This window comes from Pleuronectes platessa, chromosome 2 (genome assembly GCF_947347685.1).
Source record: "Pleuronectes platessa chromosome 2, fPlePla1.1, whole genome shotgun sequence".
NCBI classification, from domain to species: Eukaryota; Metazoa; Chordata; class Actinopteri; order Pleuronectiformes; family Pleuronectidae; genus Pleuronectes; species Pleuronectes platessa.
The window spans coordinates 7409843-7661731 of record NC_070627.1 but is presented as its reverse complement, the minus strand read 5'-3'; the positions used below and the strand labels follow the sequence as shown (position 1 = coordinate 7661731).

General features: G+C 42.1%; 9 protein-coding genes and 2 long non-coding RNA genes across 14 annotated transcripts; 4 read left to right on the top strand and 7 right to left on the bottom strand.

Annotated features, from left to right (window-relative positions):
- Positions 1-7: 7 nt before the first annotated feature.
- Positions 8-7008, bottom strand: LOC128448969 (nuclear factor of activated T-cells, cytoplasmic 2; the record flags this gene model as incomplete). The annotated part of the gene is given in 7 exon segments (XM_053431886.1): positions 8-63; positions 1451-1588; positions 2318-2490; positions 3076-3278; positions 4044-4215; positions 4422-5379; positions 6528-7008. Coding segments are annotated over 7 exon segments (1818 nt in total), but the record flags the coding sequence as incomplete, so codon positions are not given.
- A 2436-nt stretch (positions 7009-9444) lies between these two features.
- Positions 9445-16517, bottom strand: LOC128448985 (1,25-dihydroxyvitamin D(3) 24-hydroxylase, mitochondrial). Its single transcript, XM_053431928.1, has 12 exons — positions 16044-16517; positions 15747-15937; positions 15521-15614; positions 15323-15416; positions 14886-14977; positions 14453-14564; positions 12779-12927; positions 12122-12288; positions 10764-10842; positions 10267-10464; positions 10042-10153; positions 9445-9900 (listed from the first exon to the last, which is right to left on the bottom strand). Exons 1-11 carry the CDS (start codon positions 16299-16301, stop codon positions 10043-10045), a joined length of 1545 nt encoding a protein of 514 aa, XP_053287903.1. The 5' UTR covers positions 16302-16517; the 3' UTR covers positions 9445-9900; position 10042.
- Positions 16518-37181: 20664 nt separating this feature from the next.
- Positions 37182-39233, bottom strand: nat8l2 (N-acetyltransferase 8-like 2). The gene is made up of 2 exons (XM_053431962.1): positions 38971-39233; positions 37182-38052 (listed from the first exon to the last, which is right to left on the bottom strand). The coding sequence occupies exon 2, from the start codon at positions 38038-38040 to the stop codon at positions 37369-37371; it is 672 nt and encodes a 223-aa protein (XP_053287937.1). The 5' UTR covers positions 38041-38052; positions 38971-39233; the 3' UTR covers positions 37182-37368.
- A 2404-nt stretch (positions 39234-41637) lies between these two features.
- On the top strand, positions 41638-169791 carry slc12a5a (solute carrier family 12 member 5a). 2 transcript variants are annotated; one of them, XM_053431876.1, is made up of 26 exons: positions 41638-41797; positions 131302-131402; positions 131910-132047; positions 144601-144747; positions 152820-152874; positions 153915-154045; positions 157045-157292; positions 157942-158153; positions 158866-159033; positions 159301-159399; positions 160074-160131; positions 160230-160404; positions 160535-160653; positions 160958-161056; positions 161238-161357; positions 162058-162162; positions 162453-162621; positions 162811-163006; positions 165082-165251; positions 165504-165635; positions 166275-166382; positions 166853-166978; positions 168335-168564; positions 168761-168775; positions 169029-169162; positions 169700-169791. In XM_053431876.1, the coding sequence occupies exons 1-26, from the start codon at positions 41638-41640 to the stop codon at positions 169789-169791; spliced, it is 3507 nt and encodes a 1168-aa protein (XP_053287851.1). The 2 variants fall into 2 exon arrangements, with proteins under 2 accessions (XP_053287851.1, XP_053287842.1); XM_053431867.1 differs by having other exon boundaries at positions 168329-168564.
- A 6363-nt stretch (positions 169792-176154) lies between these two features.
- On the bottom strand, positions 176155-185016 carry ncoa5 (nuclear receptor coactivator 5). 3 transcript variants are annotated; one of them, XM_053445614.1, is made up of 12 exons: positions 184872-185016; positions 184102-184162; positions 182598-182871; positions 182284-182391; positions 181463-181526; positions 179530-179934; positions 179330-179451; positions 178823-178955; positions 178444-178643; positions 178149-178353; positions 177880-177971; positions 176155-177193 (listed from the first exon to the last, which is right to left on the bottom strand). In XM_053445614.1, exons 3-12 carry the CDS (start codon positions 182764-182766, stop codon positions 176631-176633), a joined length of 2061 nt encoding a protein of 686 aa, XP_053301589.1. In that variant the 5' UTR covers positions 182767-182871; positions 184102-184162; positions 184872-185016; the 3' UTR covers positions 176155-176630. The 3 variants fall into 3 exon arrangements, with proteins under 3 accessions (XP_053301589.1, XP_053301597.1, XP_053301602.1); XM_053445622.1 differs by having other exon boundaries at positions 179330-179448; XM_053445627.1 differs by lacking the exons at positions 182284-182391; positions 182598-182871.
- A 937-nt stretch (positions 185017-185953) lies between these two features.
- capza1a (capping actin protein of muscle Z-line subunit alpha 1a) lies at positions 185954-192033 on the top strand. The gene is made up of 10 exons (XM_053443445.1): positions 185954-186092; positions 188747-188810; positions 188910-188961; positions 189285-189348; positions 189487-189693; positions 189771-189850; positions 189976-190054; positions 190145-190216; positions 190408-190470; positions 191155-192033. The coding sequence occupies exons 1-10, from the start codon at positions 186057-186059 to the stop codon at positions 191293-191295; spliced, it is 858 nt and encodes a 285-aa protein (XP_053299420.1). The 5' UTR covers positions 185954-186056; the 3' UTR covers positions 191296-192033.
- Positions 192034-192585: 552 nt separating this feature from the next.
- On the top strand, positions 192586-204411 carry mov10a (Mov10 RISC complex RNA helicase a). Its single transcript, XM_053445983.1, has 22 exons — positions 192586-192892; positions 193012-193108; positions 193210-193382; positions 194857-195098; positions 195182-195437; positions 196435-196566; positions 196668-196830; positions 197000-197151; positions 197245-197415; positions 197763-197910; positions 198503-198664; positions 199783-199886; positions 200015-200112; positions 200552-200653; positions 201161-201254; positions 201355-201472; positions 202013-202204; positions 202784-202855; positions 202978-203103; positions 203624-203712; positions 203951-204068; positions 204207-204411. Exons 1-21 carry the CDS (start codon positions 192777-192779, stop codon positions 204030-204032), a joined length of 2889 nt encoding a protein of 962 aa, XP_053301958.1. The 5' UTR covers positions 192586-192776; the 3' UTR covers positions 204033-204068; positions 204207-204411.
- Positions 204412-204587: 176 nt separating this feature from the next.
- On the bottom strand, positions 204588-220723 carry rhoca (ras homolog family member Ca). The gene is made up of 5 exons (XM_053445984.1): positions 220565-220723; positions 211945-212102; positions 209780-209900; positions 209047-209177; positions 204588-207150 (listed from the first exon to the last, which is right to left on the bottom strand). Exons 2-5 carry the CDS (start codon positions 212098-212100, stop codon positions 206977-206979), a joined length of 582 nt encoding a protein of 193 aa, XP_053301959.1. The 5' UTR covers positions 212101-212102; positions 220565-220723; the 3' UTR covers positions 204588-206976.
- Positions 220724-223766: 3043 nt separating this feature from the next.
- ppm1j (protein phosphatase, Mg2+/Mn2+ dependent, 1J) lies at positions 223767-242235 on the bottom strand. Its single transcript, XM_053445982.1, has 11 exons — positions 241667-242235; positions 240980-241556; positions 233368-233482; positions 231188-231517; positions 230977-231089; positions 230634-230718; positions 229814-229932; positions 229415-229478; positions 228693-228800; positions 226626-226777; positions 223767-225748 (listed from the first exon to the last, which is right to left on the bottom strand). The coding sequence occupies exons 2-11, from the start codon at positions 241252-241254 to the stop codon at positions 225598-225600; spliced, it is 1512 nt and encodes a 503-aa protein (XP_053301957.1). The 5' UTR covers positions 241255-241556; positions 241667-242235; the 3' UTR covers positions 223767-225597.
- Positions 232063-239810, top strand: LOC128460945 (uncharacterized). Its single transcript, XR_008342252.1, has 3 exons — positions 232063-232310; positions 233335-233512; positions 239711-239810. It is a non-coding gene; the product is annotated as an uncharacterized LOC128460945 (long non-coding RNA).
- Positions 242236-245377: 3142 nt separating the features above from the next.
- Positions 245378-246636, bottom strand: LOC128458502 (uncharacterized). The gene is made up of 3 exons (XR_008342019.1): positions 246602-246636; positions 245828-245907; positions 245378-245586 (listed from the first exon to the last, which is right to left on the bottom strand). It is a non-coding gene; the product is annotated as an uncharacterized LOC128458502 (long non-coding RNA).
- Positions 246637-251889: the final 5253 nt, after the last annotated feature.

Genomic DNA, 251889 nt, shown 5'->3' with positions numbered 1-251889 from the left:
AACTCACAGCTTGTGTTTTGTCTTTGTCAACCGTAGCCTCCATCTCCCAGATTTGCTGCCCCTCTGAAAACAGAATATAATGCGCAGGTATTGAAATTTAAAAACAATAGAAAATCCACATATTTCTCTCCTTGCATAGAGTTACATAAGAACATTGATAAAGATTTCCCGACTCAACAAGAAACGAGTTTGCAAGATATCAATCCTGTCGGTGACTCCGAGTGCAGCATGTGTACACATTACTTCATAGCCAGTGGAAATCTTCTTCTTGTTTTATGGATAGTTTACTGTTTTACCTGCAGTGTCTGTTTTCTACCCATGCTTAAAAACCAAACAAAGACAAAAGCCTCTGCTCTGGGTCTGAATCAGTCTGTGGAACCACATCCTGTAGCATGACACCCCACGCCAAGCAGCAGGGAGGCTTCGCATGCAGTCATCTGTTCGCATCCTGCTCTCAAACCATGCAACCAAACTAGTTTGTGTGGGCAGAAGGAGCGCGAACAGGGTGTGAAATTTCCACGTAGACATACAGTTCATTTGAAAAAGTTTGTACCAAAGTTCAAAGTGTGGACTGACGGAAGATGTTCCATTCTGACGGGCTGTCGAGAAGGACGCATCTGGGTGTTGTTCAAAAATATTGGTCTGTTTTAATTGTAGAATACAATTTCATATGCAGGTGTATTATATTACACACCACACATAAAATCATTGTAACTAGACATGAAGTTGTATATATCAAAAGTATAACTCAACATTTAGGGAACACACAATAACTTGATTTCTTGCTAAAAATTAGATGGAATGACTAATACCATAGTCATGGTAGTATAGTAGTAGTTATTTACTTTGGTTTAAAAAGTGGAAACAGGGGGAAACAGCTGAGAAGGTTCAGTTTGAAAGTAACAGAATCAATCTGCCATCATCTCTAAAGCTCATTAACACATTGTATCTGGTTAATCGACAATTTGTGATTTATAGAGGGACAGCTGACATGCTTGAATATTTCTTGGTCACGAAGATTGACTTCCTGGAGTTTTGTCTGTCGCTGCACCGAGCCGATACGCATCAACCACTCTGTCGTCTACAGTCAGGCCGTGGTGATCAGATTGCATAACGTTTCTTGAGAAGGATATGTTGATACTATGTCTCCTGCAAAATGAACCGTGTGGGCATGTAGACAATAAAGTACTGAGAAAAGAAACCCAAACAATGGCACGGTGAGGAGTTTAGATGTGATAAATGAAGGAAAAATTAAAGCTTTGCAAAACAGACAACAAAAAACGCAACTGTACTGATAGGGGTTGAGTGTAAGTGAGGTTTTCCTGTTTCCAGTCTTTGCTCGAAGCCATGAAAACTATGTGAAAGCTCTAACGCTCTCCAAGAAAAGGACTAAGCTTGTCAGAGTTAACAGTTCCAACATCCAGTGGTCAGCCAAAGATCTCCTCCTCACCTTGTGTCTTCTCAGAGAATATCACCTTGGAGTCAGGGGTGAAATTTTGTCCAGTGAGGACCATCTGTTGACCCCCGAGCACCGAGCATCGGTCCAGGTCCTGCCTCTCGACTGTGGGGAGCTCCTGAGCTCGCTGGGCTGAGGAGACACAGGAAGGCAGAGCTCCATGAAATACCAAGCTCGACATTTTACAAAATTATTTGATGATTTAAATTCACATTATAACGATAATATAGAATGATCAAATATTAGAACAGTTGCACAAATAAAGAACAATCATAAAATTTGCTAAATTAACAACACAACACAGCTTTTTCAAACATCAACCATCATGAGCTACTGCAATGGACCCTATATAACAATAGAAAACTGAATGTTTTGTGTTAACCAAAGGTTTAGTTTCATTATTAACATATGAGACATAAACATAAAAAGATTGGTATGAATAAATGGATAAAAATTCGATCCCGTTTCTTGTACTTTTTGTACTTTTTGTACTTTTTGTACTTTTTGTACTTTTTGTACTTTTTGCACTTTTATCACTGAATCACTACGTTTACACTTTTAGAGAACCTTATGCTGCTGTACTAAAAAATCTGTATGTTTACTTAGTATTAGGAAATGTCTTGTGTTATCTGTTGTGCCTGTGCACTTTATATGTTTCACTGTGGGCGAGTGGGAAACGTCGTATCGATTCCTTGTATGTTTTGAACATCTCATCTCATCTCATCTCATTTTCGTCCGCTTATCCGGGGTCGGGTCGCGGGGGGAGCAGCTCAAGCGTGTTTTGAACATGTTAAGAAATTGACAATAAAGCTACTTTATCTTTATCTTGTTAACAAGCAGTTATCATGAATGAATCCTTACAGCATTCAATGGGCTCAGAGGCAACTTGAAGAGACACGAGCCGGCCTCCGGACTGGGGGACGTGGACCTGAAACACCAAACGCACACGTGTGTTCTTGCGTCCGATGTCCGTCTCACCGTTCCTCAGTTCAATGTCGGCATTTCTCAGCTTCAGGATCCCGACACAGTCGATCCTGTAAAATGGAAGAAAACCTCGGTGAGATGAACAGGGTTCTGAAAGTGCAAAACTCTTTGTTCAAACACAGTCACAGTCAAATCATACTTGATTGATGAGTCAGTTGTAACCCAGTTTTTGTGACATTTTTGTTTCGAATAAAATTTATCTTTCAGTAAATCTATAGATCAAAGATTTCCTAGATGCTGTAAAAACCCTGCATCTGGTAGGTGCTTTCTGGAAAACCTCTCTGGCACACAGGAAGTGATGCGTTTCAAGTTTCTGTCAGCGCCAACAGCAACTTGTTCAAATAACAATATAAACGATCAAGGATAACATTTGTGTGGCAACAAAGAGCATTAAATACACATAGATACAACAATATTTCAAATGTAAGATCCAAATAAAACTAAAAACTCAATTAACTGTATCTCTGCATCTATACCTGTGAGAGATTTAATGCAAAAATCAACACACTGACTTCAGATTGGTCAATAAGTCTGAGTCAACAGCCAACCATCCACAAATTGTGATTTCTTGCCTTATTAAGAGCATTTTTCAGTTATTTGTTTTGGTAAACTTGTATCTCGTGTCTCATACTCACACCACTCTCATATGGTTCTTTGGCTCCAGAGGGATCTCCAATACTTTGGTCCCGTTGATCATCCTCTCCATACTGGGCGTGGTGACGGTTTTGCCCGTGACGCGGTGCACCTGGTAGAAGGCGTGAGGTTTCAGGAGCCTCTCGTCGGCCGTGCCTATGAAGACCTGCAGCCCCAGTGGAGCCGAGCCTTCATACCCACAGAGCTGTGAGGGCGACAAAATGTGATCAAGCCCAACGCTTTACACTCCGTTCAATTAACTAAAAGACCATTAATGTGCATGAGAGCAGAGAACATCTCTCTTCCCTGTGGGGGTGATGTCACGGGTCTAACTGGCAGAGCAGGGACACTGCTTTGCATGACCTGTTATTGCCTGAAGCGCCAGCAAAACCAACACAGGCTTATTAATGTAGTAGACCCATCTATAAATACTTGTATCTTCATTGTAAATATTGAGGAGCTTTGTTTGCAGATTGAAAGAATTCATGCGTTAATAACTTGCCCTTGTGGGAGTTCTGATGTGAGAGTGACATATGGCTCTTTCTTTCATTTGCATGAACATCTTTACACAATCACATTTTCCAGGAAGCACCACCTACATTTACAAACTTGTGCTCCCGCTCTGTGACAAAGATGAAAAGTGAGAGTGATCTGTTTTCTCTGTTTCCTTTCTTGCATTCACACAAACAATCCCCCACAACCTCCGAGAATAAACGAACAGTACAAAAGCACTCAGAGAGATGCTGCACCCACGCTACAAGATGTGCAACACTTTAACGTGTTAATGTATCGATAGCTTTAACCTTTAAGCACCGCTACATTATGACCTTTTCCAGAAATTAGCAATTACAAGAGGGAGGCAGGAGAGCAGGTATACTACATTGATATCTCCACTGTGAAATGTGATTACAACTGAGTTATTGATCTGAGAGACAGATTAGCTCCCACATAGCAGAGGTGTAAAATCTACCTGGATTTCTGGGTGCCCTCCTTTGGGTGTTTTAACGGCGCCGCGGCTTCCCTCAGTCTCGTAGTGAGCTCGGTGGTGAGACCTGGGCTGCTGCCGGATCAGCAGTTCATACTGACCAGACTGACTGGGTAATTGCCTGTCTAGTTGAGGAAGTGGGGCCACAGAGAGACCACTGAGAGAGAGAGAGAGAGAGAGAGAGAGAGAGAGATATGGGCAAAAGGAGAGAAAACACAAACTGTCAACAAATGTACCATATTTCATATTTTATTCATTGCTGTCAATCTTTGACTTTGTAATCTTTGAATTTTGCTTGGAAGATTGAGCTCATTAGAAAGACATAAATTGTCTTGAGCTCATTAAAGAGGAACATCGACACACCTGAAATTTTCGTGTTGGACTTGATGAGAGGGGGGCCACACAGCTGGGACCATGTAGACTATGTCAGGCTTCACCCCGGCTCCAGACCTACCAATCCTCTCCTGCTCGATGGCCCAGTCATAAACCTCTCCATACACACAGTCCTGCCTCTGGGCCTGCCCATGTGCACCCTGCACCAGGACAGAGGGCACTGGTCTGGAAAGACTGGAGCTCCATTCCTCGCCGAGACCCTGAACCTGGGTCTGAAACTCCGCTTGGGTCTGGTGAAGATAGTGGGACCCCTGCTGCTCAAGCGGAGAGGGGATGGGGCTCGGGCTCCTGGAGCGCTGTTTGACAGGAGTGCCCCCCTGAAAGGAGTGGGCCTGCACATAGGCTCGCTTCCCATGTGGCGAATGGGAGCGCTGCTGGAGGAGTGGTGCAGCAGCACGTTGGTGCTGTGGCAGGAGAAAGGGCTCATCTGTGACGCTGTTGCGAGGCGAGGCTCCTGGAGAGGAGTGGGCAGAGGAGGTGTGGATGCCCTGGAGGCCCGGGCACAGGTCTAAGGCGGTAAACCCCACGCTACAGCCACTTCTATTGGAAGGAGAGACACATGGGGACGCCGCTGGAGAGTAGGTCTCTGCTGCCCATCCTGTGGAGGAGTTGCTGCTGGCAGGGCTCACACACTCCCTGTAGGCTGCCAGGACTTTGGAGCTAGGGCTGGGCTGCAGGGTCTGCGAGCTGAGGGAGTCGCCTGAGGGAGTGATCTCAATTCTGGGGCTGGGAGCGGGTATGTTCTCTGGTCTGGATACCAGGCCCAAAGACTCAAACACAGCCCCTGTCAGGTCCTCCGTGGTGGGGCTGCGAGAGGAGGAGCTGTGGCCGGAGGCTGGATGGATGGAGCTGGAGACGTACGCGGCGTGATGGTCGACCACCAGCAGAGGAGGCTGCTTGACATTCTGAAAGAGGACGACTGGATCATCTGCAAATAACAAAAGCAGAGAATTTGTGCACACCCGACCACTTTTTGTTGATAATTACATCTGTGTCTTTAATTGAACAATCCAGAACATCTCAAAAGTTAATTTTCGGTGGAGGTTCAACTTTCCTCATCGCTCTGTACGGTGAATCAGGACTGGCTTTCAAGACAGTTCTGACGTCAGTATATTCTGCAGGTATTTGCCTTCATCTTTAACTCAGGTTTAAGGAACATGACGCTGTAAATTAAACATGTTTTGGTCTGAAAAATCCATATCCTAAATTCTATTGTAGAATCTTTACTTGGCAAGTTATCACAATATCTATCTAGTCTGTTCATATTGTCCCAACAGCTACACACTTGATCATCACAGAAAGGTTTCCTCAAGGTCTCAACTACCCGAACAAAGGTTTTGCTTCCATGCACCACATGTAAGAGAGTAGAGATGTAAGACATTCCAAACTTGGAATCATTAGCCTATACTAAAAAAAAAAAATTCATTGCAATTAAAATTTACTTTTTATTTTATTTCGCACAATTAACTTTTGCGATTGATTTCCAGTTCTGTTCTATGCTTTAGTTCAATGTGTTTTTGTATTTATTTGTGTAATCCATCCCTGCTTGTATATTTACATATAAACAGTTGTTAAACCTTTTTCTCTATTTAAGTCGCGACCCCTCTTAATCAGGACTCCTTGGTAGAAGATCTTATCTATGTGATGGGGATTTCCTGGTTAAATAAAGGATAAGTAAAAAAGAAATGTGTGCTCATAGAGTAAAAGTGTTACAAATTTTCCTTGTTTGAAAATCTACACATTAGTGTTACTGCACAGTTAAAGTAAATCAAACAATGATTGTGATTGGATCAGATTTCAAATTTTATCCCCTTTTAACAGAGATAATATCGCACTATTTCTTTAACCATGTTTCTAAAAAGAATGTTCCGTGACTGAAAGAAGGGTCTAGATTTCTTCCACCTGTTGTAAGGGTAACATCAGTACCTGACAGCTAAGTACTCTCTGAGCCATTTCACCACAGCTACAAATTCAACACACAGTCACTGCTGATGAAACACACAGTACATACTGCAATGGGAGATATTTGATTGATTCTCAATAATTATAAATTATAAATATAAACAAATATCCTACCTTTGTCACAGCCGACAGGGAAATCCTCTCCAGGAGGATTATACAGGAACAGGTCATTGAAGTCCAGCTCCTCCTGACTAATGTCGCGACCCAGACTCTCGGTGGGACCCAAACTCATGTCCAGCTCTGAATGTATAGATTCCCCCAACTCAACAACTTGTTATAACTCAACACCTAATTCAAGCGCTTTATCAAAAAGCCGTCAGCGAATTAAACTCAATTAAAAGTTCTGTCTAAGAGGAGGTTAAAACATTAGCAGCTGCTCAAAGAAAACCTCCTCCTCCGAGGCACAAAGAACGAGAGCTGATGCTTCCTGTCACGGCTGATGGTGACAAGCAGACAGGAGGTGAGTGTGAGTGTGAGTGTGTGTGTGTGTGTGTGTGTGTGTGTGTGTGTGTGTGTGTGAGTGTGTTTGTTTATGTGTGTGTTTGTGGTGTAGGTATAACCCATGACCTGAATCTGTTTTTACAGTCACATTATGGGAACTTGTCTTCCTTAAGGGGACGTAAAAGGTTAGAATATATCATACAGGAAACTGAAGTAGGTTAAGTTAGTGTGGCATCATTAGTTTGTGTGTGTGTTTTTGTGTGTGTGTGTGTGTGTGTGTGTGTGTTTGTGGTCTTTACACTGGAACCTGTTGGGCTGCTCTACCACATATACCCATTAAAAGATATGGCATACGTTTTTACCTTCACAACATTAAAAGTGAATCTAAAATACAGTTGTGTGAAATTAGTATATATATATATGTGTGCACCAAAAATAAATGGATAAAATGAAAGCAGAAATGTAAGTACAGGCAGCTTTTGGCCACTGAGCGCCAGTATTGTACAACCTAGTCCACACCCAAGTTCGTTTTTTCCTTTAACTTGAGTATATTTTTGTCTATATAGTTGTACTCATACTTGATGTTAGTAAAATGTTTGAGTACCACTCAAGTCACTGATATAAGTTGGATTAGATCACATGACTAATTGTTGACTTGTTAGAGTCTATGATGAGTCTCATCCTCTTGACCTGTCTTGATTTATTCATCATGGATGATCATGTGTTCATCAGCTCTTCTGACCGCTGAGGCTCGAGGAACCAGGCGTTTTATCCACCTCACATGGTGATGTCACCTGATGTCACATGTGACTCCTTAGGCCACACGTGTGTCATGTGAGTCGTCAGTAACATGAATCAATGTGAATTGATGTGTAACTTCCAATCAGAGGCCAAGGTTGGGTAGTGTCAGGAAGAGTATGTGTTGTTTTTACACAAAATCTCAAGGTTGTACACTAGTCAATGGTAAAAAATTCCAAATAGATTAAATTCATTGAATATATATATTAGGTTGGTATAATTAGACACATATTAACACGACTGATATAAACGTCTTTTTTCTTGATTCAACAAACAGTCTTTGGTGCAGAGGGAATTTATGACACACAGAGCTTCTCTTTCCGGCTTCTCCTTCCTCTTCTCCATCCTTATCACATCAAAGTAATTCATATCACATCAATACATGTTTCTGACTTGACCCCTTCCCCCGAGTCCCTTTACCTTATCGCCCACAGATCCAGGACCACAGCTGTGATCACATCATCATGGATTGTGATTTGTGGATCTCGTGTCGGAGGTCACGGTGGTGGATCCAGTGTGGTGGATTCTATGTCGTGCCAGCTGATCGTAGTGGGAATGATGGATCCTTTGTCCCGTTGGAGAGAGATAATGGTGGTGGACCACGACCGAGGTGGCAGCTGATGATGGATCCTAACTGGCAGCAATGGACAATGACTGTGGACTATAGTGGATCCGATCTGGATGGCAGATCATGATCTTGCTGGCTGCTGACTATAGACTATGACTGCAGCAGGATTGCTTGACATATAGTATTGAAGTTATCCTTCAAAATGTTTACCCTCATCAATGCTGCTAAAAACTTTAATCTTGATGATGTTTTCCTACACGTGACATCTTTTGCACTTCTGTCCGTCCTGGGAGAGGGATCCCTCACATGTGGCTGTCTGAGTATTTTTACCTGTTAAATGGTTTTTAGTAATTACTCTTGTTGAGGGTTAAGGACAGAGGATGTCTCACCATGTTAAAGCCCTATGAGACAAATTGTGATTTGTGAATATGGGCTATACAAATCAAATTTGATTGATTGATTGATTGATTTCTTATCTGCATTAATCAGATGGAAGTTCATGTTTTTGTGTTGACTGCAGATCTAATTGCCAAAACCCCGACAACAAACTGAAGCATCTTCCTCCCTCATCAGGCTGATGTCACAGTATCGATCAGCGGCTCTGTGGCTCCGTCCTTTAACCGCTGGTCCTGTGGATCAAGTTCCAGGAGTTTGATCCTTTCCCAGGCCTCACCTTCAGATTTAATAAAGATACTTAACTATTTATAGTAAAGTCGCAAATTTGTTCCCATTAGCATTCGTGTCTAAAAATAAACTTTACTCATGCAATTTAGTCAACTCCTTTGTGTTGCTACTTGCTCTTGATAGATACAAAACATGTCTTTAAGCATGTTCAAATCTTTACTGTGCTACAGTCCATCAGTCTGGTTTCTTATTCACACTTTCATCTTTTCAGACCATTTAAAATCACGAGGGAGAAAACCCACGGAGAAAATATATGATTCTAAACATGTGACCTCTCAAATGACTTTCTTTCATTTGAAACATTTATTTAGAAGCTCCCTTTGCTTTCCCTGAATGGGATTAAATTCATTTGATGTTAAAGAAAAAAGCTAAGCTGCTTTAATCTTGCCTGTTATTATTTGAATCAAGTGATTGAGCCACAATCTGGAGTTTGTCTACATGCCAAACTAAACCTTTTGATTTCCCTTTAAGCCCATTTCTGAAGTTATAAAACTTCAATGAAAAGCTCTAATCGCAGCAGTCTGAAAAACAAACAGAGGCTTTGTATCTTTAATACATTTATTAATGTATCCATTGAAGTGAATAAAATAGGTCTCTACATAAAACAATGTACATTATTACAATATTATAATTGCACTTTTTTATACACAAAGGACTGTGACACAAGAAAAAAGCACAACGTTATATATAGCTTGAAATCTACATACACACATGTCTGAGATGAGGACATTGACATTAAGATTTGAGGACAGCTGCCTTCGTACAACATTCAATTTGTACATAACAACTGGTATTTTGGTCAGTCATTAACGGTCATAGGTAATATTTTTTAAATAAGTTTGAGGTATTTACGGCATGATTACATGTATAGCAATTTGTTTGTCTTTTTGTTCTATTTACAGAGCAGCAATACAGGGAGTCACTGGACCAGCTCAGGCCAGGGCGACAGAGGTATCGTCTTCCTGTCACTATGTCCAGAAGAGTTGATAAAGGATCCTGAGAGGGAGAGAGGACATTATTCATTAACAAAGAAATATCAAACTCAAGAGAATAATTCATTTTGGGAAATACACTTTGTTGCTGTCTTTAAGCGGGCTAGACGAAAAGATTGATAGAAGATCCAACTGTTGCTCTCACCTCATCTCTTGATGAAGGCGACTGGCAGTTCTCTGCTGGGAACCAGGAGTCCTGAATGGATCACATCGAGCGGCTCATTGTCTGTGGCCACGATGTCATAGTCTCTGACCAACTGTAAGAGGGACAAACATGTCAATTCAATTGTTAAGATGCAACAAAAAATATTTAATCGATGATTTCCCATTGATTGAGTTTACAAACTGAGCTGAACTTGGTTTGACTTACCCAGCACATGGCCAGCTGCAGCTGCAGCTCCGCCAGCCGCCGGCCGATGCACATCCTCTTGCCGATGCCGAAGGGAACGTGGGCGAAGGGGTTGATGGTGCTGGTCTCTCGCAGCCATCGCTCGGGTTTGAACTGCTTCCCATCCTCGAAGTACTCCTCATTGGAGCCCAGTGCGTGGCTGTTTATCATCAAAACAGTCTGTTCACGGAGGAAATAACAAATAAATCAATATTTTCATCATGCAAGAACAGTCGCAGAACTCTCAGGATTTGTTCCAGACAAGTTAAAGAGACAGTGCAGAAGATTACAAGGCTACACTCCAATAAAGACCTTTTTACTGTAAATCTATTGCACAAACTCTATTAAAGTTTCTCCAGTCAGACTTTGTACAGTTCTTTGCTAACATGCTTCATCCAGGCATCAGTTAAATGTAAATGAATACAAGAATGTAATCTGCTTATGTCAGGTGTATGGCAACTAAGAGCTAATCCACTTACCCCTTTGGGAATGGCATAATCTCCCAACACAGTGTCTTTGTCCAGGGTTCTGCTGGTGAATGGAACTGATGGCGATAACCTGGAAGAATTTGAAAAAAAGCGCATGGGAATATGGACTCGGTGAAGCTACATTATAGCTTGACACACATCTCTAAGCTGTTTAACAGCAGCTGAACACACAGAGCAAGATAAAGTGAAATTTAATCTCCAGTCGGGGGTCATGAACATTCCCTGGATGATGTGGTAACGTAATTAGCTTTAAATAACATATTTTAGAACTACTTCTCGTGACTGCACCAGAAGAAACAGAAACTGGTTGGGAAGTGATTGGAACGTGACCACATGGTATATTTTAAGCTGGGACCACTGGTTGTATTTAGTCATGCCACAATATCTCATGGAGCTCGGTCTTGAGCCCATCATGTGTGAGTTCTCCTTCTTAATCTTCGTGGTACTGAGTGAAATCATTACATTACATTACATTACATGTCATTATCACATGGCAGACACTTTTATTCAGAGCGACTTACAATTAGTTCATTCAACATCTATGATGCAGCAAATGAGTTTTAATTCAAACTCTATACTTGAGGTCATAACATTATTATTATTATCAAAATTATTATTAGTCTACTTTATATCATTACATTATTATTTATCATGCATTATGTTAAAAGCTGTATTTTACTTTTGTAAATGTTAGGGTGCAGCTCTTTTGTAGCAAAGTGCCGCTAATGATTACTTTCATTATGAATTTAAGCTAATTACTTTCTTCAGTGATAGATTTATAGTTTGGTTTGTTAAAAACTCCAATTTCATCCCAGTTAACTGAAGGTGTCTGACGGCTCAACAGGGGAATCATTCAGTTATAACTGTGCTCCAATTCTACATAGTCCAAAGTGGATATTTAGTTTTGGGAATATCTACAGGAATTCCCCATGGCTCATTTTCTCGATTGATTCTTGATTCTCTGCCTCTCCGACTCTCTTTTCCTTTTTTGTAATATCAGTAATAAGCAAATGAACATGGTACGACTGATTTACTGCTGACTGATGGGAATTCATTTAATTAGATCATTTAAACCAATCGCTAGATGTTGTGTCGTGTCATGTACAGCTACTATCCCTAACCTAATTGTGTGCTGCAGATATGCTGTCCTGCATTTGTGGCGAGAACATCTGCAGGTTTCTCTTTCAGGGAGAATAAAGCCAAATCCAGAGGAAGAAGAAGATTGTTCGATGTTGGCTGAATTTATTGATGTAGAGTTTACTTTTCCCCTCTGGAGGTCTTGCCCATAACGTAACCGTATCTCTAGGATGTCTATTTGCAGCGTTCTGGGTGACAGTGCTTGGCCGTACCTCATAGACTCCTTGAGGCAAGCCTTGAGGTAGGGCATGCGCTTGATGTGCTCTCCGCACGGGTTCTGGTCAGCAGGCACCGCCTCTTTAATCTCCTCCCGCAGCCTCCTCTGGGCGCCAGGGTTACGTGACAGGTTGAAAATAGCCCACAGCATACCGTTGGCAGTCTGAGAAACATAAACACAGAGAAAGAGAGAGGGAGAGAGAAAGAGAGAGGGCGAGAGAGAGAGGGAGGCAGAGAGGAAATGTCACTTAGTGAGGCAACTACTTTTAGTGCATTCCTCTGTGGGGTCCTGAAAGGAGCTGAGGAATGTTCGGGGTTCCTCAAAGGCTCCTCAGTTACGTCCACACCACATATCTTTTTTTTTGCAGCACCTGTTTGTTTTACAGGCCGAACAGATTTTTTTTTTCTTCCCCCCCCCCCTTGGAACAAAATAGGCGAAAGGTAAAACATTTTGAACTCGTGTTCAGATCTGTAAGCGGGTGGGCTCCTTGTATGTAATCACCAGTGTAATTTAATTAAAAGAGTCAAATGTTCATCGATCGAAAGCTGGAATAGGCAGAAGTAGCTTGATGGAAGAGTTTGACGTGTTTATTTGTTTTTTTGGGAACTTTTCCTGATATAGATATTTCTGTGCAGCCCCAAACATCACTCACCGTCTCTACTCCTCCGATCTGCAGCTCTGTGATGGCAGCGTAGAGCTCCTTCTTCGAGAGGTTGCTGTTTTGCAAGATGTCACCGATCAAATCGTCATCAGCTCTCTCCTCAGCGTTTCCCTTCAGCTTCTTGTCGATGTAGACTTTGGCTGATGAAACACAAAGGAACAAATCATGTAGGCAAACGGATTACCTGTGAATTTCATCACGTCAATTTTCAATGTCTTGTCTTGTGTTTGAAAGCCTCTGCCAACCAGTCAAATTAATGTGTGTGTATTAAGTGTATTTTGTAAAAATTAGCATAGACAGTGACAATGGCCGTTGACCTTGCACCACCCAAGTGGACGTTTGTATTCCTGAGATGTTGTCATTACAACAACGGGGGTGGACATGAGGTCATAGAGACCTTGACCCTTCACCTTTGACCACGTGGCTGGCTGTATAGGTCATAAACCCTGCCTTCTCCGTGTTAGTGGATGAGACACGGACCCAACTATAAAGTTCAAATAAATGTCAAATAATCTTTATATAAGATAGTTTCTGTCATTTTAGGTAGTTCCTTGTCACATGTTTGTCCAAATGCCAGTACGTTTATTTTAAATTAGTTATTTAGACTTCTGGATAGTGGGAGGAGGCGGAGGCACATAGTCATCTTTATACACAGTCTCTGCTTCAGTCCAAGTTCACGTTTATGCCCAATTTAAAGAAATTCCCTCAAGGCATTCTTGAGACATTGCGTTCACGGGACAAAAACAAAATGCCTCCAGCCACGACCTAAATAACAGCATCATGTCTGACATTAACTTTCTACATTTAAATGTGTAGGTCTCCTGTTTTGTATTTACAGGGCAAGTTATCTATAGGCACTAAATCATGAGACTCCAAGGCACCAGCGAGGGCCTTGCTATTTTTGTTCTGCCATTCCAGTTCAACTTGAATGATCCCTGCCTGTTCATCAGCCATAAGCTTATTAGGGCGCAGCATCATTCAAATCACATGACATTAAAATGGACTAAATGACTGACAGTCCGCGGCGACTAAAAATACCCTAAATCATGCTCCATGTAAGTGTGGTGCGTGTGTGTTAGTGAGGCAGCGACAGCCGCGTAAACAGCACCATCTTCTTTCTCCCTCCATGTTTCACCCCCTCCACCTCCCGCTACTACAAATGTTTGACAGATTTCTCCCTCTTAGGTCATGCAGTTTACTACAACTCTGGCTGACATTTACCGAGGTTGCCAAGTACACAGAACCCTGAAGCACCCGGTTCAAACCTCACTCCTGCCCCTCTGTGCTTTTCTGATTGGAAGTGGGCTAGGTCTATAGCCTGGTGTCACCAGCTGGAACATGCATAGCACGACACCGGCTCCTGAAGTTGGACCGAATGTTATCACGACACATTGTTGCTTTTAGTGCGTAATTTCACGCCAAGTCGCTACAGGCTTGTTCCTTACCGTTAACCCTAACTGAACCCTTACGTAAACGGCATTGGATGACATGTGAAAGGCTGGAAATGCATGGTTATGAAATGTACTTGAACTATTTATACACCATCCCATGACACCGTGTAGGAACGCAGAAACAAACTGTCCCAGAACTTTTGGAAACGATGAGTTTGTGGAGGTGCAGGTGTGGTACTGGTGTTGTGTAGTAAACTTGTGCGTGTGTTTGTACCTGTGCTGAAAATGCGGTCCCACGCTGAGGTGTGGTCCTGCCATGTTTTGGTGTTGAGGCACTTGTGGAGCTCCACCGGTGTGACCATCATCATGCCAAATGTGCTCATCATCTACAGAGAGGACAGAGGGAAAATGGGATTAAGAGTTAAACGTAATCATCTCCACTGAAAGTCTTTGATTGAATCTTTTTCAAGGGTTTGCTCCGTGCACCCGCTGCCCTGTGCGACCCTCCTGAGCCTCCACTTATCATCTCTTGACTTTAGACCATATCGGTTTGCCCCAGTAAATACAGCAAGAGTGTGGATTCAGCAAACCCCGGCTCCACGTGAACCTGATGAACTGCACTGCTGCAGTCAGCCTCGGTGTCGCACAGATCCTCGCCCTCAGGACACAATGCTACTATGACAGGATGACAGGTGGCATAGACTCACGGTTTTCACAGCTGTGATGAAGTTCATGGCCTCCTCGTTGACCTCCTCCTGCAGCAGACCGAACCTCTTGTCGTATAGGACCAGACAAATGGCTGAACCACAAAAAAAGTGCAGAGAGTGAGATTCCAAACTCAAATTACATGTAGGTCCAGAGCAGAAGACATACTATATACGATATGAATAATATGAAAGCAGGTAAAAATAATCAAATGCTTAGTCTTTAAATCATTTATTTGACAATAGGATGATTAATTGATGAAAATACACATTGTTTAAGTCAACTTTAAAGTTGAATATCAAATGTTCTTTGTATTTACAGCTTTGTGACATGTGATAGAAAAGACATTTAAAACGACACGTTGAAAAAACAACTAATTGATCAAATCGTTACTAGTTGCAGCTTTAATGAATAATCGAACAATAAAAAATGAACTTACTCTCAAACGACCATTTATTCAGTTCGAAGTACAAGTCTTCAATCTTCCCATCGACGTTTACTTTTCCAATTCTGCTGACGAAATCCTCCAGCACCTGTTTTTCAAAAAGCAGAAACAGTCAAAACCCCCAAAAGTAACTTTAAATAAAACAAGCAAAAATAAAAACTCTTCAAAATGCTTCAGGCATCGGAATCTCACCTGGTTGATTTTGCGATCCAGCTTCACCACCTCGGTGGGTTTCATGAGCTTCTGCTGGAAGGCGCTCCTCACTCTCTGCCAGTCTTTCCCCTCCCTGCAAAGCGACAAGTTAGGATCCGCTCTTTCATGAACAGCAGCAATAAAAACAGCTTCTTCTTCTGCCTCTAACTCCACTTCAAACAGCGTCCTGGGGAGTTGTGCGTAAAGGGATGGAAGGAGTACTCACAGGATGAGGAGTCCGTACGCCTCGTTCCTCAGGTCCCTGTATGCTTTCCAGGGTTTGATCTCCAGCCTCTGAGGGTAATTTCCCTCCTTCCTGTAGAGAGCCTCCAGCAGGCAAGGTGCGCCAATGTGCACGGACTCAAAGGAGCCCAGCTTCATCCGGAACATCTTTCCGAATTTCTTATGATAATCAATCTAAAAGAAAAGAAATCTTCTTAAAAAATGTTTATACTTTATGTTCTATGTGCTACTGACTGAAAAACAAGCTCCACTCTACTTTAAAATAATGATGTTACTGTACCAGCGCCTCGTGTTGTCTCGTCAGACCTCCTTTACGCAGCAGCTCCACCAGGCTGCCGACCAGGGGCCAGTTGGTGGGACCTGGGATCGCGTCCAGGCTCTGCGCTCTGGAGGCGGCGTGAGGGCACTGCGCAGCCTCCACCACATCCTTCTGCTCCAGGACGCACACTGAGGATGTGGGCTTGAAGTGCTGCAGCCCCACGGACTTGTTCCTCAGCAGCTCCACTATCTGAGGGACCTTCTTGATCTGCGTCCTCATCCTCTAACGCTCTGCTGAAAATAATGTAAAAAAAAAAAAAAACTACTGTTCAGAGCAGCTCTTCTTTCTTATCTCGGGGATGGGGGGGTTCCCTGTGTCTTATTTCTTGGAAGTGGCACACCTTGCTGCATTATATATATACCCTCACAGTGTTTATTGACGCCGCGCACGGAACCAATCAGGGGCCGGTGCTGCATGGTGTGGCCGTCGAGCCTACCATTCATTTATGGATCCACGTTGAGAGGACCTGACCCCGGATAGACCAGAGGAAATGCCCCCCCCCCCCCCCCCCCCCCCCCCCTCCCCCTCCCCTCCTCCCCTGCTCCCCTCCTCCCCTCCTCCCCTCGTATTATAAATAAACACGCAGGCCGCAGCGGAGGTGACGCGGTTCGCTTGAACCTTGTTTCAGAGCGACCCGCCGCTGCAAGAACCGAAACAAATACTAGTGCCACACTTCTGCACCGTGGGCAAATATTTGACAGATTGCAGGTCGTGTGTGTGTATGTTGAGTGTGTGTTTGCTTTGCTCGTGATTTGGAGTGTGTGTTCTTTGTGGAGGGCATTAAGGGGGGGGTACCTGAGCCCTTTCAAAGCAATTACATTGTGTGAATGTTTTTTGGGATAATTGCAGATCAAAAAACATCTCAAACACACAATGGATTGGTTTGAATTTACCATATTTCGTCCTCATAGCTGTACAGGAATTGGAATTGTCCTTGAATCCAAACGTTTTTAGATCAATTGAATCAAATGTGGATTTCCAAAACTGTCCCAAGTTTTATAAGGATACAACTTTGGTAACACAACCCACAGAAAGCTGTAAAATTAATCACATGAGCAATTTACTTTGGACAATTTAACCTGCGGAGAAACATCCCTCTTTGCCCACACACACACACACAGTCACACACACACACACACACACACACACACACACACACACACACACACACACACACACACACACACACACAGTTTTTTTTGCAGCTATCCTTATTAGGGCTTTGCATCAACTTCCATTAGTTGTGGACAGCCTAACACAAACCTTATTGGTAACTTTAACCAAGACCAATTCATGCCCCACCCAAACCTGAACCAAACCACAACTTGTATCATACCTCTAATCTTAACCAGGAGCTCGGAAGTTTTGATCATTAAAGAACTGGGCTGTTGTCCCCATGAAGACCAGAGGTGGCAAAGTACTCACATTCTCTACTCAAGAAAAAGAACAGATACCAAAAATGACTCAATTAAAAGTGTATTGATGATTTGATTCAAATAAAATACACAATCTTCTTTTCTGTGTTTTTGTCCATTTAGGTTCAAACCACTCAAACCACTCACTGGGAAGGCAGCACTTGACAATGCAAAATAAAAACAGTGAATAATTTCTCTAATATGCATAAAAACAAAATATCGAGCCTGTTTTGTTAATGTAAGGAGTAGAAAGTACAAATATTTGTGTTTTAATGTAAGGAGTAACTGTAAATATTCATCAGAAAATGTGTTACTCAGGTACAGATACCTGAAAAATCCACTTAAGTGTAGTAACAAAGTATTTGTACTTTATTACTTCCTCTGCTCGAAAGGGTCCTTTAGGTAAGAAAAATGAGCACACACACACACACACACACACACACACACACACACACACACACACACACACACACACCGACACACACACGAACACACACACACACACACACAGACACATACACACACACACACACCGCCCCCCTTAGAGCTGGCAGGGCTTAAATAACATGTGCGGGGGCCCCGTATTATTACCCTGTAAATGTCTCCTTCACTGACTCAGGTGGCATCGCAGTGACCTTGATCTGTGACTGGTGTTGGCTGCGTGTTGGGGAGTGAGCGAGAGCCTCCCCAGGTGTAACACACACACATCAATCACCCCCCAGCCTCCAAAATAAAAGACAGAAAGAGAAAAAAAAACTGCACGTACAAGCTCACAGGGTTCATTTGGCTCCCTTGGGTTCAGAGCACGCCGGACATGAACAGTATCACATGATATTAAGCAGCTTTGCCATTTTGTAATTTTATACATTTATTGTTTATATGGAATGGAAGGTGCAGTGTCACTCGTGTGTTTTCTTGCTCGACGTTGGAAGAGAAGATCAACACCGGTCTCAAACAGCCGGTCTGGAAACATCGGCTTTTAAAGCTCGCACACGTTTAACACGTTGTTATTTTTTGTTTGTTTGATCTGCAAAAAGAACATGAGAGAAAAAACACACAAGGTGCAGTTTTACATGTTGCAAGTCCGGCACAGGAGTGTATATTTTGGCAGGACACTGTGACTTTCCACGGTTTCCGTTCAGATTAAGCAAATAATGAGGTTTCGAGATGCTAGAAGATGGATGTGTTGCATTTGAGTAGAACCAGGCGTCGTGTTTCCCCCTGTTTCAAGTCTTCATGTGAGATTAAGTCCACGGGAAGCTTCACATTCATCATACAGACACCAGAGTGCTATTCATCTAATTTACAACAGGATATATACTCTATACTATCAGCAACATGTTAATACTGAATATAGAATAGTACTTCAATGTTCAATGACAACATATTTGTTTTCTGCCTAAATACCCGATCTCACATCCACTTTTTGTAACAGCAGTAATATTAAACTTTGGGAAGACATGGTGGTCTGGGTTAGTACAGGAAAAGTTCACAGGGATTTTAGACACAATATGGTTATTAATATTTAATCAAAACCACACTCTTATCTTCCCAAACCAAAGTGTTTTCATTCGGCTACATAAACAAATACGAATAAATGTTTGTAGCACAAACAATTGTCTTATTAATGCACGAGAAAAATAAAAGAAGATACAAAATTAAAAACAAAAAGAAAACTTAAAATAAACAGAGAGAAGATAATGATAATGGGAATATAAGAGGTAATGTATTTGCAGCCTGATTTTTCCAAATTGCCCAGCTGAAATCAACATATGCCACAGAAATCCACGACTGACTAAAAACTAAAAACTGAAAACCGAGTATTTAATGTTACTAAAGTCAGTATTTATTCACAGACTAACTACTAATACAAATTGGCTTGATGAATCTCAGGTATTTTCAAGAGAAAAAAATCTCCTCTCTCTCTCTCTCTTCTCTCTCTCTCTCTCTCTCTCTCTCTCTCTCTCTCTCTCTCTCTCTCTCTCTCTCTCTCTCCCCTCTCTCTCTCTCTCTCTCTCTCTCTTGATGTTATTGCTGTTATTAACGGACCAGCAGGTTGTTGAGCAAGGCTTCATCCCAGGACTTCAACCTCCCAGTGTCCTGCTCTGGTCTGGCATGTTGAACACGAGGTAGCACTGGCAGTGTCACGGACCGCTGGCAGCACGCACGGTGCAAGTCGTAGAGAAAACATGTTTTGTCGTGAGGTTGTCTGTCGGCAAATAGTGCGACGCAATACCCCCCTCCTCCATGGCCTTGTGTGTAAGTGAGTGAGGGCTGAAGCGCAATAACTGTGGACGTGCGTTTGTTCGATTTCCTCATCGGGGGCAATCAGCGATTATTTGTCAAGGAACATTTTGTCATTCCATATTAAATATTAGCTGAAAAACAAGCACAAGTTGCTTTTGGAAGAAACAGTGATAATATATTACAAATGTGTCGCACAGTTTAACACAACTGCATTAACTGGTTTTCTCCCTTTTGTAACTATCTTTGATTCAGATTATTAGTATGAAGGAACATAATGTGTAATTTACTCATTCATGGAACAAGGATAACAATAAAAAATCCATACTGTTTTACTGGTTAAACTCAAAAGCAGAAAAGTTTGGTCTGAAAAATGACACACGTGAAAGAAATGAACATCTCTGGTTTTTATTGTGTTTGACAAAGAACAAAATGAATTTGCAGAAAACACACAATATAAGTAAATAGCATGAATCTATTTCAAAGCATTATCAGTCCATCGTTAGCTTGGAGTTTTCTCTTCATATCTCTTGTGTCATCTTTAGTGTCAATAAGATGACTTGTGTAAAATGAAGCTGAAGCATCCTGAATCAACTGAGCTCCTCCTGATCCTTGACCCCTTGATCACTCAGCGCTCATCTCATCATCTCCTCACTTGGGTATCAGCTTGATCACACCCCGACTCCACTTTCTGTGCGTCTTACGCTGAAATCAGCGAGGGCTTTGTAGTCGGGACATCGGCCGGCACAGAGATAAGTGACGAACTGAGATAGGGGGCAGTTGACCTTCTCAGGCAGCAGCAGCAGCAGGGGAGTCATCAGCACACAGGGCAGGCAAACCTGATGACTCAAACTCACTCACATCCCAATTGACTGACAGGTCAACGGGTTCGGTGATCGGGTTTGAAAACGGAGGTTGCACCGTATGTACGCACATGCGAAGGAGAAGCACGGCCATGCATGCACACAAAGATGCACATTCATCTATGGGAGCACAGGCACACATTCATCTGCGCGGCGAGAGACCACCATGCTCCTGGAGGCCACAGAGGAGGAGATTAGTCGGGGATCCTTAGTTGAGATGGATATGCTCCGTACAGTCACATCAGCCGGGGCGGTCGCATGACGACTCTGACCTAGAATGTGAGGTGCCCCCTTCCACGAAGCTCACTCTTACTTAGAATGAAAATATTTACAACAGAGCCGGAGTGAAGTAATGCATCCTCCACCCTCTGCCCTACATCACGCCGGCTCAGGCTCCCACAGAGTTGACAGAAATATTCCTAACTGGTGTTGACAGTGCCGGCAAAAGATTTCCCTCGCTTGCATTTTAACAACTTGATCTGCCGTCCAGCCTTTCACCCTCAGCGTTACTCAGTGCGTCCCGATTCGTTGCACTTTCTGTGTGGCCATGATTGTGCATTAAAATTCTTGATATCAAGCCAATTTTAATATCACGAAACATAAAAGATTTGACACGCTGACAAACAAAGGTTTTATTTATTTCATGGGTGCCACAACAGCCTATAGATTATGTACTCTGGCCAGAAAGTAGGTCATTCCTATTGATAAAGAAGATGGGGAAGAGCTGGAGCTGGTGAGGAAGGAGAATTCCGTGAACTTGCTGACCTCCTCCTATACACTGAGGCTGCAGGCTGCATTCAGCGCAGCGGCGGGAGAGGCCTGCTCAGTATCTGGGTCAGGATTCCCTGGATGGAGGAGGACCCACCTCTCTCCTCTCTGACAGCAACAAGCTGAGGAAACATAAGAGAGGCTACAGGCCTGTTCTTGTTATGTGGTATTTATGTAAAACAGTTACAGTCAAATGTTTCTTCATAAAAACATTCAGAGATGACTTCACAGCATCGGGAGTGTCAGAGCCAAACTACTGTTAGTGAGCAAATTACATGATTAAAGCCCATAATAACACTCCATAGAAAATTAAGGGCTCAGACTGGCATTATTATCTTTACAAAATAATCACAGCAATACGTTGATGATGTCAGATGGGATTGGGTGTGCCCCCCCCTGCCACCCTTACAGGATAAGCAGCACAGATAATGGATGGATCGTTGAATGGATGTTAATATCAAGTTAAGTTTGACTGGTCTTGTTGATGTCTTGGGTTAAAATGAGTTAAAACACAGTAGAAACCTAAATTGGCAAACTGTACCGGTAGCTGTATCGCTTTGGGTGAGACGTGGGGTTCACCCTGGAGAAGTCACAAGTCTCTCTGTCCCTTTATCTACTTTAGAAATACTTTTTTGGTTTGTATTTAAAATTGTTTCGACTTTAAACTTGTTAATTCCTGTTTTACTTTGCAGACTCTTTTTCTTGTTTGTCTTTTGATTACTTTACTTCCTGTAAAGTGAGTCTGCCATACCCCAAAGTTTTTTTTACCTGTTCCCAATTATCCCTACCTCCTTTGTGTAGTTAATAATTATGCATCCATCCATTACCACGTATCCTTCGAGTGTCAAAGTAAAGTCAAAGGTGAAGTCAGTGTGATCTGATATGCAGCTGAAGACGCTGACCTACTGTAACTGCTCTACCTTCTGCAGGCGCGGGGACGATAGGTTAACGTGTGTGATCGTCTGTAGGAAGTGACGGTCAGTAGTATTTGATTGGGTCAGTGGTTACTGTGAAGCCCGCTCTCTTGTTTTTCACTATTCTCAGTTAAGTGCACAATGACTTGAGTTTATGAGAGTGGGGGGGGTCATGTCATTGTAACATCAGGCTATTTAAAACTTGTCTGTTTTAAGGAGGGAGTAATCCAGTGTGCTCCGTATGCAATAATAATTATTAATAAAAAATAAATGTTATACTATGATTATTATCGGCGTGTATGACACCATCGCTGCCATTGCCCCAATCAACTCGTTGATTACATCGTTGGCACACTCCGGTGAACTTTGACCCCTGCATTGACCTGTGTCTCAGAGGTAAATTTGTCAAAGTTCTGACCCACAGATACAGTACACCCCCCAGGCCCCATCAACTCATCGCCCTGCCTCTGTTATCTATGATAAACAAAGGCTCCGGGTGGATGTCATCATGCACCTATGTCCTGTCAGCCTGCCTGATGGGGGGGCATTCAAACGATGCCATGCATGGCAGAACACAGAAAGGTTTGGACACACACACCTAATGTGCCTCATCTGAGCTTCATGGTGGTTAGAGAATGAAAAACATCCTTTAGCTGGTCCTGAAAAACACACAGCCGGAAAATGAACCTTTGAGGTCGCTGTGTTCTGTAGATAACTGTAAATCTGAAATGAAATGGCCTGCTCTTCTGAGCTACTTGTATCTTAATAAATAATCATTCTCATGGATACACACTCTGAATGTGATAATACTGAGCTGTGAAAAGCATAAAGCAAAACTAAGACTGGATTTCAAAGACAATTTGTGTGAGTAGATTAGTTTTGGACTTAAAATTATATATTTTTTATTTTCTTTCCTTTTTTTAGCTGACTGCTGGATATCATGTTCCAGGCTGGTACCTCATGAGATAGAGGTCATTTTTAAACAATTAATTTACTCCTTTTCATCTTGTACTAAATTAAATGTATAGAGCACCTTACTTCTTGCTTTGAAACACGCTTATGCTCAAATTAAAACTTCTCTTGTAATGTCAATGTCGGTATGGATCCTCCTTCAACACTAATTGTCGTTACATCGTCATTCGCCATGTGACCACTGTATATAATGCTGGACATACAAAACCTCAACCTGCTGGTGGTGGTACATTTTAATTCCGGGGATCACAATAGTCCTAAGGGCCCATCCTCTGGAAACCATGAATATCTGGACAAAGTTCTGTGAACACAGATTTGAAAAGTTTGTTCAATGCCTTGTTCAGAGCCACAAAGTGACTGTGGGGATCATTTCCCCATCTCAGATCTTGCCAAGCAAACAATTTGAGCATAAGTGTCAAACTTACAAATGACGCATGGATCTGGATACAAGACCGTGATATACAGTAAACAACAGTGGATGAGGGCTAATGTCAGCCATTTCTTGGGAATTCATATCTGCTCAGCCACAAGCCTGGGACTACATTAGAGGTCCATTGTTGTATCTTGGCATATGGCATGTAAATGAAGTGTTATCTGGCACACTGCCCGTCTATATCATAATTTCCTGTGATGCTGGCTTCAAGGGAAACTGGAGATGAATAGTGGAGGTCAGGTTTGGGTTACAGGCAAAAAACCGACACAGGGAAACAGACTTTCTCACACACCCAGCAATGTTACTACTAATGTTTCTCTCGATGCCAAATAACTCTGTGAATACAAAAAAATTGGTTCCACATGAGCTGGCTGACTGGACCGATGGTGATTCCCCTCCACTGACTGCTCAGCCTCACGGAGCGGAGTATCCTTTATTCAGAGCATGTGTGAAAAAATGTCTAAGAGCATAACAACCCTCTTTTATGGGGCAGTGGTGTTTACTACAGGATGATGGACTGCTGCACTCATTTCCCCTCATTCCTCTGTTATGAGGATCACCCAGAGCCCTGGTTTTACAGAGAAAGAGCCCCCTCGCAAACTTCCAGGAAAAGTTGTTCCTTCATTTTTCACTTGACAAGTTCCTTCTCATTCATAAAGACAGAGCGAGCAAATAGAGGAGCCTCACACGGGGGCTTTTTAGGGACAGGGGAGGGGATGTGAACACACCCTGCCACTCACCGGGTGAAAAACATTCCTGAGCGTACAGTAACATTCTCGGATTTCATTGGGAAAGGAACCGCATTGCTCAATGACGTAGTAAACACAAGGAGAGAGAGTCTCAAAAGAACGGTGATAAAGGCCATGAAAACAAGCATGTTGAGGCAGTGCAGTAACTCAAACGTGACCCCCCACCAACATCCACAGGCTCTCCGTGGAGAGGTGCTTTCATGTGGGCAACAACAAGTCTTTTCATCAACGCTTCCTTCTCCAGACACGAGTTGTGCAAGGCCGTGTTTTGATCGCCCTTTGGGATGATTTACTGTATTTTTTTTTGGGGGGGGGGGGGGGGATGAGGGAGAGAGAAAAACACACCTGTAACCAATGCAGGGGGATACGCACTCTGAAGATTTAAACCTGAAAATAGGCCGGTTCAGACCACCTAGCGAGCAGTGGAGCTCTACAAAGTCACAAACGGCTGACAACCCTCGCTGTTGTTTTGTTTTGTTTTGAATTGTTTACGTGATAAGTACCTGCTTTGTGACCTGTACACAACGACATGAAGTGGGTGTGAACAGTGTGTCGTCAGTCAGGATCTGTTGGATATAGACACAGTGAGAGGGTTTTAGAGCCGCCTGACCACCTGACATGATGCAATATAAAGTCTACTTTACCTTCACTGTCATCAACAACCTTAGGAGTCAAGGGATATTGAGTTCGTTCACAGTGAAATGCAATAACTGTAAGAATGAGTGTTACATCTGAATAATCAGATCTAGCCATTTCACAACTGATAACTCGAACCAAGGTTCATGTCTTTGTTTACGTTTGATTTGCAATTTTCAGAGCACATTTAAGACCTTATGGTTCAAACATTTTATTGTCAGACACAATAAAAACGTTCTAGTTGAAGCCGGGCTTATGCCAGAAAGGAGGGAGTAGTCCAGTCTCGAGAAAACAAGTGCTTGCATTCCTTTTTCCAAGTCTGGTTGTGTGAGTATGGGTTTGATTTGGAGATGGTTCTGATTTGCAGGAAGCAGAACTGGACTACTTTTTTATTTAATGCTTTAAGTTTAGTTTAGTGTCAAACAGTAAATCAAGGGTCTGGCTCCAGTCAATGTGCTTGATGGGGTTAGGTGGATTGAATAACAGTATTTCTGACCTTGAGTTTTTGAGTTGTAAACACTTTTGAGCCATCAGGTCTTGGCACCGATCCAAGCTGGAGGTTGATCTGACCGGTCCCTGCTCAGCCTCAGGGGAGCGCTGGAAACGACAGTCATCCAGACAAAGCTCCTGTAGGAGAAGGTGACAGTCCCCTAGCTGTGTGCTCCTCCTGGTGGGCTTGTGGACCCACACACAACAACGCAGGCTTCTCCGGCATTTCCACAACACTTTCACCAGTGCAGTTGTCGTTTCTTCAGCCAGTACTTCTCTTCCCCTCTCTTCCACTGGCTTCATCCAGTGTTTACACAACATGTACAACGCAGCAACTTGATGGCTTCAGCCAGTAGTTCTCCTCATCTTCCGGAGGAGAACAGGGGAATATTCCCTGGGTTTGTTCCGCGGTGCGTTTAGGGCATTGTGTGAACTCACCATCACACAGCAGCTAGGCTTTCATGATCTCAGCAGAAGGTATATCTGTGTAGCATCTGCACAGCAGTGGGTGGAGACATTGTGATGTCGGAGGATTTGGCCAAGAGGAAGCATATAAATGGAAAATAAAATTCTAGTCTAAAATCGCATCCTGTGGTAGATCACAGGTAAGATGAGTTTTGGAGGATGTGTATTTCCCTATGGTTATGGAGAACGTTCTTTCTAAAATGTTGGAGCTATACCAACTAAGTTCAATGTCCTTAATGGCAACCCAGGTCCTAAGACGGTCAATTAAAAAGTCATGATCTAAAGTATCAAAGGCTGCACTTAGGTCTACGAGGATTAAAATTGTGCTCTCTCCTCTAACAGCAGCTGAAGGGCAGTGTCTGTACTGGGTAATGCTCTGAAACCTGATTTAAATTTCACTAAAATGTTTAATGACACATAAAAAACTAAAGTTGGGTCGAAACCACTTGAGATGAGGATGAGGAAAAACTGTTAGGCGTGGGCGATCTGTAGATTATTAAAATCAGTCCTGGGTTTTTGGAGTTAATTGTAAATTCCTTATTTCAGCTAGCAGTGATTGTTATGGTACGGTGTCAGTCGCTGCTGCCCCAACTTCCTGCAATTACTCAGAAAGTCCAAACTATTAAAAGCTTCCTGTGAGGGGACCATCTTTTGATTGTTTTTATATAATTTTTTTTAGTCATGGTCACGGCACTAGAGATGCTGTTGTTTGGTTGGTCTACCACAGATTTGGTGCAGATATTCATTGTCCCCAGAGAATGAATCTTAATGGATTAATGATCCACAATCTTTCATCTAGCACCATAAGCAGGTTCCGATTTATTTATTCATTGGAAAATATTTAAGTATCTATCAGATTATCATTGATACAAACATGTTTGTCTCTCCACACTACTACAGTAACTCTTGAGATAACCTGACTTTTCACAATGAAGATAACATTTAAATTGTTCCAAAATACCTGATAAATAAATGATGATATTCCCATCAGCCGCAGATGTAGAAGATGAAAATGGATTCAGAAGAGGATCAACAGTTCTTCAATAGTTTTAGTAATTTAGTATTATTTCTTCTCGTTGACAGTTTTTGAAGGTTTATCTCAATGTTTTTTTGTATGATTGACTGTGCACTGTACTTCGTGTTTGTGTGCTTGGAAACACAATTAATTAACATTTTCCACTTTCAGCAATATGTGTTTTTTTTTGTTTCATAAGCTCCTGCAATGAAACGCTTGGAACACACATGCACGTCTCAACACGTGCACGACTCCATACACTTTGTGATTATTCTACTCCATCATTTCTGTCTTCTTGTTTTCTTGCTATGTTGCTGTTTTTCCACCATTTTCACACATGTTTACAAAGTCTTCTGTGGTTTCAACCACCATTTATGCTGGTTGTAACAACATCTGTCTGGCGTCGGTGTTGATGTCGCGGAGTAACGAAGCCCTGAGGTCATCCAGTCTGATCAAAAGAGGTTTTTAAAAAGGTGTTTAGTGCGTCGGGGCAGGGCTGGCCCGGCTGTTTTGGAAAGCACGTTGTGTATGAAGCAGAGTTTTTTTATGTGTTTGTGTGAGCATGTGTATGTACAAGGTAACGAGGGCACGGAGACTTTGTTCTGAGCTGTGCAATTGAGGTGAGATATTCGTTGCAAATGGAGCCAGCCTGTTGAGTTCAGAGGGGTCCTTGTGTACCCTGCTCTGAACTCTTACAACCCCAGTGTGTGCGTGTTAGTGTGTGTGTGTGTGTGTGTGTGTGTGTGTGTGTGTGTGTGTGTGTGTGTGTGTGTGGGGGGGGTGAAAGGGGTGGTAGGTAAATGAGTGAAGGAGCTAAAAAACATGCACCGGTCGACCTTTCCTGTGCCAACATGGTGGAAAGTGATGCCCCCCCCAGCCCGCACACCCACACACCCACACATGCACTCATGCACACACACACACACACACACACACACACACACACACACACACACACACACACACACACACACAAACACTCTTTGCCCCTCAACACTTACTTGTGTGGATGGGACGGTGATAACATGCAGTACCTCGTGAAACCGTGTGCGTCATTTATGACGTTTCCAATAGATGTTCAGAAGTGATTTATTTATACATAAAAAATAACATATTTAGTGATAGATTTGTTTAACATTTTTAGGTTAAAGGTTAAAACATCGCATGCAGCAAAAGATCTTTAATTAAATCACATTAAGAGAACAAATAAACCAGCACTTCTTGGATAACCCCTCAAAACTGAATTCCACCACTGTTCACACAAGGCTGAGTTTTAAGCAGCAAGATTTTTGACAGTCAAAATTGATTAGGACCCCAAGAAAACCCAATTTAAGTCAGAGGGGTAATAGTTTGGGTATATTTTGATTAATAGAAATATTTAGTTAGTCATATTTTCTTATTAAACGTTTTAAGCTCTTATTCCTTTAAAAATCCTTCAAATAAAAATCAAACCTCTCGAAATGGGTAAGAGAACAAAGGCTGCAATCAATATCAATCTTTATTCACTCAATGAAATCAGTCTATAAACAGAGATTTGCTTTATTGCTTTGACTGACACTAATTCACACGAAACAATGTGTGTAAATGAGCTCAATATGCGCATAAACAATATATGTCTCAAAACTATATTTAGACTCTTTAAGACCCTTTTTGTGACAAATTTGTCACAAATGAAAGGATCCAGATTGAAATGATATGGAATCAATTTGTGGATTATTGGGGTCTTGTGGGTCTGGGGTCCATGGGTATTTGGTAGCGCTGCCTGTTTATACTTGCATTGGTCACTCTTCGTCATTACACTTGTGCTGGTTGTAAGGTTCAATGAGTTAGTGTTACTATAAACCATTGGTTGTGTTGACGTGGCATATACGGAGCAGTACAACTTGTTTGTCTGAAGGCAGCAGGAGATCGCGGAGGGAGGGGACAGTCGACTGCAAACCAACAATTAAAAGTTTAACTCACTTCTAAATGAGGCCGGAAGCACGGATCCTAAAATGGTTGTGCTTTGGCTCTGGATGACTTGTTTTTGTCAAATGTTGATGTATGAACTACATGTGTACAGTGTGTGCGTGTTCAGGCTCACTGTGCGTCCACGTCGGATGATAGACGGGGGGCCAGCGGGGCCACAGAGTGACTGACCTCTGCTCAGATGTTATTACACCAATGAGGCCGCCCATCTGATCGTTAACCCCTCACTGCGTAATCACACCAACGTGTGTGTGTGTGTGTGTGTGTTTGTACTCTCCTCTGTGTCGCTCTCCATCTCTCTCGCTCTTTCCTAACCCTGTTTTTTTGCTACTGTACTTCATTTGACGGTATCGATTTCTCCACCTCCTCAAGGCCTCAGACTGCAGGACTCTGATCTGCTGTAGACTTGTTGTGATCTTTTCTGACCACGGACACAAAGTGGAAAAACACTCTGTCAGTAGCAGAGAGGCGTCTTGTGTCTCTGTGGGTTACCTTCCTATAATCAGAAGAAAACTTGGAGCACTTTAACTGCTGGTAAAAGTTCCTTATAAGAGTTGTGAGGTGTGGTTACTCTTAATAATGCATTAGGGACCCTTTATTGGGTGGTAAATATTATTTCACTGTAGCGGAAGTCATTTTCTCCCAAAGGGCACTGTAAAACTTTATTTGGCTCTGTTCAGCATTAAGTTCAGCCTCTATGAGGCCTGATTTAATTGCTGTCACTTGTGTTGAGTTACAGTGTGTAGTCGGCAGTTCAAAACTAAGTGTGCGACAGAGTGAAAAGTTCATTTTTTTGTGGCCGTGTAGGATTAGGAGAAATGAAAACCAGGAGTTCAGGAAGAAAAGGAATTACGGTGAAGTGTTTCATTTGACAAAACAAAGTTTCTGAGTGTGTCGCATGGAGTTCATCAGTAAGTGATCAGACTTTATTGTTTTATGGCCCCTCGTCCATTTCGGATTAAGAGTTAAACAAAGATATTAAACATCAAAGGTCCAAAACATCCAAGCACATATTGATGATACTGTATTTCTAACTACTGTCGTAGCTCACATTCATCCAGTTTATTATTATAATATTCATGATATCTGAATATTTTTTTTTTATACATTTGCAAATACATTCCAAAGATATGTGTTGCAGCTTAAATTTTTGTCTTAATCACTCAACAAGTCAATTTAATAATAAAAAAAAGAATTTATAAAATGACTCACGTCGACTTTTAATCAAAGTTAGACCTTTATCAATTCCTCTGTCTATGAATCTCTCTTTTTTTTAATTCTCTTTCATCTTTCTGTTTATTCTTTCATCATCACCTGTTATTGCTTGTTGGACCGGTCCTTTGTAAATTGACATCCTCCGATGCCTTATCAAGCTTTTGGCCACAGGGTCAAAAAACATTGAGTTCATGTCGCCCATTTACGGTAACACGACACAATCGGTAAGCTTGGAGCCGGGGGGGAGGGGGGGGGGGGGGGGGGGTTCTGTGCGTGTCCAGTGGCCTGTTTATCTGTTTGACCCATGCTGTGTTCTGTATTAACGGCCCGTGGAGGAAGTCAGGGTCCTGCGGTCTGCTGCCTCCTGGTGAGCCCAGAGGAGATGTCCGTCTGTTTGTCGTTACAGGGTCGATCTGTCAACATGACCTGATCAAATAACTATTACACATTTTGGCAGTTTGTGCTCGGTATCAGTGCGTGTGTGTGTGTGTTGGGGGGGGGGTATTTGCCAGGGTGACTAGTAGCTTGTTGTGAAACCATGGTCTCTGTTCCATTTGTTGGACACGTGCATGCATGTGTGTGTGTGTGAGATAAGGTGACAGTTTCATAACATTGATCCAAACAGCAGATTGATACCTACAAGGCTGCATATGCAGAAAAACTCCACTCAGTTTTGCATTGTCTCCCTAATATCATCTGACTGAGGCAGACTGGAAGCTAAGCCTCACTTTACCTCAGATGATGAAGCACCAATCTCCGTGTCAGGTCTCCTCACTGTTGCCATTACGATGAGACGATGAGCTCACCCCTTACTCTGGGAAAGTTTGAAAGTTGAATTCCCTGTAGATGTTTAGGTTATTATCCATCAAGCCATGGTGTCAGGGAATGTGTTGCTTATACACACTCTAATATCTTAAATCTTTATGACTCATATTACGCCTGTGAGGTCTGGAGGCCTCTGTAGGAATGCTTTAGGTTAGATGTTTTTTGTTAGGAGTGGTCACCCTGTCTCTGGTGAACCTTGATATATCTCATGAGAGACATTTACATCTTGGCATGACTAATAGCGAAGCAGCCAATGTGCTGTTCCCTCCTATTAAGGGAACAGAAGGGATTCTAAGTGTTGGTGAACAGACTGGTGTTCATGGGAATAGACAGGCTGGAGAGGAAATCCAACCAATGAGATGAACCTTTAGGCTCAGGCCTACTGATGTCCCTCTAAGACAAACTGGCACACAGGTGACACTTCAGAAGTTAAGGGACCATTAGCACTAGCATTAGCAACTGAACAACCTGATGAAGTGTCGATGAATAAACCAGGATTACAGCTGCTCTTTCCTTCCTTCCCTTTTTTCAATTATTTTACAAATCAAACACTCCTATTCATCTTTTTTTTATTATTGCAGTTTTAGCTATCGTTTACCTTCTGAAAAAGCCCCTGGCAACATCTCACAATTCAACTCAAACTGTATGCTGTATCCCCTTTTAATAAATGATTTGTATCGAGTCAACTCATGGTGGCAGCGGGTTAGATGAGCACATTGATCTCCCCTCTGACGTGTGTGAGGTGTTTCAAGGCCAGATCAGATATATAATCTCTCCAGTTTTTTCTGGGTCTGTCTCATATCAATGTTAAGGATCAACAACTTTACTCTGAGCCCCCTCCACATGTGTGGGCTGCTTATCCTTATCCTTTCTTTAAGGACTAGCCCAGGACCCTTGTGGCGTATCCAGGAGCAGCTTCTTGTTCTCATGGCTGTCTGTGTGTTTGTATATGTATAAAACAACTCAAGAAAGCATTGACGTATTTTCACAAAACCTGGTGGGAGTGTTCCTTGGAAGGGTATCTCCAGATGATTAACTTCACAGCTGATCAGTCAGGGTGAGGACACGCAACCAGTATACTATTAAACCGGTTTCAAACATGACCTTCGGGTAAAGTCCGTAGAACTAGGTCCGGAGTTTACCTAGAGTTTGCCTTTTAAACATGCACAATGCAGCGGGAGGTTCTCTGCACAGACCTCTTTCTGTATATATACGGATGAGGATCTCCGAAGTTCAGTGCATGTCTGAAAGCAGCTTTACAGAGCAAGGCTGGTGTTAATCTGAGGTATCTGCTTACTGACAACTGTATGCTTGTCTCCTGGACACACACAGCAAAATCTGTCTGAACTGAGTTTCTGCTGAATCCTGCCTAAACAGGACCCTAAAAACTTTATGAATGTTTTAACAAGCTAATGACGCAGCTAGGATTTCTCTCAATACTGCCAATGGTCAATCTGAGTGTGACAGACAAGTTAATGGGTTTGTGAAAGAAACAGAGAGCAGTGAGGAGGCGAAGTGAACTGCACACAGCTACAGTGTAAGGTAACTTCTTCAGTTAGGGCAGCAGCTCTGACCCCAAACCTGCAGCTGCTGATTCTCATCCCAGCCTCCTCACATTCAAAACAACCACTGCAAAGAACAGGGAGGCACCTTTGAGGTCAAGACAAGCCTTTTCCTTCATGATAGCTTCTGCCAGACTGTCACAATAAGCCTGTTTGAAAATTGTTCAATCAATATGACCCATAAATATGACTCAGTGCCTGTGAAAGATGTCTAACAGTGATGCCGTTAAATCTGATGAGTTAAGTAAATAATCCATTTAACGATAAGTTGACTAAATTCTTGATTGTAAGTTCTGAATGATAGGTAAATAAATGTATTTTATCGGACTCCTTATGGGGTTGTTCAGTACAATGGATCATTTAATAAGTGAAATGTTTCTCCCCTTTCTCCTTTTTGTAAATTGTAAATTGATTAAAGATTTTGGGACTTTTGTTGAAAGCTAGCTTGATGTGTAGTTCCTCTATAATAAGATTAAACATTTTAATTAAAAAATGTTCAATAAACATTTTTTTCAGTTTCAGTTGTATTTCTTCAGTGTATTTGCTCACAGCATTTGCTTATAAGGTCCAGGGTGAAAGAAGCTCCTGCTTTTAATGAGGTACTTAGTTGTAGATATACAGTATCCTCTTAATCTAACAGTTTTTGCTCATGAAGACATAATTAATTATGTTATTATTTACTTTGTTTTATCCTGTAGATTTGTGTCACAGATTACCTTTCATAATAGTTCATCACTTGACTTATTTATGTTTCAATTATTGTTATTATTTTCCAATGTTTATGCTGCTCACTATTCTTTTTCCTTTTTCCCCAGTTCACCCCTTAATATTGTAATATTCCTAACTTGATTGTCATTATTATACTATAACATTTGCTCTTAAAAAGTAACATACTCTGTTCTGGATCGTTCACTGTGCATGTCTGTAAAAGAACAGCATGAAAACAGTTACAGTAAATCCCATAGCTGCTGTTTGTCGACTCTCGGGGCCTTTAACAACACGAGCCCTGATGTGTTTGTCCCCTCAGCCTCTGCAACAGCTGACACAGATTCAGTATTGCCATGTTGTTTGGCTTTTTCACAAGTGTTGAACTCAAAGCCTCTGACAGAGAGATAGAGCACAAACAAATACTGCCAAGTGTTATAACAGAGGCAGGAGTAACTTTACCTCTGGTTTCTCAATCTCACTGTTTGCTTTGGAGCGCCGCCAAGTGTCATTCACCTGAAATGTGTGTAGAGATGAACTCAAAACAAGTGTCATGTGTTGGTTTTTGCTGGTACAAGGGGGGCGGGGGGGGGGGGGGGGGCCATCAGCAAACGCATTAACGAGGTGAAGATTTGTGTCTTTGTGAGAAGAATGTAGATAAAAGGGTCAAACACTTTTTGTATTCTTAAGATAAACAAATAAAGTAAGTTGACAATTTAAAATGAATATATAGTATTTATAATAAATTTGGTAAATGAAAATAGATTTTGCATTATCTTATTGGTTTACACCAGGGCAGCCAACAAACCTCTCCATTTATGTTAAACTTCGTCTTTTCTCCTGAATGTTTTAAATATTTAGTTTCTGTGCTTAGTTACATGCGACATCTATTGTACTTCTGTTCATCTTGGGAATGGAATCCTTCACATGTGACCCTCTCTGAGGCTTCTATGTCTACATTTGCATCTGCTTTGCCAAAGACCAAAAGTTGACCATTCTCATCGGTTTAAAAAGCAACCATTAATGTTACAAAACATCTTTAACCATCTCTGCAGATATATGTATAATCAGAAATGTTTCTACATCCTGATGGTGCGCAGATGTACGTGACATCATCTCCTCTACTTGAGCCCCGCCCACTTCAGTCCTGTGAAAAGAGAAATTCCTCATGTGAAAACAACCAAAATGTCAAACCTAAGCAGCACATCGAGTGTTTTTGGGATCACATAACAAACAGTAAAAGGATGATTGAGAAAAATAAGTTCACAGGCCTTAAGAGTGAAAACAACAACGTTAAATTCTCATTGGGAACTACAGATAAAACATTTATTACAAGCCTGACTGGATCCATTCAGAGGTTTTCCACATGGTTGTAAATAAGGTAGTATACTGCGGCAGTTATGTTGTTTCAATGGAGCCAGCGGCCCTCTGTCCTGCTGTGTTAGCAGTTGACTGGTCCTATGATGTGTGTGTGTGTGTGTGTCTGTGCTTCCCAGTTATGGCCTATGGGGCACCTGAGGATGTGGGTCACTTGTTTTTCCCCCCAAAAAAATGTTCTGGAAGTGTGAGAAGAGGAAGTAAAGACAAAGTATTCAGATAATTTAGTTGTAGGTGAAATCTGCAATGCAAATACATGGTTTAAGTATAGGCTGAAATCTGACATATAGAATTAGCTCGAGACACTTTAATTTTAAAAGCTTAAATCACTAAATTGGCCAAACCCACTTTAATGCAGTATATGTAATTGTCACCAGCATATGTTTATTATAAGTGTGTTTATTTCTGATTCCTGTTACTTGTGTGAATTGAAGAGTCTTCTAAAACTTTGCTTAGGGTTAAAAGTCACAATACTACGTTGAGAGCCTCCAGATATTTTTCTGTTGTTTTATGTCAAATGGGTCCAGCTGCATCTGTGACCAATGATAACACAATGGAAACTGTACATAAACAAGAGGGGTTCCAAATGTGAATTGGTCTGACGATGCCAGGCTAATGATGGCCACCAGCAACAAGCAAAATGTTGTGCTCTTGTTTTTACGCTGGGTGAACAACGCTGCGGAAAACACTATCGTCTTCGACCAATCAGAAAGCTTCAGCTCTACATACTCCGACCCAGGAGGAACTTCTCATAGAGGATATGAGTTCTTCAAAAGGTTTCTGTTCCCTAAGGAAAAGTTCCTGTGGTGGAAATGCAGTACAGAGGCAAATTCCTTTCTCCACATGAGCCCCATTCAGGCGCCCACTCACCTGAACTGTGCAGCATGTTCTGTATGGAACACATGGAGCTGAAGCAGCAACATGATAACTCACAACACAGTCTCAGGTTCTCTGTCAATGTAAATTCATGTAAATACTCGTTTCACTGCTTGTTTTTTCAAATCAGAAAAGGGAAATTACACAGAAGAATGTGGTTGCTCACTATAAACTGTCTGATCAAGTGTTTACAGCCGTAGTGGGGATTTGAAAACTTTGGCACCCCCTAGTGGTCCAAACCGAAATGGCATTGTGGCTAAATGGGTGAGCTGAAGCTGGTAGACTTTAAGGAATGGAACTAAGTCTGTTTACTCTGAGTACTCCACTTTTTACTTTAGCGGAGTATTTTCACTGTGTAGATAGTTATTTCAGTGTCTATTACTTGTAAGAATCGGAGTTCTTCCTCCACCAATGGACTGTGTAATGTAAACTCAGGTTATTTATAACTTCCTGTCTTTAGACCTAATTTAACTACTTTTCTCTCTCATGAAAAAAAAAGATTTTTCCTTCTTGTCATTTTCTCATGCACAAAAAAGAAATACCAACTCCTCTACCATCAGTGTTATGTAAATAAGAAGATAATTAAAGAGAATATAACTGTGTAACATTAAGACAAGAGCACTGTACATTGTAAAAAACAAGGAATGCATACCCAATGCAAGTATTTTAAATGTACTGTAGGATTCCTTAAAGCATTGTTGAGGGATGGCAGCAGGTGTTGTTCTGTGATCCACAGTGTGCAGTACCAGTAATGTCAAACCTGAAATGAAAGTGTATGATTATAAATAAAGAACTACTGTATTATTCCCATTAGAGTTACTGATTGCATTTTCCTGCAGGGCCGCTTCTTTGACTAATAGGTGTAATATAGCATATACTAACACCTGAGTACAGTTCTGTATTTGACGTACTTTGCTTTTCATTCTTACGACAGTTATATTCAACTGCAAATTACAGATATTTGATCATGTGTGATCTATATGTGATAATCTGAAAATCTGTGAATGCAAAACTGTAACTGCAGGTACTGTACTGAAACTATTGATTTACACCAGAGACGTGTCTCAGTGCTATTTAGATAAATAGCGCCCTCTACTGTCAGCACAATCAACAGCCCTGTCTGTAAAGTTGCCTTCAAGAGTCTGTATTTACCTTTCTGCTCAGATTTATAGTTTGAATTAAAGTAAAAGATGTAAGCAAAAGTAGAACCTTTGTTTTTAATCACAAATTTAAGAATAAAAAACTATGATATTTCAGTACACTCACTCCATATTGTGTATAAGGAGGTGGGATTGGGAGATTTTAATTATTAAAAGGAGACAGAAAATAGACATGTTAATCAGCTGTGAAAAACCCTGACTCACACAGGTAAGATATTGTTTTTCTGGATTAAACTTCTTTTCAGTAGTATGAGCGATATGAAAAAGAAGAAGTTGCACCTTCATTATATTGGTTCTTAAGTTAAAACACTTATGTGGCTGCACAGGGGCTTTAAAATGCTTCAATCAGGGCATTTGTGTGTAGGCTGGAGGGGATCATACACAGAAACTGGTAAGTCCTTGGGAGTGGGTTTATTTCTGGCATTTTATATGGGGGGGGGGGGGGTATTCACAGGTTCAGTTAAGATATAAAATCACAGTATTTGATAAAAAAAACACAAAGCACATAATCAACAATTGGTGCATCTTGATTCAGTAAACTTAAACGAGTGTCTTGTTCGAAACCAATTAACAGGTGTTCATCCACACGGTGCAAGTGGTCTAACAATTCTCAAAAGACTTTGTTACACATAGCTCTACAGCTGCTTTTCCATTTGTAAAACTGAGACATTAGCCAGCATTAAAACCCATGAGGGAGCCTCAGGTTTGATGCCCGACAGGACATGGCAGAACCCCAGTTTCTTGTACAGGGCCACAGCGGGTGTCTGGATGGAGCTGGTCTCCAGAGCCACTTTGGAGAAGCCTCGTTCCTTACAGAAGTCAAGCGCAGTCTGAGTCATCCTGGAGCCCAGGCCAACCCGTCTGCACTCTGGTGAGATGATCATTCTGTGCAGTTCCCCGTACTTTTCTTTCCCACTTTGTTTAGCTACCACAGCAACTGTACCCATAATCTGGTCCCTGCCATCGATCTCAGCCTCAGCCACCCAGAAACAGTCATCCGGTCTGCTCAGGAAGTTCCCAGGGATGTCCTGCATGTCCGTCTTGAGTCTCATACTGACATAGCCGGCATATATCTTATTACAGCTATAATAGACAAGGCCCATCCAGAGTCCTGGTAACAACACAGCCCCGAACACAGAGCCGAGGTGGTAGCCAGCAGCGCACAGAGCCAGGGTGAAGGCGAGGAAGTGAGGCCTGGTCATGCTGGTTTGAAAACACGGGTAGATGTGCTCCAAAATAGCATTGCTGAACAGAGTGAGCACTGTGTCCCTGTCTGAGGGACGGTACCGACGGATCACCAGCTGCATGACCAGAAGGAACTAGACAGGGGAAGAAATGATATTAATCATGTGAAATTGTTGTTGCACTTTAAGTAAGTTCTTAAGTAGAAATGCTACAATTTTGTTTTTCATTATCAGTTTTTTCTGCTGATTATTTTCTCAATCAATCATTTGTCTATGAAACATTAAAACAAATTTAACCGTGGTTTTGGAGAACTTTAGTTTATGTCTTCAAATTCCTAAAGTCATAAACACAAAGGTATTCTGTTAATATTTTCTCATGGCCAATTATAAAAGATAGTTTAGACCTTAGAAATTTTATTTAAGTTTTTTTTCAATCTTAATACTTTTGGGAAATTATTAAGCAAGGAAACTGATATCAATGCTCCAAGACTAGTGCTGAGCAATAAAACAGTATCAAGAGTTGTCACAATGTGATTTTCTAGCAATGGCAACATTACAAAATTATACACAAAGTTCATCTATCTCAGATTTGTAGAAGTTTTTGTATTTGTCAAATCTTTGGAAAGGTTTAAAACCATATCCTTCACTCAGGAGCAAAACACTCTTTAAACTCAAATTTGACTTAATTTTTATTATTTTTTATTATAACAGTGATTAAAGCAACAACTCCAGAGTTAATTTGCATCTGTTGTTTCTGAGCAGGATTATAACAGGACAGTACAAATAATAATAGTAATAGCCCACCGGCAACTATTAATAATACTACTTCTACTACTAACAAAAATAATAATGATAAGAACAAAAAAATAACAAAAGCAGTAATACTAATATGAATATTACTACTCGTCCAGGGCTGAGATTGAACCGGTCATGTGACACACAAATCATTAGTGTGCAGTTGTACGAATGCAACTCACAGCAAAACACCATCAAAAAACAGCATCAATGATTTTTTGTGTTATCTCATTGTAAAGAAAACCTGCTCATTCTTACGTCAGTCAGGGAACTTGGAGAAACTTTGTCTTGTCCACGAACCGTCCAACTGAGCTCTGAAGAAAAACTACAAACTTGCCCAAAGGTTAAAGTTTACCAAGAAAGACTCAACCTCGCCCTGAACCTTTAAGACTTTCTGCTCTATAGTTGGTTTGCTTGCATGGTCAAAGTTCAGGTTGGAAATCTGTTACGAGACCATAAAAAACTCAGCAGAATAACTGACCAGGTTCAAACCGCTACTCTGCACAATGCTTGAACACTTCTTCTTGTTCTTCTTCTGTTTCTTTAGAGAATCCTAACGGAGCTGTATCGCCACCCACTGGGCTGTTGGAGTCATTACATTCTTCTTACCCATCCAGCTTCTTGCAGACATGTGAAGGTTTTTAAAGATCCATGTGTTTTACCCCATTCGTTCCATCAAAGTCCGCTGTAAGTTTCTGTCACCAACTTTATTTGGTAAAAACACATTCTGTTTGATTGCAGATGCAACAGTTTCTATGTGTATCCTTTCAAATGAGATGAAGTGATAAAAAGTGATAAAATAACCTTTGAAACTTACTGAATTACCTTTCTCTTTGATAAGTTTAATTAATATGTTTTTTTATCCCTATGTATTTTTTTTATTATTATATTTAATTTAGACAATTTTTTTTGATTATTATCATTATTCAGTTTTTTCTTCATGCCACGATTAGTTTTTTGAAATGCCTAAAGTTTATATCGTCGTCCATGTGTTTGTAAACTATCAAATGTTGAATAAACTATTACAAGAAGGAAATGCAGTGATGAATTTAGTTAGATGTTGTCTAATCTTATCCTGCTAATCAAACTCTCTACTCTCCTCTCCATCCAAACCTGTTGTGTCTGGTTTAGTTGTTTTGACCCTTGTGTTTTGCCAAATGGTTTCTTTCAATACCTACATGAGTTAGTATACAGTTAGACAGGTATTCCAGTCCCTAATTCCTTAATTCCTCAGGTAGTCTATATCTAGTAAGCGCTGATATTGGGAGAAATCTAAATGTTTTTTAGATTCCATAGAGTCAACAATAACCAAAGAATTACTTAAAAGCCTTACTGAATCAAGAATTGGGAATGGATGTTGGACATATAATTGGCACCTCTGGAAAAATTGTGGGCCATTTAAAATAGTTATATGACAAGATAAGATAAGTTTTTTTCTTGTGGAAGCTTGCTCCAAGATTACAGTACAGAACAATATAAAGTAGAATAAAACACAGAAGAAAAAAAACAACAACAACACAAGTCTAAAATAAAAGTGAAGATTAAAATAAAGTAATGACATTGTAGTGAAATCAAATTGAGCCTATTGAGACAAACTAATACTACTGATGAAGCTGATGAACTTGATGTCACCGGCTGCATGACACAAGACCGTTTGAAAAATTCAGAGGCTCTGAGCAAACTTGAGTCCTTAAATGGCCACCTGTCAGCAGATAGAATAGTGGACCTTTGCACTCCACCTATAAGGACCCTGTTCTTATGGGGGTGAATGTGACAACCCTGGAGTTGTCTGCTGTGTTTGTGCTTGTGTTTGTTTTTCAGGCTCCTCTAGGCGGAGTCAGACCTTAGTGATCAGCAGGGATGTGGCACACCTGGGGTGACCAATACTTAAGAGGCCTGCAGACTGGGCTCTTGGCTCTCCTTCACCGGGTCTACCACCACATGGCCATGTGGAGGTTTTCTTTATATTCATTCTTTGTAGAATAAATACTATAAATGCAGAACTTTGTGGCCTTTCATGTTTCTAGTTGCCCAACATGAGCCAAGGTGTAGCAAGTGGCAGTAAGCAGAAGTGAAATTATAAATGATGAACATGAAATTGAATAAACCAATGATGTTAGTTCATAGAATGAATAAAACCCTAAAGTTGAATAAATATATACATAAATATATAAACTAATAAAGTTAAGCAGATAATTAAAAACTATATAAAGTGAAATAAATAAACTAATAGAGTTAAATAAATGAATAAACTAATAGCGTTAGGAGGATAAATAAATAAACTAATAGAGTTAAATAAATGAATAAACTAATAATGTTAGGAGTATGAATAAATAAACTAATAAAGTTTTACCTGATTGAAGGACTGACAGCGGCTTTAGCTTATCCCGTGGTTGCCTAGCAACGCCCACTCAGACACGTACAGGTGCTTATCTTTGAATCTTCATGTGAAATGTTTCCGGTGAATAAAACTAGATTAAAACCGTTCAGATAAATATCAATAATAACAAAAACACGTAGTTTAACGTGTCGTGAAGAATCGTAACAAAACAGTTCTTCGCGTTGTGTTCCACGTTGTTTTTAAAACGGCGCTGCGTTCAGGGAGTTCCTCGGCGTTAGGACCCGGGTGCAGCGGCGGCCGGCGGGCAGCAGACACCGGTTGATGAGCGGCTCGACTCCGCATCACACATCCGAGGAGCACGGTCAAAGAAGCGCCGCTTCTCCGAGGACCAGGACCCCGGAGCCGGAGGTGAACTGACCCAGCAGCAGGAGGAGGAGGAGGAGGAGCGGGGACCCGCCACAACCAGACAAGCCAGACACCCCCTTGTTTTTTTTTTGTCTTCTCCTTTCTTCCCCGCTGTCCATCAACGTCAGCCCGCACCGTGAGAAGAAGAGGACCCGCCGCTTGTCTCACCGGCGACAACCATGAGCCAGAGGTTCACCGTCTCCAAGAGCGGCGGCGAGCGGCGCCCCTCCGACATCCAGGGGGAGGTGAACCAGCTATTCGAGGGGGACGACCCCCCGGCCAGCGGCGGGGCGGAGGCGGAGGCGGAGGACGCCGCCGAGGTGGTGCTGGTGCTGAAAGGTAGGAGAAGACACTTCACTCATCCCCTGTGTGTTAGCTACCGGCTACATGCTAGCAGACCTGGCGCCCGGCTGCTGCTGCTGCTGCTGCTCAGCGGCTGTGGACAGATGTGTGTGACTTGAATGTGTAATAACCTCTCAGGGCTCCATTAGCAGAGCCGGTGGGGGCAACGCGTTCAAACACCATCTTCCGGACATGTTTCCCATTAGAGAACTACACCACCAGCTCGTATGGTGACAGGTGTATTGTGCGAAAAAGGTTGGAAGTTGCGTGTTTGTTCTGTTTCGCTTTGTTTTCCTAGGATCTGATATCGCTGCGATTGGCTTCCATTCAAACGTATTTTTTTATCATCAGTCATCTGCAGTGGCTGTGAAGGGCATTGTTTGATTTCCCCTTAACCCCTCATCTGATCAGACAGTAGCCCACATGTGCACCTCGTCTCCCCATCTTTAAAACCCCTGACACCTTAATGACCTGATTCATACGATTTATAATTTCTTATATTCAAGCAGTTCATACGTAATCCTCAGTCCATGCTTTCACATTCCACTTGAAAGCTCAGCAGGAGAACAGAGAAACCACTTGCTTCCCCAGTGTTAAAAAAAAAAGAAGAGAAGAAGGAGATGTCAATGTCAAGTGTGCCTCAGTGTTGTGGACAAAAGATTTGACACAGTGGCATCGATCAAAGTGTTTTATCAGGCTCTGTTGTGACTGTAGTTTGTAAAAGATCATAAAGAGGGAATCTGATCAAGGAGGAAGTCAGAAGTTATTTCCATTCCCTCCCTGCAGTCCCAGTCCTGTTGCTGAGGATCCAGATCCAGTGGTGGTTCAATCTTGAGATAACAGGAACCCTGGAGAAATTCAAATCACTAGCATGTGAGGGTTTTTCTAAAACAAAACAAACAAGATATGAGTGGAGACTCAAAAATCGAGGCTTGAAGCGATCTGTGTATTCAGAGAATCTCTGTACCCCCCAGGGACGGCTTTAGAGACGCCACAATAGTTCAGGACCGGTGAAGTGCAAATAAAGATTTCTCTGCAAATGAATCAATACATTTCATCCTGGGCTCAGACTGTTATGTTAACGGCATTTTGGCTCTACCGGCCTTTCTCCCTTGATTCCCATAAACGCCTTTATTGCGGCTCTAGATTCGCTGCTTCTCTGGGCTTTTCTTACACTTTATGGTATATACTTACCCGTCTCACAGGACGTAGGGCTATCACTGGATATAGGAATAATATGTGTCATTCCCTTGTCTTAAAATCATTCCTGCCGCAGCTTAGTTATGCTGACAGATTTTCTACTATTAAGCCAGCTAGCCACTTAGGCAGGGAATGAAAGCTTTTTAATTATCAGCCCAGCACTCCCCTTCATTGCTACATGTAGCTACAGAAAGCCTTGGCGTTTCAAAAACCACGCAACCATCTCCTCCTGTGCAGATTAATCAACATATTAATGCCTCCTCAGCGTTTCTACAGCCGAATGCCCCTGGCATGTATCAATCATTCCTCTGGACGTGGAGAGATGGCTGGTGGTGGTGGTACCAGCAAATCGAACCATCTCCTTGTGTTCCCCTTAAGAGATGGGGAGGGCTCTATTGAAGGACTTCCTCTCATGTATGCAATGCTCTTGCTGAGCTGCAGGCTTGTGGAGGATGGCGTCTCTGCATCCACTCTCCTGGTTGCCATGGTGATGCAGTACATTTTTATGAGAGTTGTCTAGCGAGCGGTCTGGCGGTGGCGGAGGGAGACGCTTAAGATCGAGCGACATTATGGAATCAATCCTTTGCACAGATGGTGTTATATTTTTATCTTTCCATGATATTTGTTCTTTTTGTCTGGGAAATGTTGCATTAGGGCAAAAATATTTTTTGAAATGTATGTTTTGAGTTTAATATTCAATTTCTGATTCAAACCTTTTAAATCTTAAAAGCATTTTTTTTATTTCTATTGTAAATTAGATAGAGTTAGATTTCAGGGGACTACCGGTTATCGTCATCATGGATCTATCTGTTGACATAGATGCTGAATTGGTTCAGTTTAAACAAAGGCTTTGTGTTAATATAATTTATACCTAAAAGTGTCTGTAGAGGTTGTGTCTGCGCACCAGTCTGGATCTGTCAATGCAATGACTCCACCGTCGACGTTTTCCTGCTTTGTAATTATTCCTGTGTCTGAAGCACCATGCAGAACGGTTCCTACTTTAGCTGGTGAACAGGAGCAATATCTTAATTCTTCCCTCTTGGCCTGCACTCGTGATCCCGATTCTATTGATCCACAGGGAGGTGTGAGCTCCTTCGGCTGAGCCATCCAGAGTGACTGATAACGGGCTGCAGAAGATCATCTTCTGGCTGCCAAGAGGTCTCTATGCCCTTGACATTGCAGTGGTGTGAAGAGATATATCTTCGTTAGATCCGTTTGCCCCCAGTGGGATGGGTTCCAGAGGGGCTCAGGATTTGGCTGGGTGTTGTGGCCAGTTGGCAAAGTAAGGGAGGTTTTAAAGGGAGGTTTGCAAGTCATTCAGAAAAAAAAACATAGTAATTCCACAAAATGGTGTGGCCTAGGGCAAAGTGCAGTGCCCTGCCTCTGAGAGAATTTGGATTGAAGCTCACACCTGAAAGAAATATGACTTTTTAAAAACATTATTATTATTTAAACTCACATTGGACAGCAACCTGCGAATGCAACGTTGCCATATCTTTTATTTTATGCGTTTATTGGACAAGGGAAATGGTCATTGATCAAACCAGACCTGTACATGTTATATGTCAATTCATGATGATTTTATGATGAACATAAATGGAAAGCAGCCGGATGTGCTATTCACACAACCAACAGACAATAGTGGAGATTTGGAATGGAATATTTTTCCAACTTATCAATAAAATACTAAATTATTTAAGCCCCTTTTAGCTCTGTTTGGTCTCCACTACCTCCTAAAGGAAATATCTATCTGCTGCTAAATGCTCCTCTGAGTGTTATCTCTCTTTGTGATGTTTGTTGTTGGTGTAGGTAGGTTTATCCAAGCTTTTCCTTATATCCAATATCTTTGGTTACGAGAAAGAGAAACACAGCAAATAAAGTTCAGCAGTTTTGCTCATTATTTATTTGTATTTTTACATTGCATATGCAAAAACAAATTAAACAACAACATGTTTTCAGCATTATACATTGACCATCAACAGCCCTGCTCTCTAAACACCGCCATTAGCCATTAAAAAAAACCCATATCGGTCTCTAGTCTCATTTATAATACAATCTATTATTAATACCCTCCTTGTCATTGACTCTTGCGGTTTCCTGCCAGGCTGTGATTGCCCAAACAAGTTGTAAATCTGTGTGTCTCTGTACTTGTGGTTTATTTGTTTTCATGTCTTTAACAGAAACTAGCCGAAGAGCTTCGAACAAAACGCACGTATGGACAATAACAACTGTGAGCCAGTCTGTCGTCTGCAACGTTTTGGTCCATGAACGGAGAAGACGACTTGGCCGAGGTTTAGTCTGTGTCAGGATGTCCTCTCTCGTTTTGCAGTCTGGCAGAGAGAATGACGCAGCACATTGACAACAACCGTAATGACAAAAGAACAACACAACCGCAGGAAAGCTGCAAAAAACGGTTTAAATTTGTATGTGTGCGTCAAAGAACAAATGGAATTGTTGCATAAAACGAGTGTGCAATTTTCCTTTCTACGCACTTCCTTTCAGCCTGATACTAATGGTGTTTTACTCTGTTCAGCTTGGTGAAGCACCCTCTCGTTTATCACCGCCTTCCTCCACCAAACCCAGAGCGGAGCGGCACAGACCCGTTCTGAATTATTTAAGAGCAAGATCTACAATATTCTGGATTTGTTCCTATTATCAACAAACCCAAACAATGTTATAGGTTTAAATCTTTATAATGGGTCATTGATATAAACGATCATTTTTCTTTTTAGTCACTTAGTAATTTCCTGGCTGCTTATGGTTTTTAGTGCCAATTACTCACAGTAATAAATAGTGAATTTGTTGGGGAATATTTTCAGCATTAGGACAAAGTATGTGGGTCCAAAGCAGAGTAAACTACAGTGACCATGTTGGTTCTGCAGTAATGAAGAAAGCTCCCAGTACAACTGTCGGTCCAGTTAATGTTTTTAAACACGTTTTTTACCAGCTGTATCAGGTTGTGCCTGCACAGCTAACAGCGGCAGTCTGTGTGTTGTTAGTATTATTCACTAATCTGACTTCAACTGACGCTTGAATCCAGCAGTAATTGTGTTTCCATGATAATGAGCTGGTGCACTGAACAGATGGAGGATTGTTTCTGTGTTTATTCAGGCATTTCCGTCGCTGTGCAGTAATAAAAACCATGTAAATAATAGACAACCTCCTGGTGATGTCCAGTGGTGAAAAGACATTGAATCACAATGGCTTATTGTGGGTGACTCATGCTTCAGGATTAATATAGTTGTGTAGCTTGGAAGAGGGTGGATGCCGGTATGGGAAAAGCATTGTGTTACCACAACACATTGTATTTATCAGCATTCCACATGAAATAGATTATGATAGAGATGTTTAGGATTTGGGGGGGATAAAAGCTGTATTCTCTTTTCTTTGACATTTAAAGGCAACTATAATAATCATTTTATTTAACTTGGAGCTCTTCTTTTCACAGGCAAATAAGACCAATAGGCAGTGTGACATTCACAGTCTAATATGAGCCGTCTTTCTTACACTGTTGATTGTGATTGTTACTACAAGGTTTACGTTAATGATATTTATTTGCCCCGTTATTTAAAACACCTTCAGGATGCAATAGAATAAGCTCAAAACTACAGATACTTACAGCCTGCTCTAAACCAAAAGCTATCACTCGTATGCTTATGGGTTTAATTGCAGTTTTTTGAGATAATTGGATTTTGTAGATTACTTTACCTATAGATAACAGGAATAAAAAACAAGGGGCTCCTTCTGCTCAGGGTTGCTCTTGTCTTGAATGTCTCAATAATCACAGTATCAAAGCCGGGCTGGGGATTTGAACATTGTAGCCTGTCACATCCAGGCCTGAGTTTGTAACCTTTAACGCTCCACTGGCTCTACCTTCCCTGCACATCAGGAACAACAAAATGGCAACGCAGAGCTGTGAGGACCTAATGAATACATGTTGTTTGTTTTGAGCTGATGCGCTGGTGTGTGTCTTTGTGTGTGTGTGTGCTGTATCAGTGGGGGAATGGGAATATGGAAGCTATTGGTTTGTTTTCACAGCACCTGATCCCTCTTCTTTAGTCTATCCCAGTTGTATTAATGTTGTTGACTAACATCTGTGTCCCAGTTCCACTTGGTGTATTGATTTATTTAATCGTGTTTGCACGAAATATAAACTCACTGTGCATTCTAAATTAGCTTAATGTTGATGGACACTATAATGTAATTCATGATTAAATTTAAGGGGCTGCTTAGCTGGATTAAATATAAATACACAGCTCTAAGATGTCTTGAAAAATTTATAAAATAGTTATATAAATTTAAAAGTAAAATAATTAAATCACTAAATCATTAAAAACATTTAAATTTATTGATATTTAGCTTACGCAAATGGCGGAGGCTTTCCAAAGTCACAGCATTTTATCAGCGTCCATTATTAGAAAACTATCATTCCCAGTAGTTTACTGTCCTTTCTTTTCCAGTAATTGCCGGAACAATATCTAAAGACTATAATGTTGACTTTACTGTGGACCTGGGAGAGGCATCTTTAACCTTTCACTTACCTTTCTTTGTCTTCTTGCCAGTCTGTACCACAGTAATTTCATTAAATGGCTGAAATTTTCCCTCTCAGAAGAGCCATTGATTTATAATCTAGCTGGCCATTAAATGCCATAGCCTCTCCACCATCACTCACCCTCTTATTCATTTTTTCTGTCAAAGGGCTAACCATCAATGCTGTGCAGATCGATACAACTCATACACCATTATCTATGTATGCCCAGTCCATATCTAATTTTCCCCAGGGCTGTTTAAATGGAGTCAAATGGTCAGAGGCTTCTTCGGGGGGTGGGTAAGTGTGGCAGAGCGGTGCAGTGACATTGAGCAGACAGCAGATGGCAGCCAATTTAATGTTTTAACGACAGACTCACAGCACTGATGGTGTATCAGTGGCTGCTGGAGGTATCGCTGTGAAAACCTAAACCCCTTCACTAAACATTAAATATACAAATATGTAAATGTGCATGTTATAGTTGTAACTGCTGCTTTTTAAATTCGAAAGGTGTTAAAGTCAACATGAATTGAAGGGGTGAATGTGAGAAGTAATCGCTCTGCAGTGACCCAGATGCGTGCATTACTCTGCGGAGACAAGAGGGGGCAGTTGTGTCCTGTGTCTTAATCAAGAGGACCATCGTCTGCGTAGATTCCTTTGAGTCAAAGTCATGTGGTAGAAAAACCTGATATGAGAAGAGGGATCAGGAACCCAGCGAATTACACAACAGTCTGCGTGATGTGTGTGAGCGAAGGTGTGTGAGTGATGAGAAGAGTTTGTGTTGTGTGTGTTGTGTGTGTTGTGTGTGTTGTGTGTGTTGTGTGTGAAGATGAGAGAGGATGGGAGAGAGAGGGAGAAGCGGAAAAGGTAGAAGCACAAGTGGGGGGGAGTAAATCTGCCTTAGCCTAGAAATCCTAGTGCTGTTATGTAACCCTGTCTGCAAACAGGGGGAGGTGTGTGTGTGTCTGTGTGTTTGTGTGTGTGTGTGTGTGTGTGTGTGGTGGGGGGGGGGGGGGGGATTGGGACCAATTGATAGAAAGTGACAAAATCCTCCTCACATGCAGGCAAGCTGCAGGGCAGACCTCCGTGACACTAACATGGGACGAGCGGGGTAGAGAGGAGGAGAGAAAACATCAGCGAGTAGAGGTAGAACCTTTTCCTCTGCCACGCAACTCCCACTATGACACATCCATCACGGGTCCACACGATCGAGCAACTCGGACAACCGAGGCTCACTCTGCGGCGAAGCTGCTGGTCCGCAACCTTTTACACTCGAGATTTCAATCATGTCCGTGTTCTCACATAGTCACCGACGGTACTATCCCACACGATATCCTGCACGTTTGTCAGGCTCCTCGACAGCATCCTGTAAAAAGTGGCTCCAGATGTCTTTTCTAAAGGTCTTTATATATTTTACCTGCCCGTCAAGACAGATGTGGATGTTTCCTGGTTTTATCTGGGGAGGAATATAGAGTAGTTCACATATTTGATATTGATCATAGTATTTACTAGAGATGAAAAATAAATGCTTTGCTCATGCAGTGACAGAAAGTTGAACATTGTCCATGTCCTCAGTCCATGGGCAACAAAATACCATGACACAGAATATTTGCTCTTTTAAAAAAAAAATCATGCCCTCAATTATATTTTCCTCAATTATTCGTATGTCAAACAATTTATGTGTTAATTTAAGACTCTTGGAAAAAACTAGAATAAATATGAAATTTTGATATGAATGTTGATCCAAAGATTAATTGAGCAATGATCAGCAGAATAAAGTATCAAATCCAAGTGACGTTATTGTGTGTCGGATGTGTCACTGCTGGTTTCCTGGTGTTACAGTTAGTTTCGTCAGTCTGAATTGATTTATTAGTCCTGTGGGATCTTCCCTCTCTCGTCTCAACACTGTCAGGATCAGCCAAGTTTCTCCGGAGTCTTCATTCACAATTAAGAGCTGAACCTGGACATCACTGAACTCTGTTGTGAAGCAAAGTCTGTCATTATGTTCCCCAACAATCAATATCCTTATAGAAACGGAGCAATGACTTGGGACATGATTGTTTTTATAGGTCATCGTGATTTATTGCCAGAATATATCACTGTCATCAGATTTTGTGAGTGTGTGTTGTTTGGGTCTGATTTGGAGAGCACCACATGCTCCAGCTACTGAGGCGATGGAGGCAGGGAGCAGCAGGCCAGAGAGGCAGGTCATGGATCCCCACGGGGGCCGAGCTGGTATTCAGGAATTCTACCAGGGTTTCCTGTCCCCGAGGACCGGCGCTATGCTCTCTCTTCCTCTCTGTCTCTGTCTCTGTGGCAGGGAGATCATTTTCGGCTGGGACTGCATGTGAGGAGACATAGCTTGTTTTTTAGTAAACTGTAAAGGTGGATGCGGTATGTGATGGAGGATTTGTGCCACTAGCTAAACGAGTTTTAAGTATGTGCCCTGAATTTGAATTTTGTGTTGTGAATATGAATAATGTTATTTTGGCTGGCTGGCTACAGGGCGAGGTGCCATAGTGCTGCAACAGGGAGAGCATGGCCTCACTGGAGTTGTTCCACAGCCCACTTCTTTCCACAGTCCAAGGGTTCTGTCAGCTCGTTGCGCTTGGTTGGGGGCACACACTCTCCATCTCCCTCCATCACTATTACCATGCATGCCACTGCCGCTGTGCAATGTCAAGGGGGTGACTGTGGAGCAGGCCTGGGTCAGATAGGATTTCCAAATACTTCTCATTGCCTCTGAGCCAACTGTTTACAGAATCAGTCGTTTGCTCTTCCAACAGCTCACCACGCACTCACACTTTGAGTTCTCCAAACAGACGAAAGCATTACAGGTTGTTGTAAATAGTATTTGGAACACTTCTTGCCATAGGGGTGTATGTCAGTACAGACACCTGTTCTGTTCAGTATCAGCCAGCAGTAGAGATGCAGCCAAAGCAGTTTTAGACCTGCAATCAACATGTGTTCCACTACTTAGGCAAGTCATTTCACCACTATATTCTTACACCAGCAGATGTTATATTGATCCACCAAGAAGGTTTTGTATGGATAACCATGAAACTTTGTGGAATGATGCGTAATGGGTCAGGCATATTACAATTTGGTGTACATCATACTGCCATTCTAGTTTTATTATATCCCAATAGGGTTTGTTATAAAAGTCAGTCAAAGAACATTCTTCCATTTAGAGTTGGTCTGGGCCACAATGTTCTGCAAAATTTGACTGTTAAAATAAACCAACATCAGGCAGTCAGTAATGTCTGATAACTAATATTTAAGATGCATTAATTTGTCCCAAACACATGCACAGACATGCACAAGCACACTCATGCAGGTAGGGAAATTTAACCTCTGCTTTTAACCCATCTGGTGCAGGACACACAGAGCAGTGAGCGACCATGTACGGCGCACGGGGAGCAGATGTTGGGGGAGTAAGGTGCCTTGCTCAGGGGCACTAGACAGGGTAGGGTTACTGTACCAGTGGCAATACATGATAGTTTCATAGAAAGTACCAATTATATAAAGTATTTAATTTGTCAAAACAAACTTGTTAGAAAGCACAATAAGAAAATGTTTATTTTGATTATTAGTTTCATGGCTAAGAGGACCCGGCTTTGGTCTTTTTGTCTCTTCAGAAAATTAAAAAGTCTCATTTTGACTTTCTAAATTTTCAACCTCTCTTATTTTTCTCCGTCTTCCTGGCTTGACTCTGTGCTTAGGGAGGCTCAGATTATACTGTAATTGTTGTTGTGTCAGACTGTGGTTTATTGATTCACAGTGGCCATACTGCAAGTTATAATGAAGATATCCAAAACACTGGTAATTGCTGTGTTGAAGATGTTAGCAGTAAATGTTTAATACTTCAGTCCAGTAAATTAAATATTTTGCAGTAACATTATGAAAACTGCACTCAAAAGACTTTAACAATGTTTACTGTGGCACACACATACTTTAATATTAAATATGTAGGTGGATTGTGTACTGCACAACATGGTTGCATAACAGTTATACGCTTATGGCCTGGTGCTTCTTCAATTACTTTAATCACTTAAAGTTTTGAGTTTGATTGTTTGTTATTAACTCAAGACTTTATCGGACTTTATTTGTTGTACTTTGTCGTTGTGGGCTTTTCATGTGTAAATTGTATTTAAATTCTGCCTCAGGAAATAGCGACGCAACACAAACTAACATAGAAAGCATCAACTAAACAGTCACTTTGTAGGAATGCACACAGATGTATGTATAAGCACATGCACAAAGATTCAGTGCACAAACCATGGTGGAAAACCGTGGGATTGGACACATTGAGTACATTGCATAAATTGTGTAAATTAATTGTGCAAGTGTGGCAGAATACACAAGGTTTTGGCTCTAGCCTTGTTCTTATTAAATCAAATATCACTGTTTGCCAGGTTCAGTCATTCCCATCCACTCTAAGACATGAGAAAAAAAACGGGAAACATTTTGTGAGGGGATTCAAACCGCCGGTGATGACTGTTAGTAATGAGAATGTTGGGGTTTGAACACCGTCACGTAGGTGGTTGTTGAGGCGGGTGTGGTCCCATCAGCATGGTCTCTTTCTGTCAAAGGAAGTTTTTTGAACTATTCAAATTTATTTTTAACTTCAGAAAGATACACACCCTCATATCAGTGAGGGAGATCATGAATAGATATTTATCTGCAGGTCATTGTTTTCTTTTACTTTTTTAACTAACTTCATTCTTTTTAATGCCGTCTCCAACTTCTTTCTCAAGTCCACTTTAGACACCTGAGTTAAAAATTTAATGTGACTTGACATGCATTGTGCTTTTGGATAAAAATAAAAATTTTCTTTTAGACTTCAGCAGAACCAAACCATTTGATTTTGTTGGAGCAGAATAAACAAAGCAGGCCGTCGCATTGTGGGAGGTTTATGAACTAAACGTGGTTAGAACTAATGTAGTCTAGTGCAGCAGTCCTGTGATAAATCCTATAATGAAGGTTATAATGTTTGCATTTAAACAGTTTTACGAAGGTCTTGATTCAACTTTATGATCAGTTCGGAGGCTGTGGTTTGTGCTGCTGTTGAATTGCTGTACATTAAACTGCCAGCAGAGTACATTTAGAGTGAGACAATTCTCCGGAAGCTAACCAATAAACCTTTGACTTCCTTGTTTGAGAAGATTCCCGAAGGCCAACATTTTTTAAAGTGGTCAAAGATAAATGTTAATTTTCGTAAAATTGGCCCAATAATTAAAATGAATATCCCCATCGTGTTGATTTAGCATACATCATACCTCCTGTGAAGGGAAACCTTTAATGAGGTCCTTCTTTTTACTTGGCCTTCTGACCCTCTGTCCATTCCTGTCCTTTTCTACAAGTGCACTTAGTTTGTTTAGACACACCCGTCCATTATCCATTTTGGGAACGGGCCCTACAGTTGCTCTGAGAGTAGATTGAGTCATGACATCCCATTAATCCTCTCCCTTTCTTTCCCTCTCTGACACTTGCTCTCTTCCTCACCTTCCCTTTTAATGTCTCCGTGACCTTCCCTTTATCTCCTTGCCAAAAGCCGACTGCTTCTGGAGTCGCTGTGACTGCGAGTGTTTGAGGAGCGGCTTATGATGAAGAAGGCGTTATGATCCTCTCTCTCCGCAGTCATTTGTTTTCTCTCCGGGCTCTTGTCGTCGGCCAGGTAAACTGCAGACGTGGCAGCGTGATCTATCTGCACCGCCGGTCCCCCTGATGTGCGGATAACGCCCACACTCCATCAGTTTTAAGTATGATATTCACATGTAGCACTTTTTCACCCACCGGCCCAAATCTCTTGCTCTTGCTCCCTCTCTCTTTCTCTCTCTCTCTCTCTCCTCTTGTGTTGTGCTCATTCAGCTTGGGGCCACTTCCCATGCCTTTCTTTCTGGCCCACTGAATGGATGGAATAAAAAACACCGGTACATGAATAGGTGTTTGGTTGGCTTGTTTTGTTAATGGAGGGAGGATCGGTAGCCTGCGCTGCCCTGCATTGTGTGTGTGTGTGTGTGTGTGTGTGTGTGTGTGTGTGTGTGTGTGTGTGTGTGTGTGTGTGTGTGTGTGTGTGTGTGTGTGTGTGTGTGTGTGTGTGTGTGTGTGTGTGTGTGTGTGTGTGTGTGTGTGTGTGTGTGTGTGTCAAAGAGTGCACAGATGTTTGTTGCTTGTAGCAGCAGGGATCTGGATTGTTTCTGTGAATAACAAGGTGAAAGGAAAAGTGAAATCCTGACATCTTGGATTTTACCCATTTCAAACCCCCCCACCAGATTCCCACCTCCCACCCCAATTGTCATACGAGCTAAAGCGAGATGGATGACAAAAAGGTTTATTGTGCGTCTCTCTCTCTCTCTGTCTCTCTCTCACACTCCGTCATACTCTCTCCATTCATCTCTACACGATCCCTCTTGCTCTCTTTCTACCTCTTCGTACCGTCTTTTTTTGTGACTGTCGTAACCCCCCCCCCTCTGTATTTTTTGACTCCCTCTCTTTCCTCTCCTCTCTCTATCTTTCCTTCTCTCTCTCTCTCTACCCACCCCCTCACTCTTACACCCTCTCTCCCCTTGGTTTTGGTGCAATGCAGTGGCTCCACCACCACATTGGAGACACAACAGCATTGGCAAACGAGGTCTCTCTCTCTCTCTCGCTCTCTCTCTCCTTCTCTATCACTTTCCTTCTCATCGTCTCTCGCATACAAGAGCATGAACGCATGCACACACACATACACTCTCACACATGGAAAGACTGACACTTTCTACTTCCTATTCTCTTCTTTTAGCCCCAATTTCCCATCTCTCTGACTTTCTTCCTCTCTCCAGGCTTATACAGAGAGCAAGAGACAAAGCCTTGAGAATGTGCCGAACACTAACCTCAACCGTTTCCTTATCAAAAAGCGGCGCAAATTTTGAAATAAAAGGCACAAACACAATCCTTTGCCCTCATTTGTGTGAGGTAGACTTGCTGATTTCCATATGCCCAATCCACAGCCTTCAGAAGCCCTGTATTTCACAAACGGTTGCAAGGCAACCACCTCTCCAGTTTTCATGATGGATCGCTCTCTGATTTCTGGAGAGTAAAGACATTTCATAGATCTTGGGGAAGAGGGAGAAGGCTCAGTAAGATGTTTGCTTGTGACATCTATCACACCTGAACAGACCAGACGAGGCACTGTAAGAGATGACTGACATTGTGTTGGCTCAGCCCTCCGTCATTCTGCATCTGCCATCTCTGATTAAAACACATTTGATGAGGGATTCTTCTCCAGTGTCTTGTTTTACCCAGCTAGACATACCAACAAGCTAACAGGGGGATTTCAGTCACTCTCATATTATATTAAAAAAAAAAACTGTATATCTCACCTGTTCTTCTTGAAACAATTCCTAAATATCGCTTTGCTACTTCCCCTGTGGATTGATACACAGTCTGTGCTCTAGTCTTGCAGAAATAAATCTGTAAATGCTGGGTTGACTTTAATTAAATGACACTGGCTGTGTTTGATCAAGTACAATGAAAGAACAGGCCACGCAATGTTTTTAATAGTTTTTGGACAACAACAGACGATTTGTGTTACAGAGCAATAAAAAGCTTTATCGAATTGTGTCAGATGAATTAATTCACGGGGCACATAACGTATATATTCTCAAGATCTATTCTGTAACCAATTTGTTTCTCACTTTCTGTAGGCACTCAGCTGCACGTTAGCCTACTGCTGCCACAGAAACATGCAGAATTAGACGAGGCAAACCCAGTGTGAAGCATAGCTCGTTATAATCCCAGCTATATGAGGCTAACACTCCCACTTGTGAAAACCCAAAGCCGAGCCTGTGATTTAGAATTCCATGTATGCGTTACGTAATGCTTTTGTCTTTCATGCTTGAACTCCTCTCCAGGCACAGGCATAGTTTATTAATGAAAGGGATTGCATGATTGTGTGTGTGTGTGTGTGTGTGTGTGTGTGTGTGTGTGTGTGTGTGTGCTTGCATCAGCGAACAATAGCTTATATCTATGTGTGCATTCTTATGCCTCCGTGTGCAGTGAGTGTACTACATGTGTGCATGTATCTGGTCACGCGTGAATGGGTGTGCGTGTCAGTGTGGGAGGGGATTGTGGGGATTCCTGCTCACTTGACATGAGGAGCCTGACAACATGGCCACCCACAACTATGAAAGGTCATGGACTGTCTTCCCTGGAGTCCTATAATGTCCTGTCACAGTTTGCACGTATCACCCACCTATGCCACATGACATATGTGACATGTTACGTGCACTGAGTGAAAGGCCCACAGATTGTAGCTAAGTAATAACCAGGAGTTGTTCTTGACTACTGTAGCTGACAAAGTAGAGTCAGTACACTAAGTGTTGTTGTGCTGTGCCCTCCTGTGAATTATTCAGACATCCTGTCTCGTTGAAGTTGAAAATTCAGTCTGGTAAAGTCTAAAAGTTGCAAATGACATCACTTGTCTTTCTGGTCGAACAGTAATCTGAGGTTTCAGAGTCAAGTTGGATTTGGCTTTTAGCCCCTCTAAGAGTTTTTCTTTCGCAAAGTTAATTATGTAAATCTTCTGTTTATTTCTGTGTAGTCTGAGTCCTGCAAAGAAATACATTTAGTCTTTCCCTCTCAGGTAATTTCTTACTTATGGTGTATATGATCCAAAACAAAAACAAAACAATTGGAAAAACAGCTATAAAAGCAAAGTCAGCTAAAATAATATATAAAACCTAGAAAAGTTCTAAAAATGTTGTTTGTCTTCAGGTTTGGAGATCACAGGCATACAATCAAATAACAACCAAATAGATATTACCATGATTAAATCAGTTTTAACAGCAAAACATTTTATTAAATTCCACAAGGCATTTGGATTTGTGATATCGCCTTCTCACTGACGGTTAAATTCCCTGATCTGTATTTGTTGGTCTTAGCACACCTGGAAATTATCAAGAAAAACAGAACTGGAAAACAGATATTTAGATTGGAATTTGATTTGGATGTTTGTAAAATGTTTTGGATCCATACAAGAGTGACAAAGAGGAAAAAGGTGAAGCATGAACAAATGGTTGATAAAGCTGCTGCCTAATGTGTCATATTAAAGTCCATTGCAGACTGAGCACACTTTAAACAGACCTTCATCACATGTGCTTCCTGTCTGCCGACTTCAGAGTGGGACCACATTTCAACAAAAAACCTTCTCAAGGTAGAAAGAAATAATTTCTCTCTGTTCTTCTTCTTGTCACTGAATTTATGTGCATTTCTCGTCTCGAGTCGAAACAATGAAAAATTAGGTGATTAAAAAGGAAATTAATTCAACAACTCAAAAGGTCACCCGTGAGGACGTGGATTGAATAATCCCTGATCAATGGATCATTGGAGCTCTAATCACATCAAGGTCCATATGAGCATCTGCTCCTAACGTATGGGTCACTTTACTACATGCCCTGTGTGCGTGGAAGCAGCTCATGTTGACGCTGTCATTCGCTATCTCCACTTGGTCTCGGCCCAGAAGTGGGGACCTGTCTTGGCCAGCCTTGGTTTTAATTGAAATTGATTTTTGTCTCCAGCAAAGGAAGCTGCTGTCACAGATAAACAAAGATGTAGCTGTGTTCAAATCTCTGAATGTGTCTCATTTGTTTCTGAAGCCTCATAAGTCTTGAGTTGAGCAAAACGTTGCCGGTCGTGTTAACGTATCCTTATGACAAAAGCGTTGGCTGAAAATATACACAGAGATGTTTGTCAGCGCACCGAATACATTCTTCATGATGTTACGACTATTGCATATTATTCTCCTTCACCTAATTAATTGCGTTTGTCTCCGTGCTTGCTGTGTAATCATCTAATGAAGCCATTATATCAGATGCAACCGTTCCCTCACTCCTCACACAATAAATTACTTGTCTCCTCTATCTCTCCATACTTAAAGTGTGAATATTCACCATCTGTGTGGGTGTATATCAGTGGAAAAATTGCCTGTTTTTTTTCCCTTCTTTAATTAGGAAAGTGGTGACGAGGCGTTGCGGTGCACACAGGCTTGTCCTTCGGCATTAGGCTTAGATTGACCAAGTGCAATTGGCCGAGCTGTTTGTGTACACCTCTAATTGAATTGCACAAGACCAATTGAACCCCAAACTGCTCTCTATCGAGTCAGATGTGGAGGTGAGTGTATTTATCACTTTTCCAAGCCGCGCTGAGCAGATAACCACTCGCTCTTCCTCATACCTAGTGTTGTGCCCCTGAGGCAGGTAGACACTGCAAATATCAATGCTGTGGTTGCCACCACTGGAGCCCTGTCCACATTTATGGCTTCCTCTGTGAGGCCTTGGCGAGCTTAACACAAAACCACTCTCTCTTCATGGTTAAAGGTCTTGTCAGTCCCAAATGTCCCACACAGCCCTGGCGCTATGGATTGGACTGTCGAATCCCAGTAGTCCTCTTGAGTGGTCAAACATTTTGTTTTCTCACTTCTCCCCCGAGAAGCTTTTGACAGCGGGAAAAATCCCCGTGCAGAGACAGATTCTCATTTTCTTCTCTCTCGGTTTTTCTCTCCTGTTATTCAGGGAAGGAATCCAGCATCAACGTCACAATGTGCTATTAATGGATGTGCCTAGGATACCGTGTAGTCAAGGAAACCATTTAAAATAGATGCGGTTTATTTTTTATTTATTAATTTCACAGAGGAAGGTTTCTGCTAGTGACACTAAGTTGAGCGAGGGATGTAAAAGATGAATCCGTAAAAAAGATGATTTTCTACATGTTGATATTTAAAACACTTGACTTCTTGAGAGCTCCTGAACCTTTCATTAACGCTTGATGATTTAACAGAGTTCAGTGGAATTCCTTTGCCTTCTGACTTGTGCTGGTCTGATTTGGTTTCTCCTTGGCAGCGCGTGAGATGTGGGAGAATTTACAGAGTGATTCATCTCACTACTGTGGTATCTGGCTCAGTCATAAAGCACCAGTACAATAACTAGCCTACTCTCATCATGTGTGTAGGATCCCAGCTCCCAAACGTCACACTCTCAGAGCTGCACCTTCAGAGCACATGAGAAATATTCAATTCCATCTATGTGAATCCAGAAGAATAATGGCCATTGAAAGGTTAATTTGATGAATTCCAATTTGAAGTTTGCAACTTTGAATCAGAAGTTTTATTTATTTGTATTCCTATATTTGTTGTTTACCACTCAAAGATCAAACACAGAGAAGTGTATCTTTGTTAGTCCCCATGTTCAGAATATTATCTTCCTGTGTCTGCTGCCTATAATCATAACCTGAATGCCACATCTGTACAGTAGATGTCATGCCTCAAACATTCAACCAGCTCCTCCGTAGACTGCGTTTATCATCCCTGAACAAACCCAAGTTAATTAATGAAACAATAATTAGCAGGACTAATTAGCCTGCCGTTAAAATCTCTGAATCAGTGTTTGTCCGACTAGGACACCAGTCCTAACACCTCAAAATAATTTAGTATGTGCTTTTCCCTTGTGGATCCATAAGAGGCTTATGCATTCGCCAAACATTGATTTGATATTCTCTGCTGACACGTGCACACTGTGATGGTCATGCTTGTAATCCTGTTGGCTAAATATGCTTAGCTGTGAAAGCAGATTAAGACATGGCTGTGTTTTCTTGGCCAGATATTCCCAGTGGCCTGGGTGATCTAAGCAAGAGCTTTGAAACATCTGTCCAGTGTTGTTATGTTTAAGCATGACCTAAGGCTGCTGTTCAATCAACTCAGCAAGCAGGTTCACTCAGTGTGAGAAATATGAGCATCATTTATAACTCAAACTGCATTTCCATTTTGTTTTATGCCTGATGAATTTCCTGGTGGATGGAATCACAAGTAGGAATGTAAGCGATTATGAATGCATGATTTTACAAACCTATGGTTTTGCTGGAAATATCATGTATACATTTTGAATATAGATTTTTTTCACTTGTTTTGTGCAGATAAATCCTATCATGTCATATTCATGTAGGTGCAAGTGGAGGAGGGCAGATGATATTTTGAATGTTAAAGTTTAGAAGTAGTAAAAACAAATCTATTTTAGTATTACGATTTTTCCAACTTCAGATAACCACTTAAGTGGTTTACTTTTAATTTGTACTATGAGTGATGTGTTGTTCAGAGCAGCTATGACTCAGATTGAAAAATGAAACAGAACATGATGTACAGCGATGGAAGTCCCATTATAACTTCACCCTTGAATGTAAGAATGTGATGTTCCTTTTTAAAGGTGAATCAACCTGTCAGGGTTCACTGTGCACATCTTAACCTGTCGTACTTTGTAGCTAATTACAAATCTTTTGTAGAAGCACTGTATGATCTGGGAAAATTACGACAGGCACACATAAATCAGCTTAAAATCGTAACTTTTTCTGAAAAGGCTCTTGACACCTAGCATTCAAATGTCTCTCTCTCTCTCTCTCTCTCTCTCTCTCTCTCTCTCTCTCTCTCTCGCGAACACGTGTACACTTACACACACAAACATATTGACACGTCTGTCTGACTGACCCCTGCCGACACTGAAACAAATCCAACCCACATCGATGGCCTGTTAAAACGTCCATAAAGTTTTATAGTATATAGAAACCCCAGACACATTCTGCTGCCATCTGTAAATGGAGAATGATGCCTAAGAAATGCAACCTACATAAACTCACAGCTGCTTCTATCATCTACTTTTTCTTCCATTTCCTGTAACCAGGTTTATCATTGTACACCACTAGAGGCCTGACTGTCAGGCAGGCAAGGTGAGAGGAGAGTGTCAGCTGTGGGCTGCATAAGGCGGAGGAGGGGCACTGGACTGGAAGAGGGCAAAGCTCTGGCAGTGGGCACCACAGCCTGTCACAAGAGCAGCTGGGCAGTCAAGTGGAAAAGGACAGTCTGGTGAATCTTGGACTGAGACATGTAGGATTGATTAGAAAAGGAAACAGAACAAATAGACCACTGCCATTTGCTAAATTACAGAAAAGGGAATGTTATTAAGGGATAGAAAAAATTCAACAAAAGCAATAATGTATTGAATGCATTAAGGATATAGCAAATCATCTTTGCAAATACATAGGAGTTGCTAACTGTGTGTAAATGCAGGTAAAGCTCATTTGGCTAATGGTCCTAATACATTTTCATTGTGTACGACGGTCAATAGATATCGGATTACTTTCAAATTCTAGCCTCGCAAACTGGGATTGAAAATTCAAATGCTAATGAGTCATTTTGTCGGATCACTTCAAACATGATCCGAGCCAGCAGGACTGAGTAGCATCTGGATAGAAGAAAAAAAAAATCCCTCAACTTCTATTTACAGTGCATTAAAGGCACGGTCCATAAATATTGGCTGTCAGCGTGGGGCCACAAGAAAGCAAACTTTGCAGCAAATCCATGCTGTGGTATTTAACACATGAGACACAAGGATGAAACAGCGAAGAAGAAGAATAAAGAAGAAGAGAGAGCAAGAAAAGGGAAAAAAGAGTGAAACAGTGAGACTAGCAGACCCACCGCTCGGAGAATTGGACAGGAGTACTGTTGCCATGGCAACCGGCAGCCCTTGCTTGGTATTTGGAGCAGCGAGTGGAATTACTGCAGAGGATTTGATGTTCAGTACACATCTGGGGTCAGCTAATATGGCGCTACAATCAGCTACTCCTTTTTGCTCGCTCCACGCTGCCCTCGCAATCCCTTGTTTGGGACACGGCGGCTGGCACCAGAACCACCGGCATTTGAAATCTCTCATTGAGCGGCAGATTAACCGACAGCTCTCTTCATCCTGACAGATGTTTGTGCAGCCACGTACGATGTCGGATTGGCCGACATAAACGGAGCATGTGTTGGGCTAGTTTAGAGAGCGCCCATTATTGGCTTTGCGAAGATTTATGTGTTTTTATTTTGTCCAGCCTTTTTTCAAAGCTGTCGGGTTTGAAGGTCAGTTAAAACAGACTGATACATATTTATCAGTGTTCACGCTCGGCAGACCTTGGGATTCCAATTTAAACAAGGATTCACATTTCTATATTCAGAGTGTTGCCTCGAACTCAAATTTTTTTATTTGATGTTCAGGCTGATAAATTCAACCTTCTAAGATAAGATGAGGTACAGTGAAGCACTCCCACAGGTTTTTTTATTACAGATTTTTTACAATGTTTTTCACTCCCACAATACATTGTATGATTTGTTTGTTTGTGTATACTGTGCAGCATGTTTGTTTGCACAAGTGTGTACCTGCTTTTGTGAGGAGGAGAAGAGTTTCTACCTCAGACATTTTACAGATGGACGAGTGCGCTCTGAGTTCACCTCATTGATTCCAGATGCAGAGCATGAATCAGCCAAACCTCCATACTTTATTTTTTTTAAAGGTCTTTGTAATGAAATGTGCATTTCACTTTTTCCTCAGCAACAATTAAGTCCCCGTCCTATCAAATGAGGTGATACTGTTCCATGATATTTTGCACTTCTTAAGTCGGCCCTGATCAAATCCTAAGGATCAGATAGTGTTGGAACGAAGGAGTGGCGGCTAAATATTTTGAATTTATGGTAATCAACCGTATTTAGCCTGCCTCGGTCTGCTTGTGACAGTGAGGTTCAACAATGAAGCATTTCACTTCATTTCAAACCAGGTGGCTTTTTAAAAATTACATCCTCGTTAGAAATAGGAGGAACAGACACAACAGTACCGAGAGATGAGTAGCACACAGCTTTTCACACTGAGGGAAAAATAATCAGCAGTTTTCTTTAATATCCTTCAAAATGGGGGTAATATCTTGTTTTTGTCTTATTTTATTAAACCTTCTTTAGCCTTTGCACCTTCAGACATCTGTTAAGCTCTCCCTTCTCTGCATGACGCTCCGAGTGATCATCACACAGCAGCAGCATGAAAGATCAGATTGAGAGCAGCTATTTTCACGAAGAGGCTGCAGGATGTCAGCGCAGTTAAGTCAAAAATAAACCCAAATATCCCTTTTATTGAAAAGTATTTTGAAAACCACACACTTCCCACTGTGCACTCTGCCCACAAAATCAACCACAGAGCTGTCAACTGCGTCATATAGCTTTTTTGCAATTTGATAAACAAGTCTCATACATTTGTGTAAAGATGTTGTTTTCTTTCTCGCCTCGACGGGACTTCAAATAAATAGCTTTTTAAATTTCAAAGGATGACACTCCTCTATCTCTCTCGACCCTCCTTTATTCGCCGGTTTCAACTTTTCACTTTGGCTTCATTCATTCTTTCTACTTGAGTTGGTAAATCTGCTAAAAGGGTTCAATGTCACACCAGCATTGTCATTTAAATATTTGAATGACTGTTTCCCATCCACCAGGAAAAAGAGGACGGCGAGCACTTTGAGGCCATTTTTAGCCTCTGGTTGTAGATCTTCACCGTTTTAACATCCTTCAACACACACCTTCCCCTCGCTTTTACCCACACTCTCACATGCGTGTACTCTACACACACACACACACACACACACACAGACACACACACACACACACTGAGGGGATTTTGCTCGAGTCTTTGAAGTCTACACAAGCAGCAGAATGTTCCAGAGAATAATTAAGAATAAGGAATATGAAGAATATGATGATTTAGCAGTGACCCAGCGCGGATTAACGCAGTCAGCCTCGCCATAAATGGATTCTGTCCATCTTGGAGTGCTTCATAATCTCAGTCAAGTCACACTGCACACAAAGAGCCGTTCAGTTCAGAGAGACCCACATGTATTCATCCTTTGTTTGACAGACAACGTTTTTTTGATTAAAGGTGTTACGATTTACTGTGTGTCACTTTTATGGATTGTGTACATACACGTCATGGTTGTAAAAGCCCCCCCCCCCCCCCCCCACACATACACACAGAACAGCTGATCTGGTAATTAGCGAGGCGTAATGGTCAATGTTTGTTAGTCAAACAGCGGACAGCGTGATCACTGTATGTCGACCTTTTTCAGTGAGACAAATTCGTTGTTGTTTTGTTGTGCTGTCGAGAGAGAGGTTTGATTCGTTTAAAAGCGAGTGGCTGCAACTCGCCCCCCCCATCCCCCCCCTGTCATTTTTGTAAACTGAACAGGGTAAACAAACTCATTCAGCGACATAATGCTCATGGCAATCAATTCTCCACGCGTAAGGCACGAACAATGCGCCGTTGCTGCTAGCATTCAATAAGGAACTGTGGCTGAAACACACTGTCATTGTTGAATTTGACATGGATTAGGTTTCCTATTTTGCCGGAGTGATGTATTCTACTACACGACGACGCGAGTGAAGGCACATTCATTCATCAAGGAAAGGTTATAAGTTTACACCTGAGTTTGATTGAGGAAGTGCAGAGGAGAAAAAAAAACTAGGGGCTCCACATCAAATCCAGTGCAGTGTCAAATTAATTCTTCTCTTTCATTTGTCTCGTATTTCTTTGTCCAGGGTTGTGTCGCTTAAAGAGTGTCCACCCAGCACAGACACTTTCTTAATTTATATTTCCTTGTCTGGAACGTCCTTGTCTGGGCTCTAATCGTCCGGTAATGTTAGGTGATGCACAAAGAGATACGGAGAGATTGTCAAATGACAAATGAAATTCATAAGGTTCACCGTCTGTTGAATTTAGACGGAACAAAATGTACCTGTATTGATGCACGGTACAAAGGGTCTTAGACGGATTCACAGAAACCGTGTTATTCAATGCGTTTCTCCCCAGTGTGAATATTTGATAGAGAGAAAGAGCTTACTGCGTATCCCTGTGTCTCTGTGGATGTAGTGGGGATAAAAGCTCCCCGCTTCTCCTCTCACTTCTCTTAAGACCCGAATGGTTTTGCAGCGTTCTCTGATCTCTAAGGTCTCACATGAGATCTGACTTCGCCACAACCTTCAAATATTGACATTTTTTCAATGTAAACAAGTGTTAGAAAACCAGACTCGCCGTCGTTTGTCATTGTCATTATATAAGGAGTAGATGGTTAATGAGGAAGCAGAATTCCTGTAGTTAATTAAATTATTATCAGAGCAAACCAGGGGCCCCTCCTCTTCGTGCTCCACTCTTCCTCCCTCCTTCTGTGTGTATTATTCATCATAGAGGACTCCTGCCCTGCTTCCCCAGGCTATTTTTACCCAGCATGCCCGTCACATTAACTGAGAGCCCCAATCCCCTGCTGCTCCCAACAGCAAGCCACCCTCCATCTGGATCATGGATTACATCGCTGTCTTTATACCCTTTCTCCCACTCTTGGTACCTCTGAGGTGCCCCCCTTCCTTTCTTCCTTTCCCACCACCTTTTATCCCCTCCATCTCTTCACCACTCCACTAACCCTCCTGCTCTCCATTCCCGCTCCTGTTCCCGTGTCTTTCAATCATTCATATTAGTGTTCCCAGTCCCTCGGGAATACTCACTACACATCTCTTCAGAGCACACAGCCCATCGCCTGCTGAGCGGGTGTAGCAGCGTGCCTGACATACCATCAGTCACCTCCTCAGCCAGGGCTTCACTGTAAAATCCTGCAATATTGACATCAAGTTTAAAAATCACCTCCAGCCAACGCATATTGTCTGTTATTTTTTAGTGTAATATATAAGTATAACTGTAAATCAGTGAACAAACCAGACAGAGATCCAGAGGCAGATGCTCAGTGAAGGCCGACAAAAAATCAACGAGCTGGGTTTCCCATTTAATTGCAGACACACGTTACATTAATAAGTGGCTAGGCTGATATATGAGCAACGCTTATTGCAGGTCTATCAGTATTATATCTCCAGCAAATAATTATGGCTTCACAGAAATGTCAAAGGTGCGTTTCCATTCCAATTTCAACTGCAAAAAACAAATCTATCCTGATGTGAATATACTCTTGTCACAATTCTATGTGACTTAAATTTTGAATAAATCAAAAATGTTTTCATCAGATATCAGTCTCATGCTGTTTCATGTTTGTGTTGATAAAAAGGTGATAAACGATGCTGTCTGTACTGTTTGAAAATGTCCGACTTTGGCCACTCCTATTTTAAGACTGTATTTAAATGCATTTATATTTATATATAAATTAACTGTGTCCCCTTTCAAGGCCTCATGACCAACCTGGCAATCCCCATTATCTCCAGGTTCATTCCGAAAAGTTTGGGTCTACATATTAAAATAGAATGAAATTTGCACCAAAGTATCAACTCTGATCTGATCTTCCAACACTTCAATTGGAACTATTTTTAATTGTTTTGTTTTGACATCATTCTTGGATTAGTCCTGATGGTATTGTGCTTATAGAAGAACATCTATTGTTTGATATTGTGCTATATCATTCTCAAACCACTCTTTACAATTAATTTTACAGAAAATTTGCTGTATCACAACATGAATTGTTTAGTTGATAGGTTGAAAGATGAGTTTTGGCTGTGCATTATAGTTATATTTCATCCGCGCTGCAATAAACACACACATTTTCCAATGAATGACAGAGGAGGCAGATGAAATGTGACAGTGTGAATGGATCATTTAACAAAAGAACAGATAAGGTGGTTTTCCATTTCATAATGGCCACAGAAACTTTTTATTATCCTGTCTGTGAGAAATGCTGTGCTCCCAGGCAGAACTTAAGCATTATGCACAACAGGGAGTTGACAAAATACACACCGACTAAAACACACCGTCCTTGTTGTGCCCTCTACCTCTCTACCAGGACTTTACTTAATTACTGTACTTGTTTTTTCATGTATCTCTACTTTAACTCCACGAAATATGTGTCAGTTAATATCTGTACATTCTACTACTACGTTTTTTACAATACATTGCTTAGCACATGAAATGGATTTGGAAGAGGCCATGGCTGAGCCATTAATTAATATATGACAAATCTAACATTTCCAGAAGCATCATCTGCAGCAACTAATTAATATGACAGAGTCTGTTCTACTCTTTTATTAAACAAAATATGCTAAGCACGGTAAATGATGTAGTAGTCCACAGGGAGTAGGCACCTTGCACGTACTTTTAATACTTTATTAAGCATAAACCAAGTACTCACTTACTTTTGCTCAAGTAGAAAAGTTAATATGGTAAAATCGTATTTTTAATTGAGTACATTTGTGTATGTTTATACTGATAACTTGCTCTATCCATGCAAAACCAGATGAGAAGATCAGTTTTATTGATCCAGTATGTGTGAAGACTGGCTCAGCTTTAGAGACTTGTAGATAGGAAATGGTCTCAAAAACTTTGTCTGTCTTAACCAAGGCAGGATAGTGTACTTTTATTCTAATATCTCACAGTGTTCATGGTTTGTATATCATGAATAAACATGGTTCATTTAATATATTCAAGCACTGTTGTTGAAGGTTGATTCCTTCAAACACATACATGTATGTCTGGACTTGTCCTCCTTCATCATGTTTCCTCAGGAGCTGATGAGCACACTTCATGGTGACTTGTTTATGTGGAGGCTGAAAGCATCAGTGCACGACCAAATATGACCACAAACCTGAATGCACATATTGACTATTTACATTCATACAAATATGTATAAATGCAGAACTAAAGGTCTATGAGAAAAACTGTGTTGCACAAATGTAAACGTGCACATACAAATTTGCCCAGTTTTTGTACTGTAATAATTAAAAAGTATATAAACTCAAAGTGAATACCAAAGCTTTTTATAGTTTCCCCTCTAGTTATTTCAGCAGAGATATTTTTTTTTCACCTAAAACACAGAGCACCATTCCATGAAATACTGAATGTGTGAAGCCCCCGGCGAGTGTCCTTTAGGACATTTTTGCATAAAAGCAATCCTAGGGCACAATGTCATTTAATTTCTAATGAGTTCTCTATCCTTCATCAAATAAACAGGGCCTCCTGCGAGAGCCAGGGCCTGCTCATTACTGGTGGTTATGTTTCAGTCTCAGAAAACACTTAAAGAGACAATGAGGTGCTCCTTCTGCCGTGTCCCCTGCTCCTGCAACACTTTTGTTTATTTCCCATTCAAACCCAATTCCCCTCGAGCTAGAGCAAAGTTAATATTTTATAAGACCCATGAGGTGACATCATCACCTTGTCTGTAAGAGCCCGAAAACAATCTGGCTGATGTGATTACTAAACAGAAAATAAAAAAAATGTCCAAAGGCTTGTTGGTAGAACATGTTCAAATGTTGCTTTAATCTTTATTGATCTTGAAATACAATATTTTGCCCATGAGAGCAAGTGAACTGCCACCTTAACAAGACCCTGACATGACCCCTAATCTATTGTTCCTCCAACCAAATAACTTTGACAAAAAGTCAATAGATGTAAACCCTACCACCTCTACCACCCCCACCTCACCACCACCTACTTTGCACTATTTACTTTGTGGAGGGTTTCATAAATGTCCCTGATTCAGAGTAAAACATGTCCACGCTGTATCACTACACTTACAGAAAAGAGGAGGAATGTGGAGTGTCTCACAAAGGAGTGATTCCTCCCTGGGTGTCTGCTAAAGCATAACAAACCCAAATTGTATGCTTATAGGTTTAATCTGTCATTCAACAATGAGTAATGGATTACTATTTAGTTTTACTTTTATTATCCAGCAAATGAAAAAGTGTTTATCGTTGTTATTCTGCTGCAAAGACGTAGAGAACAGACATAATGGGTGAGACAAGAGAAGAACTGCAGTTTAGTGTGGTTTACTGTTCACATAAGACAAAATGGCATCTACTACAACACTTGAAGTCATGAATGTGTTTTTGATTGTTTGTTTGTTTGTTTGTTTGTCAGCAAGATTAAGGACAAACTGCCCAATGGACGGACACACAGTACACACGGTGGAGGGATGGGATATGGAACGAGAAAGGTGGATAAAGGGGCAGATCCAGGAATTTAGTGTTTAACTGTTAGGCCCTGGTTGAGATATGTACTCTTGAGTGCCATTCTAGTATTTAAAGTAAGATGTTACAGATGTTTATTCTTCTGAAAGAGGTTGTAAAAGTTGCAGTTTTGCTCTGGATCTCTCGGGATAGACGTGATGGATTAGGAGGAGGATTTCCCACAAGATTGGTCCGGAAGTGTGGGACGGGCCGCGCAAACATGTGAAGCTAGAGACCCAAATATGACAGAGCTCAGTTTAGGGTGAAAAAAATCAGGAATAAAGGATAAAAGGTGTGATCTCTTTTAATTATAACACAGGCTTTCAGCATTTGTCAGATGCTAACACAACAAGGTAAGCGCTCTTGGGGCTGATGTGTTTTTCCTCTTAACACTTACATTATTCCATCATCTCTAATGCTTTGCTCTCGCACTAACACTTCCCCCCTTCAACTTATAGACATTCACTACTCTTTTGCATCCATCATGACTTCACCTCACCCCCCTCCCCTCTCTCTCTCCCTCTCTTCTCACTACCTCTCTGCTGTCCTTGGAGCGTCCTAACACACTTCACATTAGTTTACCTTCTCTTCATTTAGCTCTGTCACTTGTTCTGTCACCTAAGTCCTCTCCCTCAAAGCCAACTCCCCTTCCCCGCTGACTCAGCAGCTGGTTTCTGCGGAGGCACGGGTTTGTGTGTCAGGTGAGAACAGGTGAAGCCGCCGGGTGCACGCTGACCTCACTGTGTCACTTCCACTCCGACTCACATCAAGTTTGTTGAAGATGCCGCCACGTTTCCTCGAGGCTCATTTCAAGCTTGTGCGAGCAACATGGAAAAGGGAAAGAAGTAGCTGGAGGCAGGAAGTACTCTGGATTGTACTACAGTATGGCAGATTTTTACGGCGTGCAGTAATTGAATAATATTTTTTTGACAAACATTTAGGATAACAGCATACAGTGTACTTTCCATGGTTTGTTCAGATCCCCTCAGCTTGGAATATTCGAGACGTAGAGTTTTAAAAGCTGTCAAAGGGTCTTTTATAGCTTTGTTCTTGTTTTCTCCTGTCTTGACCCCTCCCTCCTGAGATGGAGCAGCTGATGGTGCATGTTCAGCGACACGTAACACAAATAGACCCGTGCAGATAAAGCAGTGGGACAGAGTAAGTACTAACTATCAGAGCGAAGCAGGGAGTGTGCAGCGTTTCCCCCGAGTATCAGAGTCAAATGTAAAACAGAGTGCCAGAGCATTCACATTAGAGTTACATTATATTCATCTCCCCTTCATGAAACATTCAACCTCTCTAAATATTGCATATATTGTGGAATTTTGTTGATACATCAACCCTACTGTGAATAATTAATCCCTCCAGTTATCCTCGGTAATCATTTTATGTAAGATATCAGCGACTGCAGTTTATAGGATATAAAGATTGTGGTGCAAGAGCTTTTGCAGGAAACTTTAGAAATGATCTGGAAATTAATCCAGTTGTGAATGTAAGAGTTTCAGGGCCACTTTAAGGAATACATTGTGATAGTTTGAGTGTAAATGTGTAATATTATGAGATTCAAATCTTAATATTACAAAAAATAGTTTTAAGTAACTTTTTTCTCATTAAATTATGACTTCATATCATAATATGTATTTTTCTTGTTTAATTACATCTTTATTCTTGTGACATTATTCTTGAAATATTAGACTTTTTCGTCTCTTCAATATGGTCCTAATATTCTGTTGACTCTCAGAATTACTTGTGATAGTTCTTTTATTCACATTCAAATCTTTGACATTAGTAAGTGGAATAGTACAACTAAAATTACGAGGAATGATGAGGAGAAATACCACAATATCAATCATTGTTAAGAAATCCGCACGCAAATTGTTGGATCTGAACCTTGAAGGTAATTTGCAGCAAAACAAATTGTATGATTTTTTTATCCTTTAAAGAATTTCCACCTGAAACCATTTGCATGTTTGGGATTCCTTTCTGAATAGGATTTGAAAATTATAAAATGTTAATTAACATAACAAATGTAATTATTCACATTCTCAATGTTCTTTTGAAGTCAGGTGATGTGAGACAGTTAAATGAACTGGAGTTTGACGCACAATAGCTTTGTGGCAGTCATCCGGTAACACAGGCACTCAAGTTAACCAGCCAGCCAGCAAACAGCCTTTAAGAGAGATGATAGTTCACCACGACGTATGACTGTTTTTCTTTAAAAAGAATCTTCACTGTGAATTACAAAGTCAGAGAAGTAGAACCAGAGAGATTACTTCTCCTCAGTCCTGGATGTCCAATAACTCAGGTGAGTGGGTAAGTCATGTTGGGAGGTGGGCCCACTCTGTGTGTGTGTATATGTGTGAGTGTGCGTTTGTGTGTGTGTGTGTGTTCCAAAAAATGCCAGAGCCAATCACCACAAAGGAATTTAGTGCCTATGTGCTTCCTGCTCCAGTGGGCAGATCAGATTATAGCATTTAGATTCAGAAGCAGAGATTTTCTCACTTCAGGCTGAGTAGATCACCGCGCCTGTGAAAACCTCAGCAGCGGCACTACATCAACAACATGCTGCTGCCTTTGGCTCTAATTTGTGGATGCACTAAATCAGACCTGCTGTACATCACATTTTTTTCAGTGTCTGCTGTTACAGTTAAGCTCGTTGTGTGTGTGTGTGTAATACTATCCATCGCTCAGTTCTGCCACCTCACTGCGCATGTGCAACCAAAAAAATTAAGGGTTTCACAGTGTAGTTTGTGTTGACGTCATTTCAGCTTTAAATCATAAACTTTATATAAAGATGGATGATACATCTCTCTACTTCCTCCCACTGCACAACAATACAGCCAGAATATCCCTGGTACTGGTGCTATTTGGAGCCAGTCTGCTCTGCAGCGATCGTGTAGTGGAGCAGTGCAATCAAGGTCCTGTCGAAGCACATGCTCCACCAATCACCCGTCACTCCCAGCTGTCAATCAATCATGGCGTCTCACCCCAGTTTTTATGGCATCAAATGATTAATTAAAACCAAACTAATCAGAAACATGAACACTCAAAAAAACATCGGTGTCATGAGTAATGAGATGACATAAACCATCGTGCGTGACGTGTCCTTTGAATTTTCATCTGATAAATGCAGGAGTTGGGTTTAATAACCTATACTGCAGCCAGCCACCAGGGGGCAATCCAGATGTTTTGGCTTCACTGATGTAGAGCTGTCACTCCATCCATCTTTATATACAGTCTACGCTTCAGGTACAGTGTGCCTAATAACTCTAAAATAATGGCAACGATTATTAAACTTACATCTTATATTTAAAGCTCTGTCACTGCTCGTTTAAATCAACATGTGCAGTGTATGAAGTTTAACTTAATGCTTTGCGACACGTTTCTTTATTCATTTATTTGGCAGATATCCCAGAAACACTGTGGCTGTGATGATTGATTGAAATTATGACATAAAAACTTTATACAATAAACAGATGAATGAAAAACCCTAAACCATGTTGAACCCACAGGCACAATGTCACCGTCTTGTCCTGCACTGCAGAGGTGAGGTGACACTCTTCCTGCAATTAAATCTAGCGGCGTGCTATAACCTGAAATGATCTTCCTGCTTGATATAGTCGTAATTCTATCAGCCACGGGCCGAACTCTAATCTTATTATCTGTTGTTAACGGAGTTGGGGTTGGGTGGGGGCTCGGCAGTGATGGGGATCTCCACAGGGCAGATTACCTCTGCATTATCCACTCAGAATGGGACATTATCACCTATCACGAGCCAGAGGTGTCGATTGATCCAATCACGTTGTCCCTCTAGTGATGCGGGCCACTCCCATCGTCAGTTAATTATAGGGAAGATGAGACACTTTACTTCAGTGGAGAGATCTGGATCGGCCTGCTGGTGTGTGACTGTACTGCATGCTGCTCACTGCGGAGCAATGTGATTCACAGGTTTTAAGAGAAGCTGTTCAATCAGTTTAGTCTGCTCACTGAGAAAAACAAATATTTAGAGAATGGTTGTGTACATATTTCACACATCAACAATATATGGACAGTATTTACCAAGGTTTCAGCCTCTTATGTAAATGAGTTGTCCTGCTGTCGTGTACAAACAGTGCAGCTCAAGTAAGACTATGAATATAATGAAAGCAGCATAAGTCTCTTAGTGCTTTTTAGCTATGCCAATGATTTTCTTATATTGTTTTAACTCTACAACAGAGGGAGTGAGTGCAAAGTTGGGTTAACCCATTTTTCAAAACTGAGACTTAAATTTAATTTCATAAATACCAGTATTTCCTTAAAGGGACTGATTCGACGGAAGAGTCACGGAATGACATTTGATAATGAAAAGAGCCTAAAAATGTCATTAGCTTCAGATACTGTGCAGGATCTTCTTCTTTATTGATCAGCCACGTCTCGCCTCTTGTCTTCTTATCCAGTTGACCACAAAAGCCAAGCTCAATCCATTATTGATTCTCATATCGTCAACTGATAGAATATATTACAACAAATATATCCATGTGCAAACATAAGTAGATCTTCTTCTTTCAAAGAATTAAGTGTTTAGTGTTTGATATATTATATAAGTGGGATACATAGAAACAGAAACAAAGCAACCATGTTCAGATATTCTCCTTGTCTTGTTTTGTAACAGAATGTAGTAGCTCAAAGCCAGAACAGCTAAAATTAGACAAAGCAACAAACAAAGCAGTCATGTGCACATTCAGCCATTTAAGCCATATGTTAGTTTTACTGCAATAAACACATCAGTAAAATTAGATATCAACATTTCATAAAGGATATGTGTTTAGCCCAAAAGGTGCCCCATGCCCTCAGTGGTCATCTTGCGTACACACTTTTCTCTTTCCTTTATTCAACTTGAATCTGAATCTTAAGGGATTATTGCTGAAATTAAAAGCCACTCATCAAAAAGGCTTATTTCAGGTTCAGTGTCCAGGTTCAATGTCTATTCTAGGAAAATTTTGCATTAACACAAGCACAGACATACGAGTGTTGGTCTTACTGGCATCAAGACCCTTTTTGTCTGCCTCTTCTCATCCCCAGATGAAGGGTTGTTGACTGGTTGAGTATTTGCTCTCAGTCATTGCTTCAGCCGATGATTTACCGCGAGCAATCGGACCAATTGCTGTCAAACAATCAACACCATGTAGCAAAGTAGCCGTACCGGTGGTCAAGGTCTGCAGAGTAGTGGGGAAAAATAGCTTGTGTGACTTCGAAAAGCAGAACACGGTGTACACTGCTAACTAGCAGTTCAATACCTGGGTGTTGTTTTTCTCCTTTCCACTGAGAGCAGATGAGTGTTTTGGTTGGAAATGTCATGTTAGTGCAGACTAGCTTATAGGCTCACTGTTGCAGAACGGACAGAAATAGCAACAAAGGTCGATGTGGCATAAAATTGACATCAGATTGCTTAATGTAGGAACAGTAATGAGGTGACCTTTCATGAGGAACGCATAACTTGCAAGCTTTGGTTATAAGCACATAAACCACACGAATGAAGGATTATGAAGGAAAAGTTTCTTGGACGTGTTATATAAAAACAAGACATTCGAAGACAGGGGCCGTGGCACGACTTATCCTTTTAGGTGTTATTTAGAAAGCGTAGACGTTTTTAGGTTCACTTGAAATAAAAAGGGGTTGAATTTTAATTTAATTCGTGGCATGTTATATTTGTCACATTGTCTTAATTCCGGTTCAAAACCCCTGATCTGTTGGTGCATGGCCCATAAGTTTGTACAGCTGCACAAGAGCGGAGCAGATAAACGATGGCCTTTTTTTAAAGCTCACCAGATCCGGACCTCGCATCCTGTGGCCTTTTTTTTTCTTTCTTTTATGAGAAATAGTGCGTTACAAACCAGACACAGATCACACCTGGCTGCTAAGTACGTACGCCTGGATACCCTCATATCTTTTCTGTTTTTAGCGCTATTTGATGTTCTGTTCAAAGACCTGTTCTCCAACATAGAGCCAATGTTCTGACACAGAAAAACAACAAAGTGTTTATGCAGCATCCACCTTTTGAATTATTTTGGACTGAGATGCCCTTTTCAAATTGAGAAAAATAAGTCAAATCCAACGATACACAGATTTTTCTCTCATGAAATTTCTTAGTAGGGCAGCATGTGGATTGGTTATGACTGTTGCCTCGCAGCAGGAGGATTACCGGTTCAAATCCCTTTTGGGCAGGGGTGTTTCTGCTTGGATGCATGTTCTTAGGCTTCCTCAAAACAATTAAGGTTAGGCTAATTGAAGACTCTAAATTACCTGTTGGTGTGAACAGGACTGTGGATGGTTGCTGTTTGTCTCTGTATGTTGGTCCCTGTCCAGGGAGTGCTCCGCCTCTTTGTTAACTGGGATTGGCTCCAGCCCCCCCCCCCCCCCCCTGGGACTCTTAAAAAGGATAAGCGGCATAGATAATGAAAGGATCGATAGACATTTTCTTGGGCATTGGTTTTTCCCTGCATTGTACTGCCATTGTACTGGGTTTAGTCCTTAGTCAGTACTATTAAGAAACTGACAAGTTTGAATTTATTTGCGAAAATATCACTTGCATATTCTACAGCAATCATAAGAAGAAGTTGTTAAAAAAACATTTGCCTGCTTTGCCTGATTCACCTAAGTCACACTGCCTTTCCCCACTTTACATAGTATTCACTTGTCTGCCTCAGAAACTCCTCAATGAAAGTTTTCACATGTGTTAATGATGGCTCCATTCCATCTAGGCGTGCCAGCAGCCGACACAATGAGCCAGCGATGCACATTAGCAGAGTCTTGGCTCAGGTACATCAAAGTGGAAGTGAAGTAAACATTCAGCTGCTTAGAATGTATATTCTTTCTGTATTTAGACTTCTTGGCTCGAGATGGGTCTATAGGGGTTTTCAGCATCAGCACAAAAGATTTAAACGTACAATATGTAACTTGTACATGTTGTTGTCTTAACCAACATTTATTGTCCCATAATCTTCTTGGGTCGCTTGGTTCCCCCTGTGTGTTTGCACTTCTTTATTGGTAATATGAATAATGCAAGAGCGCAGGTCAAGGAAATACATAACGAGTCTAGTAATTGTTTAATATTTTAATGATACATTTTTACATTTAATATTAATAACTCAAATATTTGTGTTAATCAGAGGAAAAGGCTTATTCTGTGCTGACAGCCAAGCATCCAAAAAAAGTTGTTTCTGCTCAGAGTCTGTAGTTTGTTCTGTATTTGTGTGTGTTCAAAATTAGTGGCAGCCACAGTGGAAAGTCTATAAAAATCCCAACCCACACACTTTTAAGCCTACGGTAACCCCTGTAAACCTTCCTACTTTAGAACTGCAGGCAGGACACTGTTTAGTGTTACACAACAGCACGAAATTTCATCTATTATTAACACATAAAAACCCTCAGACCATCGCTCCTTTCAAATTTGAGTTTTACTCCTGAGAATGGAGCAGAACGACCCCCTCCCGAAATTCATCAGTGATGTACAGTTGGAGTACAGTTTCTTATTTTAAACACATCAACTATATTGTTTGTCACAAATTTGCCGGATGTGGCAGCAGCCTCGTACTAAAGATAATCCCTCTGATCATGTTTCTGTGGAGCCCGAACCAAACATTGATTTGTGTAACACTGGATAAATCGCCCCCTTTCTATCTCAGTCAAGTGTCTCCTCTCTGACGTTAACAGATGTTCTCTGCTCCAAAGCAGCTTACATGAGCAGTCTGTGAAGCCCTTTAGGGTGGTGCTGCTGGGAGTGAACTGCCTCCAACGCCTCCGTGTTGTTGATTTCATGTACCATCGTATTGAGGCACTGTTTGAGTGAATTATACAAAACTACCATTAGACATAGGCATGTGTGTCTGTGTGTTCCAGTTCAACCTTATGATTCCCCCCTAAATTTTCTGGTCGGACCGATCTGGGGTAGTGATCATTGCGGGTACAGGACAGAAGATGTAGAGCCATGCATGGAAATGTGCCCTCATTAGTTTCTGTTCTCATTCTCCCCGCTCCGCTTCTCCTTCTTCTTCTTCTTCTTCTTCTTCTTCTTCTTCTTCTCTCTGTTCATTTCTCTCTTTCTGTTGCTTCGTCTCTTTTCTTTGGTGGAAATAAAACTGGGTCATATCCTCCCTCCTGCAACGCGGCCTCAGTGGTTTAAATGGAATAAGGCGGAAAAGAAGGAGATGAATTAACTCAGAGCTGGTGGATGCGCAGGGAGATGGAGACGTATGGATGGCAGTGTAGGCATTTCCAAGTAGCACACACACAATCACAAACCTGGTGAGCTTGCGTCGACTCATAAAAGGCTATGAGGAGTCGATTTAGGAAACGATTCAGTCAAATAAATGCCGTGCCTTTACCGCCTACATGCTGTGGCTAAAGTATGTAAATGCATACTTTTGCGAGCTGTAGCAAACACTAAATTATGGGGGGGGTTCCAGAGCGTGGTCTTTCAGTTTACATGTAGGATTTATTGATTTGACGTTGTATTGCTTGCACTCAAATACCCCCTGCTTGTGCTCTCGTCGTGATTGGCTCCGCTTGTGCTCAAGCTGCACACTTGCACTCAGACATTTTGTTGCTTGGACAGATTTATTGCCCTCGAGTTTCAACTCTTCTTCTCGTGTTCACGGAAAATGTCTCTTTTTTTATTTTGCTCTTGGATTTCTTTGAGCAACAAGTTGGGGACATTTCTCAAACCAATAGAATGCCAAGTGCAGGGTTGACAGATGAATTGTCCTATCTCTCCTGAATTCTCTGCTTCCTGTGCAACCTCTAGGCTTCTTACTGTCTATGCCCAGGATCCTTTCTGTTAAGTCTATAAAATTGTCCGATGGAATTCCACAACCCAAACTATGCTCCAGGAATCACTGCTGAAGGTATGAAGCTAGACTATCAATTTCTGACACTAGGGGCAGATGATTAATGACTGGACGAGCTGCACGAGGGGAAACCAATCAGGCTCATTTATATGCTCTTCATTCATGTGGAATGAGCTGAGAAATTCAAAAGGTTTTTGTAAACCTCAAATCTTCAAACTTATGGCGTAGTGTGTGTTGATGTAGCAGATGTGTGCACATGAGATCACATGTACATGTAGGTGTGATATATGTTGCACTAAATCAGCTCTAGCACGACTCCTATATCACATGTATAGCGCCTATGTCTCCATTGTGGGTCTATTTGAATTGTCGGCATGTTTTCAGGTTAGGTTGTGTCTTAAACATCACGTTGCATGTGAGGCATTTTTGACGTTTGTTCGCCTACAGCTTTGACACATACATACAATGCTGCTTGTGTAACACTCCGTCCAGAAGCACTTGAATCATATCTCTTCTCTCTCAGCGCATCTTATCCACTATTGTGTGTCTTTTCTCTCTCCTGTACAAGGTGCATCTCACTGCTGCTTTTCTTCCTGCTACATCTTTATCTAACGTTTCAGACGTTTCAGCATGGACTGCCTGCCGCCACAGCTCAATACTTCTGTCAGGTTCACCCTCTTAATGTTGGAAGATGTCAGAGACTCCCTACACAGACACACACACACACACACACACACACACACACACACACAAACAGATGAGGTACACACACAAATGCACAAAGGTTACCTAGTTATTCATTTTAACTGCATTATTTATAAATGAACACAAGCATTTTTTAAACATTTCTGTACCACATATCAGAATTAGCAGTGTATGGAGGAAGTAAGTAGCTGCTATTATAGCCGCACTACTGATTTCTTTGCTTCACAATAGCTATACAATGCATACAATTTTGTGTTTGCAAGATCATTGCAATAATTAATGATAATCTGTGCATATCCGTAAACCACTGGGAGGAAACTAAGGCCATATTAGGTTCAGTATCAGTATTCATGTATCAGTTCAGATAACTTTGGTTTGATCTTGCACCACCTACACTACCTTAACAACACTCATCATGTTAAAAAGAGTTGATGACCTCAGTTTTAGTCCCTTGTTTTTTCTGTCGGAGATCCAGTGGCTGCTGGCGAAAGATTAGTCGATTAGAAAGCCATCGCTCTGAGATCGGCCGGCAAGCCTCATCGGATGAAACATGTTTAGAGCAAACAAAAGCTCAGCACCTCTGTGTCCAAACACCACCGGACCACTTTGATCTGATCGCTGCTCCTGTCGAGGCTACAAGAATCTCCCTCACATCTTGACACGTCCGTCTTGCAATCAAAGCCGTGTCAGATGTGGGGGCTTGTTTCTCGAGACTGCCCCGGCTACTCTCACATTAATTACTTGACAACCCCTCAGAGGACCAGGAGGTTATAACGGCCCTGCAGGTTGTCAGCACTTAACCAATCTCTGACATCACACACGTGCAGTAGGCTCTCTGCTTTGCCCAACAATATATTGTTATGCTTTATTGTCATGTAACAATATTCCCCGTCATTAGTGAGTCTTTCTCAAACAGTTCTTCAATATACGTTATTGTTTGTCTGCTGGATGTTGTGTGTAGAGGTTTTTATAAACAGTCTGAGGTGCAGAGCTTTAGAAAACTTAGTATTCATCCGGATGTTGCTGCCATGAATGCTCTGTGCCAGTCTGATGCAAATAATCAGATTCACAAGTCTGGCAGGTCAGATATTATTGCTTGCGGGCTAGTTTTGGTCGTGGGCCACAGGATTCTGGCCGCTGCTGTAGTTTATCTGAGGACGTAGAAAAAGAAAAGTTCAACTCTGTCCACAGGCTGAAGACTCGCTGCCCCGCCCCATTGACTACAAGGCAATGTTCATCTGTCTTTTCACATTTTTAATTTATAATAATGATAATATTAATTATATTGACAAACCACAATCTTATTGTAGCCGCAAAATGTTGTAACAAACAAGTATCGCGTGTCCACATCAAACCAAATTCGACACCACACTTCCTCGGCCCATTAACATACCAAGTGTGAAGCCGATAAGATGAATGCTGCGGATGTTATGAATTCCACAGACAGACTGACAGACAGACATTTGTGGAATAAGTAAGTAGATAGTACTGAATAAATTGTTGCCCTTCTCTTATGTTTCCCTCTCATATTCAATGATGAAGGTCTGGGTAATGTTCATGTTGCAAAATCAGCGTTTTTCGAAGCTATGATTAAATTTGTTTGTGAAGGAGAAATGTAAAAAAACAGGTTTGATTAAATAAAGAAAATTCAAAAAGCAGTGGGTGTGAATGTATGATTTAATAAGGGCAGTAGATGGAATCCACCCAGTCTCTCCCGAATAGGATCTGTTATTGTTCACAGCCCCTCCGGAGCACAGGGGCTCAATTCAAACTGTTACTATGCAATTTTCTTGAGTCTGTTCTAACACAGTTTCCTACAGATAATCTGATAACTCTATCATGTATATCCTGTAGAGGTGGTGCATGCGTTTGTCCTCAGGCTTGCCATAGGAGGAAATTAGGCCGCGCTTAGAGCTGGGCCTGATCAGATTTACAGTGAGACGGAGAGAGAATAAGACACATGGGAAATCTAATGGAGCTGAACTCATCAACACAAGTGCTTGAATATCGTGCAAACAAACTGCGATCCTCAAATAGTTCCACTAGTGCTCTGCAACAACACATCGGCCTCACATTATGTTTACGGAAGTCATTTCGGCATTAACATATTTCATTTCCAAAATGGCTCAAAGTGGAGACTAAAATACATAATTTATCTCAATGCAGCTTCAGTTAGATTTACCGCAGCTATCATTACATGAGGGCGACGTTATGGCTCATTCTCCATCAAATCGGATCATATAACATCTAAAATAGTTTTAATGGACTCAAAGCACATTTTTTTATGAGGCAAACCTGTAGTGAATGTCATGGTGTTCGGGTTTTAGAGCGGTGGCTTCGATGTATCCGACACGAATGCAGACTGGGCCTTTTCTGGCTGAGATCTTTTTTGACAGATCAAGAAAGCCAGCGTTTTGCATTATTTAAGCACAAATGCCTTCTTGCACTCAAACATCTTTTTCTAATTTCTGACTCAGAGGGAATTCAGGGAGAGAGTATTACGGATGCTGTTTCATTCCAAAAGTTTGGATGCCTCTTTTAGCCGAACACACTGAGATGAGCAGCAAAAGAACTGACTCAAGCTTCCTCACAATTCTTGTTACTTGTCTAGTTTTTGTCTTTGTGTCTTTTGTTTTCCCTCCAGTCGAAGTTTAACTCCGTGTCCAGAGCTGTAGTCTGTTTGGCTGCTGGTGTGAAAGGGCTGCTTGCCCTTGTCAACGTTTGGAGGTGCTCAGACAGACCATAATGATCTGGCAGGAGTCCAAGACAGCGCAGCACATTAGGAGACAAGGTTCTGCTACTGATACTGTAGGTTAGGAGTGTGTCCTCTCTCACTTTATCTCGGACAACAACACAAGTAACCTGAGCGACTCACCACTGTGCAGTGAGAAAACGTGTTGCGGCTTCACCTCCAAAAGGGTTTCTGCAGTTTTCAACAAGTTAAATATTTATGATTTTAAGTTTTTAGGACTTCAAATCTTGAGTTGTACAACTGTAGGTTTGGCAGTGGTGCTATTTTTTTACCTACAAAACTCGTACGTAAATCGTTCTCTCCTTTCTTTTTACGATTCAACTCATATCCATTATCTCCCTGTGTCTCTAAAAGGCCAGCCATCCTCCTCTCCTCTCCTCTCCTCTCCTCTTCTCCTCCCCCCCCTCTCCTCTCCTCTCCTCTCCCCCCTCTCCTCTCCTGTTTCTTCTGATGACAAAAGGTCAGTATATGTCAGCACGCCCTGCTCAGAGACATAATTCAATTTCTTTTGACCATGGCCTGTCATCGTTGAAGGTATTTAGAGTGTTGGAGTTGTCTTCTTCATTAGCCTGCTCTTGAGTAAAGTGTACCAGGTCGATATGACCACGACTCTGTGTAGTAAAACATAACTTGACAAAGGCTTGTCCTTTACCAGCTCTAAGATCATGACATTTAAATGAAGCTGTAATCGAACCCTTGAAAATTACAGTTTAGACTTTTTGAAAATGACTCTCTCAAAGGTTTTCCTGAGGAAAACATGACATACAAACTGAACTGCACATGCACTCGTGTTCATGTTCACATGGAAGCCAGCACAACACATCTAATCACGCACAACTTCAGGAAAAATGTGTGACTCATGCATCTGGCATTTAGACATCGATGCTTCATATTAGTAAATGCTCCCCATGACCTCTCTCCTTCTTTCACTCATTTTCTCTGTATAGTTACCAAGCACAAACAACAATCTTGTTGTAGCTGTAAAATGTTATAACAAACAATAAATATATAAAAAAAAATGCTGCCTGTTGACTACAATGCTCCAAGGCGCATGTATTTTTACACACTCTTGCATACAAGCACTTTCTAGTAATCACCTCTAGTCTCACTGTAGTATTACATGCATCTCCTATTCTGTAGTTTTCACTTCCTCTGTTTGCCACAATGTGGCCGAGGAATTGCTTTTGGCAGTATATCTGATTGTTGTAAGGGTTTGGGCTAATCCAATAACAGGCCCCTGTTTGTAGACAAGACACTGTTAAGTTGTCAGCAAGCCATGCTGTCTAAGAAAGAAGAAAGTCTTGAAGATTCCTGACTGAGTCAGCGGTCCATGCACAGAATAGTGCCCACGGAAAATGTAATTGCTTAATTAGACTTTCTGGAAGCTTGAATTGAACCAAATGTCACAATCTGAAATTATCTCAATCAGAAACATTTTGTATAGAAGCTCTAAGTGAAGTGAAACGTTGTCGCTGCACCAGGAGAAGAGCACCATCCTTTTACCACCAATACATCTGGTCAACGAATGTCCTTTTTTGGGTATAATGCAGCTTAATTAGATTCATTAATTAGTCTTTAAGCCAGACCTTTAGAATCTTAGATGATTAGAATCCCCTTCTAACAACTTTTTCAGCAACTTTCAGATTTACATCCTAACATCAAGTTTTCTCTGTCATCCATTGATCTGGTGTCATCAATAAATGTTCTTTGATTTTGAAACTGTAACTGAACCTTCTGTGTTCAGCCTCTGTTGGAGAACAGCTGCTGTGCCAGCAGGTCCCTCTGCTCCAGTGCATGGCTTCTGTCTCCCTCACGTACCACTGGAGTTTTATTGAGCTATTGCACTATTTTTTTTAAATCTTGCAGACACAATACCAGTTTTTTTTCTGCAGTGTGTGTTTCGGAACATCGTAACCTGGTTAGAATATAGAGGTCCAATGACTTTAACACATTCAGTAGAGCAGTCACTGCCAAATTGATGCTATGGACCACATCCACAGGTATCAAGGTATTTCCTTTCATCATCTGCCTGATAATCATGAATTACGTAGCCTCATCTGTCGCTTGCTGTCTCACCCCACCCCGCCTGCTCTCTTTGAACCTCAACTTTCCTCACTCTCTCTTTTCATGCATTTTGTTCAAAGTAGCCTGAACACAGCTAAGAAAGTTTTAGGGCCCAAAAGATCCAGGCCTCCATCACCAACAGAATAGTGGTTTTACACTCTCTGCTCTAGCATTATAAGTCTACAATTCATCATGCGTGACTTCATGGTTCCATATATGAATCAGCAGTAAAGGTATGGAGTTAGTTGAGTGGCATGCAGCCGCTTTTCAAATAACTTCCAATTGATTGTGAGTGCATTTTGACATTTTAGTTTTGTAAAGGCAAATCGATGATCTATGTTGGGACCAAGTCAGGGTTGTACAACAAGACGTTACATTGCTCAACAATGCAAAACAACAAATTAGTCAAGCTCGCATTTGGCTCTTTGCCTACCTTGTTTCTGTCTTAATCAAAAAATATTGCGGAGATTTGGCAGCCTGTGAGCTCACGTCAGCTGGTTTGGTCGTGTTTTTAATTTCTGTCGGCCTTCTCATGTGGAACTGTTGTATCAGAATGTGAGGTCAGAGTTTGGTGCCCAGGCTGTTGACATTTAAATGTGCACAGAGGGAGAGTGGAAGTGATGATCGCAGCACACCGCCTCTCTTTAGGGAACGTTGGCGTCCACAGGTGGATGCGGACTGATTAAATGCTGCATGTACGCAGCTGCAGTGACAATGAAGCATTGTAGTGTAGCAGCAGCACCTCAGGCAGATCAGTGGAGTGGGCTGAGCATCGTCCGTTTAAATAGATCACTGGGGTTAAAAGGCTGCACTCGATATGCGCTGAAGATTGTCAAGTATGTCACATGTGAGTGTTGCAGTCGCACTCGTGCTGTCTGTTTGAACAGGCTGCTAGATTTTGCTCAGTTTCTGCCAAATCAACTGCTTTGCTCATCAAGCTCAACACGGATTAGTGGTACCATGAAATTCATTGTTATCTGGAATAGGAGGGATGTGAACTGGCTGCCTAAAATGGCACAGACCCCTTTTTCCACTCAAACGATGCTAGTCTTAAAGGTACATTGATTTCAGTAAACAATACACTGATTAAACTGGATCCTAGACCTATATTTTTTTATTTGTCACAGTAGCCCACCATGTTACAAAACAAATACCCAGTGACACCAGTGGAAATCAAGATTGCTGCTAAGATTACATACCTTAATATTAGGTAAAGATGTTGGTGCACTTCTCTGTCAACATAGACAAAAAAATTATTATTTTAACAATATCAATTACACGATACAATCAATTTTGAAGTGAAAATATATAAGTAGGGGTTAGAGACTTCTACTTAATGGAAGTTTTTTGTATTTTGACTTTCATCGATCAAATTATTCTATAATGATCGTAACTGTTAGCTGCAGTTGTTACATATAGCATGGACCAAAGCCACATATCCCAGCATATAGTCAGAATTTTTATGTCTGTCCATAATTGACTTTTTAAATAAATACCTGTATTCCAAAAGTTATAATGTGACCAATGACCATTTATATTATTTGATAAGAATGAATCAGTTCTACACCCACACTTTAGATTTGGCCGTCTGGTCTGTGACGTGACCGGGAACCCCAAGTTCCCTCTAATACAGCGTCATAGGTCTGCTGCTGCTGAGATTGGAGAACCTGCTTCAAGGACTACCATCTTAACAGCACTCCATCAATCCGGCCTTTGTGGTAAAGTAGTTAGAAGGAAGCCACTTTGAGTAAAAGGCCCATTACGGCCCGCTTCCAGTTTGCCAAACAGCATTTAAAGGACTCTGAGAGCATGAGGTAAAAGATTGTCTAGTCCGACGAGACAAAACCTGAGCCCTTTGGGCAGAACTCCAAATACTATGTCTGTTGGAGAGCAGGCTCTGCTCATCACATGGGGAATATATCACTATACTGAGGCATGGTGGTGGCAGCATTGTGCTTCGAGAATGAGGCATCTCAGGGGCAGAGAGTGGAGAACTGAGGGAAGGATGAATACAGCCAAACACTAAAATATCTGTCCTTGAAGAAAACCAGCTCCAGTGTGCACTTGACCTTAGACTGGAGCCACTGCTCACCTTACAGTATGACAATGCCCTGAAGAGTACAGCCAAGACTAAACTGGAAGGGTCTGTCTGTCCTTGAGTGGCTCAGCCAAAACCCAGAATTAAACCCAAATAGAACATCTGTGTAGAGACCTGAAGATGGCATTTCACAGATGCTTCCTTTCCAATGCGTCCCTCAAAGTCTGCTTTCTTGACCCATCCTCCACCAAGTGTATCCATCCAGTAGCTTCTGCATAATCCTTCTGATTGTCAGACAGACTTTCTGAGGCGACTGCAGCACAAATGTCTGTATTGAAGTGCTTCACCAGGATTGTGGGTTGAGTGCAGCGCAGAGTGCCTACATCAGTAAAGCACCCCCTTTATTACAGTAACCAATGCCCTTGTTGGTAATAGATGCAGTTTAATAATGTGTTTTTTTCAATGTTTACCTCAATGTCATTCAAAACATAAGTCTCTCTGCCTCTCCGGTCGATGCAAGAATCACCGTAGCAACCAATGAAAATGATGGGATTTCATGTCGGACTGATTTGCTTGAAACTACACCTACAATAATCAGCATTAGACAATGACAAGCAGGTCATTCAGGACATAATTGAACCACCTGATTGCCGCGGCTCTGTAAATACAAATGCGCTCCTCCCGTGGATATTATAATTTAATCTGTGCTTGTCTTTTTTTTTGTCACAAATAAACTGGCTATGGGGTGAGTACTAATGAGCAAACAGAGAGAAATGTATCCGTGCACACAGCGAGAAACACACAGCAAGAAATGAAGTGTCAAGCTTCAAGGTATTGTTTTTTTGTCAAGATAATTGTACCTTGGCAAAACTGGTTTTGTTTAAGACATCAGTAATGCATTTATTCACTGGAGAGCCGGGTGTGTCGTTATATTTTTCCTCTTGCTCTTTTTGTCGGAATCTATTCTATGCATCAGCACTACCATGACTAAAACCAAGATTAATTGCTTCATATCTCACGATCGCTGGCACATAGAAACGCACGCGGACACACACACACACACACACACACACACACACACACACACACACACACACACACAAGCAGAGTGTCTTCTTCTGTACACGGTGTACCAGATCAAAATGAATCTGCGTGGATCAAAACGAGAGCAGTCTAATTGACAGTGAGTATTCAGCGTTGTGCCGCACGCCGCCATTCAACATGCACGTCTTCTTAGCCGAACCAAAAATCTATACGAGGCAGGAAAAAGAAACATACAAGATAAAGATAGCACTCTTCTGTCTTGTGGCTGCATATGGAGCAGAGAAGCAAGTGTGTGTATGTGGCAGTGCATCTAAAACAAACACTCGCTCAAGCACCCGAATGCAGAGACAGTGAGTCTTTCTCCGTGCGTGTGCGTCTGTGCACGGCTCTCCATGTTTATCATAACTGCATACAGATGATGTTGATAGGGGCTTGTTCTTCCCTTGAAGAAAACAGAGGCTCTATTTGCATCTGACATTAAAGAAGGGAGCGAGCACGGCGGCTTATTACAAAGCCGACAGGAGGAGAAGCCGATGCATAATGCACCTCCATGGACAGAAAAAAGCCGAGCAGTGAGGCTACCGCCTGCTCGCTCCTCTAACAGAATCAATTCTGCTTCCCCAATCATCTCTCTGTCTGACAGCTGCAATGAGTGGAGAGAGGCAGGGTGAGGGAGGGGAGGGGATGACTTGATACAGGAGAAATCACACCGCCGTTTGACTATGCAATCAGTTTGGCGGCTACAATGACTGAGCAGCATCATCTCAGCAGTGGAGAGTGAGTGTTGCTTTTTGGGGAAACTGTGAGTGGGTGATATCAATATCACGAGCAAGGAAGACAAAAAAGAAACAGAGAAGGAGAGAGGGAAGGAGGGAGAAAACAAGTGTGCAGCTCTGAGGCGTTCCATCATTCACCGAACTCCTGCAGCTTCCCACTTCCCTCCTCCTCCTCCTGGAGAAAGAGAGAGAGAGAGAGAGAGCAACAGAGAGAAGAAGAGCTGCGAGGAGAGAGAGAGAGAGATAGAGAGAGAGAGGCAGCAACAGAGAGAGAGAGAGAGAGAGAGTGAGAGAGTCACGCTTACAAGCCAGTGGAGAAGAGGAGGATCTACAAAGGGAGAAAAAAAATCCTTCTCTCTCCTGCTGCCTCTCTTCGTGCATCCTACGGGCAGCGCGGAGCGAAGAGGAGCGCGGAGGACCCGGCTAGCATATTTTCTACGCTGCTTGCCCGCAATTTCTGTGGCTGCACCACAGTGCGTGGAGCGCAGGGGAGAGCCGCCGAGAGCTTCATCGGTGACAACGCTCCGCAGCCGAAGAAGAGCACCAGAGAGGAGCCAGGATGCTTAACAACCTGACCGACACGGAGGAGGGGGACGGGGGAGTGCAAAGCCAGGGTGAGTGATGGGATGTGTCATGCAGTCACACACACACACGCACACACACACACACCAACACGCACAGTAAACAGGGATGTTGACATGGCAATGCAAGACACACACACATACTGTACATCTGCCAATGCAAATACATTGAGGAGTCTCAGAGAATTACATCACAATTCACATGCATGATTTAGATTCACGTAAAACAACCTGATGGAGGTGAGTGGTCACTGGGGGAGTTGGAATGTGTGTGTAAGAGAGTGTGTGTGTGTGTGTGTGTGTGTGTGTGTGTGTGTGTCGGTGTGTGCGTGTTTGTTTGTGTGTGTGTGTGTGTGTGTGCGTGTGTGTGTTACAGCATGGTACGGTGGAGGGGCCCGCTTGCCTTCACTGCTGTTGCTCTTACTGCAAGGCTGTTGTGACAGGAATAGTAATGGGCTCACTCCATACGATGGATGGAGACTGTAAGGGCATTATAGCACACACACACACACACACACACACATGCACACACACACACACACACACACAGAAACACATTCATGCACATGCGGAATGGAACATTTTCTGGTGCAGCTGCCCTACGCTTCATCCATTCTACATGACAACGTAAATATTCCCACCACATATGGCACTCGGTGGACAGGCGGCATGTGTTCACTCGCACACCAAAAAATATATAAAAAATACTTGCACGCTCTCATTTACAGATTCCAACCCAGCATTGCTGCTAATCCCATCGCCCCCAGCTGTCAAAACCAGCCCTCCATCCAATCCCCATCGCTCAGCCCGGTCCTCAGCCTCTGCAGGCTTTCTGAAAAGAGAACCTGTGGGTCGCTGGCTTGTGCAGAGCTGAGCTGTGAGTGCTCTTTTACCGGCTGTTCAGCAGAGAGCACGTACTTTCTTAGGCCCCAGAGGAAATTGAACCTGTGCAATGGACAAGCTCTGCACCTTTCGGGAACAGTGTTAAGTCATGAATGCAGAACAAGTCCGATAACTTAAATTTTCAGATTTCACCTTCATACTCTGTGGTTAATTTGAGCTGAGGGTGATTCTTCACTCGCTTTTGCAAAAGCTGCAAACCAGCTTCATCTCTGCTGTAGCTCTGCACAAATCTCTCTCTCTCTCTCTCTCTCTCTCTCTCTCTCTCTCTCTCTCTCTCTCTCTCTCTCTCTCTCTTTCTTTCTCTCTCTCTCGCTCGCTCTCTCTCTGCTAAGGCCCACCTCTCTTCCTCACTGCCCTCTTTTTTTCCCTTATGCACTCTACATTTGTCTCAGTATCTTTTTTTCCTTTTATGTCTCCCATCCTGTGTTGTGCACAAATCTCCCTGTTGTTGCCAGTCCCAGGCTCTCAGGAATGCACTGGAGAGACAGGTTGCGGATGAGAGAACTATGCCGCTGCTTCTACCTGTTAGGGCTTAATGATAAAAATAGACGAGTGCTGGGAACATGAATATTTAACTTAATGCGGGCATCTCTTTTTTTGTGTGGGGGGGGATTACAATGGTGCGCTTAGAGTATTGACAGCAGTTGTGAGAGGCTGGCAGGGATATTGAGGCATGACCCCATTTATAAGTGCGGCAAATTGGAACCATCAAGGGCAGCTTACCAAGCGCGACGCACAGCCACAAAACAAATCTATGGTTTGAAGTTGTGTGCAGAGAGGTGTCTTAAAGTTGGCACCCTTGTTCCTACATGTCCCATTTACCCCCAACCCCCAGGATAGTACCTGACTTACACCTCTTTTATACCAAAATTAGCAGGTATTTTTAAAGTTCTCAAAACACGTGTAAACTCCCAAAAAGAAGGCCAATAAAGGAGTTTCCCTCTATTTTTCTCCATGGCTCCACGTCACAAACACACCTGAAACTGAGAAGCTCTCTCCCCTTGATGATTAGCCAGTGTTTCCTCTTGCAAAAATCGCTGTTGCATGTTGTTCCAACTATGTAAAAAAGAAAAAATCTGCCTATTACGCGCCAACGCCTGGAAGTTATACGCTCGTCACACATTCCAGTGTGTGTGTGTGTGTGTAAAGCACCTTTTCATCTGAATCCCAGCAGTGCTAAGCCAGTGGTGCAACAACCTGAATAACTGTGTTTAGTCATCAGTCCGTCGCAGGGCAGCGCTCCTCTCTTCACGGAAGGAATGTCAGAGACTGTCGCTGTCCACTCTCCTCAGTGCTGAAAGCTGCCCCCCCCATTCCTCCTTGACTCCAACAGCTCGGCTGCGAAGCGCTGTCCAAGGTGCTGATTTATAGCCTTCATTACACGGCTGGGTTATAGCCCGGGAGAGGACAAGCACAGGGATTTGCATACAGCCTCAGCATGGAGGGCTGTGTGTGTGTGTGTGTGTGTGTGTTTGTGTGTTTGTTTGCAGCTGTGTACTTCTGCACTGCACACTATAAAACATGCAAAGATGAAAGGAATAATTCTCAGGGAAATAAAGAAAACAACAAGTAAACTAAAAGAGGTGTTTGCATGTTCAATCAAGGCCAGATTTACATATTCATAAGTTGTCATGTTACCCTCGCACCAAATTGTTAATTATCCGCACACATTTTTTTTTTCCTCCTCTAAGCACTTGAGAGGTGGAGTGCCGGCAGTGTGAGGAGGCGAGATGCAATCAAGAGTTGAAGGGAAGGTGAAGTTTCAGGGATCCATTTGCAGCAGAGCGGGTGTAATGGCAGAGCATGGTCTCGATTTTTGAAGCACAAGAGGGAAGCTGTTACTGTCTGAAAGATGGATTGATGTGGAGAGACTGATGGCAAAAAGGAGGGGAGGGTTCAAGAGTTGTTCATTTCCTTCCTGGCAGGTGCAGACTAATGTTGTGGTATAAGCTGCGTTTTAAGAGTTTGTTTTCTAGCTCACACGGGTCCTGGTTTGTGTCTCGCTTTCAGGTGCTCAAATATGTCGAGTACCATTTTAAATAAGCTGTTTTTGCTGCTAATGGAATTCAGAGATTGATTTATTATAATTATAATTTTTTGTTTTTGTCATTGCCTGTAGATTGATGGGAAAAATGGTGATTTTATCAGTTAATATAGTTTTAAGTCTACAATACTAAAAGGGATCAGAATTCTTGCTGCCACTACAGCTTGTATCCCAGCAGGAATAGAGAGGGTTTAATGGCAGGTGTAGGCTGATGTTGTGCTATAAGCTGTGTTTTCCAGTTGGTTTTCAGGTCATGGTGTGTTTCTTGCTTTGGGCAGAGTACCATTTTACATATTTTCACTCTTGTTAATAAATATCCTTCCCCCTGCTGAATCATGTAAAGTATTCATTCCGTCATCTTAACAGTGATAATTCCCAGTTGATATGATGTTTGCTCGGACAGTCAGAGCACTCATTGTTTATGATGCGCCATTAAGAGGAGCTTGAGTGTTCCACTGTTATCAAGCAAAAGTGATTTCATGCTACTTCTCCGAATGTTTGTTCATATTTTCATTTATGTTTTCTGTCGCTCATTATTGTGTCAGATCGGTTTATTTGCTCTGGATTAATGAGTGGGTGGTTTTCATTATGTAACCAGAATAGAATATTGCTCATAAGTTCTGCCCTGGACAAAGTGATGCTGTATGAAGAGCGGCTCAGCTGGTCGTCTGACAGCTGCTGCTTGGATCACTGCAGATAGATCACCCTCTTTTCTCTGGAGGCTCATTTAGAAAACATGGCAATGATTATTGCTTCTTCTAGATAAGATTAATTGTATTGATCCCATGCATGGAACTTGAGTGTCACTAAAAAATATTGTTGTATGGTCTAAATAAAGAAATCTTTTACAAACAATTTCAGCTTATTTAACACTGCATATGACTGGAGAAGGAAATATAGGTTTTGTATTATCAATAAATTGATAGTGCTGATATGACTGTCAAAAACATGAAAGGTAATCAATAACATGCATCAGTTCTGTGAATCCCTGGTGAAAGGTAATTTCAATGCTGTCCACTACTAACGATAAAGTCTGTGGTTATAACAGAATAAACATATATTGAGGCGTATCATAAAAGCGACAAAAACAGAGTTTGATTAAATGAAAATTACAGATGTTCTGATACTGATTCTGATACTTGGTGTTTGGTACCAATCCGATAGTTGGTACAAGTTACTGTTTTATCTCTGCGACTTTCCAGAGTAAAATATTACCAATATAAAGCTGACATTATGGCTAGCTCTGGCTAATGCTACCCAACCTGAATCTCTTCCTCGTGATACTAAAGTGTTTTTCATTGTTTTATTCATTCCAGCAGCCTCGCATCCATACATCCATCCATCCTCCGCCCCGCTCCAGCCAGCCTGCTCTCTTGGTCAGAGCTGTGAATAGGGTCGTAATGTAGTTACAGTATGGCTGACTGCATAATACTGCAAAATGATCCCCAGGGCCCTTTCCTAGGGAGGCAGTTGTTGTGCATGCTCCACGTCATTATTCTCTGTCTACCCACTTTGCAACTTATCTACTGTGAACGGATAGAGAAAGAGAAAGAGAGGCAGAAAGAGAAAGAGAGAGAGAGATTGCTTGCTTGCTAATACAGAACCACAGGCACTTGTTACATGGAAAGGTACAGCTGCTCTTTAAGCTGCACACACAAGAACGATTTCTGCATTTTCAGTAGCTTAGTGCTTAAGTGTATCCTCTCCACATGAGTAGATGGACACACAGGCCTATTGTGGCATGTATTAAGGAATTGTATAGGGTAAGTTCAATACTCTATTGCCATGTCAACCAAGTTGGATATTGCTGTAGACCACAATTGTTATTACAGACTCCAGTGTCTTTGAAAGGGAAATACTCTAAATCTAAATGTTATTGACCATATTAGTTTTGCATAATGTCACAGCCACTGATTCAGCTCCTACCAGCCTTTTTCCTATTCTTTACATTATAACTCTATTTCTCACACGATACCATGCTTATGAAATCACCTGCTTAAGACTCTGTGCTGTTTCCAGCCAACCAACCACCGAGCAAAGGTCCAAATATAGATTGTAATTATATATCGCTTAATTTAATTTATTGAAGGTAGGTATTAATGAAACCTGGTTACAAAGGCTTACGTAAGAGCAGGGCAGATGAATGGGGCTTGTTGCTAATTAGAGTATAGAGTAGTGGGTGTCCAGATATAATGGATGGGTATTCATTCATTGGTTTGTCAATTAAAAGGAAGGAGAGTGTATTCAGTGGTGAAGAGCTCTGATTCCCAAAGCTCGCTGTCGACTAAGTGTTCTCATGAAAGGCTCAAACAAAGAAGGGGGCTCATGCACAAACCAAGACACACACACACACACACACACACACACACACACACACACACACACTGATGCTAAGATACAACCATTAGTCATACATGTTCTACCCGACTACCAGCTGTCCCTCCCTTTTCTAGAAAGATGTATTTACCATTTCACTGCCATCAACGTCAGTGCTGTCGTATTTCATATACATTTCATTTTAGACTCCAAGACATAAATAACATTAAGTTGATTGCACACTCATTTAATTCATGTAATTGTAGTATTACAGCAGCACAGAGCCCCGTCCAGCTACACAAACAGGGGCGGGGAATTACAGGCACTGAGGTTTTCTGAGGTAAAAAGATTTCAAATGGATGAATGGTCACGGGGAAAGATGGCGGGTTTTATAGAGGGGGAGACGAGGTCAGTGGAAGTGAGGGAGAGAGATGAATCATGCCAAAGGAAGGAAGGAAACTCAAGCAGCTTGAAAGCAGGAGCCTTTGTCTTCTCTCAACCCACCTATTGTAAGAAAGGTCCATAAATCGTTGCTGGTGCAATATTACCACTGTCAGAAAAAACAACGCAACTACGTCAAAATATTTCCCTTGATTTCTATACATAATGATAACATGAAGATGAATGATGTCATACCAAACAATGATAATTTTACTATCCCATATTATTCAACCTGGATTATTTCTTCAAGACAGGAAAATCCAGGAAAGAATAGGCTCTGATTTTTATTGTTGCCCTTTACATAAATCATTATGATGTGAAATGTTTAATCCCAAACTAGCCTATCCATACCCTTTATCCAAGGTTACTGTCGTATTATTACAAAACCCCATTTAGATATTATGTCCAGTCTGTCCAGATGTATCATTTTGAACAGCATCTGCAGCCGGTCACAGAACGTAGTTTCCATAATCATGGTTATCGTGCAGTCAGATTTGTTTTGTTAATTGGAGGCGTTTCCCGACCTCCTGTCATTAGAAAACTGTCCAACAGCATGTTTCTGATTCTATTCTGGCAACAGTGGGTCATAATAATAAACGTGTTCAACAGGAGGGAGTTTGGTGTCACAGTCAGTCACAGGCCATTTTTTTCAAGGTCACCAGTTTCATTTTTTAAATGACAATCAAAGTGGAAGCAGATTGTTTGAGCTACAGGAATTCATTTATTTGAGTTCAACAACTGCTTATCACAGCCACAATGTTACTTTATGATGGGCAAGGATAATGTTGCCGAAGGGCATGCTGGGAAAAGAAGGAATTAATTTAAAAAAAGAGATGAAACAGCCTGAGGTGAAGTATATGCAGAGGTTAAGTAGATTACAACATTAAATCAGAATCCTTTTGAGTTCATTCCATACATTACGTGCTTATAAACTGATGACAACACGTTATCTGCAGGAGGAGCTTTTCCTTTAACAGTCTTTAATGTGTATCAAGTGTTTGCCGTTGTCCCATAAAAAGGAATCCATTTGGTTCAGGTGCACAATCCTGTGTGAATCTGCAGAGAGCAGATAAAGTAAATCAAAAGTTGACGGCGCACGCTCCACATCAGTGGGGGAGTGACACATCCTCTCTTTCCCCCGCTTCCTTATTGAAGAGACCAAAGTCCTTGATGAGTCTCTCAATTTCCACCCATCTGACATTACTGCAAGCTGACCTGTTCCAGGAGATGGAACCATAATGAAAATCCACGTATTGATTTGCTCTCACTCATGCACCTATTGGCTGTGATTTGGCTGCTGTGTGGTTGAGACCATCGTCAGAGCCGTGATACTCACTCGGCCCAGAAGCATCAGTCAGTCACTGTATTGAAACTTCTGTACAGTGTGTGTGTGGGGGTGTGTGTGTGAGAGCCTGGCCTCATCCCATCTTATCAAGCTGTTTTCATTTGGCTCAAGGGAGAAAAATAATCATGTTGGTAATGTGGATTGCCATGGTTACAGTCTGGGCTGTTGGAAATCTTCCATATATTTACTAAGCATGAAACCTTTACACTGAGGTTAAACTTGATGAGCAAAATACAGCACAAACAGCCTCTCTCCAGCCATCCTACTAACAAACCGCTCCTGTCGTGCATTCATCTGCGTACAGAAAATACAGTATTTCAGTGGGGGGAGTTTCCCTGGTGGATAAATCATTAGCATTTCATAAAGTGCGGAGAGAAGTCACGTTTCTCTCTCTCCCAGCTCACACGTTACCACTCCGTCACGGCACACTCTCAGTCTCTCTCTCCGTCTCTGAGGAAGGCCAAACAATTCTTTCAGCTCCATCATTAGTTGCCTATGTAACCACCAGCCAACTGGTTTTCCTTTTCTTTCATCTTAAAGTGCAGTTATTATACAGTATGGGCTCACAATCACGTGCCTGCCTGTGCCTGAAAATGTGTTCGTGGATTGAGTGACTCTATGCACGCTCATATTCAAGCTTGGTGTGGATTCATGACTAAAACTGTGTCCACACAAGGTCACACACACGTTCTTTTCTGCAGATTTATAATAGTGCACCCACACCTGTTTTATAAACCTCAGTCCTTCCAGAGTTGGGTGCACATATACAAAGCTCACTTCCGCTCCAACAGTGGAACATAGATGGATGAAGAAATGCCCTCAAACCTCCGTTTACACATCAATACGTCCGCCTGCTCCGTCGCTCTCTGGACCTGTCAGTGAGGATAAAGCCAAAGAAGTGCTGTTTTGCATTGTGATGCCTCATTGCTGTTCTACAACAGCATCAGAACAGCAGTGATTACACGCAACATTTATAGAGCTCACACATTGATTTATCACAGTGAACCATAATTTCCTATGTATCGACCTTAAATGTCCAAAAGAGGATCAACATTTTCTCTAAAAAGGTCATTTAATATTTCCAGAAATCTGTCCATCTGTATGTGGCTCGCATCTCAAGAATCATTAATCGGCTTCACACTTATATTATATTAACCCTAACCCAAGGAGGAGCCATGTCGAATTTACTGCAATTTTAACACCTTATTATTAATACATTTGGAATAAACAGACAACCAGAGATCTGTAGCAGCGTTTATCACAACAACAATGCGTTCATGATAATGGCAACAGCAACTGATTCTCCGGTTCAGGGTTCTGTGTACTGAAGGTCTTTATTTGCTGCGGCTCAATTACTGCAGGTCGCTTTTTACAGTTTCATAAAAAAAGCTGCAGGCTACATCACCGAAGGCCCATTCCAAACAGGCAGGTTAAGAATGGGCACTGCACAAATTCATACAAGTTAAGAAAAAACTTGATGCTCAAATGTGAATAAGTATTTAATTGACGTTTTGCAGGTTTGCTTTGTACATAAATCATGATACAAAACAGCTGAACAAATACTCATTTTCAATAAGAATCTGTCTCATTTCATATCTAAACTAATCTTTATCATTTCACTCTCAGCTGATTTGCGAACACTTTGTACGTGTGAGGTGCAAACATTCTTATCGCACATTTGTCTTTTATTAAAACAAGTGTAAGCGTGGGAAATCATTTATGCACCGTTTTGCCTGCATGAGTCTGGCACCTGGCGACTGAGTCAGCCAGCAGCAGCGGAGGAACCCATTACTGTACGTGTTAGGAGGAGGCGTGAGGGGTGGTGCTATGTGGACACACAGTTTCAGCTGTGGAAACCCCTGCCTGCGTTTGAGCGTGGGAGGAACCTGTGTTGTTCAGCATGGGAGTGTGGGGTGGCCGTATCTTTAAACTAGAAAGCAGCTTAATTGGCGGGTATGAGTGGGCTGAGGGATTGCAAGGCGACTGAGGCCAGTGGTGGCGTCTGTAGAAGCAAGAAACAGCGCCTGGCCACCTTGGACGAAAATCAAACGCACAGCCGCTTAATTGGACAGGGGAGGGTGGTGGGGGAGGGGGGATCAATCCCTCACAGCCTGCTTCATCGCTGGGACTCTCGTTCTAGCCAGCAGAACACCAGTGGCCTCTCTCTCTCTCTACACACACACACACACACACACACACACACACACACACACACACACACAAAAGAGGATACAACATTTGGGATGCACTGGAATTGCTAATGAGAAAGATGGGTACAGCGCCAACATCATGCTCTTGCATAAGAACTCCAGTGCACAGATTGAGGTTCAGATCATGCAAATGATACAAGTTGGATGATGAAAGAAGGTTTCACCAATTAATTACTCTCAGCGTTGCGAACGAGTCAAACTAAAAATAATGAGGCGGCTCTGAGAGGTACTGAGAACTCGTGGAAAGGGAGGAACACAAAAATAAAAGCAGATTCAAAGTGTTGACCTCATCTGTGAAGAGCACAACATCTGTATTAATTGGTCCTGACATCGGTCCCCTCCACCTCATGCAGACCTTGGTCGTTAAATCAACATGAGATGTCTTGACCTTTATTGCTACCAAGGTTAAACAGACTGGTGCAGAGTGGGAGAAATGATTGATGATACACAGCGTCACTTTACTTAAATTCATTAATGAAGCATTCACTCAAAGGTTCCGTCAACTCAAAGATGTTAGATTTATATGAATAAACACAAAAAGGAAAATATCTTCATGTTTAGTATATTGTTGTGTCTCTGAGACCATTGCAAATAAGGAAAGGACGAGCAAAGGTTTTAGTAAAACACAAATGTTTTAATTAATTAAGTTATTTTCAAGTATTATAGCAATTTCAAGAAATAAGTCAGTGGTACAGTAATAAAAAACCATTATATCAGTGCACTTATCCTTGTTAAATCAGTGTTTAAGCTCAATATTTCCCCAAAACCAATGTTCAGTATGTTTATTCCGTTTCTTCATATCGCTAATGAAATGGCAGCTTCACATTCAGCATTAATCACAAAGGGTTTTTACTTTAAATCAGATGGTAATATGCTGTTATTTCATTCACTAGCAGTTTCTCTACTGGTTATACATCATAATATAATGTATATCTATATCTGTACATAAAATAATATACACGATGAAATATAACTTCATCTATATTGTGCTTCCATACCAATAAATCAGCTGTGACTGGGCAATGTAAACTGTACGGACTGTGAAACAGGAACAGGATTCACTTCTAGGAGCAAAATCAATAGAGATTATTTAAAAATAATTTGTAGAATTTGTACCTTTTATAAACACTGGTATACAGACTATGATATATGAGTTTCAGCAAACTACCTGTTAACCACTGTTATCAAAATTGATATGGATGTTTCCACCGATGGAAAATTAATATCGCTGCCTCATTTCCTCAACCTGCTGTCCAGATGCCGTTGTCCCATAAAGACTGACAACGATTATAAATCTCCCCCATTTGTGTGATTGACCGCACTAAAGCCCAATGATCCGTTTGTAATTTTGGCTAAAGCTGTGAAATGGCCACAACTGGTGATAAAGTGTGAGTGTTCTCTGTCTTTCCAGCTTCCCAGTTAGTTAGTTCCTGCCCATTAGCGTTCCTATAGGACGCCATTAGAGGATATTAAGTTCATTTTATATTTCTTTTTAAAGTTTTTGGGTTAGTGGAGATGGTTTTGCAGAGGTTTGGTTTAGGGGGCATGTGGGTGGAAGGAATAATGAAATGTTTTCCAAGGCTCATAATGCAGAGAACAGTGGGGAGCCACAGCAGCACTTTCATCATCCGCGTTGCTCGTGTAGCTTTTCACAAATGAAACCAATATACCAGTAGCAAAATAAACCAATATCATCTTTATTCCAAGCCAAGAAGTGCCATTCACATAAACCCCTATACCATCCTAATAATTATTCGTATTTAATCATATAAAAGGTGGTATTAGTTAATAATGCACCCTCTCATCCTAATGTCTCCCTGGTGCACTTGCCTGTGTGAAGTGACAGATAAATGTATAGGGACATTACTGGATCGGGGCCATTATGTCGGAAACACAAAGAGCAACGCTGTAATTTGATCATTTTCAATGATGGGGCCATCAGTGGAGCTGTTTGTGAAAATAGTCATTCATTGGAGGAAGAGAATCCCCTTTGCCCCGTTTTGTCAGAACAAACTGTCGCCCAGTAATTCTATAAAACAGACATAACAACCTGAGTACTTATTATCAAGTTAATGGTCCAATTTATGATTGTATTGCAGTGTAGTGTATATGCCCATAGAGCTGTGAGAGGTCTTCATATTGTGTTTTTGATAGGATATGTTTGTGAGATATGTAGAAGTAGATTGTGTTTGATGCGTGTGTTATTGGTTCACAGCTTCTGCGACCATTGCTTGAACACAAACATACACACATACACACACACACACACAAACACAGCTCTACTGCATAGGAATAGTAAAATAATTGCACAAACAGTATCAAGTGGCGCATATTATTTAACTTCATTTAATAATTGACAATACTTATAACCGCTCACATTCATATTTCAGGTGCATCTCTAAATATTTTACACAATTTCATTTCCCACTCTCGCAGGCGGCAATCAAACTCACTCTCTCACTTAAACATCCCTCACACACGCACACACACACCTCCCACAGCAGCCGCTCCATACAATCTTACTCAATCATTGGCTTTCAGGCCGTCACTTAAACACAGCCTAGCTAACCGGACGTATAGATGCAGAAGTATAATCTCACCATCAAATATTTATATACCAGGGTATGAATTTCATGCACCGCTCCCCAGAGTATAGTGTCGCCTTTGGCTAGGGTCCACCACTTAGCTCCCGGTACTACAACACCTCTCTGCGATGCTCTTTCCGTCTCCCTCTATCTGTCTGTCTGTCTGTCTCTTTGACAGCAGCTTCGTTTGACATGTCTGCATAACTGTTTGGTCAGGCAAGTGTCTGGGGCTGATGTGCCTAAAGGAACAGGGTTTACCCTTTTGCCTCGGCCCAAAGAGCCTATCAGCATTCTTAGCAAATGGAAAATACAGAAGAGCGTCTGTCCTCAGGCGTCTTCGAGACGTGCCACTTGTCTTGGTGCTCAATAGCAGCCCATTCAGCCATTGTCACACTGGAAATGCAGCAACTCCACTGGAGATTGAGATTGGTGTTGCTGCGTAAATACAGGAGGATTTCGCGAGGCACTTTGATGATGAATGTTTAGCAAGCAGGAGAAGAGGATATTCTGTCTCTATGGATTTACTATTAACATAGGTTTTATACATTTTTGCATACCTGAAAAGGTGATATTTCCCTCTTTGGGCTTGAGATTTGCAGAAACAGTTGACACCACAACCTGTCAGTATTTTTAGGTAACGTGTCTTTAAAGCAGCTGAATGCTCTTATGTTAAGAATGGATGAAATGACTGAACTGTGAAGGAGCTATAATTGCCATTAGCTCATTTTCCCCTTTTCAGCTAATTGTTACCATTTATTAAAGCCCAAGTTACTTTCATAGAATTGAGTAATTTTCTTACGCACTCCAGATGTCCAACATTGATAAAGTCAGTGACTAGCAAGTGAAGACAATGCAGCATACGGCAGATGAATAGATAGATATTTCCTTGCTGGAGAAACAGAGGGAGCTAATAATGGACTGGCATACACCACGGGCACAGAAACATAAATCTAAATGAATGTTAATCTTGCTCCATATTCGAAACGCCAAAAGAACATCAGTTATGGCTGCGTGTTAGCTGAAATACATAACTACAAATCCAACCAACGCACATTCCCTGAGTACGTGCATTTACTGTGACATTTTGAGGTGTCACCAGCAGCAGGAATCACAGACGCCATAAAAAAATATGAAGATGTTTATTGGATCATTGTTCTGACTCGGCCGTGCCTGCCGGTGAGATATTTGATGAAACCTGGAGCTAAATTGATTCCGTGAGCATAACAATGTAACACGGACTGCCTGTGTCTCTCGACGCTCAACAGCCCTCTTGATGGCCACAAAGAAATTGTTAAATGTTAGCACCTCACGTTCCATCACACTGATGGGTGTTTGTGGCTTATTTTAACACCGGTGAAATATAACAGCTTCCTCAGTTGACGGCGTTTCAGCCTTATCTTTTCCACAAGACTGATCTCGATAGATGCCGTCTCTTCTTGTCCATGTTCCTGCTGCACTATTCATCAGTATAACTCCCTGAATGAATGCATTTATTCTGGTCATATGGCCTTTATGGTCTTTATAATTCAATAATGCATCCAAGGACTTCTGCTAAGGGACATAAAAGCCCCCCGCCAGCTTCTTGAAATAGAAGCCTGCGTGTTCTCCCATTTTGTCTTATAATTCATAATCCATCCGATGAAAGTTTTCACGCAGCCCCATATATTCTCCGAACGCCTCAAATGAAAAGCTGTCACCAGTGCTGCTTCACATTTTACAGGTTTTTAATTTTTCAAGGGCTGTCAAGTCAGGTCTCTGCCCTCGCAGATCAGTCTCCGTGCTCCATGTCTGTCTCCAAGAAGGAGATTTCTACATGTATGCTTGAGTCTGTGAGTGAGAGAGAGCTTTCCTTGACCTCCATTCTGTAATCCCGTGACCTCTACTCACACACTGCTGATCCCTCATTTGCTATCTATCGTCTTCTTACTTTCCCACCCTGTCATCTTCGTCCATGATGTCCAGATTATTAAATCCAACACGTCCTAATCCCCTCATCCTCCTACTCCGCAGCTGCCTCCCAGATTGGTCATCAGACCGCTAGTTTTTTAGCTTAGCGTAGCCTAAGACTTTGGCTCGGCAGCTCTTTATCGCAGCTGAGCCTAGCCTCCAGACCTGTGTGCTGCCCAGTCAGCTAGGAATAATATAGTTTTAGTTATTTTCAGCTGCTAATTATTGTGCTGTGTTAACCAAAAATATAACAAAGTCATCCATGTGAGATTGCCCTGTGCTCCATTTACACCAAAGCAACGAACAAACTCTTTGATTTTAAAATAATTCTTGCCTCGCTCCCCTCCCCTTTTTTTTATTTCCACTTTTACTTCCTCTCACCATCTTCTCTCATTTTCCACCCTCTCTTCTCCGTGTCCCAGACGTGGTTCATACTCCTCTCGGACACGATCGCTGCCGCTCGTCACACATTCCCGTAATTTCATTATCGCCGGTGGTGCCTTGGGAAAGAGAGCGGAGGAGCCTTTGATATATGGGAGGCACAATGTGCAGGGAGGAAGAAACAGAGGGGGCTCATGGGATGGGGGGGCTGCCATCACTGCTCAGGCACATCAAAGGATTCCTCAGCAGATGTGTCTAAACAAGATGGCTGCCAGGTCAGCTTAGTCAATTACCTTGGTAATAAGAACAGGTTGATGTTTATGCTTCCTGCTCCGGTCGTTGCACTGCTTTGTTGTTTTGTTTTTCTATTATTCAGTGGGCACTTCTTTTTTCCTGGTATATGAACTTGCCTTGAGCTTTTTAAATCAGAGTGAAGTATCTTTTGATCACTCAGAGAAAAGTGAGTCTCCGCTGTGAGGGGCCTCTGCCCCGTGCTTTCAATCCTCAGACAGACAAATGGAGAAGAAGTTAAAAAAAGAAAGACATGCCCATGGCTTTGTTATTTCCATCTATGGCAGCTGTCACCCTCTGTTTCTGAAGAGGAAGCAACAGGGAATAATAATCTGTGTTTGATATGTTTAGGGCCTGAAGCCCTGACAGGCATAATGGTACATAGATGACCAAACCAGGTCTGACTGAATGAGGCCATCAGATTTTTTGGATTTCAGTGCAGAGGGCTGTACATTTAGTGTTTTAATTAAGGAGCCCACAGTTTAAACTCAGTTTTTAACATATAGCACCAAATCATAACGTTACATCAGCCTTGCTGCTTTTTAGGCTGCTTCTCTTCCAGCTGATATATATGGATGCAGATGGCATCAAACAAAATGCTACGCGAACATCTCTGCAGCCTCCAGGGTTACTAAATCTAAATGTTTGACTTCTTTAAGGCCCCTAAATCACCCAAGGCTCACCTACAGACAACAGTGTCTCTGAGACAGGTGCATCCAGAATCCGTTTTATCCCAAGAATAAACTATTAGGAGTATAAGTATAAGTGTATTATCCATCCTTCAGGTGCATCTTGCCGCAGTGAGAATATTCTTCCGAGCCTCACTGCTGCTGTAGCAACCGGCAGTCTTCCTGGCTCCATTATTCAATAACGCAGGCAGCTGCCTCTGGAAATGGTATCGGCAGCAACATTGTCTCATGCATACAAATGGGAAGGTTAGCATGTGATCTATCCTGGAATGGGTTGTACACTCCAGCTTTGGCAGCGGGAAAAAAATATCGTAGCGGGATTAAAGTGCTCCCCCTCCCCCTCTCGCGGGGAACTGTGAGATGTCCACTCTGTCAGATGGACAGTGTATTTGACGTGTTATCGGTTCACCGAGAACATAAGGAAGCTGCTCAGATGGCCAAGCAGCGGCTCGGCTCATATTTTCTTGGGCGAGAGCGGGAGGGAGAGATAGAGAAAGGGACTGCATGCATCTCCAGCCTTTATCCTCGGCTGCATGACTAGTTGCTATAGCAACATGACTTTGCATTCCTTTTCACCTGCCGCTTTTTGATCAATCCTCAGTTTCTGCCCCCCCCTCGTCAACCTCGCCTTATCCTGAAAAGCCTCGCCTCTGCAGCTGACTAACTTGAGAGGACCGCCGTCACGTGTGCTCTTCTAATATCTCTAATGGCAGATAAAACACTCTGACTGTCATAGCGGTGCACTCATCCTCACAGATAACAGTGCCCGTTGTTAAGGTGCAGGGCCGCATCGGGATCCCCACGGTGAAATAAGAGCCACAATGTGCTACACCATCATTATCTCTCCACTGGTGCTGACTAAAACACTCCCTTTAATTCAGGGAACACTCCTCCTCCTGCAGAGCCTCTCTTACCCCAAGTTAATGATTCATCAGGAGCCAAGGGACTGTGGCTGGTACGGTCCATCATGGCCCCACACACAGATTACATATGTGTTTTACAGAACCTGACCAGACTTCCATTAGATTCACAGCACATCCTCCCATCTTCTGAGGAAGAATAGGGAAATTGCGCAGCCAGAGGGGAAGATGTGACCAATTATGTGCCACACACACACACACACACACACACACACACACACACACACACACACACACACACACACACTTTGTAATGTATTTGAACTATGTGTATGTGTCAAAGCTTCCATCAAGCGAGCGCGGTTTTCCTGGAACAGTATTGAGCTAATTAGCCTGTTTTAATCAGGCAAGTGAAAAGAAGAGCTGTGTGCGGGGTCCTGCGTAATGGGTGTATAGATGGATAGTGACAGTCAGTCCTGCGTGAGGAAACCAGGCATGCAGGGAGTAAAGCCTGAGCTGGAGGCACTGAGGCACGATAACTCGGCTCTCATTTAAACATTTCTACGTAGTGATATCTGCATACAGTGCTGTTCAAATAGACAGTATATAGGCAATATCTATGCACTGTGACAAAGATTCATGAACAATCACAGGCACCTATAGGCATAGGGGCAGAGCGGCATGCCGGCATTGATTTATTTCCTGTGCTGCAGATTTCTCATTGGACAAAAATATATACGGAAAACCTACTATATAGTCTTTTTTCTCATGCACTGGCACAGACACGCATGTATATTTATAACATGCAATGTTCCGTTCCATCTCCCATCCCCCTGCTCGTACGTGAGGAGAAATCATACAAGTGATTCTAATGCACATAAGAATTTCTGCAAAACTGAAGCTCAGAATGAAGAATTATGAAAGAACAGTCTGTGTTTTTTATTATATAAAATATCTGATGACCTTGCTGCTTAGATGGATTATTAGATACCCTTACACTAAGGACTGTGAGTAGAGCCTTGTGGCCGGTAGCAGCACAGATATGGAATGCAAACGTCAAGAAACTAATAAAACTGTTTTGCTTTAGAGTTGAAGAGAGTAAAAAAAGTGTTTGTATCAGGTAAATAAGGTGAGGTTACAGGGAGGAAAAACATACAGGGGAGATTTGTTTCTCTTAATTAATGCACATGGTTTGACAAGGTGGAGCTAATGCCTCAGCTCATTAGCAGAACATCTGGAGTAGGTCACACGATCCCGCCAGAAAGCAAACAGAGGATGTGACAGGAAAATGCACTCCAGTCCATCACAGGGGAACCGTATTTGTCACCACATACATATGCATGCATGCACAGTGTTACACAATCACATACACACACATGAGCAGAGACTCACCCTTGCAAAAATCACTGCAGAAATTAACCGTGTGCACTTTCTTCTGGGTTTCCATTAAAACAAAGAGAGCAGCGGCAAAACTCCTGGATTTCCCCACAATGATTTGGCTCAGGATGAATTGTGCAGCGGGTTTGTGTTTATTTTGGAGGGTAATTCATTAATTTCCCTCGAGGGGGTTTAATTGCTTGAACTTGGGTTTTTGTAACTGCAGTTGGCTTTCGGTGTGGACCTGTATGTCTGGAGAGATAGAGGAGATAAATAACACAGGGGGAAATTATAATAAGGAAAGTGTTACTTGTTGTTCCCATTCCCAGTGAACCCTCACTTCCTCACACTCCTGGTGCCGTCCCGCTGGGGGCTGTGAGGACTGAGAGAAACAAACAGACGTGGGTCATAAAGTGGCCAGTAAGTTTTTGGGTTAAGCAATTTGGAGCCTCAAGGGACAAAACTGTGAGTGCAAGAAAGTTGCTGGAGAGTTTTCGAGATTCGTGTCTGAATACTGGGCCATTGTGATGAACAACTTGCTCAACTCTGATTGAACTGTCCTCATTGATATGTTTCTTCAACTAGGCCAGAGCAAACATTCCAAAGCCATTTTCCAAAGAAGAAGTTAACGATTATCTTGCCCACAAACTCGATTTGTTCAGCAAATTAGATTGGACGGCTGATTTGACCACTAATGGATTTGTCTACCTATTGGAGAAACAGTTTAACCAATCACAACTTTTTATTAAGGGTGTGGGCGACTTCTACATTTTCAGATAAATAGCAACAGACACATGGTGCAGGAGCAGATGAGATCGACACAACTGCACAAGTTCCTCCTGAATCTTAATGTACTATTAACAGGTCGGATGAGCAAGGCTTGCTACTGTTTCAATTCACTTATAACAAAGAATTTAGCATTTTTCCATGTAAGTAGAGAGATCATCTCTGACGAGGAAGAGTTGTAAAGTGTTGTTTGTCACTGGCAGACCGAGTTAAGTACCTGCAAAGATGTTGTGTAATGGCTAAAACATTTCTTTTATATTTCACAGGTTCAGAAGGGGAACAATTTACTAAACGTGGTGAGAAGGGAGAAATGTCTTTTTTCAGGGCAGATATCAGAAATTCAAAGGATTGAGCTGTATTTTTAACATCTTAATCAGCTTATGTGATGCCTAGTCAGCTGCAAGGATTTATTTGATTATAGCCCCAAGCTACGCACATCATCACAGAGAAAACACGTTGACAGCTGCAGGAACACAGGTGGAAATGTAATGCTAGGGACTGTGTGTTTCATAACGGCTCACAGGTCGGGCTGCAGCACATAAGTTAGCAGGTCCGGGTGGGATTCTGACTTGGAGTTAATTGTGGACCCTGGTCTTTGGTAAAAGAGGCATCGGTTGGTCCACACCATGGGATTGTTTGGAATAAATAATGAACATGTGGTTTGCATTAGCAGTGATTGCTAGAGATTGCCATCTGCAGATGGACGTGCAAATGGCCTAGCAGATTGCCATTCTTGGTCTAAAGCATCTAACAATATGCAAAACCTAAATGAAACAATCTAATTTCAGCAAATGACCTTCATCATTAAGAAACTGGGGGATGTGTAATGAGTCTTGAATTACACAGGGAAACATCTCCAGAATGGACCAAGTGCACCGGTAATGAACTATCAGAGGTATTTCACACCATCAGTCCGAGTATTAGCTTTTTAGCTGCACTCATTTGTGTCTCATTAACATTCAAAATGGCCGATATTTCATCTTTGGAATCAAAGTCTTTTGCGGCTGCTGGAGATTTTATCCCAAGGTCAGGAGACGCACAGATACAGTTTTCTGTCTCTTGGTGTTTTTTGAGTTTCCGTTGGCAGTGCCCATCATGGAATCCTGTGTGGTGCCTACATCACTACGCCAACTCTCGACCATGCCAGTCAGCTGCAGCAGCAGCAGCAGCAGTACAGCACAGCTAAGTAGGTCACACTGCAGACACACAAGCTCCCGAGCTAGAGCAGGAGGAAAGGAATCGACAGGGAGAGAAAGATGTGAGATACAAAAGAGGCAGGCAAAATAGAGATTAAGAGAGAGGACGATACAGAAGATAAAGGAACGAGATGAGCAGAGAAAGACGAGTGAGGAGCCTGGAGATCGGGAACGAGAACTGATAGCACTGACTGAGAGGAGATGGCAGCTAACTGGAAACGAGGCAGTCGAGTCACGAGAAGAGAGGAGCTGACTTATACGTGTGGATATGTGGAAAAATAATGTTAAAGTAGAATTGCAGCACCGAATGACAGAGAGCAGTGCTGACTAATGAATTCGTGTTTTTTATCATCGTTACAATATGAACATTTTGTTTGGATGCATCACATCTTCATAAAGGGCTCTCAACACTTTGGGGCAGTGCCTGAGCCAAGCATGAATGTTCCTCATCAAGTCTAAGGGCGTTATCACACCTACTGTACCGTGTCTGGTTCAGACCTCTGGACTTTTCTGTTTAGTCTGATCTGAAATTAGAGGTGTGAAAGGTGCGAAACTCGACACACACCTACCACGAGCAGAGAAGCTGATGACGAAGGTTTTACTTGAGTCGGCAACAGTGGCTTTGTAAGTGTAATCAAAACTTCACGAGTCAAAAGCCAATAACATCACACCATCCGTTCAACCATCTTGTTTCACACAACCACAGTGAGCTTGTTAAGCTGATAGTGACTTGTTATGAGGGTACACACAACCATCACTGCCTCAACCCTCAACACAACTCTGCATTTTAACATTTGACTTATCAGAGCCCTGGAATGCTGGGGCCCTGTATTAACAACAGTTGGCCAATCAGATGACGGATTTTATTTCCGGTTTATTTTCGTCTCTTGTTAATACGCTGGGGGTTTTCGGGGGGGTAAAAGGATTACAGTGATTTCCAATGCCAACTCAGACTGCGTCACAAGCGCACAGCACAAGGCTCAGTCATCTGTGCTAATACCGTGGCTTCACCAAGCCATGCACAAAATAAGTCTCCACAACCTGTGCTCACGTTTCCAGGCACTGATGGTTTACAAATTTAGAATCTTCTAATGTATTGACCTTTAAAGTGCAAAGTGAGTGAGAGTCTGAAAACAGTACAGTCAACTTTTCAACATATTACATAATCATCATCAAGTAGCTTACTTTCAATCAGTTGTTATCACAGGTATAATTTCCATTGGGAGGGGCTGGGATGCATCGGTTGTATTCTTGCTAGCTTTTCCAGGAATACCACCCTAAGCTTCTTTCGAAAAAATTTTACAAGGTTTTGTGAAAATTCAACAGGATTCATCAAAAGCAAAGACCCCTGTTTTTCTGCAATATCTTCAGGCTGCTTATTTTCTGTTGATCGATTACTTCCTGATCAAGGAAAACATGAATATATCATTAACTGCAGTCATGTTAAACAGCTGTGGCCTTGTCAGATAAACCTGTGTCTCTCTTTTTCTACACACACCTCTCAAATTCAATTATAGATTGCGGCATTAAATTGAATGTCTAGTTTCACATTTATGAGATAACGTGCACGTCAGAAAACGTATCATTTAACCTCTCATACTCTTTTTTTGTGTTTCAACATGACGGTGACTTAAAGAGATTGAACGTAGTGTGACTTTAATGAAAGAGTTGTTGAAAGTTTAATAAATGAGAGAGCTCTAGACGTGTCAGCTGAGATAACAAACGATGGGCTTCTTTGACTCCCGATAAGCTTCGCCTTGTCAAGGGCACAGAGGAGAAGAAGAAAATGGTGTAAAGATTGATGGTCAGCCCGCCGGCCCCTCGGACATCGCAGAGACACATTGGTAACAGTGACCTCACTGCAGCTCCGTTCACACAGCTCCGAGAAACAGACATTTCTCTTCTGTGGTGGAAACCCTCTCCCTCTGATCCATTAAGATAATACAGCACAGCTTCTCTCTCTATTTGTCTCTATCGCACCACGTCTGGTCAGAGGATCTTCTCCGTGGTAGCACATGAGAGGAGCCGCACTGAACAGACTTTTTCCCGCGAACACATACACTCGCACACATTGTGTTAACAAAGCGCACTGTGACAGTTTAACACCCTCATCATGTAATTAATACCTGTGGCTGTGTCAATAGCCTGTAATGCCAGTGTCAACGCCCTCTAATGGAAACACTTACATCAGGGGCTGCGTCCCCCCTCCTCCTTCTCCTTGAACTGCTTGCCATGCAGAGGCCGTGCAGCTCTGCAGCCCTCCTGCTCTGCTCACAGCAGGATCAGGATCAGGAGAGAGTGACGAGGGCAGGAGGAGAGGAAAGAGATAGAGAAACTGAGGTCTGCCACGTTTCATACATGTAGCACGGACTGGTCTCCACCACTGACGGCTGAGCTTCTGTCATTAGAAGCGTGCAGCTATCTGAACTGGGTTTTTCACCTTGCCTGCATCTGTCCTCTTTAAGGACTGCAGCAGAAATGAGTAGGTAGGCGATACAGTGCTGTGACACAGAACTCCACTAATAAGTGATCTATCAATGGATTGAAAATGCCATGGCAACAGCTGCTTCGTCCTCCTCGCTTCACTCCTCTGTCTTTAGCTGATTTGATTTCATCTCTGGCCTTGAGCCTGTTGAGTCTCCGCCAACGATGGTGACGAATGAAGGACTGTTGACTGGGCCGTGGGGAGCACCTTCTCCCTTCAGGATGCTTTTTACCACTGCCTCTGTGATACCATGCAAACGGTAAGACTGGCCTTGTTCTACGTTTTTCCCTCATTGTCAACAAATGCCGTGAAAAGAGCAAAACCATTGATGTGTCAGTCAAGTCTGTTGAACCATTGGTGTGTGTTGTTTTTGTGTCTCTAACACAAAACTATAAGGAATGAGAGGAGGGACAACAAAGGCCTTTAGTACATTGGATCTGTCAAAAGACACAAGTCTGAAAAAAACTACTCAAAAAGTATTTTATGTTTTTTCAAAAACACAAAAACATTTAGGAATTGGCGCATGTGTGAGACATTGTTCTTTTCAACCACAGATAAATACACATATTAGCATTCCATTGTTCATGCTCACCACGCATGGTGTTGCTTACTGATGTTTGTTTCTTTTCCACAACCATGGAGGTCTATGGCTACACCGACATTACTTATTATTAGATTCATCTCTTACATTATTAGAATCACTCTCGCCTCATAGGAAGAAGGTTACCAGTTTGAATCTCAGCTCGGTTGGATGCTCAGTTTTGGCCTTTTCATAGGATTAAAAGGGTCAAACCAGTTTTAGCAAACTGTTTAAGGCATAGGAAAACGTTTTAAATCGTAAATGTAGTTGTGTTGATGCAGAAACCGGTTTTATACTACTATTTTTTTTCTTTTTTTCCCCCTATTATATAAACTATATATTAACACATTAGCTTCGAAGTGGTTTAGTGGAGCACTGGTGTGTGCAGCACCACCTCATCTCCATCTCGTCTACATGTTTCCTCCGACAGAGTCTGAAGGACAGACAGGAGTAATTTGCTCGACCTGAACTGGCTCGCCTGTGGCATGGTCGGAGGCAGCAGAGTGTGAAGGGGCTTGCAGGCTCACATGAGTGGAACACTGGGAAAATAAATAGCACCGCTCAAAGTTCCTCAACATTGCAGGTCTGCTGCTGCTGCCAGGCCCCTGCAGTCTGTTCCGGTTTAGAGTCACCTTTCCAGTTTGGAGACGTAAGTGCGGACGACAAGTTCATGCATTTCTTTTTAATTAGAGAGCAGACGTTGACACAGGTAGCTAAAAAAAATGCAAGACGATTAAAGATTTATTCAGACCTCAGCTGAGGACACAGTGGCTGTGCAGGATGTGATGAAGCTCCTAGATGAAACTCAAAATGACGTCCCATCGTCCCGTCACTTATTGCTTCAGTCGCAGACACCAAACCAGGACGAGACGCCAGACCAAAAATAGCCCTGTCACATCTTCCCACTGTTTTTAAAAGTTTTCACTTTTTCTACTTTTTGGTCACGGACATGTCATTTCTGCTGACAACTTGCTGCATGTGCATCTTTGATCACACTTGAGTGTTCCTCTTTCCTTTTTACTTGAAACACGTAGAGGCCACTGCAGAAATAAGTTATGAGATTGCGTGAACAAGTACTCAATTCCTTTCTTTTATGATGTTCTTTTTCTGTGCTCGTGTGTGTGTGTGTGTGTTCCTCTTAGTGTGACTTTCTTAAACGGTAACAGGCAGGAAACTGTCTGTTGAGGATAACTGGTGCAATTATTCTCTGGCACTGATTGATGGCGAGGCAAGCTCCGTCTAATGTTGAGAGTCCCCCACACTACATGTCCTTATGCTATGCAGTCAACACACATACACACACACACAAACACACACACACACACATTTTGTCAAGCGCAATGAAATGGCGTCCAGCAGTGACTTGTTGGAACTGAGCATTGGAGGGTGATACATCATCAAATCCCCCTCAAATGCAAACACTTGCTAAGCCGACATGTTTCATAAATCACCTGAGGAGGCAGAGTCAGCTTGTGTGTGTGTGTGTGTGTGTGTCTTGCTTGCATGTCCGTGAATCCGCCCGTTATCCTCCTTCAGGAAGTGACCTCTATTTACCTGTCATACATCGTTACCTCCCCCAACGCACGCACGCAAGCGCTCACACACACACAAACACACACAGAGCTGCTGCAGTGCAATGCAGCAAGTCACAGCTATTCATTCCAGTTGTGCACACATTACCGGCTAAAAACTGGAGGGTTCATTTCATCAGCTGAGAAGATGTTGAAATATCTTTGAAAATCCTTGATGACAAGAAAGAAAAGAAGACAAACGTCCAGCAGAGTTATTTATTTTTTCAGTAAAGTGTAGGAGGAATCGCTTTGAAGAGGACACCACGTTCAGACAGGCAGAGAGAGTGAAGCTGTTCAAATCAGCAGCATCATGGATCCTAAACACGAAGTCTCATTTTACAATGCTTACAAAAGCATATGCACACTGCGTCCTCCCCCCAACACACACACACAAACACACACATAAACGCGTACACACGCACACACGCTCTGTAGGGGGGGGTTGTGTAACATGGAGTGCGAGCAGGTAGAGGGGCTGTCCCCGCTGTGACATTGGCCTTCGGTAGATGAAGCGAGCCAGAGCGGAACAGATCCAGCCCCGCGCTTTGAGGTCGGGCTGCACCCAGAAACATCCTTTGAACTTTTCACGCCTACGGCCTCGTGTCACTGGTTAATTAGCATTTCATCGGCATCCACCTTTCAAAGGCAGCAGGGAGAGCAAGGAGCGCCACTCGCGCACACTCGTATCAAAAGGGCCACTGTCCTCCTCGGTAAAGACTAATGTCACAGTTTGTAAAGCCGCTGCAGTTAAACGTCCGCTGTTCTCAGGTCATTTAACCTGACACTGAGCACAACTCACAGCTCAAAGACCCATGTACATGCATTACTATTATCTAAATATAGATCATAATAAGAGATTAGTTAATCAAATTGGTCAGTTGATGGAAGAATATGATTTAATGTATTTTGTGTCTCCCTATTTAGCATTTATAAGCAATATACTTAGTTTATAATGTTCTATAATGTAGTTGTAAAGAAGCTTAAGTAATATGTGTGTGTGTGTGTGTGTGTAAATGTAGAGTATTTGTCAACAGTTAAGGCTTATTTTATTTTTACAACTGGGTTTTATTGTGTTGTCATGCAGTATCTATATATCTACAGCAGCCTCCATTTAAAGCTGCTCACAGGACTTTAGTTTTAATCAAATATTGCTTACAACTGCATTACAGTGTTTTATAAAGCCTTCATTCAATGTTCAGGGGATTTAAACCATAAAGCCTTACTCTTTATTGATTTAAGTTATTTGTCATTTTTCCCAATGCCAAAAAAGTAATTGTTCCAACTTTACTTTTTGATGATAAGCTGTATATTTGTGGTTCAAACTGTTGGTGGGACCGAAAACTTTTTGATGATGGATGAATCTATCAATAGATCAAATAATCTAGATGAATCAATTCTGACAGTAGATATTAGTTGCAGCCCTGCAGTTGTGTCATATTATCGTTTAGCTCGATTTAATGATGAATGTATCTAGTTCTATTAGTAATCTTCTGGAGATTTTGACACCGTCGTCTCAGGAATTACAGTGTCAGTGCTTTGTGAAGTTATGAGGACCTCGAGCAGAAGTGTTTATTGTCTGACAGAAATTTGGTGATCTTGTTATAAATGTTGTTAAAAAGTCTGCAGGGGGAGGGAGACATTTGCCACTGACAGCCAGTGCTTGTTTCTTCTAATCATGAAAACGATAAATTAATCATTAAGAGTGAATAACCATTCACCCTTTCTTCAACATCAGCCAAACCTTAATGTTTCTGGACTATGTTTTTTTTTACAGATTTAAGTCGAAGAAAGAAACAAAAGGTCCACAGACAGGGTCGTGAAGAAAAGCAAGAACTAAGAGATCATTTAGGGTTTCCCATGGTATTTGTCGACTGTAAGATAAACATAACAGAACACAAAGATTTCCTTAATCAAACTGCCACCCTGCGATCTGATAAATCATTAATTTATGCTAATTGCCCTTTTGATTCCAAGGAAAAAGGCTTGATTACTTGATTAAAGATTTGGCTTTAACAGGGCGTCTTACTGTTGTTTAGTGTAGCCAGACCGATGTGGTGTCAGCGCCCCTGCAGTAATCAGATGGCTCGGCCAACCTACACTTCCAAGGCCTCTGTCAGATGTGCGCTTAAGGGAAGCTGAAGTGTGCTTAGGAGGAGTGTACTTATCTGTGCCTTGGCAGATGCGATGTGCTGCTCGTGTTAAGACCAGTGTCTCATCAGGGGAGATCCACCGACAAAGGGGCTAACAGAAGACCACCAGCTGCTTGTGAGAGGCAGGAAGGCAGGAGGAAATGGGGGGGGGGGGGTGATGGGAAAGACGCGAGAAAGCGTGAGTAGGAAAACAGGCCGGTTGTGAGGACTCGAGGAGGCGGCAGGAGAATTGGATCAGAAGAAGGGGATCAGGTCAGCGGCGACGGATGAGATTAGACTCAGAAAACATATTGGTGAGATGATGCTGTTTCATGGATGTGGCAAGGTCAAGCTGAGCGTGGCTGCAGACACAGAACACTGTGTTCCATACGTGGTTCATAAGTGACTCAGCTGCGCATCACGTTTGCATCTCTACTACATGGAGGAGATTGTCACTGTCGATTTAAGGGTTTACATATTTTCTTTGTTAGGCTGCATATGTTTTTCTCTTCCCTGAGGTGATGTGGTTGCAGAGAGAATTGAATTAAATGGGCTTTGATGTTGCATATAGAGCATATACACAATTCCTTGCAGCGGTACACGCTCAGACATCATTTCACGTTGAGAATATCTCTATCTATAGTATGTATGTTCAAGCTGTAACCAGGCATCGACTTAATCATATTATGTTATTGTTGAACTGATCATTTAATCCATGAAATGCTAATGCTAGTTGTGTGACTGTTAAGTAAAAACACAAAATAAAGTTTTTATCCATCTAACACAACTCATAAAAGTAAACAATGACGGTAACATTTTAACATGGAAATACAATATAATGAAACTGAGAATCATCGGGAAACAAAACCAAAGATCTGTAGCCACACAACATGCAAACAACAAACACTCCTCACAAATGTGTTAAGGAGGTTGAATATTTACAGAATTTCGGAATCTGAATTAAGCTTTGTGACATTCTAAAATTAGCTTATTAACATAAAACATTGGGATTTCCGAGCAGGAATTTGGACAAAACCCAACAATAAAGATTCGATCTGATGACTGCACTCATCATAGTCAAGATCTTTGAGTCTTGGCTAAAGTTTCTGCACAAATTGTTATGTAAGATTATTAGAGCTCTCAAAGCAGGAGATTTTCCCTAAATGATTATCATGGCTGAAATATTTCACAATAATGACATTATCACAATATCTACACATAGTTTTGAAAAAAATGTTTCGGATTATTGCAAGAGCCCTAAAGACTGTGCAAACCTTCTTTAAATTAACTCACAAGGGAGTTGTTACCTCCTCACACACATGCACGTCTGTCATGTCATCCGGCACAGGCTCGTGTCTGCTGACAGGGTGTCTGAATTCATGTTTTATTCAGCCGGAGCATGTCTCCCCCCCCCGTCACTCAGACAGGCTAAGAAGATTGCCGAGCACGGACATGCCATCAGTTCCCACCTTACTTAATCTGCATGCACAAGCACGCAGACTTAAACACACAAAACACACACACACAGATAAAAAAAGTCTCAACGTACACACACGCATAATGAGATAAATTGCACCATTAAGTAAACCAAATGAACCACTCGCTTAATTCTCAGGGCACACAGAGAAGGGCAGCAAACGACGAACCACTGACAAGGTAAATTCATCACACGGCAAAATGGGCAGATAACTGACATCCAAAAGACAGCGATCACGTCCAAGGTCACCTGATTAAACATCGTGATAGTCGAGAGCGGAGTCAACACATTTCAACCCCTCAGAGGAGCATCAATCCTCCACCGACAGCTTCTTTGTATTTTAAGACATTTCTACTGAGCATGCTGGGATACCTCCCCATCTCTCACGGTGAGTCTAGAGGACCAAATATTGCCAATAGATTATTAAAGACGCAGTGTTTTTGACCGCCATGTCTGAGCGCCTGCAAAACTAAAAAATAACAGGCTTACTCTGACCAGCACCAGCTGTAGGCTGGTTACAAAACGCAGCACACTACACTGTAGAGAAGATCTTGAAGTCTTCCTCCTCCTGTTTGGTATCGACTTCACTCAAGCTGTGGCATCATTGTCCATAACAAAAAAAACACCATTGATTGTTAGTAGAGTCGCTGACCTGTAAGCGATTCTCAGGGACAACAAGGAGGACTCAAAATGGTGGCCTGGTTAACCGCCACTTGATGGGAATCCATTTAATCTCGCTGAGGGAGACTCACTGGCGGTTCTGCCAGTCCTGTGGCTGGAGGCTGGCAGAGGTGGCTTGTCAAACGCTCAACAATACACACAGCGAGAGAGGACAGGGATGGATTAGCAGCCCACTGGCTGGATCGAATGGAATGGAGGAACATCTCTCGAATTGGCAGCCGGCGAGAAACAACTTTGATCGTCATTTTGTCTGCGCTCATTTTGGCCTAACATTTCCTTCTGAGACCTACAGCAAAAACAAGAGCAGAGCCGTGTCTCTGGCATTATTTAGTTGTCTGAGCATTTTTGTTGTCATTCTTGTGTCCACGCAGGGTAGATAAACTGCCTCTCTTTTAATTTAGGCATAAATACACACGCTTTCCATCTTTATATACATACAACATAAAGTGTTCACTTAAGGTACCAGGCTAACAAATATTTCTTATATAAAGAGTATGGTATCAGTATCATATCTTTAAAATGTCCAGTAGGTGCTGGCTAGAGCTCATGTCTCATTAAGTGGTACATTGGTATTATCAGTAGCCCTGGAGCAAGTCCAAGAAATTGGCATCTAACCTTAAAAGAATCTAACTAGTGTTATCTAAAGAAAACAAAATAAACCCAATAATCTGCTGATTAAGACTGTGAAATGAGTTTGAATCTTTTAAGTAAAACTATTAACTGGATTTTGATTAGTAGCATTTAACGGATTGAGAGTGGAGTCTGCATGTTCCTTCCACAATTAAAAAACATGTAGTTTAGGTTGGTGACTCTAAATTGCCCATGTATGTGTTTGTCTTTAGGATATCAGCCCTGTGATAGACTGACCACCTCCAAGAAAACCAACAAGTGTTGCTTCTAAAACCAATATCTGTCTGAGGTGATATGATCAAATCATATGTACCAAAAGGCTCATATAAATGCTATATAAAATGCGATATACTATATAAAGTATTGCTATAACTATAATAGTGACCTTTTATCCAATAAATTTAAAACAAGCTCGCTTTACTTTTCTTTCTGTAGATACAGATTGTCTAAAAGGTTCCAGTCAAGGACAAAGGGAACTTATGTAATATTCAACTCTCACAGGACTTCACTTGTTTTGTCCATATACTCAGCTCAAGTCCAATCTATGGTTTCTGCCACAGTGCAAAGTTTCCAGGAGAGAGAGTTGGCTCTGCAGTGAGGCAGCTTTACTGAATGTCTTCCGCCTCACTGCCGATGGCACACCACATATGTGGCCCTGCTCCTGCTTCATTTATTAAAGTCTGCGTGTTTGTAAATACTGTGCAATAGTGAGTTTTTTTTCTAAATCCAGGTTTTGGTTTTTGCAGTATGAGCAGAAATACTGCGAAAAAAGAAATCTAGTGGCTTATCTCATCTTGTTCTCCCTCCTGTTGAGACTGGAAATATTGAGCCATGGGAGCTGGTGAGGGGGATCACAGGTGTGGTGAGGATGTAACCTGTAACTCGACATTGTGATTTCTGTTCCCCGCCGAGCAGCTGGGACACCTCACGGCTCTAAATCGTACAGTCCGTATCTTTAACTCAGTTTAAAGGTGGTGTGTGCTAAAGAGGCCGGTGGATTGTGTGTGATGGTTGGATCTCGATGGCTGACAATGTCCGTACGAGGGCCCGTGTCTGGACTGAATGGATTTCCTTTGTCAATCTCTTCCTCGATTTCTATCTCCGTTCTGCCTTTTCCCCCTGAGCTCATATCCCATTCGCCATCCCTCCCTCTGCTGCAGCCATTTCTCTTCTCCCGCTGTTACAATACTGCAATCACCCTTCCAACCTTTCTTTCCTCTTTATCTCCAATATTCTTTCCCCTTTTTTTTGTATTTCTACTCCTCAGTTTCCCTCTGAATGTCATGCTGCAGGCAAAGAGCTATAGTAGAAAAGGCAGAGAGAGTCAGATTGCAACAGAAGAAAAAAATAGAGCGAAAGAAATGACAGCTGGCTGCGTTCATCACCTGCTAGACTGTCGGCAAGAGGAAGGACTGCTGCGTCTCAGCAGCTACTGTAAATATCACTGCATATTTCAAAGTACAGTCATGTATGTGTATTCATTTATATGCACAAGACAAGCTGTCTTGTTTTCAAATACATTACAGTTGTAAAGAAATATTATAAATTTCAGTATTTAATCCACTTGTGGGAAAAAAAATTATTTGAATGTGACTGACATTGAGACTGACTGACAGGAGTCACACAACACCACTTTCTTTGATGGAGTTTTATGAAAGCTATGTGGGCGGCCCTCTTGGAGAGATTATGCACACAAATGGATATTAAACTGTTTCAAACGATGGGATTTTTTGAATAATCTAAATTAGTTTTTGGTCAGTTGTGAATATATGTGAGAATCTCTTTATACAGGAGACACGGTCACATAGGAGATCATGCTGATACAACTGTTACATCAGGTCACTTTATAAAAAGCTACAACCAGAAGTGCTGTGCGCAAACTTTGAGTTCAACTCTCGTGCATCTATCCCAATTTGTTACACATGTATAATAATGATTATAATTACAGAGTAAAAACATATAAACTATTTATTTTCTGGTATAGAATGGCCAAAGGTTTTTCAGATTTGACCCGTTCGCTTACGGTGGTTGACGCCTAACTGACAATCCTGAGTCAAATTGCTATTACACTCCTTTCACTTTTTTTTAAAGCTCGGATGTTTTGTGTAGATGTTGTGTAGTTAAATGAGATCAGTGTCGGCTCACCGTAAGATCGAGTTGTCAAAACACTCTTTGCAATTCAGCATTTCAGCACAACAGATATTAACAACTGCAAGGGGACCGATAAACAGAAGAGTTAAACCACAGCCCAGCACTCAAAAAGTTTTATGTTTGTATTTTATGCCTGTAACGTTTTATGTCTATATTATGGAACCATTTTTGTTTGCATAGTTCCATGAGGGGAAAAAACTGGCTTGAGAATAGAAACATCCCCGATATAATAATTCTTTAATTTGCACCATCGCCTCATGTCGAACTGAATTGAATCAGTTGAATATTGATCATTAGGCATATTCATATTATTACTATTGTTATTTTCTTTTCCTTTTTATTCTTTAGAACCCTCTTAAAACAATTAAACTGTGTGTGTGTCTGCAACACAAGTGTTGATCCCAAACGTTACACATCATGCACTTGATTAACGTTTTACAATTTTGTTTATGTTAAACACATGTTTGGCTTTATTACTGTGTTCAGAAGCTCAGGTTCAGTCGTTAAACTGTCACACTGTAAAAAAAACAGAAAAATCTGAAATTGCATAAATGTTAGAATAAAGACCACAGTAATTGTAGCTAAAGGTGTCCCTAATAAACTGACAGTGTATGTGTGTGTGTGTTAGAGAAAGAGAGAGAGAGAGAGAGAGGGAGAGAGAGGGAGTCATTGAGAGTGTGAGAAGGGCGAAGCAGTATCATTCACTGTCACTAAACACTGCAGTGTCTGGCGCGGTTCCACACACGGACACACACGGACATGGACACACACAAACAGCGACGTAGGATGCATAATTCATAGGATTAATCAAAGGCAGACGAAAGCCACAGTCTTTTGGTCCACCAGGACACAGTCTGACACACACAGAAACACACACACACACACACACACACACACACACACACACACACACACACACACACACACACACACACACACACACAAGTGAGCAATGGTTCGCACTCGCCTGGCAGAAGTCTGCAGAGGGTAACGGAAAGAGAAACGGAGGTGAAGAAAGGAAAAAGATGTGGAGACAGAGCAAGTCATTTTTCAAAAGGCTCCTTCACTTCCCTCCTGCCTAGAGGCCCCTCACTTACAACTTTCCACTTCCTTTTTTTTTTTTATATAAAAAATACTTCTGTCTAGACCCAAAGAGAGAGAGGAGTTGAGATAAACTCCCAGAGCTCGCCGGCTCTAACTTCCTGTTTCAATTGCCCCTCTCTTTCCTCTTTACGTTTCTCTCCAGAGTGCATCCAGAGAGAAAAGGGCTTTTGTGGGAGCTTGTGCTAAGGATCCAAAGTTTTAAAAAACAGTTTTTGGGCTGCGTACTGCATTAATGTTTTATGAAATGCAGATGACTTGTGCCCATAAGAATTTAATAAGCTATATTTAGCACCGAAATTAGACTCTGATATGATCCGGGGTAAGTCCTTTTAAGTGGTGGCCTTACTTCTGGGGTGATGGGACGTGGCTGTGTATGTTTGCCTGGTGCCACTTTCTCTCTCCGTCTCTCTCCCAGAGCGCAGCTGCAAAAAGCTCCGCTCTTAAAGCTTTCATCTCTGTCTAAATCCAAACCAGTGTTCCATGATTTATTTATCTGCCAGAGACTTGAAATATCCACCAACATCTGTCCTTCTTCCACAAGATGAGCCTCGGCCTTGCGGTGGTTCTCTGGGCAGAGCGGTCACACACAAACAGAGACAGACACACACACCTTCTCAAATAAACGGGTGTTAGAAAACCGGGATTCACACACACACACACTCACAAGGGCACATATACTGTGCACTATCAGTAAATGACTGGGGCCGCGCTCAGCCGTCCAGGTAATGCACCTGTACAGAGGAACCTGATAAATCCCTGAATGCTGTGGTCTTATCTGCCCGGGCCAGATTGAAGAACAAGGCTCAGGGTCTTTTTTGTGTGTGTGGCACCGTCTGTCTTTCTGTTCCTCGGCTCTGTTTATGTCTGTCTCTCCCTCCGCTTGCTGCAGTGCTTGAGACTGCAGTCTGTCTTTCCCGACTCCATTACTTCTGCCGTTGGCGTTGATAGGCTATAAACTCTCCTCATTATGAATGATTTCTGGCTCTCTTCTGCTCCGTCACCTTCCCTTCCTTCTTTTTTATTTTCTGCAAAATGTCTTTGGGTTGATGCAAGGTTACCGTCCTCCCGTCCTCGTTTAACTTAAAGTTGCAGTGTGTAGAATTAAGTGACATAAAGTGGTGAAGTTGCATGTTGCGGCTGAAAACCCCCTCACCTCATCCTCCCCTTCCAAAAACGAAAGAGAACCTGTGGTAACCTTCATTTCTCATAAAAGGGTGTTAGTTTGTCCAGTCTGGGCTACTACAAGAAACATGTAGACCCCCCCCCCCCCCCCCCCCGATGTTAATATAAAGTATTTCAATATAAAAGGCCCATTCTAGGTTAAATAAAACAGCAATTTGTATAATTTAGATGAAACACACGCGTGAAAACATCACTAGGATGATTTTATATTAACTTTCTGTCAACAGATCTCTTTCACCTAAATCGGTGCACTAATCAGTATGTTCATAATAACAATATCACGTTAACGACATTGTGTAACATGAAAGGTTTCAACTCAGAGATGAATCATATTGTTTTTAGCATCTTTCAGCTTATGATTTGGGTTTTACTGTCACCGTTCTCATGAATAGAAGCATAAAAAGAACACATATTTGTTGTCTGGTAAACAGACCACTCTCTCAAACTAGCACTCGCTAAAATGTTATTATATCAACTTCCTTACTGTCACAGCTTCTTCTGCTGCCCCCCTGTGCTGTATCAAATATACTTGTTTCAGGATCATTAGACTATCACATCACGGTCCTGGAACCTGGAGAACCCACTTAGGTATTCATAAAATGTAGTCCTGGACCAGGTCAAGCTGGAGCTGCTGCTCATCACACATCTGAACACGGCTGCTATTGAGTTCATGCCTTTTATGACCTGCTCTGCTTGTTCAACCCGTAAATCAGCAGAATTTATGCTCTTGGTTCCATGCAAATTAGTTTGATGTAGATTTATCCCCTCAGTCGTACGCCCCACCACGTCAGCTTGCCTTGACTTTCAGAGAAGATGGTGAAACGCTTCACTGATGTTATTTTTGGCCACGTTACATAAGAAGTGTCTGTCTCCTCTCATAAAGTTGTAAGACGCTGCACTGTTGTCAGGCCAGTCAGCACTGAAGCACTAATTGTGGTGCATCACAGACATGTTTGAGGATGGTTCAGTTCTAATGATGCCGCTGTCAATCGGTCATAGGAATATTAAAAAAGTTTTTGCTTTTGTTGACGAAAAAAACTGGACCTGAATGCTGCACAGCCTCAATTTTTTAAGAGGTTTATAAGTCCGAGCTTTGCCAGGCCAGTGGAGGCAGACAAACCATCTGGGGCTGTGGCAGATTTCCCAGTTGTAAAGTGGATCTGTGAACCTGAAGTGGGTCCAGTAAACAGATAAAAAGGCTCATGCTGTTTGGAGGATTTGCATTAGAGTGATTAACGAGCGTAGTGATTGAATCTGTGTAAACATAAAGACAGAGCAACCCTCAAGTTACTGAAATGGGATATTTGATAAAATACAAATGGTAAAAGTTGGACTTTCCAAAAAACCCTATAGGTGTTATGTGTGTGAATGGAATAAACTCCACTTTAAAGCGCGTCAAGGCAAGAAAAGACATATATTTATATAAAGACTTAGTATTTATTAATTTAATCGTCAAAGTACACGCCTGATATCATTTTTTAGGGATTGATTTATTGTTGTTTTCTAATTTGTCCAGTCTGTAGTCTGCTGCAGGATTTAATCACATTAAAGTCAGATTAGCACAATAATGGCTACAGATGATAATAAATCATAGGAATGATTATTCATCCGTCACCATCTTACTCTCTTTTCCTTGGATTTCTTTTTACATCTTCCGACTCTATTAGTGAGTTTATCTTGGGCCATCTCAAAGTTGAACGCTGATTCACCCCGATGTGTTAGATTCTTTTTCTGTGTCCACAGCCTTGTCTATTGACTTTGTTATTGCTCTGGAGGAGAGAGGAGTGGAGGATAGAAGACTTGAGGGGTGAGGAAAAAGGGCAATGGGGACAGAAGTGTGAAGGAGAAAGTGGAGGGAAGTGTGAGAGAGAGAGAGAGAGAAGAGAGCACAGGGATGTGGAATCACACCTGAGAGGAGAAGGCGCGGAGAACGAAATAAATGAGAAAAGATGCTGAGAGAGGAGAGAAGGACGTGCCCTCTTCCCAGTAAAGTCCTCCGGGCTTCTGGCTAGATTGCTTTATCTCTGACTTCGGGCCGCGGATGGACGGAGAACATGGCCACATCCAGGGAAGGGGGGGGGGGGGTCAGTCGGGAGAGAAACCACTCAGGTGTTAATTTGCGCCTCGGTTCACACCTCCAGCGTTCCATCATAGAGCCAGAAAGCTGCAGACCTGGCGAGATGATAGCCCTGTCACCTTCGATCAGACCTAGCGATCACATAAACCATCCCTACCATCGATAACACCGCCTCCCGTGTTCTGACTCTGCCAAGATACCTCTGTGGACCTGTCACAGGTGGCTGGGCCTCTCTTATTGGAGCTGCTTGTCCCAAAATGTGCCAAATGTAATAAGGGTGCGATAGTGCTTGGCTCCACGTCCAGGCCTGGCACCAGAGCACCGACAAGGAAATTATGTTTCTGAGTTAAATTGGTTTCCTGGCATGTGATAAGTTGGGGAGAATTTTTAATCATGACCTCATGAAAATATGTCAGCCTGCGCAGCTGCTATCGTTTCCTCCCCATCCTGTCATCTCCCTCCCGTCCTGCCGCTCCCATCTGATTCTCGCCCTGCGTCGTTCCTCCGGCTCCACTGTTCTTAACAAAAAGTAAAAAAAGATAGCGGGTGTAGGACACCTTTGCTCCTCATCCAATTACCTCACCAGTGTGTAATCCTACCACACCTCACCTCTCTTCCCACTCAGTCCTTTTTCGCTCCCTGCTGCTCTCACTCCCTCACCTCCACCCACGCATTTCTGTTTTTTTCATCTCCCTCCTTCATCCCTCCAGCCCTGTTAGGCTGCATGGCTCACCAATTACAGCAGCAGTAGGCAGCGAGCTACAGTCACTCCCACAGGCAGTCTCCATGCATGCCTCCTGCATGCATGGAGACTGACATGACACAGGGCTTCCTCCCATAGACAGTCCACCACCTGCGGGAGTCTGAGCAGCGAGTTATGACTGCAAAGTAAGGTTTTGGCTTAAAAGTATTTTTACACCAAAAATAATGCATTTCCACCATATGTCACAAAACAAGATGTCTATAAGAGAGAAATCCTTTGAGTCATTCAAACGAAACGAGATCGCTTTTCCTCTGGAAACTGTGATGGCCTGTTTTCTTCAACCCATCGATTTATTACCTCTACCAAGAAGCTTATGCTTTCACCCCTTTCCAGTTGTTTGTTTTTCATCAAGATTGCACAAAACCACTCAAATGGATTTCCACGAAACATGGTGTACAGATGCCGTATGTGTCAGGGAAGAACCCATTACATCTGTGTTGTGTATCCGAAGCAGGGGGCGGATCCAATGATTTTCTTTCTCCACTTTCTTTAACACTCTCACATAAGGTGTTTTTCAACACATCCCCTAACCCTATTCCCAGGAAGTAATTGATTATGTGAAATTTGCTGCAGCTTGATAGAATTAAAGGGAACTGTTGGGCCTTGGTTGAGGTAATTAATCTTTAAAATGAATAAACAATTGATGTTTCCACATTTCTGGTAAAAACGACTCCATTAATCCGTTATCTAAACTATTCTAGTGTATTTTCAGACGCTTCTCTCAAATGGAATATGGACAGTAAAGAGACAAAGATTTTTGAGAAAAGTGCTTATGGGCAGCATTTAACATGATTTTTTACAGTGCAGCAGCAACTGTCCACGTGCCTTCCATCTCTCTAGTTTATTCGAATCTAATCAAGACAAATTCAAGATACTTAAGCGAGTCTACTGAAATGTTTCGTCATCTGTCTGCTCATGTCAGTTGAAGATTGGAGATTAGAATAGTGATAGTGTGTGAGCAGAAGCTGAAGAAATTGAATTCTATGATAAAAATGAATAAACTCCTAACAGTAAATAGAATTCATCATTTCAACACCACGTCTGGGGCTTGTCGCCCCTCGGACCCCTGCTAAGACTACCCCCCCGTCGACCGCGCTAACAACTAAAAGGCATAGTTTTATCCGTGTGTCAGTCTCCTCCTGTGTACAACCACCTTCTGTGCCTGATGTCAGATAGACAGGGTGCTGCTGGGAAGGCGTTGCAGGGGTCTGCCATTAAACAAAAATTAATCCTGACGTGCACAGCTACAGGCGAGGCAGCGGCAGCGAGGGGAAATTGGACCAAACCCACCCATTCATCATCAGGCCTCAAACCGTGACATGTTTGGAAGCCCGGCCGACTGGCTAAGAGCTGCTAGATGCTCTCATGTGGCCCCGTGTGCACAGACATCCTCCCGTGTCCCTCCGTTCTCAGCCAGTCCGCTGCCGTGTCAAAGTCATACCCTGTGAGGCAAGGCTGCATTAAAATTCATAGTGGGCTGAAGCAGCAGCCTGAATACAGATCAGCACACAGGTCCTGTCCTGCAGCACAAAGAAGAAAAGGGGCGTTTGTACATACAGCAGGTATCACGCCACCTAAATATACGTAACTACAAAAACAGATCACGGGCGAGAGCAGCAGAAGCAGCAGGCTGAGAGAAGAAGGATGAAGAGAGATGGAGGAGAGTGGGAGACAGAAAAAGGGAGAGTGAGATCCTGTTATACAAGGCTGTTGTGTCTGTGATGTGGTGCAGGAGCCATGATAGGAGGCAATATCTATTTATGACAGTTTGTGTGGGCAGATGTGGGCATGTAACTATAAGCTGTTGCTATTTTCTCCTATCGTGTGTGTAAAACGTGTACATCTCTTACAATCTCTTGTTAAATTCAGTATTTAAAGAAAATGACCATGGATACATTTTGACTTGTTCTGTTTTTATATCCTTTTAAGTAGAAGCCCCACAGTTGAGAGGGAAACGTTTACAAAAGAAAATATTACTTATCTCATGTTAATTTCATAATATTTCCAAATAGATATTTGTAGGGAACTTAAATAATCAAGTTAAGTGATTTTTGCTTGGAATGTATTGGTTTAGGGCAGGTCAACATTTATCGTCTGTCACATTAATGGAATTAGGATATAAGTTCACCACCTGTTGTCACTGTACACGCATCCTGTACGAACAAGAAAAAAATACTAATGATGGAATACATAAACTTAAAAAATATATGAGACATTAATAGTCACAAATAAATTGAGTAGACAGGAAAGTACAAACGTTTAATCCAACTTTATATTCATTCGTCATTGCTGGAAAAATATTATTTTATTAAAAAAAATTATGTTCATGTGATTTAATTTAAAGCTAAACTCTGTCCCTTGCCCCTGTGATCTGCATATTATCGCTAGACAGAGAGAGAGAGAGAGACCTATGACATTGATTGCCAGACATTAATTAGTATGTATGGGGACGTTGAGAGGGGAAAACAGAATCTGCGACTGAACTCGAGACCTGCTCGAATTTGGCGATGCACCAGGGAACAATGGCGAAGGAACGCAGCCAGAAAATCCAACTTCGTCTCTTTAATTGTTTGGTTCCGTTTCACCAACTCCATTTTGTTTCTTCATTCTTCCGACACATGAAGCATTTCTCTCTGGATGCAAATGGAATGTCTCGGCGGGCACGTGTGCTTAACGTTTACTCCAGTCGCAGTCTAACAGCCAAAAGGATAGTATTTTTTTTTTTTCTTTTTTAAGAGGATGATGATCATTTTTCATGTGGCCCTAATTTACATAAAATGGCTAAAATCCATCTTTCTCTGCCCAGATTAAGACAGAGATTAATTGGTCGAGCCACCTCTCTACTGCTGTTCAGCACAGTCTGCGCCTATCACACACACACACACACACACACACACACACACACACACACACACACACACACACACAGTCGTGTCTACAGACTTACCACTTAACCATACCTGCCTAATCCTAACTTTAACCTTAAAACATCTCTTCCCCTTACATATAATTATCTTGGTTTTGTTCCCACAACGAGGAGAAGTCCCCATACTGTGAACCGTGTGTAAACAGATTTAGGTTAATGAGTAATGCCAGGACCACACACATACACACACATACATGTACACATGCTCTGAAATCAACAAGTGGTCCTTAAGCCTCTGTTGAGTCAGCTCCTCAAGAATCAACATCTTGCACTTTGGCTTTTCCCCTCGAATTCACTCCTGAGAGGGCAAGCAGTACGGAAGCCCGACACGGAGCAGGAGAGCGAGAGAGAGCGAGAGAGAGCGAGAGAGAGCGAGAGAGAGCGAGAGAGAGCGAGAGAGAGCGAGAGAGAGCGAGCATCACTGGCTGTGAGAGAGTGAGACGGAAAGAGGGAGAGAGGGAGAGAGGGACAGTAATAACTGTGACTGTCACCACCTCGACACTGAACAAGAAGGATCAATAAAACAAAGTCAAACATTTAATCCTCTGTGGCTCCTCTGTTCAAAGATCTGCAGGAAAGCTGTAACCCACAGATCGAGAGCAGGGGAGCAGGCCTCCACTCATTTGTAGTGAAAGTTGTCCTTTGCTCTCAAACACGGCGAGTGTCCAGCCAGCTGGTGAGGCTCTTAGTCACAGATACAGGAAAATGGGAATTACGTGGACATTAAATACGGACATGAAAGAAACTCCTTAGAAGGACAACATTCACATATTTCTATTCAGTTTATAAAGTCATTTTTATCCGACAGCGAACCACAACTGAAGGGTTCCTGCATAAAAACAATATTATTAAATATCTAAATATGATGATGAATACCAATATGTCATAGTGTTAATTTAAAGTCCCAAAGAACAGCGAATTACAACACAACTGACATCAGTAGAAGATCAAATATAGCCAATGTAATATTTTTGAAAAGGGTGTTTCTCAATAGTGAAATTAGTGCCATTATAATCCCTGTTTTAGTTTTGATTAATGTATTGATTGGAAGTGTAACAATTACAATTCTCATAATATATTTAATGTTTGAATTATATTTACTGTCTTATGTGTTAGAAGACTACATATCGCTGGGTTTTGGACCCTTGATCAGCCATTTGAAGATGGAACACTGGGCGGAAGGAAATTGTGACATTTTCTGACATTTCACTTAGAAAGCAATGAATTGTTAACTCAATAATTTAATCAGGAATGAAAATAATCAATAGATTGAGTAGTTTTTTATAAAATTGAAAGTCTGTAACATGTCAATAAATAGATACAAATGTTCCTAATTCTTTTTTACAGCCCAAGTTGACTTTTTTTTAATCTTACCAACAGTCCAAACAGAAAAGATAAACATGAATAAAAGTACTGTCAGATCATTTTAGATCGATTCAGTTGTTGATGTTATCAGAGAATCGTGGCAGTCTATGATATCAACCTCACTGATGCTGTAAATGATGGCCCAGCTCTTCACTTTATCATTGTGAAAACACAATATACTCTACCGGGCTTCAGAGGACACACCATAACAAGTTATCTTAAAAAAACAAACTATCATTTGCTGATCACAGGAAGCACAATAAATGTGTCCATTAAAGACACACCCGTTCATCGTCTGTTTATATCCAATACATTCACAGTGAACTGCTGCTTCGGTGAAACGTCCACGAGACGAAGATGAGAGGAGAGTGTTGGTTCTGGGTTTTATCGTGGGGAATTTATAAGAGGATCTCATGCTCAGTGAGCAGCAAAGCTCTGGATTTTGACCATAAATGGCGACGGGCTTTGATAGTGAGAGCCGTTGTCGGACGGATCCCACCAGATTGAAAGGGGATAAGCTGCTTGGGGGATGCGGGAGGAGCAAAACTCTTTTGGGCACTGTCATTTTTCCGGAGAGGGGGGATCCATCACCGCTTTGATGATGGAGTTTTAATTATTAGACGATGAGGAGAAATGGGCTGTGGAGAGATAAGTGATAGGATAGTCGTCTGTGGGGCATTAACCCTCCCAGTGTGTGGGTGTGGGCGTGTGTGGGTGTGTTGTCTATAGTGTGTGTTACAAATGAGCTGTCAAGACACTTGGGGAAGCATCATCATTTTATTCCATCACTGTCAGGTGTAATGTTACAAAATGCAAGTTAGTTTCAGGTCCGGAACTTGATCGTTCTGCGTTTGCTGCTGCAGCCTCCGTCAGCTCCAGCCTCCATCTTATGTGCTAAATGTAGTGTATTGTTCAGGGTTAGTTCTTCCTCATGGTCCTCGTTGCTGCTTGGAACCTTCAAGAGCTCAGTCAAAAAGCAGAGCATCTAACAACATCTAGCTGCATGTTGTATGGAGAATGTACTGTTTTCTAGAAAGTGTCTGATGCTTGATGTAAAGATTCCTCAAAAAGTACTGTAGCCTACTTGGATGGTTAGTTGTATCCATTGCAGTAAAACACACCAATTCATTGCTTTGCATGAAAATAACTAAGTTATAAACATAATGTGTAAACTACGAGTTTCAATACATTTGCAACAATGAAAGGTTAGTTAGTTTAGTATTTGACAAGAGAACCACAAGAACAAATGCACTACTTATTATAAGCAACAAGAAAAGTCATTTGAAATAAACAATTATACATTTTATTGTTTTGATTGACTGATTGATTTTGTCTAAGAAGTGTCAAGAAACAATGAAAACGCATCGACAGGTCTTGGACATTTTTATTTTATTATCGCAACAATATTCTTCCTGATCTGGTAGGAAAACTAGAAATGCAGGATATCCTCACTATGGAGAAGAAAGATATACTGGAAATGTTATATCTTTCTGAAATGACTTCAAAAACTCATTCGGAATTTGCATTCCCAAATATTTACAATTTTACTCAGATTATTTGGAGTTAAAGCAGGAGGAAGGTAACAGAGAGGGAGTGGATTCAAAACGTGCCCATGATTAAATTAAACACTGAGGGTCAATCCTGTGTTCGTAGCTGTTAATCTCATCACTGCTCCGACCGGCCTGTATCCTGCACTGATGCACAAATGGCATTTCATAAAATCGAATCTTCCTCACGTGGTTCGAAGAGGTTGAAGATATATTTTAGAACGACAACTAAATAATCCACGTGTTCTGAGAAGCCTGTCTGATGCTTTTAACTGCTGTTAACCTGCAGGTCACACACAGAGCTGAACCTTGAGTGCAGCAGAAGCTTTTACATTTTGCAGCCGAGGACTTAAGTGTGTCTCTCTCTCTCTCGTTCCTCTCCCTTCTGTCCCTCTGCGGGTGCCCATTTCGAGTCTGGCTGCCTCGTCTTTGTCTGCCTGAGCTCATACCTCGCTCTCTGTCACTTTCCATTCTCACCCCATCTATCTGTGTCTCTCTCTATCTTCTCCTCAGCACCCTCATTCTCTTACTTTCCTTCTCTTTGCATTAACGTCCCCGCCCTCCTGCGCTCTTTTCCTGCTCTGAATCTTCATGCACGGCCCCTTTTTTTCCCACTCAGCGTCCCCCTGTCTGAGTGGCCCTATTGCTCTGTCTCTGTAGAACAGTGTGCTGGCTGTTATCAGTGCCCCCAACGTCATGGCACATGGCTGCGGCATCCTGGCTATAAATAACCTGGTCTCGCGGTGCTCGGTCCAAGACAGGACTGAGAGCCAGAGGGAGAGCAATCTGCCATCTCCCTCAAGAGATGCTCGGAGGAGAAGGTGCAAATAGGATGCCAAACTCTGCGCCACCAAGACCTCCACTGCACTTGGTGGAAAATAGCGGTTCTAAATTTAATTATTCTTCCAGACGAGGGCAAACGTCTGCTCGGGAAACAGTTCAAGTACCGAGGCTAATGTGCTCTAAATTGTGATGTGTAAAATAACCAGATTCTCCCTGGATCCGCATGAGGCTGTGAGAAGTGACTGCCTCGGTGATCAACTGCGTCAAATCAATAGTTTGTCCTTGTTTTTAGTTTATATATATCATTTTTTATCCTGGACATGTTAAAGAATGTGAGGGGTTAAGATTAACCTGCTTGTTTGATGACAGTGAATCAATATTTTTAAGTCGAGGTGTTGAGTTATTTTCTACAGAGGAGGGATTGATGTACAGCTGTGAATTGGATTCCGGTCATATTCACACACATGTACATCGCTTAGTGTCAAAGGCACGAGAGAAAAAAATAGAAAAGATGCATCACTGCTTTTTAAGTTCTGGTCCATTAGACACCGTGTGGTCAAAACCTTTCAGTCTCTCTGTGATGAGTCAATGTGAAAATAGAACAAACTATTTTTCACTTCTTTTCATTTAATTTTTTTTCACTTCTCCATTTATTTCATACTTTTATCTTGCGGCATCTTCACAGGTCAACGATTTTACAAATGCTGATATTGTTACATATACCATATAGAGAGACAGATTTGGCCCGTGCCCTAGAACGTGAACTCACGGACAGATGCTTCTTGATGGAGTCACGATGCCGACAACAAGCTGTCAATGAAATCACATCGCACAGTTTCTGTTATTTGATTTTTTTTAAAAGCCGCTGTGTATTATTACTTTATTTTTGTTTCATTTCTCATTATTTCTTTGTGGAAGCCCTCTCTAGCGATACCATTGTTTGTCACTGTAGCGACAAACTGATTGAGATGTTTGCCTTCTTGCGATGGCCATATGGAATATATAGCCCTTCACATATTGTGAGTGCACACTCCATTAAGTATGGTTCTGTTTCTCTGCATTTCTGACTGTGGGCGCGCTGTGGAGACGACAGGCCTCCCCTCCTCTTCTGGCAGACGTCCTCTTGTTCGAGCCTTATGTCCGTGTGTCTCTCTTTGCTTAAGCAATGGATTCATAAACAAAGAAATCATTTATTTCAAAAGTCAATCTCGTGAAATGAATGAAAAGTTGTTGTTGGTTGTTAGGCCACAAAAGGGTTTTTCTTACACAAAGAAAGTGGCTTGTGCATTTGGCTGTCGTGCTGTTTGTCGTCTGTTGTATTTCAAGTGTTAAAGTGAAGTGTGTTTGTTTCTTGCAGGCGACAGTAACCCTAAGGAGAGCAGCCCCTTCATCAACAGCAGTGATGCTGCCGCTGAGAAGAGCCAGCAGTATGACGGCAAGAACATGGCCTTGTTTGAGGTACAGTCACATACACACACACACACACACACACACACACACACACACACACACACACACATAATGATTTGTTAACACATATAACCAGGCATGATAAAAAGGAGGATCATTGATAATAAGTTGAATAAGTTACTGCGAGCAAATCTCACACTGCTACAGGAGAAAGTCTCTATGAGCTCACAACACAGCTCTGCTCAAATGTATTTATATTGTGTTTCTCTGTGGGATGAACAAGAACAAAGAAAACGAAATCCGCCGATGAACATTTGATTTTGTAAGCACTTTATTTTTCTGCTCTAACTGGGTAGGAATCCGCAAGGGGGTGTGGAGAGTAACACGTTACGTGAAATTGTTATTGATTTTCAGTGATCTAATGAAACACTCCTGGAGTTATAGAGTTCACTTGGCTGGCTCAGAGGATTAAAGGCAATGATGAAAACACTGACTCCAGACTGTCCTGTCTCTGTGTGTGTGTCTGTGTGTCTGTGTGTGTGTTTGTGTCTGCAGGAGGAGATGGACACCAGCCCCATGGTGTCGTCTCTCCTCAGCAGCCTGGCCAACTACTCCAACCTGCCCCAAGGTAGCAAGGAGCACGAGGAGGCCGAGAACAATGATGGCGAGTCATCGCGCAAGAAACCCGTCAAGGTATTTAACAGAGTACTTGTGGAAACTATACATACATGCAGCACACAGTACATGATTCTACACATTCATTCTTACAAATATACTGCAATCATGCATGTCCTACAAAAATAACACAATTAAATTCACACATTTAAGTATATTTGTAGTAAAGTTTGTGCTTGGCTTTTCACTTCCTCACAGTTTGATACAGCTCAACTTCACCTGAAAGAGGTTATACTCTTTTTGCCAAAGGGATTGTTATTAAGTGTGACCATTATAAGTTTGGGATTTCCATTCGATTACATCAGTTATCTTTCTAACACATTCACTGGAGAGACAGAACATCTCAACCAATTTAGAGCTTGTCAATCGTCCTCGGTGGATTTTATAAATCCCTTGTTCGTGTGACTGCATTGCATCTTAAACGCTCCTCACTAATGAGTTCCTTCCACATCACCCCTCCTGGTATTTGCTGCTGTTGGGTGTTGAGATGCCAGAAGGAAGCCGTTTACTTTACATGCAGTTTTTTTTTTAAACTCTCATTCATTTCATCAACAGACAGGCAGCTACATTATTAATCCTGTGGAAATCGGTGGTTTTAGCCGCACAGTGAGATGTAATATAGCAAAGCTGAAATGCAAATAGAGGACCGATAGTGGTGCTGATTATGTAAATAATGAAAGACGTCATGAAAAATTATTGCGAAAGACCAGTGGAAAAGGGATCTATTTACATAACAAGATAATTCACATTTTAAAACTCTTTTCCACTACTATCCATTTATTTTCCACTGTTTCACTTTCACTCAGGGATCCTTTCTTCTGTCTGACCTTGAAGCAAAGTCTCCTCTGATGATGACCTTGAATGCTAGTGAATCCAGCAGATACACTGTCTGCCTTTCCCATAAGGAATCCAGATGGATCCTTTAGATATACAGTTTAAAAACATTTAAACCCGACAGTGGAGATAAGGTTTAATCGACTTCATCTTCATAGTGATTTTCTGGATATGATAAGTTGGTCTCCTGGCTTCTATTTCTGACACAGAAACCCCAAAACACATCATTACAGTGCAGCCACACATATAAAGAGAAGGTTTTTCTTGATGGAGTTTGTCTGGTTAATTGTCCGAATGTCTGGCTGCTCTTTTATACATAAGAAATGCAATGTTAATTATGCGAAGACCTGAATCAGTTGATAACAAATACCCCCCATGTTTAGAGACGTAGTGAGCTGGGGTCCACCTAAAGAAGGAAGGGGGAGGGGTGTGAGGATGAGTAGATGTGGATAAATGCCATCTTGTTTCCTTCCTCTCCATTACGGCAGATTCCCCCCTGCACTGTCCATTTTGCGTTTGGAAAAACAAGCAATACATTTGACACGGCCCGACGGTACCATAAACAGATAAATCAATATTAGGTCTAAACTAAATTCATTACTATTGATCAAGCTCTTGAAGGTCATCAGATGTGGGATGAATTTGCTGTAAAATAATAAACCGTGCACCTCAAGATTAGAATCCCACACCTTCGTTAATTCACGAAAACACTGAATCCATTTGAATGAGTTAACATTCAGCCTGTGTCAGCAGAGCATTAAACCACAGTGAAATGTCATATTTGATCAACCGCAGGCTCTCCTTCCAGAGACAGTCTCTCATTTCATCCAGATTATCCACACACCTCCACTTTACACAGAATAAATAACACTCCTGGAAACAGTTGACAGGATTAAGAGTAGTAGGGACACTATTTCCGAGAAAGGATGTAATTTGTGTGACTCGGCCCTCGAACAGGGTTTTAAAAGCTACTTTCTGTTTTGTCCTGATTGCACAGCAGGGCAGGTAGCATCTTCAGACAGCTACAGTCTCCACTTGGGAATACAGCATCAGTTCAACACTTTGCTAGTGCTGCAGCTCGCCCATTATCCAGCTCGCCCAGTTTTCAGGTGTATTTGTCTGTCTCTCCTCGGCTCGGCTAACCCTGGGATGGGGTCTAATCACCCCCCTGTCACCTCAACCCCCTTCAATACTTTAATTAGTCTACACGCTACAGCAAGCTGCTGCTTCTCCAATCAGAGGTCCATTCCACAGGCAATCTCTCCATCGCCACGAGAGGCTTTTCATTAAGGCAGCCTGTGGCGCTCTATCGCTCGCACAGCGACCCCTCTCTCCCTCCCCACTATCGCCTTCCCTCTCTATTTCTCACTCCACTCCCTCTTCCTCTTCCTCACCCTCCATCTCCTTCATCATCGCTCCCTCGAGGGAGGGAGTAAGTGAGTTGTGAGAGAGCGAGAGCAAGGCAGCGGTCTGTCTTTGTTGCAGTGTGAAAGCCAAGATTAGAGATTTGGTTGGCGTGTGACAGGAGGGAGCTGTCTGGAGGTCGCGCAGGTTAAGATGGAAACCAGTCCCAGCTAATCCGTCCGCAATTTTCTCTCGTCTGACTTTATTCCTTTAACACAGGAAGGCAAGAGGGTTTATATGGAAGCTTAAAACTCACAAAAGGGACAAAAGAAGAGGACACTGGTTCCTAAAGATCTGAGGGGTCTTTTATGTTTATATTCCTCATTATCAGAAATGTATTTGAGTCCAAGAGATTTGCCAATAGAGCCGACCTTTAGAATCCTATTTTCTTGAACCAAAAGGAATCTAAAAGACTACAAGGTCATGTTCAGAAGTGAAGTAGTGAAATATGTTTTGTGTAATCCTGATAAACAAACACACAGAGGTGAAAGTGTAACCTCTAGGCCGAGGTAAATATGGTCAGTTTGCATTGGTTTATTATATTTTTCTTTAGTCCCATAAAATCCAAAGTAATGCATCAGGATTATCTCTATTAGATCTTATGAATGAACTACAAACAAACCAGGAACCTATTTACTCATATTAAGTAATTTTCTAGACAAGTGCTCTCGCCAAGAGTTACAGGAAAACCATACGCTCCCTGCCTTTGATTTTAACAGGGCAATGTTCCCTCACGTAAACGTTTCCTTTCCTCTCCGGGCGTTTTACGATCCCTGCTCTCCGCTCTGCCCTCCTCGTCCTCGTCTCCCGCCACCGCACCCCCTCCCTCCCCCCTCTCATTAGACTGGTGCATCGGATCAGTATTCCCATCAGCTGCCTTCTGAACGACGTGCCCTGATTAATGTCAATTCATGTTATATATTACAGCAGCGTGCATATTCATCGCTGAGCTAAACAGACATTTCACAGCCCGGCCATTAAGCAAAGACTCCAGGCGAACAGGCTTAGTGGAGGATTCTGTTTCTTAAAGGACTGATATTCTTCTTGTTATTATTATTTGGCTGTTTCTGCTTTTCTTTTGCACCTTGAGTCTAGGAAAGGTCAAGCATCTTCAGACGGTTTGGGCATTCCCCAATGAAACTAATTGAAAACATACAAATATCTTCACTACATGTTATAGATTTGTATGAAAGCAGAATTTTTTCACATATTTGAAAAAAACTCCAGGGCTGGATCAGAACCTGCAGATGCCCCCCAACATGTTATAGATTGAGCTGAAACAAAATAATAATCCATTTATATCTTAACTTTTTAGTTTATTTTCTCTTACTTTCTTTATGAAGTTTAGTAATTGTTTGATTTTCGACTCACCTGCCTCCTCCTGCTGACCTGGATATCAGATTAAATATAGATTCTGTTCACCAGAACATGTCCATTAGTGGACAAGGAGACTTTCAGGCTTGAATTGGATAGTGTGGTTTCATAACTGGGGGCAACACATGAGGCTTTGTGGCGTCTTTTAACCTAGAATATTCTAGTAACACATGTAGCCGCTATTTCGAGGTGGTGAGGCCTCAGCACCACAGAGGACTTTCGGCTGTTGTACAGATAACCAGTGAATAACGCTTCTACACACACACACACACACACACACATGCACACTCACTCACACACGGTGTTGACCGCTGAGTGACTGGTTCGTCCACAGCTGGTCGGGGAGGCTGATGTTCGCTGGCCTCTCCTCTCGCTGTCCGTTCAATAATTCAGCACACCTGAGCAGAAACACATTTGCCCTATCAGCTCCTGTTTGGCCAGCAGAGCGTGGAGATGGTGTTACAGCCTCCCAGTCTGCCCCCCTCACTGTCACTACCTCCCACCACCACCACCCTCTCACCCTCCTCTGCCTCTCCCTCCACTGTAATGAAAATGCGATTTGTCTACACTAAGATAACACAAATTCCGAGATAGCGGATTTTTGTTTACAACAACAGCGTCGGCACCTATCACCCCAAAACTCCCAAAATTCTTCGTCTTTTCAAGTCGACATTTGACAAATGGCTCCTCTTTTTCCTCCTGAGATGTTTGTTTTCTCTTTTCTTCCGTCATGTGCTAGAAACGCCATCAGCATCATCAGCGCTCTCCCGTGCTCGCTGTGAATTCTTTGTATTCTCACGAGAGCAACTGACTTGATTTATGTTCGCTCATACAGCCGCTCTAGAAAATGTCCGGCGTTCAGTGCATGTCTGGAAGCAGCTTTAGTGAAGAATTTCCTATTCGAAATAGGAAATTGAAACCGAGTATTCACTGATGCGATCCCACATTGGTGCTTAGAGCTGGCCAATAAAGACACACATGCATCTCCAACAACTTAATAAAAAATTGACTACACATCAGCAGGGATTTCACTCTGCAGTAGCTGCTGGTTCTGCTGGTGAGCATAAAAAAAAAAAGTGATTTAAGCGATGACGCTGGTTTTGTCAGCCAATGCAGGTTGGCAGGGAGTCCCAGAGCCTGAGGGCCTGGATGTTTCCCCTTCCTCTCTCCTGCAACTCTGTGTAGTCTTCTCCCCCCCCCCCCCCCCCCCCAATCCCCTGCCCTCTCTCTTTCATTTCCTCTACCCTGCAGCTAGACGAGGATATGAAGTTCCTTTCACCTTTCCCTCTTTAATTCCTCTCTTCTAAAAAACCCTAACGTCTAATGGAGAGGAAAGCGCGATACCTTTGCTAGCCTCAGCAGTTCAGGAGATGTCCGCAGGAGATAAGGGTGTGGGGGGGGGGAGAGAGTTGGGAGAAGGAGAGGAAAATAACAAACATTCATTTAAATATGCAATTTCACATCGTATATCTTTTGTATATCAGTAGCTGATGGGTGTTTTCTGGCCTGCACCTCAGTGATCAAGGTTTGGTGAAGTTTAAAGTTCTGAACCTACTTATTTATAGGAAGACATTCCCATTATGGTCAAAAGAAACCAGTGTTCACTGCTGCTTGGAGTCAGATCATAAACTGGTAAAAAGCCAATTTGGGCAATTCAACACTTCATGATTTAGCTCCATAGCTAAGGGTCCATGTGAATTCAGATGCCCTTTTATGGAGTGTCATGATGGTAGACAGGAACGTAGGAGAATGTTGGTTACGTCAAGAAATAGCCCTAGAGCTAACAATTTAGTTTTTAGTTTTAGTTTTTCATTTGGATCTGCACCAAATGGCACACACTCATAAACACTATGCAGTCCCCTAAACATGCCTGAGGGTTCCATCAAGATCCATTTATATTCCCAGACAAATCAATGAATAGGGGGAAAATGTCCCTATGGAAAAGAAAGTCAGTTAATCAATCAATCAAGTTGTATTTGCACCCCCCCACACACACATTTGGATCTGCACCAAAACATAATGGGCTCTTCCTTGACAACACCTCAACCCTCCAGCAAATAATCCTGCTAATGAAAAAAGCCCTGACGAAAACATAACCTAACTTCTCATCTCAACAAAATGAATTTGTGTTTCATTCGCCGTGAGTGCATTTCCCTAACCTTACGCTAATTGAGAGAAAATGTTTCCTAAGCTATTTACAAACAGGTGCCTTACCCCAATTAATCACTAAACTAGTATCCATGTTGTCTGGTGATATCGTTGAGTTTCCCATGTCACAGTCACACGCTTCGTTGACTGAGCCATCCACCCAAACCTTTTTGCTGAGAGTTTATGCGTCATTGCATTTTCTTTCATTTGCCTTCAGAGCGCTCTTCTCAGGAAGCTTCAATGTAGATTTTTTGTGACTGAACACGTAATGCAGCATTGTTATTTACATGTCATTGTAGTGAAGACAGTCTTTGAAGCAGGATTGATTATTTTCTTCCTATGCACCATGTTTGTATATTGCTCGAGTGGGCTTCAGAGCTCAGTGGATCTTGTAAATGGAGTGCGTCTGGTGGGTGGTGCAGAGACGGAGAGAGTGGAAGCTCCGGCCCCGGTGAAAGGCGAGTGGTAAGTGGTGGGAGAGCAGGAGGCAGCGAATCTGAAGTAGGTGCCGCAGCAGATGCACTGAAAGGTCCTGTTGTGTGTCTGGCGCACCTGAGCCAGTCATTCAGCGGGGTGACGACACTTCCCAGCGGGTCGGTGGGCAGCTGTGCTTTCCAAGTCCAGTGGTGCCACGCAGGCCTACCTGTGTGTCTGCAGCAGCCACGGTTCCCTCTGCTCACGGTGGCTCCGTCTCCAGGGAAATCATCACACTGCTCTCTCCCAGCCCATTAAACAGACACTCATTTTGTGTGTGTGTGTGTGGGTGTGTGTGTGTGTGTGTGTGGCAACTATCAGGGAGGACTGCAATCCCCATGCGCAAATGAACAAATGAGATGCCAATTGAATGAAAATAGAAAAGCAGCGTTTTCAGGGCCCTCAATCGGTGCACACGCAAGCCTTCCATCAGTTTCAGACTATTTCTCCATGTAAAGTCTTTAGAAGCCTCCATCAGTTCACCTGGATTTGTTAGTTTTGGAGATTGCTTTGCAGAGAGCTTGTTCTATCAGGCGTTCAGGTCCTCAGACTCTGTGTAATCGGTGTCTATTATCTGTGTCTGCTCATCTTACGTAACAAACAGGATTTCCAGCAGACAAACACTGTTTTAACAAAGCCTGCCTGTTGTTGAGTGTGGATTATAATGTAGCACTCGGCTGTGAGACAGCACAGACACTCGTACAGCGGGGCCAACACATACAGCCTGATTCTCCATTGTGTGTGGGGGAGCAGGCGGGGAATGAAAATGACATTTTGTAGTCTGGAGAGGGTTAGTGCCTGTTTTTGCGTGTATTATTCTCGAGTGTTCCGGGGCATAAACACCTTTTCGTTGTAATATTACAGTGCAGATTAGTTTAATCTGCAATTTTTATTCGCGCTGTTGAAGTGGTCGTCCTCTAAGTCGACATGTGAAGAAAAACAGATGAAAAAAATGAGTCACTGAGGACCTAAAGCTTCTCTGACAAATTATTCTGCCAAGATTTTTATCTCTTTTAGGTCCTGCCGTCCAATCTTAATGTGCTTCTGTGAATTTACAAAGAAATGCCTTTTTTCTTATCTCTTTTTGATCAAATCAACAATCTTTGAAGGTTATACAGATACATATTTCGTCGGGCAACTCTTTTTTTCCCCTGTTTTGATGTATTTACGTGTTTGAAGTGTACACCGCAAAAGGTTTACTCAAATAAATAATCAAATAAATGCAATTTCACCTTTTTCACTTCACGTAACAAAGTCACTGAAGTTTCTTTTTTTTTAATTAGAATCCCCACCTTGAAAGGACGTACAGAGCATTCAGCCACTTGAAGGTGTAATGTCTGCTATTGTTCACTAAAAGCTCACAGGTGTTCCCTTTAATAACTTACCTGTTATTACAAACTGACCTCAGTCCACTTTGTGCAGGCGCAGCAGTTTGGGGTCTAACAACAAAGTGCTGATCACAGGGAAACCTTTTCAGCCTGCAACACCTGACTGCTAATGTGTCTTACACACCAAGTCCCTGAAGGACCTGCCAATGGAAACTCAGTCTTTTTTAATTACAGTGTTACGACTGTGGGAGATTTGTGGGAAGGAAAGAATTTAGAGGTAAAATTGACCCTAACACCCCCGACAGCCTCTCTGCTGACTTACTGACCTCGCGTACCTCCTCCTGTTTGTCGTTCAACACCCTGCGTACAAATGTTAGTTTTGTTCGACTACAAACATCTGTTCCTAAACTGCTCAAACAACGGTAGACATTAAATATTGTCATGTTAGCAGCTCAGAGGTTTCATTGCATTTAGGGTCAAACATTCTCTGTCTATCAATCAATCAGGTTTTATTTGTTAAGCTTAGCAGTTGCAACATCCTCTTCCCCTCAATCCTCAAGAGGGAGGAAAAACTACCTCAAATGTTTTATAGACCTTGCTGGCCTATGATATGGCAGGTTTAATTCAGTTTAATTGTAAAGGGTTGGATATTTACAGCAAATGTTGCAAAGGCCAAGCAGCCAATGAACGTTGGTGAAGTTAAAAAGAAAAAGAAATGGAACAAAGAAGCATATAGTTCTTTTATTTTATTATTGTTTGTTCTATGTTACTTGTGAGTAGTTGTGACATTTCCTGTCTCTGTCAGAAAGAAGGAAGTTCACCCCCAAGCTTTCTGTCTCATTCAGAAATATTCACATGGTCTCATCAGTATCAGGTGGAAACTGCCTTGGTAGATTAATATTACACTTTACACTTTAAACTAACCATAGTGTATCTGATGAAGTACAACCTGACAGTGATACTGGAACATGGTCGTAAACTAGAGGTAAAATATTCTACTGAATTCTAACATAATAAAAATGTAATTTAATGGTACTGAGCCCATTCAGGGTTTCAGTATTCATAAATAAAAGAACTTTATTTAGCACAGGATGAAAAAACTCCTCTGTGCCACACACTGAAGGGCACAGTGAGTCACCGTCTCATTTGCATAGCTAAGACAACAGACAAACTGTGCACATCATTATCATATAGTGGGGGAGGTGACAGAGACGGACGAGGTTTGTTCTGCGCTGATCCCTCCAGCAGCCGCTGATCTTTGATTAAAGCACAACGAGGCTGAAGGTTGAGAGATTTCCTCCTGTGAAGATTAAGTGGTGCAAGAGCCATGATTGCAGGTTACGTTACAGCTACGTGGAATATATCCTGTACACACACACACGTAGATAGAAAATGAGGACAAAGTTTTTGTATGCAGCAAGTCAAACATCAGCACAATACAATAACAGAGTCCAGACTCTACATTCATAATTCAAAAACAAGGTTTATGTGATACAGGCAAAGAAACACGGCACACGATAATGTACCAAACTGTGTGTGGAAACCAAAAAGCATGACTTCTAATTACACCAGCTGGTGAATGAGAAATTAAACCTGTCATGTTTGATTTTCAGAAAACTGAATCTGACCTGAGGGGAGGATGTGAAACTCCATAAAAGTAGAAAGGATTCTAATTAAAATGTCCGACGGTCACGGCTGCAATTCACAGATGAGTTCAGTTTCCACCTTGACTATGTTGCTCAGTCAGTCGCCATTTTGAACCTTCCACTTTCCCTACCTGCAAGTTACTGAGAGGGGTTAATATATATTCTCTGTAAACAGACATTGATTTATAGATTGAATCAAAACCTCCCCCCCTCTTTCTGCGTATTGCCTCAGTATTCACATCCAAGCTCAGGATTGTGTGATTTTAAAGGTTTCCTCTGGAGTTGTTCACCACTAGTTGTGCTGTAGAGAAATTTTGCGACAAAGGCAGATGAGAAGAAGAGGATGTGTCAGTAACCAGGTCTTAGCAGTAGTTAGTTGCACAGTGCAGATCGTATTAGCACATTTAGATAAGCTTTATACAAAGTAAATTTTACAGTTACATAACAGTGAGACACATGTGATGCAGTATTTGTGCTAGTAACAAATACATGGATCTGATAGAAGTGGCCTGCTGCTGCTCTCGGCTGCATCAGATGTTTTCGGACGACTTCACTAATTACAGTTCCAAGTGTGAGTTTGTGCTTCTAAAGAAAATTAGGAGATAATTATATTTGTGAGACTTGTTTGGACCTGTTCCGTCACCTCCTCTCTGCAAACAGCACATTATTAGAGCTGGGAAACTAAACAAATCACATAGTGTAGCATCAGACACGGTTTGATGTCGGCCACTTCTCAGGATGATTTCATTAGGAGTCTGGATTATGAATGAGGCATCTGCTGTGTAGGACTTTTGTTGTGAAGTGCCCATCGTGTTGCATCGAATTTAATAACCAACCTCTAAAGAAATGAGAAAGTGTCCGAGCTTCTCTACGAAGCCTGTTGTTATGACACCGTGTAATGGAGTTGGTTACGAGGGTGTCTTCTTTTATACATGAAGTATTCACATGGTATTTCTAAAAATAGGCGTTTTTACTTTGAGTTGAGTTTTTAGGACTTTGATTTTAACTTTGTACTTGTGGCACTCTGAGATTCTCGGATGAAGAGTGCCTTACAAATAAAATGTATTATTATTATTATAATTTTTTCCTCTTACAATTACTATTGCTAGTGAATTAAATTTACACTTTTTCATTTTCATTTTCAAACTGACCATTGAGAAAGTCAGGAAAGATAACAGTGATACTGGTGATACTGGGACGTCCCTCCGACAGGCTGTAAACTGCAAACAGAGAAAAAATATTTTACACAATCTAATTCTTTGTGACGGCGGGTTTCAGTATTTACAAAATAAAAAAACTTCATTTCGATAATTGACAAGCAGATGATGAAAAAACGTATCTACCAGGCACTGAAAGTCACAGTGAGTTTATATTCAGTTTTTGGACCATGTTCTCTCTTCTCCACTCCGCACACAGCACATTATTAAAGCTGGAACAGGAGCTTCTCCATAGAAATCGCATATCAGACACAGTATTATTCGTTTGATGTCAGCCTCTTGTCAGGATGATTTCATTAAAAGTCTGGATTATGAATGCAGCATCTGCTGTCACTCCCGAGTGCAGCATTGTTTTTTTGTTTTAACATTCTCCGCATCTTGTGTAGTGTCAATCATGTTGCAGCATATTTAACCACAGAGGAAATAAAAAGTGTTCACGGTTCTCTCCAAAGCACATTGTTATTCCATGATGCAATTTTTGAGCTAAACGATTATTTTTACGATAACTCGACTGATTGATTAAACCGACATTGACATAACGTGTGGAGTTCGAGTAATTTATCCTTTGGCTCCTTCACAGACACATCAGTATCAGCATTTTAAACTTTTACACAATAAATAATGCAGCAAAACCAATCAAGGCAAATATTACATTTCTTTGTCTTAAGGAATCTAAGTAATCCAAAATATTAATTTGTTTCAATAGGTAGTATATATATAAACTGTATTTATCTCGCAATATAGATGATTATTATCAGCATTGGCCCCCCCAAAAAATATTTAATTTTAACTTTCAGATTTGTTAAACAGCTACTGGCTGCAGCCTTATATTTATAGAGACATGAGAGTTGTTTCAATGTCTTCATCAAATGCAAGTATGGGCATCTTTCCCAAACTGTCTAACTATAATGTAATATAATAAATATGCAGCCACCCCTGAAACTATGAGTGTTAAGTTGACATAACAGAAACACTAATAAATAAGCCTGATTCAGTAAGCCCTCAGTTGTGTAGCCCGGTGGAGCTTGACATCTCCATTTTGCTAAAATTGCTCAAGTAAGCAGCTTCATGAGGTTTTGATTGTTGAACCTTTTTGGGAGAAATCCCCAACGTCTTCACTGACTTTACATAATAAGCCAATCAGCCACTATTCATCCTGTTTGTCTGAATTAAAGCACAGAGCTGCAGCACAGGAGGCTTGTGCCTGCAGTGTTATCGGTGAGGTAATGATGTGACTGTTAAGGTTTTACCTCTCCGGGTAAAAAAGGTCATGTCTGGAAATCGGCATAATTACCCTTCATTGGTCAAACTGTCCTTGGGCAGATTTTTTTTTTTTTTTCATTATGTACAGGGTCGGCCGACGTGTCCTTCAGATTTAATATACACCGTCACGAGGGTACAGTCACCCACTGAACATGTTCCTACACTGTACACAAACAAGTAGGTGCATACAAACACACACACACACACACACACACACACACACACACACACACAAAGAACGTCTCACAAACCTTCAGGAAAAGAAAATCCCTATTAATCAACCTGAAGATCGACAAAATATGTCTTTTGTCAGTTACGTACGTCAGTTATGTACTTTCTTTCAGTGTATCAGCCTTGAAAGTGATTCTGTATGAGGACGTATAGTACAGCTGCAGTTATGTGTAAATGCTTGACACCCTCAAAGTTTTATAAAGCTGCAACAGAGGGAGGAAGGGAGGGAGGAATGTGGAGCATCTATTTCAATCCAAATCCCCATATTACAATTCCAAACAAGATAGTGTTTGTTTTGCGTTGATGTCAGTTTAAGTGTCTGTAGCGTGTTTGCATTGTTTTATCCTGTTTGCTTTGAATGTGACATTTGGAGAAGCCACATAAACTCTAGCAAATCTGCACACTGTATTTTCCCAGCATGCACGGCTGGTTTGTGGACTTTCATGGAGACACTCAAATGTAGATGATACTTTGCATCTGCTGTGTTGGGGCTATGGGAGTATTTTATTTGACGTCTTAAACCTTATCCATACAGTCACAGGTCATTTTAAAGAACAGAACTGTAAATCATGGTGAAAGTGGTCGCGGGTTCATGAATCCTTCCCAAGTTTGAAATCCTATTGCAATAACCTCTCCCCTTGTACTCCACCAGGCCCCCCAGCTCGGCACTCTGATGGGCGTGTATATGCCGTGCATCCAGAACATCTTCGGAGTGATCCTCTTCCTCAGGATGACCTGGTTGGTGGGAATCGGAGGCGTCATTGGGACGTTCCTCATTGTCTTCATGTGCTGCTCCACGGTGAGTGTGTTACCTACTTTTCCCTTAGCCCGTCTGTTGAAGCACACTGGGGGGGTTTGGCCTGGTTCAAAATTAGAAGTTCAAAATGCACGAGAGTCCCTTTAAAATAGAGAGCAGCATGTTATAGCCTCCTGTCACTGTCACCACTGCTGGTGAGGATTAAAGAATCTGAAAATAGTCATTTCTTTTTCATAAGAAGTTTGGTTTAACATTTTTATCGCAGCTATCCTGTAATAAGACCCTTGGGACTAGTGTCGGTCATTATCGGCAACGATGTGAATCCCTGATCAGCTTTTCTTAATTATTATAACATGAAGGTCCTTGATTTGTCTCACATCCAGAGATCAAATCACTGGATTAGTCAAATCACCATCTGGTTATTTGTAATGGTTCCTCACTTGATGGTGTAGAAATTGTAACACCTTAGTATGGTATAGTATATAGTATAGTATAACATAAAATACACTGTGATAGATGATCGTTATCATCCACTCCTCCGGGGAAGTCAATATCTTGGTCATAATTAAGTGTCTTCTCTCCCACCTCCTCTGTGGAGTCTAAAAAACCGCCCAGCACCGAGCCGGCCTCCTAATTAGTTTGTTCAGTCTCTTTCTGTCTGAAGCCAAGATTTTACTGCCACACCGACCAATGCAAAACTCATAAATTGTGTTTCTGTCTCTAAATGCAGACTCTAAAGGACATTACTCCCCTCAGAAAGACAAACAGGTCATTCATGTTGTAGCAGCACTTAGTCGAACGGATAAGATTGATCATATTCTTATAATAAGACCAAGAAGAAAAATGTGTTTTTACTTTTCATCTCCCTGTCTGTTTTTGGCCTCAAACCCAGTCACTCCCACTTTAGTGAATCTTGAAAAAAATTGTCACAATTATGTGTCATAGTTTTTTAAAAGGCTCAGTAATTTCCCCAAACAATTGGATACTGTATTCTTCACCAAATGCAAAACCCAAACAGGAGTAAATGGGGATTTTGTTTGGTAATTCCAGCCTCCGTTGAACTTTCGAACATCCGTGTGGTGTATGTCGGGCGTACTCAAAAATAAACTATGGACAAGGACAGTTAAAACTTTATGGATTTTTTGACGGTCCACCAGCCCACTGATGGGTCCGGGTGCTCCCAACAGTCGGTCTGACTGTGATGGATGGGTCTATTATCAGGGACACAGAAAGAGGCTGAGTGACCAAGGAGAAGCTGAGAAGAACAATGACACACAATGCAATGTTAGACAAATCACTCACACCCCTGTTAAAAGTCTTAGCATAGCTTCCCTGGCATCTTTTGCATTTCTCCTCAAGATACCAGACCCCAGCACCAGACACTAAGTCTCGCATCTGTTTCAAATGCTTCTTATCACTACTCATTTTAACTTTTATCTTATTTCACACAATTTGATCGTACTGATTGTTGTGTGTATTGTTCCTGCAACTGTCGTCACATTACAAAAGCTAAGGAACCTATCTTGTTCCAAACTGGGTTCTGTTCCAGGTATGCAGAAAGTAGGAGCTCGTTCATTGCTCTTATTGGGTTTTATAGATGCCACGCATTCAATCTTTTAATAGAACCAATTGGGAGATGACAGACTGCGATGTTCCCAATTAATGTCAGCGCCACAGAGCTGCAGTCATGTGTCAGTGTGACTTTGGTGTTGGACTGACACCCCGTCGTGGCCCTGAGACTCGAATTACAACAGACACCGTCCCACAGGATCGACAGCGGTGCTGTCAGTGATCTGAGGAGCTGTTGCAAATTGATTGTGTTTGACTTGTTTGATGCATTTGATTGTCAGGGAGCATATATTGTGTCTCTTCCATGAATGCTGTTATCTGTTCAGTAGAAAGGAGGTGGAAGCTTTTTACCTGAAGTTCTTTTCTGCTGAAAACATGAACAATGTCCCATGGCCACTGGACAGCGTCGAGTCAGGCATCAGGAAACATTACATCTTAATGAGATTTTGCTTTTCAATGTATATTAGCTGAAGAGAATCGCCAAGGATGGTTCAATTCAAACTGCGTGGTCCAGCAGCTGTAAAGCAGCTGTGGAGGTTGTGTAGCTTTTCTCTGGTTTGCCTGGTGCGATGTAGCAGGACTGTATGTTGGCATGTCTGTGTGTTTGTGCAGCCTAGATTCTCCTCTAGCACAGAGAGTATTTATAGAACAACCCCCTCAAATCCCAGCCATAGCTAAGTTGCCTGCACAGACACACAGGCAATATGCTTCCCAATCATGTTTCTGTGTAGAGACTGCTTTCAAACGGCACTCTGAGTTAGTATGGAAACTGATATGATATGCTGAATATCCTATTTTTTTATATGAATCAGTCACTATATCCCTAAAATGTAGATATTCAAATTGAAACATGGTTGGTTATTTTACAAAGGACACAAAGGACACAGTGGACTAGCCTTGTGCAGAATGCATTTGAATTTGATTAATATATCATTATAAAAAAATATATTTTTCCCATTTTTAAAAAGCAATAATTTAATCATATTTCATTTGAATATTGGTACGTTCATTACCTAAAAGAGAAACTAGGCCTCGGGAAGAAAAAACATTGCGCTCAGTTTTACGCTAAAAATAGAGTCGGAAAAATGAGGAAAAAAAGCCTTGAAGATCAAAGCTTGTTCAGACTCGGCTTGACAGGAAGCCATGCAAACACACACACAAACACACACACAAACACAGAAACTCACATCTGCTGCACATTTATTATGTGTATACGCACTCACAGACATTAAAGCCCCCTTACATACACATTTCATTACATTGAATGTATGAATTCTTAAAAGTATATTCCACTTCCTTCCTCCCTAGCTCTCAAATTTCTCCCAATGTTTGTCCCTCTCCCTCACTCACTCACTCACTCACTCACAGACACACACACACACACCTCACACACACACACACACGCGCGTGCGTGCTTGTTATCAGTCACACGGAGCTCATTGCAGAGCCCCGGGGCGATAAGCCTGAGCGTGAACGGTGTGTGAGAACCCCCCACCTCCTTCCTCCTGAGCTCCTTACATAACACATAACCACCTAGCCCTCCAGGGGTTGCCAGCAACACACCGCAGAGTGTGTGTCTGTGTGTGTGCGTGTGTGTGTGTGTGTATGTGCGTACATACATGTACGCAGAGATCCCCACCTAAGTGAAATCCACAGGACCTGAAGAGCGAAAGGGATCACGCGTGGTGTAAAAAGCTCAATAATATACAGCGTGATCCCATGTTTTATTCACATGTTGGGATATTGCTGACAGATCTGCTCAGCCACAGCAACACACATCTGTACCTGTCCAACACTCGCACTGCTGTTTCGCCTCATGCCACATTTTGACAGAACATTAACTAACCGCGGAACCTTTGCATGTTCCGTGAATCATTACTATATGAAGAACGTGCCTCCATGTGGAACAGCACTGACACGTTATACCATTAACCACTAACACATAACCAGCCATTTAAAAAAAGTCAGTATAGATGGCAGTATAGATTCTTCGAGCCGGAGAATTCTCACATGTGCTCTGTGTGGGGGTATTTTTAGACCAGATAATTTATGCAGCCCTGTCACCTAGATAAAATGAGGTTTAATATTCTCGATGGAAAGTCATCTGTTGTTTGGCCTTCCTCATTACTTCCAGGTCTTGAATCTAAATGCTGCGAGGGGAAGGGTGGCCTGCCCTCTGTCGTGACTCATTTAAATGCTAAGGATGCTTTTCTCCCTCCGTCCTTTTCGTTTTTCTACCCTCATCTCTTTCGCTTTCTCCAGACCCTTTTTTCTCATTTTCCTGTCTCATTATTTCCTCTCGCTCTCCTCTTTTCTTTTGTTTCCTCATGCCTCTCGCCCCCTCTCTCTCTTTTTCCACCTTCCATTTCCCACTGCTCTCCTCCTTTTCTCACTCATGCCGCATCCCGTCGTCCTCTTGTGCTCAGTAACAATCACCTCCATCTCCTTCACCGGAGAGTTTTTTGCCTTCTGCTGCGCTCCGTCCGCCGGGACTCCGTGTGATAAACAGCTCACCGAACTAACTATTCTGCGTTTATGTAATGAAGCAGCTAATGAAACACGCTCTCGGGGCAGCTTCGAAAACTCCATTCCTGTCAAAACCAATTTCTGCTCAACACCGAGGTCAACCAAAGGCCAAGTTAGAGTTTGTCTGTAGCTCTGGGAAGAAACAGCCCCCGTGTCCTTTGCAGTCACAGTCGGTGGGATGTCATCTAGCAGACTTTTCTTAAAAATGAAAATTAGCCTCTCCTCCAAATAGATTCCTCAGGCTCGGCGATAACTGCGTTGGCTTGGTAATTATTCAAGTTTTGCTTGGTTAAAATGAAATCCTTACGTCTCATTTATAAGCTGCCTGCTGCTACACCTCATACGGACGAGACAGATGGCAGATGGCATAATCTGAGGTTGTCTACAGGCATGGAGGCTTGGAGGCCAGACAGCATGTAGGGTCCTCCAGACTGCAGAGGGAGGTGGCGTTACACCGTATATACCTCATCACACGTACTCTCAAACCAGTACAGTTTAAGGTCACCTGCATCGCCTGAAAATGGGACAATAAAGCAGACCACAGGCTCTGGGACACTGGGAAGAAAATACTGATTATTCTGCCCATTGCAGCAACACTGGGGACGGGAGGTAAAATGACAATCAACCACCTCGAGGGGAAAGTAAAGGACAAAAAAAAGCTTTAAAAAAATATGAATTTCCTTACTGGATCTTTTTCATCCCAGCTTGACATTGGGTTTTGGTCTATTTACATTTGCAGCAAAAAAATGTGTGTGACCTTCCAGCGTCAGTGCAAACTTTGCAGGCTGGTTCAGAGCAATCCACTGAGTTGGTGACAGCAGCTGATTGATGACGTTTACAAAGTCCACGTCTGCAGCGACGCCCAGAGGGTCCTTCGGAGTAGAAGTAGGACACTGCTAACAGTAAAGGTAAAAGTGGCCGGATGGGATTCTTACAAAAAAGAAAAGAAAGGAAATTCACTCAAATGAAAATGACAGACAGGCCATCAGGGCACTGACCTGAGGACAGAAGTGAAATGACAGAACCCACCTGAGAGGACATGGAGCTCTGAGAGGGCACAGTCATCATTGAGAGCTGTCTGGAGGTCATTAGACAGATAATAAAATGGTTTTGTAGAGTTTTACACTGAACAACATAGAGGAATCTATAATAATATGAATGAATTATCCAAATCGATGCAAACAAATCAAATGATGAGTCAGGTTCTATGTGCAGTTTACACAGACGACGGTGGCAGAGTTCTCACAGAAAATTCTCATTGTTAAGACAATGGACTCCTGATTTGACACAGAGCTTATTAATCTACTAATCTAAATATCATTAGCTCCATAATCATTAGTTTAAAGCCGTTGAGTTTTATTGTGTTAAAATGAGAAGCTTGTGTAAGGAATCAGGAAAGAAGTCAGCATCACCAGTTGATGCTCAATGTAGACAAACAAATATAAAGAAACAGCCTTGTTTGTCTATTGTAGGGCAGAGATAATTAGACCTAGTAATTTGCAACCTACATAAATATACGTTCAAACATAACTTGAATGCTAATTATAAAACCCACTTTAGTTATATAGCCACATTATTACGCTACGTTAGCCTTATACGACTGCAGGTAGACAAAAGCGGGTGACCTACATGGTAGTAAACAAGTGAGCTGTACATAATGGGCGCAGTTTGTATTAGAGGGGATAATTAATTCATTCTTTACATCTTACCTCACGTGTTTTTTTGCTTAGGCAAAGGCTAAAAACAGAAACTAATCTCCACATTCAATGCACAATCGCACAAGCATTATCACTGATTAGAGTTTATTACCTTTTTATTGTCTCTTTGTTGGTCTGTTTGTTGATTTGTCAGCAGGATTAAACCAAAACCTGGTGGTGGGAGGGGGCATCACGGTTAAGGGGAAAACTAAAAAACCTTTTCTGCAGATTTGATAAAAAGGACAGATAAATAAGGGATTACGTGCAGATTGTGATGTAAACCAAACAAGACATACTTATGGTGCTGAGATCTTGCACAATTTAGTACAGATTTGAGTTTTCCTGTTATTTTTCTTTAAAGACTTAGGCTTGTTTAGGTATGTGCTCAATTTACCATTCTTGAAATATATGTAATCCACAGTCATATATAACCCTTTATGTACAATATATTTAAAGTACGCGACTGTGTAAATCATAGGAGTCCATTGGTGGCTGCTCTGTACAGTTGTGCGTCGATTCAGTGATTCAGCGTGCGACTCAGTACCTCTGCGTGGCTGCTGCCCACATCAGATAAAACACTTAAACAATTACTGTCTTATCTGCTGTGGTGGGAGAAGAGCTTGTGGCCTCATTAGAACCAGATTAGAGGGAAGAACAGAGACCAGTCCCCCTCGCTCTTGAGTCCAGCAGGCCCTCAGGTGACACTAACCACATTACAGTCTTCACAGAGATAGACGTAGTGATAGTCAAATATACCCAGCATGTCGTCCTGTGGCTGGGAAGCACCACACTGTTCTCCATCAGAGGCCTCACTCACTCCGATCTTAGTCGTGCTGCTCCGAGATACTTACATGGAAAAAACGGCTCAAATGTGGAAAATAAGAGTAGTTTGATTTCAACATCAGCAAACGCAGTTCAGGAACACGACTATGACTAATATGTGATAACACCACTAAACCCACTTAACAATTACTAAAACAAAAGCTGTAATAGCAATTTATGTCTGAATGAAGATGAAAAAAAAAGAATATCAATACAGCAGCGAGGCAGAAAGGTAGAAAAAGGGAAAAACTCTGGGCAGAAAGAGGCTCCGACTTTCACCAGCCTGCTCTCACATCTCCTCCTCATCCTCCTCTTTGTCTCCATCGCTCTCTTTCATATGCAGACAATGCGAAAAGACACTCAGAAATACAACAATTGCATTTGAAAGAGTGATGAAATCTTAATGTCGTCTTTGTACTGTCACACACACTCTCCCTCTCTCTCTCTCTCTCCTACTCACTCAGCCACACTGTTTCTCGCTCTGTCAGTTTTTATTATTCTGCTCTGTACTTCAGCTCGCTGCTTCTTCTCTCTCTCTCTCTCTCTCTCTCCCCCTCTCCCCCTCTCTCTCTCTCTCTCTCTCTCTCTCTCTCTCTCCCTCCCCCCTCTCTCTCTTTCTCTGCAGGGCAGTGAGGGCTGGCTGTTTGTGTTGCAGGCAACTAGTGATCTCCACTGTAGCATGCCCTTACATTTCTTCCAGTGTTTTTTTTTTTTTTTTCTCCCACTCAATACCGGAGTTGTGTGAGAGTTGTCATTGGTTGTTTGAATTCGCTCTGACAGCTGCTGACAGGCCCTGTGGCTTTATTATTTATCTAATAAACAAGCAGGCAGCTTCAGCATTTAGAGCTGTTGTAAATGTTTGTGTTGATGTTATGCACCACAGGCCTGACAACGTTATGATGGACAACACTGGGAGATAGTTTATATGTCGGGACTTTACTTAATGTAAAAGTAGGACTTTTTCTGACATTTGTGCTTTTCCAGTTTTGTGAACTTTCCTGACAGATTCTCACATGGACTCACTCTGACAATTTCCTGACATCTTACTTGGGGGTTTGGAGGATAAGTTGCTGAAATGTCCAAAGTAACTGACAACGACATTTCCCATATTCAGTCCCTCTGGAAATGTTCAGGAACATATATCTGGACTTCAGTGTATGTCTGAAAGCAAATTGAATGACTCCCTTGACTTGTCCACCAGGAAGTAATATGCTTTTAGTAAACTGTCCTGATCATATGCTAAAGGAAATGACCATTTGTGAGCTTATTGGCACACTGGTAGCTCACCTGGTTTCTCTTCTTTCTCCCTGTCCTTTCCCGTTCACTCTCACTATCATTAGAAAAGATTGTAACCATGATAAACTAAATACCAGCGAGATAATGTGTTAGCAGAGTCATTGTGAGCATATTCAACTCAGCAGTGAACTGTTGACATTCCCAGTATATGTGGAGTGTGGTAAATATGATGTAATTTTCGTTTTCTGCTCCCTCTCTGTTTAGACCATGCTGACTGCCATCTCGATGAGTGCCATCGCTACCAATGGAGTAGTGCCAGGTGGGTGAGCAGACGCTGGCACCACACAGCCATCACTGTTTGACGCTGTCCGCTTCTAGATTTCTCCTTTCGCTGATTGCTTCTGGCATGTTGCACCCAGCACAGCTTGATATCCCCAGAAACATTAAACGCCTTAGTCTGGGATCTTGTGCACTTTAACATGTTGTCGCGCGGCATTAGATACACAAAATAAAGTACTGGCCAAGTGCCTGAAATGTTGAAGTAAATGTATGTATTTGAATCTGCCTGCAAACACAGTAATGTGCACATTAAGCAGTAGTTGTATTTCAAAAAGTGAGTTTACATGGTGAGTGCGTCTGAGCAGTTGGTGTGGACAGCAGGAGTTGGTGCAAAAGAATCAGGCTTGTAAAGAAGTGTGAAACTGTACATCACTTAAAACACTACATATCCCTGTAGTAACTGGGACCAGCCTTAATGCTGCTGCTATGTTCTGATTGAAGTCTTTATCTATTTATGTTCACAGTGTTAGAAAGTACGAAAAAGGAAAAAAAAAAAAAATTGCTCAATTAATCAACTACTGTAAAACAATGTGACCAAAGAAAATAGGTGCAACTACTGAATTAGCTTAATCAATCTATGAAAATTATAAGTAAAAATCTATGAATTTTATTCATCTTTCAAAAAAAAATTATAGAAAACTACTGGTTGTATCTTTGTTTTAAATTAAGGGCTTTGAGCTGTGGCTGTACAGATTAATCTGTTATTTTATGCTAACCCTTCTTATTTTTTTAATTACTTAAGTTAACTGACGTTGTTGATGTTCAAATTGGTGGCATCCCCCTGACAAACCTGAAGAGTGACAATAATGTGTCATTAAAATGTAACTTGAAAAAGAAAATGGAATTACCAACTATCCTGTACACATAATCAAATCATATGGAGTGATGCATATCAGTTGCATAGATTGATTAACGATTAAGAAATAAGTAGGATGTAAATCATATAAATATTTACAGATTAACATTACATAGATATATTAATATGTTTTGGTGTTAATGTCTGTGTGTGTGCGTTCGCAGCTGGAGGAGCCTACTACATGATATCCCGTTCGCTGGGCCCTGAGTTTGGGGGAGCCGTGGGGATCTGTTTCTATCTGGGGACCACCTACGCTGGAGCCATGTACATCCTGGGGGCCATCGAGCTTCTCCTGGTGAGAAACATCCTCTTTACTCCTCTCTCAGATCTGTCTCTTCATCAGGGCTTCATCATTTCTCAGTTTGATAATGATTGAATCCATGTAGCGTTGTTCAGAGGAGAGGGATCAAGATGAGTCAAGGCTCAAACAGCCGGTTGTGAGACATTAAGGATGTGATTAAACCCAATAACTCGACAAATATGCAAATGTCCATATGACAGCACACAAACAATCCTGAAAAGGACTTGATGCATATACTTTATTATAATTTCCCAATAAGTAAATCACATCATATAGATTGTTTAAACCTCACTGGTATGTGTCCCTTTGAGTCAGTTCCTTTAGCTCTTATAGTTCCACCAAAAACCACTCAAACAAAATCTAAGATAATGAAACTCAACCCTCATCTTCTATCTTAACACAGAATAAGATAATCGTGTCACGTACCCGCATATTCTCAAAATGTGCTTACGTTTTACAACCTTTTTAGGTTAAGATGAATTTAATATAGACCCGATAAAAGGGCTCAGTGATCACAGTGAAATCAAGCTATTCATCATTTCAGTTTACACATTAACATCTGTAATCATAGGTCAAGTCCAAAAGACTTGAAAATATTCTGGAGTTATACATCCTCCCAGCTGCCATGTTTGTTTATATGTCCGACTGTAAATTAACAGCAGAGACAGATCACGGCCCAGCGGGTGGGTTCATGTTGACATGAGTAGAGAACGTCAGCCTCCTTGAAATGACATCCATTCCAAGCTGATTCATCCGTGGAGTGGTCGGACCAATGTGAGCTGGAGGGGAAATGATGGGACGGTGTCGCCAGGTTAGAGAAGGGTGACCACTCAAATCACAGCTCTTCCTTCACATCGATGAACCTTTGAACGCCACGCTTTACGATTTTGTCAGAGCAATAACAAGGTGACAAAAGCTGCTTTCAAAAGGAAGTTGTGTCACAAGGTGGAGCTGGTTGACTCAAATGCAGGAGCAGATTTGAGTGAAAAGACAAAGAGTCCTTTATAATGGGCAAGTGTTAGGAAAAGGAACTTAAAGCAAAAAACAGGATCCAAAGAACAATGATCAAACCTCAACCTGCAGGGAAACACATGGGAAACTGGGAACGGGAGCAAAGCACAACGCATACGAGCAAAACTAGGTGACAAAGAGTAAGGGAGTCACAGAGAGTTAATACACAGGGGATGAGTGAACACAGGTGAAACACATTTGGAACAGGTGCATACGATCACAAAGGAGAGGAACAGGACAAAGGCAAGAAGTAAAGAGACACACACAAGCAGCACAATTTCAAAATAAAACAGGAAACGGACAAATCAGGGAAAAACCACGAAACACAAACCAAATCCAAACCCAAGAAAAATGTCCTTAATCCGAAAGCTGTTTAGCCTCAGGGATGTGTTACTTTCTCATGGTCAGTGGATTTGAATCTAAATCCAGTTTGTCAGAATATAATCTGAGAACACCCTCTGATACTCCTGTAATCCTTGATGGCATAATTATGTGCTGCCTAATAACTGACACTTCAGTGTGGTAAAATGAATGGTGAATTAGTAAATGCGGCAAAGCCCCTGTGCTCCAATTAAAAAAGAGAAAGTGAGCGCTGCACCACTGTGTTCCGCGTCTCTGTGAAAATACTTCTCTCCTTCAGTTTTATTTTTCACCTCGGTTTCACTTTGAAGCTATTTTTTCTCGAGCACCGTGTTCTTCAACGTGGAATCTGATAAATTGATGAAATGCAAGGATCTTTCATCTCGATCTTCATTTCTCTCCTCCTCCTCCTCCTCCTCCTCCACCTCCTCTGCTCTTTTATGAGACGCTTCTTCCACTGCAGCCCATGCTGCATGGAGCATGGGGTAATTATGCAAATAGCGGGAGATCAAGACACTGGCGGAGTAACAAGACCACTTTTTGAAACAGCTCCCGTCACTTTGGTCTCCTGTTATCAACGTCCCAGAGTATATTTTATTTTTGTACCCCTGTATTCTCCTTCTGGATTCCTCTAATGGATATGCAGAGTTTGATCATGCCTAGAGGTTAATTCTGTCTTCTGGGTCAAAGCTGGCTTAGTTTCCATTGTAAAATAACAATCCCTGCAGAATTGTAAGGAGCGGATCTGGAGAAGGCTGATTTGAATGTGTTTCATCCTTCCACCCGAGCTAAGAACACAAACCGATGCTGCTATTTTGGGAAGCACGAGCGGTTCACAGTGGAGCAGGAGATTTGTTTGCCTAGTGATATGCTGTTCTTAGCATCAGCTTCTCCAGCCAAGTGGCCGAAGCTGAGGCACAAATCCCCGCTCGTCCCTTTTCATATTCTCTGCTCTTTGTGGTGATTAATCAGTTTGGGTGGAAACCAAGTGATTATATAAAAAAAAAGAGAAATTCCCATGCTTATGTAACAGCCTATCCGTGAATCATCTAAAGCCGATGACAGATACTGACGGGATAATTAGGGGTTTACCGTTTTATGTACGATGGAGCTATTCTTAGATTGGCCAGTACTAGCAGCGTAATAATGGCAGTTCATTTTGAATATTAATACCATGCTTGAGTTCTTTAATTAAACCGAGTTAAAATAGCAGCCAATATTATGTGTGCTGCTTCCAGCTCCATCAGAGGACTGTTAATGTGAGCATCACATGCTTTCACACTTCACAGAGTTGTCCTCCTCAATCACCTCATCCCTCGCTGCCTCTCTCACCTCTCTGTTATTACATTTCTGTGTGTGAAATTTATTAAATTCAGCAGTAAACAAAGAGCAAGAGGAGCAGGCTTGTGACCTGAAATCTGCCAGTTTAAAATCCCCAGACAGGCCAGAGGGGGGGAAGTGAGGAGGGGAAGTGGATGAGTTGCATTCCCTAAACAACTAGCACCGAGATGCCCTTGAGCTACGAAGGAGATCGTATATAGAACCTTTATGAGAAAAATGCAGGTGTGATATCCCCGGACACATAATGGTTAAAAAATTGAAATTGAATCTCTGTATTTCAGATCTACATATATCCCGGAGCAGCCATCTTTCCCCTGGAAGGCCTGGAAGGTGCCGAGGCGGAGGCTGCCCTGCTCAACAACATGCGTGTGTACGGCACCATCCTGTTGACCTCCATGGCCACGGTGGTGTTTGTCGGCGTCAAGTACGTCAACAAGTTGGCCCTGGTGTTTCTGGCCTGCGTCATCCTCTCCATCCTGGCCGTCTATGCCGGCGTCATCAAGACCGCCGTCGATCCTCCCGACTTCCCGTAAGCAAAGACATCTCACGACAGAATATAAGATCAGCCAGGATATAAAAACCACAACACTGATATAGATGGAAACACCTGGACGACAGCACACCAGATGTTTGAGCACAAACACTAGGTTTGATTGATCTGATACTAGACAGCCATCTGCTGGGAATAAAATTGTTTAGTATTTGTTTCTCCTCTCATGTTCCAGTGATACTACCGCGCATACAAATAATGATCTATTTGAACACTATTTTTAGAATATATTATTTAATTTTCAGGCTTTTCCCTTGTAGGAAAACTATATTTGTTTATAATGTATTTTATAGTTGGGTCAAAGTCATTATTTGAGCATGTAATTACTTCCTGCTTTACACTGAAATAGTCATGAAGATACTTAACTCAACAGTTTACAGCCCAGTTCAGAGCATCTTTAACCTCCACTCATACAGATGAGCTGTGGAGCCATTGTTGTTCGATGCTGAAGTTTGAAATTTAAATCAAACTACATCCTCAGCTCTGTCAGGTTTAGTTTTTACTTACTAAAAGTTTAGTTTACATCTATTTACATCTATGGTTCCAAATTCATTATAATTCTTACATCCACCCGCCAGCCGCTACAACAACTCCCCCTTCAGACATGTTGTGCCTCTCTGCTCTCCAGTGTGTGCCTCTTGGGGAACCGCACTCTGGTGTGGAAGACCTTCGACGTGTGTGCCAAGACCGTTGAGTCAGCCAATGGGACAGTCACCACCCAGCTGTGGAGCATGTTCTGCGATTCACCCCTCCTCAACGCCACCTGCGACAAGTACTTCGTCGAAAACAACCTGACTCAGGTCCAGGGCATCCCGGGGGTCATGAGTGGAATCCTGGCAGGTTGGTTCATTCCCTCTGGAAGTAAAGGAAATGTGTTCCTGTTCCTTAGAGGTTTTCCTGTGGATACTAATCATAGTGAAGACAGTTATGTCCATCATAAGATACAAACTGTGTTTTTTTTTTTAAAGCACCTCTATGCAACCTTTATACTTTAGAACAGCAGCTGCAAAATGAATTCCCTGGTTCACAGTCTTCTATGTAACTTCAGTGGCCACGATCTCCTGTGAGAAGTGTGCAACTGATGGTTCAAGAGTAATGTTTAACTTTACATCAATTAAAAAGACTAATAAGTCAATAAAAGCCTGTTTTAATCTCTGATATTCAACGAGGAAACTTTTGAAATACTAAACTGGGTTTGATGTATTTGTCACAGCGCCTTCTGGTTCGGGAAGCAGGGGATCATGGGTAGTGTCTACCGGTCATTTGTCTTTCAGTTAAGTGAGTGGACTAAGCAGTCAGAGCTCTGGTCAACCCATTGACTTGACTTTTTTCTCTCAGACACTGGTGCCTATCAGAATCTTGCTTGGCTGCAGAGGGCGCTGTTGCTCTGTAAAAGTGACATAGTGTTGCTTTAAGATGTGGCAGTGTCTTTCATTCTTTTATTGATCTTCAAAGGAGGGTGATTATTTTAAGGTCATGATTTCAACATCAAGTTTACACGAAACACTCACCTGTTCTTTCATTCCTCCCCACATCCCTCGCATCCACCAAGAAAACCTGTTCGGTAACTACTACGAGAAGGGCGACCTGATTGCCAGGAAGTACATGGACTCAGTGGAGGAGCAGGACCAACCTCTGACCAACTCCAACCGCTACGTGTTGGCCGACATCGCCAGCTTTTTCACGCTGCTGGTCGGCATCTACTTCCCGTCTGTGACAGGTGAAACTTCATGTGTTCTCCTGACTTTAATCAAATAACACTCATGTTCTTCGTGTGAGAGTTTTGTACCCGGCACTTATCGTGAGACTATGACCTGAAAGACAAGGTTTTCTTCAAAACTCTGTTAAAATGTGAACTCACTCTGCATCAGAATCTGTGTCATACGTGTGTAGGAATAAATGGACATTCTGCTGCATTCTAACACACACGTGTTGTTTTCATGTGTGTGAATCACTGACCGTGTTTCCTTCTCGACAATCTGTTCAGGGATCATGGCTGGCTCCAACCGCTCCGGTGACCTGCGTGATGCCCAGAAGTCCATCCCCGTTGGAACCATTGCAGCCATCACCACCACCTCCATAGTCTGTATCCTCTCGCTACTGCCCCCTGCAGGATAATAAGAAGCGGTGTCATATTTTTTAGAGCAAATATCATATGAATGGACAGATTCTCACAAGTTAATGTGATAATGTGACCTACAACTTACTTATAACTCCTTATTTTCCTAAACCCTGATGGTTTTACTTATTTTCAAGAAATCTTTTTTCGGTCTTAACCTTGGAATTTACTTTCCATCGTCCTCATACGGTATTTTGTGTTGTATATTTTTATTTTCCTGTCGTCTCTTGGGGACTACACACAACATAAAAACTCTACGTGATTACAGGCCTCTTTATCCTCTGAGGCAGCCATGTTGAATGTCTCTGATCTATCTCGCGCTAATCTGCTCAGGATCTAACCCAATTTGATTAGGAACATCTAATCGCATCACTGAGCTGCCTTTGCAATCACAAGTTAATAAAGCAGAAGGATATTAGTTACAATGTCACTGATCTCTGAGATATTATCCCAAACTAAATCGATTGATGTCTTTCCTGGCAAATCAAGGTAACTGATTTATCAGATCATCAAATGCATCATCAAAGTTAAGGCTTATCATTTTTTTTTGTAAATTAAGCTGATCAAATATTGGATATCCCCCATCTGAAAAACATAACCCCCTGTCTGTGTGATAAATTTCCTGATCCATTACTGTTCAGACATGTCCAGTGTGTTTCTATTTGGTGCCTGCATCGAGGGCGTGGTCCTCAGAGACAAGTAAGTATTGGTGTTGTGTTATCTTTGCTACAGAAAGTGCAACAAAGGGCTGAGATGTCATGTGTTTGAAATGGCAACCTTTTCCCCATCTCCCTTAGGTTCGGAGAGGGGGTGCATGGGAACCTGGTGATTGGCACGCTAGCCTGGCCGTCACCGTGGGTCATTGTGATTGGCTCCTTTTTCTCGACCTGTGGGGCGGGGCTTCAGAGTCTGACAGGAGCTCCTCGGCTCCTTCAGGCCATCGCCAAGGACGGCATCGTGCCCGCCCTCCGGGTCAGTCTGAACGCTCATTTACATATCATGTGCATAATGTGTCCGTCCTTTCGAATGATGACTGACAGGAGAACTCATTTCAAGCAGCCATATTTGTAAACAGCAGTTGTGTTTTCTGTCGTCCCTTCAGATCTTCGGCCATGGGAAGGCCAACGGAGAACCCACATGGTCCCTCCTGCTGACAGCTTGTATCTGTGAGAGCGGCATCCTCATCGCCTCCCTGGACGCGGTGGCTCCCATCCTCTCCATGTGAGAACTGAAGCGATCGCCTTATGTGCTTTCATGTCTAAGAACAAACTGCAGGAGATCTGGGAGCAGCCAGTCCCCGGCTGTTCCCTAAATAACACCAATGTACTCAGGGTTGAATTCGTCACACAAAAAGGAGCAGATCCCTGTTCTGCTTAGGTAGTACATACAAATGCCAGTTCATGTGACGGAAACTGAGCCAACACATTCCTTGGACTGCTTTGGTGACATCTCTCTGTTTTATCCCAGGACATATGAAGAGTTTTAGAAGCTTTAGAGTGACTTTCTGTGTTTGTGTCCCCTGCAGGTTTTTCCTCATGTGCTACATGTTCGTGAACCTGGCCTGTGCCCTGCAGACGCTGCTGAGGACTCCCAACTGGAGACCTCGCTTCAAGTTCTACCACTGGTCAGTTCAGCAGATACAGAGGGCTCGGTTCTTGTGTTTGAACCAATTTTCAAATCCTGAAATGTGTTTGTATCTCTTGCCCTCTGTCTAACTGCATCTGTCTCTCTCTCTCTCTCTCTCTCTCTCTCTCTCTCTCTCTCTCTCTCTCTCTCTCTCTCTCTCTCTCTCTCTACGTATCCAGGGCCCTGTCCTTCCTCGGGATGAGCTTGTGTCTCACTCTCATGTTCATCTGCTCCTGGTACTATGCCATTGTCGCCATGGTAATCGCCGGCTCCATCTACAAGTACATTGAGTTTGCAGGGTGAGTGGAGTCCAGCCCCCGGAGAGATTGGATACGCTGGCGGCTTTTTGGTTTTGCCTGGCATGCGTGTTTCTACTATATTTAAAAAGTGTGCGATGTCCAAGCCCACAGCCACAATCGTTTTAGTCTCTTTAGTTTAAAAGAGAGATTGATGTTTGCATTTATAGCCCCACTGCTTGTTTTGGGCTTTAGTCGTTTATGTAAACATACTCAGAACATCCTCTTTATAATATCAGTAAGATAAATATCTCATTCTATACATTTCCCCCCTATTTGTAATCGTTTTTCTCTTTATAGACATTTTACATCCCTCTAAAGTGTTGCATCTCTATCACGAAGATGTTGCTGGTTCAGGCGAACTCTCACAATGATGGTTCAAAAAACTGCGTCTGTACTTAAATATTTTTGATATAAAGAGACATTTTCAGACTCCAGTCCAAAGTTCCCTCTCAGTAGATCCTCATCGGCCTCCTTACCCCTCAGGTCCGCTCAGTTATCCGAACCATGCTTGTGATGGAGTAGCACAGAGCCGTGTGCACACTGAGTATTTAACTGCTGTGATTCCCTGTGCTGAGTGACATTATGCTAACTTGACATTTACCGGTGACGCTCAATCCCTACTCGCTCGGCATAATGTGACTTGTTTCAGTGCTTCAGCTGATGAATAAAGCTATTGTTGGTGTTTTGCTCTGTGTCTCAGAGCGGAGAAAGAGTGGGGTGACGGGATCCGAGGTCTGTCCCTGAGCGCTGCGCGGTACGCTCTCATGCGGCTGGACGAGGAACCCCCGCACACCAAGAACTGGAGGTATGAGACCCCCCCCCCCCTTCGTGTCCCGCCATCCTCTCACGTGTCCACGATTCACCTCATCTCAGATGTCAAACTACATTAAGTGTTTGTGATTCCATATTAACACATCAACCCATCAACTCATGCTGTTTTTCTCCGTCTCTCTTTCTCAACTAGGACTTTTACTTGGCCAACTCAGCCATTTCTTTCTTCATGCCTTCATTCGACTCTTCTTGCCCTTTTCTACTTTGTTTGCCTACCTCCTTTTTTTCTGCCCTGTATTTTCACTTCCTCTCCCCTCTCTACAGGCCCCAGCTGCTAGTGCTGGTCAGTACAGACAGCGAGCAGAACGTGGAGCAGCCTCGTCTGCTCTCTCTGACCAACCAGCTGAAGGCAGGAAAAGGTCTAACCATCGTGGGCACCGCTCTAGAAGGCACCTACCTGGAGAACTACAGCCAGACCCAGAAGGCCGAGCAGGTCGGAGCCATTCAACTGTTAAATCATTCAAATTCTCAAAACAAAAGAAATCTCCACTTTATTCTTGACAATTACAGGGATGACTACTGTATATGGACTTTTAGAAATTTACCTTGGTTTGATACTTTAGGTTTTTCACTTGTTATCTTCACCTCGGTAACAACTGTTCTCTGCGTCCCATCATTATAGGCACTGCATAAACTGATGGAGACTGAGAAGGTGAAGGGCTTCTGTCAAGTGACCGTGTCGTCGAACATGCGTGACGCTACATCCCACCTGCTCCAGGCCAGTGGACTGGGAGGCCTGAAACACAACGCTGTGCTGGTCTCGTGGCCGCGCAACTGGAAACAGGGAGACGATAATCAGACCTGGAGGAACTTCATTGGTGGGTCACAGGGAAAGAAAAGGAAGAAAGTGATTCTCTCCAGAAAGGACGGAATCTGATTTGTGTGGCTGATATTTTTGAATTCAGTGTTTAGGTGCTGAAGCAAATCCACTTGACAAAATCTGAGTAGCTCAACCTGCTATTTAACCTCTGCTGAGAAAAACTCAGGGTTCCCACGGTACCTGGAAACCATGGAAAACATGGAATTTATTTTTTCATTTTCCAGGTTTGGAAAAGTCATGGAAACTGAGCAAAAGTGAACACTTACATGGAAATTGAAACAGTTATCCTGGAAAATTGTATTGGATGATGTGTAAAATAGTAATAAAATGAAGCTATTGAGCACAGAATTAAGATAAGTTTATAAAAACCCTTTACATGTGAACAGCTCTTACTGTAGATAGAAATGGATGATCCCATGTTGTAGAACATGCTCTTGGCATCCTATCTGGTATATTTGATGTTGGAATTTGATGAGGCAACCTGGTGATATGGACTTTAAAAGTATAGTTTCGGATTGGTGGACTTCGGGAATAATAACCGAGAAACATTACTCGCGATCTCAATAGAAGAGTCAAATACATGCATTTCCCAGCGAACAGGGGAGCCTTGACATCTACAGTGAAACTTCTTATGCAAGTTTATCCTCAAATGTAAGAAGCTGTGTTTCAACTGTGTGATAAACCTGGGTTTATCAACGTTAGTTAGTAACCTGTGCAATCTTGCTAGCTAGCAAGCTGCAACTTGCTAGCTTCAGCTTACACTAGAATTGTTGACTTAATTTTTACCTTGCTTTTAAAATACTAGAACTATGTTTGATCCCCATATGTATTTCACTCATTGACTTTTCCTAAAACCGTGTTATTCACCACATTTAGGGGAGTTTGTTTTGAATTTGGATTCATTAATGATGGTTAGCAAGCACATGCAGTGCAATCTTGCTAGCTTGCGTTGCTAGCTAACTACCAATACATTTTCACATTAGGCTGTGACATTACTTCTATACTAATTGACATGACCAGTCTAGTCTTGATCAATTTTGTAACATTCATTCTTATATCTACTTTTAGCTATTTTGTGATTTTTCGTTTTTACTTTAAAAAAATGATACTACTAAATAGGAACATTTGGGGTGAGACATTTTTGAGGTTGCTGTACTGAGGAACCACAGGGGAACCAGCCTTATGTTTTTCCTTTTAGGTTCATTAGTTTGATTTACAAAAGCTTTTACAGAGTAAGGGTAGGCATATTACCTCTTCTACGTAAGACTCATAATCTCAAATGTGTGATGCATTACAGGAGTGAGTGACAATGACACGCTGTAGATTCAGGATGAGGAAGAGAAGAGGGGAGAAGATGAAAGAGGAGGATTTACAAGAGTAGAGGATGACAGAGGAAAAGGGAGAAGAGTGGAGAGGAGTTGAGAAGAGTAGGAAGAGAAGACAGGAGCGGATACGAGAGGGGAGGTGTGGAGAGAAGAGGACAGGATAAGATAGGAGAGGAGTGGAAGAGAGAACAAATATCAATCCCAGTGCTTATGTGTCTCAAAGTTCCCGTTCAATAAATTGTTGGTCATCTACAGATTGTTGCATTATTTCATGCATTGATATATCAATAAGACATAATCTCTAAGCATTTACAATGTAGACTTGACTGGCACATCTTTTAAATCAAGTTAGTAGTCAGGTGTCCTAGGGGGTTGTGTTTGTGAGGGGAGGGGGGCGCGGAAAGCTTCAGGGGCCTATAGATCATTACTTAATATGGTACCTGGAAAATCAGGAGGTAGCATGGAATTTTTTTTCAAGGCAAGCGTGGGAACCCTGAAACTGTCAAAGGAAAATCTGACTAATCATGCAGTGTTATGTTTTTAAAGACGGGGGGATATATCCATACATAAGAGGATGTGATTATGCAGCAGAATTATTCATCACAAACAGATTTTTCTGCCATATGAGCATAAAGTGGCTTCATATAAGTGTCAAAACTTCCCATTGAGGTCAACCACAGCCAAACAGCTAAATCCCCAAATAGTCTACGCTCACGCTCGCTGCATCTGTTTTTTTCCGTTTCCACAGAGCTGGTCAGAGAAACCACAGCTGCTAACCTGGCTATGCTCGTGCCCAAGAACATCTCGGCCTTCCCGTCCAATGGAGAGCGCTTCACTGAGGGTCACATCGACGTGTGGTGGATCGTCCACGATGGAGGCATGCTGATGCTGCTGCCCTTCCTTCTGCGACAGCACAAGGTACTGAGGAACAGCCAGTGTGAGAGAAAGAGACCAAAGAGGTTTAGACCTTAAGCACAAACTTAATGGTAAATAGGGTAAATACAGGCAGATCCAAGCTTCTTACAGATTACATTAAGAAGTTTAATTTAATGTTTATTTACTCTGAGGTGCGTAGAAAACAGCTTCAATCATGGGACATGAAATAAGGTTTACAAATGACTTAGTCCTTAACTACAGAATGTTTAACAATTTATATTTTTTCTTTCTCAGGTTTGGAGGAAGTGCAGGATGCGCATCTTCACCGTGGCCCAGATGGACGACAACAGCATCCAGATGAAAAAGGACCTGACCACATTCCTCTATCACCTCCGTATCGACGCCATGGTGGAAGTTGTAGAAATGGTTAGTTAAATGGTCTCGTGTTAAACCAGTAAGCACGTACACAGAGACACATCTATGAGCACTTTAATCTCGGTGGTTACGTAACGAGAGGAGCCGACCTGCCTCTGGCTTGTCTCGTTGCTCCAGTAAACATGATAAGCATTGTTCACAGGCAAGGAGCCAACGTGGATGCATGACTGCCCCTGACAGCCGCATTACTGAAGCCTGCTGATTGGTGTAATCACACCATGAAGCACAGAGTGGGTTAAGGCCTCCGAATATTTTAAACAGAGTACTTGTCAGATTGTCGGGCAGTAATCTAAAAATGACATCTTTCCCAGTTTGGAGTCAGGGGAAAACAATTCAACGTGTAAATCCACTCAGAGCGTGACCAGGTGTCATTTCTCCAGTTTTTTAATATCCACATTATCACTTCAGTCACTTTCCAAACTCAACATCGTGAAAGCATTAGAACAAAGACAGTTCAAAGTGTGCTCCCCTCTATCCTCATGTAGAATCATGAACAGTTTTTTTTTTAACCCAGCGTTTCAAGAGTGGCTCTTAAAAACAGATGTTAACATATTTTTATTTGAGATTTGATCAGACGTAAGAGAACGATAACAAAACCAATAAACCTTTTTCTTTCCATTTTCACTGCAGCACGACAGCGACATCTCAGCCTACACGTACGAGAAGACCCTGGTGATGGAGCAACGGTCGCAGATGCTTAAAAAGATCAACTTGACCAAGAACGAGCGGGAGAGAGAGGTAAAGTTCTGTGGTTTATAAAAGCTCATAAACTTCACATGACTTGACGAGGCGACTCGGAGATGATTCGACTTGACTTGACCCAACGTGACACATCTGCCCCTCGGGACAAAAAGCATATCCACAGTTAAATCTGAGCAGGACCATCCATCGCTGTTCACTACAGGCACTGGTTTGCTTTTGTGGATGGAAGCATGATGGTGTTTTGATCGATGTAGAAAATAGAAAATATTGATCTCACTGTAAGGTCTTTCAAATTCTGTTATAATGCTTGATCCTCTGTGTCAATACAGTTAATATATTACAATAAAATCATCCTCGCTTTTACTTTACATGAATCAGTGAATCCTTGCGGTGAGATCAAGGACTTGTTTTGCTTTCCCTTTAAAAAAAAAAAATTTCGTAGCATAAAACAACATCTCAGCCCGAATCACTTCTTTCCTCTCCCTCCTTCATTCGTCTCTTCACAGATCCAGAGCATCACTGATTCGTCCCGCGGCTCGATCCGCCGCAAGAACCCGGCCGCTGTGACCACCCAGCTGAGCGTGACCGAGGAGCCGCCAGCAGCCGCCAAGGAGGAGAAGCCTGAGGAGGAGGTAGGATCAGGGGCTCCAGCAGCCGACCCTCGTGTGTGTGCTCACATTTAGGAGATTTCACACATGACGAGGAAAGATTGGAAAAATGTCCAAATTGAGTTGTGAGATAAATAAAACCAAGAGCCCATTTTATACAGTTTTAAAATAAAGAATCATCAAACAAAACCTAACTCGATAAGGTGGTAAAGTACAAAACAAAGTAACACACACATAAAACATGTTCATAAAAAGCTGCATTGACAAAATATAAAAACTAATACTCTTTAAGACTTGAATAAATATTATCAATTTTGGAATAGTTGGATGTTTGCTTCCTTGTTGAGACTTTGTTTAAAAGTTTGATACAGGTATAATGTCTGTACAGTTAAAAGCTGGTTAGCTTAGCATAGCATTGAGACTGTAAACTGGAGGAACCAGCATCCACCAACCAGAACCTCTGAAGCTTTATTAAATCTTCCAATCAACACTTGGAGTAGACTTGTCAGCACTTTACATTTTTTAAATCATTGCTTAAATATATTTTTATAGGAAAGTTTTTGAATGCCTGATTTTCAAATGTTTTATGTTGTTTAGCTCATTTCTGTTGAGTCTTGTTTTGTTCTGTGTTATTTTATTCCCATCTTTTTTCTAAAGCACTTTTTAACCTTGTTTGGATAAATGCTATAGAAATAAAGTTTTATTAGTATATATACAATAGTTGACATAGTTATGTCTTGATTGTCACTTTCATGCAAAGAGTTTTGTTTCCTTTGTTTTTTTGCTCAGCTGCAAAGCTGCTGGCAGTAGCTTGATATTCAGCACAAAGATATGAGTCATAATGGCTTCAATGGTTTCATCTCACTCTTAGCAAGAAAAGGAATCAATCAGCATATTTTTCAAGTAGTTGAACTTTTCCTTCAACATACAAATTTCAGCCCGAAGTAAAATCATTTGATTCCAGAAATTAAATCTTCAAGTACTCCTCAAATCTCAATTTTTCACCGGACATTGTAATTATTGTTTTCTGTTCTTCAAGATCTTTGCTGATTTTCTTTGTTGATTACCCTCTAATGTGACCTTTTTGAACTTGGCTATATAAATCCCAGTTATAATGATTATTATTGTTGGATAATATAATATTTCTTGTGAAATGATATCACTGCTTATTCTAAAAAAGAGAAAAAGATATGTAGAGTTGAACAACACATAATTCTTCTCAATCCCGCTTCTCCCTCTCTCTCTCTCTCTCTCTCTGAACACTGTTGCTCTCTGTGCTTTACCTGCTTTCCCACCTCAACCGGGACTCTGTGAACCTCCCATGTATTGTACATGTAAATCCACGTCCGTCCTCTTTTTCCTCTCGTCTCATAGTCAAAGTCGGCCTCTTCCCCTGTGTCCCCCCCTGCTCAGGTCCAGCTCATCCACGACAACACCACCCCGGCCAGCCCCGCCACCCCGGCCACCCCACTGACCCCCGGAGAGGGGGCCCAGAGCCCCGGGGAGCAGGTCCAGATGACCTGGACTGAGAAGTGCGACGGGGAGCCCGACAAGCCGCCCGGCGCAGCCACACCCGGGGGGGCCATCAAAGACATCTTCAACATGAAGCCGTGAGTGATGCTCAGTGAACTTTTACCTGTTGTAAAGGTGAATAACACTCCGACAAAAAGAGCCTGGAGTTATTTTATCTGTTCTGCACAATATACGAGCGAAGACGCCAGAACGCTGTTAAGGGTGTTTAGGGTTGTTTGATAGAATTTGGAATTTGCAGTTTATTCATGTGTTTCTCTTCTTGCCATGCTGCAGTGAGTGGGAGAACCTGTAAGTATTGAAGTTCCTACAAACCCCATTCAGTCCATTCACATCTCATACTGACCAAGCTGGCTACATGAGCACATGAGGGTGGAATATTTGTGGGTGAAATATTTGTGTGTGAATGAGCATCTGTCACCCCGACCAGCTTGGAATCATGAAATTCTGCGTAACATACTTTAAAATAAAGAAAAGACTGTTTATTCAGGCCTTCGTCAGTGGGAATGAGCTCGACCTCCTTTGCTCTTTGCTCTTCTCTCAGGAATCATTTCAATGTGCGACGCATGCACACAGCGCTCCGGCTGAATGAGGTCATCATCAAGAAGTCCTCAGAGGCCAAGCTTGTCCTCCTCAACATGCCCGGGCCGCCCAAGAACCGGACAGGGGACGAGAACTGTATCCTTCAGCCTGAGAGTAGAGGGGTTAACTCACATGGTGCAAACAGAGCTGCCTTTCCACAGAGCAGAGCATCTGCATCTGCAGCAATCTCTTGTTTGTCCACTTGGGGGCAGCAGAGTCCCGCTGTTAACAGAACACTGCTATATTAAAGTTAATAAGATGAACAGTGTTATATTTCTTTTGATTTGATATAAAGGCTCCACTATGTTCACCAGCTAGACGTCATATTGGTCTTATCATGGTTACATTTATTGGGTTTAAAATGAAAAACAACACTGCAAAAACAGTATCAATAAAATAAAGTTGCAAAAAGAAAAAAATGAGCTTAGTGACCCTTTAAAACCTCTTTAAATTATTATAAATAATCAATATAATAAAAGGGCTGTAGATTATTATTATGAAAAAGTTCTGGTCTGGACCTTTATATGAAAAGTACCCTGACATATCTTATCAGTCATGTGATCCCTGTTGAACGTTTGATTGGCTGCTTGCTTTGTTTCGCTTCCTCCAGTTTCTTTAACTCCTCTCCCTCAGACATGGAGTTCCTGGAGGTCCTCACCGACGGCCTCAACCGGGTCCTCCTGGTCCGCGGAGGCGGCCGCGAGGTCATCACCATCTACTCCTGAAAGAGCAGCCCCCACCTCCCCTACCAACCCCCCACCCCCCTCTCTACCCTCCCCTCAGCCCCCCTCCCTGTGTCAGCCGAGCTCCTTCATCAACGCTGCCTCATCATCACCATCACGACCGTTTCTTTGTGTCAGATCCTCTCCCAGCCGGCCGACAGCTCCGCCCAGCTCCAGCTCCTCTCTGCTCCAGCTCCTCTCTGCTCCAGCTCCTCTCTGCTCCAGCTCCTCTATGCTCCAGCTCCTCTCTGCTCCAGCAGCTCTCTGCTCCACCTCCTCTCTGCTCCAGCAGCTCTCTGCTCCAGCAGCTCTCTGCTCCAGCTCCTCTCTGCTCCAGCAGCTCTCTGCTCCAGCAGCTCTCTGCTCCAGCTCCTCTCTGCTCCAGCAGCTCTCTGCTCCACCCCCAGCAGACCGACGAGCAGCATCACACGCTCCGCTCCCACACCCGTCATCCTAGTCTCATAAGCTACTCTCTCTGTTGGGGGCTCTGGACCAATTTAGATGCTGCGTCTAGATCTGTCCTTCGAGAGACTTTTTTCTTTTCTTTGGTGATCTGTCTGAGTCGGAGGTCACTCAGTGAAGAAGAGGAGGAGGAGGTGTGTGTCTGTGTGTGTGAGTTGTTGGCTGAGGTGTGAGCGCACATGCATGTTTGTTTCAGTCTGAAGATTCTTCTTATTTGTGTTGATTTTATACGAGCGAGACGTGGAAGCAGCTCCTGCTCTGAGAGAACGAGAGCTGCGATGAGCTCTGTGCAGGTTGTTGGTTCCGGTGTGGTGATCAGACACTTTCAGTCAGGACCAGTGGCTGGAGGAGGAGGAGGAGGAAGAGGAGGAGGAGGAGACAGCTGCGTATGAACTGTGACATTCACATCCATGTTCAGAGGAGAAGACTGAACCAGCACGTGGATCAAACCTGCAGATTTATCTCCACCTTGATCAGTTCCCTTTTTTCGCATGAAATCCTCACAAGCGCTAGTGTGTGTTTCTACTCCATCACTTGTCTCTCCACCCATCCTCCTTCTCAACTCATCTCTCTAGTGGCTGTTTATCCCTGTCGCCACTGTTAGTGCCAAAAAAAAAGAAAAGATTCAACAAGGCTATAGCTTAGTCTGTAGAGATTGACACGTGATTAAACTGTGAATTGTGCGTTTCCTCGCAGGAGGCCGGTGTGATAGTGGAGTCAACGCCACTAATCCCCCCCCCCCCTGAGGAGATCATCATCGCCAGCACCCCCCCCTTGACCCTCGTGTGGATCACTGTAAATAATGTACAAGCTCTGGCGCGTTGTTCAGTATGAGTGTAGTATTTTTGTGACATACTAAAAAGCTTCTAGTGGAGAGGAAACATTCCGTCGCTCAGAGAGGCGGCTCGGAAAAACTTTACATCTTTATTTATTGGATTTATTTATTTATTGGATTTATTTATTTATTGGATGGCTTCGGCTCCCCGTCATAACCGTGACCACGACGAGCACCTGCACCCGCACTGCGCCGGGAAAAAACTGCTTAAAAAGATCACCGATAAATGTTATTTTTTCATCTTATAGAGCAAAATATATGTATTTTATGTTAATAGATAGAATTTACACATATATTGATGAGATCAGATCGTTGTATCTCATCTTTCTGATTGTCACTCAAAGATCTATCGCTGTTTTTGCCAAATTTTAGAGACATACACGTGCCATATCAAAGTATTTTTCAAAGAGACATAGTAATTCTATTGGATAAGTCAGAGGGACAAGAGGTGTGTTGGTGCAACTGGTGTGTTGACGACGCTGTGGTTAGGAAGTGGCCCTGGAGCTGATGGAACCAGATGTTCAGACAACAGTGTGAGTCACATCAGCTCGTACAGATGTGTCTGAACATCTGTCCACTGGTCGTCTGCAGGGTCCAGTCTGAACCAGTAGAGAGGACAATGGCTGCTGGAGCTGGGAAACTCGCTCTGTCCACAAGACTGAACTCTATGCAGTAGATTCTCCAGTGATTTTATATCCTCTAGGTTGGCTAAGATTAGAGCCACACACACACACACACCACACACACACACACTCACACACAGACACACACATGTCCCTGACTGAATGACTGGTGAGAAAAATCATATTTAGGTTTAAAAGAAGAGATTTTAAAAAAGTGCATCTTGGAAGGAATGTGCAATAGTCGAATAAATCCGGACTCATGTGATCATGTTATTTATTTTTTTACACATATATTTTGTATATGTAGATTTCGTAAGTGTTCTAAAAAAAAATTCCAGAACCATCTCACTCTGACCAAGGACAGCTGTCACTTTACTTTCAATATCTTTTGTTTCTTTTCTCAAAGAAACTGTTTTTGGTCATTTTGCACTTGTAGTAGAAATATAAATATAAACAAATACATATATATATATATAGATATATCTATACATATATATATATACGATATAGGAAAGCAAAACAAATTAGTTTGTAGAACTATTTAAAAAACAGTATTCAGTGTTTTTAGTGTTGCTTGAATGTCGGACCGTATGTTGTGAATGCTGCTAGTATCAATAGATTTATTTGTACTGTAAATAACTAGAGCGACTTTAAAGAGATAAAGGGTATAGACATACATATCAGCGGTGGGGGGGGTCGTCTACAGGACAAGGACCTGGAACCATTTGGCTCGTGATCTCTGGACAGGGTTTGCTTTTTTGTTTTTATTAGAAATCGACACAGAAAACCTTGATGCAATATTATATATTAATATGACAGCTGAGGGCAAACTCGTCACCCTTTGATTCTCGTGATTATTCTCACCTTTGAACCCATCACTGAAGTGAATTTTAAAAGTGACAGGTTGTTCATTTTACGTAAAGAAAAATGCCAAAATATGTTGGAATATGAGTATTTCTGGTTTATCTGCTCCACGTTAGTGTCTGGGAAACGTTTTGAACTCACCTACCTTTGACCCCCGTGACAGTGAAGGAGCAGCCACTCCCAGTTTTCTAAGATTTTTCCCGGCTGCCGACTCATGAGGATTTTCTTTATCGAGTTTGTCGGTTTAACTCTCGACAAAAAAAAAAGGGGGGGGTTTTGAAGAACATGGCTGTTTTGGGATCGTCTCCACAACATCGCCTGCATCAACTGAGCCTTTTCAATTTATTCCAAAAGAAAATATATCTGATGTTTATGGGAAAACGTTTGTGGGAAATGAGTTTATTTATTGAAATTCTAAATGTTTTATAATTGCTGTTTGCATGGTACTATGTGGCAGTATTTGTTTTAGTGGTTTCTATAGTGAAGACTTTACTGTTCGAGGTGCAGAGGTCAGAGGTCAGAGGTCGGACACTTTGAGAACTCTGGAGTAGTTTGGCTCGACCTTGAGAAACAAGTCTTTTGCAAAAAAAAATATGAAAAAGTATGAGTTCACTATATTGTTCCTTGTTATATTTCACTCACGCTCAAGTAGTCTTATGTAACGTAAAAGAGGAGATTATGAGTTAGCGAATGAATGGGCCTGGAGGGCGGTGACTTCACCCGTGTGTAAATATTTATCACTTAAGTCAGAGACACTGTAACCGACTGGTGTTGTCTTTTGTTGTACACTGTTCTATCACTGTGGACGAAGTCTTAGAGTTTTGTAAGATGATTATGTGCAATATTGTTCTCATATCGGAAAAACTTCTCATTCAGGCTTTTAGATTTTCCACAAACAACCTGGAGGCGTCAGCCGTCGCTTATCTCATCCGAATGTTTGTCGCCGGGTCTCGAGTGTTCATCCCAACCGGGGCTGAGACAGCGAAGCACTTTAACACTGAGGAGGTGGGGGGGTGGGGCAGGTTGGGGTGGGGGGGGCACTCTGTGACAGGATGGGTCTGCAGAAACGTGGGTGGGCTGGGGCAGGGGGGGGGGGAGCGGGGGTTGAACAAACTCTGTCCCCACAGCACACAAGTGTATTACAGCCAGCTCGGACCATCTTATAACCCATGATGCACTGCGGTGGTGAACCAGTGACCCAGTGACCCGCCTGCTGATTTCATTCCCATCCTCATCATTTGAGCGTTTTAACTTGACATCCCAGCATGCATCACTCCTCTGTCCTTTCTCTTGCCGAACTCCTTGAAAAAGAAAATAACAGTAACCGTGAACAATCTGTGAGGTGAGCCTCCCCCCCACCCCCCCCCATCCTCCCCACACCCTCCCATCTGCCCATCAAAAACCACCCTTGGCCTCTCCCACCCCAGACCACTAAATCCTACCCCCCCCCCCCCCCCCCCCCCACTCACCCCCCCAGCTCTGTATTTTAAATGTGATTGCAGTATATTTCTGAAAAATGATCAAAGAATATAAAACTCGCGCTTCCAATTCTGGCACCGGCTCTGCTTGGACCTCACCACATAGCCATCCCCTCCCCACCCACCCCCCACCCAGCCCCCACTGAGAAACCAGCACGTCCCCCCCACCCCCCCACCCACTCCCAGACTGATCCACAGACACAGATCAGATCCTTCGCCTGCACAAACTGTAGCATGAGACAAAGCTGCCGGTGATCATTACTCAGTCTCCATCCTTCAGTGGATATTAAGGGCTCTGAAACACATCTATTACCGGGTTGAGGAGGATTTCCTTAAAGACGCCAACAGAGGAAGTAATAAGAAAAAAAAAAAAAAATAAAGACAAATCCCAGATTATTGCAGAGAGGTCACACAGTCTGAGGCTGAGATAAGATCGTTCCCTCCAGCGCCGGACAGATGTGCCTGATGCTGGGGGGGGGGGGGTTAACACACAAACAGCTGCATTTACATTTCACACAGTCGAGCTCTCTGGGAGTCAGAGAAGATTTAAAAAAAACCTTTGAAGTAGCTATCACTGGAGTGCAAGCAGAGCCCTGGTCCAGTTATGTTGTGTATCTCAGTGCATGCATGCAATTACCCTGAACAAGGTGTATTGAAAATATATTGGGTGTTTGTGGTATAAAAGTATTTTGTTTCTATTAGTTACAAACTTTTCTTTCTACTAGATGAGTTTTTTTTTTTTTTTTTCCTCTTTCCTTAGGACTGGCCAATCATTGTATCCGAGATGAATATAATTCATTATTATTATATTATTATAATTATTATAGTAACAGATTCTATTTTTATGGTAGATTTGTTGAGGTGTCAAACGTTATATTCAGATGAACTGATTACCAAAGTATATTTCAGTTTAATGGTAAGTGTGACAACGATGTGCTCCAGTGAATTAGACCTCAGATCAGTGAATCCTGTTCACCTCCTCACTAAAGTTCGTAGCAGTTATCGGTTACTACACGGGAATATTTTATTCAAAAGGATATAACTATCGGGAAGTGCCAAAGTATTTAAAAATATGCCTGCTAGTGTTCAACTTGCTAATATTTAAACCTTTTTAAATCACCAGCTGTGGTTCTATAACTGTATTAAATATAAAACTATCACCAAAATAGTTTTTTTTATTATTATTTAGGGATCGGGCAGCTTTTAAAGGAGAAGTTGAACTTTGTGTTTCTCTTAAAAATATAAATCTGGTTTGTTCAATTCGACACAAAACTGTTGAGTGGACCAGTATCTTGCCTGGAAACTGCTGCTAGGCCACCAGTGGAGGCAATGGGGAATGGTCAGTTACATAAAATCTCACCAAACAGCAATTTGTCATTTTTCACACAGGTTTTTGAGACACTTCAATTAATTAGTAATATTTAGAAGTAGCAAGCTTTATATTTGACATGAGTGGAAATACGTGAATTTTCCAAAATGTCTTTTCCTTTAAAAAGTGTCTATAACCTTTTGAAAAAAGTTTTTCATTTGAAAAACCAGTGGCTCCCAGTGGAACCTCGTCACTGTCCGGATGTGTTTTTAATTCACTGGAGTCGTGGGAAACATTTTGTATGGATGCTTTAAAAATGCAAACGGCTGTAGATATAGATGATAAACACAGTATATACACAGAGAGAAAACACCTGTATCCAAACGTCACTAATATGAATTTTCTTTTTCCTCCATTCTGAACAGTTCATTAACTCTTACTTGATACTGTACCTAGTCTTATGGTAATGCTGTAGTGTGTTCTTTTCAGTTCTGTGGGAGTGTGTATGTGTGTACATGTGCACTTGTAACTGCTGGGGGCGGGGGTGGTTGTGGGTGGGACGGGGCTACGTGTAAATAAATCAAGTACAGTTAGTGTGGAGGTGTTTATTTTTTGTGTCAGTGTAAGTTAAATATTCTAAAATAATAAAAAAACTAATGTATTATTCTCTATTGTGTTTCATGGTACATTGAAAAGAGGAAAAAAGTAGTTTTATCTTACATTTCAAATGCTTATATCTCTATGGCTTCTGGCGATACCCGTTCCATTTTATAGATTTGTCAGCACAAAATGCAATAAACCAATACCATTTTATTACAGCGACTGTGTCTCGAGTTTTTAATCACGTCTTTGTTGAGAATGAAAACTTGTTACAGATTAACGGACTCTGCAAAACTATAAAACACACAAGAGGTCATGGTTGGAAAACAACACAAGTGTCCATCGAGGGCCAAGATGAACTTTACACATGCAACATATCTTCATTGTTTAAACCACACGTAAGAAGAGTCAATCGTCTCCTGGTTAATAATAATAATTGAGAAAAAAAATGACAAATCATCAAATTTTACCAAGTGAGAACACTGCCAAGAATAAAGAGATTAATAATAATTAAAAAAAACAAAAAATTAAAAAGCAGTTTACAAAAAACATTCTGACAGTCTACCTATACACAGCTGGTAAATTCACTTCAGGGAATCGATTTGGTGTCACACGTACACGGGGGAAGAGTGGGCCTCGCGTTGGGAGATGGGATTCACCTGCGCAGCCGGTCAGTAGTGTCGTGGATACATGGACATGGGGGGGGCCTGGCCCATGCTCTGTGCCGGTCGGACCGACTGCTGCTGAGAGGCCCCAGAGCCCACCAGGTGGTTCAGAGACGGCCCGCTCTGGATCAGTGTGTCCAGAGCTTTCTGGACACTCGGGTTGTCAAAATTGATACCTGAAGTTGAGCCGGGGGGCCTTTGACCCATTGGTGCGACCGGCATCCGGCCCTGTGGGGCGCCATAGCCCTGGGATACAGCTGCAGGGGGGGCGGACATGGCGGGGCGGGGCAGGCCCTGGGAGGGGGGCAGGCCCAGGGAGCCGTAGGCCTGTGACTGGGAGCCGGAGGAGGGAAGGCCTCCAGCCCCGACTGATGAGCCGGAGCCGCTGGTGAACAGGCTGAGGATCTTGGCCTGCAGCTCCTGCTGGTGGCTGGAGTTAGTCGGGGCACTGGGAGCGGCAGATAAACCGAACTGGCTCGTCTGCTGGGGCGCGAGAGCAGAATGGGAGGAAGAAGAAAGTCCTGCGGCCGAGGACGGGACATCTGCCGGAGCTGCAGCGTGGACTGGAGCTGCAGGGACAGAGGGTCAGTGTGAACGAGCTGCTCTGCAAACAACAGCTCTGCATAAACAAACTTAACTCTTGTTTTTCACTTTACAGGCAAATTCTCTTCACAACATCAACAGAAACAAACAAAAGAAAATCCCACTGTTACCAAAACCAGAGCCGGACTAATAAGACATATGAGGAGTTGTTAAAAAAAAAACTTCTCACAAAGAAATGTTAATGAGGTTTGATATTAAACAATATTAAAATCAATATAAAGAAAACTACACTATTTTGGAGTTGAAGGAATTAAATGTTATTTTATAGGTAGAATAGAACCATAAATGCAAGTCTGCATTTGTTTAAATAAAAGTTCTTATATAGTCAAACAGTAACAGAGACAATCTATATGTGAAAAGTTCATTTTGGTCGATGAAATTAGTAAATCAGACTCAAATCAATGTAACTGTCACCATCGCTTTTATTCAGCTCACTGGAAAAAACTGTTTGTGGAAATGTTGGGAATTTTACAAAAGAGACTAAATTCAGAAAAATTGCCACTAAAGCACAAAGTTTGAATATTTCCTCACAGAAAATAACTGCATATCTTTACGTCCACTGTCAATTCACACTTTAAGAATCTCTTCATGATCCACATGTCAGTTTTAAGACTTCTGGAAAAAAGACACGTGCTGATTTAAAAGCTCTCACCTGAAAGTGGGTCCGTAGAGCTTCGAACCAGACGGACTCGTTTGTCCTTCAGGTACGCGATGAGACTGTCCAGTTCCTCGGGGGTTACGAATCTACACAGAAACCAGAGAGAAACTGGAATTACTGCAAGTGTTTCAGGTTTTTAAGTAACTGAGAAGCTGCAGGTCAGAATGAAAAGACGTCACAGACGTGTTCATGTTCAATTCCCCGAAGCTCCAGGTTCTACAGATGTTTCATTACTGACGACACCAAGGAGATGAAGCTGATACCTGTTTTCAGACAGCAGTGTGATGCCAGTGAGCACAGAGATGGGGTGGCTCTCTCTGTCGGGCTCCCTGAGTAATACATCGTCGGCCATCTTGGCGGCCTTCCTGGCGATCTCCTCGCGCTCTTTTTCGCGGTTTTCCACTTTGTAAGAATCGTAGTTGTGGGCGACGAGCATCATGGCGTCCTGCATCGGCATGTTGCGATGTTCTGAGGCGACAAAGACACAAACGTGTTAAACAACAGAAGCTGATGCAGATTTTAGCTCCAGTTCTTGTTGTTGTGGTGTTGTGTTGTTACCTTGTGGCGTGCCAAACAAGATGTTGACGGTGCAGGAGCGGTGCACCTGGTGCTGCTGGGTGATGATGATGGCGAAGGGAGTGCGGGCTCGGCCCACGTCCTCCAGAGCCTGAGTCAGAGAGACCTCCGTGTTGAGGAAGATCAGGTCCACCACCATGCCCAGATCGCGGACCTTCCGCCCGACCGTTTCAGCATACTCCCTACAGTTATTTTCATAGCAGAGGTACACACAAGCAGACGAACACACACACACACACACAAACACACACACACACACAGGAGCCACATGAAATGAAAACATATCGTGTAGTGACAGATGGTTTACAGAGAGGTTTCAGGTCCAGAGGCACCAGGCTCTCCATCCAGAGAGTGAACTTACTTCTGAGCCTTGTTGACGACGATCACAGAGCAGTCGACGGGCCGGTCCGTGTCGTAGCGCCTCTGCAGCTCCTCGTAGTACTGACGATAGAGCTCGTTACGCCGACGCTCCTCCGGCCGAGCTCGGTCCTCCGCTGGGCACGAGGGGAAGGAGGACGGAAGGTTTAATGTCTGGAGAGTTTCTTTTGTATTCAAAGTACGACTCTAAACTGATTTGACATGAAAATGATCAGAACCCACATCTCAAGAATCTGTGTAATCGATTACTTCATATCAGAACTGCTCAGATCCAGGAAACGTCTAAAATCATCACTGAAGAGAAACTTCTCACCGAGTTTGAGACCTGGATTCATCCCACATAATATTCAATAGTGTAATTCTGAAATAGTTACGATAACTAAATTGCTTTTATCATTTTCTATTTATTCTCTGTTTTTATATACATCTTTTAAAAAGTATATGTATATACAAATGATATTTTATAATTTCATTATAACTGTATATTTACCCTCTGGCTCACGCCGTCCATTCCAGGGGTCTCTGTACGGGTCCCTGTAGGCTTCATCCTTCCTGCGGTAATACTCCTCTGCTCCGCTGCCGCTGCGGTAGAACCTGTCCAGGTCCTCTCTGCTGTGTGACACATTCAGGTTGAGACTAAAACGTTAACACCCAACTCTAGATTTTGGACTGATGGGCACAATGTGTCACCTGAATGCCGGCTCCCGTGGGTCCGCTCTGGGGTCCCCCCTTGGGTCCGCTCTGGGGTCTGCCCTGGGATCGCCTCTAGGGTCCCCCCTTGGGTCAGCTCTCAGGTCAGCTCTGGGATCGCCTCTAGGGTCCCCCCTTGGGTCAGCTCTGGGGTCCCCTCTGGGATCGCCTCTAGGGTCCCCCCTTGGATCAGCTCTCAGGTCAGCTCTGGGGTCCCCTCTGGGGTCCTTGTCTCTGCTCTCTGAGCTACGGTAGCGGTAATCGTGGTCACGAGAGTGACCGGCCGGCCTCGCCTCCCGAGCTGAATCCCTCCCATCGCGGCTCTCACGTCCATCACGACCATAAACAGGTGAGCGGGACCGGGGCCGTGGCTCTTTGCTGTCCCCGTAGCTGCTGTATGGGGCCCTGAGGGAAATGTAATCAATTAGTGCAGGAACACAGAGGTTAGGCAGCCTATAAAAAAGTAAAGTGTGACAGGAATGTCAATCCTCAGCTGGTGAGGACAGAACTACCACTGGTACGGTCAAATTCTCCAATATGAACATATTCAGTCACACAACCGCAGCAGCTCAACACAAAGCCACTATCATGTCCGCACAAGGAATAACGCAAATTCAATCCAGGAGGCGTCTCCGTCGGGTGTCCTTTCAAAGGCTTTTTAAATTTCCAGTGATCCTTGAACGCAACGATATCGACTTGTCGACCATTTGTGCTTCTCCGACCGGCTCTTGGAAATACACAAGTGCCCTGGTTGTTAGGCCTTCATGGAACAGGCTGTGTGTTTTGTGCCGTTTAGACGAGTTGACTTATGGTGATTTGTGTTGTTTCAGCAAGAGACAATTCTTTTCCAAGGAACGTTTCCAAGTAAGTTTGCTTCACGTTTTCACCAAAGAAATAACAACTAATATAACCGAGTGACTTTGGTGTCTAGTCTTTTGACCGGAGTATCCATGTAGAAGTTAACTGAAGAACTCTCTGTATTTTTCTAATCCTCATTAAGTTTTCACCTTCTATCCAGGACCCTGAAAACGTTGCTCACTGCTGTTAAAGCCAGACAAAGACAATGGATATATTTTTAGGCCAATCCACATTCCTTTTGGCATAAAGAATGGATCAAGGATCAAGGATCATACTTTAATAACCATCATACACGTGTGAACTGGTATGTGCACGAACCGAACCCGCGAACTTGCCCTGGTCGAGTGTTTAAGTTGCACCACACAGAAGTATCAACGTTCAAGTCTCACAGTGACTGACCAAGAAGTGTAATGCTGGTTTTTGACAACTAATTGTGCAACGGAGAAAGGTCCTTTAAATGTGGTTCCTCGTAGTGCAGGTACCTAGTTGAGAAACGCAGGCGACATTCCTGTTTGTGGTTTTATATTATTCATTCATCAACAGTGGCTTGTGGCAGCGTGTAGCGGGAGGCAGCTGCCAACCAGCCGCCAGCCGGGTCGATTTACGGTCACGATTTGAGACGTTTCGTGTGGAATCAGACTTTCGGACCAAACTGTCGGTTTGAAATCCTAAAATAAACTCTGCTCTTCTTCCTCTGTTCGAGGAAGGACAATGATCCAACAGCTATTATTTGGCGTCAAGCAAAACACGATGTATTTTGATGAGAAACTGCAAATGTGAAGATCCTTTAAAACCCGTTTTTCCCCACGCACGTGTTTGGCTCCGGAAGCCGTTTCAGGAACTAAATATGAGACACAACTCACGCACAAGAGCATTGAAAGGGTCTTTTGGAAGGAAATCTTTAATTTAGAGTTAAGTTTTGTTTATCCCGTGAACCATCACAAACTTATCTAATTGTACGGTACGTTCCACCAAGCGACTCCACAACCGGTGGAAATGACAGTTGAGGAAAATTGTAAATACGCTTGTTTCAGAGGCGATGGAAGTTCTTCACACCCACTTCGCGTTACTTTACCTTCGAGGAGGGCTCTGCTGGATTTGAGGTTTAGCTTGCCGTCGCTCCACTGCCATATTTACATCTGAAAATAAATCAATCCAAACGTTGAACATAACATTGACATTTAATCAGCAGCTCATGTGTTCACGCAAAATGGAGAAGTCGCGACAATTCCACGATCCAAATGAAATGAGGTCCAACGTCCATGTTTGAAAATCCAAACTGGACAAGATGTCAAAATGCAGCAAATCGATTTGCCAAATTGATTTGAATAGAGTAAAGGATGAAGAAGGCAAGCAATTCCCTGCTCCTCTTCAAATCTGACAAGAGACGATAGCAATGTTTGAAAATGTTAATTCGATTTTCAACTTGAAATTCATCCTTCGGAAACTCACACAACCACAAGAGTCCCACGTTCAGTGACACATTTAGAGCCACGGTGGACGAAGTTCAAAGACTGTGTGTTGCAAACAAGAAATTTTAGAGATTCAGGCTTTGCCAGAATTTAATGGTGCACTTATTTATTTGCTTTGTCAGCCCAGAATGTAACATACCTACAAAAAGACAGATTTACAGTGAAATGTATACTGATCTAGTATTTAAGACTAAATGCACGAGGAAAGCTCACAACATTAACCATTTATCCTTAAAACATCAGATTAGCTATTTAAAAAAATCAAATCAATAAAATTATCATCATCGGGATCAGCTCTTAATCTGTTACGGCCTAGTTGTATCACAAAGAAAATCAGATATTTAACAGGCTTGGATTTGCTGATCACTGTACACCATTAAAAGCGTTTCCCATTCAGACAATCACACGTCCAGTTGAGGCTTACCTATTTTATAACCTTTATATATTCGACCCTTTTTGGCCGCCTTTGCAGCTTCCGCTTCCTCAATGTGTTCAAATTGAACAAATCCAAACCCACGAAACATGGACACGCCTGGAAGAGGAAAATTTCAAAATGGTACAGACTTAGGATCGGGTTGGAGAACAGTTTGGAAATCTACCCCTAAGTTATCGATAGGAATCATAAATTTGTACATGCTTATATTTCATGAAAACGTGCCTACATCTATTGCTGATACTAATCTAAAATATTTGTAGTAGTCTTAAATCAAACTCGCTTATATTGTGTTCATTACTGACCGATAACTTTCCCGTATGGGGCGAACAGTTCTCCTAAATCCTTCTTTTCCATGTCGTTGGTCGGCAAATTCCCCACGAAAATCCTTCTCTCCAAATCCCGAGGATCGGTGCTGCTGCAGGAGCGGGAAAAGTTCCCCGGCGACGGGCTGCGGCTTCTTCGGCGAGACATGACTTGATCCTGAGGTTCAACTGGGTTCTTTCTTCGTTTGTCTCAAATGCTTGAAAATGTTTGGTTCGGTCGCTAATAAGCTTCTCAAAATTGACGTCCAAGATCCTGAAACATGTCAGTGAGGTAAAATAACAGATCAAGTTCCTTGGAGGGAGAAGTTTTAGTGGAGCAACAGTCATCAAAGTGAGACAGGAAATGCAGTTGAAATTTTTTTTTCACAAGTAGCAAATACTCGAATTTGAAGTATGCAGTGCTTTTCAAATATCCACCATTGTTTTTTTAGTATATTCATACTATATAACGTATTATATTATTTATTAAAAGGGCAAGTTACCTGCTCCATTTAACTCTGCATATTGATCTGGCCTTGACGTGTGGCATAATTCAAGGCATTTCATTATTAATGGTGAGTATATTAAACAATTAAAGTAAATCCACAGTGAAAAAATTGGAATTGCAACCCAACATTTGTCGTGCAGGGATGTAAGCGCTTCACATCACCTACAGTCTCACATTGCTTTGTGGTTTGGGACGGAGCTGCTACTCGACGTGCAGCGTCTGCGGTTCTGCGTGAGGAGGGAAATCTGCACGTGCATCAACACTTGCTTTCTTTGTTGCATCTTTGAAAATGAAAATGTTTGCATCTCGACATAGATCCATTTGACGCCGAGCTCGGACGTTTCTGCAGGTGGTGAATCAATATAAATGCATTGGTCCCATTGGTGACCGATTTGAATCCATTTGAGCTCAAGTCATTTTCAGCGAACATCTGATCGATTGTTTTAGCGGTTTTGATTGGTGGAATTTCGCAAAATAAAACCGTAAAGTTGCAGTGCCGTTGTTGGAGCAAATGTGCCCATAAAAACAGAGAGCATCAATATTGGAGCATGATATGGCGTGGCAATAAGGAGTTTAACATTTTTGAATGTAACACCTCAATTATTTATTTTGATGTAAGAAGTGATGCCCCTCTAGATCTGCAAGATTGCATGAAATCAACGTGGAGACGGGTTTCGTACGTTTGTTCAAATCATCTCTCTTGAAATGGTAAAAATGTCTTCATGAAAATCACACAGTTGAAATGAAATCGTGAGCTTCAGGTTGCTTTGAAATTGCAGAAATTGCTTTTTCCGGGAAAACTTCCTAAGAATCTTAAGGATAATTCGATTTAGATGTGGCCTGGGTGGCACAAGGTTAAATGATTTCAGGAAAAGGAAAGTCTGGTTGATTTCAGTAACAACACAAACATTAGAGGAAATTGGAGGTGAAAGCCTTCAGTTGCATTACAGTGATTTAATTCACAGAAAGCTTTTGAGGGAGCGACCCTTGACATACCTTAACTTGACACTGGATAGGCTGGAGTCTGTGTCCACATGATTAAACAACCCCCAGGTGCCTAGAGAGAAAGAAAATGTAATATTTACATAGGTTGACAAATAAGTTCCTTCAACTTTCCTGGAAATGGACACACAGCTAGATGACAACAACAAACTGAACCAATGAGTTAGAGAACGATACATATAATACGATATGTAATAATAGTACATGCACACAAGCCAACTGGTTCCATTTGCTGTGATGGGTGCAAATTGGGCGAAGAAGCCATTGAAGTAGTGCAATGAATGAGGTGAATACTGCAGACACATGAGGTAGGTAGGTAGTTTGGAAAGTGATTTCTTAAAAGAGTTATGGTTTTTGATTTAAACGTTTTTATATCTCTTATCGGTAGAAACGAGGGACAATCAGGGAGGCTGCCAACTGAATTTCCTTTAGCTGCTGAGCTGGAAGCAAAAAGCGAGCGAGCCGGTTCCCGATGCAAAAGACGAAACATCCATCACATCACCGGGTTGTGTGTTTATCCAAAACCATGTTAATTAGGTGAATCCACAAATAAAGACCCAGTCACTACAGAGTAACAACGTCCGTGTGTCGTTGAGTGCACGCAGCTGTGTTCGCTAGCTAGCTAGCTAGTTAGCTGCTTCGCGTTAGCTGCTGGTTATCATCGAGCTAAACCCTCCAGCCACACGGTGAAACTACGTGGAATTGAAACGCTCGTCGCACCGGGTGTCCGTCGCGTTGAAGACAACAAGAACCGATTCACTCACGTTCTGACGGGTCTTTTCTCTCCGCTCCCAGAAGCTAATGGCCGCGGACACACGGAGGGTTTGTATCGCGGTCTCCTCACAAAGCTACTTCTTCTTCTCGGGTTTGATTCAGCGCAGAAGAAGCTCACTTCCGCTTCCTCCGCTGTGACCACAGCAGCTGTCATTTGTCCACATCCCCCCCGAGTGGCCACTTGTAAAATAACTGGTTGTTCAGGTGGATTTCAGGTGAACATTTTTGAAACTCCCCAACGGTGGTGTTTATGACGCATGTATACACATTATATATGCACTTATTTTTCAATCATCATATTGTACATCCATTTTTATTGAAATATTTGCTTTGTTGTACTTGGGAAACGAGGGGCAGATTATTAAACATTATTCTTCTTTCTGCGCCTTTCCATTTAAGATCATACATTTTGTGTTTGCTTTTAAATCCCTTTATTCGGTCGATGAATGAGTCTGAGGTAGACTCCAGAGCATTCCTCTATGCTGCTCCTGTGGTGTCATCCAAGTGTCAAACACGACATTCAAATTCAACTCAAAACACAACATTTACTCCATGTTTTCAGATTAAATGTGAGCAACCGGAAGTATTGATGCTAAGTGCACCCTGCGCGTACCCTTGGACGAGAGCTTGTGTGCATTGTGTGCTGGTGTGAACATGAACACAGCTCCAGAGGAGAATAACACTGGACAGTTGAGCTACAAACATGGAGTAAATGGCACGGATTTCAGTTGAATTTGAATGTTGGGGCTAACGGACACTTGGATGACATTTGACATGAGTACATTTACATTTTTTGGAGAACTATCTCTTTATTACTGATTAAAAGTCCAAAACACTTGATGACCCTGAGGTGCACAACTGAAGTTATGTCCCTAACATTCGCTGGTGGCCACTAATACCTGCTTAAATCTACTGGAAGCTGCTAACTTAATTCAGCAGAATACCTTCAAACGTACAAGAGCTATTCACCAAATTGTCCTACATTCCAAATAAATAGAGCTTGACATTAGGTGCCCCTTTTTTCACTCGGGCCCCCCGGCCCCGCGGAATGTGTGTTGCCGGCCCTGCTGCACGGGGCCTGCCCACCCTCTCTCCCCGGGACTCGGAGCCTCTGGTGCGGGAGGAGTCAGTCGCTCACTCGCCAGCCGCAGTCGCTTTGTTACCACTGAGCCAAGATGGCAGACTTCGAGGAGCCCAGCGACGAAGAGAAGGTATCATTTATTCACACTGTGCTTGTTCTGCTGCTTGAATGTCTGTGTCCTGGAAATGGCCGCTGTGTGCGGAACCCGCTCCGCTCGGCTCAGCCTGTGTTTGACTTATTGACATCGCCTGACATTGTTTCCGAGCTCACAAATAGCTGGAGCCAGAGAGGTAACCCGTGTCAAACTGGCCCTGGTTGTTTTGATAGTCTCACATGCTGCTGCTTTAGCACGGTTCGGACTTTATTCTAACTTGAGGGAACGGGGAGCTAATGCTAGCCCGAAGCAAGTCGAGCTACTTCCTGCATTTACAGCGAAGGATCGTGACAGAGCATCGGCAGCGCGTCCACACCCACTGTCCACGAACTATACATCATACATATAACACAGCGTATATAACAGTGATACGTCAGCTGCTGTTTACAGATGCAGCTTGTTTAGAGATGGATAGATAGATAGATAGATAGATAGATAGATAGATGTGTAGATGTGTGCTACATCAGCAAGGTGTCAGGCACAGAAGTAAGATGTAAAGATATCTAAAAACTATTCGAAATGCAAGATCAAAATATAAACAATGTAAATAATAAACACACATAGAGAGACAGATGCTTTATTGAGACATTCCTGTGTTACAGCAGCAAGGTACGAGGCCCACAACATAAACAAGATGTCAATATATAAGATCAAAATATAAACAATATATATTTGTACGTAAAGGGAGACGCAGAGAGAGTATTGTACATAATGTATACACACACAGAGTGAGTGGAATGTACATGTTGTATTGTGTGTCTACAATGTAAATATAGGTGTGGAAGGTGCAGGTATTGGTTGGGGTGTGGGTGAGATAATCAGAAGTTGAGGGTTGTCTACTGGTTTGTGACAAGAAAGATTTGGTGTACTGGTGTACTGGTTCTTGTTGGGTCTCATGGAGAAGGCCCTCTGCTCTCTGTCCAGTATCTGGCCCGGAACCTTTTTAGTTCGCACCTTCTCAGTATTGGTACATATAAGTGCAGATCCGTCTTCCTGCAGCGCCGCCGTCTGCATCGTGCTGCTACTTGTTGTAAAGTAACGCTGTGCATTCCTAAAGCTGCTGGACTGGCCAAGGGGCTTCCAGCTCCCTGCCTCACTGCAGTGAGGCTGCAAACGAGGAAATGATTGAAATCAGGGCTGAGGCGTACGGCAAACAGAAGTATCAAGATTAAAATGTTTGTCAGTGGCAGATGTCGGATGTTTCTAAATCATTGGCCATGAAGGGGCCACAATTTATACAGGGAGGCCACTTGTATGACCAACATCGATGCTAAATCGCTAAATGCAACTGAGCAGGGAACGACAAACACAAAGCACTTTATAAATCTGATCAATCATTTGTTATACCTCCTCATTGTGCTATTTGTTGAACTTTTTTTATATTTATATTGCAATAATCACTGAAATTGTTTTATTATCCGGCTGTAATTGCAATTTAACTTCAATTTGATATCTCCTTTTAATAGTGTCTTTATCAGATATAATCTCATACTGTAGATTTGCACGGTGGAGAATCGGAGCCTGAGCCTGGAAGTGCTTCCTGAGCTCTGAATGGGCGATTCAGGATCATAGTTAATCTAGGTTAGTCATTGTAAAGCCCCCTCTGCCCCTTCAGCTGGATGGCCCTGTTTGTAGGTCAGTTCCAGCTGCAGCCCGGAGGCTCGATGTCCCTGTCTGCCCGACAGATGGCATCCCTGTGATGATGGCCCATCACAGTGTGGAGGTGGCAGCACTGTGGGTCACTGGGAATCTCACGTAAAAAGAAGAACAAATTGTTCTGCCTGATGTAAACTTTGCTTCTTCTTAAAGGGAAACTGATCCAATTGAGGGCTGGGTGACGTGTTTGAGTCTAAAAACCACTTCTGGGGTCTCAGGGGTAAACAGTGTGGCAGCCATATACAATACAAATGAAGGAAATGGCGACTACATTTTCAAATGTAAACAAAAACAGCAGAAAATACCTTTAAACTGCTCCTGTGGTGTCATCCAAGTGTCTATGGGCCCCAAAATTCAAATTCGTCTAGAAATGGTGTCATTTACACCGTGTTTTAAGCCTAAATGCACTTAAGCATTTTATGTTATTGAAGTGACCTCAATTGTATTTGATTTTGCTGCAACACTGTTTATCCCTGAATCTCAAAAAGTGTTTTGTTGACTCATACACTTCACCCACCGCTCCATCGGCATAGTGGTGAGTAGGTAGTGACTGAATTTCCATATTTCAGTGAACTATCCCTTTAACTAAGCCTGGCCTCTATCCTGCCAGTCCTCACTGGGTGTCAGCACAGCACCTTCCACAGCCTCCTCTCTCTGTGGCTTTGACAGCACATGCTTACACTTGCATACTGCCTGCTAAGAAAAGCCCTAGGGGAACGTTCCCTTCCTGCCATATAAGGAGTGGCCAAAAGATTCATGAAGCCCTCAGCTATTAAAGTTAGCAAACTGCTCTCTGCCTCACTCTAGTGGTTATCTGCAGTTTTGTTTTACACTTTATCTCTCACTATGTGTGTAAGATAATAAATAGACTTTCCAAAAACAACAGGCCGCAGAGTTAAGCAGAATGCTGTGATATAATGATACCTGATACTTCATCATGTTTAAAGTTTTAAAGAAAATGATTTTCTCTCTAGGTTCGTATTGCAGCTAGTTTTGTGTTGCACGCTCCCCCAGGAGAATTCAATGAAGTCTTCAACGGTGAGCCTGACTTGTGATCGACATATTTAGGACCTTGCTGTATTCACTATGTAAAAGAAAACGTAAATGCTTATCTCATGTTAATTCTTTTACTTTCAGATGTTCGAGTTCTGCTGGACAATGATAATCTTCTCAGAGAGGGCGCGGCTCAGTGAGTTTTAGCTGTGTTTCAACTGTATTATTAATAATTAAAATGATATTATTAATATAATGCTTTGTTTTTATGTATTATTTATATTTGACATATTCTTAAACAGTTTCTTTCTGTATATTTTGTATGATACTGCAAATTTCTTGCGTATTTCTTATTTTTTCCACATACTTCCTGTTTATATTTATTACAATTCTCTAGATATATAAATCAATCTATATATAGTTCCATGCTTGTTTGGAGCAACTGTGGATCAATAAAGTAAAATATAAATATTGACTTATTTCTATGAATCTAACTTGTTATGTCCCCCCCTTGTTTAGCGCCTTTGCTCAGTTCAACATGGATCAGTTCACTCGGGCCAAAATTGAGGGATATGACGATCAGGCAAGTTGTTCTCTCAAAGTATTTAGATCATTTGTTGTCCTTATTGAACTGAGTGAAGTTTCATCGTCTGTCTACATCACTTAAACAACTCTTGCTTGCAATAGTAACACCAGGTTTCTCTGTCTGTTTCCCCCTCAGGTCCTGATAACAGAGCATGGAGACCTGGGTAACGGCCGCTATTTTGACCCTCACAATAAGATCTCCTTCAAGTTTCACCACCTGAGCAAAGAGGCCAGCGACCCCCAGCGCCATGAGGGGGAGGCAGCCCTGAGGTCATGGAGGGACGCCTGTGATTCCGCCTTGAGCGCCTACGTGAAGGAGCACTACTCCAGTGGAGTGTGCACGGTAGGACCGCTCAGCCAATCTGCACTGGAGCTGCCGATACACAGCGACGCCCTCTCATCGTGTTTTATCTGCCGCAGGTTTACGGGAAAACGATCGACGGCCAGCAAACCATCATCGCGTGCATCGAGGGTCATCAGTTTGAGCCTAAAAACTTCTGGTAAGGTTGATAATGATCACATTGCAAACTTCTTAATCGGATTCAGTCTGACGGTGATGTCATTGATGTGTTATTGTGTTGTGTGTAATTTGTCAAACGTACTCATCTACATTGTCTGCCCTCAGGAATGGTCGCTGCCGGTCTGAATGGAAGTTCAGTGTCTCACAATCTACCGCACAGGTGGTTGGAGTTTTGAAAATACAGGTATGTTGAGTGATTTCGGAGATTTGTGCGAGCTTTGCTGCAATGTTACCTTTGTGTCACTGTTGTGTGTATTTCTTCTGTTCATTCCAGGTACATTATTATGAGGACGGCAATGTGCAGCTGGTCAGCCATAAAGATGTACAGGAGTCACTGACTGTGACTGTGAGTATTTTGATCTTGCACATCTATTTAATTTTTGTGAATTACTGTTATAAATGCATATTTAGAGTTAGTTTGTGATGGTAATGCAGAAGCAATTAGAAAATGATATAATATGGACTCAATATGAGCATTTCATATTGTTCACGACTGTTTCAATCATTAAATTAACCCATTGGTGTTTGTTTTGGCAGAGTGAGAGCCAGACCGCCAAGGAGTTGGTGAAAATTATTGAGGATGCAGAGAATGATTATCAGGTATGTGTGCGTTAAGGATCAGAGGAGTTCCCTCAGTATAAATGTGCATGAATACATTTCATGCCTCCATGTCGGTGACAGCCATGACAAGAGGCTTCATTTTTTCAGGTTGCTCATCCGTCCCATTCTCACGAACACAACATCTCAGGATTACATTTTAGAAGTCAAAGGTTAACATGACTGAGCTTCACTCTTACATTATAATATTGTGGATTCGGAATTAGCAAACCTGAAGACGTGAAAGCTTAACAACTGTTGCAGATATTATCTCTACACCAGAATACTTCAGGGCATGTTTAAGACATTTAAAGTGACAACATACGCTTCCAAAATTAGAGTTTGTTCAAAATAAAATTGGACTCGCTTGCCCCACACCTACAGCTCACTCATGTTTTTCTTGTTTATTTCCACTCATCATAATAAATGTCAACTTTATTTATACAGAACCTCTCAAAACACTGTTACCAGGTGCTCTACAAGTTAAAAATGAAAGTTTGAAGGAAAACATCAGGAAACCATTAAAGGCAATTTGAAGATCACGCAGCATTAGAGCACAAATACAAAAATAGTGTGGGAGCCCTGACAGAAAAGGCCCATTCACTGCTCGTGCTCAGCAGCAGTTATCTGGAACTGACAGATGAAATCAGGATGCTTGTTGACGTGTTTTTCTTCTTTGATTGGCAGACAGCCATCAGTGAGAACTATCAGACCATGTCCGACACCACCTTCAAGGCCTTACGCAGACAGCTCCCGATCACCCGCACCAAGCTCGACTGGAACAAGATCCTCACCTACAAGATCGGCAAGGAGATGCAGAACGCTTAGAGGACGGAGGCGGCGCCGGCCGTGGTTATGAAAGGCTGATGCTTGAGCAACGAGTGGGACGCGTTCCACTAAAAATAGACAGTGCAGCTTCTGTCAAGCACCAAGAGGAAACGCCTTTCGTTCAATATGAAACTGAGTGATGTAACTGTGATTCACTTGTAAACATATTGTACATTATTATTTTTCAACAAATAATGCCTTTTAGTGTCACTGTGGAAGTATTGGGTCGATTCCCCTCATTCAAACTCTCACACACACACACACAGTTCATCATCCCTCTGTGCTTCCGATGGACGCACGTCCTCCGAAAGCCATCTTCAGTTTCATGTAGCAACTAGTTTACTTTCTATAAAACACAACAGATATTCTTTAAGAGCTTCCAATACTTCTATAGTTCTTATTTTATTAACAGAGGGCAAATGCTGTATGCAATTTAGATATGTTATCTGACCGGAGAGAGACTTGAAAGCATTTATGTTTTCCTCTGGTTCCACGTCTAAACCGTAGATGTCTTTTTCTTTTTCTTTTCAATGGCCATATTTTGTTTTTCCTGTTTAAGTTCACTTATTTCTCTCTGTCATGGGGAGACACTTTACTTTTCATGAATACTCCTCCTCCTCCAGACTGAGAACGAGTTGGTGCCCTCCTGCCTGTTGTTTACCTTTTAGCTTTTGCTATATTTTTTTATACAAACTGTAAGAGCATTTATTATTCTTGAAATAAAAATGTTGCAACAAATGTGATTCCAAGAAACGATCGTTTGTGTTGTACATAATCGTTTTAGAGGGCGTGGTCACGATATTTGATTTTCAGTTTTTTGAATTAAGTTACCACATCCGGTACTTGCCACTTCCAAGAGACACCTGGCACTTATTCATCTGCGACACAGAATCCTACACACTGAAGAATAAAGTATATAAACTAACGGATATAATATAATTGATCAGAATACAAAAACGTATGGTGGGGTGAAACACCAACTTTTATTTAAGGTTCTGTACGTGTTAGGTTTCTCACAAAGTTCAAACTTTTGAATATGACTGTTTACAACTTCATCGTTCTACACTCATTATTCTAATTTAAAACACTGATGAGGATTTGTTCTGTTATTGAGGTGTTATTGTTGAACATCTAGTTCAGTTTATTATGCATTCTTTAAAGCTAAATATTGTAGTATAACCAGAAGGAGACCCCTTGCTGTGTGACGTGATACTGGTGAGACCCCCCCCCCCAGTATTAGAGTGAAGTTATTGGATTATGTTTATCTTATTTTCGGTGTCGCCACAGCTGTGCGCAGAGAAAGGCGCTGTCTGCTCCACCCGATGCAAACAACAACGTCTTCTTAACCTCGGTGGCAAGGCGGTGTCGAATCAACGTTTCGCTTTCGACTTTGAGGAAGTTCGTATCAGTTACTCTATCCTACGAGCTGGAGAACCCCCCCTCGTCTCATTCCGCTGCTCCTCCAGCGACCTGCAGTCAGCATGTCCTCCGAGCTCCACAGCTCGGGATGGAGGATCATCGATTATCTTCTGAGAACTTCTGAGGAAGGAGTCAGCGTCCAGAGGCTGCGAGACTTCTACAATGAGTTTAGAGGAAGGTAGGCAGCAGGACAGCAGTGTGTGTTTGTGTTGGGGTCTGTGTGTGGGTCTGTGTGTGGGTGGGTGGGGCTGTGATGTGAGACTGGTTTGTGTGTCACATCCTCGGTTGTGTCCACAGATATCACCCCAGCTTCTCCAATGTCCTCAATGCTCTGGAGAGGTCCAACAAAATCGTCATAGAGCAGAGCATCGTCTACGTGATGGATGGACCTCAGGTAGGATTGTTTCTGGTGTTCACTCCGGACTTGTGTCGCTGCAATGAGGAAAACAAAGAAACACCAAGCATTGTGTTATTTTTTTACTTTCGCTTCTGTAGCCCAGAGATCACTGCGACCAGCGGCGAAGGCCTCGGGCCCCTCGGCGGCAGAACCCCACCTGGGGCCCCGAGGAACCGGCTGCATCCTCCCGTGGCCCCTCCACCGCTGTGTCCCCCGCGCGGACCCCCACGAACCTGGCCTCAAGGGTCCTGAAGGAGTTACAAGTTAACAGGTGAGGACGCATTCTTTAATTTGTTCATTATTATGTCTTTATTAGTTTTTATTACTTGTTATTAATAGAAATGTATTTTAAAAAGTCAGTCATTTGTTGCTTCCTGTTTCTCACATGTGAAGCTCTGATGCTTTCCTCTCGATACTGAACTGAATATCTAGAAGCTTTAGGAGACTGTTATAACCGTTCAACATTTTCAGTGACAGACTAAATTAGTTATTTGTTGATTGAGAAGTTTAATTCGGTGGCTATTGGAGCTCAATGTAACTGTGGAAGTTCTTGGTGAGAGAAATTAAATAAGAATTCTCACATCGAACTGTTTTTTGTGAATTTTTCAAAGCAGGAAATACAACAGAAAATATAACGAAAAATAACACAAGAGTTTATCTCCGAATATAATGGAGAATCTGTCAGAGTCTATATTCTGCTGAATGGGACTGAGTTCTCAACACCACAATGTGACCAAGAGGAGTTCCCTTCTTTGGTTACTAACCCTAACCCTAAACCACTATCGTCAGAAAAGGAGAAAACTTTCCCTCCACCAGCTCAGACACTTCTCAATCAGCACTAGATCAGCGCCAGGGCTTTTGGTCGCAAATATTTTGTTTCTTACAAGGTCAAGGGAGGTTCATGCACAAAATGTGAAATACAGTTCATGGAGCAGACAAAACATTACATACAAGGTATAGCAGACAGTAAATATTTCCAGTACAGGCGGTGAGTTATTCTCCCCTCGGCCTCTGCTCCTTATCTTCAATAATGGGGAAGTGTATCTGGGACTCAGATGTCAGATAACCTGCAGAACCCCTGTATTTACAAAACTCAGATTCGGGTAACACAGCCTGAATCAGACAGGAAAGTTATACTATATACTATAATATATATTATCTCTGCTCATATATACAGTTTCTGCTGTGTAACCCGCCTCACAGCAGATTCACAAGGTTTCAGTCTCCGAAGTCAGAGCCCTAAATCTGAAACTCACTGAGCTCGTCTCCCCCACAAAGACCTTGAAAAGGCCCTCGGCCGGTTTCTTATCTCCTGGGATTGTAGCTCGCACTCTATTCACACACACACACTTCACCTCCTTAGACACACACACACTTCACCTCCTCATACACACACACACACACACACACCTCACCTCACCTCTTCACTAGATCTGCATAGAAGAGCATGCCAGCGAATGTTCCCTCGAAAAGACAAGTACTGACAGATCTGTATTATTTCCGAAGCCTCGCCAGGTCAAATTTCCACCACAGTAGATTCTTGGAAGCCGAGTTAGGGGACATTTGTGTTTTTAAGGTCATACAACGTCCGTCTCCTGGAAGGATAGATGTTGTCATTGTTAGTATTGTACATCTAAGAGAGCGCACAGGGCGTAAGGTCTCAGAACCTCTCCCAATATCAACCACCAGGATGCACAGAGTTTATTTCTATGCCAGTCCAACAGTACAGGCTTTCTCTCTTTCAGGAAAATGCTGATGGCCGACAAGAAGGGCATCGAGATCACCTCAAACCCGGTGTCAACCGAGGGCAAGGTTCAGCACATCGTGGAATCCCTCAGAAAGACGTTCCTTATCAAGTTCCACATTGAAAATAAGGGCCAGTACGCCATCAACCTCACCTACTACACTGCCCTGCTCAGGATCTGCTGCTTCACTCTGGAGGACGAGAAGAGAGTCAGCCGAGCCTCTCCCTTCTGCCTCAATCCTGGTGGGACAACATCTGTGTTTTGATTGAAAAGCATATGCACTGAAGAAGTTATTAATACTTACAGCTCCTCTTTATCTTTCCAGGAGAAAGTTATGAAGTTGTGGCTCGGTACAAGCTGAAATATCATGGATATTTCCCTGCCCTGATTTACTTTGAGTTCTTGCCAGTTGATACCAAATCGGCGCCTGAGCCCTTCTCCATCGTGAGGGAGATGGTCGCTTCTACCAGGATCCCTCTGGCTTTGGAGCTGGGGCCCGTGGCTCCTTACTGCAGACCACATCGGAGGATGGCACACAAGCAGGTCGCAACCATTTTAGTGCGGTTGGAGCGTCCTGAGAGGTAAGTTAGTTAAAATCTGATTGTAAAGTTGAATGGCACTCAGCAGAGCACTTACCTCCACCGAGGCCCAACAGTCCCCTTTAATTCAATCGAGCTGCACCCCATCGCACACACTCATTGTTATCAGTCCTCTTAATAGGCCCGATTCTTTTACTGAAGATCCGTTAATGATTCCCTGGGAAATTGGTGAAAAAATGGCAAATGCAATGTGTAAGGGAGAGAAGAAAGCAACCCTGGACTCATTTTTTATCTTCCACTGAAGCCGCTTTCAGACATGACATGCGGGTCAAATCTAGATCATTTACCTCTGGGTTTTCCCTGCGTTTGCTTTTCACTCATGCAGAACACAGCAGGAGGTTCTCTGCACAACCGTGTCGGCTCTTATCACCACAAACTCTCTTGTCGTCTTTTATTTTGCTTTCTTCTATGTGTGTGTCATCACTTTTTCACCAGGATGTATTTGTTTTCTTTTTATCTTTGCGTCTGTCGCACGTTAAAAGCAACATCAAAGCCCCCCACACTCGCTCACAGTGAACACAGAGGGGGACCCCCCCGGCTGTGTTCACACATCCACTCCTGTCACTGTGTCACTCAGACATCTGTGTTCATGCATGCACTTCCTCTGTAGAATATCCGGAGGAACTGCAGAGTTCCCTGCGCGTCTGAAAACACAAGTTACATGGACATCTGTTCAGAAGGTTTTTGCATTAATCCTGCTGACAGAGGTGAAAACAAAACCTCCTTAATCTCACATTTTAAATAAATTTATATTGACTTTTATGACCTGTTGATGAAAAAATAACGTGTAGAAGTTCAATCAGTCGCAGCAGGAAATCCTCTGTTACCCACTTCACCTAAAAAAGATTTGATTTGGAGTTGGCTGAAGCAATTTTCTTCACTTGTAATTGAAATTGATCAACAAGGGAACTGTAAGTGTGTTCTGGTGATGCTGGTTACAATCATGATGCCATGTTGCATGTTTTGTTCTTCTCTTCAGGACCTTTGTGGAGACACCAGTTAAATTAGGAGACTTCAAGTACCCTCAATACCTAAAGAGACTGGCTAAACAAAACCTGAAGGACTCCGAGAACCTTTCTCCAGCCGACAGATCCAAACTGGAAACAGTGAAGTGAGAGAATTAACCAGCTGATTAAACCCAGCCATGCCTGTGCCGGGTTGATTGTCTTTCTTTTTAAAACCCGGTGCCTTTGTTTGTGCCGTGCCCCCCAGGAGACACCTCAGGGGTCCCCTGAAGATGAAGAACTACTATCACCGGTTCAACCATCTGCTGCACCTGGAAGAGATTCAGGTGGAGGTGGAAATCGGGAAGTACGACCTCCACAATCAAACCATGACTCGGGACCCAAGCAACAGAAAGCTGCTCACGCTCAAAGTAAGAGCAGCTCAGTTAAAACACGTTGCCCTACTGTTGTTATAAGAAACTGAGTCTAGTACAGATGACTCCGACAGATTTGACTTTTTCTCTCACTTTTTTTTTTTTGGAGACATGAACTCCATATGTTCGGACAGTGTCACAGTTTTTGATTTTGTTTCTCCAACAGGTTCCTGGTGTTGCTGAGAATCGGCCATCTGTAATAAGTGGAGACTGCCTGAAGGTGTCCAAATCTGGGGACACATCAAAGCCACTCCCTGTTTACCTCGGAAAAGTTCACAAAGTCGAGCTGGATAGTGTGAAGCTGAGCTTCCCTCAGAAGTAGGCGTTGGATTCGAGATACTCGTCTTTTTGAATCCAAGGAAAAAAGGACCTGACCTCACATGTTCCTTTCACTGTGCTTCCTTCTCTCAGGCTGTTGGACGTATTTAAAGACAACATGGAGTTTGATGTGGAGTTTACTCAAAACCGGTACCTTTTGAAGCTGCAGCATCGGGCGGTGGACTTGGCAGCTAAATATAACCTGGAAGACGTGCTGTTCCCATCTGGTGCAGCAGCGACTAATCCCTCCCTGCGGACACTCAGGTCTGGTGTCGATACACAAGAAAGAACACACACATACAAAACTAAATAACACAAGGGTCAGAATGTAGATCTACTGGTAAATTGAAAGCTCTTTGATCTTCAGCGCAACGATCCGGTACACAACGCCCACAATACTGCTGGTGCCGCACACGTTTGCAAGACCCAGAGATACTTGAACTTACTTCAGTAACAGGGAGTTTGTAACTCAATTTCATTTGAACATTTAAAGAGTGTTAAACATTGCTCAGCAGATCAACTTGACCACTGTCTTACATTTTTTTATTTTAAATATCCCGCCAGTGTGCATGGTGTAAAGAATGTCCTCTGTCCCTGTCTGCTATCTACAGCATGTTTGACAGGAATCTGGAAAATAACCCAGAGCAACGTGCTGCAGTCCAGCACATTGTAGCAGGATCGTCTAAACCAGCTCCTTATCTGGTGTTTGGGCCTCCTGGAACTGGAAAGACAAGCACTGTGGTTGAAGCTATGTACCAGGTATCAAGTATATGTAGCTTTTAAAAATAAATGAAATTTGCATGCATAAAGGGCTTATTAGAAAGTCTTAAATGTCATTTCCTGGTGTCTTAAAAAGTTGAAAAAAGCCAGATATCTGTTTTTTATGCTAAAATATTTTTCTTCTTTTTATATATTTTATATATTTTTTACCTTTACCAAATGGTTAAAAGATAGAAAATAATCAGAAGAGAAGTCCAAAACTCAGTTAAAGGGCTCCTAATATTGAACATGAGATTATTTGCCTGATCAGACAGACACTGGTTTTCTCACATGTGAGATTACTGTGTTTTGTCTGTGCTTTGCTTGATGTTTTGATTGGATGATTTATTTTATATTTTCCCGTGACAATCACATTTTATCAACATCATTATCACAGTCTGAAATCTGTCAAGAGTTGTTTGATGTTTGCGTTTGTTGCCATTCGGCAGGGAGTCACCATCTGTCATATCCCATCAAACCACAGCCTGGAGAGGAAGATTCGCCTTCAGAGCCAAACACCTTTCAAAAATCCAGACTTATGTCCTATGTCAATAACTTTGACTAATGAATTTGACTTTGCTTGCACTGTCAGGTTAGCATGGCCAATCCGTCAGCCCACATCCTGGCCTGTGCACATTCAAACAGTGCATGTGACTTACTGTGGGAGAGACTGATGGTGCCCATGGATGGTCAACCGGTTTACCGCATGTACGCCAACTACCTAGACCCAGGGAGTGTCCCCGAGCACCTGCTGGTGAGCATATACATATTTCATGAATAACTGTATCTTATTAACAAATCTGTTAATCTGTAGCTGTTATAGACTGTTTATAAAGATGGACAATATGACCTCTCACCAAAAGTGAAGCCAAAGTGCCTCGAGCGCCGACTTGTGGCTGGCTGCTGCAGAGGCCATGATTCCTGCCTTGTCCATATTAGCATGTGGGACTCAAAGAGGCTTTCAGTCCTTTTAGGTCGTTCTTATCTCACTGATGTTTGCTAAAGTGCTCATGTTTTTGAAATGTTTGGTTTTAATAAGTAACTTGATGCAACCAGAGTAGAATGTCACAGCTGAGACTGACATTGGTCCCGGTGACGGATATTTTTCTTAATATCTGGATGGTGGGAGGAAGTGGAGAGACGTCGCCCATCTTTATTTACAGGACATTTGACGTTGTAGTAGAACAATTAACTAAGCACGGTTGACAAACTATTTTGTATTTAGATAGTAAGCGTTTGAAGCCTTGACAAGAGACTTTTATGACTCGTATTTACATACACCAAATGTTTTATGACTTGAGCTGTTTTATGGTCGGCACTGTTAGTGTTGAAATACAATGAGACCATTCGTGACTTAATTACCCATCAAAGGAAGTAGTGTATGTCTTCTTATCACCTAAGGAAACACATGTGAATCAGCCGCTATTGTTTAGATTCCTCTCCTTCCCCCACCATGGAGCCTGTCTGGATTGGCTCAGAGGGACAGCCCTAAATCCTGCTATAGAAGATGTGTGATTTTGACTGTTCTTCATCTTCACTTCCTTGTGGTCTCCCTGTGTTGATCCTTTCTGCAGGAAGCCCCTTATTAAATACACGTAGATAACTTTGAGAATAAAAATCAAAGAAATGTACACGTCAGTCACTCAGGCAAGAACAAACACATGTTGTCATCACATATCAGGTTGACAGGAGTGATTTGATTGGTTGGTTTCTTGAAGAACAGAAATCTGTATGTGTGGAGCAAACGTGTAAATTCTACACAGCTGTGATAAAAGTCTGAGTTATACATTATCATTCAAATGCTTTAATTAGAGGAAGAACAGATGGACCGAAACATTTCATAATTTTTCTTTCTTCTTCTGACTCTTCCAGGATAATTGTAACTGGGATAAGAAACTGGAAGAATTCTCGTTTCCGGGTAAAGAAACTCTGATGAATTCTAAAATCGTAGTCACAACTCTGTTCACAGCTGGCAGGTAAGAGCTTGTGTCTTATAATTATCATTAATATAATTTAAGTAGGTTTCTTTACATCAAGATTTATGTTACACTTTCATCTTTACTAATGTGAAAATGTCTGTTGTGCGTATTTCTTTTTTGTTCAGACTCGTGTCTAGAGGAATCCCAGTCGGTCATTTCACTCATGTGTTTGTGGATGAAGGCAGCCAGGCAGTGGAGCCAGAATGTGTCATCGCTGTTGCAGGTAAACTCAGAATATCAGAATTACCAGTAGGCTACATTCAGGTGGTCATTCATCATCACACTTCGCCGCCGCACTGGTAAAGATCTTAATGACATTTTTCATTTAATGAGATGTAGAAACCCATAGAGCTTCAACTTGATGTGTTTCAACTCGCAGTAAAGGGCGATATGGGCTAAGGAAATATTCACTTTTTGGGGGGATGGTGACTTTGACTGCTCATGCAGTATCTCTCCTAATACAAGTCACAGAGAAATGGTTCTAATATCGTTTTAAAGCTAGATGTGGAGATGTCAGTAACGTGTGATCACATAACCAAAAGAGAGAACGAGGGGAGATTATCCATTGTCTCAAATACGGTCTTAATATAATAGAAAATGACGAATTTCTTCATGAAAAGCGCTTGAATCTCATTGGTCGACATGTTCATGCTGTGTCACAGGTCTGCTCAACCCAAAGACGGGGGGTCTGTTGGTGCTGGCAGGAGACCCCATGCAGCTGGGACCCATCGTCCAGTCTCCTCTTGCATTGCATCATGGCCTCGGTGAGACGTTACTTTGTCTGGATGCATTTCATCGCACTGTGTTGCTCCGAACTCCAGGTCTTCTCCTGAAAGGCTCCAGAGGGGCTGCGTGTGGGAACACAAATGCCCGACATTCTTCTCACAATGACATGTGTCCCGAGAATGTCCAAAGTTAGAATGCAGAAGGATGCAAAACTGCAAGCAAACACAAAAGCAACACGAACATGTCAGGGTGAAAAAGAGGAGCCATGCACGTAGATGAAGATTTCAAATTCAAGATCTTTCAACCACACAGGGCTGTTGTTGTGCAGGAAACAAAAACATGTGATTTCCTCTGCGCTAGTCGTTTCCTGCCTCCTGCGTGTTTGAGATCAGACGCCACCAGTCACCACAGCCCTCTGGACATTTCCCTGTTCATGTTCGTGTCTGAAAACGGCTTCTGACATAATGTGAAGATCTTCAACCACAGCTGCTTTGGTTTCATTTCCTCTTTTTGTCTTTATGGTTTTATAATTCAATGATCCGCAGGAGTTTCTCTGCTCGAGAGGCTGATGAAATATAACGACCTGTACAAGACGAGTAAAGACGCCCGCTACGTCACCAAGCTGCTGAGAAACTACAGGTGAACTCTCCGTTTTCCTCTTGTTAAAGCTGCCCTGTTAGAAATGAAGGAAGTTTGATGCTTAAAACTCTCCTGCTTTCCTTGTTTACTCTTCACTCAGGTCTCACGCTGCCATTGTGAAAATCCCCAATGAGCTCTTCTATGACAACGAGGTGCAGGAGTTTGCCGACCGGTTGGACCGCGAGACGTACTGCAACTGGAAACACCTCCCGAAAGAGGTGTGGCCCGAGATCAATAAAGTTTTAATTGCATAAAAACATCTCAATAACTTTATCAGGAATTCTAAAAATATCTCTACATGTTGATGATGAAGTACAATTTATTTATGTGAACCCTAAATTTAAATGGTCAAAGTCAATTTTTTTGTCAGAGTTTTAAAATAATATCAGTTTTAGTGACTTAAAACATTGATTGCGTTTGGACAAGAAGCCCAAACACGGAGGAATATTTTAGTTGTGCAAAAATTGCATAATTATTGACAGGGCGTTTATCTCATGAAATACGCATGTCTCTTTTAATTATCATTTCGTTATCAACACTCATGATCTAAGTTAATTGAAGACATCACCCACCTTCAGACTGGCCCGGGGAACAAGACTGAACTCACCCGGACACATTAGGCCTCATAATTTTGGGGGAAAAAGGCCAAAATAATAATTACAAAATAAATCTTAATTGTTATTAGGATGGAGGGAAAAAGCCCTGAGAGGTTTATTCAAAGTACATCATTTAGGTTCACTCTGTCTGTGCATCTACAGGGTTTCCCAGTGATCTTTCACGGGGTGATCGGAAAAGGAGAGAGAGAGGCCAACAGTCCGTCCTACTTCAACGTGGCTGAGATCCAAGTCATCGTCGACTACCTCACCAAGCTGATGGAAACACAAGAGAAGAACGGTCTCCCCAAACTCTCTGCGAAAGACATCGGCATCATCGCCCCCTACAGGAAACAAGTGAGACTGCAAATGTGTACAGTAGAGTCGTGGAGAGAAAGTTAGATTCAGTTTTAAAGGAGACATATTATGCTTTTTCTTTTCCTATCCTCTAGTGGTCTTTTTGTGAATATATAAAAGGTCTGCAAAGTTAAAAAGCACAAAGTCTGTGGTAAAGGGAGCTTCTCTCTCTTTACATATGACCTCACCATGTCTCACATTTACCCCCTAACGAAACCAGAGCTGTGTACAGACCGGACAAAATGTTTATTTGAACATAAACACCCTGTTGTGATACGCAAGCTCCACAACTATGGCAGCTGAGAATGTCATTCTCGGCTTTGTAGTGGCTCGTAATCTCGTAGGTAGATGATGTGGGTTTAAATACGTGTTCAACACTTCAAAATACTCTTGATGTTACAGTCTCTGCCAAGTGTTTCAGACAGAGGCTGAAAAGAGGAGCGGGAGCAATGGACAGTTTGAGGATGTGATGTGTTTTGTGAGCATTAGACTACATAAACCTTTTCAAGTTAAAGCACAAATTAAAATGCTAAGTTTCTTTTGACTAGTCATTGGTCAACATTGTTACTTTTCAAACAGGTTGAGAAAATCCAAAAAGCCCTGAAGGCCTCCGTGGCTCTGCGTCAGTGGCCTGAAGTCAAAGAGATCAAGGTACGTCGTGCTGCCTTAAATACGATTCTCTCAACTGTTCATCTGGAATAAAATCACATTTTGCAGTTCAATCAATTATATAAAACAGATTGAAATAAGATATCTCTCTGCCGTGATGTCAGGTGGGGTCTGTGGAGGCGTTCCAGGGAGACGAGAGGAGGATCATCATGGTATCGACTGTCCGCAGCAGCATCAACTCCATCAAGATGGACAAAGACTTCTACATCGGATTCCTGTCTAATCCAAAGGTCTGAACCGTCCTACTGGGTGCTGAAGAATTTGAATATGTTCACCATTAATGTCGTTATTACCCCAGAGCACGAGGGCCACTTAAAGGGGGAAAAACTGTCTCTTTAAATTACACATTCACTCTGATAGTATTATTACTTTTTATCATTAAGTTACAACTTTTTTCTCATCAAATAACAACTTTATTCTCATATTATTACTTTTCCCTCATTTAATGGCAAGTTTATTTTCATATTATCATGACTTCATCTTGAAATCTCAGAATTCTTTCTTCAAAATGGCCCCGACACACCATCGTAAATTATGAATCTCTTTTTTTTTCTTCTGTTTAAAAAAAAATATGATGTATCGGCATCATCGCCCCCTACAGGAAACAAGTGAGACTGCAAATGTGTACAGTAGAGGTGTGGAGAGAAAGTTAGTTAGTTAGTTTAAAGGAGACATATTATGCTTTTTCTTCTCCTTTCCTCTTTTCTTTTCTTCTGTTTTTTTTTTTTAAATGATGTATTTATTTTGCAGAGGTTCAATGTGGCTGTGACGAGAGCCAGATCCCTGCTGATTGTTGTGGGGAACCCTGAGATCCTCACCAAGGACCCCACCTGGGAGAAGTAAGTCAGGGCAGGGCACGGGGGACGAGAGAAAGTTACAGCGCTACAAGAGTATTCACAAGTTTATCCGTGACTGTGAAATCCAAACCAGACAAAACAATTTCCCCTTTCAGGTCTTTAAAGCTGCTGTTCTGCAACGTTTGATATTTTCTCTTTCAAGTTTCATATTTCCTTTATATGAGCACCTTAAAGACCTATACCTACATTTTTACTTAATTTGGATTTTTTCTATTTGCAGGTTCATCAGCTACTGTGTGAAGGAGAAGGGTTACCGGGGATGTGACCAGAAGGATGTAGAGAGCGAAGATGATCCATATTGAGTCTGGAAACTCTGAACCTCTGAGTGGATTCTGAACGTTAGTTGACCTGTAATCTCTGTGATTGCCTGGATCATAAATACAGTTGAAATATGTTGTACTTGTATGAGAAAGAAATTTGTGCTCGGGTTTATACAACTTGTGTCTTTTCTGCCTGTGTCTCACGTCCTGTTACAGATGAGAGCCCCCCCCTCCAGCAGCGTGTGGACCCATAGTGGAAAACAGACAATCTGCAGTGACATCACACACTGCTAATACACTGTATTAGTTTTTAAGGTTTAACCACATAAGCATCAATTACTACTGTACTTCAGTAACCTTCCTACCAGCAGTTTTGCATATTTTTATGTTAATACCAAAGTAAATCTGTTGTTTGACTTTTCCCTCTTTGTCTCTCGTGACTTTGTCTCTTCGGTGTCTTTAAATAAAAAGTTCAGCAAGTTTCGATCAACTGGAACAAATAATTGCTGCACACGAGCAATTCCTGTTCAGGGTTAGACGAAACCAAACGGGACGTCTCCGTCTTCCACAAAGGGCCGAGCAGGCGTGGCGAGTCGCTCTTGTCTCAAAAATAGTTTATTAACAATGTTCATGTTCACTTCAGCTCAAACATCCACGACAACACTTTTCTGTTTGCAAAGCATTATGACAATGAGCTAAAAGTCTGGATCCTTTCATCGTTTTCAAAAAACCTCCAGAGAAAGAAAGAGAAAAGTTACGACACCGAGCAGAAGCTGTTCCCAAAGCCGGTGCTGCTTAAGCAAGTGTGTGTGTGTGTGTGTGTGTCTGTGTGTGTGCGCCCACTATAAAGACCCATCTTTTTACTCATGCATGCAACAACATTGTTAGAACAACTTTTGATATAGTGGCGTAACATCATCTGCACAGATACACACAGCAGTATAGCACATGCCGCCTTGTGATATGCTCGACACCATGTTCAACCCTCTGCTCCTCTTCTGACGATAAAAATCTTCTGACTCTTGTGCTATTTGTTGACCGCAATGATGCAATGAGTTAAAATATAGCATCCACCCTCTAAAGATCTGAGGTAACAACATTATTATGGTGCTTGTGTGCGATTTTAACCAATGCCCCCCTCTCTTCTTCTTCATCAAAAAGAACATGTACTCACATTACATCTCGGCTCAGCCATGAAAAAACAATCAGTTGAAGCTTATGTGCTTGTGGCCAGTAGAGGGTATGAAGCTGTATTTTACATCATAACACATACATTGCCAGCTGGTGTGTTTGGGGCCCATCCTGGCTTTATAAGGACGTTTCATGCTACATCAAAGATACAGTTTTTGCCACACACACACACAGACACACACACACTTCTCCACCTTCTCACTTAACCGACAGCGACATGCAACCAAGGGACAAGAAGAGAACATGGAAGAGCAACAGAGGCGGAGTGAAGAGTCTGTTTCTGAGGGCAGTCGATGGGCCTTCACAATCGAACAATAGTCGAGTAATACACAACAACAAACTTCTTGACAGCAGTGACCATCTCCGAAACATCAGAAACCACAGTGGCTGCTCACACATTGTTTTCTGGGGATGTCGGTGAAACATGTAAATTGTCCCAATCTGTCCCGATCACACATGAGACTGCTTTCATAGGTAGAATCTGAATATTTGTGCCGTAAGAGCTTCGATTGCGGCAAAATCTGACGACACCCTCTGCTCTTATCGGAGTGGTTCAAAGGTCTGAGCTTTGTGAAACAGGTCACAGAGGTCGACCCAGCAGTGCAGCTGGACAGAAAGGCACACCAGAGCAGAGAAGGCACCATGAGGGGTGAAACAGAAACTCCTCAAAACGCCACCGAGCTCCTCCGAGACATGTGAAGAATGTCGCCTGACTGGGGAACGTCCACACGCACAACGAGACACTTCCATGACTTGGCAAACCCATTCGACACACACACACACACACACACACAAACACACACACAGAGCGGGTGTGACAGGCTCGTGTGCATTGTAGTGCCGTCACTCTCAATGAACAAACAAGGGAGGTTTCATTAGAGCGTGGCCTTCGTGCGATTCCTGTTTCAGCCGTGTCATCTCCCCTGTCGCTCCGAAGCAGCCATTGTGCATAGTTGAGTCATGTTGGCTCGCGTCTCGATTGGCCGGTTGTCATCCCTCCATCTAGGACCACTAGACAGAACGCACGGGAACAATCAGGGGGAAGCGGGGAGCTCACGACTTTGGTTAACCATTTATCACGTTATTTAGACAGCTGCCGTCTTATCTTCGGAGTGAGCGGACTGGGAACATGTTGAGGGGAATGCTTGAGACAAAACAAATTGAGTCAAGCAGCCATTTTACTGTGCTTGACGATTCGTAGACGAAGCTGAAACTTAGTTACGGCTTTGAAAATGGGCGAGTGTGCGTGAAGGGGCCCCTCAGCTGAAAGGTTAGCTGGTTTACAAACACGAGAAATCGATGGTGGTGTACGAACTTTGAAAAAAAGAAAGAAAGAAAAGGCACTAGCTCTTGTGGTCAAAAGAAATCAACGTTCATTCTCTACCCCGGCTGCTGCCATGACAAACTGAGCTGGTACTAACAGGACAAGACGTTATTCATGAAGAGGTTTGTTTACAAGCTGAATAAAAAGTTTGTGAAGAACAATGCTGCAGACAATTATGTGCATCTATCACGGCCGCGTTACATTACAAATGCAAAGGAAAGAAACAAGTAGGAAACCTTCTATGTGTATAGACAGATAGGAACTTTAAACATCAATTTCTAACGATGGTTGTAATATAGACAAACGTCTGTTTCCTGTATAAGGGGCGTTTTCATAGGATTCATCTGCCTGCGTCATATCGTGAAAAGCGAAATACAGTACAAAGATGCCATTTGGTAAAAGGTCAGTTCTTTTTCGTGTGTTTTTTTTTTGTTGCTCTTTTCCTCTTGGTCGGTTGTTTCTGTGAACTGCTCACAGCAGGGAGCAGCCGCCTCTCTTCTTGCGCTTGCGGACCTGCAGCGCCGCCCTGGTGGCCATCTCGAACACCTCCCGCACGCCGTCCTTGGTCTTGGCGGAGCACTCCAGGTAACCGAAGGCACTGATCCTGCCGGCCATGTCTCTGCCTTCATCCGACTTCACCGGCTCCTGCAGGGTGAGACCACACACACTGTTAGGGACTGGGGGGTATTCAAAAAAGTGAGAGGATTGTGGGTTTGTTTTTTAGCCTGAAAGAAGATTTGGTCTCAATTTGGTAAAAGGATAGTTTTAGATTTGTAGTTTAAGTTAAGTTCATAAGCGCATTATTGACATTCTTGCATTTAACTTGGGTATTCTCATTTTACACTGTTTTATACTTATTAAGTAAATCTCTTCTTAGGACATGTTTTTGTGTAACTTCGTTCTATTCCCCTCTGTTTTATGAACTGATTCTCTCATTAGCTACTGGATATCAAAAGGAAACATTGCACGATGCATTGAATCATTAATTGATAAAACAATTTTTTTATCATTAACTATTTTGATGATTCATTAAATATGTTATTTTTTTCAAGCATATAAACATTAAATATTCTGTAGATTTTTATGTCAGCTGATATTTCTTTGTTTGACCCCCCTCCCAACATTTTACAAATATAATTATATAGAATATATACATTCTATATAATTATAGAGAAAATAATAATTAAGATAAAGTGTTCATTGGAAACTCATAAATTAACATGTTCAATGTGTGTTTCAGGGCGATTCAAACCGAAATGAAAACCTCGTCAAACAGATGAAACTTGAACCCGACCAGCAACATCGCGGCTTTAGACATGCGGAGCCAACGGGGGGGGGGGGGGGGGTGTGTGTGTGTGTGTGTGTGTGTGTGCATGTAAATCTGAAACACTTGAACTGATGACTTCACGCTGCTCTTTGTCTCCTGATTTCTACAGAAAGAAAAAAGCTGACAGCGGCGTCTGAAAGAGCCGGAGACAGACAGAGAAAAGGCCTCAGTGGCACGATGAGTCGTTCTGTGACACACTGAACACACATGTTGTCGTCATCGTGGTGTGACTAACACACCACAAACAGATTCTTACACAGACACAAAAACATCTCTTTTATAAAAACTGAAATCTCATTTCACTTCTTCTTTCGATTTGAATTTAAAACTAATTTGCGTACATTTTTGCATTGTTCTGGAACAGAGATCCCTCCTCCAGTTTCCTCAAGTTTTCACATTAACAGATTTTCATGTTTTTTTTCTTTCCACCTTAAAAGTGTAAACATGCTGAAAATCCCTCTAGATTGATAATTTTGTACTAAATAAATAAAAGACAATTGATTCAGCTTCAAGTTTCAAATATTTCACTTTTAGCTTCATCTTTATGAGGTACCGAGATTCATGAGGGAATACAATTATTTCAATCATAAGGCAGCTTTCTAATTACATCCTCACATTCTGGGTAGATTACGCTGTAATATTAATGGAACAACTCTACTGTTTCAGTAGACTTATTGCAGGATGAAACATTGTGCCGTGTTAATAAACCTTCCAAAATTACGGATCTATTATTTCCACGGTCTTTGCAAAACATAACGCTATAACAGAATATTATTTTCCCTTTCTATATATTCGGACCAATATTTTAACAATCAAAACAAATTCAGGAATCACAAAAAGCCAGACATGTCTCACTTTTTAGATTTTATCTGCAGTTCAGGAATTTGTGAAACGTGACATTACTCACAGTCTCCATGGAGGCTGTTTTGTAAATGACATTAATGGGTGAACTATCCCTTTAAATTTGACAAAAACACAGTTGAAACGATTTAACCATGAAGGTCTGCCCCGCTGCTTTAACAAAGAGACCTTCACCTCAGCTGAACACCCGCAGACTCATATTCAAAGGTCGTGAATATGAGCATTAATAATTCAGACTCACAAGCTGAACCACCGTGACACGTTTCTACGCAGCACGTTTTCAACAGGTGCCCACATGTCCCCGTCTACCTCCATCTACAGCTCATTGACCTTCAGGGGGAGACGGCCTGTACCTGCTTCATCTTGGCCAGCTCTCTCCGCGTGTGCTCGTCGTTCCTCAGGTCCTTCTTGTTCCCCACCAGGATGATGGGCACGTTGGGACAGAAGTGCTTCACCTCAGGCGTCCACTTCTCCGGGATGTTTTCTGTCCCCGGAGAGAGAGGGAGGGAGGGAGAGAAGTGAGCCCAGATGCTCGGGAGAGAAACTATAAAAAGGGCAGAGTCACCGAGCAGAACACTTCTCGTGATGGATTGCTCTGCAGACGGCTCCAGGCAAAGATGTTCTAGCTGCACTAATCCCAGCTCCCATCAAGGCCATTAAGGCTTTTAACAAACAGCTTGCTGAGCTGAGACGAGTGGCCTTGTTGCTGTGAAGAACACGACAGCCAGGATATATGAATCTTACAATAAGTTTCTCATACTGCCGATCACATCTTAGGTTTATTTTCATTTAGTTGTTTAAATGAAATGTCGTGAGCCTCGATGGGGTTTCCAGAAATCAAATCCAATTTGAAAAACAATTCCTAGTATTGTACTTTAGCCATAAAAGATCAAAAGTAACATTTTAAATAAAACCGTGTAAGTGCTCATCACAACAGGAAAAGTTCAAATAAATATCGTTCTGCATAACCACACTTGCATTTCTCTGGCTCTGGTTGTTTTTAGGGATGAATTCCCTGGTTTAAGGAAAGGTTATACAGATTAAAACATTTCAAAATGAGGGTTCTGCAGGTAAGCAGGTGATTACCTAAGCTGTCAGGGCTGTCGATGGAGAAGCACATGAGGATCACGTCTGTGTCGGGGTACGAGAGAGGCCTCAACCTGTCGTAGTCCTCCTGGCCGGCAGTGTCCCACAACGCCAGCTCCACCTGCGACCCAACAAAATGGAGAAACCAAAAGTGAAATGCAGCAAAAACTTACATCTGTGTAACATGTACACATGTACGCACAAATCTTGTGTTTGGGGATCTTTCCTTCTACTGCTTATTATCTCCATGATTCATTCATCTGTGTCATTTTCTTGACAGCCTTGTAGTTGTCAAACCAGACTTGATGCCAAAATGTTGCTCACCGTTCCGGATCCATGCACAAACATTTAACCAGTCAAAACATCATTAGTGATCCAGTTCTTTCTTTCTTTCTTCTCCAACAACATCCGGAACGATTTGGAACAAGACGTACGAGCCTCAGAGCAGCGCATTTCCCAAAAGGCCAAAGTGAGGAAATATTTGGAATACCTAACCATGGGACATTTGTCTGCTCCAGCCACACATGCATACCAGGGATTTTGATCATAGCTGGTGATTCGTGCATTACACTGAAGCCGCTGTGGCCGTGCACGTGAACGTCAGCGTACAGATATTCACTTCTCGTCACCGCAGCGGCTCCGACCTTATCAGAGCTCCACACATCTGTTGTGTTGTCAGCGCCGTGGAAATGAACTCGGGGAACGGGCCTCATCCCATTACACTGCTGATTAATTCAATTAGGGAAAGTGGGAGATTAGCGAGCATCAAACCGGGAACCTTCTGTCCCTGTGCAGACATTAGCTGCCAGTCTTCTCTCCACTCCGCTGCTCCGGAGCTGACTCACTGTTTTCAGGGGGAGAAAACTTTTCGCAGAGTTTCGAAGGCGCCGGAGCGACTGCATGACAATAGATTCTGCTCTGCCCACAGAGAGCAGAGGCATCCGTCAGCGGGGCCCAAAAATAGACGTTTGCAGAGGCAGTAGGGTGGGAGGTGGCGGCGGCGCGCTGGTGAGACGAGATGAGGAACCGGAGCAGTTGGGTTCCTGCTGGACTCGGGGTAACGCCGCATAAATTGTGGGGAAGAACAGAAAGAGAGGATGGGGGGGGACAAGCTATTTTTAGAACATGCCCAATCCACTGAGGGTGAGAGAACGTTTATATCCTCATGGGGGTAAAAACTTAAATTTAGGGGCTGGGATCACAAAACTAATCCAGCGGTTGTATAAGGGCCTGTTTCCTATGACAGAGGTCCTCTAGAGACATGGAGGGGGGGGGGGGGGCTAAAGAAGCCTACGGTCATATCTTACCCAAATTGATCCCCTCCTAGACCGATGTCCATCTTGAAACTCTAAGTTTATATTTCCTGTCCAGAACATCCCAGTTAACCCCTCCCTGCCGCCCCCTGTCCAAGTGTGACCAGGACAGGAAATGAGAAACATTTATCTGACAGGGGGAGGAGGAGGAGGAGGAGGGGGAGGAGGGGGATGTGAGGGAGGGAGGGCGATTGCCAGGAGACATCCCTGTTCTCTGTCTGAACAGGAAGCTGGGAAGTCAAGTCATTTCCTGTTTTTGGCCAAGTGGTGATCCTGCAGCGGGGGTCGGCTCAGGAGAACAAAACCCCCCCGACATAACAGACCCACTGCGACTGGGACTCGACCCTCGCTGGAAAATCCCCGTGACTCAAGTTCAAGACGCCACACACTCTGAGGAGTGGGTCTGAAATCAGTCCCCATTTATTATACAACAAACTTGATCTACCTCAAACATAAACATTGTGCACAATGGACACACAATCACATACAGTTCAAATGTGAAAGACTTGATAGTTGTTATTGTGCAATTGTTTATTGTTTCCGCTATGAAAAGGTATTTCACGACTAGTTAATAATAATAAAGTATTAATAATGAAATATGTGTATTTACATTTGCATTTTATATAAAACAAATAATTAATTGTTAATTTTCTTAATTCAAGTTCTATATAGTTGTAATATTTATATTAAAGTTAAATCGTTAAATTGTTAAATATCAAGCTTCAGTTAAACTTCGCAGTCCTAAATGTTTGATAACTTCTCAGGAATCATTATCAATTTAACAGATTGTCATCAAACAAGGAGACTTTCTGAACTGACTTCTAATCTTTCTTCAGAGTCAGATTTACAAACCTGCTTTCCATCGACCTCGATATCAGCGATGTAGTTCTCGAACACTGTGGGGACGTAGACTTCAGGAAACTGGTCCTTGCTGAAAACAATCAGGAGACATGTCTTTCCACAAGCTCCGTCCCCGACGATCACCAGCTTCTTCCGAATGGCTGCCATCTCTGTCGGGGAAACCAGAAGAGCGGTTATCACACATTCAAACCAAAGGAAGACTGCTGAGTGTCAACATGATCAGACGAGAGACACAGAGGGAAAAGAAACTTCTTCTTTTTTGCCGTCAAGGGAGATTTTATCTGTCATGCTGCGAGACAAATGTGGGCCAGACAACACAGTCACACTTTGGCACCGGTGTGTGTTTCCCCTCTACAAGATATTTAAATTATTTGTAGACTTTGCAGGAACACGAGACAAATCAAGAAGACGCCATCGCACACAAACGTTTCTGTGCTCGTGCTGCGTGGGCCCCGAAGCAGAAGGCTCTGACATCTCTGTCTGACAGGCCTGCATCACGCTGCACCTGTGGGAGAGGATCTGCTCATCTTCACAGACCCGGAGACTACAAGCTCTGCAGGCCGGGCGAGAGGAGGAGGAGGAAGATAGGGGAGTGAGGAAGAGGAGGAAGAGGGGAGGGGTGTTGAGACAAGCTGGGACACAAAGGAATGCGCTCCTATCAGGCTCCTTCTCCGCCCTGTCAGAGCAGATGGTGGAGGAGCTGCTGGTGTCCCGAGGCAGACAGAACGATACTCTACTTCTCTGCTCTGCATTCTGTTCTCTTCAGGAAAACTTCGGCAGCAGCTTAATACTGTAATTATCTCGAAATTACGTTTGCACTTAAAGGAACAAGAGCTCAACCTGCCGGCCCATATGTTGTTCCCGAGAAGAAGCATTTCCCAACATAATATAACATCAAGTCAGACTAGGTTTAGACGCATCTGTCGACAAGGTTTAAATTTCAAATCTGCACTTTGATTCCTCTGCAAAAATATGACAAAACGAGAAATGTGTCTGCAGCAACCCCAAGCGTCTCCCACACATGCACTGAGGTCCAGATATTTTCAGAAGGGCCTGTACGTGAGAGCACAAATGTCTGAGTGAGTTGCTCCAGACACTTTCCAGAACTTTTCCTGCAAGCCCCCCCACCCCCCTCCAGTAAGATATCTAGAAAATGTCCAAATGAGCCAGTGTGAGAATAAAGTAGGAAAATATCTAGAAGATTCCCGGCGAGCAACAAAGACATCAACCTGGAATGGAAACAAGATCTGAGAGCTTTTGGAGATATGACAAATATTCCAGTTGTTGTTGTGAACACACACAATCTCCTGCTGCTTTCTTCATATGTGAAAGGCAAACTCCAGTAAATGTCCAGATCCTATTTTCCAGACATTTTCTGACCTTCCCGTCTGAAAACGTCTCCAGAGTGGAGGAGGAGTGCCTCAGCTGGAGCAGGCTGGGTGGGGATGAGATAGCGGAGCTGCTGATGGATGAAGCTGGAGCCCTGCTGGCTGGGAGCAGCTGTGCCTTCAGTCATTTGGCTCCTCTCCTCATCCACTTTCTAACAGACAGTCCTGACAACAATCCTCTTCACGAGGGAACACACCTCTCAGAGGGAAATCCTGTTTTAGAGCTGTTGGCGAAACACAGAGCCGAGTCCGACCCTCTAACCAATTTAACCTCTGACAGGATAAACCTGTCTTTTCAGTGAGAAGCATCCAAACACAGAATTCATCATGAAAAAGGTCTTGAGTTACTGGTAAAACTATAAATGACTTGGTGCCAGAACAGATGAGTAGATATCTCTAGATGAATTCTAAAAATATTTGTATCTATTCAGGGCAGATGAATACTTGCCATTTGACAATTAAATAATAGTTTTGGGAAATGAACTTCTTCCCTTTCTTTTCAATAGTTGGATGAGACGATTGATTCCTTGTCTGATTTCCGTGTGGTTGACATGAAGCTTTCCAATCAGCTCACTATAAAGACTGGAAAGTGGCCACGTCTTGCTAAAGGGAAGGGAAAATGTCCGTTCCAGTTTCCAGGAGCTTGAAGTTTGTCCTCAAGCATCTTGTTCGGTCCAAAGCTCAAAAATATTCAGCGTTAAACAGGAAACCAGCAAATACCAGAGATCTGTGCTCATATTTCTTCAATCAAATACTCCCATTTCCAATCCATCAATTAATAAATAGAAAGTTAAATGAATTGTTGCAGCTCCATTTAACATTTTAAAGTTAAAAGTATCCATTCAAAGTGAAACGTATAATATAAAGATAACAATAGTAAATGGGTTTAGTCGCAAAGGCAGCAGAGGACGCCGGGAAAGAGCCATGAGAGTCGAAAGCTAAAGAAGCCATGAGAGGAAATTATTACCCGGCTGTGTTTCCATGTGTATCGCGTCTTGGCATAACCAGTAGCCATACTGGAAACTTTGGGTGTGTTGGTGTGTTTGACAGTTTTATTGACATGTGATCATGGTTTATAATTACATTTCCTGCCTTTTACCCAAAGGCCCACTCCTCCTGGTGCCATGTTGTGTGTTCCAGCTGCAGAGGAGGAGGCGAGTGGTGCCAAAGACCTGAGACTGAATGTAGGACACTGCAGCAAATCACTGGAGGAGAGCTGCCTCCATTCAAAATGTGCTCATCTCACTGATACTTCCGTATTTTATTCAACGTCACATTTTCATACCACTGCGCAGTATGTAGATATCAATAATGATGATAAATCCTTTGATCAGAACAAAAATATCTGACACTTGCACAAACTTTTTAATCAATGTATAAATCTTCCCTTCATGGGAATTTAAACGATTTGTGGTGCCAACGATCAGATGCTGGCAAATGGCTTGGTCACATCCTCAGAGTGGATCAGAACCGCATCCCCAAGTCCACCCTAAGATGGACAACACCATAAACAAGGTCCCCCCAACAAGCCCAGACTCAAAGATGGGTCCGACACAGGGAGAGGCCCACGAGTGACCCAGGACCAGATGGAGGCGGGTCGTCAATTTCCTTTCCCTTAATAGACGAAGAGGACTGACTAGCTCATCGAGGATTTTAATGTTTTTAAGGTTAACAAAAAATGAGGAACGCCTCTCCATATAACTCTAAAACAGTTTACTGCAGGGCCGCTGAATTAAATGGGTTTGTTAGTGACTGTCTTCATCTTGTGCCTCGGGGGGAAAGGACCAGATATTGGCCCGAACGAGACGATGGGCTCAACGCCAATCAAGTGGGAGACAGCAGCGCCGCGGCCTCAGAGGCTCACCCTGTGAAACAAAACAATCCACTTCCTGTTCTGAGAAGCTTGGGAGGAGCCTTTTTGGCTGCAGCTCTGTTTGGACAGGCCTCAGCAGAGCCGGGACGCAGGGAAGAGGACTGCCAGAGGCAACGCAACACATGCTAACAGGCACACGCACACAGTCCCCGTCTCTGCACGACACTGTCATAGTGTGTCCTCGGTGGCGGGGACAAAACATCTTGACAAAAAGGAAATTGTGCGTCACAAAACAAGCTGCGAAGCCGAACGCTCCGGCTCCCCCCACGACTGATGCCCCATCCACCAGCTGAGGAGCAGGAAGTTCCAGCAGCTGCCAGCATCTAATGATTTTCACTGCTGTCGCCATCCTGTTCAAACCTGTTCGTCCTGATTCCAGCTGCACATTCACATCAAAGCCTGACCACACTCTGTGTCAATCCAAACGCTCGAATGGGAACCACTCGTCTGCAGCCAGCCAGTATCAGCTGGTCGACCTTTGACCTGCATGCTATTGAGTGAAAGCATCGAGGTGTCACTGGGAGATGAAGTGAATTCGTGGAAACCGATGGATTCCAACACCGTTCTGTCGGCTCTGAACAAACATCCCTGACTTCAGGGCGGAGGCTTTATCCATTCACCCGCCGCTCTGCCTCCAGACACCACCGCTGAGACTGAGCCGCTGGTGCAGAGAGATCTGTTCCAACATATTCATGAAGCCTTCACAACGCGCAGAGGCTGAGGGAAGACCAACGATAACTGTGAGGCTGGGGAACACATCGGAAAGAGAGAGAAATACTGGAAGGAAAACAAACAAGTTACCACTGAGGAATATGAATATGACTAAACTGCTCTTTCAATCGAGGTTCTCCAGATAAAAGTCCACGTTTTATCTTTATTTATGGTGCTAAGCTCCAACAGAAGGCAAAGAACCAATATGAAGCCGGTTTTTGATGGTGATCTATTTCTTCTAGTTGTGGTTTCAACCTTTGCGGCTCAGGGTTAGTCAACTACAGCAGCAAAAAAACAAAAAAATGCCTCCAACACTGCTCATGCTTCCAGGTCAGGCCTTGAAGAGTAACGATCTTATAACACAAGACATCTTTAAAGTAAGTTTCCTCCAGATAAAACCGCCACCCGCTGTTTTGTGGTCTTATGCTTCTCTTGGATTACCAGTGCTCCCAAGTAAAACATCTCAGATTTTTTTCAGATAATGTTCATTTCTGCCATGGATTGATAAATGGAGACATCTGCATGATTTCACAGGAGATATTAACTCGTCCAGTCCTGTGAGAGTGAACAACCTTCAGGTTCGGCAGTTGCATGTTCAACGAACGGGCTCTTTGAGTGAGGAGGAGAAAAATGGTATCAGAACATCTCCAGTCGCTCTAGTAATCATTATTTTATCTATTTCATCTCAATTTAAAACTTTGGTATTTTCAGCTGTTGCTCGACTCAACAGGTAATTTCAAGACATCAAAGCTGTGATCAGAGAAACTGCAACATGCAGCTGCTTTTTGCTGCTTTTAACCATTCTGGGAGGTTTTCATGACTGAACTAGAACGGCCCTCGGAGAGAACAGACCTCCGACAAGGCCCGACAGTCCACTTATGAAACCACATTTCAATTCACCAGATTCAGGGTTAATACCGAGTTCTTCCCTGACTCATACCGCATCCTTCCAACAAGTTCACGTGGTATTCCATCCAGTAGATTTTTGTGTAACGCTGCTCACTATCAAACGCAGATGGAGAACCTGAGGAAGCCTCTGCAGGAAATGCGAGTGTGTAACGTGAACTCACTCTGACACTGGAAAACGCACAATAAAACCGGATCCAAACACAACACAAGGGGCCATTAAACTACACAGTAAAGCAAAGCACCATTACTTCCTACAACTATTTGAGCAATGCCCGGGGTTAAGGAACACGCCACCTCTCTTTCTCTCTCTGAGGAGGTTTCCTGAGGCTTAGGGGCCAACGGGAGTTACACAACGAGCTGGGTGGAGTAAGCGGCGAGCGGAGCGTGACCCCCCCGACCAGTGAGGTGGCGCTGCCTTTCAATCCTCGCACGGGTTTAATATCGACAACATCTCTGGATCAGCATCAAGCGTCCGGCCGACAGGAGGCGTGCTGCGTCTGACATGATAATGATGATGAATTCCTTTTTTGATAATAAGCAGGAACGTGACGGGAAACCAGCACAAGTTGGATTGTTTTGCTCGTCCAACAGGCTTCACTGGGCCGCACCTCTTTCCACTGATGTAAACACACACTGCACGACACTATAACTCTATATACACAGGAGCTTTAAAAGGACCGGTTCAGTTCAACTCTGGCTGCAGATCAGTCTTCCAGAGCAATAAAAACAAGACTTGTGCAGAGAAACATTTGCAGAGGAATCACAAGTCTGGCCTGAACCTCCACGGAACGACAGTTAGTTTAACAAGAGAATCAAAATTACTTTCATATTCTGCAGAGACGTGTTTTATTTACTGGCTGCAAATTGCCCTCTGGCAACGTTGGCACCATAACCACAAGTCATTTCTAATAAGGCTGGTGTTCCGCCCCCCCCTACCAAATCCTTTCTCAGGATAAACACAAGGTAACAGGTCTGTTGTTGTTTTTTGTCTGAGAAATGAGCCAAAGTTCATGCTGCCAAAAATCACCTGAACCCAAGTGTAAAAAACACAAGAGGGAGAAAACAGATTTTCACTTCACAGTCACAGCAGGGTAAACAAACCGCCAATGTCCATGAGAGTGAAGCTGGAACCAGAAGATATTTATGACTTTTGCCCAATATGTTGCTGATGCATTGTGTAAGCACTGAAGAGGAATAACACATAGTTCATCTACATCAGATTTATTAAATGTTTAGCAGTTTTTCAAGTTTGTTGTTCTCTGCACAAAGAGTTTCAAAGTACAAACTTCACTCAGAAGCAACAAATCAAAGAAAAAATGACATTTAATAATCATGATGATAATAATACATTTGATTTGATAGTACTTTTAACTATGTTAAATCCTAATACTTATGATATTGACTGATATAATAGTTGTCCATAATGTGTTAAAATGGATTCTACTTGATTGGTTTTCACTATCATGTTTCTTTTATCATTTTTCAGATTTTGATTTAGTAGAATATAATTTACTGTCTTTGGTTTAAAGTGACATTGTATTCATTTGGGTATCGTCTGTGGGAAGCACTTTGTTACGGCTGTCTTGAATTGTGCTATAGAAATTAAGTTGTTATTGTTATTATCATTATCTATGCATTTTAGAGTCAGACTAACCAAGTTATCTGAAGACATCAACGCTCAGCCCTGGGAACCGACAGTGTGTGTGTGTCTGAGAAATGGGCCAAGGTTCATAAACTGGCAGAGGCTGTGTGTGTGCGTGTGCGTGTGCGTGTGTATGTGTGTGTGTGAGAGACAGAGCAGACAGCCTGCGACACTGGCTCCTCCACCTCCTTAATCCCAATGTAAAAACATCTTATCAGACTAAATGTGACAGGAGCAAGGTGCGACTTCCCTCAGTTGGTCACCGCTTAAAAAAAAAACGAATCTCATAAGAAAGCTTGGGGCCCGTCCAGCATTAATGAGTGGCATGTAGCGGCTCCTGGGTCCCAGTGAGACGCTCTGGGCTCCGGAGCATTGAATTGAAACGTTAGCTCTGAACTCTCTTACACAACAGCAGAGAAATAAACAAAGCAGATCAGGTCAGCTCCTCACATTCTTTGGGCGGTTTGTTACAAACACAGCAGCTCCTCAGACTCACTGAGTCATGGCTTCACTGGTACACCCAAAACAAAACAGATCCAATGTCCCAACAGTGAATCAGCCCATGCAATGAAAGCAGGGGGGATGTGTGTAGTAAAGCCTCGAGAGGGAAAGTAGATCAGATTTTAAACAGAATATGAAAATAACGTTAGAGATTTGTATATAAAATGGTATTTTGCTGTTATAAGGAATAGTTCAACATTTTGCTTGCTTCCTGGATTCAGTTAGGAGAGAAGATTGGTCTCATTTCTTCTTCTATGGATTAAGATGCATTAAGAAGCCTCCGCTCACTTTCAGATGACCTCACGATCATGACAGGTAGTCACTGCTCCCAGGAATGGTATGACACGCAACTTCACAAGAAACCACAACTTGTCCTCTGGATGTAACCAAGCTTCCTGCTTACTTTCTGCTAAACTAAACCAAATGTCAGTTGATGAAATTTGTGTCAGCAGCAGCAGAACAAAAATGAAAGATATTCAGTTTACGGCCATCGCAGACTCGAAGAGCATTTTGAAAATAGAGCATTAAAGTTTTTGGGCATTGATATCTCCAACAATCAATGAATTAGTTATCAATATTGCAACCAATCAATACTGATTTTCTTTTAGTTTTTTTTATCATTTAGAAGAATTCCAAATATTAAGTGGGTCCAGTTGATTAAATAACAGATTTTCTCTGTTTTCTATCATTGACTTGAATTTCTAAACACTTTAAAAACCACATCATTATGACCAAGACAGAAATTTCACCTCTGGAAACTGTGATGAGCGTTTCACTCATGTTTTGGGCTTTTAATAAAAAAAAAAAAGACTCACTGTTCATTACATCCTGATAAAATGTATTTAAACATATTTTAAGTAACAAAAATAACATCGGTTTTGTACATTTGGATTATTATTTCAGTCTTTAAAGTGTCAGAAAGTAATTCATATTTATTGTGTACACTTCTTCCTGGTTTTGCTGTATCAAATGTTTGTTGCATTGTACATTGTTGCCAAATGTATTTTGATATTTCCACATATTATCATTTTTTTGGTGAATCTTAAGTTAAGAATGACCCCTTCCTGTTTAAATCACATCAAAAGCCCAGAATTAATACTTCAATCCACATATTTCTTCAACCAACTTCATGCTGAAAACCTCCAGTGACTCAGATGTCCTCCTCCACATGTTTGTGTTGTGCTTGTCAATGACTGTTTGCATTAAATCCAGAGACACGGGAGTGTTAATAGCGAGGAAATGAAGAGTCCCCAGGAATAGAAGTGGCTCATTAAGAGCTTTGCCATGAGGAGTTGCTTATTGAGGTCGCAGCAGTTGCACAGACTGTTCCCAGCGACAGGAGCCGATCTGCTGCTCGGCAAGAAATCAACTGTTGAACACAAACACACCCTGGCAACTGGGAAAGCATACTGGTTTGCATCTCGTCCCACATCAGAGGGGAAACTACAAAGATGAGCAGGAAAACAGACGAGGAGAAGCCACCACCTTGTTTCTCTGAGAGCCAAGTAAGTGATCTGCAATTAGTCTCAGATCAGAGTCCAACTGCAGCAGTGTGTGTGTGTGTGTCTGTGTGTGTGTGACATTTACCTGTCAGCAGCCGGATGAGGTGTTTTTATATGAATATTAGTCCCAGCTCGCTCCTTCTTCTCGGTTGGGCCACACACACACTCACAGTGCACACACTCACTCACTCACTTCTTGCTGCAGTATTCGCTAATTTCCCAGAGGCTGGAAACCGGGGCAGAGCAGCAGGATCCTCCCACTGACACCGGAGAGGATCAAGAGCTCACTCACACGCTGCTGCTTCTGCTCGACACCTTCAGAATAAAACGCGTGTTGATTTGTCAGGAGAGTTGAAATGAGACCACTACAACATTTGCGTAATAACGTAGAGCAAAGAAAAAGAATCAGGTGCAACAGGAATATAGGTAAATTTAAACATATGCATGTTAATGATGAAACCATCTGTATTGGCTGAAAATTGTGCTTCAGAAGGTGTTTGTCTGAGACAGTTTGCAAGTAACAAAAGTATAACATTTGACGCGTTCACTTTTGAAGCTGCTATTTTGAAAATAATGTTAATTGGTTTATATGTGCGATGAAATCAGAAACTCGTGTTCCAACACTTCTTCAGACTTTCTGAATTGTTCTGACTAGAGTTGACTTTGTTTTGCCTGGTCGGGGGCTAATTTTAACAATTATTTAGTCATGAATGTTAGATGAATGCACAAGGAGGTGATTTTCTCCCTCCTCGCCTTTTGTTTGTTGGTTCGTTGGTTGGTTGGTGTCTGACCGGCTCACAATTTGGCTGGCTGCCTGGTTGATTGGTTTATTGGTTGGCTGGGTGGTTGGTTATATGATTCGTTGGTTGGATTTCCATATAACTTGGTGGAAGGGGGGACATAGGCAGAGAAACAACCCATTACATTTTGGAGCAGATCAAGAGAAAGGGTTAAATACATCATAATTTTTTCCTTTATTTCCCTGGGAATCTCCATACCTCATACCTCCATCTTGATAGAACAACCTTATAATGTTTCTTCATGTCAACAAATCTTGTGAAAACAATAAAACCAACCATGTACCCAGGACCTATGCACCCAGAAGAGAACCATGTTTAAGCTTAAAAAACAAAAGTGCTGTAAAGGAAAAATGTTAACATTGAAAAAAATGATTATGTTTCCACTCATATCTAGACATATTTATGCTTGTAGCTCTACGTTACTCTTATTTTGAAGGCCAAGGCCTGTATTTCAGGTATCGTTATGTCGACCTATTTGTAGCTTGACGGAGCTGCTGCAGGCTCCCGGGGCCCTCCTCCCCTCCCCGGTCAAGGATGACATCATCTGTAGTACAAGAAGACTCGTGCAACAGGAGCGAAGGGTGTGGATCTCACCACTGTGTCCCTCTGAAAAACAAACTCACCAACAAACAGAGCAAACCTGCACCAGCCGCCTCCCAGGAGACCGGCCACTTCCTGCAGGAGCCACACCTCATAGGTTCTATCAATAGTACCACAACTGGACATGCAGTTACACAAAATAATGATGCAATGAAGGATACACATGACCTTACATTTATATTAATATTAATAGATAGGTGTAATTCTTGCTGATTGACATAATGATCCGCGATGGAAAAAGGCGAGTTACCTTTTTAGTGACATTACTTTGCCTCCATTTCAGAGGAACATGTTGTTGTTGCCAACCTGTGACTCCTCCGCATTTAACTGACCATTTTTGTGATAACTTTAAGAACTAGAATGGAACTCAGTGGAGCCAGTACCTCCGCCAAGGCCCAACGGTTCCCTGACATTCAATCAAGCTGCACCAAAAGTCACACAATCCCCTGAATGGGTCAGATTTCTTTCATCAAGTTTCATGAGCCATTTCCTGACAAACTTGTGAACAGGTGAAATAAAAACCTGCTGAATGTTAAATAACCTGGGAAAGAAAATGGCACAGCAACATTTCACGGACAATGTCTTATCCTTTCACCAAAATTTTGCGTAAAAACATTTTGTTATTTCTTGTGTAATTATGCTAGCAAATAAACAAATACACAAACTGACAGGGGTGAAAGAATACTAACCCATCCTTGGCAGTGGAAACAATGATTTTAGGCAACAGATAAAACTTGATGCGTCACTGTAAACCAAAGGCCACATCCTCTTGTACAGGTTTTACTTTGGTTATTGTAGGTGATTATTTTTTAATATTTGTTTTTAAGAGCTTGATTTCACTTGGTTTTTATATGAATATAATTTTGTCACAGATGATCGTCCTTGTCGTCTAGTTAGAATTGTCAGTGAAACAATTAAGAAACTGTTGGTTGATAGATGTGGTAATTTGTGTAAAAATAATGGGTTAAGTTAAACAACGAAAGCGAACAGGGGAGGGAGGGAGATGGCAGATGACTCCCCCACAGTCGAGCTCTATTCAGGCCAAAGGGAGGGAGCCTGTGTGGGTGGACACAAGATGCTTTAAACAGAATGTAGAGCAATTAAAATTAGCTCCTGCTCAGCAACTACATTAAATTACTGCCTGTATATTATAGCCTCCATAATAATAATGAACTGCTGTAATACATAATAGCATAATTAAAGGGGCCATTTTAATATTTGGTGCTCTTGGTTGTACTAAATAACTTTTTGAAAGAAAGACTTTTATAGGCAGTATCTTTACAGAATGATATCAGCCTAAGTATCTCAGTATATTTCTCCCATTAGTGTCAGTATTATGGAAGATGATGATGAATATAAATGCTTGACTTTGACATTTGTTCTTATTTGATGTAATAAAAGCTGCGTTTCAACTCAAAGTCAAATGTTAAGTCTCAGGAACTATTTTCAAGGAACTGAATTGTTCTTGCAGATCACTGTTCGCTTGTTTTAAGAAAAGTCACAGCCCAGTTTAAAGCAAACCATCAGAATACAAGTTCAATACCTCTCTACACATTGGAATTCAATATGGGCAGAGAAGAAAAGGTAATAAGTATTTAAACAATTATAAAGTTAAACCATTAACAATCAATATTTAGGCGTTGTGCTACATAAAGAAAACTATGTAACATCGATACTTATATTTAAATACTTTACACTTATATTTGAATATTGTTTTCTCCTGAAACTCTTTTACAGAGACATGTTGAGATTAATTATGTCCTTACTGTTTGTTCTAATTCTAACTCATGATGTGAATAACTATCAAGTCAGGACTCATTAATATCATTGATTTCCGTTGGTTTGAGAGTCAATGACACGAGAGTGAAAATAAAAACATTCAAGGCATTTGGGAAAAATCTGATTTATTTCTAAACTGGTCCACGTTCCTCTTCTACCTCACATTTCGGTAGCTCGATTTCTAGGATGCAACAACTTTCTAAACAACAAACAAGTATGGATAGAAATGTAAAAAATATAAATGCGAATACTGCTTCCAACCAAAGTTGACTTGAATTATATGTGGGTAATCTGCACAACAGCATGATACAACAGAAATGGTACAAAAGAGGTATCCAGTAAATGAAAGGGCATTTGACATTCTTAGCTACGTCTACAAGGATCAAATTAGTGCAGAAAAAAAAGTCCCTCTCAGTCTTAATAAGGCTTAAGTGTGAAGTTTAACACATCTTACTACAACAACACATTTATCCTCAAAGAGGTTAAACCAGAGCTGATCTAAGGACAGCATGACCACTTCCTGTTAATGCTGTTGTACCAATATTGGCTGCAATTCCCCTAGAGGGCAGCAGCGAGGTAGTTCTCAATGAATGGAGCTAAACGGCAAATCTAATTTATTTACACGTGCTTCTAATTTTGCCAAATATAGTACTGTTTATAAATCTTTTAAACATAATACAAATGCTGCTTTGTTTTGCTAACAATGAGAGCGATTTTGCCTATATCGAGCTAGCATTCTGCTAACGCGTGCTAATTGGTCAGTTATGGATTAACGACTGATTTCGAAGGAACGCCGTTTCCTCTCCTCTCTCGGGGAGGACCAGGGGGGAACAGCCAAATCTAAATTAGGCTAATATAGCGTTATTAACTTTATACAACAGGATCTGGTGAAACTAATGGAAGAACATCTACTGTTTCTACCCCTACTATCAAAATCAGAGAAATTTCAATGTTTCGTTCACTTGTTACCTGTTAAACAAAGAAAACGCAGTAAAATGGAAGGGAAATATCCGAATACTTTATATTATTTTATCTGAATTCAAGTGAAACCCTCTGTTCTCTTCACGGCAATGAGTACAATAAAACTAATCATCTTTGAGCACATTCAGTAGAAAGATATCACAAATCAACGGGCTACAACAGAGTGTGCAACAAGTCTTCAGGTGCCTCATTGATCAATACTGACACAGAGGAGACACAGAGACGGATTCTGATCAGGTTCTGTGCTGTAAAGGACCTTCCCTCTGTTTTTTAACGACCTCCATGATTCTTTAAATGTACAGACATGAATCTATTATTTTTGTTTTGTTTTGTTGTTTATCCTTTTTCTTTTTCTTTGTACAGATCTCCATCCTTATGCCATAGCGGCATGTCTTTGGTTTCCTCACATTCCCTCCTGCATTCCAAGTAAGATTGTAAATTAGATTTTTTTTTGAAAAACAGAGTCACATTTAGGCCGTGACCTGAAAAAGAAGAATCAGTTCAAGGGTTTGAGAAGCGGTCCGGCCTCGAACATGAGCAGGAAACAAAAATACTACGAGGGTTATTTAATTCTCACTGGCAGCTGTTACAAACAGCAGGTCCAGGAGGCGGAGTTTGACTTCTCTTTATAACGTCGCTGAGAATCTTCTGTTACATGAGGCTGATCGAAGGAGATGGGATCCGGGGTTTCGGACGGGATCTGATCTAGAGGTCGATGTTGCTCAGACCAGAGTCGTCACTATAGTAAGGGTTCAGGTATGTTTTATGAGTCATACGTGGGTTGACACAGGGTCAGCGGTTCAATGAAAAGTGTCATGTGACGAAATAGGTCAGCACAGCAAAGGTGTTTTTATCTCCCGACGCCCCATCGGTCCGGGGGGGTTCAGGGAGCTTGGAGGGACGGTTGGAGCGACCCTGACGAGTCAGCGCTGTCTTAGCGGGCCACTGCGACATCACGTCATGTCTCTGACTCGCTCCCCCCCGCCAGCGGGATGACAAACACGGTTATGTCATCACCTGAGCCCAGTCTTTCATTGGGGAGCCTCCAGCCGCGCTCCTTCAGCACTCCTCGAGACCTCATCAGCAGGTCCTGGGCCGCCAGGGTGTACCTGTGTGTCACACCAACACACTCATTACACCAGTGAGACACACTGTAATTTAGGACAAGCAACAAACACACATACAACACACGGATTCATGTTTAATCAAGTAAACACATTTAGTAGATTTGTCATATCATATCATATCATAAACATCTGAAACTTCACTAGATAGATAGATAGATAGATAGATAGATAGATAGATAGATAGATAGATTACTTTATTCATCCCCGAGGGGAAATTAAGTCGTCATAGCAGCCGGTACATTTGAATACAATAAAATACAATACAATAGAATAAAATATAAAATATAAAATATTGCGGTAGAAAGAATAAAAACAGAAACACAAGATAAAATAGGTAGATAAGGTGCAGTGGCAGATGATGGTAATAGTACTGATGATGATATGATGGTAATGTTATTGTTAGACAGTATATAAAAGATAGTACAGTACATATAGTATATAATATATATTTATATATGATAGTAATTATACCAATATAATAGCAGTATATAGTAATAATAGCAGCAACAGTATATATAATAATAATAATAGTAAAACACTAGGGGCCACAATAAGCTACATTTGTTTGTATTTCATAGGTTGACACAAGTTTTCTCATGTATAAACTTAATATGAAAAGTATAAATTGTATATGAAGATGGATGACGCATCTCCACTTCCTCCACTCTCCAGATGGATGTATAGAATTCTCACATAGATCTAAATTGTTCACCACCTAGTGGACAAACCGAGTACATTATATTTAAGGATTTAAGAAACTGCGGTTTTCATGTCTTTTTCCTGTCCACGCAGCACATGACAGAATATGTAGCTGGAAGCAAAGCCTATAATGTAAAGGATTATTTGGCAGACCGCATACCTCATGGGATCAGAGGGGTCACTGCCGGATAAGTAGGCTGACACAGCATCTGCCACTTCCCTGTCCGTGGTTACGTCCCACAATCCATCTGTGCCCATGACCAAGACGTCGTCTGGGCCGTGCTTGTTTTCGGCCATGTTATAAACTTTCACCTTAGACAGAAAAAACAATATTTACTTGCGGCATGCAGTTATGATAAAAAAACACACAAAAAAAAAGACTTTGCATATGAAGAAGGCATTTTCTGATTGTGTGTGAATTTGTGCTGAAAGATTACTGGTATGCAAGAGACATAACCTCAGTTTGCAATAGTAAAGCTGCTCTTGTTTACTCACATAAGCTGAGCCACTTATTTCAAGCGACTTATAACAGGTTTCGAATGGTTCAGCCAGAGTTTAAGCAGGAAAGACCTGATCATATTCCTGGAGCTTGTCAGGGAAATGCAAAACAAAATCTAGCAAGAGGACGTAAACAGTGGTTTGAATTCAAAGAACTATGACGAGTGTCAGGACTCTGTGCACTTCTGACCTTTTTCTCAAATGAAAAATCTCCAACAACAACACTGCGCTTATTAATTCAGGGTAGAGAATTTATGAGTCTTAAAAAGCAGCTGCGGATGTAGTATTTGTTGTTTATCCTTTTTATTTTTCTTTGTACAGATCTCCATCCTTATGCCATAGCGGCATCTCTTTGGTTACCTCACATTCCCTCCTGCTTTTTTTTAAAAACAGAGTCACATTTAGGCCGTGACCTGAAAAAGAAGAATCAGTTCAAAGAACTATGACGAGTGTCAGGACTCTGTGCACTTCTGACCTTTTTTCTCAAATGAAAAAATCTCCAACAACAACACTGCGCTTATTTAATTCAGGGTAGAGAATTTATGAGGCTTAAAAAGCAGCTGCGGATGTAATATTTTTCTGAATCAGGGGTCATAATTGACACAGAGGTGCCAAATCTATGTCCAACATCCATGCACAATTCCTGAGTGAGTAAGGTTCACATTGAAAGGTTCAGTGTGTAGAATGTAGTGACATCTAGTGGTGAAGTTGCATGTTGCAGCTGAATACCCCTCCCTGAATAAACTATTGACAGAACAGGGGCACTTCAGATTTCGGCTGAATCAGATTTTGTCTGGGCCCAGTGCCCCCCTTGTCCCAGCCCTGTTAAAAAGTCCTTATATTATTATATATGTATTATATTCACATAGATGACAGTTGTTAATATGTAGTGCAATGGGAATCAGAGCTACAGTATCTGAGCACCTCTTGGCCGTATCACTAAAGTGTGATGTGTTTACAAATCAAAGTTTAATCTGCTTTTAGCTAAAGCCCAAGACGAAAGCCAAAGAATGTGCTGCCAGTTTTCATCAGGCTTCTTCTCATGTTGTTTTTGGCGAACTTGAATCTTGTTTTTTTCTTGGCCGCCGGCCGCAGACTTCCTGCAGTGACCTTTGCACCGTCTGATCAGTCACTGAAACACCAGTTTCCACAGATAATCCTCGTGCCAAGTCAGAACTGTGTGTTTACCCATCTGCCTTTTTAACGTACGGCTGCGTAAGAAGTAAGTTGTGTATCATTTTTCAAGGACGACAACTGCACCTCCTGTTACTAGTAAGTTCTTCCTGTTGCTCCTGGTTTCTTCTGCATCAGTGGTTCAGTTTGTTTCAGAAGCCTATCAATGAACTTTTCTCACAATTTGATTTCTTACTTGACTAAGCAACACGTCGTGTGGAGCCATGTTGTATCAGACACAACCCAGGCCAGAGTGGACAGAGATGTGTTGTTCACAAGTAAATCGAATTTTGAATGTTGCCTTTTTTTAATTACTTTGGTTGCAGTGATCACAGGCAAACAGACTTTTTCTGCGGGTGTACTCACTCATTACTTTGAATTTGAAATTACACCGGACTGGATGCATAAGTCATCATATCTAAGTCTGTAAGACAGAGACAGAGCTTTGAGCAGTGCACATACACAGACTCTGAGGAGGCTGAAGGAACAAAGCTCCCATGACTCCTCACTCAGCGCTGCCATCAGGAGCTACTTCTCTTCTTCTCCTCACACTCACCTCAGGAACACATGAGAGGAAGGGCTTGATGTAGATGTTGGAGTTGTACACCTTCAGTTCATGGTCTCCCAGCCCGCGGGTCACGCCGATTGTGGCCATGACTCGAGCCTGCGGAGGAGTAAATAAGTGAAGTTTACTTTGTACAGCAACTTTCATGGAGCAAAGTCACATAGGGTCTAACAAAAGTACAGTTTAAAAAGTCAAACAATAAAAGAACCAGATAATAAATCTTGATGTTACATTAAGAAAAGCAGTTTTCGAGTTTTTAGCTGTTTATTAAAGGTGTCACCCAAGACAACACACACACACACACACACACACACAAACACACACACACACACACACACGCTATTGTTCTGGGTTTTTCTTTACATCCAGGAAAATCCACTTGTGAGGGATTATTTAGAAAAAAAATCTCAGGTCTCATTTTCTACCCACAGAGAAAGAACTGGAAGAAGAAGAATTTGACAAACAACCTAAAGATGAATTTATAAAATAATCTGTGTAGACACATGATGAAATAATAAATCAGTCGTGAGGGGAACAGAACAAAAGTATCTCAACAATGGAGGCAAATGACCAATGTATTTGCAGATATCATGTTTCTGTTGCTGATAATCAAATTGTCATAAGTTCAAATTAGGAAATGATTCATAAATGCACAGTAGTTTGAATATTGAATTGAAACTTGGATCTTCGAACTTTCTTTCGTTGTCTCTTACCTTTTTCCCCTCCCCATATATCAGGGGGAATTTCAGATCATCTTCAACGATTGACTTGTAAGCCCTACGACAAAACAACAAACAGATGCAAGTTACTGAAACAAACACAATTAGTCCAATGATCATTAGATAAATAGGAGGAAATCATTCAGGAAGTTTTTTTTTGCTTTAACAAAAGTATAAAACAAAATACAGTAAAACTGATTATTTTGGGGTTTGAACACTAAACATGAAACAATTTAAAATCGAAGAAAAGGCGTAAATGTTTATATATTCTTAATCAATGTTTTCCAAACTATAAATTCTCAACAGTCAACAGCCAAACTGCTCTGAACATTGATTGCACGGAACAAATTGACCATGAAACCTGTGAAAACATTGATTATGAATGGTGTTTACCAGCCGGTCATGGTGTGGTCTCTGTAGAGCATCTTCTTCCCCAGCTCACTGTGCTGGATCCTCCGAGGGAACTCAATGTGAGTGAACTCATTACCCAGGAGCTCGGGCCTCAGGAAGCCCTGCGGGGACACACACATAAACGAGGCAGGATGCATCAAACCACTGAACAAAGAGCCTAAACGTCTGTCACCTCTCTGTAGTTGTTCAAATGTGAAACTCTCTGGTGTTGGATGTGTTGCAGACGGCCTGCAGAGCTGCGAGCTGGAGACTGAAGCCACTAATCATCTCCCTGTTTTAGGAGGAAACACCATCTGTGACTCATCTTTAACATTGTGAAATAAGAAGTTCTGTAACATTTTAACCGATTTCTTCACGGATCAAGATGAAAATAATCAGGTATGCTTAGGGGACTTATATCTTTTGAGTATGTGATATTAGGGGCAGATCCAAATAAACATCTGGATCCAGTGAATTTGAATGTGGTTTCACAAGGGGACTGTTTGGCCTTGGTGGAGGTAAATACACTCTGAGGGACATTCTAGTTTTCTGAATGTATTTGTCCTAAACACAGACTTTCTGCTGGTCTTCTGTGACTCTGCATCATGTGGGATAACTCTGCATTGTCATTGGCTGAGGGAGAAAGCGAAGATAAAGCAGCATTATGGGATGCTTTCATTTCTTTGGGCGAAAGTAGAGCGCTGGTTTTGATGTCCCTGATTAACATGCATCAGAATCGTCATCAGTTAGAAATAGAGGTCACGTATAGGTTCTGTAATCTGTGTGTCTTTGGATATTTGTGACATTAAAACATAAAGAATACCAGATACTGCAGCCGCTGCCTCTCCGACTCAGGTGTGAACTCGTTGGTCATGGGAATCACTTCATTGTTCCGTATGATTATGGCCCTGAAGGGAGAAAGAGGGAGTTTGACAAAGCAGTGAGACGACAGTGTCAATGCACACCAACACTTCACATGAGCAGGTCGGTGCTGGCTGAAGAGGATAACATGAAGCTGCAGTGAGCAAAATTAACCTCCAGGGGGCATAAGAGAAGCTTTGTTGGAGAGGAATTCCCCATGAGTATCCAGTTTCATGTGGTGGAGAGCCAGCTGTGAGCCTGAATCACATTTATCTTTCTATATTTATTTTTACAGTTTCACTCACCTGCTGTCTCCAGCATTGGCCACATAGAGTTTCCCCATTAAGTCAATGGCAGCTAGGGCACAGCACCCACCAGAGATGGCATACGATGCTTTTTCCTTCTCGATCAGGTCGTCCTGAAATACAGCAAGAAAGAGCGAGAGGCCACAAAATCACTTACAGATGTTTGAAGATGCAAAAGAGCCAAACTCCCAACGGGCTTTGCTCTGCTCACCATCTGTCTGAAGGCCGTCTCTATGACTCCCATCACCAGACTCTCCAGACTAACCACCTTCTCCATGTGGAAGCGCACCGCCGAGTCGCTGATGGCATCGGGGTCCTCTGGTTCCTGGCTAGCCCCTTTCTTCGTGTCCGCCTGGTAAGGGCTGCCGTTCTTGGCCAGGCAGATGGGCGGTGCGCTGGTGGGATTCTCCAGCAGGTGGCAGACTTCCCCCAGGCGGTCTCGGATGAGGCGGTGAAGCAGTTTGGAGGCCATGATGGCGGCCCCGGACCCCGCATGTCCGTCGAACACGCCCCAGAAGTGGAGAGGAATCCCTGTGCCATCCTACAAAGTTATAAGGACGTGAAAATTAATTCAATAAAAGGGAGAATTTGTACTAATATATAATAGTTGACTAATAATAATAATCCTGCAGTGAAGGGTGTGGTTTGAAAAGCTCCCACGAGATTATATCTGTGAGCAGAAGGCACAGATTTGCGAAGCTGCAGCTGGTGACATTGTAAATGCTACGCAATATGTTGCTTCACAGTGAATCTAGATTATAAAATTAGTAGAATTGTGGGAATTTACAAAATATTTTCTTTTAAAGCCATTATTAAACACTATAGAAGATCAGTGTTTGTGTAATAAAAAAAAAAAATACATATCTGTCCAAGCCTACGGATCTGCCCACGTGATGAACAGAATACAGAAGAAAGTCTATGCTGCAGGGGGCGACAGAGAGGCATCAGCACCTCCGGGTTTGCAGACATGTTTACAGGCTGAGTGGGAGCAACTGATGAACATGCACAAGACATCTGCCTACTCCTCCCATGCCAGAAAGAGGGGGATGGGTGCAACAAGGGATGATGTAATTCATTTACACAAAGTGGAGGCCGGTGTGTGTGAGTGTGTGTGTGTGCAGGTCTTTCCGGGCCGGGGCGGATTATAACAGATATTTATCGACCAGATGAGTAAACTTTTCTAAGAATAAAACTACAATTTTGTCCTGTGTGTGATGGAACCAGGTCCACGGAGAAGAGGGGAAACAAAACACCCTCATCTTCATCATGCTCGACCAGGTCAGGGGCCTCGTTTATAAACCAGTGCAAAGGATTCATGCTACCTGTGCAAAAAGGTAGGAAAATGGCATGTTTAAAATGGCATCTGAAAGATCTGATCTCTGTGTATAAATGAGGCAAAATTTTGGCCATTAAGGGGCAAGAGACTATCAACACATCATCACCTTCTAAGATGATTTGTTGAACCTGTTAATAAACAAGTTAAAATCAATAAACTCTGTCTTTTAGCTTTGTTTTTGGTCTCTACCGTCTCCCAGGGGAAGTATTTGACTTTTCATCAGTCAACTGCTCCCCTGTGTCCCCCATAGACTATCAAAGCTCCCCAAAAGTGAAGTCAAATCATCTCGGCCCCCGCCCCCTGGTGGCTGGCTACTATACAGGTCACAAACCAAAGCCTCCTCCATGTGAGCGGATGGGACATGGAGGAAAACTAAAAAGTCAAAGTGCACGTCCAAATATGTTTTTCTCAAAGATGGTTTCTGTCATTTTGGGTATTTTTTGTCACACTGTTGTGTTTGAGTTTAGTTTAAGCAAAGGTTGTGTTCCTGAAAAAATGCTTTGTGAAGGGGAAGAGGAACATTTAGCGTGAAGTGATCATTCTCTGTGGCTTTTGTCACTGAGTGATACAAGCACTCCCATGTTCCACTGTTAACATCACTCATTGTAACACTGCACCCAATGTGACAGTATAAACTTTACACAGACAAACAAGCTGAGTTAAAAAGGCAAATTAAAGTTCTTAAATCCCCCGAAAACACTTCAGATATTTTGAACCACTAGTTTCTGATGTTTGGGGAAATACCAGAGATGTTTGATATTCCGAAGAGTGTAAAATGATACGTCCCACAGGAGATGGAGGGGAATTACAAGGTGATTCCATTGAAAGCAAAGGGGATGAGAAAACCCGCCAGTTTGAAATCAGATATCAACGCGACCAAAGAAAGTGTGAGGAGGTTCAAATGCATCGCTGTTAAGTCCACTCCGCACAATTTAAAATACACTATTCTCCTCAGACACCCTCAGGACTTATTGATCACTGTCGGCCTTTGACCAGACATTTCCTCATTCCCTGAACTCCAGTGTAGGTGTTTGAAAGGCCGGCCCCTCGCTCACCCCGTTATCCTCCAGCAGAGTGGAGTTCCTGTGTTTGCCGCTCGGCTTCCTCACGAACAGCTTCTCAGCGGACGCCTGGTCCTCGTTCAGCATGCTCTTCCCGGCGTTGATCACCCTGACGGAGACAAGAGGCGGAGGAGGAAAGGTGAGCCGGGAGTCAGATTACTGATTGTGTTTGTTCGCAAAAAAAAACTTGATTTACAGCCGACAGGAAGATGGAGAGAGGAGAACAGAGAGGGGAAAGAGTGGAGGCAGGATGCACTCGTGTCCCAGAGGGGAACAGGGAGGATGAATAAAGTGTTTTTTATTATGAGCTGATGCCGGTGGAGGATGATGCTTTCAGAGTAATGCAGTTTCATGCTGCAGTGCTGCAGTGGACTCCCCTGGAAGAGCAGGGATGCAACGGGTGATGAGGATATGAGACAATGTGCTTCAGAGGTTTGTAAATGTATAAAAAATAAAACTGTGAATAAAAAAGAATGTCACTCTGTAGAGCACATACCTCTGCAAGTTTAAAACACTCATAGGTATCAGCCTCCTAAATGTACCTGAGTCTTCTGAGATCAACAAATTACAACTTGGAAGATGTGAAAAATCTGTTGTGTAGTTTTTGCATAATCCTGCTGACAAACAAACAAACTGAGTAGAGATCATACCTAAAAACTACTGGACAGATTTCCTTGAAACTTGGTGAAAGGATGTTTCAGAGAAGAACCCATTAGATTTTGGTGTGGATCAGGATCAAGGGGCAGAGACAGGTAATTATGTATTTAGGTTGTAACATTCAAAAATTTCCCAGATAATTCATTGATATTAAATAAAAACCAGGCATTGATATCTATGTTTGTAATGTAATACAGCTTGATTGAATTGAAGGGGACTGTTCTCGATGGGTTTGTCAGCATAATCAACTCCTTTTTTAGTCATCTTTTTTTTTATCTATTTTTTTTTTATTATCTTTTATTTAGTTTGTCACTAATTCGATTTTAGTTTAGTTTTTCAATATTTGTAATATCCTCTAATTTCATGCCTTTTCATTTCATATTTGTTGTCAGGTCATGCATTTGTCGTGCATCTTTGGTTTTTAACTAAGTTTAAGTCTAAGCTGGTCACATAAAATGTTCCATATGATCTCACCTTGACTTTCATATAACATAATTTTTAGCGACAGTTAATAATAAAAAATACTGATGAGAGCAGCTTTAACTGCATCATAAGCAACAGCAGTACCACACTGTGCAGATTCTGAACACGCAACTCCAGCAAGTTCCTGATTGATTTTCATATTGTTCTGAAGTTAATGGGAAAATATTGTCTGCCTGGACCAGTCGTTAAAAAACAGCACAGTTTGCACATTTCTTTTCCAGTGTCACAGAGAGAATAAACATTTTGTTGACGTGCAAACATCCAGTGGTCGAGTCCTGTGGGCTGCAGGCCACATGGGACAGACTAGGACCGGCTGCAGATTGGACCTCATGCTGATGCATTACATAACATCTTCAGTTTCAATTATAAATAAATGCCCCATTAGCTGAAAAGTACGACATAATACCTCCTGCACATTCGGAGTAATTCAAGTGCTGCCATTAAGATTCCTTTGGAAGCTTCTGCAGGGAAGGGATTAGTAATTTATCAGCTGGGAACATCATGAAGGGAAAAGGACAGAGAGACTGAAGAGGAGATTGTGGACAGTGGACGAAGCCGAGGACAAAATGTGCAGTCAAACAAAAGAAATGAGAGACAAACAGGGGAGAAATCTCATCAAAACATGACCTTTGACCTCCCCCTCTGCAAATAGTTCATCTGATTACAATCATTAGAGAAAATTGAAGCTGGCAGCTTCGATATCAGAAATATGAGCCAGTAAAATGCGCCCACTGCCCAAATCTGGATTATAAAAAGCCCTTTCAGTTTCTAATCAGCTGAAAGCAGTGGACAGGCACCACAGTGGACAGGCACCACAGTGGACAGGCACCACAGTGGACAGGCACCACAGTGGACAGGCACCAGAGTGGACAGGCACCACAGTGGACAGGCACCACAGTGGACAGGCACCACAGTGGACAGGCACCACAGTGTCCTACACCGCGCTCTCTCCAGTACGACTAATGACACAGAGGAATTCAGACTTTTTCTTTTTACCTGATGGTTTTCTGCTGAAGCCAGGCTTCTTTTATTCAGGATATCTGGACTCAGACAAAAAAAAAGCTTTCTATCCATGTTGGAGTGCGATCACAGCAAATCCTCAAAGTTCTGCCAGCGCACTGTTTTCTTTTGTATTCTCAGGTTTTCTATAGATTCAGCCTGACTTCACCTGGTGCTCGGTTCTTCTGTCGGGTTCTGCCTGACTGCTGCTGGTAGAAAAAAATGCACTGAGGCTTTGAGGTGTATATAGAAAGCTGACTACAGTTTCAGAGTAGATGCTTTTTATTTTCTGTTATTGGATGCATCTGTGTTCTAAGCACCGCAGTATGTTTGACTAGTTAAAAAAAAAACTCAGTTAAAATTAATACAAATAATAATAAAGATATCATTCAGAAATAATACATAAAAAATAAATAAAAAGTCCTTCACAGCTGAATTATAGTCTTAGAACATTATAACATTACACAACATATTTTATTAGATAATAAATTACTTAATTGTGGGTCCAGGTCGAAACTCCAAAGGATACACCTAACTGAGTTACACTACTACGAGATATACTTTTAACATCTACTGCATCAATGCTGTGTGTATATATTACATATAGTGCCCATACAGATGTGAATATATAAATATATTTTTGTATTATTAATTATTTTCGTCTGTTTTTGTCCCTCGTCGTCAGTTAAATGTGTTGATCTAATCTATTCTCTGGTGGTGGAGATGTTGATGAGACTCCTTCTTGCTGTGTAAGCTTCACCTCTCCCACAGCGAAGAATCAGCAGCCAGTCGGTAATCACATGCACTCAATGAGCTATAATTACACATGATGTGATTCTGAACCACACGCTTGAGTTTTCCAATGATGCGAGTTAACTCTCTCACATTTCTGCGTTTCGGTCACAAGTTTCCATCACTTGTGACTGGAAACCCGGTTTGTCCTATTTGCTGCAATAGTGTTTCTCTATTCTAAACCCTGTCACTGTAAGTCAACCGGGGGAAGTTCAAAAAGCAGAAGTTGAGGGTTCCAGTGAATTCTGTTATTGCAGAAGCTCGACCTGCAGACGTCATGAAATTTGATGAAAAAGTCTGCGGCTGCAAGTTTGATTCTCTGCTCTGCATTAAAATAATCTCTCTGGAAAAAAAGACCAATTCTCTAAATAGTTGTCGCTGTAGTTTACATACAGAGTCGTGCAATGAGCTCCAGGTCTCACACATCCTCCTGTTACATGTGAGTTCAGTCAACAACAGATCAGTGGCTCTATTTTGATTTTTTATCATTTTTCATTTTCAATTTGAATTCTCTGAAATATTAACATACCAGTTGTGTGTTGGAAGAATTAAATGGTAAATGGGCAACACTTGTATAGTCTTTCACTGTGCCTATAGACGGACAGAATAACATTATATAGTGTTTCTCTATACTCCTATAGACCACTTAAAACAGTCATGCACGGCCCTCAGAGAGAATTTAGGGTTTAGTGTCTCACCGAAGTGACCTCCAGTATGCTGACTGGAGAAGCTGGGGATCGAACCACCGACCTTCAGGTCAGTGGACGAACTTCTGAGACACAGCCAACAACAATGACGTGTTTGGGGACGTTTTTCAACTTTTTACTCAAGTGAAGGTGCAAATAAACAGACACACTACTTAAAGTAATGAAAGTAATAAAGTACTTAGCCTACTCCCTAATGCAACAGTCTACTACATCACCATGGCTGTGTCTCGGCTGCGGCCTCTTCTGATGCAAACATGGTTAGGTCACTTTGAAAGAGGCGGGGACTGATGTTACCTGCCTGCTCTGATTGGATCAGTTGACGAGTTAATCTCTCGGACCGAATGTAGTGGAGTAGAAAGTATAGATTTTGTATTTGATGATATATGTAGTGGAGTAAAAGTATCTGAAAATTAATCTACTCAAGTAAAGTACAGATACATGAATTCAAATGTACTTGAATGTATCCCACCACTGCTTTTGATCACTATGGTGTTTTAAGGACTTTAGTAGTTACAGATAAAAAGTGTGGACCTGTATCTGATCCCTCGGCTCCTGATATAAACACATTTCACAGTGTAACACCGGCCTGTTTGAGAGGCGTTGGACACATTAAATGTGAAAGAGATAAATCCCTGGTTGCTGCTGAATGAAACCGCCTCAGTTTGGAAGTTGGCAGCCGGACAAACTCTGCAGGGCCCCGACATAAAGTCTTCATCTGGGGTGTGAGGAATTATTTTTGTCATATTTCGGATTCCTTTTCAGGGAGAGGAAGTTGCTCGTCATGGTGCAAGGAACATGGTGCAATGCTGAAAATGCAAGCCAGTAGGTGCGACCTGACAGAAACAGACAGCTACAGTACAGCGGGGGATTAACTGTTGTTTAGAGCACGAGTCGGGTACTGTAATTAAAACCTGCTGCAACTTGTAAACTGCGCCTCGGCATCAGTTCAGGATCTGGACCCAGATCAGTGTCGATGAGAGCGTGTGAATTATGGAAGTTAGAAGAAAGTTTTTGAGGAGTCAAGTAAAATCCAGTTGGATAATGATGTTTTCTTCGTTCATACACATTTTAACAAACAGTGAGTGAACAACCTATAAGGGATATTTTCATGATATAACATTGCAACTACTGTTTGTCAACATCTCCTTTTCTTTAATGTTTGTTTGTTCACTTATATCACTTTGATCATCTTCAGTAAAAGTATCCCACCTGTCCTGTACTGTAAAACATGATTTGAAGTAAAACTAAGTAGTTTTTATACCTGGAGAAAAAAACGTTTGTATGATTTTGATGCAACACAATCTTAAAAGAGTATCAAACTGAACAAGAGTGAATATTGGAGCATATTCAACTCATTGGCAAAAACAAAAAGAGGACAAAGGATGCAGGGCAGATGTTGGCCTGGGGTTGTTGTTACTGGATAAAGTAAGTCGTGACTAGTGCTTGTTAACTTTGTTTTGTGCTGTTCTTCTTGACATTGTGTGTTTGTGTCATTAAAGATGTTGACTCGCTAGCTTTATCATCAGAGTCCAGGTATGGTTCTTTGGCCTCTTTCCCACCAGCTTGTAAGCAGATGCACATGTGTACAGCTGTTAGCATGAGGAGCCTCAGACCGCATCTTATATTTACGACAGTGGATTACGAATCCCACCTGTAGGGGGCGCCTGAGTATAGCCAAGAGAAAATCCTACTTTTGGTTGTCGCTATAATTTAAACACCAAAACCAAGATATTTTTCCAGGATCTAATCATTTGGCTAAAAAGTGATTTGTGCGTTGAAAGCATCTCCATCTTCTTACTCCTGTATTATTAAAAACATGGATTTATCAGATCAATTATAATGTGTGTAGAGTTGTAGATTCTATATATGCAACGATAATAGTTTTACACATTTATTATAAAACCTATTTTGGCTAAAAACTGGAGAAACGAAATCCATGAATTCTTGATTCTACAAACAGGAATATTCTAATCTTTGCTTCCTCCCTCTCTATTTCATAATTAGTGCAGACTGGCCGGGGAGCTCGCCTCCATATCAACAGGTCTTAAATAACCGTTTGACAGAAGTAGTCTCACACAGGATCAATTATACTTATTATCCGGTTCCTCCTACACTTGACTGACTGGTCCACACATTTCAAAATACTTTGGAAAATAAACGTCATACAAGTAGGTGTGTACTGTGTGTGTAGAGTAAAATTTAAAACGTCTCCACCCGTGTGAGGTCAGGCCAAGACAACCAGACAGGTATGACCATGAACTGTCACAACGATAAAAGAGACACACTAATGGAGTGACCTCCAACAGGAGACATGGTGGACATCAGTTTCACCAGAGACTGAGATGCAGCTGATAGATTATCTCTGCTCTGTGGGGATTATCATTTCAGGCAGATTTTGAGGTTATGTTATGTTTTTGAACAGTTTCCACACATCACAGTTAATTTACAGCTTTGAATGGCTCTTCTTTCCACCATATCAGCCGTGTGAGTGGATTTATAACTGATCAATCCCTAATAAACACTGCCAGGGATTCACCCACTATCCTGTGTTCTTTAGTACTTGCCTATGTTATTTGTATGTTTTTTTTTCATAATAAACCCCAGGTCTCAGCAAGACATGATTTTGAAAAGTGTTAAAAACTCGACCTGGAGCTTGGCGAGTCGAGCTAGATTGGGCTGAATGTCAGTGTCACTGTCAGTGATTTCTCAGGCCACAATAACAACGAGGAGCGACACAGACTGGCAAGGAACCAGGGCTCTTTACAAGTGGAGGACTTCTCCCCTTCAGAGGCCTCTGACATGGGCATTAGTGTGGTGGAGGAACATGGTCCTGAGCATAAACAAACAGCTATAACCTTTATAACCTGATTAGAGCCATAATCTGTCTTTTCCAAGAGTGGCAATCTGCTATTCTCAGTTTTTATTTGGGACTTTTGTGTTCCCAGGGCAGAGGGTGTGTGGACTGTCTTGATTTCAGTCTCTCTGCACTAAACAAGCGCCGACAGCTGATGCATGACCAGATCAGCCGATTACACTGTGTTGTAAACTGCGTCGCTAATGCTGTAATTATTGTTTCGGTGACATTGCATCAAAAGTGACTCGCAGCAGAATCCACATGACGGCACTGGTGACGCTGCACATTCCCACAAGGTAACCTCCTCCTTCTTCTCCTTTTTCCCCCCATCCTCATTCACCCCTCTGATCGTCACAGAGCTCACCCCTGCCCCCCCCTGTTGAGACTCCCTGTAATGAGTCAGCCTGTTTTTTCCTGCCTCCATACAGGATCCTGGAAGGCAGCCAGAGGTGGTATATTACCGTCAAGGACTGAAGCTGCTTCATAACACAACGCCTGAAAGTGTTTTCCCCTCAGAGGGCCTGAACAGCACAATCAGCTACACGAGTGTGAATGAAAGGATGCTGCATTGTGTCTACCTGTCGGAGCACTGCAGGTGCATTGGACTACGAAGGCACCTGCAGTAGAAACCAAGTGCACGAGGAGTGGAGTTGTGCACAAGTGCTGCACCAATGTGAAAGGTCCTTTTTTTTTATGACTTGAAGTGTGAAGCACAGTCACAGACACTAAAAGCCCCTGAGGCAGCTCACAGGCTTGATATGCAGAGGACAGGTAGACGTTTCCTGTTTTCACTTTTGCATCTCCAGTTTTCAGTCAGGTGACCCTGAGGTGAAGGCTGCATTCACAGATCCGTGAGCACAGACGTGTCAGGGTAATACCAGGGAGTGTTTTGCAGTAATTACAGATCAGAAGCACTGATTCACATGCACCTCAGCAGCAGCTCAGGGGAGGAACAGTGCAGTGGAGGCTACGATAGAGGGACAGGGCCATGTTGGCTGGTGCAGCAGCTGCCGAGGCTGCAGCAGACCTCACACCTCTCTACATAACAACATGTGAGCGTTGTGGTGTTGTGGATGAGCTGTTGTTGTGTTGTGAATGCAGCGGGCCCACTCACTCTGCGTATCCCGTCCTCCAGGGAAGCCTGCTGCCCCTCTTCAGCGTCAGCACCGGCCGTGACGCGTGCTCCGTGGAGTACTGCAGGAGCTCCGGGGTGAGCTCCAGGAAATCCGGCCGGCCGTAGGGGAAGCGCGGCGGCAGGCTGTCCGCCCCGCCGCCGCTCTGGCCGCCGCCGCCCGGGTGATGGTTGTGGTGCTGGTGCTGGTGGTGTCCGTGCGGCATCATCCCCCCCACCAGGCTGGACATGGCGTTTTTAACTTTGCTGATCATCATCGGCAGCGACGCTCGGGGCGCGGGTGAAAACGAAAGAGGATCAGCCGCGATGCGAGGTGCTGACAGAGGAGCAGACAGACAGATGAGAACGCGTCCAGTCGGGGACGAGGATCATTTCAGGAAGCGAGTGTCTTCTCCTCCTCGGCCCATGTGACAGATTCAGGCTCGATGCTTCTCCTCATGCGAACAATCAACAGCTTCGGCGGCTGCGCTCAGACTGAGATCCAGCAGGAGGCTGCGTCTGCCCAGAAGGCTGGGCTTCACCCCGGGGGCTGGAGACTGCACACCGTCACAGGAGACAGCTTGTACAGGCAGAACCATATTATATACAGTTAGAAACATACCACACCGTCACAAGAGACAGCGTGTACAGGCAGAAAAGACAGCTTATACCGTTATAAACACATCATACCTGTATACAGTCAAAACCATACCATACAGGCAGAAGAGACAGCTTGAACAGGCAGAAGATACACTATATAGTTAGAAACATACCATGCCGTCACAAGAGACAGCGTGTACAGGCAAAAGAGACATTATATCAGTGTTGTGCAAGTTCACACCTCTCATGAACAAGTTCAAAGTTCAGAATCAGAATCAGAATCAGTATTTTATTGCAAGGAATTTGCTCTGGTAATTGGTGCATACAATGAACATAGAACGTAAAAACGCAATAACATAAAAAGGCAATAAATACAACATATATAGGAAAGGCAATAAAAAATAGAAAACCAGTATATATTTACTCACTGTTTCATACAAGTAAACATGAATAGTTCACGTTCATAGTTCACCATTTAAATTCTGAACTAGTTCATATTTCAGTTCATTTCATAGTTTTAAGGTGGAAAGTGAGAATGAAAGACTTAACTTGTTAAAGAAAACGTTATCGATCACTACCCCTTGCCTTTACTGTCGAAATGTTTATCAGACAGTGTGTACAAATCCCTCTCTGCTTTCTCTTTCAATCTGTATATGAGACCGAGAGCTGTTGTGTTGCAGGTATGGCCTGCCCCTTTAAGGAAAGTTTGTAGTGTGTGACGTAGTACACCAGGGTATTGTGGGAAAATACGCTAAAAGTGTGTTTATAAAGAGAAGTGACGGAGCACCTAGAGGGGATGCGATTGTTGCTCCTGCTGTATATCCGAGAAATAAAGTGGCCGCATTCCAAGTAAAGAAACATCTCCTCTTCCTTCTTCACGGAGCGGTCCGGACGGCTGGTTACCGGCCAGACAGCGAGCCAAGATAACCAGTGACAGGGGCGGCTCCTGGTACAGGCGACATAGGAGACTGATTTATCAAGACGTGACACATGCAATGTAAAACAATACATTAACGTCACACCATCATCCTCTAACCCCGGGGACTCACCGGAGGTAGAAGCGCTGTGAGAAGCGCTCCGCCTCCTTTCCTCGCCCATGGTAAATACTTTGGCTGTTCGCACCGGCAGCGTAGTGCCGGGAAGAACCAGGAAGCGCCGCGGCCACACACACAAGCACATAATCTCCTGTGGGGGGGTGGCGGCTACAGGCTTGCGTAGGTCAGTCCCCTGTGAAGACCAGCATCATTTACCCCTGAACCAGCGCGGAGAAATGATGATGAAATGTAATATAAAAATTTTAAATATAAAATTAAATATAAAATTTTTTAATTAATTAAATATATTTTTTAATTAAATTAAATGGGTGAAAAAAAAAAAGAAAAAAAAAACTGCGCGCGCACATCCTGCGCAGAAGCCCACTGCGCACATTCTGGCAGAAGGCCATTGCGCACATCCTGCGCAGAAGCCTACTGCGCACATTCTGCGCAGAAGGCCACTGCGCACATTATGCGCAGAAGCCCATTGCGCACATTCTGCGCAGAAGGCCACTGCGCACATCCTGCGCAGAATCCCAGTGCGCAGGAATTGCGTGCGCAGCTTCTTTTTTTTTTTTTTTTTAATTAAATTTTTTCCTGTTTTTATATTTAATTAATTTAAATTAACATAGTATAATATATTTTGCAATTAATAGAAGAAGTCCTGCCAATTTTAAGTTTAACATATTGCCAGCTAGAAAATGTGAACGAGTGGGAGTCGAACCCAGGTCGCTGTGAGTAGAGACCGGACGCTTTACCGAATAGGCCTCTTCAGCTGCTGGTTTCCACTCGGAACTAAGTAGAATAAGAAAATAGACAAATTATCGTGTGTGTGTCGCTGTCATTTTATGCTGCTTTTGATAAACACTTCAGAGAAAATATTTTCTACTTTACTACATATATCTGACAGCCTTACTTAAAAGTTACTTTTATATTTTTGGCTTTTAGATACTGGATGAAACCTATTGTTAGAGAATAACCCAGTGGGGGGGATATTTTTTGAGAGAAGATTCCAGATTCATTCACTATACGGCTCAATAAAGCACATGAAGCTTCCTTCTACCAAGTTGTGTGGTACGGAGCCGAGACACTGGCCAGAGAAGAAAACACTTGGAATACGTTGCTTGTTTGGTCTGCATATGTGTGCCATGGGTGATGGGTAACGTAGTGCGAAGTCTAGTTAGTTGGTTTCGGTTAGGATAAATCGCGGACATTTTACGGGCACTGAGCAACGACATGATGAAAGCATTCGATTTAGACAGCGTCTCTCCTGAGGAGAAAGTATTGAAATGTCCCGAGGGTCAGTGAACAGGTAGGGGTGGGGAACGTGACAGTCTAGGCCAATGGCTGTAGGGTTTTTGTGGGATGCCAGGCTCTCATTGGCTGATGAGTTGGCGTATCAAGGGTGAATGAGGAAGGGGAGTGCAGAATACAGCATAGATATATATAAACACTAGATGTCTCGTCCGCGTTGCCGGCCAATGGAGTCGAACGTCCGCACATGGCGGCCATCTTGCCACAGGCAGCTCGCTCACCCATAACATTGTGTTGGTAGTGGAACATGTACTTTTTAATTAACTATAACTTGCTCAATTTTCAACCGATTTTTAAACGGTTTGGTTTGTTATAAACGCTGGAGATGTAGTTATGACACTGCATACTTATTAATAATTATGTTATGTTCTTAAAATAGGTACAAAATTTCCCTCTACAAATGAGATGTATACTTATGAATAATTATAACCATGGGTTTTCATATAGAAATATCATTAAACAGAATAGATAGGGGCAATAAATACACAAATGCACAAGGTTTTTATGTTAAATCAATATATAGGCTACTAAAACTCAACATACAGAATGGCAACATGAGATATATGTATACTTTTATAATAGGAATATTACTAATATAATAAAATAATTTGAATTATCACATGTTTAGTTTAAACAAGTCATAATTCAAATTATTGTATTATATTAGTAACATTCTTTTTATAAAAGTGACATTTATTTGCAGTAAAAAAAAAAGGTGTAAGAGTTCCATTTACAAATATACATAAAGAAATGCTGCAAGTTGAAAATCCTCACCCTTTACAGAGATGTATACTTATGAATAATTATAACCATGGGTTTTCATATGAAAATAATGAAACAGGACAGATGGGGCCATAAATACACACATGCACAAGATTTTTATGTTAAGTGAATATACAGGCAACTAAAACTCAACATACAGAATGGCAACATGAGACATATGTATACTTTTATAATAGGAATATTACTAATATAATAAAATAATTTGAATTATTACATGTTTAGTTTAAACAAGTAATAATTCAAATTATTGTATTATATTAGTAATATCCTTTTTATAAAAGTGACATTTCTTTGCAGTAAAAAAAAAGGTGTAAGATTTCCATTTACAAATATAAATAAAATATAAATGAAAATTCCCACCCTCTCTAGAGAGAACTAGACTACTGTGGAGGTATACAGATGGAGGAAATCAATACAAATCTATAATATTTACTAACCTCTAAAGAGGCTGGTGATATTCGCCTAAAACGCTGATATGATATGATAATGGTGATTCTTAGGTGAGTCGCATCGACTTTGTGAACGTTATTTTTTCTATTTCCGGTCTGACTGAGACGTTGATTGTACCGGCTGTGGTGATCGGATCTTGAAATGGTTTACATCAGTGAAATCAGAAAAATCTTAGCTTTCTAAAGATATGTTGCTTTAGTACCTAGCTGTACATCTGTAAATAACAATGTTTGATGCTGATCGGTAAAACAGCGCAGGAAACCAAAAGTGTGGTGCAAAGATCAGTTCTGTAAAACCGTGGTAACATTTGGCTAATGCCCTCCACTCCTGAAGTGCTCACTGCAGAGCAGCGTCCTGTCAGAAGCAACAAAACCGTCCCTTCTTAGGGCAACCTCCCACGTCCTCCTCCTCTCTCTGGTTTTGGGAAACCTTAAAAAAAAAGTGAGAAATGTACCCAGATATTTAAACTATTGTCAACATTTTCATTCCGCATTTTCATTTATGTATGTATATATGTAAATTAAGAATAAGAACCACACTAAAAACAATAAAAAGGTGTCCAAACAATCTAGCAATACTATTATGCCATAGCCCCGCTGTTCCTGTACATACTTCCAATGAGTAACTAACGATTATCCTAAAACTAAATCATAATATTGTAATATCCTACAGGTGAAAGGTGATCCCACGGGTTCTCGTTTCGAGACATCGGCGATTGGAGCATCCGTAGGCGGCACAAAAGTCTGGTATCTTAAGAATCAGAATCAGAATCAGAAAGGATTTATTGCCCAGTAGGTTTACACCTACCTGGAATTTTTCTTTGGTAAAAAAGGTGCATACATTTAACAAAAAAAACAAAAAAAACAAAACAATAAGTACTACAAAAACACAATAAGGACTTCACATAAGAAAAAAATAACTATACATGAAACAAACAAAATAAAATTAATACAAGATGTAAATGCAAAACAGAACAGAATGAGGATGTGCAATATGCAATAAACTGTAGTGTGTGTAAATGTAACACAGAATTGAGGCGTGGGGATAAGAGTCAAAGACAGATGGGGGTCAGTTGCAGCCGGGAAGAAGCTGGTCTTGTCCACTGGCAATAAAGTCAGCAATTTCCTGTATAAATCATAATGCAAGATGTTAAACCTCAGTTAAATCATGTGCAGCTTAAGTTATATTGAAAAGAAAGAACAATTCTGCCTCTCCCATAAATGTAAAATTACTCTGTACTAGCCTAGCCTAGCCTAGCCGTGGTACACAACTAAGCTGCACGATTAAGTCGTTTTTCGGAGAGAAAAGCTGCGATTTCAACATGTTCAAGCATCCAGAATTATAACCACATTAATAACGTTTGTAAGAAACCAAACCATTTGTAAATCCGTCAAGATTTCAGCGAGATAAGAGTATAAGTGTTTGAGCAGATCACTGACCCTACCTCAGGTTCCACAGATCCTTCCAGAAAGCCTGCCTGTGGCAAGATGGCCGCCAGTGATGACGTTCTAGACTCCGCCGGAAGACATCTAGTCTTTATATATATCTATGGAATACAGTGGTGGATGATGATAGGAGTGTCGGAGTTACGAACAAGAAGCGTGTCGTGTTCGCTGGACTTTAATAAAGTTACACATAAAGAGAGAAGTTTCCTGTTGTCTATACGCGAGGACGCTACAATATGAACGTGTTCACCGTTCAAATTCATTATTTGTCATTGAGTTGCGTTCAGTTCATCGTTCTCATAAAAGTGAACGTGTTCAATGAGCGCGTTCTTTTGCGTTCGTTCATGCACAACACTGCATTAAATACAGTTAGAAACACATCATTTATCATATACAGTCAGAATAATCACCATATTCAGGCAAAATAACTCATTATATACAGTTAGAAACACATCATATATCATATACAGTCTCAAGATACAGCATATACAGGCAGAAAACATTATATACAGTGAGAAACACATCATATATCATATACGGTCAGAAGAATCATCCGATACAGGCAGAAAAAACCTCATTATATACAGTTAGAAACATACCATACTGTCAGAAGATACATCTTATACAGTTAGAAACACATCCTATATCATACATAGTCACAAGAGGCAGCTTGTACAGACAGAAGCACATTATATACAGTTAGAAACACATCATATATCATAAATAGTCAGAAGAATCATCATATACAGTCAGAAATATATCATAAACAGTCAGAAACATTTCATATACACTCAAAAGAATCTGCATAAACGTCAGAAACACATCATATACAGTCAAAAATATATCATATACAGTCAGAAACATATCATATATAGTCTTAAAATATCACATATCATACACAGTCAAAAAAGATCAAATACATTAACAAACATATCACAAACTGTCCATCAAGTCTTTATTTATTAACAATTTCCCCACAAGGTCAGAGGTCAAAAGGATCCCTGGAGGGGTGTACACCCAATGAACGAAAGATACACATGTATAAATATATGTCTGTGTATATTCACATAAACTAATTTATAAATCTCTACTGAATCATTACTGAAGTTTTGACAACTGCTCATGTTCTTTTAAAGCGTGTCCTGAAGATCTGAAAACAAATAATATTGTTTCATTTGGTTTTCAAAGTGGATTTTTCTATATGATAGGGAGCTGGTCCGTGATTTCACATCAGCTGTAGCAGGGCTTGATTCATATTCTGACTTATCACTGCAGTTGTTTGTACATCTAGTGATATGGTGTTTCAGTAAAAAGTGCCCACACTGAAAATATGTGACCACTGATTTAACTTGGACACAAAGACTGGAGTTTTTTTTGTCGAGAGATGTTGTTTTGGTGCAGTGATTGAAGAAGAGCCCCCTGTGTTACATGATGACTTTTTACCTTAAGGTCAGAGTCCGTCTTTCAGCTCGCTGTGTTCAAGGAGTGAGTCTGAATCTAATTACTGGTACAAATCACTGTCACCAGGTCAACAAAACATCCAGTGTCCTGTCCTCACGTCCTGCTTGTCCCATCAGTCCAAACTAAACATGTCAACGGAGCCTCTTTGTGGACCTTTAATCTTTGTTACTGGGGATTTTACTGACCTTTGGGAAAAGGCAGCTCATAAAGTTTATTCTTCATTAACTTAACTCTCCCACGGAAGCATCTTTCAGTTCTGAACTCGTTTAGCTGGGAAATAAAAGGAGAAAGCAGAAGCAAAGGCACATAACATCACTGGATACATTTACCCAGGTACTTTTCATTTATTTAGGTATAGTCTATTTCATTCTACATTTTACATACATCATTAAGTTTCCATTGTATAACATATAACCAAACGGCTAACCAACTACAACAGTAAATAGATTCTTAGACATAAATGTATCCTCTCATCTCACTATGCTACGTAAAGTAGGCCTAACACTACTTTTATTCAAACCTTGTGTAAGTATTTGCATTTGGTATTTAAGTAAAACATATAATAAAATGTAAAAACTGGTTTCTTCTTTTCTTCCTTCCATCAACACCCCAAAACAAAAGTTTAAATAAAAAACATACACAGACAATAATATCAATCCAAAAGTGAATATTAGATTAGTATGAAACTCTAAGGGGTCATTTTCCTGCATCATTACAAGTAATCTTATTTTAGATACAAAAATTTAATGAGAAACACTTTATATTGTAGCACTTTGAGTATTTTCACTGTGAGATATTTTTATTAGTACACCTAACAAACCTCAGAAAGTATGTGTGTACTGCAGTGAACTTTTATTTCTGACGGAGAAACGTTTGCATCTGTGTGTTTCATCCAGTAGGTGGAACCAAAGCACTATCAGATGTGGTTTGAGAGCAATGGCTCGAAGATGTTGAGGAAAAAAACTATTTATTCATCTGTTCAAAAGAAGGAGGTCATATCAGTCTCACATGTTCTAACTGAACCAATTGTGACTATTTTGTAGGAGCCACTGGTTTTATTGCTGTCCACAACATCACATGCTGGCAAGTGATAAAAGAAAATGAAATGGTTTCCTGTGCCTCGAGGGAACCGAGGAGAAAATGTATTTTCTCTCCCAGAGATGAAGGAGGCTACTCTTAGCAGCAGAGGATGAAGATGTAATCTCTCTACTGATGAATGAGCCAATGCTGCTCTGTCAGAGGCCGCTGAGCAGTGTTCTGCCAGTTCAGACTTCAGAAGAACCAGTTCAGACTTCAGAAGAACCAGTTCAGAGTTCAATTCAGACAGATGGAAATCAACATAGATATTTTTTTAAGGTCTGCTCTGGATCCAAGGAAAACAGTAAAATGACACAAGAATTTGTTTCTGTGATTACTCTTTGTGTGTGTGATTGTGTGTGTGTGTGTGTGTGTGTGTGTGTGTGTGTGTGTGTGTGTTTTACTCTTGATGAGGGTTAAGAACAGATGATGTCACATCTTGTTAAACCCTATGAGACAAATTGCGAATTGTGAATATGGGCTATACAAATCAAATTTAATCGATTGATTGAATATATTTACTTTATATACTGTTATGATTACATATACATTCATATACCTATACATACTTTAAATAGATTATAAATATCATGCTAGGTTGACATGAGCAATTCTCACCTTGACAGAAGATGTGTTAACATGTGATAAATACATAAGATCTGTACAACAACACAAATTCTGTATGTATAATATTATAAGTGTAACATTGATTGCTCTGGTCTTTTTTTGTTTATCACAACCACCAGCACACTCTCACAGTTCAGACCAAACTGAGCTCATATTTAATGGTTCTGCGCGGACATTACTTCTTCCTCTGTGGCTACAGCTCCCCACTGGTATCTCAAAGAGTTTGTGAAGTTGGAAACTCCATTAAGGCGAGCCCCTGATGAAAACCCATTAATGGCTCCGCAACCGGGATTGAGGTTGGGCGGAAAGACCTGGCAGTGCAACCGCAAACAAAGCCATAAAGCCTGATGTAGCTGCCTCTCATCGAGCATCTGCAGCCGAGGAAGAAAAACTGGCCCCGGTGTCTGAAGACCTGTTGAATTAAAGGGGGCATTAACTGCAGCTTCCTCTGCATTATTGATGGCCGGCTCCATTCCTGAGGCCATTATGCCTCCTATTTTTCCTCTTGCAATTTTCTGCTAGACATCCCACTGTCTTCAAACACACTCCAGTGGTGCGGGCGAGCGAGGGTTCAGGCAGAGGCCTTGCACCGCTCCCTGCAGGGTGCTATTATTTTTTGCAATCAATGTTGGGCCGCACACAGCACCCACAAGTGTGAAGCCAAAGTAATCACAGGTTGACAAGAGGGAATGATAAGTGTTATGCAAGCAGCAACCCAGAGTAACCAGACCTAAAAAGGCAGCTCTGCTCTGCTCTGTGAAGTGCCAGACACCTCATACACAGTGGACACGAGCCTCTCCTCGCCGTGTGACCTCCGAGAGACAAAACCCGGAGACTTTTTATTCGATTCTGAATCCAAACGCTCACTAACGCAGCTCGTGACACACCTCAGCTGCCACCAACACTACATTTGTTGTCGAGCTCTCGCACAGTCGCTGTTTTATCTGCTGCAGCACAGCTTGAGAAGCCTTACCTCGCAGCTGACCTCATCCTGTCATATGATTTAATGAGCGGGAGCTGTGTCACAAACCACGGTGTCAGGAGGATGACAGGATAGGTCCATACAATGCTCTAAAGATTAATGAGGTCATCTTCTGTGTGTGTGTGTGTGTGTGTGTGTGTGTGTGTGTGTGTGTGTGTGTGTGTGTGTGTGTGTGTGTGTGTGTGAGAGAGAGAGAGGGAGAGAGAGAGAATAGAAAAAAGAAACTTGATGACTTTGGAATCAAAATAAGAGCCTCTCTATTCATAGGCAATTATAAAGTGATGTGAGGCCCAGCTCTGGACTACATATCAGCTTTAAATGTTATAGCTCAGCCCGGTCAGTAATAATGGGCTGACATTTTTTTTTTGTATTGAGTCTCCTGGGGTTTGTGTCTTCTGCCCTTTGATTCCACTCGTGTGTGTGTGTGTGTGTGTGTGTGGTAGTAGCTTTGCCTTTATGATGATACCACTTTGCGAGGGTGTCCGAAATCAATCAAATTCAAATCCAAAAGGCCTGCCTCCATATCTCCACAGGCTATTTTAAAGGTTGGTATCGATTATTCCACCCGTCCCTGCGTTTCGGGGCAGCAGACGAAAAAAAGAGACTGCCTGAGAAATGGAGAGATGATAATGCAATTACTGGAGAGGGGAAGCCTTTGTGGACAGGGCAGCGATGGTGCTCGAGGAGAGCGGGAGCTGAGCGTCAGAGGCAAACAGAAGTATTATCATGACCTTGGGAAGAAGTCAGTCAAGGTTTTCTGAGTAAGGGGCTGCAGAGCGTCAGCATCTGTGAGAGGGATCCTTCTTTTTTCTCACCCCATTTTTCTGCTTTTGTCACAGGGGTGGCTGAATATAAATGTTAAATGGTCTATATTTGTATAGTGCTTTTCTTGTCTCGATGACCACTCACACACACTATTACACAGTGTGCAGCACCTTCTCTATCACACATCGCTCGCACACACTGCCGGCACAGCTGTCAGGGGAAATTTGGGGTTCAGTATCCTGTCTGAGGACGCTTCAGCACACAGAATGGAGGAGCTGGGAATCAAACCACCGACCTGGAGTGGTGGACAATCTGATGCTGTAACTACTGAGGCATAGCTACCTACACAGATAGATAGATAGATAGATAGATAGA

What these genes read in the sequence shown, in the direction of transcription:
- capza1a (XM_053443445.1), top strand. Translation starts at nt 186,057, where the DNA reads ATGGCAGACTTCGAGGAGCCCAGCGACGAAGAGAAG. An exon ending in TTGAGGGATATGACGATCAG is followed by an intron (nt 189,349 to 189,486) that starts GCAAGTTGTTCT and finishes TTTCCCCCTCAG; the next exon opens with GTCCTGATAACAGAGCATGG. An exon ending in TTTGAGCCTAAAAACTTCTG is followed by an intron (nt 189,851 to 189,975) that starts GTAAGGTTGATA and finishes GTCTGCCCTCAG; the next exon opens with GAATGGTCGCTGCCGGTCTG.
- nat8l2 (XM_053431962.1), bottom strand. Translation starts at nt 38,040, where the DNA reads ATGCAGCTGGTGATCCGTCGGTACCGTCCCTCAGACAGGGACACAGTG.
- slc12a5a (XM_053431867.1), top strand. Translation starts at nt 41,638, where the DNA reads ATGAGCCAGAGGTTCACCGTCTCCAAGAGCGGCGGCGAGCGGCGCCCC. An exon ending in GGCGTGGTCCTCAGAGACAA is followed by an intron (nt 160,132 to 160,229) that starts GTAAGTATTGGT and finishes CATCTCCCTTAG; the next exon opens with GTTCGGAGAGGGGGTGCATG. An exon ending in GTGGCTCCCATCCTCTCCAT is followed by an intron (nt 160,654 to 160,957) that starts GTGAGAACTGAA and finishes TGTCCCCTGCAG; the next exon opens with GTTTTTCCTCATGTGCTACA.
- ncoa5 (XM_053445614.1), bottom strand. Translation starts at nt 182,766, where the DNA reads ATGTCTCGCCGAAGAAGCCGCAGCCCGTCGCCGGGGAACTTTTCCCGC. An exon ending in TGGACGGCGTGAGCCAGAGG is followed by an intron (nt 178,956 to 179,329) that starts GTAAATATACAG and finishes CCTCGTGCCCAG; the next exon opens with CGGAGGACCGAGCTCGGCCG. An exon ending in CTCTACGGACCCACTTTCAG is followed by an intron (nt 177,194 to 177,879) that starts GTGAGAGCTTTT and finishes CTGTCCCTGCAG; the next exon opens with CTCCAGTCCACGCTGCAGCT.
- mov10a (XM_053445983.1), top strand. Translation starts at nt 192,777, where the DNA reads ATGTCCTCCGAGCTCCACAGCTCGGGATGGAGGATCATCGATTATCTT. An exon ending in TCCCTTCTGCCTCAATCCTG is followed by an intron (nt 195,099 to 195,181) that starts GTGGGACAACAT and finishes TTATCTTTCCAG; the next exon opens with GAGAAAGTTATGAAGTTGTG. An exon ending in AAGGACCCCACCTGGGAGAA is followed by an intron (nt 203,713 to 203,950) that starts GTAAGTCAGGGC and finishes TTCTATTTGCAG; the next exon opens with GTTCATCAGCTACTGTGTGA.
- rhoca (XM_053445984.1), bottom strand. Translation starts at nt 212,100, where the DNA reads ATGGCAGCCATTCGGAAGAAGCTGGTGATCGTCGGGGACGGAGCTTGT. An exon ending in TCGAGGTCGATGGAAAGCAG is followed by an intron (nt 209,901 to 211,944) that starts GTTTGTAAATCT and finishes GTTGGGTCGCAG; the next exon opens with GTGGAGCTGGCGTTGTGGGA. An exon ending in AGCTGGCCAAGATGAAGCAG is followed by an intron (nt 207,151 to 209,046) that starts GTACAGGCCGTC and finishes CTCACCCTGCAG; the next exon opens with GAGCCGGTGAAGTCGGATGA.
- LOC128448985 (XM_053431928.1), bottom strand. Translation starts at nt 16,301, where the DNA reads ATGAGGACGCAGATCAAGAAGGTCCCTCAGATAGTGGAGCTGCTGAGG. An exon ending in CGAGACAACACGAGGCGCTG is followed by an intron (nt 15,938 to 16,043) that starts GTACAGTAACAT and finishes CTTTTCTTTTAG; the next exon opens with ATTGATTATCATAAGAAATT. An exon ending in TCATCACAGCTGTGAAAACC is followed by an intron (nt 14,565 to 14,885) that starts GTGAGTCTATGC and finishes TCCTCTCTGTAG; the next exon opens with ATGATGAGCACATTTGGCAT.
- ppm1j (XM_053445982.1), bottom strand. Translation starts at nt 241,254, where the DNA reads ATGATGATCAGCAAAGTTAAAAACGCCATGTCCAGCCTGGTGGGGGGG. An exon ending in TGGAGGACGGGATACGCAGA is followed by an intron (nt 233,483 to 240,979) that starts GTGAGTGGGCCC and finishes TGTCTCCGTCAG; the next exon opens with GGTGATCAACGCCGGGAAGA. An exon ending in TCCTCTCATGTGTTCCTGAG is followed by an intron (nt 226,778 to 228,692) that starts GTGAGTGTGAGG and finishes TTTCTGTCTAAG; the next exon opens with GTGAAAGTTTATAACATGGC.